The sequence below is a fragment of the Ahaetulla prasina genome, chromosome 1, assembly GCF_028640845.1.
Source record: "Ahaetulla prasina isolate Xishuangbanna chromosome 1, ASM2864084v1, whole genome shotgun sequence".
Lineage (NCBI taxonomy): Eukaryota > Metazoa > Chordata > Lepidosauria > Squamata > Colubridae > Ahaetulla > Ahaetulla prasina.
The window spans coordinates 241,667,587-241,955,944 of record NC_080539.1 but is presented as its reverse complement, the minus strand read 5'-3'; the positions used below and the strand labels follow the sequence as shown (position 1 = coordinate 241,955,944).

At 37.4% G+C, this 288,358-nt stretch overlaps 1 protein-coding gene across 5 annotated transcripts; it reads right to left on the bottom strand.

Moving 5' to 3' along the window:
* Nucleotides 1-66,474: 66,474 nt before the first annotated feature.
* On the bottom strand, nucleotides 66,475-272,153 carry DPP10 (dipeptidyl peptidase like 10). 5 transcript variants are annotated; one of them, XM_058194384.1, is made up of 26 exons: nucleotides 272,085-272,153; nucleotides 268,369-268,464; nucleotides 207,024-207,118; nucleotides 201,447-201,525; nucleotides 185,699-185,748; nucleotides 170,328-170,404; nucleotides 170,166-170,247; nucleotides 151,285-151,405; nucleotides 150,047-150,201; nucleotides 147,900-147,997; nucleotides 133,357-133,480; nucleotides 127,967-128,005; nucleotides 125,530-125,637; nucleotides 121,992-122,083; nucleotides 120,646-120,693; nucleotides 119,573-119,694; nucleotides 118,258-118,305; nucleotides 114,163-114,261; nucleotides 113,986-114,055; nucleotides 81,455-81,649; nucleotides 80,095-80,149; nucleotides 72,601-72,700; nucleotides 72,040-72,098; nucleotides 71,874-71,946; nucleotides 68,689-68,762; nucleotides 66,475-67,360 (listed from the first exon to the last, which is right to left on the bottom strand). In XM_058194384.1, the coding sequence occupies exons 1-26, from the start codon at nucleotides 272,107-272,109 to the stop codon at nucleotides 67,223-67,225; spliced, it is 2,322 nt and encodes a 773-aa protein (XP_058050367.1). In that variant the 5' UTR covers nucleotides 272,110-272,153; the 3' UTR covers nucleotides 66,475-67,222. The 5 variants fall into 5 exon arrangements, with proteins under 5 accessions (XP_058050367.1, XP_058050376.1, XP_058050384.1 ...); XM_058194393.1 differs by lacking the exon at nucleotides 185,699-185,748 and having other exon boundaries at nucleotides 170,328-170,380; nucleotides 201,451-201,525; XM_058194401.1 differs by lacking the exons at nucleotides 127,967-128,005; nucleotides 185,699-185,748 and having other exon boundaries at nucleotides 170,328-170,380; nucleotides 201,451-201,525.
* Nucleotides 272,154-288,358: the final 16,205 nt, after the last annotated feature.

Below are 288,358 nucleotides of genomic sequence, written 5' to 3'. Positions count from 1 at the left end.
AATAATTAAATCATCAACCACTCCCTAATATTTATGAATTATTGGGACATTTCTAATACTGTGTTGTAAAAAGGGTGGTAGTACTTCATTGACCTCTTCATTGTTACTTTTGTACTATTTCAGAGGATTTAAAGGAGGTTTTGTCCTAAGTATGACATTAGCTGAGAAAAGTGTGCCATGTTTTGAAATAACCTTTTATGGAGTGAATTCCTGATTTTTATTTACATGAAGAACACAAAGCCCGCTTAATTGTAGCCTATGTTTGTCCTCAAGAGAAATAAGTATGTAAGATTATGATTATGGATTTCTAACATAATACAAGAGGGCTGGGAATTCATTTAGTATTTTGAACCTACTGAAAATTTGCATATATTTGAAGTATCCAATTTCTTTTGGTCTAGAAACAAAGCAATCTCTGGAGCAAAGCCTCACAGATGTTTAATGAATAAATGAAGGGTCATCGTGTGTGCTAATATGCTTGTATCATAGTTTGTTGTGGGAAAAAGGTTTAAGCTAACCAGTTGGGATACTGTATTACAGACCACAAGCATTTTTTCCCCCCAAAGAGTGTGAAACAATGTCATCTCTTTGTATTTAATTTACAAAAATTTAAGAAAAGACAGCTAATTGGGTTTTCTGCCTCTGGCATCTATCTCTATCTAGCATCTCTATCAATATAAGGCATGATATTGGGTTCCAGATGCCATTAAACATTCCCCACTTATCTGAGTTCCTATATAGAACAGATTCTGTACACAATATCAAAAAGCTGTTTTCCAATAGAATGGAAGCATTCTAATATAGTCATCAGGCTGGCTGATTTTAAGGAGTAAGTAGGACTAAACAGAATGTCCTTGGTGTCTGTGTATTAGAGGAAAAAATAGTTATGTCAGGAGATGGTTTAAAGGAGAGTGATGACAATCTGTTAAGTTTTTACCAGAATTGATTAATTGTTCACCTTCCCTCCCTTCCTTCCTCTAGCCCCACTAAAAGTTCACTGATGAACATTTCCTCATCGTTGTGAACATATGTAGTCCAAGGAAATCTTGAATTCTCCCCAGTTACATCCTAGACTTCTCTGTCAAGCCATACAGAGAGATTTGTGGCCACCTTAACTCAGCAGAAATCATTTTCCTGATCACTGCTGTGTCTTAAAAATATACCTTTGTGTGCTAAACATATGCTTCTTATATATTGATTTATGGCACATATTTTATCTTTCTCCATTTGGAGAACTGTATATTTGGAACCAGAACTGAGCTAATGCAATCCTTCAGGGCAGCAGAGAAAGATACAGGGCACCCCTCCCCCCCCATCTTAAGTCTGTAAAAAATAATAATTGATGAACAAATAATTCAAAGGAGGGCCAATGAGTGACTCCAGAATAGGGAATGGTTTTAGGAATACGCCCATCACCCCCAAATAAAAACACTCAGTGTCCCTTGGAGACCTGATCAGGAAGCTAGAAGGGATGCAATGGACATGGGAGAGCTGAGTTGATGCCCACCTAGGGAAGATTTGTATGGTTTGTAAAGTAAACCTGTTGTTATATTTTTAAAATGCAGAATTTACTTAATTCAAAACTTCTGAAAAGATGTTTTTGCCTTTTCCTTGCTTCCTTAGTCTCTTTTCCTCCTCTCTCTCTTAACCTTCTTTACAGTTAGAATACTCAGCCAAATAACCTAGGATTATCCAGGAATGGTAAATGTATATTTTTCTTATTGCTCTACATTCATTGCTCAGCTTTCCTCATATCAAGGAAGGACACTAATCTGAATGTCCAATAAAAGGAGGATGTTTATACTGCAATAATGAGGAGGCAGACTTCGTGTATATTACTTCTGGTATTATTTTTAAGCCCTTTTTATGTATGCCATAAATGTAATCTGATTAATCATCGTAGTAGTTCTGTAAGGCAGTCAACATCATTGCTTCTATTTCTCAGCTACACAGCTGGAAATGAAAAACAGAGGCTTAGCAAGCAACATCAACTGAGTTCAAGTCTGAAGCAAAATTTATGTGTGAAAAATTTCTAGCACTGTTTCTTAATATAGAAATGTTGACGTGCTATGAAGCAAGTTAGGAAATCCCCTTCCACCTATCAACCAAATGAGTGAAAGAGACTACAAACATTTGCTGCTGCTACCTCTGGCAGAAGATATATGATATGGGGCGAAGCCCACCTTTTCCGGTGAAGGAGAAAATACCACAAAGGATTAGAGAAACAGGAAGTATTTATTTAATTATTTGCGCAAATAGGCACAGACCTCCACTTGCGTGGAAAAACAAAGTCTGTACCCCTGGCACCACCCAAGCCTATACTTTTATAGCTTCAGATACAGAAAGTAGAAAGCAGGAAAATATGAAATGGTACATAATTGGTTTACAGTTAACATGTCTATATATAGCAATTATCTTACACCTTATGTCACCTTTCATGACACGAGACATCCTCTGACACATGTCATTTGTCACCTCCAGTATCCTATTCTTCTTCAGTACATTTCAGGATTAAAAAGTTAAGAAGTAAACAGTTACAATATGTAGAAATATCCCCCTAAGTTTGCAACACACGCCTCCACCAAGCAAGATAACTTCTGCTTTCACATAGAAGTAATTTTTCCATCAGCATTACAAAATCCTTACAGAATCATATGAGTAGGAAAGATACATACAGAACTTATTGGTATTTTAGGGTTGTATAGATATTAGGGTCCCTTATCATCCAAATCCTATCCTTTGTTGTCTTGCATATGAAGACATCCTGATGGATTCAGAGATGGGCATAGAAGTTCTTCACAGGATGGAAATTCTTACCACATGAGGTCTACAACATTACACAGATTCATCCTCCCACTTGGATTTATGACAAGGCTATAATGATACATACACTTAATTGGATGTACTGTTAGTCCTAACCAAACTCCAAGAAACTTCTAGACATGCATAGACATTCATTGCTCAGCTGCAATCTTCTCAAGCTTACTTTAAAGTAAAGTCATGACCAATTTTCCTTCTCCACCCCTTATTTGGGTGGGATGAAAAGTGAAAAGGAGAGCAACCAAGAAAAAGATATCACTTTAGCATTTTTCATGAGCAGGAAAGTGGGGTTGATGGCTTTCATTACCACTGTAAAACATAGAAGATATGAAAGGTAATGTGGTCTAACTAATTTTTAACATAAAAAGCTCCATGTTACTCAGAATGCATGACACATGGAAAGCTCATGTGAACATTGTGTTATCACATGATTACAGGAACTTAGTATAGAAAGTACGAACAGACATCAATCCTTAACATTACTGAAGGATCACATTCAGGTTTAGTAGTCTCCATTCCCAGGTTTCCATCTCTGAAGCAATTCCTGGAGCATGTCAATATACACATAGTGTTGCCTACTCTATAGTGTCCAGACGTCCCGCTTTTGGCGGGACAGTCCCGCTTTTGAATAATTTGTCCTGCATCCCGCATCAATTCCAAAAAGTCCCGATTTTTTTTTGTTTCACTCCCATTCTGAAAATGGGAGGCGGCAACGCAAGAGGAGGAGGCAGAGAAGGGGGAGTGGTGGAGAAGGAGGCGCGAGAGGGAGGAGAGACGCCGCTTGACTTCACCTGAGAGGAAGAGAAGAGCCGAGAGGAGAGCAGAGGAAAGCCGAGCCTGCCTGGAATAGCCGAGAGGAGAGCTGAGCCTGCCTGGAAGAGCGGAGAAGCAGCAGCCGCTCCTGCTCCTTCAGGCAGGTGGCAAGACTCAGCGCACATGCGCAGCCCCCCCTCCCCCCCATCAATGGTGTCCCGCTTTGCCATCACTGAAATCTGGTCACTTTAGCCTACTCAAATGAACTGGGGAAACTTTGCCAACCTGAAAGCTTATGTGAAGAAAATCTTGCACTATTACATGGATATGTGTGGTACCTTAAAACTAAAATAGATTTAAGACCGCCTTTGGCTACCATGTAGACTTGATTAGGTCAATATAAATTCCCACCCTGGGGATCATGCCATGTTTTATTTTAAATGCAATTCTCTCTGAAAAAACAGGGAGTGAGGGAATCACAATTTCTCTTTTTCAGTGGAATTTTGGAGGACTTTAGATGCAGGTTTTATTCTGAAATCAACATAGCTGAGGCATGGGCACACTTAATCAGGATAGGATTTGTGTGTGTGTGTGTGTGTGTGTGTGTGTGTGTTTATTGGCTGCCCATCGTACACAGGGTAACTCTTGGCAGCTTACACTATTAAAAAAAGAAAACTATACAAAATCTATAGACAACATAAATAAAATACTATAAATATCCAAATTCTCAGTCCTAACTAAAAGATAGGAAGGAAGGGAATAGGATGAGAAGGGCAAGGGAGGTGGGATTTGTTATTAATCTATCAACTATCAACTAATTATTACAGCCTCATTGTATCCCCAGGAGTGGGCAATGTTTTAACAGACAAGGCTGCACTTTACAAGGTTAGTGAAGTCTTGGGGTTTATTTTCTATTTATGGTAGGCCTCTTTTACAACTTGGGTTACAGTTCATGTAGTTTCCTTTTCAAAAACAGGCCCAAACCAATTTTTGTTTTCAGCAATCAAGGTGAAAGGGATGGTGAGGGCTGCTCAAAAGTTTGTGGGGCCTTCTATCCTGTGAGAATGTGTGTCTCTGACAAAACAAACTCTGCAGGGTTCTCCGAAGCATATACGGCTTCCAACTGGGATTGAAATTGTCAGACCGTTTATCACCATGAGCCCCCCACGTGGGCTCAACACTAGCTTATGGGAGACTTAAACGGCTGTGTTAATTATCTCTTAGTTCTTCGAGTCAAATCCAGTGTTAGAGCAGATTGCAGCACACGAGTGGGCCGAGCACCAGGGAGCTGGGGGAGCAGGATTAAATGCCACTTAGCGAAGCAGTGACAGCTGCTGAGCAGCTGAGGTCAAAAATAAAAGGTGCTCTCCTGCAAGAGTGCCTGCATGACCAGATTTTGAGAGATTAGATCTTAATCCCGGAACCTGCATTTACCCTTACGCACAAGGGACCCAGTGGAAAAAAAATCAATGGCTTTGTTTTAGCTGTGTCAAGTGCATAGAAAAACCTGCAAGGTGAATTCCATTCATGTTTTAGCTTTGCAGCAGTGGTGAAATCTGAACTGGTTTACTACCGGTTCACTGGCTGCACATGCCAGTGAACCGCTAGTCAAATGTGAGGTGTGCATGTGCGCACGCACATAGTGCACGCAAAAAGGAGGCATGGGGTAAGTAGAACAGTGTGCCGGGGGTGTGATCAGCTGTGGCACATGATCTTCAGAGCCTTTTTTTTTACTTTTAAAAGCATTTTTTTACAACCTATTCGTGTGCCACAGCTGTGATCATTGGAACCTCTTTTTTTACCTTTTAAAAGCATTTTTTACAACCTATTCGGTTGAATAAGTTGTAAAAAAATGCTTTTAAAAGTATAAAAAAGGCTCTGATGATCATGCAGCTGTGATCGTTGGAGCCTTTTTTTTTTACTTTTTTAAAGGATTTTTACTACTGGTTCCAGAAAACCAGTATGTTGTGTCTGCACCCCCCGAGCCAGCCCTTCTGCCAGAAAGTGACTTGGAGCCGGGCCTGCTGCCAGAAAGTGACTTGGACAGTGAGGGGGAAGGGCCGTCAGGACTTACCTCAGGAGCACCAGCTCCAGGAGCCAGAAACAGGCCAGGTGGAAGAGATAATGAGGCCTATGTCCCTTGACTCTTTCCCCCCCAGGCCATGCCTGCAGACCCAGCTGATGGCAATCAGGCTCGGCTGAACCCTAGGTTTCATAGGCAGGAGAGGAGGGAACAACAGAAGCAAGGGTGGGGCAAGCCTAGGAAGTGCTGAGTCACGGAGCCACACCCCACAGGATATAAAAGGCAGCGAGAGCTGCTGTGTCTCTTTGTAACAGGCAAATCCACTGATTAAAAGCTGAAGTTTGTTTCTGGGTGACTCACCAGCATCGTGGAAGATAACGGAGGCTCTTGGCAGATGCTGGCTATTCTGCTGCGAGAGCTGATAGTGCCAGCTAATTAAGCCATCACTCAGACGGAGGCGAGGGAGGACAGAACACAATAGTAAACAAATCCCTAAAAAGTAAAAAAAAAAAAAGTTCCGTCGATCAGCTGAGTGACACGGGATCTTCGGAATGAACCGGTAGTAAAAAAAATGCTAAAAACATTAAAAAAAAAGTTTAGATGATCGTACGTCACACACCTGGTGGTCAGAACTTTTTTTTTTACATTTTTTACTACCGGTTCGGCAAACCAGTAGCCTTTTTTACTACCAGTTTGGGCAAAGCAGACCGAACCAGGAGCATTTCACCCCTGCTTTGCAGCCATACTTTCTCCCAGATCCAAAGATTTCTTTCGTGGAAGCCTATAAAAAACATTTCTGCTCAAAAGACCTGAATCTAAAATTGATGTGTCATCCTCCTATTTTGCTTCACATAGATCAATATTGCTACTTGGATCCAAATTTTGAATAATTGTACACTTCCAAATATAAATTTTTCTCTCAGGGAGAATCATTCTTCAGCATTATGGCACTGCAGGGTAAAAGAGGTGGAACCATACCTAAAAAGCGGGTGGAGTCACCAATTCTGTCTCCAACACTATAGGGTGACTCTCTCTCTCTCTCTCTCTCTCTCTCTCTCTCTCCCTCCCTCCCTCCCTCCCTCCCTCCCTCCTTCCACACTTTCTGTCACTCTCCAAAACAGCAGATTTCCATGGAACAGATCAGACTTATTAACAAGCTATGGTGAACATTTCACCTAAGTGTTGAGGTTCTTACTGTAAACAATACTAAGGATGCTCTCATGGTCTGAGTTGGAATAAGTAGAGCACATACATCTCAACTCTTCATTGGGCAACTGCTGCTTAATGGCTCAGAAAACATGAGGAACTTCTGCTATTTTATATTACCAAACAGTAAAATAAATCTTATCCGTTTTACCGGCCACAAATCTTAAAGCTAAAGATACTCTTAAGGTAAGCTGAAATCATCCTTGTATTTTTATTTATTTATTACCCTACTATTATTATTTGTATAAATAACTCAAGGCATCGGCCATACCTAATACTACTTCTCCTATTTTCCCTGTGAAGTAAATTGGGCTGAGAATGAATGACTGGCCCAAAGTTACTGAGCTGGCTTTCATGTTTAAGGCAGGATTAGAACTCCCGTCTCCAGGTTTCTAGCCTGATGCCTGAAGTGGACTGCTGTTGCCTTCCTGCAGGGCTTTTTTTTTTAAAAAATCTCAATCTAAAGTTTATTTCTTATAGAGGAACAAGGAATACCTATATACCACAATGGTTTCTCATCCAAGTATTAAGCAAGTCTGTTCAGCAAGTTTAACAGCCCTGAGAAGCCTTACTCAAAGTCTCTGAGACTTTGGGCAGCCAACTCTGTAATGATTAATTGAACCACAGATTTCTGTGTACTTTTGTAGTTGGCCTGCTGACCTGTCAATTTGTATCTCTGCAACCTTTTCCAAAGAGTCAGTACTTAACTATCAGGATAAAAGTGGATAACGTAGAAAGGATATTGTTAAGGTTTCCAGGTTCAGTGCTTGCCTAGTGCAATTGCACATACATATTAAACAGTTTTGTCATAGCCTGAATTATTAAATGTGGTGAAACACATAATCATTAGAAGGATTTGACTTTCCTTGTGTAAGTTTGCATCACATCGCATCACACTCATGTCAGAAGTATCAAGGTACTTCTGGGTTGAAAGGATTAGCCAGTGACATCACTGTTGCCCTGGGAATGACCAGTTGGGGGCTCCTTTCATGTCTCCGGCAGGAACTGGAGCGAAGGATGAGAATCTACGCTGCACCAGGGAAACACTTGAGTTATATGTAAGGTGAAGTTGAAAAATTGCTCTCCAGGAATCAGTCCTTCCTTCCTTCCTTCCTTCCTTCCTTCCTTCCTTCCTTCCTTCCTTCCTTCCTTCCTTCCTCCCTCCCTCCCTCCCTCCCTCCCTCCCTCCCTCCCTTCCTCCTTTTCCCCTTCCTCTTCCTTTCCCCTTCTTTCCTCCCTTATTTGCTTAGACATTTTATCTCAAGTTCCAAAAGTTCCTAAACAAAGCAAAAAAAAAAAAAAAGCCTTTGAATAACAGAAACTATTTTTCAAATTCATCAGCTCTGAACTTTTCTGATTTCCTAAAAAGGCTCTTTAGTTCCCACCTTGTATTACTGATCATTGAAACTTCCTTTTCTAAATGGTGACAGTATAAGGTTATTATTTTAAAAAATCCTAACAGATTCTCTCTCTCTCCCACTCTCTTTCCCTTCCCCCTCCCTCCCTCCCTTCCTCCTTTTCCCCTTCCTCTTCCTTTCCCCTTCTTTCCTCCCTTATTTGCTTAGACATTTTATCTCAAGTTCCAAAAGTTCCTAAACAAAGCAAAAAAAAAAAAAAAGCCTTTGAATAACAGAAACTATTTTTCAAATTCATCAGCTCTGAACTTTTCTGATTTCCTAAAAAGGCTCTTTAGTTCCCACCTTGTATTACTGATCATTGAAACTTCCTTTTCTAAATGGTGACAGTATAAGGTTATTATTTTAAAAAATCCTAACAGATTCTCTCTCTCTCCCACTCTCTTTCCCTTCCCCCTCCCTCCCTCCCTCCCTTTGGGGGGGAGGAGAAATGACTTTGATCTCCTGCAATCACCTTATCGGTTCTGTACCAGAACTTATAGTATTTGAGGGTTCTTCTTGCTGTAGTTGTAGGATAATGAAAATTTTATAATTATGTTTATTCAAATTTAATAGGGATAAACAAATTCATTATTTGGACTACTGGAGGATGTCTGGGTTCCTGCAGATGCTTACTGCCAACTTTAAGTTTTTAAAATAGACATTCATGTTTCTTGAGAAGAACATCAGTTTATAACTCAGATAACTTTAAGTTAAGGAAATAAATCCCCATTGAGACAAATGAAAATTACACAGTATTTTATCGCCCTCTTAATGAGGAATTAGGCAAAAATGACCTATTTCTAAGATTGTGTCACAGATTAGATCAAAATTTATTTATGGTCCAAAACCAAATACAATAAACCAACATACAGTATAATATCTATGAAAGAAAATTTTGAAAATAGCAAAATTTCAAGGCAAAGCTATAGATGCTATTTACATAGACTTCTGTAAACTTTTGACTCAGTGGTACATGACAAACTTCTCCTAAAACTAAAATCCTACGGCATTTCTGGACCCCTCCATAACTGGATAACAACGTTCCTGTCAAACAGACAACAAGTTGTCAAAATAGGCAGTGCCCTATCAAATCCCACTCCTGTCAATAGCGGCGTCCCCCAAGGTAGCATTCTGGGACCTACACTCTTCATATTATACATTAATGACCTCTGTGACCATATTATAAGTAATTGTGTTCTCTTCGCTGATGATGTTAAACTATTTAACACTACCAACAATACGGCTACCCTCCAAAAAGACCTTGACTTTGTGTCGGAATGGTCAAAAATTTGGCAACTCCAAATGTCAACCAGCAAATGCTCTGTCTTACACATTGGAAAAAAGAATCAGAACACTAAATACATTTTAGTGTATTTGATTGATATTACCTTGTAGATGACCCTCCCCGTTAAGGACCTTGGAGTTTTCATATCAAATGATCTAAGTGCCAAAGCCCACTGCAACTACATTGCAAAAAAGGCTTTAAGAGTTATAAACTTAATCTTGCGTAGCTTCTTCTCCAGAAACATTACACTACTAACCAGAGCATATAAAACATTTGCTAGACCAATTCTTGTATATAGCTCGCCTGTCTGGAACCCATACCTCATTTTGGACATTAATACAATTGAGCGAGTCCAAAAATATTTTACAAGAAGAGTTCTCCACTCCTCTGAATACAATAAAATACCTTATACCACCAGACTAGAAATACTGGGTTTAGAAAATTTAGAACTCCGCCACCTTTGATATGACCTGAGTTTAACTCATAGAATAATCTGTTACAATATCCTTCCTCTTGAAGAATACTTCAGCTTCAATCGCAACATTACGCGAGCACACAATAGATTTAAACTTAATGTGAACCGCTCCAACTTGACTGCAGAAAATCTACTAAAAAGACTTTAGTAATAGAGTTGTTAATGCCTGGAATTCACTACCTGACTCTGTGGTCTCTTCCCAAAATCCCCAAAACTTTAAACAAAAACTATCTACTGTTGACCCACACCTTTCCTAAGAGGTCTGTAAGGGACGTGCATAAGAGCACAAACATGCCTACCGTTCCTGTCCTAATGTTCCCTTTGATTGTATCCAATTGATATAGTTTTTCTTTTTTTATACTTATGCTTATATATATGCTTATATATCGTATAGTTATTTCATGCTTACGCTTATATATACTATTGTGACAAATAAATAAATAAAAAATAAATCCTAAAACATTCAGTGGTTAACAGAATAGCGCTGAGGAGGACACAGGCAGTTTCTAAACAGCTACAGAGTGATCACCCAGGAGAAGGGTAGCAGCTTCCTGGTCACAGTAGCAATTAGAATTATTAAGAACTGGGGGAAATTAAATGTGATTGCTATTGGGTATACATTGAACATTTTAATAGTACAATGTGAGACAGATTCTCCCTCTGAGTATGAGTCAAAGTGAGCTGGATTTTCATTTGAGATATCTATTATCTGTTGTGGTCCACCAGCAGCCTGCGGAGCTGGAAGCAGAGTCGGACAGTGATGAGGCTGAGAAAGAACATGGGCCAGTCCTGGAGGCTGGGGAAGGCCTGGATGATGGCTCTGCAACGGAGGCAGAGATGGGGCCAGGGCCATCTGGGTGTGATGTACGGACTCCGGAGCCTCCAGAGGCTGACAGTAGTGAGGCAGAGGAACAGGAAGAGCCTGTTCCTAATGCACGCATGAGAAGAGCTGCCAGAAGGCAAGAGCAGCTCAAGCAAAAAGGACAACTCGGGAGTAGGGCCAAGAGATGATTGGCCCATCCCATAAGGCCTAAAAGACAGCAACAGCTCTTGGGCTCTTTGTCGGGAAACAAAGTTGATAGCCTTGCTCCTTGTCTTGCTGCATTTATTTCTTGTCGGTGTCTTCTGCTTTTGAACTTTTGCCAAGAAAAGCCTTTGGCAGTTTGCCTAATTAGACCAAGGTTGGTGATAAGACTGAAGAATTGTGTTATGAAATATTTGTTTTGATTTAGTTTGGATTACGCTGAGAATGAGCTATTTCTCAGCTGTTCTAATAAAGTCTGATTGTTTTTGAACTGATTGTGTTTAATACTACCTACTTGGACCTGGGTCAAAACAGTATCTAATGATTGTTTCCCTGATAGGTAGTATCAATTTGCAGCAAAATACATAGTTTCCTATCTGGAGCATATCAGATATTATAGAAATATTTAGGGACAGGCCAAGGAGGAAAAGCAATTGTTCTATAGAGGAGATGAGAGACTTTGGCTTTGTCATTTTGGATATCTAGATCCCAAGTCTAGCTTTAGTTCAGCTAAGCCACAGGCCTGTCAAACTGGCAGCCAGCAGGCCGAATGCAATACGAATAGCCCATGCCCATCCCAGCTTCACAAAGGCAAAAAACATCACGTGACACGATTGAGTTTGACACCTGTGAGCTAGCATTTTTTCCAAGTCCCAAAACAGATAGTGCTGACAAGGCAAAACCATATTGTGCCAAGTTGTCATTAATTTGCCTTCTTAAATTGGAAAGGAACCTACCAAGAAAGGTGAGAAGAACTTAAACAGTTCCCTGGTACAGTTGCTTCAGCCAGAAACTAAGTTGACAAAAATTTAATTGGGTCACAAGGGAGATGTAGCCCAATTCTAATCATGTTAGAGCATTGAAAGTTGGATAAGGAACTTCTAGTAAATTATCCAGAAATTTGGATTCAATTGTTTCTAAACTAGGAGATACCTTATAAATATATACAAGCAGCTGAGCACCATGTAGCATCTACTTTTTAGCTTTAATTATCTGCAGGGATATAGTTGTTGCCAAATTGACCTGCAAATTTAGTGGTTTGGGGGCTTTTTCTTAAAAGTTCTGTTTTCTGGGTAGACCAGCAGATAGAAGATTAAACAGATATTAGATACTTAAAGGAGTTTAGCTGTTTGATGGGTTTGCCATGAATTGTCCCTCTAAGTGGGATTGTGAAGCATTTTCTGGGGAATAGAGAACGCTTTTATTGTGGACCATGTCACAATTGTAATACTGATATGTGAGCCGAATATGTCACATTCATGAGGCTTTTGCAGTTCTCATAGTTCATCAAAAATGTCTAACAAATGTATCTCTTCCTGCCTTCCTCCACTGAGGAGGAAACTGAAATCTCACAAAATATTTGCCAAAAGGAATTCAATACAACCAGGTAGAATAAATAACAAATTTTGTCTCAGTCCAGAGGTTTGATAAAAATCAGGAAATATTTTTGCTACAGTTTTCCAGTTTGATCCCTCCATGTGTCGAACTTCCATATCCATAATCCACAAACAGTATAGCCACAAAGTGAGAGTTACCTAAGACCAAAATGCGACATTCTTACTCAGAAACTTCTGGTTATTCCATATTTGCATGGCAGCTGACTTTCATGATCGACTTAACATTTCGAGCCAGGAAATAATCTGTCAGGGCCAATGGAATTCAGTGATGATTTAGTTTCACAGTCTGAACAAATCTATTCCAAATCTTATGATCCAACATTTTGTAGATATGAAAAAGTCAGTCAGATTCATTGGTGCAAGCCTTTATGAAACAAAAAATGTGTTCTCTAATGTTTCCTAGACTTCTCTATTAACACAAATTGTATCTACTGAAGTGATAACAATATTTCAGTTATTGCTTCTTTTTATATGTCCATTTTTCTTTTTGCACCAATCAGAAGAGGTCCCAAATTGCAATTATCTTCAAACTTGGTTCAACAAGATATATTCTCAGATTTATGGTATATACATATACATATGCATATACATATACATATACATATACATATACATAAAATGACTTCAAGAAAATCCATACCTGTACTGGAAACAGCATTGCATGACATTGTATGATTGATATGGTTTGTTCTTTATACACGCATGTATGAGTGCATGATCCTGTCATGATGCTTTTGTAGAACTAAAAATCATTTGACCTCTGCTTTGACAGCCTAAATCCCTTGAAAGGAAAACACTGAAGTTTTTAAATTCTTTGTCTTGCAGTCTCAAACTCCAGAAGAGCATAATTACCATGCAACTACATCATTCCCCAAAGGCAATAATTGAAAGAATTTCTGGTGCATGGAAAATGAGATTCAGGTCTATGAAGAAATCTGATGGGATGCTCACAACACAGACTCTTTAAAATATAATCTGCTCCTTCTGTCTTTCGCCTGCTCTTCATGTTGTTTACTCGGAAAGATTGAGGGCAGGCTGAGAGTAAAGAGGTCCAATAATGGGAATTGATCTAAGGGAGCTCAGAGGATCAGGTCTAAGTGTCTGCAACATGACATAATGACATTAATTTTACATCATGCATTAGAGATGTAAACATTGAGAGTTGGTGTCTCTCCTGGTATAAGAAGATAAAATTTCAGTGAATGGTATTATTTTTGTAACTTGTACGTAGATTCTTATCATTTGAATATTAAAAATTGGAGAACATCTAAGTAAAAACAAGAGAAAGAAATATTCAAAATTGAAATAGTTATATCAGCTAATCTTGGTACTGAAGCAGCACTCAGGTTAAGTGGTACTAAATATATAGTGATATCTTAAAAAAATAGAGTATTGTTAACAGATTTTTGAAATGCAAAAATTTTGGAACTGGATGAACTTGAAATTACAGGAAAAATTGAGATGGGTAAATCCAATAATGCAGGATATCAGCTAAAAGGATTTTGTTCATTAATAATGCCTGCTTTTAAATGACCTCAAAGCAGACTCTCAGACATTCAGAGATTGCTATTTGGCCAAAGGGATGATAAAATTGGAAGCAGAAGATAAAGAAATACAATTGAAGATAGATTATGGAACCAGCAAAAGTTATTGCGGTCAAATGTGTGAATTTAACCTAGAAAATTAAAGAAAGTGATTCCGCCTAGCAAGATGTATAGGAAATACAATCAGAATATAACAAAAGAGATGCTGAGAGGAGAGAAGAAATTCTGTGAAAACCAGTGGTAAAAACATTTCTCAAGTTGTAAAAAAGAAATGATCCAATGACCCTTCACAGCAACTTCACAGCATGTTGATCAGGAAAAGCTATAAGAGAAAAAGCTTTGGGAAACAGTAAGCATGGATGATTATGAGGTGGCAAGAGGGGGAAAGCGATGAACTCATGACATCATCCTGACATCATCATGAAAATGAAACAGTTTATTGGTGTCAGAAGTCATGTTGCAAGTAGATAATTACATGATGATGTCATAATGCCCATGTCATAATTTTGATATCATTGCAGCTTGTTACAAACTTATCACAGTCCCTACTCCCTCTTAAATATTACAAGAATTCCTTCAGGCTCTTACTCATTCCTTTTTCAATAATCAAGTCCAGAAATCATCATTTCATTTTTCCCCCCTATTTTCAGTAAAACACCCACAAAGCATTTCTAGTCTTTTATGAGAGGAAATATTGTTTTGTCCCTGACCAAACAGGTCAATTTTGCCTGTTTTGCCATTTTCACATTCCATTCTGTTTCAGTATTTTTTTTCCATCGGAAGAAGAAAATATCTTCATCAAGACTATCATTAGAGAAAAAGATTAAAAATTATTTTGGGATGATCAGGACATTTAATATTAAGGCAGAACTGCTCAAGAGTGCTAATATAAGAGATCTAGTAAAATTAAATTAAAAGAAGATGATGGACATATTATATTGAAACTTTTTATAAATGATTTCTAGAAATATTTTGAGAGAGAGACAAAATATTCCAGAATTAATTCTACTAGGAAGTGTGGTGACAGATTAAAAACCAGCTGTCAAATAGCAAAGCGCCAGGCAGCAGCAGAATTTCCGTTTAGCTAGCTAAAAGTAAAGAGATTAGAAGAACTAATTATTAAAGTAAAAAAAGAAAGAAAGAAAACGAAAAGATACGGGGTAATGTTAAATATTGAGACGACAAAGGTAATGTTAACTACCATGCTTCGTGATTTCACAGTTGATGATGAAGAAGTGAAGTAAATGGTTTCTTTCCTTTGGATCAGGATTAAGTAATTTTAACAATAATGTAAAATGCACAATGTGCTGGAGAAATAACAAAGAGATTAATCCTAGGGAGGAAGGGAATGACAAATTAAGTCAGGTCAAAAAGGATAAGAACATTTCTATGACAGCTATGCCAGAATATCTAAAACAATGGTCTTTCCCGGGGTAATATTCAGCTGTAAAAGCCGAACATTGAAAAGGATAGAAAAAGATATTAATGGTTGTCATTGTGACATTGTTAAGTTTTAATAGATCTTTTGAAGAATGGTATATTTATTGTGAGCCATCCACAGGTTTTAAAATAGGAGCAATATACAAATTGTTTTATGAATGCAAGAAATAAAATGCAGGAAAATATGTGATGGAATCTAGTAGACTGGATTCCCAGGAGGTAGGGGGTCTATGGATAACCACTTGTCTGAAGTTTGAAAAGAACTTTGTATGAAAAGAAGGACTAGGGGTGACATGACAGCAATGTTCCGATATCTCGGGGGTTGCCACAAAGAAGAGGGAGTCAAGCTATTCTCCAAAGCACCTGAAGGCAGGACAAGAAGCAACAGGTGGAAACTAGTCAAGAATAAAACCAACCTAGAACAACTTGTCTCCAGAAGTTGTGAATGTTCCAACACTGGAAGTTTTTAAGAAGAGATTAGATAACCATTTGTCTGAAGCAGTATAGGGCTTCCTGCCTAAGCAGGGGGTTGGACTAGAAGACTTCCAAGGTCCCTTCCAACTCTGTTATTCTATTCTATTCTATTCTATTCTATTCTATTCTATTCTATTCTATTCTATTCTATTCTAGAAAATAATTCAGACTGGATATTATGTGTGAGAGAAAGAAGGTGAAAACAGCTTCTTCCTAATAGTTCACCGGGTATATTGTAACCGCAGATAGTAGAATTCTCAGTCTGGGAAGATTTTTTTTCTGTAAATGTGAAACAATGAAGAATCACCAGGTTTGGGGCCTGACAATATATTAGTTTCCAGAACTAATAGTTAATGGATCCCCTAAAAGGCCACAGAATTGGAATCCAGACACCCATGAAACCATTGATGGTTTGGTTATCCAGTCTTATGTGACAATTTCAGAATCCAATATTCATGCATACCGATACCCCAATAAGAAGCAAAACAATTCTCTAAACTAGAAAAACTTGATTTTCTAATTTTCTTTGAAAATTGGAACGAAACAAAATTCCATCTCAGAAATTCAGAATCTGATGAATAGAAAAGAGAACCAAGCAACAATTATGTTGCTCGTTTCTACACTATAAAAATGAATATATGAAAGAGAATAGACTCTAAAAAAAAGGTTGTTAAACTGCTCAGATAGGATCACTATTCTGCAAATAAACAAGAAGATGATTTCATTTGGTTGTTAGGGGTAATTTGATTATTATGGATGAAAGGGAAAAAAACATGGTTTTCTATATAGCAAGAATTCAATTTGAATGACATTCTTTACATAGCTAAGAAAAAAAAAACAGATACTTTTTTTATTTCTTTGCTCCCAGATCATGGTTTCCATGTTTGTATTTTTTAGTCCATTTTACCATATTCAGTTTTATGTCCTTCTAGCTGAATGAAAGTAGATTCACAAAAACACTAAGGTCTCTCTCAAACCCTTTTGCATTAAAAATCGTAATAAATCGAGGCAGTACTATTTGCCACTTTGGCGTGGTTAGCTCTTGAAATGTCAGTTTTCCCCATTTGATAGACTCTAGAAAAATGTCACCAGCATTAATGATGCACTTGCTTGGGGAATAAATATAAGTTCAGTTTTAGAGCTGAGAAAGTGATTCAACTTCAATTGCTCTGGTTGCAAAAAGTTTTTCTGTTATGTCATAGGTCAGAATAGAGCTGGAAAGGACCTTGGAAGTCTTCGAGTCCAATCCCCTCCTGCTCAAGCAGGAGACCCACAATTTGAGACAAGTGGCTGTCCACTCTCTTCACCCATAATTTCTGAAGGCAAGCTGTTCCACTTCACTGTTAGGAAGATTCTCCTTAATTCCAGGTGGCTTTTCTCTTTGATTAGTTTTCATTGATATAGTCATCCATCCATACGACATGACATTTATTTATTTTTATTTATTTATTTATTTGCCGACTATGTGTTAGATAATATATATAAGTATAAGCATGAAACTGAATACATAAAATGAATACAATTAAAGGGAACATTAGACAGGGACGGTAGGCATGCTGGTGCTCTTATGCGTCCCCCTTAAGATCTCTTAGGAATGGGGTGAGGTCAACAGTAGAAAGTCTAAGGTTAAAATTTGGGGGCTTTGGGATGAAACCACAGAGTCAGGTAGTGCATTCCAGGCACTGACCACTCTGTTGCTGAAGTCATATTTTCTGCAATTGAGTTTGGTGCAGTTTACCTTAAGTTTGTATCTATTGTGTGCTCGTGTATTGTTGTGGTTGAAGATGAAGTAGTCATTGACGGGTAGGACATTGTAGCAGATGATTTTACCACATTAGTTTCCCTATGACAGTGGCTAAAAGAAACGGAGTGTGTAAAATGTTTTTTTAAGATTAAAAAATACAGAACAAAGGCTAGTGAATAGACTATGTAAAGTACTGGGTGAATTTGTTACTGAAACCTCTTCATGGCTTAAATCTGAAGTGTTTGAAATAAAGCACAGTTTCTATATGGCGTGCTAAATAGATTCTAACATTTTTTTTCCTTCTAATCCATTAATTTTAGCTTTTATATCTGTTAGTAACTGTATTGCTGAGTTCTTTCATGTAGATTTTGAAGGTCTAAAATGCCATTAATGAAACATGACTTATAATAGCAATATCCCCCGACAGATCAAAATTGCAAATAGAAACACTCCAATGCTACTTAGGGGCATCATATTATTGCAATTATGCCTGCTTTTCATAATATCTGAATAAATATACATTTTTATTAACTTTTCCTTCATGATTTCCCTAGTGGGTACAGATTGTAGTATAAATGCTTTGTTGCAGTATTTGTTGCTTCAGAGAACTCACCATCTGAATTAGCTTCAGTTTAATCAATTAAATTAATCAAAAATTGTTTCAGACTGAGTTTCAAACTCAGGAAATAAGCAAATAAAGGAAATAAAGAGAGTTACCAAATTAGGGGAGGATGAATATAAACTTTGATTTCTTTCTATTTTCCATTATTTCTATTTTTAGCTGATTTTTCCCCATTTCCCCATTAATTTGACTTTTTAATAATTGTTCTCATATCCTTGTACTTTTCCTACTCTATACATTTGTTCATACAAATGTGGAACAGTGGTTAAAGTCAGAGATATCTGCAGGACCTGGTGCTTTTAACAAAATGATGAAACACCATTCCATTCTCATGAATGAATCCTTCCCTGCTCTCCCTCTTTCTATGCGCACACACCGTCACAATGCCCATGCAAGAGGCAAAACTTTTGTCATTGTTCCCTTGTTTTTCCTCCTATTATCATCTCGGGTTAAGGTGTTACTCTAGTCCAGGAATGTCCAACCATAGCAACTTTAAAACCGGTGGACTTCAACCCCCAGAATTCCCCAGCTAGCTTCTGGGAGTTGAAATCCACACATCTTGAAATTGCTATGGTTGAGAAACAGTGATCTAGAACGAAGAACAGCATGTTCAAACCTACTTTCAGCTATGAATATGTTGGTCTCCATCTTTTATCCAAACTTACCCTACAGGGTTATAATCGTGAAGAAAATTAAAGCAAAAACGTTATGCCCTTCCCGTAGTAAAGAGAAGCTGACAACTCTGTAGACCAGTCTATCAGAGCCTGCTTTTACTTTTGTTTACCTTCTGATTAATCCCTATATCTTTCCTTTGTTTTTTTCAAATATTTGAACACACGGATGCCTTCTCATTCCTACTTCCACATTATCTTTTTTTACACCATTGCAGATCCTTCTTTTTTCTCCTTTATAGCATCTATTTTGCCACAATAATCCAAGCAACACCAAGTCAGTTGTTCTTTCTTTCCTCCTGGGAACAAGGAAGAAATGAAAGGTCAGTTTCATGGAAACATAGTGATAGTGTTCCCGTGTTGCAATTTAAAGGTTTTTTTTAAAAAACACGGAAAGGGAACTTAGGGGAACAAAGGCTGAGAAAACAAGGGGAGCAGGTCTCACTTAGCCTGAGCAGAACCTGATAGGGGGGTCCACTGAGAGATTAGGAACAGAATGGAGCCTTAAGCTTGTGGCGAACGGTTTGAAGGTCAGGAAGTTGGCGAAGTCCTGGGGGAAGTTTGTTCCAGAGGGTGGGAGCCCCCACAGAAAAGGCCCTTCCCCTGGGTGTCGCCAGTCGGCACTGCCTGGCTGACAGCACCCTGAGGAGTCCCTCCCTGTGAGAGCGCACGGGTCGGTGGGAGGCAATCGGTGGCAGCAGACGGTCCCGTAGGTAACCCGGCCCTATGCCATGGAGCACTTTGAAAATAGATACCAAAACCTTGAAGCGCACCCGAAAGGCCACAGGTAGCCAGTGCAGTCTGCACAGGAGAGGTGTCACATGGGAGCCACGAGGGGCTCCCTCTATCACCCGCGCAGCCGCATCCAAACCAATCGTCTTCTGCAACAGCATATAGATTATTCACTGTATCTTCCAAGAGAGTTGGAAGGGTTGAGATCTCAGATTCAAAATACTTGCCTGATGTACCAGATGGAAATTAAAATGTTCAGTACCCAATTGCATCCCTATTGGGCCCATCTTGATCACTATGCTGCTTTGTATTTGTGTCCTTTGGCACACTGGGCCTCCTACTGGAGTCAATGTTGCTTTAGAGAAGGATTTTTCCTGGTGTAAGAGATAGTGTCAAGGTTCCAAGTAATACCCCCTATATCAGCGGTCAACAACTGGTGGTCCGTGGACCATTGGTGATCCGCAAGAAGGTTTTCATGGTCCACAGAAAAATTATTTGCATTTTTTAGATTGCACTAAATCAGGGGTCCTCAAACTAAGGCCCCTGGGACAGATACATGCATCTGCAGACAGTCTGTTTTACTGCAGACAGTCCCCACTCTGTCTTTTTGTGTGGATTGGAGGGGGCAGAAATTGTGACTTGGGAGCTCCTTCAGCCTCCTGGTGTGGGGCTTTGGGCGAAGGCTGGGGGAAGTGCCGCTGGTGGCAAAGAACTGGAGGGCCTTGTTCCAGTGGGACTGTATCATGGCCTGGAACTGGCTGACCATCTCGGCCCACTGAGCCTCCAGGCACTGGTACCTGGCCTTGCACTCCCACAGGTCTTCCCTCTGCTCGGAAAGTCTCTGCTCATAGTCCTCAATGAGGTGCTTCTACTGAACCTCCTTCTCGGTCAGATCCAATTTGAACTGAGCCAGCTGTTTTGCCAACTCTTTCTCCTGGTGGCTGCTTAGCTCCAACAACTGAGCACAAAAGAGCACAAAAGAACAAAAGAGTACCAACGGGCCTACCGTTCCTGTCCTAATGTTCCCTTTGGTTGTATTCAATTTCTGTGGTTATTTCATGCTTATACTAATATATATTGTTGTGTTTGACAAAATAAATAAATAAATAAATAAATAAAACTGCTTCCAGTTCGGGCCCTAAGGAGCCCGGGTAGGCAGGCGAGGAGTGGCTGGGAGGGGAGGGGTGAGTAGATGCTGGCGAGATGCCCCTCGATGTGAGTGACATCAAGTTGGCCACACCCACCTAGTCACATGACTACCTAGCCATGCCCACCATTAGGCAGATCATATTAGTGGTCTGTAGGATTTAAAATTATGAATTTAGTGGTCCTTGAGGTCCAAAAGGTTGGCGACCCCTGCCATATATCACAGGGTTGACTCTATAGAATAGAATAGAATTCTTTATTGGCCAAGTGTGATTGGACACATAAGGAATTTGTCTTTGGTGCATATGCTCTCAGTGTACAGAAAAGGACAAGATACATTCATCAAGAATAACAAGGCACAACACCCAGTGACAGTCATATGGTATAATAAGCAATCAAATCATACTAGGAAACAATCAATATCAATATAAATTGCAAGGATATAAGCAACAAAGTTACAGTCATGCAGTCACAAGTCACACATATCGGCCCTTCTCCTTACAATCCCCCCTCCCAATTTCCCACGGCAGTAAATGTGACAGACCTGAAGGCCCAATGCAAAAGATGGCTTCCAGGCCTGACAGACAGCATATATTTGATTGAAAGCGACTGAATACTTGGCAATTGAGCCTCGATAAAATGATCCAGTGGTGGTATATGTACAACTATTACATTTGGAAGCAGAATTTATTCTATAAGGCCATTTATTTATTTTTTTCTAAAAGCCAATTCTTTGTGTTCTTCTTCCTATCTTTTGCCAAATTATGATTACGTACACACATGTCAGTAAAGTCACCGAAAATATGAGGAAAGTCTTCTAGTGAAAAAGTTCCATTTCAATTTTGGAATGAGAGAAGGAAAGTCCAGTACTGTGCAAATATGCCTCTGCTTGTGTCCCCTATATGTGCATGGGATAACTGGAAAATTAATCAATTTCAGGAAACATCATAATACTGCAGTATGTCCTTATGGGAGATGTGTTGCTCATCAAAAGTAGCCATGCACGCTGGTGATTCAATAGCAGACATTTCAGTATTTTGTTAAATTAATTAATGCAAGGAAGAAGCCATGGGGGTGTTATGTAATTTGCCACACCAACTTCTCACCCATAAACAAAGACACACACACACACAAAGAGAGAGAGAGAGAGAGACAGAGAGAGAGAGACAGAGAGAGAGACAGAGACACAAGGTTATAATTCTCCGAGATGCTAACTTTGATATATTCACTATGGATGGGGATTTTAATAATAATAATAATAATAATAATAATAATAATAATAATAATAATAATAATAATAATAATAATAATAATAATAATAATAATAATAATAATTTAATTTGTATACCGCCCTTCTCCCGAAGGACTCAGGGCGGTGAACAGGCAGATAAAATATACATACACACAATAATTAAAAACATCCCTTAAAAAACTAATTTAAATGCCCAAAATATTAAAAAACGTACTTCCCCGTAAAATCACAGAATTTTATTTCCAGTTGCAAAAAAAATGGACAATCCTATGTCTTGGAAAGGATAGTGTTCCTACATAAAATGCCTCATTGAGATACGAGTTTTCCTTTCAGAAAAGACTTGACTAAAAATTGTAATTTATTATGGAACAATCTAGAAAGGCTTTAAGAGATTAAATTTGAATTTTATTCATTGCAAATCTAAAATTCTTTCCATGAATGAAGATTGAAAACAAATTTACACAAGATAGATAGATAGATAGATAGATAGATAGATAGATAGATAGATAGATAGATAGATAGATAGATAGATCTAGATACCCTGTTTCCCCGAAAATAAGACATCCGTGATAATAAGCCCAATTGGGCTTTTGAGCTCTTGGCAAGTGCTTATTTCAGGGTTCAAATAATATAAGACAGGGTCTTATTTTTGGGAAAACATGGTAGATAGATAGATAGATAGATAGATAGACAGACAGACAGACAGACAGACAGACAGACAGACAGACAGACAGACAGACAGACAGACAGACAGACGGATAATTGATAGAAATGGAGAGTTGAACACCATTAAGATATTCCTTTTGATGGGTATTAAAAACAAACAAATCCATTTCCAGTCAGGTGGGGCAGTGCACTGGCTACTTCAATGAACTTTATCTTTGCCTTAAAGATTTATCATTTTGAGGTTGTTCTTTCAAACTTCATTGTGTGGTTTCGCTACAAAAACAGATGCTTGCCATTGCATTGATTTTTCACTTTCCTTAAGATAACAAAATTACCTTTAGGCACACAGTTAAATTCATTAAGAGTTTTACTTTGATCTGCTACGAAGATACAAATCAAAGATATTAACTGCTCTCTGAACTTATCTGCTCTGATCAGTGTTAAGAAAATGAACGTTACTCTTCTGAATTTGTATCAGTTCAATTTTAAGACAGAGTCATGCTTAGCCTGTACACATATATTTCATGTAACATTAAATAATTAAAAGGGTAACATTAAATCAATTAACCAAATGATAAGAAAAAAATATGCAATTCAACATTCTAAATACTTGTCCAAACAGTAGTAAAATGCTTGTTCTAAGGCATTCATTAGGCCATTCTACATTTGACAGAAAATAACTATCAAGACTCCTTCCATTCCTTACTATCCAGTCAGAGCTGAAGAAACTTCTTGGATGAGAAACGAAATGTCTTCAAAGAAAAAAAACAAGACAGTTCAGTTGCCTCCAGGGAAAAAAAAGGACCTTTGGGAAATTCATGAGTTATTTTAACCTGAAGAAATTGCAGCAGATATATTAGAAACATTGATAGAATGATGTGTAGGGTATAATGCTAACAAATAAACAATGGATAAAATAAAACCAGCCATTGTGTAAGCAGACTTCCAGTCATGTAGCAATATCTCTTTCTCTTTTCCATCTCTCCATCATCCCTTCACATTTGTTTATGTGGCAGTGGTGGAAAGACCCTAAAGCAAACATCTTTAACACATTCTTTGGCTCAGTCTTTGTTAACAGTAATGGCTCATACCCAACATTCCCCTATTGTACCATCAATGAGTACAACGACCTAACACAAATAGATTTCACTGAAGATAATGTTGAAAAAGCTCTTCGCAAACTGAAACCATCCCTATCTATTGGACCTGATGGCCTATATGGATACTTCTTAAAAAAGCTTTCCACTAATATAGCAGAACCCCTAAGCATAATCTTTAATAAAGCTTTCATGACCAGTTCTGTTCCCAAGCTTTGGTCACTAGCCACGGTCATCCCAGTCTTCAAAAAAAGAGACCCCAGCCTAGTTGAAAATTATAGACCAAGCTCTCTATGATGCATCACCTGCAAAGTAATGGAATCTATCATCAACCAATCCATTACCTAGAAACAAACAATCTACTCTCTAATAAAAAATTTGGTTTCAGAAAAAATATATCATGTAACTTACAACTTCTTCACTACAAAAACATATGGACTATATATCTTGATCAAGGCAAAGCAATAGATGCAATTTACATAGACTTCTGTAAAGCTTTTGACTCAATAGTCCATGATAAACTTCTCCTAAAACTAAAATCCTACAGCATCTCAGGACCCCTCCACAATTGGATACCAGCTTTCCTGTCAAACAGACAACAAGTGGTCAAAATTGGCAATGCTCTATCAAATCCTGTTCCTGTCAAAAGTGGCGTTCCCCAAGGCAGCGTTCTTGAACCAACACTCTTCATATTAATGATTTCTGTGACCATATTACAAATAATTGTGTTCTCTTTGCCGATGATGTCAAACTATTTAACACCACCAACAATACAGCTACCCTTCAAAAAGACCTTGACTTTGTATCTGAATGGTCTAAAACTTGACAACTCCAAATCTCAACTAGCAAATGCTCAGTCTTACATATTGGAAAAAAGAACCCAAACACTAAGTACAAGCTTGATGGACATTACCTTACAAATGACCCCCACCCTGTTAAAGACTTTGGAGTTTTCATATCAAATAATCTAAGTGCCAAAGCCCACTGCAACTACATCGCCAAAAAGGCTTTAAGAGTTGTAAACCTAATCTTGTGTAGCTTCTTCTCCAAAAACACTACACTACTAACCAGAGCATATAAAACATTTGCTAGACCAATTCTTGAATACAGCTTGACTGTCTGGAACCCATACCACTTTTCTGACATCAATACAATTGAACGTGTCCAGAAATATTTTACAAGAAGAGTTCTCCACCCTCTGAATACAACAAAATACCTTATGCCACTAGATTTGAAATCCTGGGTTTAGAAAATTTAGAACTACGCCGCCTTCGACATGACCTGAGTTTAACTCATAGAATCATCTATTACAATGTCCTTCCTGTCGAAGACTACTTCAGCTTCAATTGCAACAATACACGAGCACACAATAGATTTAAGCTTAATGTTAACCGCTGCAATCTTGATTGCAGAAAATATGACTTCAGTAACAGAGTTGTTAATACTTGGAATACACTACCTGATTCTGTAGTCTCCAAAGCTTCAACCAAAAACTGTCTACTATTGACTTCACCCCATTCCTAATAGGTCTGTAAGGGGCGTGCATAAGAGCACAAGCGTGCCTACCATTCCTGTCCTATTGTTTCCTTTCGTAATATCCAATTAATATAGTTTACGGGACCGCCTGCTGCTACCGAATACCTCTCACCGATCCGTGCGCTCTCACAGAGAGGGACTCCTCAGGGTGCCGTCGGGTAGGCAGTGCCATCTGGCGACACCCAGGGGAAGGGCCTTCTCGGTGGGGGCTCCCACCCTCTGGAACGAACTCCCCCCAGGACTTCGTCAACTTCCGGACCTCCGAACCTTCCGCCGCGAGCTTAAAACACATCTATTCATTTGCGCAGGACTGGACTAGATTTTTAGATTTTTACATTTAGATTTTAATGGGTTTTATTATATATATTGTTCTTTTAATTATTTGGCTACATCAAATAAGTTTTTTAATGGATATTTTACTCTGTATTTATATGTATTTTTACTTGCCTGTGAACCGCCCTGAGTCCCTAGGGAGATAAGGCGGTATACAAATTTGAATAAATAAATAAATAAATAAATAAATAAATAAATAAATAAATAAATAAATAAATAAATAAATAGTTATTATATACTCATACTTATATATATGCTTATATATTGTTTAGTTATCTCATGCTTATGCTTATATATACTGTGTGACAAAAAAAATAATTTGGGCAGTTACATTAATTTCATATGGGAAATGGACCATGCAGGATTTCAATACATAGACAGTTTATATTCATTATCTATCTATCTATCTATCTATCTATCTATCTATCTATCTATCTATCTATCTATCTATCTATCTATCTATCATCTATCTACACACACACACACACACGCGCTTAGATAAGCCCTAAGCTTTCAAGCAATACTTGAAAATTGTTTTGGAAAATCACTTCAGTCTTTTAATGAATATCATTTACTATTCCATTGGGAAGACAGAAAAGAGGCCGATAACAAGGGCCTCTTACATTTTCTATCAATCCTCACTGTTACTGTAACCATGAAGCAAATGAAGTATGAAAACACAATGTTTTCATTTCTATCTTTCCCCTTTATCTAATTGCATTATGGCATTAAAGTGTCCTGGGACATTTCAGGAAGAATCATTTTCAGTTTTAACATTCTGGTCATAGACTATTACACCAATTCTCTCTAACTGTAATCTTCATATTATTTATCTGGGATAGAACTATATTGAAGATAATAAGATTTATTTCGGAGTGTGAATAAATAGCATCGTAGCATAAGTAAATCGAAGAGTTGAGATTGTAATATTTTCAGAAGGGTGATGGGAAGAGGGTTAGTTCCTTGATATCCATTTTCATGAGTTAAAAAGTATTGCACATTTTTAAAACCAATTCTGTTTTGATTCTGTTCTACTTATTTGAGTCATATTTCCCACACACACACAAACATACTCTACATTTACCCATTTTCTTTCCCAATCTCATTTTAAATGAATGGACTTTGTACTCCATTGAGGTCTGCAGTCCCTGGTGATTTGTTCTGTACCTTCCCTGTCATTTCATCAAATTGGGTACAAATGGATGATTATATGTCAGTTGGCAACAGTAGGAAAATACAAAAGAGAAAACAGGTCCTTAAAGTTTCCCTTAGAGAACTAGTTGGTGATTTAATAGGGATTTAACATTTGTAGGACTAGCGGTTAACCGGCAAGGATAAAGTAAATGTTTTTAGTAGCAATTAACCCTGTCCACCACCTGATTTCATTCTGTAACTTAAGCCCGTGAAACAGCTTTGCACTAGAGAGTTTCTGACTTTTGATCCTGGTTGTCAAGAGTTCCTGGAGCTTTATTGGAATTTTTTTAGTTTTTGCTCCAGGTCATGAGCTCATAAAATGTATGTTGCAGCTTCCACACAGGCAATTTGCTCTGGTCAGTTAGTCAGTCCTTCAGGGCAAGAGAATTGTTTCCTTTTACAGTTAAACTATATGTGAATAGCAGACCTCCAATATCTTTGATTGTTCTTCAGATTTAGCTTTGCCCCATATTCTTGTCTCCTGTTTTGTCTCTTTGGTCCCAATTTCTCCCTTGTCCATGTCTCTGCTTTGTTCTTGGATTCTGATTTCCTTTTCAACTTCCTAATTTCCCCATTTTTCTTATATTGTTGTCCAGGGCTCAGTTTTCTCCATAGATGTCCAAGGTTATTTCATATTGAGAAGTGTCAAGATTTTATTTATTTTATTTATTTATTTATTTTGTCACAACAATATATATAGGTATCATACAAAAGATTATATAGTATATAAACATATATATGAGTAAATATTAGTAGGTATAAGCATATATCTATATATATATGAAGAAGAAAAAGAAAAACAATAGAACAGGAACGGTAGGCACGTTTGTGCTTTTATGTAGGCCCCTTATGGTCCTCTTAGGAATGGGGTGAGGTCAAAATTAGAAGTTTTTGGTTAAAGCTTTTGGGATTATGGGAAGAGACCACAGAGTCAGGTAAAGTGTTCCAAGCACTGATGATTCTGTTACAGAAGTCATATTTTCTGCAATCTAGATTAAAGCGGTTAACATTAAGTTTAAATCTATTGGTTGCTCTTGTATTATTGCAATTAAAGCTGAAGTAGTCTTTAACAGGAAGGACATTACAATAGATGATTTCCGGAACAGTATGATGGCCAAAGGTTTCTCAGTCAAGAGGTAGAGAGGTTAACTTGTACTTTCCCCAAGGTGAGGAGTACATTTTCAATCCACACAAAGATTCAAAGATTTGTGATTTCATTAAAACTTTTTAAAAAAAAACATTGAAAGGAGTATGACATTAGAGAAAGATAAAAAGTGACTGCTCCCGTGTAATATAATACTTACAAAGCAAATGTTGCAATGAAAAAGCTTGGTGGAAGAGAATTGCTTTAGCCCAGCATTTTTTTAAAAAAAATCACATTTGCTTCTGACTGGCCTGCAAAGACCAGAAAGTTTGGGCTTACAAGACAGCTACTACTAGATAGTGGAAGCTTTGGAGTGAAGCTTGGAGTTCACAAAGGATTTATGTAGGAGCCCTGGTAGCTCAGTAATTAGAATGCAGTATTGCAGGCAAACTCTGCCGACTGCCAGCAGGTCAATCCTGATTGGCTCAAGGTTGACCCAGCTTTCCATCTTTCTGAGGTCAGTAAAATGAGGACCCTGATTTTGGAAACAATCTTCTGACATTTGTAAACCACTCAAAGAGTGCTGTAAAATATTGTGCAGTGGTGTATAAGTGTATTCTATTGCTATTATCATTTGATTCATTGATAGATTGATGTAGTCACCCATTTAGGCATCAGACTGTCATCTTCACTGGCCTCAAAATGTTTATAGATCTTTTCTTTCTTTCTTTCTTTCTTTTCCTTTTTTTTTGGTCACCAAACCATGAAGTCATATGGAGACTGGCACAACTGGCTAGCTATCGGAGTGAGCAAAGAAGGCAAATGATAGAAATGGCAGGGCTCTTGAGAAATTAAATCAATACATTTACTCTTGAGGAAATGGTACCAGACTAAACTCAATTAATGTAGAAAAACATAAGTGTCATGTCTCAAATATCTTATTAAAGAATATCTGACCACTGGATCACTCCCTGAGTATCTTGATGTTACTGGACAGCTTTATTTGAAATTGATACAGAATATTTATTCCTTTGGGCCCCTCATTAGCCATTGATGCCATTAGCACTGGCATCCTTTTGAAGTATCTGACAGATTTGGCAGCGGGGGACTCTAATTTTCCATGGTTCCACACATATGGGTTCAAAAGAAACTACAAAGTGGTATCAGGGCATGCTGCTCCATTTCACGAATTAATTTGTTTGGTGCTGCGAGTCCCTATAGTTCTATTTTGGACTTCCACCCAATTTGCTTAATGTCCTTTCAGATCCCCCAAGAGAAATAATAATGGAAGATGTAATTCAGTGTTATCATTAAGCTAAAAACAGGGTTCTCCTCTTTTCCTTGAATGAACGAGCTGTTGGATTCTTTGACTAAATATCTGAAAGTGTTAATTGGCTGAATAATACATAAGATGAAGTTAATTTAAAATAAAATAGGATGTTAATATTGGATACGATTTGGCCTGGCTTTCATTACATTTCCTCTGAGGTACCTGATGTGTCACTTGGGAGTGCTCCTAGATCCATCTGCTTCTTGACTCCCATGCATACATATTCAGAGGGCTCTTTTCAAACTATTAGTATGCAAGTGTATGCATGGAAGTGTATTCTAGATCACCCCAACCATAATCTCATTACTCTCTAGATATCATTTAAAGGCAGGTTAGAGATTCTTGTAAAGCTGATTAACCATGGGTGTTATCATGTTCCCAGTATTTTTTTAAAAAATGAGATTACCAGCATCTGAATTATTATCAGATTGGTATATGACCTGAACATTCTTCAGAATAGAATAGAATAGAATAGAATAGAATAGAATAGAATAGAATAGAATATACATCAAGACAAATTCCTTGTGTGTCCAATCACACTTGGCCAATAAAACATTCTATTCTATTCTATTCTATTCTATTCTATTCTATTCTATTCTATTCTATTCTAACATTCTTCTTAAAAAAGATCAGCACTGTACAGCATGTAAAATAATGACTGTATCATCACTTACAACATTTCCTACTAGCCAATAAAGAAGTAATCTATAATGCAATAGGCATCAATGCAAAGAATATTTTCTCATCATTGGGAAAATCAAAATCTCACAGATGATCAGATAGGCTTTGAGCTGTTATCTAGAACTTGAGAATGAGGAAAGTCTATCACAACTTATCCCAAGGGAGAATTGCATAAGTATTCTGCTGCCTTCAAGAAAGCCCTATGTTGGTTTACTATATTCTGTGCAGCTGTAATTTTAAGATATTTCATCTATTTGACATATTTAAGAACTCCCATCTTCCTCATGGAAGCTTGAACAATTACCCTGTGTGTTATGGGAAGTTCACTGAACGTGTGATCTGATTCACATGTTAACTTTCTACTTTCTCCAGTTCAGGAAACCAAAAAAAAAAAAAAAAAAAGGGGGGGGGAGTCTGAATATCCTGTTTTGAAAATCAGATAAGATATTCTATCAAGGTGTGAAATGAATTCAACTGTCACTAATGAACATTTTCCCCAAATAGCAGATAAACTTTTCACATCTCATTTAATTTCTGCTGTTGCCTTTCCGTTTTTTAAATGCACAAAGGCAGCAGCTTTTCCTTGCCAAGCAAATAATTTAAATGGCACGAGTGTTAATCATCAAAACAAACAAGTAGTATTAATTGTTTGAGAACGTCTCATAGATGAGCAAGAACGTGAAGACGCGCCTGACTTTCCTGCTACTGAACTTGCAGCTTTTCTGAGGTTGTTGTGAAATGAACAAGTCGGTTCTTTGCACCCCGATCTGCATTTTAAATTATTGCTCACACAAAGATACATGTGCATTTGGTTATGTGAAAGGGAGATAATTAATTTAAGAGGGGGGAAAATATAATTATTTAAATTATAGGCATGGAAGGTACTAAAAATTTTCCACCTTTAGTGGAAAACTTAAGAGATTCTAAGGTACCCGCCAGATTCTTAAGAAAAACCCTTGGATGTCAAAACAATATAACAATATGATTTAAAAACTGTCATGAGAAATTATAGAATTACAGGGTTGGTTTGTTTTTTACATGTGAATGAATTTTCACCACATTGCACTGCAATCTCATGTGTTTTTGGTAATCTGATATTGCATGTTATGAAAGTTTAATTATTCCCTTGAAGATCTTGAAAAAATATCAAATATTTTCAGACTTTAGCCAATTTTTTTTTTATTTGCATTTATATCCCACCCTTCTCCGAAGACTCAGGGCGTCTTACATTGTGTTAAGCAATAGTCTTCATTCTATTTGTATATTTCTATACAAAGTCAACTTATTGCCCCCAACAATCTGGGTCCTCATTTTACCTACCTTATAAAGGATGGAAGGCTGAGTCAACCTTGGGCCTGGTGGGACTAGAACCTGCAGTAATTGCAGGCAGCTGCTGGTAATAACAGACTGCATTAGCAGTCTGAGCCACAGAGGCCACAGAGGCCCACAATTTCTTGGAACCTGCTTGGAACCCAGACCACCTTTGCCTAAAAGTGGAAATACATACAGATCCCATTTACCACCTGCAGATGAGGTATTTACATAAATTCCCTGGTAGTAAGATGTGTTATATTCTATTGCAAATATTAAGCATACTAACGGCGGGCTATAAAGCAGGGAAATATAGAAACACTTGCCTCTAGAAGTTGTTCCAATACTGGATGTTTTAGGAAGAGACTGGACAACCATTTGTCTGAAATGGTAAAGGGCTTCCTGCTTGAGCAGGGAGTTAGATTAGAAGTCCTCCAAGATCACTTCCAACTCTGTTATTAAGCCATAAATCGACAGATGAGATTTTGATTGTGAGAGCAAATTTAATTGACTGCACATCTAGAGTATTTATTTATTTATACATTATACAACACATTATTTACTTATGTATTGCATTTACATAGCTGCTTAACTCAAACAAAGAGAGCCAGTCTTGTATAGTATTTAAGCCAATAGTTTAGAAATCAGGAGAATCTGAGTTCCATTCACACTTTAGGCGCAAAACCAGCAGGATGACTTTGTTCCAGTTCTTCTCACAGCCCTAAGAAGAAAGCGAAGGAAAACCTCTTCCAAAAACTTGGCAAGGAAGCTGCACGTTTTTGGAAGTTTCTGTCCAAGCAGCCACTAGGATTTAGGACTAATTCCAAGACACACTACACAAACAAAATCCTGAAATAAAGTGACTTTGAAAGCATAAAAAAAATCAGTAACAAATACAAGGCATTAATAATCAGCAATGATGGTAAAATGGTGACCAGACTAAAATATACTGCAGATCAAAGACTGATGCTCTTCTCCATGTGACCAAAGGCCTAGGAAAAGAGCCATGTTTTGCAATAGTGGCGACAATGGTGGGATTCAAATTTTTTTACTACTGGTTCTGCAGGCATGGCCTGGTGGGCATGGCGTGGCTACATGGGTGTGGCTTGGTGGGCATGACAGGGGAAGGATATTGTAAAACCTCCATTTCCTCCCGATCAGCTGAGACTCGGGAGGCAGCGAATAGATGGGGGCGGGGCCAGTCAGAGGTGGTATTTACCTGTTCTCTGAACTACTCAAAATTTCTGCTACTGGTTCTCCAGAACTGGTCAGAACCTGCTGAATACCACCTCTGAATGGTGAATATCTGTAGCTGAGGTGTAGTATGAGGGTAAGGTTCGTTCTCCAAGGTTGTGGGTTAGTTTCTGAACATTTCATTACCAGGCTAGTTTACATGTTCAGCAAGGTTTTAGGTAAGATATTACCTAGCAGAATAAGGTTTTACTTCAGTGGAGTTTTAGGTAAGATGTTACCTAGCCTGGTAACAAAATATTTGGAAACCAACCCACAAGCTCAGAGAACAAACCTTCACCCTCAAAGAGCCATGTCTTTAATGCCCCTCCGAAGGCTGGCAGGTCAGCCATTTTTCAGGAGGCAGATTTTCCCTAAAAGGCAGGAGCTGCTACTGAGAAGGCATACATGACTCCAAGATCCCATAAAGTGGCATGGCCTCAGTGAGGGGACTTGGAAGCTACTTCCTCTATTGAAGCAAATGGCATGGGCAGATATCCTAGGGAGCAGGTGGTTCTGCAAATAACCCGATCCTATGCAATATAAAGCATTATAGGTAATATTAATAACCTATAGGAGCCTATGAAGTGACCAGCATAGCTCTCAAAGCAGCAGTCTCTTGGAGCAGGACCATCATTATGGACCCCACTGCAGCTTCCCAAGAGCGGGAAAGGGCTAAACATGGAGCATTTTAAGACTGAATAGTCTATAATAACACAGGAGAAAAGAGACTAATTATTTTTTCCTTCCTTCTGCCTCTGCTTCTTGCTACTGTGCTTTTTCCTGCAAATTCAGCAGCATGGATATTATCTACAGGTTGAAATATTTATTTTATTTTATTTTATTTATTTATTTATTTTTGTCATAACAATATACACAAGCATAACACAAAAGATTATATAATATATAAACATATATATGAGGAGAAACAAGGTAGTATAAGCATATATATATATATATATATATATATAGGGGAAGAAACAATAGGACAGGAACGGTAGGCACGTTTGTGCTCTTATGCACACCCCTTAGAATCCTCTTAGGAATGTGGTGAGGTCAGCAGTGGATAGATTTTGAATAAAGCTTTTGGGGTTATGAGAAGAGACCACAGAGTCAGGTAATGCATTCCAAGCATTGATAATTCTGTTACAGAAATCGTGTTTTCTGCAATCTAAACTGGAGCGGTTGACATTAAGTTTAAATCTGTTGGTAGCTCTTGTGTTATTGTAGTTTAAACTGAAGTAGTCATTGGCAGGAAGGACATTACAACGGATGATTCTATGAGCTAAACCTGTCGAAGGCGATGAAGTTCCAAGTTTTCTAGACCCAAGATATCAAGTCTGGTGGAATAAGGTATTTTATTGGTTACGTAGGAGTGGAGAACTCTTCTCGTAAAATGGACACGCTCAACTGTATTGATATCAGATATTGGTATGGGTTTCAGACAGGTGAGCAGTAATCAAGAATTGGCCTAGCAAATGTTTTATATGCTCTGGTCAGTAGCATGGTGTTTTTGGAAAAGAAGCTACGTAGAATTAAGTTAACAACTCTTAGAGCCTTTTTTGCTATATAGTTGCAGTGGGCTTTGGCACTTAGATCGTTAGATATAAAAACTCCAAGGTCTTTGACAGGGTGGGGGTCATCTGTGAGGTAATGTCCATCAAGCATGAGACATTTGTTAAGTGAGTTTTGCCCCATTTTATGACTTTTCTTGCCATGGTTGTTAAAGTGAATCATTGCAGTTGATAAGTTAGTAACCTGGTTGTTAAGTGAATCTGGCTTCCCCATTGACTTCGCTTGTGAGAAGGTTGGAAAAGGGGATTACATGATCTTGGGATACAACAACGATCATAAATTTGAGCCAGTTACCAAGCATCTGAATTTTGATCCCATGATCATGGGGATAATTCAAAGATCGTAACTGTGAAAAGGGGTCATAAGTCACATTTTTCTGCGCCGCTGTAACTTTAAACGGTCACTAAATGAAGTCGAGGATCACCTGTAGTATATTGCTCAATGGCACCTTTTAATGAATGATACAAATGATGATTGCATTTATTTTTTCTCATGACCAGTCCAAAAACTCATAAAGATACGGTTGGTGATTTGGAAAGCAACCTAAATTATCTGAATATTATACAGACACTTTGTGACTAAACAAGGTTGTTAAAAAAAGATTAGGGGAAAAAAACCCACTCCTAACAAACTGAAAAATACATCAATTTCTAAAGTGAAAATAATGCAGTTGTTGAGATTTCTTTCACTCTTCTGGATACATTTCAATATGGCTTGTTAAAACTAAAACAAATGAAAAATGGTTGCAGGAACTGGGTATGTCTAGTTTAATGAAAAGAAGGACTAGAGGAGACATGATAGCAGTGTTCCAATATCTCAGGGGCTGCCACAAAGAAGAGGGAGTCAAGCTATTCTCCAAAGCACCTGAAGACATGACAAGAAGCAATGGGTGGAAACTAATCAAGGAGAGAAGCTACTTAGAATTAAGGAGAAATTTTCTGACAGTTAGAACAATTAATAAGTTGCTTGCAGAAGTCTCCAACACTGGAAATTTTTAAGAAGATGTTGGATAAACATTTGTCTGAAGTGGTGTAGAATTTCCTGCCTGGACAGGGGGTTAGACTAGAAGACTGTCAAGGTCCCTTCCAACTCTTCTTCTTCTTCTTCTTCTTCTTCTTCTTCTTCTTCTTCTTCTTTTCTTCTTCTTCTTCTTATTATTATTATTATTATTATTATTATTATTATTATTATTATTATTATTATTATTATTAAAAAACAAAACCCTGAGAGAGAGAGAGAGTGAGAGAAATGCAAGAATTCTGTGGGAATCTTGCTTTTGATTGAGCAGGTATTAAGAGCTGACAATTACTGTGCATGAATAGTAAACACACTGTCTTTTTAAAGCTAATTGATATTTATACTCCTGAGGTAAATCGAGCATATCATGGGCCTGTGTTGAACACTTCAGTTCACACACACGGTTCATATCAGATTACACTTCAGTCAGTTTGCAAACAGAGAGGCGACCAAATAAAGCAGACGTATTTTATTTCATTGTCCCCCTTTAAAAAAGCCAGCTGAACACAACATATGGATGGTGACATATTTTTGTGAACAATTTGAAACAAGATTATTACAATTGTTTAATTATAAACAAAGAAGAAACATACCCCATTTAAGGCTGGTAAGACAAGCTAACACAGATAAATAGCACCCAACTCCATTTTCCCATACACTGATGATGTTTCCCATAATCATCTGCAAGTAGAGAAACAATCCCAGAAAACAACAGGAAACAAATTAAAATTACTTTCTACCATTCCATATAGATTAGCTAGTTGAATAGAAATTCTCTTGTTAACCTTTTGAAATGAATTTCCCTGAAATGTCCTGACATACCCATCAAGGTTTTAGGAGCAAGCACAAAGGAAGTCCAGAGGCAACAGTAGATATACTGTTGTCCTCTGAAACAAGCCAGGTTAAAAAAACAGACAACACGGGGATTCTAGGAAGGGTAATTTATTGTGATAAACTACATTAACAGATTTCTGAAAGCCTATCCAAATTTCTTTGGAATCTCATTTTATGCTGAACAAAATGAAGGTGGGGATTATTTTGAGTTTCTTTCCCATATTTCCTTTTGTATCTGGGGTATATAATCTCTTGTCCAAATCTTTCCATCAGCCTGCTCATAATTTCCTAAAGTTAATTTCTAAACTCCCTTATAGTATAACAATTTTTTTTAAAAGAACATGATTTCTCTCCTCTTCCTTTATAATGTGATAATCACCATATTATGAGTTTTTGCAAATCTGCATGAGTGGAAAAGTATTCCCTCAGTTGGTAGTTTCTAAAATGTGTTGGGATTATATTTCTAATTCCATTACAATCTTAATTTTGGGGTGGTAAGGGGGACATTGTAAGAGATTGAAACGGGTGAAATCCAGCAGGTTTTGTCAGGTTCTGGAGAACCCCAGAGTGGGGTGGGAATGGAGATTTTGCAATATCCTTTCCCCAGGAGTGGGGAGGGAATGGAGATTTTGGAGTATCCTTCCCCTGCCATGACCACCAAGCCACACCACGCCCACCAAGCCACACCCACAGAACTGGTAGTAAAAAAAATGATTTCACCACTGGATTGAAATGGAAGAATGATAATGTGGAACTACCCTACCAAACAAACACATAAGTAGTTGAAAAATAAGCACTCCGAGACGACTTCCGGTGTCCGGTGGCAACGGACGTCTGGAAGGCTTCTCCTGCCTCCAGTGTCCGAATCCGCCCGCCGCCGAGGCCCTTAGGGGCCAGGTGTTCCGAAAAGGACCCCTGCCGTACGGACGGCCCGCCAGGGGTCTCCCAGCCGATATACAGGACTGGGGGGACCGATGCTGGCGCGTCCTAGGCTCGGCGGGGTGCGGAGGCCACAGGCCGCGGCCATTACTTTGGTCGTCGCCTGGGCCGCTGTGCCCGGTGACACCGGGGCTTTGGATTTATAATTGCAGCAGCCTGGTGGTGAACAGGAACGGAGAAGAATTGAGGAATGAGGAAGGAAGGGAATATCGGCAAGCGTGGTGGAGTACTCCGGAGTGCGGGGGTTTGTTTTCTCCCCTGCGACTGGAAGGAGTACGAATCACTTTGGAGAGAGGAGAACTTAAAATAACAAGATTACCGGTTTTGTGGAGCTCTGGAGAGAAGAGGTGATGGAGAAATTTAGGAGGGAGGGTTTGAGGCCCCCCCTCCCTCTGGGGAACAATGGTGGCGTCCAGCTTCCGCCTTCACTATGAGAATTTTGATGACATCACTTCCCTTCGGCTTCCTGGTTGATTAACTATACTCTGGACTCGTTGCTCCTGTGAGTGCCCCCTGGTGGATCCGGAGGAAATTATAAGGATACTGTGCCTGCCTGAGGATTTTGAAAAAAATTTTTCTTTTTTTTTAAATGGCAAAAGGTCAGAGACCAACTGCTGGAGAAATGGAGAGAATTCTGGAAAAGTTATCTAATATGGACAAGAAACTGGATGAAATAAGAGCAGAAATTGTGACTATCCAAAAGGATTTAAAGGATACTCAACAAGTCTCAGCAGAAAATAAGCAGAAAGTGGAAGGTCTGGAGGGTGAGATGCGGGCGGTGCAGAAAAGAGGGGAGACGACAAGCAATGCTGTGCTCGGATTACAGATGGATAAAATGTCTTATTTCCTTAGGTTTCAAAATTTGGAAGAAGTGGACCAAGAAGACTTGAGAGACGTTGTGACTAAACTGTTGGGAGAATTTCTTGGGAGAGGTGTTGATTTTATGAATTGGGACGTGGATCGAGTTTATAGAGTTAATTCACAATATGCACGCACGCATGCAGTTCCTAGAGAGGTTCATGTCAAATTTGTGAAAAGAGAGACGAGATGAAATTCTTAGAAAACATAGGAGTGGGGCACTGACTTATAGGGGCAGGGAGATAGCCATTCTGAGGCAGATTCCCAGACAGGTACGTGAAATGAGAAAGAAATATTACTTTTTATCAAGCAAATTGTACCAGAAGGGAGTGGGCTTCAGATGGCTGATGCCAGAGGGATTGATGATTTTTCGGGAGGGCATTACGAAAAAAATTAGTACAATTGCGGAGGCTGCGGCCTACGTGGAGGAACACAAAGCCCTCTTGGATTTAGATGACCCAGGAGTTGAAGAAGGGGAGGTTATAGACCATGGGGCGGAGGCGGCTGCCGCTGTTGCGGCCCTGGAGTTGGGTCAGGCTGAACCCAGAGTTCTGAGATCCAAAACTAGGAAGTGATAAAGATATTTGGTATTGTGTTGGTTTTCCTTATTCTCTTTCGTATGATATTCTGATTATTCTTGACCCTTCCTCATTGTGTATGTAAGATTGAAACTTAGCTACTTCGTTTCACCTGCTTGCCATATGGCTGTTGTATGTGTTTAAAATTTTGAGTAAAATTCTTATCATGTATAAGAAAAATGAAAATTTACCATACCTGATATGTATTTGCATAAATCTTTTTTGACCAATAAAAACTTTTTATAAAAAAAAAAAAAAAAAGAAAAAGAAAAATAAGCACTCCTACTCCTACTCCTACTCCTACTCCTCCCTAGTCACAACACTGTGTACAGGAATCCGCATTTACTACATAGATTGTGCTCAGTTTTGGTATTTAGACATATACAAATGTCTTCCCAAGGCACAAAATTATTCCTATCTGTCATTCTACCAATGTCACTCAGCTAAAATCAAATATGACACAACCAATTACATCTTTTGAAAATCAGGGCTTTGATTCAGGGGTTATTAAGGGGAGGGTTCATATTTACCGTTTTGCTTAACAACGATACTCTATTGTCACAACATGTGACATTGGAGAACTTTTGCATTGTCTTGTAATGTCTTAAAAGCATCAACATTTCTGCTCTGATTATGTCGAAATACACTTCAGGAGTATGATGGAAGACCCACTTTGTTGCATGTTTCAATCTCCTTGTTTGTTATTTTTTATGGAATGAGAAACATTTCCATTATTTAATGTGGTATTAAGTTGTAGTTTGCCCCATCCATTTTTTATTTATTCCACAGGTCTTTGCTGGAACTGCTGATTCTTTATAAACCATTGCATACAAATCAATACAATGAAATCCAACGAATCAAGGCCCCCAACCTTATTTCATGACCTCCATTTTTATTGTTTCATGTAAACTAAATTAAAGTCTCATATTAATTGAATCTCATTGTCATTTGAGCTGTTGCATATAAGCAATGCAGCTTCCATTCCTTCTTCAGCTAGGTACATAAAAAGGACAAAGTTCTGCCTGCATTGTAAAGTGGTTTTCAAAATCATTTCTCTTCGCCGTTGCCTCTTAAAGTAAATACGCACTGCAGTCAAGCTCCTGGTTTCTGTATCTTGATTTATTGATTTTAGTTTATCAGTTTTCCAGCATATGTTGTTTGATCTGGTGCTTCACTAACTCAAAAGTTACAACATTAATGCAGCCAACGTCTTTGTGTGACCAGGTATTAGATCATACATGGTCTTACTCTGATTTTTTTTTACTAAATGCATTTGAATGGATGATCTATTGCTACAGGTAGTCCTCGACTTACAATGGTTCTTTTAGTGACTATTCGAAGTGACAATGAAAAGAACCTGACTTATGACCATTTTTCACACTTATGACCATTGCAGCATCCACATGGTCACACTATCATAATTCAGATGCTTGGCAATTGGCATGCATTTATGCTGGTTGCCTGGGTCATGTGATCACCTTTTGTGACCCTCTGATAAAGTCATTGGGGAAGCCAGATTCACTTAACAACCGTGTTATTAACTTAACAAGGGCAGTGACTCACTTAACAACCGTGGCAAGAAAGGTCATAAAAATGAGGCAAAGCTCATTTAACAATTGTCTCACTTAGCAACAGAAATTTTGGGCTCAAATGTGCTCATAAGTGAAGGACTACCTAAAATGCAATAAGCTTATACTGTATAGGTAGACATCTTCACCAGCCTCACAAGCCTAGTTTTTGAATGCAGCTATAGCAATATTGATCCTAACTCACATCATTTTTCTTTCCTTTTTTGTGTAGTGGCACAATCTACTAATGGACATATCACATAACTCTCTGAATTTCTATAAAAAAAACAAAGTAAAAGCAAGACAACTTGAACTCAGTTAGACTTCAGGTGACTAAATAGATATATCCAAGTATAGTAGTTTTCTGGCCAGCTATACAGAAATGGTCTGGGTTTTTTTTTTTCCTCCCTGGGATGTTTTTATTTTTAACTTTCCAGTCAAGAATCTACAGTCAATATGTTCTGTCATTTATAGAAAAATGTAATCCAAATTTGGGATAGCAGGTTTCTCCTTATTTTTTTATTTTGCTATTCCATCTGAAGCTATAACATTGCATTTGCTCAGATATCAGTAAGGTTTAGTCCTGCTCCTTGCCTGGGGCTTACAATTTACAGTATAACTACTTACATTGTAGTTGTAAATAATAACAGCACTCTTTCTCTCCCTCTCCCTTTCTAAGAATTACAGAATTAGCATCTTTCCCCCAACAATCTGGGTCTTCACTTTATCAACCTCAGAAGGATGGAAGGCTGAGTCAACCTTGGGCCAGTGAGACTTGAACTTCTGACAGTGAACTGAATTAGCCTGCAATACTGCATTCTAACCACTGCACCACCATGGCTCCTAGTTACTGCTAGTTCTGATGATGTTACCTAGTTGGATAATGAAATATTTATAAGAAAATAGCCAAGCTCAGAGAGCACCAAGTACCCCACAGTTCAACCCTGAGTTACAAATACTTCTTCTATTGGTACTACTCCCTACTCTTACATACCTCCCATGCCCTATTTTGGCTGCAAGAGGCACCACAGGCTGGTCCTTTGCTATTTCCAGGCCAGTCCCACGGACCAGATTTAAGCACCCCGCAGGTCGCATCCAGCCCACGTGTCTTGAGTTTGACACCCCTGTCTTAGAAGGTACCTATAAATTGCAGGTAAGAAGTAGCATGTGTAAATAAGTTCTATCAATAATTTATGATTAAAATTTCTGGGAAACCTGGAGGGTGGATGGGATGGATTGATGCAATTTGAAAACAGACAGATGTTCTCAAACTTTCATTAAGCAAATCACATTTGCTGCAGTTAGGTATTTTAGCAGTTTTGATTATGTCCTGTAAATACTAGAGAAGCTGTATAAATACTACCACCATTTGCTGACAATTTAGTGGCATTTGTTTTACTCAGATGTTGCCCTATATCTACATGCAAATGTGCACTTCAGAAAGCAAATATAGTTGCTGTCTGTCAACTTGATTGTGAAGATGGATCCGTAACACCATGCAGGAATACTATTTCTGAAATGACTAGAAAATAAGGAGAGGAAATAAGATTACATTTTTAAGTGCAAGAATTCAAGCAGAACTAATACTCCATATTCAGTGGTGGGATTCAAATAATTTAACAACCAATTCTGTGGGCATGGCTATGTGGGCGTGGCTAGGTGGTCATGTGACTGGGTGGGCGTGGCCAACTTGACGTCCCTCACGGGAAGGTGGGGTGGCACCTTGCTGTGAGTGATGTGTTTGGTGTTATGTCCCCCTCCCCACTTCACAGAGCAAACGTAAAAAGTGTGTCTCCCAGTCTTTTTATTTGCTACAGACCTGATTTTCTTCAGTTGAGGAAATATTTGGCAATGACCATGCAAAGGCCTGCCAAGTTCTGAGTCCATTGTGTCCAAGATCCGTTGCCAAAACTCACTGACAAAGTACTTTAACCCTCCAACAACTGAGCTGCAGTGCACCCTTGGTAGCTTTTTTGTCCGTCACAAGGGTCACATGGCAGCTCCACCCACTTTTATACCCTGTGGGGTGTGGCTCAGTTACTCAGCAATCTCTGAGCCTGCCACACCTTTTCCTCTGCTGCACATGCTTATCTTTTCGTCGCTGCCTCGGATCAATCCAGGATTGATCGTCAGCAGCTGGGACTTGAGGCATTGCCAGAGAGGAGGAGGGTGCAGGAGGCCTTGTCAGCTTCTTCTCCTGGCCTGCAGCTGGAACTTGGGCAGTGCCAGCGAGGAGGGTTTTGGTGAGGGAGGCCTTGCTGGCTCCTCTCCCTCATTCCACGAGTCACTCTCCTCCATGAGGACAGGCTCGGGGGGCAGAGTCACAACAGCTGGCCATGCCCACTCAGTCACATGACTGATGCTGCAGAGACAGGGTGATTTCCTACCTCCCCCCCGCCGCCCTTGGGCTGGAAAATAAAAGCCCATCTAAAGAGTATTGCCTGCCTGCTGAGTACTGGCAAAAGGAGGCTGGGGGGAGGGAAAGAGAAGGGCCCATGAAAATGCCCCATTTTCCGTGCCACGCTGAATCGGGATGGGGAGGTGGCAGGAGCAAAAAGCCTACTCAGTCCATACGTACTAACCAGCATGACAATGAATTTCTCTTCCAGCTTGCTGGTTCAGGCTTTGGGAGCTTAGGCAATTTTCTTCCAGGGATAATGCAGGGAATCCCGGGAGCGCCAGCATGTTGCATGCTTTTCACTCCAAGCAGTCTGGACTGGAAAACACATGGCTGGAGTGGAGAAGCGGTCCTTCTTAACAAGCTCAAAACTGTTGCTGCAAGCCTGAGTTCCCCGCACGAGAGCTGCAAACCCAGCTCTGGCTGCAGACATGCGATTGTGAGGGCAGGTTTTTTTCAAGAGGAAAACAGAGATAAGTGTGCTGGAGTACTGGACTTCCAGCTCTCGTGCGGGGAACTCAGACTTGCAACTCAGTTTTGAGCTTGTTAAGAAGGACTGCTCCTCTACCCCAGCCATGCGTTTTTAAGACCAGGCTGCTTGGAGTGAAAAGCATGCTGTCAAGTCCCAATTCGGGGCTCACCATACCTGGGGGGGAGGGGGCACAGATCTGTAACCATTGGAGCTGGAAGTCCAACAGTGAGCAAGGCTGCGGCTGCAGTCTTGGCGGGACACGTCAGGACAGCGCCGGCCTGAAGCTAGCATGGCCCCGCTGGGAGGATACTTGCTCCACTGGTCAGGAGGCTGCTCAACTGCCTGGCCAGTGTCAGAAGAGAGGGAGGCAGAAAATTTCAGCCAAGTCTTCTCCTCCTTCTCGGTCTCAAGCAAGTAGGCACATGCACCTTATGGTGCCGGGATCTTTTGCAAGGAGACAGTGCATGCCCACCGATGAAGCTCATCAGCAAATGTTTGCAAATGTGAGCAACCACCTCCATGCGTGCCACTTCCATGCATGCACAGGGCCTTCTGCACATGCGCAGAGCATAAAAAAAGGTGTGATGATGTCCAGGTGGCTAGGCAGAGCCTCCCGCAGCCACAGCTACCAGTTTGCCTGAACCAGGTAGAACCGGCAGAATCCTACCACTGTCCATATTACAAATAGACGTATTCTCAGTATTTGTAGATGTCATTTATTCATGCTTTTAATAAACCATATTATTTATTTATTTTATTTATTTATTTATCAAACTTCTATACCGCCCTTCTCCCGAAGGACTCAGGGCGGTGTACAGCCTTCATTTAAAACAGTTAATATACATATTAAAATAACAATTAAAAAGCTTATTCAATAAAAGGCCAAATTAAAACCATCAATTGACCATCTAAAATACCCAATAAAATTATCATTAAAAGTTTAAAATTTAAATTTAGAATTTAAAAAATCAGGCCAGTCCCGCTTGTATAAATAAATAAGTTTTCAGTTCCCGGCGGAAGGTCCGAAGGTCAGGCAATTGGCGTAAACCGGGGGGAAGTTCGTTCCAGAGAGTAGGTGCTCCCACAGAGAAGGACCTTCCCCTGGGGGCCGCCAGCCGACACTGCTTAATTAATATTAATAATATTAACTGATATTAATCCAGACATATAGACAATTTATTCTTTTGTCTGTCCAGTTTTCCTCCCATCTTTCACTTTTTGATTCCGGTAGACAACACATCACATTTGGTACAATTTTCCACAATACTTGGAAATCCTTCATGTTTGAAATTTTATCATTATTTTCCTGATTTTGCTGGGATTTTCTAGACCGCTTATATTGATGTGTGCTTCCTCATTCAGCAAATTATATCTGCTTTTGGAGGCCACGTCCTTTATGTAAGACAGTGTATCATCATTAGAATGTGAACTAGAGGCCTCATTACCTGCATGGTTGATGCAAATTGGGAACTCATCTGAATAGCCATGTAGAAATTCAATGGAACTAGAACCACGAAACGTAATATAATTGTAAATATATCAAGGTTAAAATGCAGCAATCAAAAGAGTGTGAAATGCAGAAAATTAGTGGAGTGCCGAATTCTGTAGTTTTCATTGTACTTTTTTTCTATTTTCTCTGTGAGCGAGTGATAGTGTGAGTGGTTAGTGTCACTTCAAGAGAAGATGGGATTTGTGTTTCTCTCTGCTCCTGTAACATGAGCCAGAAGGACACTTTGAACCTTAGTAATATTAAGAGAACTGTATTGCAGATTATTTGATTATACTATGGATACATCTGTTTCGGAATTCAATATGGACACATTTATAGCACAAGACTTGTAAGATGAAGATATTGTCACAAAAGGACTAACCACTAGCATCTAAAAAAGAAATCTGATGAAATTAAAGGGTGTTAAATTTCTGTGACTCACCAGATCTTATGGACCGTATGTGCCTTGGTGGCACAGTGGTTAGAGTGCAGTACTGCAGGCTATTTCTGCTGACCGCTGGCTGCCTGCAATTAGGCAGTTCAAATCCCACCAGGCTAGGTTGACTCAGACTTCCATCCTTCCAAGGTCAGTAAAATGAGGACCCAGAGTGTTGGGGTTAATAGGCTGACTCTGTAAACCACTTAGAGGGGGATGTAAAGCACTGTAAAGCGGTATATAAGTCTAAGTGCTATTGCTATGTGTGTGTCTTGAAAGTATTTTGGGTTCCAGAAAGAAGCAATCAGAACTGTCAGAGAGGGTGGGAGTGGTTTGTAGGAGATGTAGGAGATAGTAGAACTGAAATTAACAGAAGCTTGCAGATGAGCCCTTCTTATGAAGACTTATCCTTCAGTGATACCTCTGTGGGTAAGGAGTATTTCAATCCCTGAAGCAGGATCTTTTGCTCTTAGAAAATATCATGGAGGCTGAGATTTAGGAGCAGAAAGTGAGGAGGATACTTTGAAAGATAGCAAGAGTGATAGATTCCTATGGGTCAAAGTAATTCCACTGTAATAACCAAGAATGGACTTTAGCCTTAATTTCTTTAATCTAAGTTTAGATCAGATTCAGTTAAAGGCGAGGGAAACACATATTTCATGTTCTTAAAGCTGCAATCCAATCAACGTTTTCCTGCGCAAAGGTTTCCCTTCATATAATGAAATACATATTCTTAAAATCATCCTGTAGCTGTTGTAAGTGCAATAAAAACCCAAGTAGGAGTAAGAGGCCTCCCAGAGCGTTTTTACATGTATGTGGTCCACGAAGAGTATTGTGCTTCTACCACCTTAATGCTCTAATTCATAGGTAATGCCTGTCTTATTTTTTTTAAAGATCTCATCAACTTCATTCAAACGTAATGTTCCCTTTCTTCTGTTTCCTCTTGACTCTTGTACTTTTTCTTCCTATACCGTACTTCACCTACTAAAAGTAGGTGAAAATTGCAGTGCATCTTATATGCTGAATGTTGCCAAAGCCCCATCCACCCGCCAGCCCCCACCTTCGGCTGTTTTCAGCCTCTGCACATCACATTTTCGGCCTCTGCATGCCCTGTTTTTGGCCTTCACACGTCACGTGTTTGGCCAGTTCCAGGCAGCAGGGATTGGCGGCAGCAAATGGGCTGCGATGAATGGGCAGCGTCAAATGGGTGGTGGCAAACAGGCCATGCTGAACTGGCCGTGACGGTGGTGAATAGGCCATGGCAAATGAGTGGTGGCAAACACGCTGTGGCGAACAGGCTGCAGCAAATGGGCCACGGTGATGAATGGGAGATTTTTTTTCCTGTTTTTCTCCCCCAAAAAGGTAGGTGCATCTTATAGTCTGGAGCAGTGGTGGGATTCAGCCAGTTCGCACCACTTCGGGAGAACCGGTTGTTAACTTTCTGATCAGTTTGGCAAACTGGTTGTTGGAAGAAATCATTAGGGCAGAGAATCGGTTGTTAAATTACTTGAATCCCGCCGCTGGTCTGGAGCGTCTTATACTCCGAAAAATAAAATATTTCTTTTGCAACCCAGTCTTTGGTTTTATTTTCTCTGTGTGATCCAACCACTTCAATTTATTGCTTCCATAGCAAAGTGAAATTGTTTCTTTTTTTTTTTTTTGTTTTAAAAAGTTTTATTTTGACATTCTTATCCAATAACATATCCAATAACATATTTAATGTACCCTCATATACAATTAATCGGATCTGCCTGGTCACCACCCCCTTCCTTTTCCTTTTACTCTCCTTCTTTACCTTCTTCTACTTTCCATAACCATCCTCCCCCTCTCTTATCTACATCCTCTCCTCTTTCCTCCCTATTCCTTTCTTCTCCCTCTTCCCCTCTTCCTTCCTTCCTTTCCTCCTCCTCCTCTTCTCTTTCCTCCTTCTCTCTTCTACTCCTTCTTTCCCTTCATTCTAAAGTAGTAACCAGGCAGGTCCGATCTTACATTAATTATACATCTTCAATCATCTTTGTACATTAACTATCAATCCATTTTCTACCCCTCCCCTCCCTTCCTTCCTCCCCCACCCCCAGGACTTCCGAGAACCGAGTACAGGGTATAAAACTAACAACAAAATTAAAATCTAGCACAAATCATAATCCATAGTCGTTCCTTAAAACCTCCACTCCTTCCAAAGACAAAGAAGATACTTTTCTTCCACTCCATTATATATCAGACCATTCCACTCCTAGAATTCTCCAAAGTTTCCAATTGAGTTAGTGTTTATTCTTGAATAAAGTACGTAGTTTTAATATCCAACCTTCATCAATCAATATCAAAACAACGTTCCATCTTCCAATATTCACCAAGGTTTCTTCTAAAATGTCTTTCTTCCCTTAGCAATCTCTCAAAAATAGTTCATATTTCCGACTTAGTTTCTTTAATTTTTCTGTCCAACCTTCAGGGGTAAGCAATAGTCCATCTTTTCACATCTTTAACATTTATATATACAACAAATAATATTACAAATATCCAAAGTGTCAATTGTAATAATTAAAATCTTCACTTTACCTTACTTATGTCAAATAACATTGTTAAAATTACACCTATATCATCCACAATATATCTATTATAACAATTACATTCTAATTAACATTACATCCATCTCTTAAATATAATATTTAATCCAAGTTCCTAAATTTTACTATCTATCCTCCAAAATTAAACAATATTCCATCTTCCTATTCCTTTATACCTTTAATATATCATATAGTACCCCTAAAATTACACATTTATATCCACAATAAGTCATTTACAAAAATTAACCATAATCATATTTAATAAAGTTAAACATTCTCCTCCTTCTTCTATCTTACACATTTTCAACCATCTATTCACCATTCAACTTAACATCTGTTAACAAAGAATTCCCAATCTTTAATACATTAGTATAAAAATCTCGTGCTTTACAAATTGTATTGAGAAAATACTTTTTCCTTTATCATTCAGTGTTAACCCTGCTGGAACCTCCCATCTAAAATATATCTGATGTTTCTTAAGCTCATCCACCAGAAAGGCAAATTCTTTTCTCTTTCTTAACATTTTAGGAGGAATTTCCTTCATCATTATTATATCTTGTCCTAATATTAGAAATTTATTTTTATAAAATGCTTGCAAATTCCATACCTAATCCTCTTATTTGTAAAATAAATAACCACATCTCTCGGTAAACACTTCTGCCTTGCCCACCAGGAATTAACACGATAAATTTTTCAATATTAACTTCAAAATCTTCTGGTTCCATTCTCTATCTGGGCAAAGGCCTGAATAAAAATCTCTTTCAAATTTTCCTCTTTAAATTCTCTTAAACCCTTACCCTTATAGCATATTCCATTAATTTATATTGTAATATAACCCTTTCTTCCTCTGCCTTATCAGCCTTAACCTGAATATCATCTATTTTATTTTCTAAATTCAAATTAATTTGAACTTCATCTATTTTCCTTTGCAAATCTAAATTAATTTGGTTAAATTCATTCAGTCTTTCTTCTGTCTGTGTACTAGATAACAATAATGGAGTAATTGATTCCTTTAATTTTTCATCTCCTTACTCTGCTCTTCCACCAAATCTTTAAAATCCAGTATTTCTCTCCATTTCATTAAATTTTGATCTATTTCTGAAAGATGAGCCCATAAGCTCCTGTAAAAATTCCTTAGACTGTCTTTAATATCTTCTTTCAATTTCCGTACCTGAAGTGAAGATATTTCCAATAATTTAGAAGTGGTTAAATCTCTTTGCTTAAAAGCCATTTTTAAACTAAGTAATATCAAGAAGAAGAAGAAGAAAAAAAAAAAGGGGAGGGAATAAAAAGAAAAAAAAAACCCAATAAATTTTTCTTCTTAAACACTGTAAAAAAAAAAGATAATAAAAAAAGAAATAGATTTTTTTTTTAAAAAAAGAATTCCATTTAGAAAAAAAAAAATCTTGTTATTTTCTTCTTAGAGGTTCCACACCAGCAATTGTAATCAGCATTTCCTTAGCTTTCACTTTCAAAAAACAAAACGCCATCTTTCTTCATCTCCACTCTTCAAATAACTTCTCTGTCAGGGAGTTAAAATCATCTTACAAGCAAATGCCAGCCTTCCTGCTTTCGATTCTTCCGTGTTGAAAATTTATCATAAATCCTCTTCAGTCACGGAGATGGACGCTGCGTTTTGCTCTGCTTTTTGCAGAGGCGTTCTGGACTCTGGAGCTTTTTTGAACTATCGAAGGAGCGTTTCCCATCAAACCACCAGAAATCATTCTGGGGCTTTTCTTGGGGGCTCAAACTTCAGTTCAAATGCTCATCTCCCCCTCTTTGCCCGAGGCAGAGATTTACGAGCTGTTGACAGAAGATTAGCACTGTCTAAACAGCTCTCACAGAATCACAAAGAACGGGCGGACTGAAATTGCCGCCATTAACACAGCGGAGCCAAACCGGAAGTCCGCAAAGTGAAATTGTTTCAAAATGACAATGAGCACTTGGTGAGGTCATGATGCAAATTCCACCCTTCCGTCCAGAAGTTTTCGTCCCAACTTCTGCATAAGGAGGATAAGTCAAGATTTTTGCAACTGGACATCATGATACAACTTTTATTGCTTTCTCTTCTTTCGTCCCACTGGGAACAGCTATGATTTTATCTTGGATATGCATTTTTATATGCAATCCACATTAATTAATTATTTATCCATTTATTCCTTAGCTTAACTCTTCTGTTTTTTATTTCTTAAAATATCCCATTCACACACTTTCTGATGTACTCAACACTTAGTTCCATACAATAAAGTAGGTGGAAGCAAGCTTTTATACAGAAACATTTCCACTTCTTTCAACAAATACTCATTTTTCACAACAGACCACAAACACTCGCCACTTTTTTCACAGCACCTCATGCATCTTACAATTTCTCTATTTTCATATCTTCTTATACACATTCTACAAAGCTACACATTCATCTGCTAGCACACTTTTAGTGTGATTATGTATAGCTTGAAATTTTCTCATTAAGTTTTCCTTGTAAAACACAAATGGAATTATAATTATGTGTAACTTGAAATTCTTCATTCCATTTTTTTCTGTAAGACACAATTGCTGTTCCATTAATTTTGAGAACCATATTACACATCATATAATCTATGAATCATTCACTGCATATCGAGGTTCTCAGCCAACAACATGCACACACACATTCATATCCCCAAACAACACACCTGTCCTTTATCACAAATATCCCTTATACATTTATCCATATGTGCATTTTCTAATTCATTTATTTAAACTTATAATGATCAATGACTCCTTTGCAACTCTGGATTCTTACAATGTGCTCAGTGATGAACCAGTTTTCAAATATTTCATTTTTCATCACACATTCTTTATTTCCAATTTATGTAATTCTCCTGCATTCTGCAATCAACCAAATCTGAAAATATTTGCAGATCCCTCGCATCCTGGACATAAACTGTTTCAACTCCTACCCTCAAAACGACGCTATAGAGCACTGCACACCAGAACAACTAGACACAAGAACAGTTTTTTCCCAAAGGCCATCACTCTGCTAAACAAATAATTCCCTCAACACTGTCAGACTATTTACTGAATCTGCACTACTATTAATCGTTTCATAGTTCCCATCACCAATCTCTTTCCACTTATGACTGTATGACTATAACTTGTTGCTGGCAATCCTTATGATTTATATTGATATATTGATCATCAATTGTGTTGTAAATGTTGTACCTTGATGAACGTATCTTTTCTTTTATGTACACTGAGAGCATATGCACCAAGACAAATTCCTTGTGTGTCCAATCACACTTGGCCAATAAAATAAAATTCTATTCCAATTCTATTCTATTCTAAATCTATACAAACATTTTCATCTTTTTTTCTCTAAATGCATTATATTTTATTCATCCCATTTTTTCAATATTCTCTTATATGCATATTTCTTTATCCACAAGGCCTTTAACTTCATTTTTATACATCCCATATGTTTCCATGGTAGTTTGTAGAACATTCCCCACCCCCGTTTATTTCAAGGAACTTCCACATCTCCTTTAATTTGATCCTCTTTTGATTCATTCTGCAAAGATTAATTTACCTTCTAATCCTTTTTCATTCAGAGCTCATATTATCACTTCCTGCAATCATTCTACTTTTACCTTAATTTCCTTTACTTTTTTGTTTGTTCTTAATCCATTTTTTCCAAAGTAATTCAATCAATGATTCCTTTATATTCATTTTTATTGTTACACAAATTAAAATTCTTGAAATATTATTAGGATCTTCATATCTCTGCATGAGAACTTGGTCATTTCTTCATGCCATTTATTTATTTTTTTGCTTTAATATTGTAGCACTGGAAATGGGAGCTGACCTCAGGATTAGATTCCAGAGAGATTACAGAATTCCAGAGTACTTCTTATCTGATGTAAAAATGTTCACTGTTGAAGTTTGGATCCAAAGGAAAGATATGGCAATAATTCTCAAAAGTGCAGGACAGATACACATCCTATTTGAAATATTAGACTTACAGTTTAGTTGAAGAGAAAAGGTCGGAGAGTAAAATAAAGCATTTTTTGGAATGCTTTAGAATAATTAAAAATATGCAAACCTCCACTGACTTTCCTTGGTTTTCCTTGGTTTTTGTGAGCTATCCTTGCTTTTAATATACTCCCAAAGAACGTGAAAGTAATGGAACTTGGCAAACTCCCTTATGATTTCACAGAGAACCCAACACATCCTCTGTGTCAATCACTACCACTTATTTCCCAGTCATGTCATCTACAGTATAATTTTTTGAAACTTCTCAATCCCTCTGTTCTTGGGAAACCAAAAGCTTCAGGAGAGATACCGGGACCCTGATTGCTTCCTCTTGTAAAGTTTAAAACTAAAAATCAGGGAAGAAGCAACTGGAGGCAAGGTGAGAAAAAGATGAAAGGGAAGAAAAAAATTACTGGGTGGCTCAGTGGCTAAGACATTGAGCTGGTCTATCAGACAGGTCGGCAGTTCTGCAGTTTGAATCCCTGGTATAGGTCTCCTGGGTGAGCAGGGGGTTGGACTGGTGACTACAAATATATAATATAATATAATATATTTATTTATGTATCCATCCATCCAACCAACCAACCAACCATCTCCCGGTATCCATCCATTTGTCATTTTATATGGCCGCTCAAATGTCAAGGACAATAAATCAGAACTATAGTGAAAGGCAACAAATAACCAACAGTTGGCTGATATATCCATGCTGCGTGAAAGCGATCTTCAGTACAATTCTTGCAGGTTTTCTCTGATGAAAATTTCCATCGACTATCGTGGAGCTTATGGTCTAAGCCAGTATTAATCAGTATTAGCAATCATGACCCTCATAACTTTGTGTGACATAAAATTTGACAGCTATCCCTAATTAGAAAGAAGTGCCCTCCTTCATTGATTCAAGAATACACTAATTACCCCCAATTCTAATTAGTTGTACTTCATATAATAATTTCAATGGATTACCTTCTTCACCTGAAAACCTTAAAAGTTCTGAATATTTTAGGCTTTTTCATAGCTGCTTTAAATGCCTCATTGTGTAGGCATTCCTACACAATGCGGAAACTGCAGTGTAGGCCTTCTCTGCAGCTTCCAAGTTGTTGCTGTTGCTGATTTTCTGCTGGCAAGATCAGAAATCTTGACACTTTCAGATACCTTCAAGAAAGAACATTTGAGATGGGATTTTTCTTTGAAGAAGGTGCTGCTAATGCTTAAAAACTCACTGTAAGCTTTCTACCAATTTTCTCAGTATATGTTAAACTAATTGACCTACTATTTTCTAAAGCTCCCCTTGGATTTCTGTTTTCAGGAAAGGAGCCTTGGTTGACTGCTTTCCAAACTTCAGGTAATCAGGTCATCTGAAATGGCAAGACATTTGCATGGTCGTTGCCAGGTGTGCAGCGTTTTTATACCTATGTCTTCTTTAAAAAAGGCTACAAATTGAGTGGCTTATTAATGTTTAATTCCCCACTATATATTCCCCACTGAAATTTATATCTTGCAGCTTGGAATTCATCCAAATTTTCTAGTGCTGACTAGCAGTTTGATCCATCAGGAATCCAATATATGAACAAATTATCACATTTCTCTTTAGGGTAAACTTATAAGGATAGGTTTAGGCAGATCAGTCTCATTATCTGAGCGAACCATGATTCCATCTGAAGGAAGTCTGGGCCTGAAAGAACACTGTGGTTGTAGCTTCTTCTAATGGTGAGGCAGGGAAGAAAATCTATGAATTCTATGCTATGCTTCAAACTGATGATGTCCTACATTTGCAATGTTGCCAGAAATATACATGGAAGTACAAGGGCAAATGATCGTTGAATGTCTGAATAAATCACTACCATCTTGTTAAAACCATTTCCCTTTTTTTTAAAAAAAGTAGGGTGATTCTGGTTTTCTTTGCCTATTTACATATAGTATAGTAAAAGTTAGTGCTTGAAAGAACATGCTTAATTTATAACTTACTGCAATTGTAAGTGATTGTATATGTGCAATGTTCATACTTCAGATAGATTTCTTTGTTCCACAGGAATATTTCTTGATCTACATAGCTTCATTTTCAGTGTTTGGATCATATACGCATGCATTTTAAGCTGCAATATTTAATTGGTCAACCTAAATGGTTAAGAAACTTTTGATTTAATTAGAAAAGGTTTATTAAACCTTTAAGCCATGGGGATACAGAGAGTTTTCTATCTGAAATTTGTTTTCTAATATATAAAACCAGTAAGCTTCAATGACTATGTATAATAGAATTGCTACTGTTTCAAAGAACTGAAAACAACAAAAAGCGGAATTTTAAATTCCACTGGTTTTACAGTAGAGGCTTTTTGCCAAAGGCATTTTAATCCTTGCATGGTTTTTTTCCTCAATTAAGAATGTAGTTTGCAGTTATAGGTTAGCCTTCCTGCTTCAATTTCTGAATTTACATCACAATAATTGTATTTATTAATGCTATTAATAGAGAAACATCTATTCATAAGTTCTGGCCTTAAGAATTAAGAACTAGGGTTTTTGTTTTTAACTTTGGTGGATACAATTTTTAAACAGTTAATGCACTTCATGAAACTGCTTTAAACCATATAGGAATATGGAAAGATGTTTTCATTTAGAAGCAACAACACAATTTCCATGAAAATTATGCTAAACCAAACACTCTAATGTAAACTGTGACAAGCTAATCTGGGACAACAAAAGCAATCTGTTAATATTTTAGCATTATAATGATAATCAAGCTTGGATAACCTTTTTATGGAAGATACATTTCCCAACTTCATTAAGCACAGAAATTTAGGGGAGGGGGTGTATTGTTATGACTTCTGCTTCGTATTAGATATAAAATATTATGGAGAATTGAATTTGGAGGCAATATAGTGTTAGCTTTGCTGATTTATTAGAATGTATCCATGCAAGTAAGGTACTGTATGTGTGTTTGAATGGAATGTTAAGATAATCAATGTAGCAAAAGTATCTTTTTTTCCTTGGTGGGGAAGAGGGAAATGAGTGGAGAGCCAGCCAGCCATTGGTTAAGTAGTAATTTAGTTTACTGTGCTGGCAATACTTGGTAGATCAGTAACACATCATTACAACAAAATTACCTTGAGAAATTCTACCATTTCTCTGCATGTCAACATGTTTAATGAGAATGAAAATATAACACCAGAAGGTAATGGAGTGTTTTCCGTCACATAAATCTGAGTGCAAAAGATGAAAGACTGAGACGAAAAGGACATTAGATAGGAAAAGTCATATGGAATCGGTATAAACTCACTACTATAAAATTGGAAATTATTCCTGGAAGCTACAGAATCCATCTGCTACTTTGCAGTAACATAACTTCTAACTTCATAATTGCTTCTGTTGTTGTCTATCTGAATGTTACAAAGACATTAATTTTGGTCAGCAACAAAAAGAAGGCTAAAGCTTAGAGAATGCTGTGATGCACAGCTAGCTGTAAACTTGGATGTCTAATTTTCTACTTCTTTTCTCTCTATATAATATTGTTTTTCTTCTCTGGATACCAACATAATGTAAACAGCATTCTACAATAACCGACACACTTTTTAAAAAATAAATAAATAAATGTTATTCTTGTATGATTTTAGGAGCGATGTGCCAATGAATAGATCCCAATTTCTTGTGTGAATTGCTTGTTTATATTCAGAGACTAGCTAATTGCTTCTCTTACACTGGGAATATAGATCATCTTTAGGCTATTAAGATGGCTATTACTACTTTGCTATTAAGTTAACTATTTAGAAGAAGAGGTGTTTGATGATGAAAATTATGTTCCCCTTGATATTCCACACAATATTCTTACATACTAAATATTTTGTATTTAGTATGTAGTATGTGTTTTTGTAACCAAAATAGCTAGACACAAAGACAGTTTTCCCTCCATACCATCATTCTGCTAAACACCTAATTCCCACAGCACTCATGCCTAAGAATGTTTACGCAGGGAGTAAGACTTATAACTATTATCTTTCTCATCCTTTCTATGACATTCTCTTATTGGTTTCTTATGATTTAACACTTTCTTGTTTGTATCTTATGATCGTTGATTGTATCTTATGTTTTATCATTTTGTTGTTTGTATGTACACTGAGAGCTTATGAACCAGAGACAAATTCCTTGGGTGTGTATCCAGTCACAATTGCCCAATAAAGAATTACAAGCTAGAACTAAGGAGACATTTCCTGAGAGTTAGAAGAATTAATCAGTGGAATGGCTTGCCTCCAAAAGTTGTGGATGCTCCAGCAATGGAAGTTTTTAAGAAAGGATTAGACAACCATTTGTCTCAAATGGTTTAGATTTTTCTGCCTGAGCAAGGGGTTGGACTAGAAAACCTCCAAGGTCCCTTTCCAACTCTGATATTCTGTTATTCTGAATTTTCTGTGTCCTATGTTCCATTTTTACACTGCAGGATTTGGATTTGTGATTTTTACCTTTGGTGTTCTTCAGGATGAAATGTCAGTTGATGATGAATCAAGGTTAGAGAAACAATTTTTAAAATAGCAATAGCAAAAAGACTTACCGTATATACTCGAGTATAAGCCGAGTTTTTCAGCACGTTTTTTGTGCTGAAAAACGTCCCCTCGGCTTATACTCGGGTCTATATGGCTTATACTCGAGGTTTTTTTTTTTTTTTAAGCCCCTCGGCTTATACTCGAGTATATACGGCTTATACTCGAGTTTTTTTTTTCTTTTTTTCACATTTTACCGGACGGAAGCCCTGCCGGTGCAGTGAGAGGGCGGGGCGGGGGAGCCGCCAGCCTTCTCAGCTGAGGGAGGGAGGCTTTCTCCAACCGGTAGGTGCCTCATTTCCCACCCTCGGCTTATACTCGAGTCCCCAGTTTACCCCAGTTTTTGGGGTAAAATTGGGGCCCTCGGCTTATACTCGGATCGGCTTATATTCGAGTATATACGGTATATACCATCCCCAATGCTTTACAGCACACTCTGGGGGTCGTGGTGGTTAGAATGTCAGCAAATCACCCCCAACAATATGGATTAACAATGATCAATTGTGATGTGGCGCTGTACAGTGAATGTAAATGAACAAAATTGATTAAATAGTCTCAACTGCTCAGTGTAATGAATACGAACTCTGCAAAAGTCTTGCTTTAAAATGTGTTGGCAGTGCTGATATTCTAAATGGCTTAAGACTAATGTATTTAAATATTGGCTCTGCATTACCACATGACCTCTGCACGAAGGGTAAATGTGGAGACCCTGCTCATGATCCCATTAGTAGGCTTAACTCAATGTAGCACCAGCAATAAGACCTTTTTCCTCTCACCTCCCAAAAGAAGTAGATTTAAGCCTTTTTAAAAGCAGCCATGGAAGACCTATCTACCTATACTGAATAGACATTTGCCAGCTGGCAGTTGTTATAGGATCCAGACTGCCTTTCAAAACATGAATTGCATGTTAAATCTTAACCTTTTATTGTCTTATTTTAAAGTTGGAAGCTTCATTGTTTTTTCCTTATTGGAAGAGGGAAGAAGACAAAAACAATAAATGATGATAATAATAATGATGATGGGAATATACTAAATCTCAGAAGTAGGGGAGGAATATACTGGTGATAAAATGATAGGACTTCAAAATAAAAATAGGATGTTTAAGGGTTAAAATGAACCTTTCTTTATAAGGTTTCTTTGCCTAAATTATATTTAAGTTACCATACTCATTATTTCAGTTTAAATACAGTATTCATATTGTTTTTTCATGAGTATTTCCCAAAGGTATTACACTTATAGGACTGTGCAAAAACATTAAAATAATATTTCAAAGTACACTGAAACAGATCCAAAGAATCTTTTTTTCCAAATAGTAAAGCCATCACTTCTTTTCCTAGTCTTCAGAATCTGCTTCTAGCTGTATCTTCATGCATTTCCACAAAACTGAAAGCAGGTTCTCAAACAGCTGCATGAGCTGAAAAAGGAAGAAGCTGCCTCAATGATCCAAAAAGAATTACTTTGCATGTGCTCAAACATGTTCCAACTAATCTCTTCAAAAGATTTCCTGGTATTTGGTTCTATTAGTGAAGGTTTTTTTTTATTGTTTCACATCCCTTACAAGGCATTGCAGTAGTCTAAGCCTTTTGAAAGGATTTATTTTGCAAATGTCACTTTATTCACTGAAAGACATTGGGAGATAATTAAATGGCACAACCCCTGCCCTGAAACATGGAAAAGATAACATTTCAGACCCTTACCAAATTATTATTTTTTTGTTTTTCCCAAGTTTTATTTGAAATCATTTGCAAGTCTTTAAGCAGAACCAGAAAGTGTAATCCAGTTGGCCGAAGATTCATGTGTGCAGTTCAGTTTAATGCAGAACTGGTTGCTTTTTGTTCCCAGTCAATGGTGTTGTCAAAAGAATTTTCTGTACTTTGTGCAACATTGGGTAATCCCGTTCCACATTTCTAACTGCAAGTCTGATTCCACATAGAGTATGCTGAAATTGAAGTGTAGCTGCTAAGTGGCAAAAGCCAATTCTTGATGTCATAAGATGCTGCATCACACTCGATTCCCCTAAGCTGATACTTTCAAGAGTGGCTGCCAACAGCTGTCTAGAGTGTAGAAACTTTTCAAGTTCCGTCAGAATATGGTATAAATATGCTTTCCAAATATATTGGCACTGAATTACAACTCAATATGCACTGGCCATTATTCTTGAGCTATGATCCTTCCCTGTTGTAATCACCCACTTAGGTGAAACAAGAGTCTAATAATCTTGAATCCTCTGTCTTGTGCTATTGGAATTATACCATTACTACTATTCATAGTTTCTTGAAGACCTTCAGGGATGATCTTTACAAGAATGGTGCCCTCTATTTTGTTTCTTAACCACCCCTTTCTTAATCAGTATGAGACTAGAATATGCAATGGAGAGAAATGCAAGTGTCAGCTTCACTATTTCTCCCTGTATTCAACCAGTTATGTGAACCAGGGTCTAGGGAGTGGTCTTGGAAAGCCATTTAACAGATCACGTTAATTTGGACCCCTGATCTAATCAGGCAGCCTTCAAAAGTTTGTCTCCTCAATCTCCCGTTAATGAAATATAGTCCTTCTCGGTTGATGGAAGCTTTGTAATTGCTTAAGGCAGTTTGTTGGGATATTTTTCAAATGTAATTGCCTTGTCATTTACAATTAGGGATGTTAATACAGCTACTAAATGTCACAAAATAGCTTACAGCTTTTAATTCCTGTTTGGCAAATGGGAGTGTCCAACAGCATATTTTATTTTTAAATGTTCCGATGTATTTTAGAACTAGGTTTGGTGACAACTTAAATCAATTTTATGCTACAATAAAGGATGTATTGGCTAATTTCTCTCTTGAACTAATTGAGTTGCAGGTACATTTGGTGGTCATGCATGATAATGTACAGATAAACTTCATTTTGTTATGGTGACAGCAGGTTAATTGGGACAAAGATGAATCACAAATAACAACACAATGTCTTCATAATAGAGATAAAATACAAGATCTTTCTTCCTTCCTTCCTTCCTGTAAGTATATTCCATTAAAATAAATTACAAGGACTAATACGAGTCCTAGAAGACCTCCATGGTGTCTTCCAACTCTTATTATTCTGTTATTCTATTAATGGCTGGAAGATTCAAGAATGAATGAATGTGATTACATTAAAAATAAAATAAAAAGGTGTGCAAGTCAAAACTACACAGTAGATCTGCAGTTATAACCCCCAGCTCCTTCTTGAACCCATCTGGGTCCATTAGTCAATGGGGGCTGCCTCCCTGCGGGGGTGGGAGTGAGTACATCTTTTGAGAAACTCATTGCCACCAGACTTTGATCCAACCATGACAAGGGGACCAAGACAGGTCCACCAATTCGTCACATAGGCACTGCTCCAACATGGGCCTCTGTGGCTCAGACTGCTAATGCAGTCTGTTATTAACAGCAGCTGCTTGCAATTACTGCAGGTTCTAGTCCCACCAGGCCCAAGGGTGATTCAGCCTTCCATCCTTTATAAGGTAGGTAAAATGAGGACCCAGATTGTTGGGGGCAATAAGTTGACTTTGTATATAAATATACAAATAGGATGAAGGCTATTGCTAGCATAGTGTAAGCCGCCCTGAGTCTTTGGAGAAGGGCGGGATATAAATGCAAATAATAATAATAAAAAAACAAGAACACCAAATTGGGTGTGTGACCACTATTCCTAGTTAGGCCCTGGATGACCTGGGACAGGCCCATGGAAGTCATGGTTTCCATGAAATCTTGGGCTACCTCCAACCCCGACCCCAGGGATGGCAGGTTGAAATCCCCCAGGACTATAAGCCTGGGGAATTCCACCACCAACCCTGCGGTGAGGTCCAGGAGCCCGGGGAAGGGAAGCTGCCATGCAACAGGGAGGCTGGTACAGCAAAAGCAACCCCACCTGATCCCTTGAACCCAACCTAAGGAAAAGGGTCTCACAGATGGGCTTTCTATTTTTCAAGGGATATAATAGAATAAATGTGCAATTACTGGGGGGGGGTGTTTTGGTACGAATGCTTGAAATATTGGGTGACATTTGATTGAAAGAATATGAGAGATGACGATGATAAACATACCTGGCATTTTAAACTTACCCAAACACTTGCTAGCAAAGTAGAAATTTTAAAGAATGTTAAATAGCATAATAGGAGATAATGTATACACTTCAAATTGCAAATTATAGAAACAAAATCATATCATTGCCATTATCTTGAAACCAAATAATTTGCTTTTACAGTTTGTAGATAGGTCAGATTTCTGATATGTCAGGAAGTGCAACAGTTTTGCAAGTAGAAAAATCCCAGATATAGAAATCTGTATTGCTTTGTCTGTTGAATGTAATAATGGCTGTAAGTGAAGAAATTCATGCAAACACATTGCATGAACAAACAAACAAAAAATGTATCATACACAAACAAAATAGCATGTTATGCATCCCTGAAAGTGTCATTTCCATTCCTGAAATAATAGGCTGTTCCAGCAGCTTTTGTTTTATGAAATCTAGAGTTCAGTTGCTGAGAAAATTCAATAGGTGAGGAGGACAATAAAGAAGGAAGAAAATGAAGAATATTTGCATGATATAAATATGCCAATGAATCAAACTGGCATTCTTTTACCTCAAAGGCTATTGTTTTAATTCTTTTTTCTTTCCTTGAGGATTTAGTGGCAGGTAATAGTGAAAGCAGTGGAAGAGTTTTGGGAGAAAGGAAAGTTATTGGCTGGCTGAGGAATTCTGGAAGTTGAAGTCCATGCATCTTAAAGTTGCCAAGATTGGAAGCCCCTGCTCTAGAGTAGTACTATTCCAATGACTGTTGAGGAAACTCGCTCTCTAGTGAGACTGGGCCTTGGGTTGTATAAGATAAAGGTTCCCCTTGCACATATGTGCTAGTCATTCCCAACTCTAGGGGGCGGTGCTCGTCTCTGTTTCAAAGCCGAAGAGCCAGTGCTGTCCAAAGATGTCTCCATGGTCATGTGGCTGGCATTGACTCAACGGCAAAAGCGCACGGAATGCTGTTTACCTTCTCACCAAAGGTGGTCCCTATTTTTCTACTTGCATTTTTTATGTGCTTTTGAACTGCTAGGTTGGCAGAAGCTGGGACAGCTCACCCTGTTATGCGGCACTAGGGATTCGAACTGCTGAACTGCCGAACTGCTGAACTGCCGACCTTTTGATTGACAAGCTCAGTGTCTTAGCCACTGAGCCACCGTGTCCCTGTATTGGGTTGTATAGTAGACTTATATACCATATTCTTTCTCTGTTTCTGATAGAAGTTTAAAAAAAGGACTGAAACACTCATTTGTTGAATTAGAGTTTTCAACTACTACATTTTCAGAAATCAAAGTAGTGTAAATCATGATTGCCGAAGAAATCCCACTGATGCTTCTTTCAGTCTGTTGCAAAGTACTAATATTCAGGAGCTATGTATCTTTTAATGTTTGCCGAACATCCCCAGAGACTGAAAGAGAGGGATGTGCAAAAATCTCTTTTTTATGTCAGGTTTTAGGTCATTTCTTTCTTCTTTGGTTCTGTGACAGATCATAGAATATGGACGAAATCTGAAGACATGACTTGTCATTAGGTTTAACAACATCTAAGAATAACTTTGAATAAACTCTTCTTGCAAGCCAAAATAATAAAACGTACAACAGGAAAAATGCATGTTCAAAAAAATGGGCATTGAATAAACCAAATGGCCCTTTCATTCCCAACACTATTTTGGTACAAACTCCTCCAAAGTATTTCAAAGGATAGTTACCTTTTAATGTTTTCTCCTTTTATAAGTATAAATGGCCTGCCTTTCTTGTTTTCTATTTCTCTGCAGAACCCTCTGATGAACTGGGTACCATTTGAAATTATTCTTCCAAGTATAATGTGCTATACACAGAATCCCTTTCTTCCCATTATGCAAAGGAATCTTTTTTCTCTAATCAAAGTAGTAACCACAACTGTTCAACATGTATTTGCCCACCTGCAGCTCTGAGTAACACGCGTTTTTTAAATTCAAAACACAGCTGAAGAAAAGGAGAAACTCTGATGAAGCTGTAGCAAGTGCAGAAAGGAGCAAATATGTTTCTTCCTCACCATTGGGTTATCTATTCATTAGCATTTCTATATAATTTGCTGTCCTTTGTACCAATATAGCACTGAAGGAAGTTCTACTGTTTTAACAAGAGTTAAGTTTACTTCACAGTCCTGATTAACAATAAACAACCTGAAATTATATATGAAATTTATAATTTGAAATATTTCTAATTGAAATGAAAATGCCAATGTACAACTAGGTAATGGTATCTCCTCTATTTTATAAGGAGAATCTAATACAAGCTTTAGAGTAGCTTTAATGAGCATGAATGAAATTTATTATATTATTTACTGAACTACCTGGTCTTACAATCCTATGTTTTGTCCCAAGTTATAATTAAAATCAGTATAACAGTTATATACAGGTGTTCTGAGATGAGATGGGTGATACATAAATTTGACAAATAAATAATAAACAAAATACCTTGGTTCTTTGTGGTTTAGTCATGAAAGCAATGACATCTTGATATAAAACTTCATCAAATATCTCAATATTTTTCAAAGTATGTCTTATCCATTTCCCCCCCGGAACCTATTTGCAAATGAACATATTTGTCTGAGCATTAGACCCAGTTCACATCCCTGGTGTGAATCAGACACTAAGGTGTTTGTATTCAGATCATTAAAGTAAATGCAGAAATTCAATTCATGCAACCAAATACATTTAAATTGAATTGACTTAATCTGACCCAATAGCAACAGAAACCGGTAATAACAGCACCTGTTGAGTAGTGGGAAAAGTTTGTTCATTATTTGCTTGGATTGTGCCCAAGAAAGGTCTGCCACCTTATGCCACCTCTTAAGCAACAGTGTTAGCAGCTGCTGAGAAAATCCTGACAGCTATTTTCGTAATTTGGAGACTCTGTTAATACTGTTAAATACCAGAATAAATAAAATGGGAACAGAATAAATCAATTGGAAGATTGTGGGAAATCATTGGATCTTCATATCTTCACACTGGATCTTCACATTTATAAGTGATTTATTAAAAGTAGTTAAGACTCTTCAGAATAAAATAGGGCCTTTTGAATCTCATTCTTGCTGGGCTAATCTATGTGACATGAGGTTCCCGGAGGAAGTTGAAAAGCATCAACTGTGCTGGAAGAAACTAGATAAAGGGAGTGCTGGGTTCTTCTTTCTGTAAAAACCTGTCCATTTATCGTGAGGTTCCTCAGATCTGCCATAATAATGAACATTTCCACATGACCTACTCTATGTGGTAATCAGATAAGTAGATAAAATGCCTTGTTATGTTTTTCTATTATTTTACTGAGGAAATACAACACAGAAAAATGTTAAAGTAAGAAATATTGCTCAAGGGAAGAATCTTCAACAGTTCATTGGTTTTCCCAACACATTTGTTCTGAAATTATCAAAAAGGATTCAGAAATCATTCATAATTAGGTGGAACCCAAAAAATATTTCATTTCTTTAAGCTCTAAAGTAAGTAAGAGGATCTCTCCCCCCCTTTATTTCCTACTCCTTTGTTATTATTTGTGTTCAGGCTATAATATTTCTTTGTTTTGAGGACTTAATTATAGTTTTTATTGATTTTTCTGTGAATCTATTTACAGGCAGGGCAAAACAAGATTTTAACAGCGGCTTGGGCCTCTTAATTCAAGGACATTTTTTCCAACAATAGCCTACTCTGCTCAGACTGAATTGAGATGTCAGTTTTCTGGTAATAACACATTTGTAATTGATGTTCTTGGTTTTCTTCAAAATAGATAAGAATCAGCAATTGTAGATGAGTTGAATACAGAGAAAACCTTGACAATTTCTGAAGTGGGTTTTGATATATTTTGGGTTTCTGCAAAGCTCTATTGATTGATATAATGCATTCAACTAAGTGATATTAATGGTGTACTTTCTTTTTCTTTAAATTTATGTTGAGGTAGACTCAAGGATTTTCTCAACTTCCTTTTCTCTTGAATTTGGTTTAGACTCCCTTCTCTACATTAGAAAACTCTAAAAATACCACTGTAATTACAGATGATCATGGGGCAGACATAAAAGACACTGATGGTGTTACCTAGTGGGGTAATGAAACTTCTGTAGCCAAGCTCAGAGTACACCAAGGACTTCAGACATAAAAGGTTATATTTTGCTGGCAATAGGTTTCATGCATAAATTACCAAATATATTTTCTCATATGCCATTAGTATGTGAGACTGAATTACAATATATTCAAAAAACTGGAGTATATTGGACTTGATGCCACTTGATCACTGTAAAGAATTAAGTTATGTTTTCAATACATTACCTTGAAAATGAATGTTGACGAACCCTTCTCAACTGATAAGTTTAACCTTATTCTTTCTTTTGATGGAAATAAAAGACTAAATTTAGATTTTAGATTTAGTTAGTTTCAGTTAGTCTACTTTTAGTCTTAGTTGTCTAAAATTCCCTAGAGTATTTGGGTAAGATACATACAGTTAATATGAATATAACTCAATGGCTGATTTAGAGTCTGGCAGATTTCTCCATAATTATTTCATAATATTATTTTAAACAAATGTACAAAATACTGAATACATTTATTTGACAAAAATATCCTGCAAGATTTTCATTGCAGAAAGTATGATTACCAGTTAAGGATTTAAGTTTTATGCTTCCATATTTATCATGGGACACTGATCTTAGCTTTGCTAACTGACTGAACGGAAGAACTTCAAAATTCAGCTCTTCTTGCGGTTTCTTTTGAGGTTTATAATTTGACCCCATTGAAGTCCTGGCAAATACTGGGATTCCTGTTTGTGCAGGGAATTAGTGTTCATAGGTGTAATTAATGCTAGATGAGATATACAGAAAAGATCTAAATTTGATTCATATATCCATGGGAAGCTTATATGCTAAGATAACTATAAATTAAAAATAGCATATAAATCTATTTCATCTTCAGTACTTGTTATTAGATTTATTTGAATCCAATCATAATTTCTGTTTTCAAAGTTCACAACATTTAGAAAGAATTATCAGCAGTTCTGAAGGAATTATCTATACCTTTTGAGACAGTCATTTTATTTTATTTCAATCTGAAATTTTGAGATAATAAAATTATGACGATTGAAATGATAACGCTTGCATTATTCTTCTAATTCAGTGGAGGATTGAAATTAATTTTCTATTTTTTTAAAATGAGTTTTAAAGAAAAAAAACCACACCTGCTTTTTTGTATACTAGACACTTCAAAGAATTGCAATAAACCTTCTATGGGAAATGAAATTTTAGAGTTGAAATGTTAATCTACCTGGCTTGGTCTTATTCCATTATTGCATTTGAGGCAGACTCAAATGATTCTGGATAAATAGCTATTATTCAAGATGCATGTGTTCTTCTTAGCTAAATTGTTGGGCAAAATCTATTAATATTGATATTCAGCTAAAAATATTATACACACAAAAATATTGCAAAAATAAAGCTATATGTGTTTTGTGATCATGACTTTTGAAAGAATTGGTGAGATATTTTTTTTGTTCTGTTTAAAACAATCTCAAGGTCTTTCTTAAAATTTCCCACATTTTATTACTATGCTTATAAATTTTGTCATTGTGCTGCTCTTTTAATGATGTGTATATTTGAACTTTACTAGTTTGTAGAAAAAAAACTTAAAAAAAAATAATTTGTGTTATTCTAAAATATGAGTAATTGGTAGGTTAATAGATATTGGATTTTGAGACGGTTTCATACTAATTCCCAGGAAAGATTGCAAACAAATCTAAGTGCACATACCCTCATATTTGGAGGTATATAAATTCCTTAATATCCTAAACTATATTTCACATGCAATATAATCTAGAACAGGCAGCATCTCTTTTGATTTATAAAGAAAATTGAACTTTTCACCTTAGCAAAAATATACGCATGCAATTTACTATTTCAGGCAAGTAATTGTCAAAATAAAAAAGATGGCATATTTATGCATTAAGAATATTACTTTCAAAATAGCATGTATGCTTTAAATCTTCCAGATATTGCAATGCATGGCAAAAATGAGTAAATATAAATGTTTTAAAAAAAACACCCTGAAAATTGCAAGAATGAGGCTTTTTAAGTGAATCCAGCCCTGGAAAAAAATATTAAGCAGTGGAACTTTAAACCATTAGAATTGCCCCAGTTATACATACTCCAAAGATCTCCAAAATTAAATAAATATAGCACTTGATCTCAGTTATATTTTGATGGCCAAAGTTCCCTGGTTTGTTTATTTCATGGCATCATTTTAAGGGTGTAATTCACCTTGATAAATACATGGATGCACCACAGGATTTTCATCTAAATGAAATAAAATAAAATAAAAATCATTTATCAGAAGCTTTCTTGAAACTACAAGGAGACAAATAATTTCCAACTTATTCAGCTGAGTTTAAATCATTCTTGTAATAGACTCAATGAATAGCTGTGAAGCACAAAAGAAAATCTGACAGATAGCTCTGTAATATGCTACCACTGAAGTTCAAAATGAATTCCCAACCAGTATGAAGAAAGGGGAGAAAACAGCTTTACAAAATAGCTCAGCAAAGTATTACTCTATGGCATTACATTGTTAATAAAATTTCTTTATCTGAAACTATAATTTAATATTCATGTATCTAATGTACAAGTGACAAAGTAATGTACTCTAAAATTAGAGCGTAAGCAGCAAAATACTGTAAACAATACGAGAAAAAGCACAACCCAAACATTGTTTAGTAATTCAAAATATGCAACTTTTAACTGGGAAATTATTTTAGTTGTTGATGTTGATTGACACATAGATGTAATTATAGCCTGAAAAAAATATATTAAAGTGGACATTGCTTTTTGTTGTTGTTACTGTTGTGGAAGGAGTCTTGTGTATATACATAAAGTTCAAGCATATACTACTGCAGTCTTGCTTACTGATTAATTGGTATAAATGCCTGACATTTATAATTGAAGTCTACTTATTGATTTGTCTTTTGGTCAACTAAAATGCATTTTTTTCAATATTTTGATGCATAACAGTGAAAAAATGCACTTAATCTAAAATTACAATTGAATATTAGACTGCAGGTCTCTTCTCCAAATATTAGCGGCCTATGAAAGTGTGCATTATCCTGAAATAAAAAAGTTATGTGCATACTAAATAAAACAGAGCAACTACATACTGAACAAACAGTGAATCGTAACAAAATCAACATGCACTAACTCTACTTTTATGCAAAATTAATATCTTTCAGAAAACTGCATCCAACCTTGGCCTTGCGCAAAGGTATACATTTTGTTCCTTCATCACACATGGATTTGTGTATTCAAATCCCAGTTTTTTTTAGCCCATTGTCACAAAATGTGCTGCTCCGCTGCTATAAACTTTGGCTGCCCTCAGGCTCCCAAAGAATCTGTTTTTTACAGTCAGCTTTAAATGTGGTTGTAGCGATCCCTCATACAAGTCCTATTCTTCATTCCTTATTCATCATCTTCTACTTCCTGTGGTAAAATGGGTGTTTCTTCCTTTAAACAAGCACTAAAAAAGTTGAGAATTGTGCTATAAAGGTGATATTTACTCTTCTCTGATGTAATGTAATGACCTTCATCTGGATAGATCTAGAGTAGGAAAAATAGAAATAAATAGACTTTAAAAACCAGTTGACAAGTTTTCAAATGCATTTGTATTATCACAGAACAAATGCCTCAGACAATTATTGTGGTTTCACTGAAAACAACTAAATTTCAAAAGTGAATATATTTATTTTATAATTTAAACCAAATGTTTAATTTTCCCAAGGGGCTATGTGAGAAATGGGACTATTACGGAGGGCTGAACCAATGTACCTGATTTTATGTCCTCAAACTCATCACCTGAACTCCTTAGTTGCTCTAGGCAAGGGACGAGTGCTCTGCAGATGCAGAAAATGATTTCTCTTCTCACCTTTCCATGGCCATTAGTCAAATGAAGGCGCGCAAGGTGACTGTGCAGAACCAGACCACACTCAGCTTCTTCTCCCACCCCCATGGCACACTTACTTACACTTGATTTCTAATTTCCGGTTAATCCCATGTGGACTGGAGAGGGATAGGCAAAGGGATGGATGTGGTCTCAGGGCTGTAAAATGCCCAGATCTGATTTAAACCATCATTTTACAGCCTGCACAAAACATTTCTAGCTTTTAAGATTTTAAAAATGTTTTTGTTTAAAATGGCAACCTTTATTTACATTTTCAAGATTTAAGGGAAAGTTTGTTTCAAACATTGGTAAAAACAACAACAACTGTACTCCTTATGTTGTAATCCATGGAAAAACACCACTTGTGTCTCTAAATATTAAAAACAGGATGCCAAATAATTAAAATTTTCAAACACCAATGGGTCTTCAATTGATTTCAGGAAAATCTGATTTTTAACAAATGTACAATTCTACTGCTGGATCTGTGGCAAATGTAGAGGTTTTGTAGGTAATAGACAGCTACTTTATATTGCTTTCATTGTTCAGTTTAACATTTTTGCCTCTATGTATTACATCCATCTTCATAAGCAGAAGTCCATTAATAAAATAGACATTTCTCGTTATATGTCTTAGATCTGTCTTGGAAAATATTTTGATGAAAAATATACAGTATTAATGCTATGAAGGCAAAGATTTCAAGTTTAAAAAGAATGGTTATTTCAATATTAATTGTGGTAAAAGCTAAATATTATATATTTTATAATTTATATTCTGCTCTTACTATTGCTTAAATTATTATTATTTCTTTATCTTTTATTGGATCTATTTTGAGTAAAATAATTCTCAAAGATATTTAAGTTATAGATAGCTAGGAATATATAGCCAGGCTTTCTAGACAAAGATGCATTTTAAATACATGCAACAAAGAGCATAAGAAACCTGAACCTAAAAAGATGCATAAGCTATGACATTCCTAAATATTACATACCTGCATAGTATAATTCACTCCGGCTTTTATTAGATGTTTAATTAATTCTGCTGAGTGCTGAAAATGGACTTTAGCTGTGGGACAACAACATCCAAGTGTAAGTGAAAGGCATTATTAATACCAAACAGTTTCTACAGATTAGCTCAACATAATCAAGATTTTAGTGAAAATGTTTTTTCTGTTTAAGTATAAGATCATACTCTTTCCTAAAAATTTTACATTTTTTTATTTTATAAGAAAAATATAGCAGAGTGACTATAAATACTGTACATCTCATAACTCATTTCTTCTCACTTACATTGTGTATCTCTTTGGGGAGTTTAGTTAACTGAAAACTCAGTTAATGGATTTGTGAGGTACTTTAGACAATCTGCAATGCAATCCTGTCCATTTTTGTTGTGAACTAAAACCCTCTAAATTCAACAGGATTTATTCCCAAACTGCAAGTAAGATAGCTGTATTTCAATCATATTGCTATTCTGGTATCATGTGTATAAAACATTCTGAAGAATATTGTATACCAGAACTATTATTTCTTAAATGTTGGTAAGGCTCGGAACATTGTTGAGTGTGTAAATCCTGACCTAAATAACTACAATAAATATAAGTTGGTTCTGAATCCTGAAGTGTAAACTAATTATTAAACTAATCTTCCCTTTTGTTGTACTGTTATCACATTTCTACCACCTTCTGAAATGTTCTTTTGGAAATACTATGAGACATTGTAAACATGTACTTTACAATGAATCAGAGAGTGGTTGTCCAACCTTTTGACCTGCCTGGCTGTGTTGAGTGGCTTGGGCCACATATAAAATATGCAATACAGTTAATGTGTATCAATAACAAACTTCCTCTATTTTTAATATTTTTATTATCATGTGGACCTGAACATCAGGTCCAGTTGGACATGCAGGATATAGAGGAAGGCAGAAACTGCATTTAATAGCCCATGTCAGATAAAGTGATTTTAGTTTTCTTTAAGTGTATATTTTAAATATGGTTTTGATCTAATGAACTTCAGTTTAATGAATGAGCCATAGTGGCGCAGTGGTTAGAATGCAGTACTGCAGGCTACCTCTGCTGACTGCTGGCTGACTACAATTTGGCAATTCAAATTGCACCAGGCTCAAGGTTAACTCAGCCTTCCATCCTTCTGAGGTGGGTAAAATGTGGACCCAGATTTTTGGGGGCAATAGGCTGGCTCTGTAAACCACTTAGAGAGGGCTGTAAAGCACTGTAAAGCAGTGTAAGTCTAAGTGCTATTGCTAATGCTAATGAATTCATTTCCAAGAATGTCTAGTTCTGTTTGAAAGGGGTTTTAGCTACTCATTAGAAGCATATAGAAACATACAAAATGTATCACACAGGAATGAGTAAGAGGCAATATAGCTATACCAGGCCCAGTATTGATATTATTTTAATTATTTTGTATCTAAATGATGACAGAAAGGGAAATTCTTGGAGGTTGGAAGCAAGGTGGGGATGAGCTTCAAGTTTGACCAAGAAGGACAATAGGAGGCCATCGCCCAAGCCAGAGCTTGAGCAGGATAAGATCTCAGTCTTTACACATGCAGAAATATCAAATATTTTCCCAGTCCCATTTTTCCCTACTGCTCATTATCTTCTCTCATCTCCAGAGCACAAGCTGCTGCTGCTGGAAAAAAATGGGGATAAAAAACTGTCCCTTTTACTTTTCATGCGGTGACAAGATTTTTTAATGCCTGAAGATAGTTGTAGTAATGGAAAGTATCTATTAGTATAATCCACAGCTTTGCTTAACATTTAATCTGAATGTCAGGTAATGTATTTAATAAAACTGAAATACTTCCTGTATGCTGAAAGTTCAGAGATGGCTACAGCTGAATGGTAAAGAAAGCATGTATTTAGCATGAAAATGATGAATTTAGAAAATTCAGAATCAAAGACTGACTTCCTTCCTTCCTTCCTTTTTAATTTGTAATTTCCAATTTCCCTCTTAGGGAAGTAGTTTGAGAAACTAATATATCTTTGTGAAAACTTCCTCAGTAAAATGCAGCGGATATATATGTCTCATCTATCCTCTATGATATTAGGGAAAAATATTGTGAATTTTTGTTTTGTTTCACAACTATGGACTTCTATAAATGAAAAACTCTGGATAGGCTGCTATTTTCTACATTGATGCTATATTCAACAATTTCCAAATGTATTGTACACTTTTCAACTCTCCTGCCTGGAATGCCTAACCACTTGTTTATTTTGGGTAGTACCTGGTACCTACCTGGTAAAGCAGCCACATTGGCCACAAAGAAAAAAAAAATCTAATATGCAGAAATGCAGAAAAGCTCACTTCAAAGTTACAGCCAGGTAGCCTCATCAAATGCCTGGGAAGAATCTTATCCATTCATATATTTTTTGAATTTCTTATACTAAGCATTACATTTCATCCACTTCACATACTGTGTTTCTGTTGCAATCTCCCCTTATGAAGAAAGAATGCCTGAAGCATTAATACAGAGAAAACATATAGAAGTGGGAGTCAATGATCCTTGGATGACTCCCTGCCACAGAATTCATGTGTCAGATATGGAAAGCTCAATTTTACCATAGGTCTGTGAAGCAGGCCTGTAATGGGCACACAAGCTGCAAAAGATAATGAATATGATCACAAAGCTAGGCAGCCCAAAGGATAAGAGCAAAGAGAGGAAACAGTAACATAGAGGTGAGGTGCAAAGATTTATTTTATAAACAGTCTCACAGGGCTGAATGGAAGCCGTGAAGAAAAAATAACCTATCTTAATTAGAAATTTCAGTAATCTAACTATAAATGTATCAAGAAGGTCAATTTGGTACTACAAATTGTATATCTTTGTTCCATCTTACAGAATTTGCCAGTGGCAGAATGGAAATAATTTAAGTGATTATTAAATTTTGATGTTCAACAGTTATTAATGTAAGTTGCCTGCTAACAAAGGCACTGCATTTCATAAAATTTAAACAAATTGGTCCCTACAGCTACGAAGGGTTATAAAAGACTAGTGTCACTTGTTTGGATAGGAAACTGTCAATAGAGTCTCACAATGGGATCTCTAAGGGCAGACAAAAACAAGCCTTATAAAGCTCCCATGTGCTTCATGCTTATCCTTCACTGAACTTCTGCAGAAGACAAACAGCAACTAGGAAAGTGCTTTCGTGTAAATACTCACTATCCGCTGTCCCTTGGATGATTAACAAATTTCCTTCCTTAAAGCCATGAATATTGTGCAATACGCTGGATGCCTTTTGGAAAGGAGAAAACATGCACATCTGTGATTGATTTGCATTTCAAATACCTCCGGCATCCCATCCAGAACCACAGTATCTCTTACTCACTTGGTAAGCATTTTCTTCCTTAGATGGATTGCCCAGGTATCTTTCTGAAAAGGCAGATGCTGTACATAGGAAATAGGAAAACTTAATAGCTATTAAATTACTTTTGGAGGAATGTACTAATATGTATGGCCGATTATATTTAAGCACTGCTAGGGAACCCAGTGGAGATGAGATGCAGACTATCCTCAGCAGAAAACAAAATCTCCCGGCTCATCAGCCAGCATGATCCCATTTGAAGCCTCCTGAATGACATCCATCCCATCAGCAGGCAAAGCGGGGAGCAACATGCAGACATCTTGATTACTTCTGGCTCTGAGGCATCTGTTATGGGGCAGCCAGTGCTATGTGATGTGGAAAAGTGGAAAAGCACTAAGGGCACCACCTGTTTTAAATGCAGATTTATTTATATATGCTAAACCTGATTGTGTTTTTTTTTTTAAAAAGTAGGTGCCTTCTGAGCAAACTGCCTGCATTCATAATATTATATAAGTGTCTCAGCTGCAATAAAGAAAGGGAAAACGAGCTACCTGTGGAACAAACTGAATGATACAACCCACTCACCATACAGTCGCATGTCTGTAATTGGTGCAATCACAGCTCCACACTTGAAAAGTTTTTCGTTGGACTTCAGAATCATTGATGCAAGGTAACCTCCATAACCCTAGGAAACAACTGATGTGAGTTATAATGTGCTCATTATTGCCTTGATGAGACTATTCTTTCTTATGTATGCCCCCATTTTTATATTTATTTCTTTTGTTTTCCTTATGCTTCTGTAGCCATAAATCAAAAGTTATTTCTTTAAAAAAATGGCAGAGGATGCTTTGCTTCAGCATACAGTTTGAAGAAGGTCCAATAATACCCCACATGTTACTGAAATGCTTGTACGCCATTATTAAACATACACAAGATGAATTACTGTAACTCTTTAATCATTTTCATTAATGTAGAGTACTACAAAGCTGCTGTTGATCAATCATGTTTATTTATTTTATGCAATCAAAAGTGGCCATGCAATCCTGAGTTTAATTCCAAAACTTTGTACCAGTGAGAAAAATAAACTTTCTTTCAGCAGTCTACTGGACAGGAAGGAAGAAACCAGAAAGTGAAAATGAAAAAAAAATCCATTGGAAAAAGTTTTCCTCCTTCGCAGTATTAATATATCATCACAGATATGAGTGCTACTGATTCAGTAATCACATGCTCTTGTTTTTAATTCAAAGAACTATGATACTACTGGATTGCTAAAGTTGCACATTGATATTCAGAGCAGAATTTGCTAATTCAACCTTAAATATGACTAGGACTATCAATTTAACTAGGGACAGAAACATTTTTGTCTGACTCAGAACATTTCAGACTGAGTGAAGGGGGCAGTTCAAACACATATGGGAATGCTCCTCTGTTTGTTAAAATGATACTCATAGAAAATGAGCATATACTTAAAAGTTATAGATCCTTTTTACTTACTTACACCATTTTCAGAGCAAAAACCTTTAAACAAATAATACAGTTATCTATATTGATGTAAATACAGAATGTTCCAAGATTGCTATAATATAAATGTTTATATTATATAAATATTTCTGAACAGGCAATGTGATTTCAAGAAAGTAAACCATTAGTTTCCCATTAGCAAATCAGTTGTGATAATCATATATATAAATATAAAATAAACATCAAGTTTCCCAATTCTAGGATCTGTCTAAAATGTAAAATGTATTTTCTTTTATTTTAAAGAATTAGTGTTTTGTAAAATACCTAACATTGTATATTTCATATATTAATTCATAGCTGAATATTTTATATAATGTATACTTTCATTTTTTGTAGTTTTTCAACTATAGATGTTCAGTTAAGTATAAGCATGGGACAGATTTAATAATTGTTATATTTACAATAAATTTATTAATATGAATAAATTATAAAAGAAATTATAAATAACATTTTAAAATTGATGGCTATGCCAGAAGTGGGTTTCTCAGAAAATAGATGTCATCTTATTTCTTCTTCCATTTCTGCTAAAAATAATAGTAGTTGTAACAGTAATTGTGTGAGATAGAATTGGAGAAGTGTTTTTATTTGTTTGTTTATTTATTCATTTAAATTTATATGCTGCTCATCTCACTGAAAGAACAATTCTTCCTTCCTCACTCTAAGTTACCTGTATTAAATTAAATTAAATTCAGTTAAATATTTAGTGCATTTTAGAGCAAGGATTAGCAATTGAGAAAAATGCATTAGATTACTATGGACATCTATGATTCTAACTACATTATTCATGTCACACTTCTAATACAGTTATTTTATATATGCGTCTTCTTTCCGTATAATACAGAGTTACGGCCAACTGATTAAAAAGGATTATTTCTACGGATACATTAAAGACAACTGCAATAAACCTTCTACTGAGTCTTTGTAACATCTTGCCTGATAAAGAGTTTTGGACAAAATCTTGGATTCTGTTTTATATCATGTTGATCTTAAAAAAGTATTACTTCCCTATGGATTTTGGAATTTTCCCAAGGAACAGCAATAAGACTTAGTGTTGAATATGTACTGTAAAGAATATATTCAATACTAAGGCATGTCTTAATTGGAATTGTCACACATTTGGAAATGTACTCCAAACTATTAATAATAACTGAAGATTACTGCTGAATATTGGAATTAACATATATCTATCTACCTATATCTATATCTATATTTATATCAAATTGAATGGTATGACTTCCTTTGTGCCTGGGCTGGGAGGAGAGGCTGGTGACAGGTGGGAGGTGAAGAAGGAACAAGAACAGAGTTACATTCATTGTATGAATTGTAAATAAGGACATAAAGAGTAGATGAGTTCAAATTTTTCTCCCACTTACAACTGAAAGAAGCAAACATCAGCATCTGAAAACTTAGTGGTGAAGGTTGAGAAACAGATACACTGACATGGCAGTAAAAATATTTTTGCTAATGGTGAAACCATTTGTCTGACTCATCTATTTATGCCAGAGGCAACAGAACACAACAAGTGAGAGACTAACTATGCGCAGATGGTAGAAAAAGGGGGTTACTTAGAGCACATTGGACTGTAAGTGACTATGAATGTAAAATATGGATTTAATAGGTCATTTAATAGCAAACTACTGCTACATTTTTTCCAAACCATTAATTTTGTGCAAGAATATCAAAGCAAATGTAATTGCACAAATCCTCTGTATTAGGGCTATAAAAGTGTGATTCTGGGTGCACACAGGTACACATAGAACCCATGTGGGGAGCCCTTAAGCACCTCAATTCTAACAATTGTTTGTGGAGATCCTGGCTGATCCTGGGAAAAGGTGCACCAACTTTAAGGTAACCCCGAGAAGTGCTACCTATGAATATGTACACAATCCAAACTGCATTTGCTCTTTGAATCTGTGCTGGATACCAGGAGTTATATATTGTGGGCTTCTATGTATTTTTAATACTTGTAAGCATTGTCATCAAAATTTGGCTGGAATATTTTGTTTGTATTCATTTATTTATGATATATGCAGCTGTATGACATGCATATGAATCTGGGTAGCATCACAGCCTAAAAACACAATAAAATATAAAATAATACAAAACAAAGCCTACAAGTAGTTTTTAGTTTAAATGGCAATAGAAACTGGAAACTGCTATTGTTAATGAATGGTTGTAGCCCAAGGACTACCTGTAATAGACAGGGGGAGGGGAACCATCAAAACACACAACTTAACTCCACTGTACCCACCATTAAAGGGAACCCTCTCAACCCATTTAGGTTTAGGCCCAGGGACACAAACAATTTTTCAGAGATTGCTTGGAGGAAGGCAAGGTGAGGGATATACAGGTCTCTGGACAGGTGCCACAATATTGAAGTCCATTTCAATAGTGCTATTTAACTGATGGGATTAGGAAGAGGCAGACACTAAAAAGATGGTTCCTCAGGTAACTAAACCCTCTGCCATGTATGGATTTATAGGTAATAACTAGCATTTTGAATTGCACCAGAAGCCAACTGGAAGCTAATACAACTTTATAGGAGCAGTATTACTAATGGTGCTTGCTTATCTTTGCTCATGCTGCTGCATTCTTAACCAGCATGTTACAATAATCTAATCACAACATGACCATAACATGAGTGACCATGGGGAGAGCCTCTTGATCCAGGAATGGACACAATTGGTACACTAGCTCAACCTGTGCAAAGGCCTTCCGGTACATAACTGCCATCTGCTTGTACACGAGTTCCAAGTACCAATGTTTTTCCAAAAATAAGTCCCTGTCTTCTATTTATTTATTTATTTTGCCATCAAAAAAGGCACCATTTTCGGGGGGATGTCATCCACTAACTCACCTCACTTGCACACATTGCCCCCAGCCTCTTTTTCACTAACAGAGGCCTTCAGGAACTTCTTTGTCCGGCAAGACCAGCAAGGCTTTCCTGAAGGCCTCTGCAATGGATCGATCCAGAGCTCTGTTATCAACTAGAGAGGCCTTTAGGAAAGCCTTGCCGGCAGAAGAAATGGGCTGAGATATTCGAGACCTGGCTGCAACTGTCTGAAGATAAGTAGTAGGGTGGCTTCATTTCCCCATCCTCACCCTAGCTTAATTTTTACCTGTGCACCCTGGAGTGGGTGGGGTCTTAATTAGGGCTTATTTTTTGGGGGTAGGGCTTATATTGGGCACACATGTAAAAATCAAGCTAGGACTTACTTACTGAGTAGGTTGTATTTTTGGGGAAAAACGGTAGGATAGTATGACCCTATTCAGAACTAAAATGGAAACTCCCCAGAACTGGGAGAACCAAATATCCAAAGCCATCTGGTCTTGCTGGGACTGAGTTACATATTAATCTGGAAAGTAGCATTGAATGGCATTAATCAAGGTTTTGCTCTTGGCTCTGTACGGTTGGTAAGAGATACCTTACAGTACAGTGTCAAGATGGAATGGGATTTTGAGAGTTGAGAAGAATAGGTAGGAACTAGAAAGAAACATATACAAATGAAAAGTTCTACATAAGAAAAAAAAAGAATCAATAGTATAAGTTTAGAATTGATGGGACTATATTAAAGAAAAATTCATGTAAAAATTATTTATATATGTTGGTGAAACATAGCTTGAATGAAACCCTCCACACCAAAACAAAAAACAAAATAACACTAAGCCAATTCTAGGTTTTACCAAGACTAGTAGTACAGTATCTCTGTCAAAAGAAGTTGTGATTTCTTTCTAATCCGCATTAGTAAAGTCACAACTAAAACACTGCATGCAATTCAGGGCATTACATTTTAAGAATGACATTAACAAACTGGACCATGTTTAAGGGAGAACAATCAGCAGGATAAAGGGTTTAAAGGGAATTAAACGGGTGTGGGGGAGGAATGATTGAAGGCCTGAAAAAAAAAGCCTGTAACAACACATGATAGTAATCTTCAAATATGTACAAAGTAGGACAGAATTATTCAGAGCAATTTCAAAAGACAAGGCAAGAAACAATTTAATAAATTACAAAGAAATAGACTGGGGCATCTGGAAAATTTGTATATGCTATAAGCTACTCAAGAATAGAACAAACTGACTTGGGAGATGATAGACTCTCTTACTGGAGATGTTTATATAAAAATGGGATGGCCCTCTTTCAGAAATGCTGCACTACCAAATTCTCACACTGGACAGGGAGTTGAACTGGATTATCTCCAAGGTACCTCCTTATCTTCCATTCCATGATTATGGAATTTATTGAGAAAAATTCCTAGGAAATTTACTTTAATTTCCATTATACAAGTCACTGAACAGAGGTCATTCATAAATCCATTAAGTCTTTTGATCTTTTTTCACAAATCTGGGAATTTTGGCATGTGGTATTTATTTTGGCTGTACTTTTCTTTTTTCAATCTAGGCAATTCATTCTTCTTTCAAGATTTGCCAGATGAAATTCAATTCTGACATGACTGAATTTCATCAACATATTAGTGATCCCAAATTCCCCAAACTACTGTCCCAACCTTCATCACAAATATACACTTTTCACCTCCTCTGAAATTATAACAAATAATCTCTTCTTCCCATAATTTATCTACTTTAAAAACAAATCCATTAACCAGTCATTTTAGTTGTGGTGTCAGCAAAAGTTCATTTAAGGATTACCAGAGATAATACATTTATTTTAACTTTGATCAAATAAACTAACTTTAAATTCTGTCCTTTTACTTCTAACAATCTTGATCTTTAGTTTGTTAAAATAATGTCCTAGAATATTATTTCTTTTCCTGTCTTCTTTGTCCCTTCTCTTGAGACTGTTTAAAGCTTTAGCAACTCCCTTTTTAAAGTTCAATATAGAAAAGTTATCCAGGTCACTATCTTGTTGTTTGTATAACCTTTTTAATTATTACAACTTAAGTCAGTTTCTTTTATATGTCCAGTGTAGCATCTTTTCCATTGTAATTCTTGTAGCCTATTGTTTTTAAATCCACTTTTAATGCTATCTTGCAGATAAACCTTGCTCCTCTTCCATTTCATATTTTAAACACCGTCTACCCATTGAGCCAGATACCATTGTTGACATTGTTAATATTATTTTGATCCCATTTCCTTGTCCCTCAAGCTCAAAATGCAATGCGGACAAGACAACTGTGTTGCAGGCTTCTCATGAGGAGTAACTATCTGGAGCAATTATGGACAATCTCAATCTCTTCTGGACAATCTCCAGAAAAATCTGGAGAGTTTCAAAGAGCTGGTTGATTCGTGGCTCTGTGTTCATTGGCTCCACTTTTTTGCAGAGCTGTGTTCAGTCTGTCATTTCTTCTTCCACAAACCCCATTACTTTCTAAAAACAGTTTTTCAGAATCTGACCTTTATAGTAGACAGCAACAACATAAAACACTTTTAAAGTATGCCATAGTTGTTAGTCCAAAAATCTGCTAAGATAGCCAAAACCGAAATAACACTTTCCATCCCTGTCTGGTATTTATTTCCTGATATTTTGAACCAGGATTCTAAAGCAGATTTTGTGCAAATTCAAATGATCAAACTTAATTCATCCAAATAATCAGATTCATTTAAGAAAACTTGAAATTAAAAGCAGAATATCACCAAAATGATTTTTTCCTATAATTTGTTGAAGTTCATTAAATAACTAAGTGGTAAAAGCTGGCTGTGGGGGGCGAGTTATTGGCCCCAACGGAGAGGGTGCGCAACTTGGGTGTCCTCTTGGACGGGCGGCTGTCGTTTGACTATCCTTTGGCGGCCATCTCCAAGAGGGCCTTCCACCAAGTACGCTTGGTGCGCCAGTTGCGCTCCTTCCTTGACCGGGATGCCTTATGCACAGTCACTCACGCCCTTGTCACTTCCCGCTTGGATTATTGCAATGCTCTCTACATGGGGCTGCCCTTGAAGTGCACCCGGAGGCTGCAGCTAGTCCAGAATGCAGCTGCGTGGTTAATAGTTGCTCCCATGTAACACCACTCCTGCGCAGTTTGCACTGGCTCCCTGTGGTCTTTCGGGTGCGCTTTAAGATTTTGGTTACCACCTTTAAAGCGCTCCATGGCTTAGGACCCAGGTACTTACGGGACCGCCTGCTGTTACCTTTTGCCTCCCACCGACCCGTACGCTCACACAGAGAGGGCCTTCTCAGGGTGCCGTCCACCAAACAATGTTGGCTGGCGGCCCCCAGGGGCAGGGCCTTCTCTGTTGGAGCTCCTACGCTTTGGAACGAACTTCCCCCTGGTTTACACCAAGTGTCTGATCTTCGGACTTTTCACCGTGAGCTGAAAAAGCACCTATTTATTCAAGCGGGACTGGCTTAAAATTTTTATTGGGGTTATTTATATTTTAAGATTTTTAAACTGTTTTAAATTTTCGGCCACTTTATAATATGTTCTGTTTTAATCTTTTTTAATGTGTATATAGTGATTTTTACTTGGCTGTACACTGCCCTGAGTCCTTCGGGAGAAGGGCGGTATAAAAATCGAATAAAATAAATAAATAAATAATAAAAGCCTCAGAAATGTGTAGCATTCTATTGATTGCAACATCTTATTCATTTAATAAAATTACCTTTCCAAAGATGCTCAATCTGTTACCATCAATAAATGATTGCTTCAGCAAGTATCTGTAATAGAGAAGGTAACATATTACAAAAAAGGAAAAAAAGAAAAACCACCATGCCTGAGCAATGTTTTTTCTGTATGTAAAGAATATATGTGCTTGTCTATTTGTTTGTCTTCTGCCAATCCACCTACTTCTCTACCTGCTGCACTAGAGTACAAATTCCTTCTTGATTGAATTAGACTGCTAAATTGTCACTATCTTCAAACTGTGAATCCCCTCATATAAGACATTAATCAGATATGGCGTGGAAAGATTTTAAAAAATAAAATATTAAATAGCTATTTTGACCCTAGGTAATAGCAACAGCTATCTCAGCATGGGATTCGATTAAAAATATAATAATCCATAAAGTATTGTAGTACACTGGCCTCGTTTATATGTTTTATTAAGCTAGAATTGAGTAGCATAAGCAGCATTCACTGTTTGAATCTGCTTAGGTCTTCCCCTGTAGCAAACACAAGCAGCTTTTTTGATCTTAGTATTCTCCTGGTGAATTCAACACTCATAATCCCTTGGGACAAAGAACAAGATTACTTGGTAAATTAATCTGACTTTTTTTTTCAACACTGCAAATGGTACACTCCCTTCACAACATCTGAAGGCAGGAAGTTACTTTAAAGATCAAACCTGCTAAATGCTTTGCATATATTCTGTCCTCCAAGCAATGTCTTGGAATTAAGAAGGCATAGTAAGAGACTACTTAATATTCAGCTGGCTATGATAAATCCAAAAATTAAGTTTGACAAGAAGATGAAGAGAGTGCCTATAGTGCAGAAATGTTTAACCAGTTTTTAAATCACATGCAATTATTCAATTCCTCAATATATCTATATATTGAAAACAGGATCAGGTCTAATACACATATTTAAAAAAAAAAAATTTTGTTGCAAAATTTGTCAAAGGACAGCAATCAAAACTAACAATAAATCATTTTAGGGCACTAAAATCATGTGCATTTAGTTAATCATGTGCAGCAGGACCAACATTATATGGCTGATAAATAGGCCATCTATTCATTATATCTATAGGATTTAGAAATAGTTTATTGTATTTCAATAATATACAACATCTGGAATGTATTCCATATCATGCAATACTTTTCTAGTAAAAATGTCAATTAGTGACTGTAGACTAGTTAGACTAAATCTAAAAGGAGATCTGATGCTTTACTGCACTTTATTGCTCTTATTTATTGCACAAATTCCATTAACCCAATATGGCAGAGATATAAAACACAAAGCTTTTCTATCTGTCATATCAAAAGAAAGAATTTTTAAAAATGGATTAAAATTTTGCACATACGTACTCTACGGCTGCTATCTGGTCCTTCACTTCCACTGATCCTAGTGAACGGTGAACCTCTTGCAAAATCTTGAGTCCTTGAAATCCACTCCCTCTTCCATCAAACTGAGCTATGATGACATTATCAGAGTTGACAAGCACAGAATCCCAATCAATGTGAAACTTATCTGTAACCAACTGACTGCCTGGAACTTCATCACTGTAAATGCCAAAATACCAGAGACAAAGAAAATTGATAATACAAGATATTTTCAAATTCCTTAATAATTTTTGTAGTCTGAATTATGGAGAAATAATTACATAATCCTTCTAAAATACTATTTATTTCACAGCATCACATTAACCACTGCTTATCCCTTATGGGAGCAGTGAAGAAAAAAAGTTTTTAAACTATACAGAAACAAATGGTTGAGGTTTAACATGGCATTAACTAATCTTACAGCTGGAAAATTATAAAACTTTTTTTTTATTTGTCTTGTCTTTGGTGCTTTGAACAAAGCTCACAAGACTTGAGTCAAAGACCAAGGAATTTAACCTTCAAGCAAACATGACTTTACCTACCTTATAGTAGAAAGGGAATTAATGCAAAAAAATTGGAATAAAATTGGACTGGATAAAAATAAAAACATTGGAAATAACATCCAGAGAAGATTCATAACTGGGGAATGTTGGGGGAAAATAAAATGGATAGTAATCTTAATGAAGTTAATTAATACCTCATTATCCAATCTGGGTGAGTCACTGGACCCAGAGGTGGTGACCGACCCAGAGTAGACCTTGCAACTTTATCCTGGGACACATAGATTTACCTTCATTCTTAATTAATACCATTTATCCAGGGGTGATATTCACTTACCTTTGCTACTGGTTCGCAAAATTGAAGGAGCATGCACAGAGCATAAAAAACAGGACGTGATGACGTCCAGGCAGGTGGGTGGAGCCTCCTGCAAACGCCACTACCAGTTCGCCCAAACTTGATAGAACTGGCTGAATACCACCACTGCATTTATGCCCTATGATGTTTTCAGATAAGTTACCGTTTGTTTTATACTAGCACATGGATGGTCAAGCAAGCAAAGAAAAAGAAGTCTGCTCATAATCTACTTAGGATGGCACATTGCTTAGTAAACCAGTTGTGTATGTTTTCAGAAGTACTGCATATGTGATGTAAAATCTGCATTGGGCTAAGTATTAATGATGTATGCAATTCCCTTGCTGGATCCTGATATCTGATACATGTGCATGATATATGCATAATCATTGCATAGTATCTTCTGTACAAGATTCATAGTCTACAGGCAACGCCTCAAGATTCTTCAAATATTCTATAGCTCTCTCACACAAAGTGATCCTTAAATTTTGTTCATCATGCAAGACTAAATTGAGTCAGAGGATTTCAGAGAGGAAGAGACTTAAAATGGAGACAAAATTAGCACAAATGTATTATTTTCCTTTAGAAAGGCTCAATGCTAAATTGTTGGGGTTCAAATTAATATTTTTAAATGAACATCTGAGTTTAAAGATTTGTAGTATTTAATATTCAGGGACACATGTATTTAATTTTGTAGATGGGAATGATGTTCAGGTTTTTTTTTCAACACTGTCGTTAACAGCATTTCCTTCTTCACCCAAAGACAATGAAACATCAGTTTTGAGAAAGCAGATTTATTATTTTTCTCTGAACAATAAATATCAGAGCAGCAGAGAAATCTAAGAAATAAAAGCATAAAATAACTCATTCCAGTAGAATTAAAATAAATGTTAAATTCCTTGTGCATTATAAGGACATTTCCTGTAAGGCATGGCTGTCAAACTTGATCACGTCACGTGATGCATCATGACGTATCATGACATTTTTTGTCTTTGAGGAGCTGGGGTGGGTGTGGCCTGCACAAGATGCATCAGTTTGACAACCCTGCTGTAAGGAAAGTATCTATGAAAACAGTGGATGGAAGCACGAAGAGAAATAAAGATTGAGGTTGATAAATATAAAGCAACCCCCTTTCAACTACTATTATTTGGGGACATTTTGAACTGCTATGATTAGTGGACATAATTTGTCAGCTCTCCTTGTCATTTACAAGACAAATGCAGATAGTCCTCAATTTACAACAGTTCATTTAGTGATTGTTTCAAAGTTACAACAGAAAAAAGGTGACATGGCCATTTTTCACATTTATGACCATTGCAGCATCTCCACAATCACATGATCAAAATTTAGATGCTTGGCAACTGACTCATATTTATGGCGGTTGCAGTATTACCTTTTGCAACCTTATAACAAGCAAAGTCAATATGGAAGACAGATTCATTTAACAACCATTTACTAAGTTCACAATGGCAGTTATTTACTTAACAACTGTGGCATGAAATCTTGTAAAATGGAGCAAAGGTCACTTAACAAATGTTTCACTTAGCAAAAAATTTTTGGGTTCAATTGTGATCATAAATCAAGGACTGCCTGTATCTTACTTTTTTCTCATTTATTGATTGGTTTACTGTAGCAGGATTTCAATGCTACCCAAAGTATAAAGCTCACAAAAATAAAGCACTACAAAATCACGAAATGTGAAAAGGCTTAAAAGAAAACTCAAGTCGGTAACATGTGACCAAAAAAAAATATAAACTGAAAGCCTAGTTAAAGAAGATTGTTTTTAATCTCTTTCCTGCATATCAACAGGTAGAACACTATCTTGGTATTATTTTTTAAAACATTTTTATTGAATTATAAAGTATCAAAAAATACAAAATTCAAAGTAAATAGAAAAGCAGTGGAGGGGGGAGGAAGGAAAGGAGAAATGAGGAAAGAGAAGCACTGACTTCCGACTCTGTCTGTTACAGTAAAATAAGGCATTAACATCAAACCATAACTTTTTGCTTTTTCATAATGATATGAACAAGCTATTTCTATAAAGATCTATCAGACTAATCGGTAAAACCCAAAGTCAAATTTTCATTCTTTTCCACATCAAGCACGAAGTTCAGAAGTGGAACACTATCCTGGTATTGAGGGGAAGATAACGTTATAACAGCCACAAAGACGATACATTTCACTGACGGTTAAAGATATGCAACACATCTTCAAGATGCAAACATGTAGGTTAGATGATAAGCAATATCTTATCCGGCAAATATATAGTGTAATAATTGATAAAGAATTATTATTCTACTGAATTGACTTCTGTTCATAAGTACATGGGCCAGCATGTTCACTACCAATTTAACCTTCAAAATCATCTTCAAAGACAAGAAAAAAGAATTGTAGTAGCCAAAGAACTGAATCCAAAAACAGTTGTATCTTGTATACTGTCAAAACTAGATAAAGTAAACATGGCCGTAACCTCCATTATCTGAATAAGAGCTATGAGGTCAACAATCTCCAGGTCAGGGATTTGCTCATTGAGGGAGATTACAATCCCATCCAGAGCCAAATCTTCTAATAAATCTGATGGTTCCAGAACGAACAGTATTTCTATCTAAACCTGCTTCAAACTTTCAAAGCCTCCATATATCAGATCAGTGCATCCATTACATTTTCTGAAGCTAAAGATGTAAAATTGGGTATCATCAACATACTGAATCCCTATCTTGTGATGGTGGATTAATTCTCCCAGTGGTTTCATCAAATTGTTAAATAAGATAGATATCTGACTTAGAGAAGGACAAATTTCTTAAATAAAATATTTTAAAATATCACTGAAAAAAATGAATTTGTGATTATAAGTGTAGTTTGAGAGCATAATCTCTAACTAAAACCAGAGTCTATGCAAATGATATAAATTAAGTCCCAATGATTTCAGGAAAGCTTAGTCCTAATATGACAAAGTTGCCCCACAAAGCTGACATTTACCAAATCGGTGCCTGACGATACTAATTATGCTTGTTTTATGAACTTATAGTGAGAAAAGGATTTAGTATAATTCAATTCTGCCCAAGCCAGTGTAGCTTTTAAACAAAGAAAATACAGCAATTCCAGAGCCAAATGATAGACTTTAATTGGTACTCTCTATGTTTCTAACAGTGCAGTCCCACATTCCTTAGCTATAAAGAAAAAATGAGACAGCAGTAATTAAGTTGTTAAACATTCAAAATAAACTTTTATTTTGATATTGGAAGTCATAAGACACTATCATCATTTCTCTTTTGGTTTCTGAGGGCAATGTATTTTGCCCTAGGCAAAAAAATATTGCCTATTTTTAGTCCTGCATCACATTCCATTCAAGACTGATGGACAGATATAAGAAGATATGTATGTTTTCTGCAGAAGGAAAACAAACAAAAGAATAATCTTATAAATCCTAGAATAATAAACAATTAGTGAGTAATATTTAATCTAGAATTTAAAGAATATGGGAAAGGTTGGTCATAGTAATCTCACCGTAAGGATACCAAGAAGGAAAATAAAAGATTTGAAAACTGAAATTTGCAACCAAGGAGAAAGATAATTTTTAAACAAGCATAGTATCCCCCCCCCACTCTCTACACTATACTGTATGTTACCATGTATATAATATAGTTTGGAAAAGGTGAGTTTTAAGCAGATTAATATATGGCTAGATGGAAAAATTAGGTACTTAGTATTATATTACTGAATGATACTTTCAAAATTCATCTTTCAATGCAACCACATCAAACACCACAAAAAGATTTTAGGTTATACTAACCTAACAAGTCAATCTGATGCCAGTGAAAGGAAAATTAAGATTTTAACCAGTAAAACCGTTTGCAACACAGACTTCATGGAGTAGGAGCTCTGCCTTAGTTGTTACTCAGTATCAGACTGACAGATTTATAGTAATAATTATGACTAAACTGACTCTGTCCTCATTTGCTTACTGATTATCAATCCAGTGCTATATGTTCTGAAGGAATGACTGGAAGTTGAGTCATGGCAACTGGACCCACCAACCTCAGATTCTACTTGTATTCTACTCTACTCAGATTCCCCTAACCAACTTGTTCAGACTGAAAAAGCTGCTTGGCTGGGCAGTGAAATGTCTCAAACCAACAAGAAGTAAGCTCAGTTGCATGACTCAACTTTCAGACAACTCTGCCTGGATGGCTGAGAACCTTCATCCCAAAGGTGCTTTTTTCAAATGGCAACATTTTTCAAATGGTAGACGTTTCACTTCTCATCCAAGAAGCTTCTTCAGTTCAATAGGCTACAAAGGAAGCTTCTTGGATGAGAAGCAAAACGTATTCAAGGAAAAAACAAAAATCCAGTTGCCTTTTGAAAAAGCACCATTGGGACAACCATGGCCTGGATGACTGAGAATCTCCATAGAGAATCTTCAGCAACACATTCTGAAGGAACTTTTCCAGTATTACCTTTTTAAAATTAGTTATGAATTGTTCTTGATTTGTATTTAATAATGTGGCATGCATAAGATAATTTTTCAATTAAACTTGGATATGTGGATATTACGTGTGGGTTGTTGTTGTTGTTGTTTTTGTAGTGGTAGCAAAAGACTAGTAAATATCTTTTATAGCAGGCTAAAAGCACAAGTAGAAACACCAGCTTCTAAGAAGCTGATTGATTAGCAAAAATGCAGTGAGTGTTATTGATGCTGTTTATGCTATCATGGTGGAGCAAATAAATCTCTTGTATTGATTCCAGTTGGTGAAGAAAGGGCATGATTCAAATAAGAGCATGAAAGTTAGGATGGTTGAATCCTGCACTTATTTTTGAAATGTATAAACCTATTTTTGTCTTGATGATAGAATGCTTATCTAAAAATAATTTTAACTTGAGGTCAAAGCACATAAAAACAATAGAACACCATATCATTTTCTTTCCAATAAAAGGAATTTTTGATTAGTTTGGGATTGCCTCCACTTGCATTGTTCATTTCAGAATGTATGGATCAATATTTACCTCATTATTTTATAAGATTTTTTTTATTGCCCATTCAAATGAATCTGGGCAACAAACAATAAATGTGATCTATGATATTTGCTTCTGCCAGCTTAAAATGTACAGAACAAGGAATAAGAATAATTAGTTATTTATTCATAGAACTTATATGGCCATCTATCTCACACAAAAATCCTAAATAATTTACAGAAAAACCACTAAAACCAGTACAAAATATATCCTACCCTTCCCAATAAGACACCATAGTAACTCAAATCCCTAAAGCTCTGATTCAACTCAGCCCAATGTCTAGGAGAAAAACTAGACCTCTATGGGTTTTTTGGGAAGGCTAAAATGGTATTCCTCTGCCTTTCCCTAGACTTCAAGTAGGACATTCTTACAAGAGGTCAGGGTGACTAGAGAAGGCACCACCATCAGTGGTGGAAAACTGCTGGTTTAACAACCAGTTCAGTGAGCATGAGCTTTCAGCGTGCACACACTTTGCACGTGCCTAAAGCGCTTGTGTTTGCACTGAAAATGGAGCATTTAAAAGCTCAGTTGTTTACCTTCCAGGTCAGCAATGGTAGGTAGAACAGTAAGGGGGCCACACAATTGAAATGAGCTACAAAGCAGGAAATAAAGGACAGGATAGAGTGGGAATGGGTGGGCGGGGCCAACTGATCATTGGCCCTACCGATTCACCTGAACCGGTCTGAACTGGCTGAATTCCACTTCTGACCACCATGCTCTGAAAGTGGTTCAACAATTCAATGGACCATTTAAATCTTAGAACAAGCCACCCTGTCCATTCAAGACTTTCAGCAGAAGATAGACTTGTCAAACCATTTTTGAAGCATGTTTGCTGGCCTATTTTAGGATAAGAGTAGTTGCATACCATTGCCTGTTCAAAAGATGAAATGAATTTTCTGGAGTGTGTAGAATGGCTGATTTAGGAGCAACAAAAATCCTGCATCACAAAAAATGGAAAGGAAAAGAAATCCAGTTGCCTGGAGGCTGAGCATGCCTGCTTGTCCTCCACTGAGGAGAAGAGTGAAACTGGCAAAATTCTGGTCAATTTCATATCTGTTTATTTCAAGGCTGCAGACAAAAACTGCAGGCAAATATAAGAAGCATTTTCCTTATTGGACCTGTATTTCAGAAACAGGGAATCTGGATAAGGCAAAAGTTGCCTTCAATGGGAAACTTGAACCAATGTGCCCAAAACAAACACCAACACTAGCTCTGTAGTACAGGAAGTCCCCAACTTACAACCATTTATTTGTTGTTGTTAGTTGCAAAGCCATGTCTGACCCATTGCGACCCCACGGACAAAGTTCCTCCAGGCCTTCCTGTTCTCTACCATCCTCTGGAATCCATTTAAGCTCACGCCTACTGCTTCAGTGATTTCATCCAGCCACCACATTCTTTGTCGTCCCGTTCTTCTTTTGTCCTCAATCTTTCCCAGCATTAGGCTCTTCTCTAGTGAGTCCTTCTTTCTTATTAGGTGGCCAATTTGTTTAGTAACTGTTCAAAGTTACAACAGCACTGAAAAGAGTGACTTGATCATTTTTCACACAACCATTGTAGCATCCTCATGGTCACGTAATCAAAATTCAAGTAGCTGGTAACTGGCACATGTTTATGACAGTTACACTGTCCCATGCTTATGTGATCATCATTTGCAATCTTCCCAACTGGCTTCCACTTAGCAAAGTCAATGGGGAAAACCAGATTCACTTAATGACCACATGATTCACTTAACAACTGTAATGATTCACTTAACAATTATGGTTAAAAATGGGGCAAAAGTCAGTTAACAATGTCTTGCTTAGCAATGGAAATTTTGAGCTCAACTGTGGTCATAAGTCAAGTTTCAACCTGTATTTTCCACTAAACCACTTCTGACATGAGGGGTGCACAAAGTCCTGCAAATGCTTTCAGCATGTTTCACAATTCCCATATAGAAGCTTTAAATGTATCCTCTGGAGAGAAAAATCCATCAAGAGAAGATGACCCATCAAAGAAGAACAAACACAGGATCGGTAACTGCTGATAAACATCTTCAAAAACTGCTACTTCAGGAAACTAATGTTAACTGGTTTCTTGTATCTTCCTCCATTTTATCTTGTTCCTCTTGAATGTTGTTGCTGTAAGCGTCTTTGGGGGAAAATCCAACAATCTGCTTTTCCACAGATGTATCACAGGAAACATTTGTTATCCATTAATTTGTTCATTCATGAACTAGAAACTTGCCAACAATGATGAAGACTCAAATTTGGATGGAAGGATAAACAAGTATCTTAGCACACTGTTATAATGAATCTGGATGGAATAGATTGAATTGGCAATCTGGAACTGTGCCGCCTGCGGTCTGATCTAAGCGTAGTACACAAAATTGTCTGCTCCAACATCTTATCTGTCAATGACTTCTTCACCTTCAACCTCAATAATACATAGGCAAACAATCAATACAAACTCAAGGTAAACCACTCCTAACTCGCAGAAAATACAACTTCAGCAACAAGGTCGTCAACACTTGGAATGTTCTACCCGACTCCATTGTTACATCCTCAAACCCCCACAGCTTCAACCTTAAACTGTCTACTGTGGACCTCACCTCATTCCTAAGAAGTCTGTAAAGAGGGCGTGCATAAGTGCACCAGCATACCTATTGTCCCTCTCCTATTGTCCCCATTTATTTGTATTCATTTCCTTCGTTCATGTCCATGTCCATGTTCATATTCATACCTGCTTTCTTGTACATGTTTGACAAACAAACAAACAAATAAAATAAAATAAAATGAAATGAAAGCTACACACATTTCCAATACTGAACACTTATTACAGCTCCATTAAATTATAAATGCTAATCTCGCACATCAGAATTAAAACATTTTCTTGCCATTGATGCAAGTGCATTTTATCTGTACCTTAAAAAATATAATCATTTATATTAATTTCTGATTCTTACAAGTCAAAGGCAGTATTCATCTTCTCTTTGGAGTTTCCTTGGATCTTCCCCCCAGAAATTTTTTTTAAAAAAAGAACTACCACTCAGCACACAAACATTGTTCTCTTTGTGCTTTCCAATTAATACCTGTTGTGACCCAGGCCAAGTAGATAGTGTGGGGAAAAAAACAAACTTTATTCGAACAGCTGGGAATGAAGTAATTCATTCATCGTTCAACTCAAAGTAAAACAAATGCCTCCCAACACAAATTCCTCAGTTCTCTCTCAAACCTTGGTCCAATTAGGCAAAGCCAAAGGCCTTCCCTGGCAAACGTCCAGAAGCCACAAAAACAAAGACGTAGACGAAGCAGAAGCAGAAGACGAAGCAGAAGACACATATACCAACATTGTTTTTCGGCAAAGCTCAAACACCGGTCTGTTTTAAGCCTTATGGGAGGGGCCAATCATCTCTTGGCGCCACTCCCGAGTTATCCTCTCTTCTTGAGCTGCTCTTGCCTTCTGGCAGCTCTTCTCATGTGTGCATTAGGAACAGGCTCCTCCTGTTCCTCTGCCGCATTACTACCAGTCTCTGGAGGCTCTGGAGTCCGCACCTCAGCCTCACTGCTGTCCGATTCCGTTGCCAGCTCCATAGGTTGCTGACGGACCACAACAATACCATCACAGTCTCTGGTTTCTCAATCAACTTTTTCACTTTATCTTTCTAGTCCAGAATATGGAAATTCTAGAGGCCAAAAAAAATCTAATGATGTTATCAGCTGGCGGTATCATCATGGAGAGATTTTATGATTTAGTATGTTTTTAAGTCTTGCTTGCACATTTTGAGAGTGTAACACTCACATTTTGAGTGTTACAAATGGCTTTTTGTTTGCATTGATCCTATCTCCTATAACAACACACTTCAAAAGCCAATTTAAACAGCAAAGCATGCATCAAGTATACTTAAACCCAGTCTCTTAATGCTGCTGTTGGTTATTTTAACTCCATTTTTAAAAAAACACAATAATGTAGCAAAACTATACTTATTTTAGTACTAAGCACTTACCGAGGAAACATACTCTTTTTTAAATCACATCCAAGATAGCATTTGCCATTTTAGCAAATGCATAAGGTTCTGGATCAGGTTTAAATTGTGGTCAGCAAGGACACCCAGATCCCTTTCTCATATTTTACTGCCAAGCCAAGTCTCAATATTTTTACATTGTACATTTAATGTTTCCTACCTTGATGCAGACTGACATTTCTCTCTTTTCAATTCTAGCTTGTTCATTTCAATTTCATCCCATTGCTCAAACCTATATTCTATTATTAATAATAGCAGAATAACAGATTTGGAAGAGACCTTGCTCAGGCAGGAAGTCCTATACCATTTCAGTTCTCATTATCTTTCTCTTTTGAAGTATTAGACGCCCACTTCATCCAAATGCTACACAAAATTACTCTAGAACCATTTTATGTTTATACTTGTTTGTAATTATTATTGAATGTTTAGTAATTCTATTCACATTTTTGTTAAGCAATGTTTAATGACAGAATTACGAAGATGTTGAATTTGATAATGGGCAGCATAGTACAGAATGCAAAACATGGTCTCCGAGATTCTTTTCAGCCTTTAAATACTGGCCTCATTCTAAATCATGTGATTAGGAAAGATGATGTTAAAAAACGGAGATGCTTTTACTGGATAGCTGACAATATTACTAGACACTTCCCTACAGATGATTCTTTTTTCTCAGTCCCCAATCTGATCAAGTTTAATTTCAAATACAAACTTGCCTTTGGCAGCATCTTCCTATGCATCAAAATTGGCTTTGTTCTCTTCAATTTTTGGAGAGTTACCATGTTGAGGGACAGGCAGAATCCTGACTCCTTTTACATAATTCAGAGTTGTTAAGAGTCAGGTGGAATATAAATATTTCTAAATGCCCACTAGGTTGGAAAGAATAAAAAGAAACAATAATGGTTTTAAATTATATTATATATAATATAATAGTGCTAGACTATGTCCAAATAGTGATATCTTTTTCTTTTCATTTTTACTGATACAACAGAAGAAATGGTCACCGTTTGAACTTTCTTTTTTTAAAGTATGCATATGTGCAGTTTTTTTTCCCTTGGGAAAACTGTATTCATTCAGAATATAATTATCACGTTGACCTGAGAAACTAGTTCTGTATTCTTAGGTACTTTTGGATTTCTTTTTAATTATACAAAGAGACTAATTTGACAGTTTCAGGGTAGAGCTCCTGGCAAATTGGATTGAGGATTACCAACTCCTGCTCTTCTGAAAGATCCAAGGCAAATTAAATCACTCCCTGAAGGTCTTTCTTGACAGATTTTCTTTTATTGACTTTTCATTATTTTGTGAACAGATTTCTAAGAATAACTCCTGTTAATGTGAAAATGTATTACAGAAAAGGTAGAGAGGTAGGGCAGAAAGCGGGGGAACAGTTCAACTTTTGAGAAAAGACAGAAATGAGTATACAATAGTTATCTTAGAAAAATAACAAACCCCTTTTGTAAAAATAGAGTGTGTGTGTGTGTGTGTGTGTGAATAATTAACTTTATACCCTCAAGAGCAACTAAATATTAAAGTTACTAGGTTACTCAAATTGGTAATATTCACTTATCTTTTACTTTTAAAATAGTACTCTCTGCCATTTAGTTACTCAGAAGATATTTGGAGGCATTTCTGCATTATGTTATTGTCACACTTTCCCTAATACTGGTCAACTTTTGGCTGACAGAATTTCTAAATGTAGTCTCTACCCGAAATCTTTTACACTTTGACAAGAAAAGTAGTGTAGTGGACTCTAGAGTGGGCTTTTTTCTTACTCTTACATATTCACTTTGTATTAGTGTAAGTCTAATTGGAACGATCCGTATAATTAGTAGATAATTAGAGAAAAATAATCAAATCACATGTAAATTGAAAGAAATACATAGGTTTGATTCTACTTCCCACTTCTAAATGTGCTATTCTTCTTTTGTACAGCCTATAGCATATTTATCTGGGAAATAAATATGAACATCACACAACTGTACTAACACTGGGGAAAACTGAATACAGGTAGTCCTTAATTTATGACCACAATTGGGCCCAAAATTTCCACTGCTAAGCATTGTTAAGTGAGTTTTGCCTCATTTTACAACCTTTCTTGTTAAGTGAATCACTGCCATTGTTAAATGAATCTGGCTCCCGCACTGTGTTTTTTTGCCATAGAGTTGCAAAAGGTGATCACATGACCCTGGAACATTGCAACTGTTATAATTACATGCCATTTGAAGTTTGATCAGGTGACCATGGGGATGTTGCAACAGTTGTGTGTTTTTCAGTAGCAGGGACTGGTCAGGGTTGAGGGAAAGCTTAATGGAGCAAAGTACAGGGATATTCTCTGTAAAACTTATTCTCTAAAACTTATTCCACAGCACTCAGGACTTCAGACTAGGCTGAAGATTCACTTTCCAACATGAGAGTGATCCTAAACATACAGCTAAGACAATACAGGAGTGGCTTAGGGACAACTCCGTAAATGTCCTAGAGTGGCCCAGCAAGAGCCCTGACTTGAACCATATTGGACATCTGGAGGGACCTGAAAATTAGCTGTCTACTGATGGTCACCATCCAACCTGACTGAGTTTGAGAGGATTTGCAAGAAAGAATGGCAGAAAATTCTCCAGTTCAGGTATGCAAAGCTTGCTGCGTCATAGCCAAAAAGACTCGAGGCTGTAATTGCTGCCAAAGGTGCTTCAACAAAGTACTGAGTGAGGGGTCTGAATATCAGTTTTGGTTTTTTTTTCTTTTTAATAAATTTACAGACATTTCTAAAATTTTGTTTTCACTTTGTCATTATGGGGCACTGAATGTAGATTAATGATTGTTTGGCGGTAGGCCCGGCGGCTTGGCGGCTCCCCTGGTGGTTCTTTGGACGTTTCTCGGTGGCGGCTTTGTCCTGCCCTGCCCTGCCCTGCCCTGCCCTGCCCTGCCCTGCCCTGACTCAGCGGCTCTGCCCCGGCTCTATGGCGGCTCTGCCCCGGCTCTATGGCGGTTCAACCCCGATGTTGGCTACGGTCTGCCTGGGCCTGCGGGAAGATCGGCGGCCCAGTGACGGCCCAATGGCGGCTCTGCGGCTCTGCGGTCCGGCGGCCTTGCGGTGGCTCAGTGGCCCCCTCGGCGGCCCGGCAGCTCCCTCGGCGTCTCCCCACCTTCCTTGGGGTGGTGGCCGTGGCCATGGCGGGCGCCATGGCCTTTGGGTCTGGCGGGGGGGGCGGCGGCCCCCCCCAGGGGCTAGGGTTTTTTTTTTTTTTCTCCAACAGTGCTGTATGGGACTTGGCCGGACTTTTCTCCCTTGGAGCCTGGCGTTTTCCTCGGCTTACCCTTGGACTTCTGTCGGGGCCTGCTGGGCCTCTGGCTGGGGTGATGGCCACGGCGACCGCGCTTGGCTTCCGGGTATCGGCGGCGATGGCAGCGGCGGCAGGTGGCCCCCCACTCCCGAGGACTGAGGGTTTTCGAACAATGCCTGAGAACGGTCTTTCCATCAATTCCATCAATGCCAGGGAGGAGGAGAGACGAGAAGATCGATCGCTGAGTGGTAGTGGCGGAGGGTCAGATGTAGCCATCTGGAGGGTTTCGCCCCTCGGAGGAGGACTCGGAGGTGTGGCTGGCCCTCTTTTAGACCCTCGGCAGCTCGGCCTAGGATTGTTCAATCTGGCCTGGAGTGTCGGAGCAACTGGGTATGGAGCCCCTGACATCATGGCCTATATTGACTTTAACACCAATTGATTGACTTGACGGAGAATGGCTAGTCATCTGTACCTGGGGCAAGTGAGACCGTTTGGGTTTGGGGACAGAATAACGGCCCCATGGAGCCCTGGAAGTCCACGGTTCATCTCGCCAGCCAGGGAGCCTAACCTTGCTATAATAACCGCGCTACAATAACACCTTGACATTTTCACCGGCCTGGATGGACTGCTGACCGTTTTGTATTTGTATTTTTATTTACCTATGTGAAGATTTTCAACATGGACCTTCTTGCCCTCGAGACTCCCTCTCTCGCAGGTCTGGCCTCCACATTATCGAGGCACATCTTGAGGACGGGTTTTGGAACCCCGAGAGATGGCATGCAAATCTAGGAGGCTTAGGGATTTTAATGAACTCTTTTAGTCGTTTTTATTGGGGATTTTAAGGGAAATTTTAAGGGGAGGAAAGGCGGGGAGCTGGGGTAGCCCGTCGAGGGTGGGGCCAGTCACTGCGCATGTTTGCGCGGAGTGTTATTAGGTCCGAAGGTTCCGGGGGAGGGTGATGTTCCAGGTGACAATTGTGGTTCCATCTGTGTGGTTAGTGGGAGAGGCAGATATGGCGGAGGGGGGGGGCCGTATCGAGACCTGGGAGCACGTGTTCGATGTCTGAAGGCGATCACGTGCTCCGGCCCCTCAGTTCCTACCCGTTCCTCAGGAGGCCATGATCCTCAGAGCTTGGATCTTCGGCTGATGTTATGTAATGCCCGGTCCGTGGTTAATAAAGCTCCCCTGATCTGTGATCTTATTCAGGGGGAGTCCGCGGACCTTATGGGCATTACGGAGACCTGGTTGGGCCCGGAGGGGGGGGTGCCCCTTGTTGAGTTGTGCCCTCCAGGTTTCCGAGCATTTCATCAGCCGAGGGCCCAAGGTAGGGGTGGGGGGGTGGCGGTTGTTATTAAGGAAGATCTAGAGCCGAGGGAGGCCACTGTTCCTCAGATTGCCGGCTGTGAATCCCTCTATGTGAGGTGGGGCCATAGGAATCAGTTGGGCTTGTTGATCGCGTACCTGGCTCCTTGCTGCGTGACCACAGCCCTGCCCGAGCTGTTGGAGGTACTCGCTGCTGTGGCGGTTGAGACCCCCAGACTTATAGTCATGGGGGATTTCAACTTGCCATCAGTTGGCTTGGCATCGACGGCAGCTCGGGAGTTCCAGGCTTCCATGACGGCCTTGGACCTGATTCGAGTAAATGATGGCCCTACGCACATGGGGGGAGGCATGCTGGATCTGATTTATATCTCTGGACAGTGGTTAAATGATCTGGTATTAGACGATTTAGTAACAGAACCAATGTCATGGTCGGATCATTTTCTCCTTCGCCTAGACTTCCGAACCGCCATTCACCACCGCAGGGAGACGGAACCTATACGGTGGTTCCGCCCCAGGCGCCTGATGGACCCTGAGAGGTTCCAGACGGAGCTTGGGCCATTCCCTGAGGATCTGGCCCACGGCACGACTGAGGAACTGGTCGTGGCCTGGGAGCGGGCCACGGCCGGGGCCCTGGACCGTGTCGCGCCTTTGCGGCCTCTGACCCGGCGTAGATCTCGTCCGCCCCCTGGTTCTCCGAGGGGCTGAGGAGATGAAACGCCGGAGAAGACGCCTAGAGAGCACCTGGAGGTCCAGTCGCTCCGAAGCTGATCGGACACTAGTTAGGACCTATTCTAGGACCTACCTAGTGGCAATGAGGGAAGCGAGGCGCTCCTACGCCTCCACCCTCATTGCGTCGGCAGATAACCGCCCGGCCGCCCTGTTTCGGGTGACCCGCTCTCTCCTACATCAGGAGGTGCGGGATGACCCTTTGCAGGGACGAGCCGAGGAGTTTAGTGGTTATCTATACGATAAAATCGCTCAGCTGAGGGACGGTCTGGACCGAATTTGGGATGATCCAAGCGAGGGAGAGGAGGCACGTCTTGTTGAGCACATTTGGGATGAGTTTGACCCTGTGGCTCCCGAGGACGTGGACAGGCTGTTGGGGAGGCTTCACGGCACGACATGTTTACTGGACCCGTGTCCTTCCTGGCTGGTACTGGCCACTCAGGCGGTGACACGAGGCTGGCTCCAGAGGATTATCAACGCTTCTTTGTTGGATGGGGTTTTCCCTGCCGCCTTGAAAGAGGCGGTGGTGAGACCCCTCCTTAAGAAGCCCTCTTTGGACCCAGCTATTTTGGGTAATTATCGTCCAGTCTCCAACCTTCGCTTTGTTGCGAAGGTTGTAGAGAGTGCCGTGGCGCGACAGCTGCCCCAACACCTGGATGAAGATGTCTATCTAGACCCGTTCCAGTCCGGCTTCCGACCCGGATACAGCACGGAGACAGCTTTGGTCGCATTGGTGGATGATCTCTGGAGGGCCAGGGACAGGGGATATTCCTCTGCCCTGGTCCTATTAGACCTCTCAGCGGCGCTCGATACCATCGATCATGGTATCCTGCTGCGCGGTTGGGGGATTGGGAGTGGGAGGCACCGTATATCGGTGGTTCTCCTCCTATCTCTCTGACCGGTCGCAGACGGTGTTGACAGGGGCAGAGGTCGACCGCGAGGGCCTCACTTGTGGGGTCCCACAGGGGTCGATTCTCTCGCCCCTGCTGTTCAACATCTACATGAAGCCGTTGGGTGAGATCATCAGTGGTTTTGGGGTGAGATACCAGCAGTACGCTGACGACACTCAGCTGTACTTTTCCACCCCAGACCACCCCAATGAAGTTGTCAAGTGCTGTCCCGGTGTTTGGAAGCTGTACGGGTCTGGATGGGGAGAAACAGGCTCAAGCTTAATCCTCCAAGACGGAGTGGCTGTGGATGCCGGCACCCGATTCAGTCAGCTGCAGCCGCGCTGGCTGTTGGAGGCGAGTTACTGGCCCCAAAGGATAGGGTGCGCAACTTGGGTGTCCTCCTCGATGATCGGCTGTCGTTTGAAGACCATTTGACGGCCGTCTCCACCAGGTTCGCCTGGTTCGGCAGTTGCGCCCCTTCCTTGATCGGGATGCCTTATGCACAGTCACTCATGCGCTCGTTACCTCTCGCTTGGATTACTGTAATGCTCTCTACATGGGGCTCCCCTTGAAGTGCGCTCGGAGGCTTCAGTTAGTCCAGAATGCAGCTGCGCGGGTTATAGAGGGAGCTACGCGTAGCTCCCATGTAACACCGCTCCTGCGCAGACTGCACTGGCTACCTGTGGCCTTCCGGGTGCACTTTAAGGTGTTGGTTATGACCTTTAAATCGCTCCATGGCTTAGGACCTGGGTACTTACGGGACCGCCTGCTGTTACCACACGCCTCCCACCGACCCGTACGCTCCCATAGAGAGGGACTTCTCAGGGTGCCGTCCGCCAAACAATGTCGGCTGGCGGCCCCCAGGGGAAGGGCCTTCTCTGTGGGGGCTCCCACACTCTGGAACGAACTTCCCCCGGGTTTACGCCAAATACCCGACCTTCGGACATTTCGTCGCGAACTCAAGACTCATCTTTTTATCCGCGCAGGGCTGGCTTAAATTGGGATTTTAATGTTTAAATTCATTAATTTTAAACGGGGTTTTCTTAGTATGGTAAATTTTAATTATTGGGCTAATTTAAAATAAGTTTTTTAAATCGTATTTTAAATTTGTATATTGTATTGTCGGTTTTATTATGCCTGTACACCGCCCTGAGTCCTTCGGGAGAAGGGCGGTATAAAAATCAAATAAAATAAAATAAATAAATAAATAAATAATGAGGAAAAAATAAATTTCAACAACTGTAGCATAATAAAACAACAAAAGTGAAGGGGGTCTGAATATTTTCTTAATGCACTATATATTTTCTTCTATTCAGGTATAAGTGAATGATTAACTGATAGCTGAAGCAATCCAGTACCCATTTATTTTGCTGAAACTATGTAAATGAACATAATAGACTTATGGTATACTCTTATTTTATATTACATATTTGTAATGAAAAACAATATGTGTAACATATGGGCATTCTAGTATACACAAAGTCATTTGTGTAGAGCCATTCATAAAAATTAATAGAATAGAATAGAATGGAATGGAATGGAATGAAACGGAAAGGAACAGAACCTCATCCGTTCCTAAGAGGACTATAAGGGACGTGCATAAGAGCACAAAAGTGCCTACTGTTCCTGCCCTATTGTTCCCTTCATTATATCAAATTGATATAGTTGATGCATATTTTTTTACACACACACACACACACACACACACACACACACACACACACATATATATATATTCTTCAAAATATGTTGTTTTATCTATGACAATTGTTTGTGTATACTGTTGTGACAAAAATAAATAATAATAATAAAAAAGGAATTGAATGGAACAAAACGGAACAGAACAGAACAGAATTCTTTATTGGCCAATTGTGATTGGCCATACAGCAACAAGTGATAAATCATGATTATAATCATAAAATACATTCATCATAAATCATAAGATAGAACACTCAGTGATAGTCACAGAATACTAAATAAGCAATCAACAAAAACAATTAATATAAATCATAGGATACAAGCAACAAAGATATAGTCCTAAGAATATATGGAATAGGTAATAGAAAAGATGGGAAGGATAATAGTAATACAGCCCTACTAGGTAGTTGTGACAGTGTTGTGGAAATTAGTTGTTTAGCAGAGTGATGGCATGGGGGGATAAACTGTCCTTATATCTAGTTGTTTTGGCATGCAATGCCCTATAGCAGTGTTTGCAAACCTTTTTGGCACCAAGTGTTGAAATGAGAGAGCAGATGATTTTCCAGTTTCTGGTGTACACATGTGCACCGGCCACCTGGTCTTCCAGTTTTTGGCATGCATGTGCGTGCGAAGACCAGCTGTCCAGTGTGCATGCACCAGCTCCTCCTGGCCTTTTGGGGTCCTTGTGCCTCCCTTCCTGCCCCCCTGGTCCCCCGGTCAGGGTGGCGGGACATCACCACCGATAACCTGGTTCTGCAGCCCCAGACAGGGAGAGAAAGTTAGGTGGGGAATGCTGCTTCCCTCTGCTGGAAAGCTGGAGCCCCTTCCCAGCCTTGGAGGGAAGGGGCTTTGGCATTCCTGGGGCTTGGGTTGGGAGGCCAGCAGATGGGAGAGCTTCATCCCAACTCTGGCCTGGATGAAGCGCCTCCCCCAGCCCACCACCAAGAACAAGCCAGCAGAGCCCCCCCTTCCTGGCCACTTCCCGGCTGGCGGACCTCTTACCCCTCGGTGGTGCTTTCCTGTTTCCTGGCCAGTACACCTCTTACTCCTTGGCACCTTCTCCCATCCTGGTCAGTGCACGTCTTACCCCTCAGCAGTGTCTCCATGCGTGAGGAGCTGCATTCTCCTCCAGCCATCCTAGGGCAGCTCGCCTCCCCAACAGCTGCTCCTCCTCCTTTTCCTCCTGGCTGCTCCAGCATCCTGGCGGGGTTCCTGGCTGCTTCCAGCATCCCGGCCCAGGAAGAAGTTGAAACAGTTTATGTCCAGGATATGAGGGGTCTGTAGATATTTTCACAGTTGTCTTTCTGGTTCGTGCAATATACAGGTCCTCAATAAAAAGCAGGCTGGTAGCAATTGCTTTTTCTGCAGTTCTAACAATCCGTTAATGTCTGTGCCTGTCTTGTTTGGTTGCAGTGCCAAACCAGACAATTACAAAGGTGCAAATGACAGACTCAATAATTCCTTTGTAGAACTGTATCAGCAGATCCTTTCTGAGCTTTCTGAGTTGGCACAGGAAAAATATTCTTTGTTGTGCTTTTTTGATGACATTTTTGATTTTAGGTGTCCGTTTTAAGTCTTGAGATATAAACCTAGAAAGTTGAAGGTCTCTATTGTTGATACTGTGTTGTCTAGTATTGTAAGAGGTGGTAGATTAGAATGGCTTCTCCTAAAATCTACTGTCATTTCTACAGTTTTGAGTGTGTTCAGTTCAAGATTCCTCTGGGCGCACCACAAGGCTAGTTGTTCAACTTCCTGTCTATATGCAAATTCATTGTTGTCTTGAATGAGACCAATCACTGTTGTATCATTAGAAACTTCAGTACTTTTAACAGAGGGATTCTTTGAGATGCAGTATTTGGTATATAGAAAGAAGAGGAGAGAGCACATAGCCCTGGGAGGAAGGATTGTGCTAATTGTACCAGTATCTGATGTGATTTTGCCTGGTTTCACCTGCTGCTTCCTGCTATTAGAAAGCTTATGACCCACTTACAAGTGTGGTTAGGCATGGCTAGATGAATCAGTTTAGTTAGAAGAATATCTGGAATGATGGTATTGAATGCCGAGCTGAAGTCTACAAAAAGGACACTTTCATAGATCCTTGGAGATTCAAGATGTTGTAGGATGTAGTGCAGAGCCATATTAACACCATCATCTGCCTATCTATTTGCTCGGTAGGTAAATTGCAGGGGGTCTAATAGTGGATCCGGTTTTCAGGTGGGCCAGTACTAACCTTTCAAAGGTTTTCATAACTATGGATGTCAGAGCAACCGGTCTGTAGTCATTCAGCTCCTTGATAGAGGGTTGCTTCAGCCCTGGGATGTTAGTACAGCATTTGAAGCAAGAAGGAATATAACACATATCTAGTGATTTATTAAAGATGCAGGTGAAGTTGGTCAGCACAAGCTTTCAAGAAAGAAGGAGTTACTTTGTCTGGGCCTGATGCTTTTCCAGGTTTTTGTCTGAGAAATAGATCACAATTTTTTCTGTGATTACCAGAGGTGGGGCCCTAAAAGCAATGGCGTCAGTTGTAGGAGGCTTGGCTGTTGTTCGCGTATCTAAGATGGAGGCAACAGTTGACAGTGGTTTCCTCTCAAACCTACAGTAAAACCGGGGGTGAAATTCAGCAGGTTCTGACAAGTACTGGAGAACCGGTAGCAGAGGTTTTGAGTAGTTAAGAGACCACCTCTGGCTGGGGAATGGGGTGGGAATGGAGATTTTGCAATATCCTTCCTCCAGGAGTGGGGTGGGAATGGGCATTTTGCAGTATCCTTTTCCTGGAGTGGGGTGGGAATGCAGATTTTGCAGTATCCTTCCCATGCCACGCTCACCAAGCCATGCCCACCAAGCCACACCACGTCCACCAAGCCATGCCCACAGAAGAGGTAGTAAAAAAATTGAATTTCACCACTGAGTAAAACACATTCAGATCATCTGCCAGTAGTCGATTTCCTTCAGCATGGGAAGGAGGTTTGCTGTAACCAGTGATATTTTTAAGAGTTTTCTACACATTTGCTGGTTCATTTGTTCAGAGTTGATTCCTCAGCTTTACAGAGTAGCTTCTTTTTGCTACTCTAATCTCCCTTGTTAATACTTTTCTGGCCTGATTGTACAGCATTCTATCTCCTTTCCTGTAGGCTTCCTCTCTAGCACAACATACTGCTTGAGTTTAGCTCTGAACCAAGGCTTTTTGTTACTCTATATTCACAGGTTTCTGGTCAGCACACATAGATCTTCACAAAAACTAACATATGATGTTGTATCTGTGAAGTATCTTCAAAAACATTCCAATCTGTGCAATCAAGGCATTTTACCAAGCATATTTATTTATGAATGTATCAAGAATTACAAACCATTTCTTTTTAACGTTTTAGTTAAAATTACCAAATCTCACAGGAAACCAGCTTGCAAACTCTTCTTTTAGTCATCTTAGAGTCATCTGCATAAACGAGACCAGCAAACGAAAGTTCATTTATGCTATAAATTCAATTGCCAGAACCAACCCCATCCACAATAAACTTATTTCACGGCCTGATCTATCATTTCTGCAATGGATTCGCTCCTGCGAACTCCGCACAGAACTCAAATGACAGCAAGATGAAGGCAAATCCAACTTATACATTGACTACCAAGCTGACTGCATTAAAAGAAAAACCTACAATCAAATGCCCAACATCCAACCCACCATCACCCAAAACATCTAACCATCCGTTGTACAGAACTTTCAACCAGCCGTCATCCAAAACTAGGTACACATACCCCTTATTTCCTCTATACCAACCACTACAGAACTTAAATGCAAACTGATAAATGCAAGGAGCATTGTAAATAAAATGTCTGTATTTCTCCTCTTGTTAAATACTGGTACATTCGACATTATATTTGTATGTGAAACATGGCTGAACTCATCCCTCCCAGATTCCACCATTTCAGACAGAGAATATCCTGTTTTCCGGTCCAATCGCGAAACCCGCAGAGGAGGTGGAGTGGCTATCTTTTACAAAAAGTCACTGAATCTAAAAAATATTCAAGTTGCACATAAACTCGCTCTTCCAGAAACTATTGTCTGTGAACTGTCCTTTAACATCACACTTCGTTTCTTGCTATGCTACAGAGCCCCCGACTACGACATTGCACATGCGAACATGTTAACCACACTACTAACATGGGCTGCCTCTTGCCCTTATCTTCTCATCTTCCTGGGTGACCTTAACCTACCTCTTATTAATTGGATAACAAATGAATGTACAACTGAACGCATCCATACTACCCTGTACAATGCTGTTACAAATCTAGGTCTTGATCAACTAGTATCTAACAATACAAGACTCAACAACTGCCTTGACCTCACCTTCTGCAACAATGCAAACTCAATTTATGGCCTACAAATAAAAGTGACCACAGCATGATAGACTTTTGTCTCAATATACGCTCCTACAATAATCTCCATAATAATGGTACACTAAACTACAATTTCAAAAAAGCCAACTATGATCTTATAGACACCGACCTCTCATCTCTTGACTGGCAAATTCTATTCTCTAACTGTATCACTGCTGAAGACCATTATAGCGTTTTCCTACTTGAAGTCAATGGAGTCATTAAACTATATGTACCACAAACCACCACCAAAATCAGGAAAAACAAACTACCATTTCAATAAAAAAGCTCCAATCCAAAAAAAAAATCCCTCTGGCGAAAAAACAAAACTGGTTATGTAGCCAACTTTAAAAACCGCCACAAAAATATATGCCACCAAATAAAGACTGAATGCACCAATTACTACATCAAACAAGAAGACCTTCTGTGCACAAAATCCAATCACGCTTACTATAATTTTGTAAACAACAAACTTAAAGACGCGAGATCCATCCCACCCCTAACAGGATCTAATGGTAAAGAATGTAATGATGAAACAATTAAAGCAAACCTCTTTAACATATTCTTCGGCTCAGTGTTTGTTAACAGTAATGGCTCATACCCAAAATTCCCCAGTCGTACCAACAATGATTACAACGATCTAACACAAATAGATTTCACAGAAGATAATGTTGAAAAGGCCCTTTGCAGACTGAAACCACCTCTATCTATTGGACCTGATGGTCTATGTGCATACTTCTTAAAAAAGCTTTCCACTGTTATAGCAAAACCCCTAAGCATAATCTTTGAAAAATCTTTCAGGACCAGCTCCCTATGGTCACTAGCTATGGTCATCCCTGTCTTCAAAAAAGGAGACCCCAGCCTAATTGCAAATTACAGACCAATTTCTTTATGCTACGTCACCTGCAAAGTAATGGAATCAATCATCAACCAATCCATCACCCTCCACCTTGAAACAAACAACCTACCCTCTAATAAACAATTTGGTTTCAGAAAAAAATTATCCTGTAATTTACAACTACTTCACTGCAAAAACATATGGAGTACAAATCTTGACCAGGGCAAAGCAATAGATGCAATTTACATAGATTTCTGTAAAGCTTTTGACTCAGTGGTACATAACAAACTACTTCTAAAACTTAAATCCTACAGCATCTCAGGACCCCTCCACAATTGGATAACAGCGTTCCTGTCAAACAGACAACAAGTGGTAAAAATAGGCAGTGCCCTATCAAATCCCACTCCTGTCAATAGCAGTGTCCCCCAAGGCAGCGTTCCAGGACCAACACACTTCATATTACATATTAACGACCTCTGTGACCATATTATAAGTAATTGTGTTCTCTTCGCTGATGATGTTAAACTATTTAACACTACCAACAATGCGGCTACCCTTCAAAAAGACCTTGACTTTGTGTCGGAATGGTCAAAAATTTGGCAACTCCAAATCTCAACCAGCAAATGCTTTGTCTTGCACATTGGAAAAAAGAATCAGAACACTAAATACAAGCTTGATGGATATTACCTTGTAGATGACCCTCACCCCATCAAAGACCTTGGAGTTTTCATATCAAACGATCTAAGTGCCAAAGCTCACTGCAACTACATCGCCAAAAAGGCTTTAAGAGTTGTAAACTTAATCTTGCGTAGCTTCTTCTCCAGAAAGATTACACTACTAACCAGAGGATATAAAACATTTGCTAGACCAATTCTTGAATACAGCTCGCCTGTCTGGAACCCACACCTCATTTCGGACATTAATACAATTGAGGGTATCCAGAAATATTTTACAAGAAGACTCCTCTGATCACAACAAAATACCTTATGCCACCAGACTTGAAATCCTGGGTTTAGAAAATTTAGAACTCTGCCGCCTTCGGCATGACCCGAGTATAACTCATAAAATCATCTGCTACAATGTCCTTCCTGTCAAAGACTACTTCAGCTTCAATCGCAACAATACACGAGCACACAATAGATTTAAACTTAATGTGAACCACTCCAATCTTGATTGTAGAAAATATGACTTCAGTGACAGAGTTGTTAATGCCTGGAATGCATTACCTGACTCTGTGGTCTCTTCCCATAATCCCCAAAGCTTCAACCAAAAACTTCTACTATTGACCTCACTCCATTCCTAAGAGGTCTGTAAGGGGTGTGCATAAGAGCACCAGCGTGCCTACACTCCTGTCCTAATGTTCCCTTTAATTGTATCCAATTTGTATGGTTATTTCATGCTTATACTTATATATACTGTTGTGTTTGACAAATAAATAAATAAATAAATAAATACTATCTATTTGCATATCTATACCACATTGCAAACATAGCATCTTCTTAAGTTGTCTGGAGATGTTACTAGAAGCTATACCTGACCCTCCAAAACATTGACAGTAAGTGCTCTGTTGTGTTCCCAATGCAACTATTTTTAAGGATATTAATAATTCACAAATTGTCTTTATTTAGTTTGGTAAGACCACATGGCTGAACCTGTTAGTTAACAGCATAGCATTAGTCACTTTCTATTACATTATTCATATTATTGCATGTTCTAGGTTGAGAAACTGGATATGTTCACACCTAAGACTAAGTCCTATCTTTTTTTAAAATTTGTATTTGATTTGATTAATAAGAAACACATATATATAAGCCATAATAGGTGGAATTAAACAAACTACATTATATTTAATATGATAGCACCCATTTCTCACAATTAATGCTAAAATATGAATTTGTGTTTGAAAAACATTTATAAGCCACAGGCTCTTTAAAATATAATTGGAAGAGTGCTTAGAAATCATGTTTCAGCAGTATTAGAAGAGCTTATCAGCACAAGAAGCGTTTCAGAGATGAGAAATAATAAGTAAACATATCTAGTTATTCTACCGAGATGTACTTGAATTTTTCAAGGGGATTGTAAAATGAAATCAAAAGAAGATTCAATAACTGAGGGATATTGTTGATGATTTCTTATGTACAATTAAAACTAAAATTTAAAGTGAATAAAAGATATTATGATTTCACACAGGGTAAGATTGAATTTGAAATATGTTGAATGTTGAATGAACATGTTACTGCTAAAATGGATTAACTTTTATTGAAATATAAAACAGAAGAAGAACAAGTGAAATAATGTAGCATAAAAAGAGCAAAAAACTTTAGCTATAATATACAAATGGACCACTGGGAAAATATGTAGCTGAAAGGATTGAAATTTACATTATGTTCTAGCTTTAAAGGAAATGTTTATAAAATTATGTATCATTGGTGTTTGCTGCCAGAGAAATTGTGTAGAATATATAAAAGTATTTTAATCTTTGTTGGAAATGTGAACAACATGAAGAGACATTTTTTTTATCATATTTGGTCCAGTTTGGTAGGACCATATTTATCATGTGATCCTGCCAAACTAAATAAAGACAATTTATGAATTATTAATATCCTTAAAAATAGTTGCATTGGGAACACAACAGAGCACTTACTGTCAATGTTTTTGTGGGCAGGTAGAGCTTCCAATAACAGGTCTCCAGACAATTTAAGAAGATGCTGTTTGCAATGTGGTATAGACATGTAAAAAAAGCTAAAACATTTTGGATAAAAATGCATGCATTAATTCAAAAATTCTTAAAACTTAAAGTACAATTATAACCAGAGAACCTTCTTTTGGAACTAATGGGATAAGCAACCAGAAAAAAATAATGGAACTTTGTTTTTATATATGGCAATTGGAACAAAACTATTATATGCTCAAAAATGGAAAGACTTCATACTACTTACACAGAGGAATGGTTGGTGAAGTTGATAAAAGTTGTAGGGATAGCTAAATTAACTTATTCAGTTAGAGAAAAACAATGTCTACTGTACATTTATAGTCAACTGGAAATCCCTTATAGACTTTTTGTATGAAACAGAAAAAATGCATTTATGATTTGTGGTTTTGAAGATTAGGGAGGGAAAGATAATAGAAAAAATGAGCGTTTTTTGTAATTTACAATACAGGATAATTTTGTAAACCTCCCCTTCCTTCCTTCCTTCCTTCCTTCCTTCCTTCCTTCCTTCCTTCCTTCCTTCCTTTCTTACTCCCTGCCCTCCCCTTCGAATTTTTGCATGTTTTATAAAAGGTTAATAAAATTTTAAAGAAGTATTAGAACAGCTTAACTAGAGTTCTTCTAGACTGAACTCAAAGTGCTCCTATGGAACATTGTTCTAAATGGTTTTTCCCCCCATGCTAGTCTTACTATCATTGAAATTGACATCCCAACATTTTTAATGAGAAAATTCCCCATGCAATGTAGAAAGTAAGTATCTAATGAACTTGCTGAACTGAGATATCAGTCTGTAGAATGTTCTCAGGAAATCTCACTTGCTTTTTATAACAGACTTATTTCCATTGTATAAAATCTAATACCTTTTCCAAATATTTTAGGCCGCTTTAATTTTTTAATATAAAATGTTCTTTATTCAGCTCTTTTTTTTGTGGAATAATTATATTTATATTTATTATTATATATATATATATATATATATATATATATATATATATATATATATATATATATATATATATATATATATATATATATATATATATGTAGGTCTTTGGTTATTCGGGTTTTCTCCCGTGTAAAATTGGAAGTGTCTTGGCGACGTTTCGACGAAGTCTCATTCGTCATCTTCAGGCTTCAGCTTCGTGCTTCTGGGAGCAATGTGTGACTGCAGCTGTTTCTTCCTTTTTAACTGCTAGTGGGGGTTTGAACTGATTGGGTGGGAGCTTGGCTGTGCTCTGATTGGATGTGGGTTTTTTGGTGCTCTGATTGGCTGGGGGTGTGTCCTGTTTGGGTGGGGGCTTGGTTGTGCTCAAATTAGTCTGAGTTGCAGGGGGATCTGAGCTGGTGAGCTGCACTGCTACTGTTTGGCTTCGTGTTCGTGGTCGTGCTACATCTTCGTAGTGGGTGTCAGTCTGCTGCATGTATGGATTGGAGGGGTTTGAAATGGCTAATGTTGCAGCTGCGGTCTGGCTTCTGGTCCTTGGTCGTGCTTCCTGATCAGTGTGGGTTTGGGTGTGCTTTCTGGGTGGATGTGTGGTGGTGACATCCTGTGTGGACCTCGTGAGTGTGGGTCTGGTGTCATTCCTCGTGTTAGGGACACGTTTGTCAATAAGGGCAGGTTTCCAAATGGCTGGTAGGCGGGAGGTATCATCTCGTTTGTTCATGCTGTGTGGGCGTTTTTCTATCTCGATGGCTTCTCTGATTATTCTGTTGTTAAAGTGTTCAGTTTTGGCGATAGTTCTGGTCTTTTTAAAGTCAATATCGTGTCCTGTGACTTTAAAGTGTTGGACCAGGGAAGAAGTTGGTTCCTCTTTTTTGAATGAGTTCTTGTGTTCTTCAATGCGTGCACTTATTCTTCTGTTGGTTTGTCCAATGTATGTGGTGGGGCAGGCGGTGCATGGGATTTCATATACTCCTTGATTTTCTAACTCAATTTTGTCTTTGGGGTTTCTTAGGATGGTGGATATTTTTGGGTTTGTGCAGAATGCTGTCTTGATGTTATGTTTGTGGAGGATCTTGCTGATTCTGTCTGTGGTGCCTTTTATATATGGGAGGAGGGCTGTGCCATTTTCTTGCTCTCTGTCTTGGGTTTTAGTGGGGGTTCTTTTGGATTAGTTTGGTAATCTTATTTCTCTGGAATCCATTGGATGTTAGTATGTTTGTGAGAGTGTGTAGTTCGGTTTTAGGTGTTGTTCGTCAGCTAAGCATTTTGTTCTAGAGATGAGTGTCTTGGCTACGGAGTTGATCTGTGCTGGGTGGTGGTGTGAGTGCATGCAGATAGCGGTTTGTGTGTGTTTTCTTCTGGTAGATGGTGTGTCCTAGGGAGCCATTGGGTTTCTTGTAGACTAAGACATCTAGGAAGGAAGTTGGTTGTTAACTTCTGTTTCCATGGTGAACTGTATTTTGGGGTGTAGGCTATTGAGGTGTGTGAGGAAGTTTTCAAGTTTTTCTTTCCGTGTGGCCAGATTATGAAGGTGTCGTCTACGTATCTGAGCCAGAGTTTGGGTTTGTGATCAGATTTTTCTAGTGCTTGGGTTTCAAAGTGTTCCATGTAGAGGTTGGCAATGACAGGTGAGAGGGTGATCCCATGGGTGCGCCTTCTATTTGTTTGTATTTTTGTCCGTTATAGATGAAGTATGTGTTGGATAGGCAGTGGTTGGTCAGATCTAGGATGTGCTTGGGGGGGTTATATTTGTTTTGGATAGCTGTCAAGGCTTCTTTGATTGGCACTTGGGTGAAGAGGGATATGACATCAAAGCTCACGAGTAGGTCGCTGGGCTGTAAGTTTTGTTTCTTTATGATCTCTATGAACTGGAATGAGTTTTTTACGTGTGAGGCGATGGATTCTGCATAGGGCTGTAGTTGTTTGGCGAGAAATTTGGCTAGGTTTTGTAGAGGTGAGCCTATGGAGCTGACTAGGGGTCTGAGTGGGGTTCCTTCTTTGTGTATCTTGGGGAGGCCGTAGAGCTTAGGGCATCTGGATGATTTCTCTCTGGGAATGATTCTTTGTTGGATTTCTTCGCTGATGGGGGAGGCTTTTATTTTGGATCCATACATGCAGCAGACTGACACCCACTACGAAGATGTAGCACGACCACGAACACGAAGCCAAACAGTAGCAGTGCAGCTCACCAGCTCAGATCCCCCTGCAACTCAGACTAATTTGAGCACAACCAAGCCCCCACCCAAACAGGACACACCCCCAGCCAATCAGAGCACCAAAAAACCCACATCCAATCAGAGCACAGCCAAGCTCCCACCCAATCAGTTCAAACCCCCACTAGCAGTTAAAAAGGAAGAAACAGCTGCAGTCACACATTGCTCCCAGAAGCACGAAGCTGAGGCCTGAAGATGACGAATGAGACTTCGCCGAAACGACGCCGAGACACTTCCGATTTTGCGCGGGAGAGAACCCGAATAACCAAAGACCTACATACAAACACCATGAAACCTCAGAAAACAAATATATATATATATATATATATATATATATATATATATATATATATATATATATATATATATATATATATATATATATATATATTTGTTTTGGATAGCTGTCAAGGCTTCTTTGATTGGCACTTGGGTGAAGAGGGATATGACATCAAAGCTCACGAGTAGGTCGCTGGGCTGTAAGTTTTGTTTCTTTATGATCTCTATGAACTGGAATGAGTTTTTTACGTGTGAGGCGATGGATTCTGCATAGGGCTGTAGTTGTTTGGCGAGAAATTTGGCTAGGTTTTGTAGAGGTGAGCCTATGGAGCTGACTATGGGTCTGAGTGGGGTTCCTTCTTTGTGTATCTTGGGGAGGCCGTAGAGCTTAGGGCATCTGGATGATTTCTCTCTGGGAATGATTCTTTGTTGGATTTCTTCGCTGATGGGGGAGGCTTTTATTTTGGATCCATACATGCAGCAGACTGACACCCACTACGAAGATGTAGCACGACCACGAACACGAAGCCAAACAGTAGCAGTGCAGCTCACCAGCTCAGATCCCCCTGCAACTCAGACTAATTTGAGCACAACCAAGCCCCCACCCAAACAGGACACACCCCAGCCAATCAGAGCACAGCCAAGCTCCCACCCAATCAGTTCAAACCCCACTAGCAGTTAAAAGGAAGAAACAGCTGCAGTCACACATTGCTCCCAGAAGCACGAAGCTGAAGCCTGAAGATGACGAATGAGACTTCGTCGAAACGTCGCCAAGACACTTGCAATTTTACGCGGGAGAAAACCCGAATAACCAAGACCTACATATATTTATATATATATATATATATATATATATATATTTAGAGTAGTTATATATATATATATATGTAGGTAGGTAGGTAGGTACGTACGCATGTATGTTTCCACAATCAGGCAGCCATGAGAGCTACATTTTATTCAACCCATTTAGAACAAGGAGGCAATAACAGTGTCCAAATTCTATTGGAATTGTTTATTTATGTACTTACTTACTTACTTACTTGGGTTTATAAGCTTATAAACCAACTCCAATAAGAAATGACCATGTGCAGTTTAAGAACTCTAGTTTTCATTCATGATGTGTTGTTTTTATCTATGACAATGTTTGTGTATACTGTTGTGACCAAATAAATAAATAAAAAAAGAATAAATAAATCCATAGTAAATAAATAAATAAATATAAATTATAATTCTTTCATTTTACAGATCACTGATGCTCAGTGAATGTGCTAATACTGATTAAATACATCATTTTAAAAATCAAATATTTATGTTATGCCAAGGGTGTCCCTGAAGTCACTTTTATATGAGAACTATAGTTAGTGGCAACTTCTCCTTTTGTTCAATATTATAAAGCGAGGAAGAGACATCTTAAAATAGATTCTCCTCTGCTCATCCTCCTTATTCCTGTATTACCTATTCAGTAATATTATCACTCAATAGACAAAAAGCTTTCTTTAAGAAAACATGATATCCATTCACTGAGGGCTGCACCTTTTTAATGTAGTATTTCATTTTATTTTCTTCGGCTTCTTTAATGGCATTCTATATGTTTTATGAGGTACCAGTAACTATTACCCAGAAGGTAAAATAAAAACAAACCACAGCACCATTTTTATGTTGGTATAACACATATCAGTATGAGCTGCAAGGAATAAAAATGATCCCTTCATCATTATTCAAATTGCCACTTTCCTATAAAACTGATGATGGCTGCGAACTGCATAGTCATTTCCTCTCATTTTCACACACCTGAGAAAATTCTTGTTAGAATTGTAAAAAGGATAGGAGGATCTTGATAACTTCTTATAGTTTTTTAATAATAACTTATTCAAATGGTTTATGCCAGTTTATGTCTTTTTTCCTAATCAGAAACTACAGGCCTGTAATGTTTCTGCATCTCCAAAATAAATAAAAATTAGAGAGGATACGGAAAGTGTCCACCTCTAAATTTCATTTAAAATTGGCTTAATCTGTTAGGAATTTTGGATGAAGTGAATAGTGCCTATAGAGGCCATTTTTACTCTTTGAATATGGTTTGAACTTGTTTAACATCTTCAGTATGAGTGGGAAAATGTTTTGGATTCTAAGCATTTTTAGCTCAAAGCAGATTGTTCTGACTTTGTTAAATGTGTTCTGATACTGTCTGACCATTCCAGAAATGTTAGACTGTCCATTGAGTTTGAAATTGGTCTTACAGGTACAAAACAAGTATACTCCGGGCACTTTTGAAGTGTTTTATGATCAGTGTATCTGCGGTAGGGACAGAATGTTTCAAATTTGAAAACGACTGCATGCCACTACCCTTTAAATTTATTAGAAACAATCATACAGGTATTATTCCAATAATATAATAATAATACCTGTCCTGCAGAAATGGAGGCAGAGATTTAGTTCAAGTTAAACAAATGGCCGAAAAAGAAAAACATGCACTGGCTGATTACATAAAAGATTGCCAAGACCACGCATTGATACAAATTGGAACTTACTGAATGTGCAAGAAACAAAACATCAAATGAATGTCAAAGTAACATAACAACAACAACAACAAGAACAACAGAATGCTGGCAAGGAAAAGCACTGCACGATCAAATTCTAAAAAAGATCAAAGAGAAAGTGGCTAAAGATAAAATCTGGCAATGGTTTACAACTGGAATATTTAAAAAAAGAAGCTAATGGCTTGACTGATATGGCAGTTTAATAATACAATCCCAGCAAAATTTTCAGTTCACAGTAAGTCAGCATCAATTCTATAAAAACCAGATTCTGTAATACCTTTGTTCCCTATGCTATCTGTCTGCTAAACTTGCAAGATTCATTTTTCTCGCCATGTACATGTATACATCTGAACTAGATTGTGTTGTTTCTCTGTGTCTTATAATATATGTGAGTATATACATAATTTTGTATTTATTTATTTTGTCATGTTTATGTAGTGTCTAATGGACACCTTTGAGAGCTGTGTGCAACGAAATTTCATTTTAATGTATACCGATTAGTGTACATTCAAAGTGACAATAAAGTTATTCTAAGTTCTTTGAAAATGGAAAAGAATAAAAAAAATTGACAGACAGGTAATATAGATCCATCTTGGATTACACAACCTTCATAACTGAGAATAAAGTTTTTTTCTGTTTTTTTAAAATTATTTATGTGATCCTTAATAAAATTATATCTGCATGATGAACGTATGATGTCATCCCAACAGTGTTTAGAGGTCACTACTGGGAAGGCTATTTTTATAACTAAAATGGCCATTCCCGAGGCCATATAACATATAAACAATATAATACATAAATTTCACAAATTTTAATAATATCAAGGTTATACTTACACTATTAGGAGAAGTGGATACATATTTCGATCTGAGAAATCCTTTGGAAATGTTAACTGTAAAGGAAGTTCTTTTAAGAAAAGAGCAAAACATTAAAGGCTGGTAGTTTGAAAAATGAATTAAAAATACTATTTGAAAACATATATTGCCTTTTCCATAATTTTCTAGTATATTTACCATAGTCATCAATGTGAAGCATTCTAGTTTCTGTTTGTAGTTTTTTTCTCATTGAAACTGCTTCTTTTAAAACAGAGTTATCTTCTAAAATATAAAACTCTGTAAAATAAAAAGGCAAAGAAAGGAACCAATGTACATGCATGCTTAATTGCATGGAAATTTTAAAATACAATTTATATGACAGATGCAGTCCATATTTTTAAAGACCGATTTTTGGAAAGGCACATCTACAAAGTAAAATAAATATGGATATAGTATACATGCGTACATATTGTATATAGAGAGATACATTTCACTCATCTTTTCCATTAGTACCTATTAAGTCTTATTTCAATTTAAAAGAACTATAACGCTTATAAAACTATAAGCCAAAACTTCCTGTCAGATGTGACCCAACTAGACTTTAATTACTGAGAATTTGTGACCCGATTAATTGGCAACTACAGCTAGAGTTTCAGCCTGCATTTCCAATTGGAAATGGAAGTCGCTAAACCAAAAGATGCATGGGTCTAACTCTATGGAATCAGCATTTTTTCCTATGTTTGATTTTGCTAAGCTCTGCTAAATGCAAGGATAATCTTCATATGTTCAATCAATGTTCAATCTGATAAATGGCACCTAATGTATATGGTACTTTTTATAGGTCTTTGACTTTGTATATACGGTCTTAAAGGTGAACTCAGCAGAATAGATGTTTTACTCCATACTGCACCCAAATAATGTGTCATATAATTTTTTCCACATATGCAATTTGGCTTTTACATAAAGGAATCAGGTACAATAGAAGTTATTTGCTAGAGAAAAGTATGTTCCAATTATAAAAACAAAGTTAGTGACATTTTATTTTTAGAGACACTAGGGCAGTGATGGCTAACCTTTTTGCCATTGTGTGCCCACACCCATAATTCTATGTGTCCCGCCCAGGGGTGAAATGCTCCCGGTTTGGACCGGCTTGTGCGATCTGGCAGTGATGGCGGCTGCTGGTTCGGAGGACCGGTAGCAAAAATTCCTGACCCTGCCCCTCTGCCTCTGCTGAGCCGTATCATCAGCAGAGGGTTTTTTTTTTACTTTTAAAAGCCGGCTTTTCTTCAGCCGAAACATGCCTTTAAAAGTAAAAAAAAAGCCTTTGAGGATCCTGCCCCTCAGCTGAGATTGGCAGAGCCTTTAAACTTAAAAAAAGAAAAATTAAAGTCTCCTCTGGCGATCTCACCTGAGTTCCTCATCAGCAGAACCTTACTTGTACTCTTACTTGTAGAAAACATGTTTTCTACAAGTAAGAGTAGAGATTCTAAGGCACTTACCTGATTACTGATGAATGCATGGCTCTTTTTCCACCCGAAAGCCCCTGTTTCACTTTCAGCCAGACAGAATCAGTTGCTTAACTAATCTATTTCCTCAGTGATCAACTAATGCTGTCTGGCTTTGCTGGCTGAGGAACTCTGGGAACTGAAGTCCACAATAAAATAAAATAAAATAATAAAATAAAATATTTGTGCAGCTTTCTGAGATTTGGTGTGTTTCTGTAGTGTTTCATTCTAACTACACAAACACACAAAATCTCAGAAAGCTGTATGTGGCATTTTGTGTTTGTGTGTGTATGTGTGTGTGTCAGTTGTATTGTGTGTGTGTAAAGTGTGAAAGTTGGTTTTTGAGCTTTTTGTGGCTGTGTGAAGTGTGAAGTGCAGCTGCTTTTACATTGTGTGTGAGTCAGTTGTGTTGTGTGTGTGTAAAGTGTGAAAGTTGGTTTTTGAGCTTTTTGTGGCTGTGTGAAGTGTGAAGTGTAGCTGCTTTTACATTGTGTGTGAGTCAGTTGTGTTGTGTTGTGTTGTGTGTGTAAAGTGTGAAAGTTGGTTTTTGGTACCTCTTATTGTTTTTTATATTTTGTTTATTATTTTTATTATTTATTGTTATTGGCCACGCCCACCCAATCATCTGATCACCAAGCCATGCCCACCAATTAAGCCATGCCCACAGAACTGGTAGGGAAAATTTTTAGATTTCACCCATAGTCTCGCCCCTGTGCATGCACATGCTCCCCCTGCTCCCTCCGCTCCTGGCACGTGATGGCCCGGTAGGCCCGCTTTTCTCTCTCACCTGGCTGCAGAGCCTCTCTAGGAGTCTGGGGAGGGCAAAAATGGCCTTTCCCACATTCACAGAAGCCCTCCAGAGGCCAGAAATGGCCCATTTGCCAACTTCTGGTGGGGCTGGAGCTGAGCTCGCACGACCACTGATATGGCTATGCATGTCACAGGCTTGCCATCACGGCACAAGGGTAATACTGGTCAAACATGAAGTTAAGAGAGGTGACCCCAGCATTTTTCCTAAGATGAGATTTTTGATTCATCATGCAACTCCCATAGAATTCTGGAAGTGCTTTTAACTCTAAAATTATATCTTAAATTAAGTAAAATGAAGATAGTTTTTGAATAACAAGATATTATTGGATTTTGATTTGTCTATGTATAAACACACATCCATTTAAAATTATCCTTCACCTACAAATTTCTAAAACTTTTTTTTTCTTAAATTACAGTTGAAGGATTACGTACCCATTTTTTTTTTAAAGCACCAGTTGCATATGGGTAGCTATTTGACATGTTTCCTTTAAACAAATTTTTAAAAACTTCTCAATTTAATGAAATAATGAATAATCGAACTAGAAGGTAGTTTCAGAGTGTCCATTAAGCTGCTTCAAAAACAATAATTTGACTAAAATTCAGTCATAAAATGTTTATTTCATTAATAGGAATGATGATCAAATTTTCATATATACATACATATATGTATATGTAAACATATGTATATATGTTTCCACAATTTTCTATACAAATAAATTTTTTCTCTGAATTTTTACAGGCAAGAATTGCACAGAGGTTCAGCACAACAGTGTTTCATTTCTAAAACAATGATTTCATTGTATAACTTACTGACTTAGCCTATTTATTATGGGCAAGAATATTATGCTGTAAAATATATATATGCATGTATATGTATATGTATATGTATGTATATATACACACACAAATACATACATACATTTAAATTCAAGGATTTCCCAATTAAAGTTAATAGTTGTGCTTTAAATCATTCATATATATATATATATATATATATAGGTCTTTGGTTGTTCGGGTTTTCTCCTGTGTAAAATTGGAAGTGTCTTGGCGACGTTTCGACGAAGTCTCATTCGTCATCTTCAGGCTTCAGCTTCGTGCTTCTGGGAGCAATGTGTGATCGCAGCTGTTTCTTCCTTTTTAAGTTAAAAGGAAGAAACAGCTGTGATCACACATTGCTCCCAGAAGCACGAAGTTGAAGCCTGAAGATGAAATGAGACTTCGTCAAACATCGCCAAGACACTTCCAATTTTACACGGAGAAAACCCAACAACCAAAGACCTATATACAAACACCGTGAAAACCTCAGAAAACATATATATATATATATATATATATATATATATATATATATATATATATATATATATATATATATATATATATATATATATGATATTTTGAAAATATTTAGAATTTTTTATATATTTTGAAAAAGTTACTTATGTAGAAAAGTTACTTATATAGAAAACCTATATGTATTTGTGTGTACTATATGTATATGTGTCTTATTTGTATATGTGTACATGAATGTGTTGAGTTGCTTAAACAGAGAGATTTAAGCGCATATAATATTTGTATCATTAAAAAAGGATCAATTAGAAAACTGGCACTCAGAAACAATTCCTTAATCCAGACTAATTGTATTACAGCTTTAAAGTATTTTAAAGCATATATTAGAAGTACTGTAATAGGAACTCAATTTGCATAGTTATTTAAAGAGATTGTGCCACTGTGCCACCTAATTGTTGTAAGCATTAATGGGAAATAAAGAGTACTAATAATGGAAGATCACTCTGAAAAATCCCTGATAAATTATAGCTACTGTACTGTAAGCTAATTTCACTCTGTCCTTATTGCTTATGTGCATGTTTATTCCTAGGTTGTAATTAAGATGAGGTTTAGAAATTAATTTCCTGAAGGTCTCAATTGAAAGGGAGAAAACCCACAAGAAAATCCCCAGTGAACTGGTATAACTTACTTTCAGGATTAACTGTGCTGTGCAGGCTGACAATCGGAACACCAGGACCTGTAAAACACCAAAGGATAGGCACAGAAGAAGTAAATAAAAGAAACTAGCTTTGGATTCCTCATCTTAAAAAAAACCTAAAGCAAAACATAAATTATTCTAAGACACAGTTTTCAAAACTACTACTTCATATGCTTTAATACTTAGCATATGAATGGTCCCATTAATGCCAAGGAAATCAAATAGTCTGCTGGGAAATAATAAATGCGTGATTGTTAGTATCTTCATCATTTCAATTTTACAGCTGAGAAATTGACACATAGAGCGATTAATAGCCTGATTATATAAAGCACAGAGTACCTGCAGCTACTATTAAATCAAAGAGAGAACAGGGAGCATTCAGACTTTGCAAAGTCATTTGGAGGCCATTAGAAAACTGAGTGGAAATCTCAGAAGAAATGTATCCAAACATCTTGTAGCTTTGATTCAATGTACAGATAAGAGTGCCCTGGTGAAGTGGGCACCTGATTTCATAGAATAATAGACATGGAAGGGGCCTTTCAGGATGTCAAACCTGTACCGTCCCTGCTCAATGCAGGAATTCAAATTAGAACATCCTTGCTTCTACTTGAAAACACTGGTGAAAGAGTCCACCCTATTCTTTCTCCTCCTGTTATGGTATTGCAATTGGCAATGTTCAGAATACAGGATGTCTTTAGATATGTTTCCCCTTAGAACTGTGGATTGTGAAATGACTGTATTAGCAAGCAAGCAAGCAAGCAAGCAAACAAACAAACAAACAAACAAACAATCTGTGTATGTAGTTTATTCTCCGGCAACCTCCATAACCTTCCTGAGCATTTTACTAATGATAACAAGAATGTTATTTATGTCACTGATTGACAAATGTGATCTAGATCAGCAACTATCCAAACTTTTGGTTGTGTGTAATTTGATAGCAGGGGAACACATTGAAGGATACCCTTTTAAACAGTTTAAATAACTAGTGAATACAACTTCAGTACATTTTTTATACAATTACTTCTAGCCATCCCTCTCTCTTGGTTGTTTCGTAGACCATTCTATCATAGGAATGATTGAATTAATCAGTACAAAATTAAATTGTTCAGTAAGGCAATTTGTGTAATATATACAACACATATATGAGAGAGAGAGAGAGAGTAACTACTATAGTAACTACTATAATAATATAAATATTTTTATTTGTAATAGTTATCACTGAAATACATTATTTTTTTGAAGTTCAAAAACATTTCATTTAAAAAAAGTGAACATTTAATAACAGTACAAAGAGAGCCTGGCTTACCCTTACACTGTAGAATGAAATACTTGATTGAAGGACTAAACTTTGCATTAAAATATGTACAACGATCTTTCATAAAATTGCATGAGAGGCATTGACGATTCAGCAATTCAGTTGTTGACACACTAAGGAAGTAAAAAAAAATTGATAAAGAAAACCTACAGCTAATATGCAGTGCAAATATATTATTATAAGGAAAAATTATTTGGTTTTAATTGTCAATATTTCAGACACTACAGGTAGTCCTCAACTTATGAGGCCAGAATTTATGTTACTAAGCAAGATAGTTGTTAAGTGAGCTTTGTCCCATTTTATGATTTCTCTTGACACAGTTGTTAAGTGAATCACTGCAGTTGTTAAGTTAGTAACATAGTTGTTAAGTGAATCTGGCTTCCCCATTGACTTTGCTTGTCAGATGTTCACAAAAGATGAACTCATGACCCTGGGACACTGCAACCGTCATAAATATGAATCAGTTGCCAAGCATCCGAATGTTGATTATGTGCTGCATAATCTGCTGCATGCTGCAATGGTCATAAGAAGGAAAAATGGACATAAGTCACTTTTTTCAGAGCCACTGTAACTTTGAACGGTCACTAAGCAAGCAATTGTAAGACATAGACTACCTATATTGAACAGGGCTACATTGTCTCTTCTCTTAAACTTTTTCCCTGCGTATCACCATTTTTTTCTCTAGCAAAGGAATGCAGTGGGAAATGGATGATGTGGCAATATGTACAGTATTTGTGAACACCAGGCTTATAATGAAAGAGAACAACAACACTGACTGTACCTTCATTTTTATTACTTCTGCTTCCCTGGTTTTTTCCAATGCATATAAAATGCTAACTAGGCTTAGTATTATACTATGAAGGATGTCTTTGGGTTATTATCTTTCTGTCACAATATATATTGTTCCTATGAAATTTGCTTCTTTTATAAACCCACAGATTCATGCAGAATTCCTAAGGTATACACAGGATCTTTTTTGACATTTAAGTTAATAGCTTTTTTGTAAACAAAGAGACACAGCCCTGTCAATCACTTAGGAGTCATATCGCACCGGATCTGCTTACCTATGTAATTGTCTTCCCCTTGGTGAATTTTCAGTACTTAAAAAATAACTGGCAAAATGAGAAAAAAAACAAACCTTTAGCCCAGATGAATATGTACTAATTTGCTGTAGATAATAAACATAAAGAACATCAGACCTAAGGATCTGAGTGATATAGGAGAAGAGCAGGATCATTCTTACCATTAGATCAATTGAAGGGGCTATCCACAAAACATCTTGAGACTGGCTTATTTCTTTACATTGCTCCTATCTTTACTTTGCTTTTAATTTTTCATTAGCAAAGAAACTTCACAATTCTAGACTTATTTTCCCCTTTCAGGGTAAGATATCCAATGCATACAGTTTTATCATCATTAACATTATGATCATTCATGTTGACTAGAAAGTGTCCTCAGGTGATTAAGGAAACTTGAGAATTAGCATACATGGCTTTGTAAAAATAAAATACAAATTGGACTATTGCATATACTATGTTCTATGCCGATGGAGCGTAATTAATGATTAAAACACTTGTTTTTATCAGAAGTCTTACTGTTTTGTGTTCAGAAGAGATTGTCTGCCTCAATTCTCCCAGATTAAAAAGGAGAAGCAAATTAACTAATGATCAGGCAGAACAACTGATCTTGTTCTGAGAGAAAGAACGCAGGTTTTTAAAGTGCCCACCTTGCTTGTATTAAAGACAACTGAGATATTAAAAGACAACAGAGACTTTAACTCATTCTTATACTAGGCACCAATAACTAAACATGTTATATTGGAAAATAGCTTCAACACTTCTACATATTTAAATGAAATCTTTTATAAATCTCATCACATTCAACAAGGATTGAAGTCTTAACAAAGGTAATTATTAATAAATGATATTTTTCAGGAGTCCCTGAGAAATCCTTTCTGTTAACAGTACTGGGAAGCACATCCATTTACAACCTAAGAAAAAACAGCAAGAACCATTCCTTATTATTCTCGAAGCTAAGCAGATTTTAAAAGTGAGAGATCCAAGGGTGAAAATGTATTTAATTTTTAAATCCTAATTATCTGACTACTTATGATTCTAAAGCAAGACCACTTGGAAATATTGTTGCCTAACCCAGTGTTTGGATTTTCTTATTTCAATCAATACTTTGAAGCAGAATTTATTACAGCCTAGCCTAGCCTAGCCTAGGCTGTAATAGTTCCTAGAATATATCAACAGATTAAATACAGTTTGTCTTCGTACTTATGGTTCAAGGCTACTATTAGCATTTAATAACAAAAGAAACATAATTAACATTGCTATACCAATAACATTAATTCTATCTTGATAACACAGATATTTTACCTGAACAAAGAAAGAAAAATAATGCTCACATCTTTTGGGTATTTTCATCATATGCCAAGATTTTTATAACTTCCCAGTTCCCTGATGTCAGATGTCGTATACTAAATTGTTCATTTTTGATCTGCAAAAAAAAAAAAAAATTAACCTTTTTTCTTCCATGACTTCCCTTAATTGATCTAAGTAATGAGCAGGGGTCAAATTCTATGGGCCCCTTTGGTATCAGTCAGGATATATAAAATGCTGCAAATTGAAAGTAAGAGAAATGAATGGAACAAAACACAAATTAACAAATGAAATGAAAAATAAAAAATAGGTATATTTAGGGTTTGTAAAATTAAGAGATGAAAGATGCATAAGAAATATGAAATATATTTAGTAGGGAATAAGATAAGAAAGTATGTTGTCAAGGTGGTGATGTTAAAATATATTTATAGATATATTTATACGAATTCTCATAATGTTGCTTAAGATTTGTTGACTGAGAAAGGTATATGTATGCAAATGATGCTGTGATTTTGCCTGGGAGCATGAACGGCTTGCAGCAAATGTTAGATATATTGTGTGATGTAGTGAGAAACATGAATCTGAAAATTCATGAATCAAAGCTGAAGGTATTTGTGTTTGACAGGTAAAATGGAATGAATGAATTAACACAAGTTTTATTCAAACGGTAAAAAAATAAGCAAATAGCTGACTTTGTGTATCTTGATAAAATGTTAACTGAAGTTGGGAAAATGAATGCACAGATAAATGTTGGTAGAAAGATAGCACATAGTATGCAGGCTATTGTGAAGAATGAATATTTGTTGAAATAAGCAAAAATAGCCTTGAATAAGAGGGTGCGTCTGGATATTGTCTTGTATGAAAATGTAAGTTGATTGTGTCAGAAATACAAAAAATGTAGGCTGAATGCAATGAAAATGAGTTATTTAAGTTTGCAGTAAAATAGAGATAGGGCCAAGAATGAATGGAATTAGATGCAATGCAAAAGTGAGTGATGAATACCAAAGTAATATAGCTGTGGCATTGGCAGAGAGGTTAAAAAAACCTCAATATAGCAACCTAAATTGCATGTAAAAAAGGGTCAGGGTTTCAGTTGTATAGTTGCAGCTGTTATTTTGACTCCTTGAGCCTCTCCTTGCACCCAGGTACTCCTGAAGTACACTGAGGTGATTGAGACATATTACAGAATGAGGATCAAACTAAAACAACAACAACAACTGAATGAAAGAAAAGTGAATGGATTGAAAGGAAGGGACTGAGTGAGAAAGTCTGTTTGGATGGTGATTAATGATGATGATGACACAATCCTTACAAATTATAGCATTTGTTTTGCTGAGCATATACCTGTGTTACAAAAACACTGATGTCCATACATATCCATGCGGGGGTGGGGGTGGGGGGGGTTGGAAAGTACAGTTCAACAGATATCCAATTCTTGTATCTCACTGTTAATTCCCTTGAATTCTCAATGACAGCATATCCTATAGCAGTCTACATGTCCTTAAATAGTTCATCTCAATGGGATTCAAGGAAGCAAATATTACATTTTGTTAGGTCTTTTTCCCTTAATGTTTATTTAGTTAGGCTATAAATATTTCCACGAGCAAGGAACTCTATCTTAGTCTTCTGATAATGAAAATTATAGTATATAGATGCAATGTGTTGTGTCTCATCCTCCCTCCTCTCCTCAGCCAGGCCCCTCCCATCTCCAACCGGGCCTTTTATCAGACTCCGAGTCTGATAATGAAGATGAACGGCCTGTCATGACTCCAGCCCCTGGCCCTGGCCCCATGCCTGGAGAGGATTCAAGGAGTGAAAGGAGAAGCCCAATAAACCTCACTCATACAGCGTGTGTTCCTTTGGCTCAGCCTTCAGAGCAGGAAGCCAGCCAGGTGGTGGAATTTCCCAGGCCTACTCCCTCTGACCCCTCCCTTTCCCAGAAGTTGACAGCAGATCCAGTTGAAGACAATTCAGGGTGGGTGGACCCTCGCTTCCGGAGATCTGAGAGGCGACGCCAGCAGAAGGAAGGATGGGGCAGGCCTGGATAAATGCTGAGTCATGGAGCCACACCCCACAGCCTATATAAAGGACCTGCTTTTGGCATTCCAACCTTGAGTCAAGCAAAGTCTTATCTAGTTTGCTGATACCGGACCCTATCGCTGAAGTCACAACTTGGACTCCTGCCTGCTCTGAGAAACCTCGAAGGCACTTGGCAAGCTGCAGAGGCTTCGTTGCCAAGTTTGTTATGGACTTCCTTGACTCGTTCGTTGGAGTGAGGGTGGGACATGACACAATGTCTGAATACTTGACACACACAGTATATAGCATTAGCTGAAGATGTTATCTACTTGGGTAATAAAACATAGTCAGAAAAAAACAACAACAACTCAGCACTAAGGACTCCACAGCTCAACACTGAGCTACAAATATCCTCTTCTATTAGCATCAATGATGTTTTAGTTTAATAAGGTGAATATATTACTTGCAGAAAAATAGGAGAAAGAAGAAATAATGGTCACCAAGAAATATTTCACAAATAATCTGTAAATATTAAAACTGTGCAATAGAGTCTTCTCTTAATGAAAACATCTGTGTTTAGTATCCATATCTGTATTAATATCCATTGAAATATGAAATAGAATATTTCCACTAACTTTAAAAAGAATCAAACAGAGCTTGAGCACAGGGTCTTGTTTGTCTTTGGCTCAGATTGAATTTAAAACTGTGTGCCTAGAATTGTATCATCAAAAGTTCATTGAATATAGTGTTTTGGACAGGAAATCTTTTAATGCATGTTCCTCATCCTAGGAGAGATTTATTTCTTAATTTTCTTTGCAAAATTGGTAACAGCATTAGGGATATGGAGGGGCTAGTTTATTTATGGTACATCCTCATTCCGGAAAGCAAGACAATTCTGGAACTAATCTGATCCAATTAGAATTCTAGATCCCCAGCAAGATATATTCTGTCATAGACCACAGTGTTTGTGTGTGTGAGAGAGAGAGAAAGAGAGAGAGAGAGAGAGAGAGACGGAGGGAGGGAGGGAGGGAGAGAACATACTGGTTTGTTACATATCTAGGGATTCATACAGGAATTCCACAAAAAATAATTGGGAGATGTTTTTTTGTATAACATTCCTTTAAAAATAGCAGTGGCCAGTTAACTTAGTGTTTTAGAATATAGTGGAATGCTAACTTTCATGGCAACACTGGTGGCAAATGTCAGGTTGAGCAAGGTTTTTTTTTTTTTTTTGGTACAATAATTTTAGTAATATCACTCCTTGAACCGAACATTTACCTTTAGACTAGTGTAATATTCTATAGGAAAGCTAAAAGTTCAAGGACCTCTGATCATCCAAGAGAAAAAATGAATACTTACCCATGTGTTGTTTATTGTATTTTTATTTTGTATGTACTTATATCTAAGCACTTTTTTTAAAAAAAAACTTGTTATTCCCTGCAACACCAACCTTGTGAAGTAGGCTGAGCTGAGAGACAGTAATTTGCTCAGAGCTGCCCAATCAGTTTCTGTGGCTGGAATCTAACTTAAGTAAAAGAAGCTCACCTGAACATTAAACATAGCAATATGGTGAAATTCTCCACGACCTCCTTGTTTAACTGGAACTGTCATAAAAAATGTATTGCCATCTTTAGAAAAAACTGGCTCCTCATTCTATAAAAAAAAGCAGAGAAAAATATTCTTGTTAAAAGCTACCTCATATATGCTATCATTTTTACGGATGGCATATTCAAATAACTGAACACATTGAAGATAAACAATATATTATGGCATAAATATGATTTTATGTTTTTTACTGTTTTTACAATGGCTTATAAGACACTCAGGGTCATGGTGCGTAAGGTGGGTGGCTACAGATGTCTTCTAAATGAATAAAGAGTCAAGATAATAAAGCACAAAAATAATTCAAGAAGCAATTCCATTACTTAGAAAACTCTCCCCTCCACCCCCCCACCCCCCCCAAAATAACAATTTTAAACTGCTTTGCAATAGAGTAAATCCTTCTTTGTGCCTTTAGGTTAATTTATGGATGGCTTAAGGTAAATAGAGAATAGAGTTCATAGGCAGGTCTCACCTTGATTTCCTGACCTCCATGCATTTTGCATGGAGGTCCAAAGGGAAACTGAACTTGCCTTCACAGGAACACAAGAAGCCTTTCTATGCAAGCTGGCTCTGGGAACATTCTGAGAGACCTCCTCACCTTGAAGGAAATGTAAGTACAATTCTCCTGACCTCCAGACAATTACTTAAAGAGGGCTAACCTCCTGGAATCCAAGACAGCTTTTTTACAGTGAAATATACCGGTAATTACCATTAACACTGTAGGAAACTTACACGAAACTTCTGTCTTCCAGTTAGTTACTAGTGTGAATCATTGGCTATGTCTGTATTTTCTTATGGATTGTGGATATCTGAAAATACAAATATAGTCCATGATAATCACTTCACACTTGTATATGTGTGTGTGTGTGTGTGTGTATACAGCCTGCCATACTAGTTCCCGTGGAAGAGGCTTACTTTAAGATCTCATAGGCCAAAGAATTTTGGCTGGTTAGATCTATGGGAAGAGTATTTTCTTCTGTGGCCCCTGCTCTCTGTAATATTCTCCCATTAGAGGTGAGATCTTCCCCCGCATTCCTGGCCACTGGAAGAGTCTGAAAACTTGGCTCTACTGTTTGGCCTGAGGCCCTGATAGGGGCCTGCTATATTGGAGATGGCTGTCACAGTAGAGAAGATCCCCACGCCCAGACCGTCCATCTCCTTGGTTTTTAGTTTTGTATTTAGTCCTCTCAATTTTAATTGCTTTCTATTATTTTTGTTACTTTTTTATTATATTGTAATCTGCCCAGAGCAACATAAAATTTTAATTAATAAATAAGGCAAGCTCTGCAGCAGAGAAAGCCCACCTCACAAGACCCACCAAATGTAGTTCCCTGACAGGACATACAATATGCTTTCCCTGCCACATCCAATAGGGCGGGATGATAAAATTGGGCCCTCGGGTAATCCAGTGCCATAGCATAAAGGGTTTTAAAGATTAAAACCAGCCCCTTAAATTAGACCTGGAAGCAAACTGGCAACCAATGCAGCTTGCAGAACAGAGGTGTAATGCTTTTGTTACAGCATTCTGCACCTTCATCTGGATGTTTTCGGATATTCTTCAAGGTCAGCCCCATGTGGAGTGCATTATAGTAGTCCAATCTGAAGGTGATTAAGGCATAGTCACTATTAGCAGAGTCTGCTAATTCAGGAATGGGCACATGTGGTGCACATACAAAGCTGTGCAAAAGCTTGTATTTTAAATTATTTACTATGTATAATATTAAATTTTATAAATTTTTGGCTTTATTTTAAAAATGGGAAGCTCATGAAAGGCTATTTTGCACTATCATTACATATGCAAATAATGAGATGTTTTCTTGTCTAATGCTTTGAAATTCATTTTTATTAGATACTTGATCAGGCATTTGTCTAATGGCAGACTTATTATATATTGTTCTGAAGGAAAGAGAAGCTGAAGGTCTCTTCCCTTTGGCAACCTAAGGGGTCATGGGCCAAAAGGCAGACTTTCTGTATGTAAGCCATTTAACAGATTAACAGAGTTGGAAGGGACCTTGCAGGTCATCTAGTCCAACCCCCCCGCCCAAGCAGAAAACCCTACATCTGCCTCTACTAGGATCGAATCTTGTGGAATCCTATGCTCCCTTTTGCCTGGTTGGATAACCATCTGTATTAACGATGTCAATGTATATAATGTAATATACAATATAAACTGCCAGGAATCAGAATAAGCTGGGCAGTATAAAACTGCAAGCAATCGAAGACTTATACTACAATTTTATTCTATGATGCCATCAGAAAAATACAGCAACTATAGTGAGGTACCAATTAATTTATTTTTATATTCTGCTGAAATTACTCCCAAGCTTTTAAGAAATCATCAATATCTGTACTTTGTTCCAAATAATTAATAATACTGTACCTGCTTAGAAAGCCAGACTTCAGATGTAAATTCATACTTCTAAAAACAACACAAAATATAGTTACATATGTATAAATATCAAGAAGTTATTTATTGGAAAATTATATACCTAATAGGTTGCATTTTGAATCTTAAAATTGATAGATTGATCAATTTTTATTAGCTGCCACAATCTTTTCCAATCTGAATGCTCTTCAGTTATATGGAGCAGTTCATGAAATGTCAGCAAATGGACATATTTGATAGATTATGGGGAGGCTGTGAAAGGAGTGGAAGAAAGAACAGAAAGAAACAATTGCACGAGTCGGCTGACAGAAATGATAACTTAGATCAAATAGATACGAGATCTAGGATGAAGTATTTAAATCATTCAAAGAGATTCTGCCTTAATTAACTTATATGAGAGAGTGAGAAATTTAACAGAACTTTAACAGAGTTGGAAGGAACCTTGTATGTCATCTAGTCCAATCCCCTGCTCAAGCAGGAGACCCTACACCATTTCTGACAAATGGCACTCCAATCTCTTCTTGAAAGCCTTCAGTGATGAAGCACCCACAACTTCTAAGGGCAAGCTGTTCCATTGGTTGATTGTTCTGTCATAAAAAAAAAATCCTTATTTCTAGTTGAATATCTCCTTGATCAGTTTCCATCCATTGTTCCTTGTCTGGACTTTGGGTGTTTTGGAAAACGGGTTGTCCCCCTCCTCTCTGTGACAACTCCTCAAATACTGGTCAGCCCTAGTCCTTCTTTTAATTAAAATAGATATATCCAATTCCTGCAACCATTCTTCATATGTTATAATATCCGCTCACCTAATCATTTTTCTTGCTCTTCTCTTCTCTAGAATCCCAATATCTTTTTTAGTGTGGTGACCAAAAGTGGATGTAGTATTCCAGGTGCGGTCTTACCAAGGCTTTATGGAGCAGTACTAGTATCTCACATGATACTCACATGATACTAGTTTTGATTCTATCCCTCTGTTAATGCAATTTAGGATTGCATTGGCTTTTTTGGCTGCTGCTGCACACTGCTAACTCATATTTAATTTATTGTCCACTAGGAATCCAAGATCCATCTCACAGTTACTGCTGTTAAACCAGGTTTTACCTAATCTGTATGTGTACTTTTGGTTTTTCTGGCTTACTTTTCTCTACGCTGAATTTCAATTTCTACCCACTTAGTGTCATCTGCAAATTTGATGAATTCCCTTTTTATTCCCTCATCTAAGTCATTTATGAAGATATTGAAGAGTCCTAAAATGGAACCTTGTGATATCCCTGCTTACTTCCCTCCATGTAGAGAAGTACCATTAAGGACTACTCATTGAGCATGGTTTGTCAGCCAGTTGATTTGTCTTAGTTTGAATTTATATCACACTAACCATGAGTGAGGGAGTGAATGAATTTTAGCTCTTGGTTCCTTGTTCTTGCCCAACTGTATGGGGCTGATCATCATGACACCTGGCTACCTATAAAAGCTTGAATGGTTTGGTTGTTTGGTATCTAAATACCACCTGCATTGTATAATTCCAAATGACATCCTGAATTCATGTTATTTTAAGGATGTTAAGTGCCCCCCCATTCAGACCTTGGGTGTTTGAAAACAAAATACTTCATCTCTATGAAACAGCCTACTCCCAAAAATTTGAATAGCACCCTCTCTACTGTCTTTTAGAAAGGAAGTGCAAACAGAACTGTTTGGAAGAATATTTAATGTACTAAAGAAAGATCCTAAGGATTATGATTGTTATACTCCTGTTATAACTGAAGATAATGTTTTAATTTTTATGGGAGTATCATTGGAATTGGTGACTTGCAAACATACAAATACTCTGAACATAGAAATCCATATATTGGAGAGCTCCAATATTTTTGAAGCCATAATTATGAGCTATTGTGCATTTAAATTAGCTGCAAAATTTCATATACCTAAACTCTATTTGACACAAAAAGTACACAAAAGTGTAGGTTGTTCAACACTACTATAAGTAGTAATCTTTCAAAGATAATTTCTTTTTTTTAATGGGGGAAATCTGTAAATTCATAAAGGCTGCTTTATGAATGCTCTGAACAGCATTCATAGAGAACAATGAGAACACATGCTCTTCTTTCAGTTATTCATGATTGTAGTTCAAACAAGGAACACTGGAAGAATGAAGAAAAACTATACTTTTTTAAATTAAAGAATTTATGAATGTATGAATTCTACAAACAAAATGCCAAACAACTGTCAGGAAAAACAAGGCATTTTTTAAATTTTTTGCAAATCTACAGAAAAACCACCCAAACTAACCAGGTGCTACACTACCAAAGCAACAACCCAACTCCCACAAGAGAAGCTGTGTAAGGACTTTATTTAAATGAGGCCAAATACATTGCAGCAACCCAGAACAGCAGAAAAAAGAAATAGAACATCTATAGAACATATTCCAACAAAATGGATACCCACACAGCTTTATCAAAAGTCCCTGACCACTCAACCCAATACAGCACAACCAACACAAACACAAAAAATAATTACTTTACCATACATCAAGAATAACTCAGAAATCACCAACAGACTACTACAACCACATGGAATCAGCATAGCACACAAGCCTTCAAAACACCCTAACAAATCAAAAGACCCAGCAATCCAAGAAAAAACAGGAGTCACCTACAAAATGCACTGTAAGAACTGCAACAACCATTTTGTAGGACAAACAGATAGAAGACTGGCAGAACGCATCCGTGACAAAAATTCTTTAAATTCACAATATATAGACCAATTCAACCATAGTTTCAATTGGGAAAATATGACAATTCTAGACCAGGCCAAATCCAAAAATGCCAGGGAATATCTAGACGCCTACCACTCTGACAAATCAGCATTAATAGACAAACAGACATTAACAACATATATGGACTATGCAAAAGAGACAATCAACCAGCCCAAAACAGAACAAAAAGACTCCAGCACCTCTCCACCAGCAATCAGCACTTAGATTAGCATAGATTAACTCCAAGGTTAACTTCAGGCCAACGATCAAGTAAACAACATTTCAATCAAGAAACTGCCAAAAAGCTATCAGTAAACAGCCCAACCAAATACATAGATAAAACATATATATATAAAAATAAGCAAATACAAAACGTTTGCTAGACCTATTCTTGAATACAGCTCATCTGGCTGGAACCCATACCACATCTCTGATATTAATACAATTGAACGCATCCAGAAATTTTTACAAGAAGAGTTCTCCGCTCCTCTGATCACAACAAAATACCTTATGCCACCAGACTTGAAATCCTGGGTTTAGAAAATTTAGAACTCTGCCGCCTTCGGCATGACCTGAGTATAACTCATAAAATCATCTGCTACAATGTCCTTCTTGTCAAAGACTACTTCAGCTTCAATCACAATAATACAAGAGCAAACAATAGATTCAAACTTAATGTTAACCGCTTCAATCTTGATTGCAGAAAATATGACTTTTGTAACAGAGTTGTTAACGCTTGGAACACACTACCTGACTCTGTGGTCTCTTCTCAAACTCCCAAAAGCTTTAATCAAAAACTGTCTACCATGACCTCACCCCATTCCTAAGAGGACTATAAGGGGCGTGCATAAGAGCACAAAAGTGCCTACCATTCCTGTCCTATTGTTTCCTTTCTTTATATATACGCTTATATGTTGTATGGTTGTTTCATGCTTATGCTTATATATACTATTTTGACAAAATAAAATAAAATTAAAAAATCTCTAAAACCACTCCTATCCACACAGACAGACAAGTCAAAATATAAACTGACAATAAACAGCATTCCTTACTTACTAGGATAATGAAAAGTCTGCAAGAAAACAAACAAGCTCAGAGAGCTGTAAGGACCTCTCATTTCAACCCTGAGCTATGAATATTCTCCTTTATTGGTAAAAAAAAAATACAGCACAGCATAGTATTTAATATATATTTGGATATGTGATGTTGGTATAATGGAAGAAAAAAAAATTATCAAGAAACATCCATTTACAGTACTTTTGTAATGTAATTCAAATATGTATTATATATTTAACATTGTGTTAAGTTATATAGGAGTATCACAACCTTTTATGTATTGTTAATGAAGATAAAATGCTTTGTTATGAATATGTATTTGGTTTTGTGTATACATACAAAATATTTAGAAAAAACTCCAGGAGAATAAAAATATTTTTAAAAATACTTTAAATTGCTACAATATTTATAATACAGGAAATATATAGGTCAACATTTTAATTACAGTGTTTAATTCTTTAAACAGGATAGGAGTGTGGATTTGGTCCCTTTGAATCAATGTTGATTCCTTGTGATTTTCTAAACACATCCCTGAAGTTTTCTTGGCAAGATTTTCAGAAATGATTTTTCATTGTCTTCTTTATGGGGCTGAGAGAGAATTACAGTGGGCTTTGTGTCTAAGGTTGGACTAGAACTTACAGTCTTTTAGTTTCTATCACGGTACATTAACTACTACACCAAACTAAGCCTCATTTAAACAGTGTCCTGTTTTTAAATACAAAACCTTAAAAAAATGAAATGTAATTATTAAAACAGGCTCTATAACAAAAGAATTAAAAATAGCAAAACTAGAAAAACAAAACAAAAAAGAATGATGTTGAAAAGAAAGGAAGAGAAGAAAATACACTCTCGAATAACACAGTAAAACTTCTTTCTAGCTAATACAGTGAAAATAATAAAATCATATTGATTCAAATCATCAGGTTTTTTTTTCAACTACAAATTAAATTGATCATATTGTCTGATTTTCTACAAGCTAATATAAGAGCTGACAAATCTTACTTGGCCAGTGCTTAGAGTCTGGTAGATCATCTGTATTATTTTCTGATCAACAGAAGCAGGTTAAACAATTGGCTTAGACATAAATTACTAGTTTGCCATTAGCTCTTTTCAAAAAGAGCACCTTGCTGTTGACAGTATTATGAGATCCCAAAATTGCCTATTGTTATAATACCAGTAATTGCTGCTTCATCTCCTGGATAAGTGCTGCCAAATATCCTACTGAGAATTCAAACTGTTTCCTCACTGTTTAGCTTTGTCAAATAAAGATAAATTTTTGGAACTCAGAATATTTTTGTGGATACCCAGCTGTTCTCCCTACCTGATTTTCTAGCTCATGGAGTTGGAATGAAGAACAAAAGTATCATCTGATATTTATGTTCGTGGCAGGTTGTCTAGATCTGTAAGCACATCAGATCTACACTAGTCTGTAAGCACACTAGAGGTACTATATATTTAACACAAGATGTATGTTAATGCACAGAAATGAGCTGAAGTGAAAATAAACATCTAAAGCTTGTCCTATATGCAGCCATTATTAAAAGGTAAGCTTAAAAATGAACAAGAAGTGTCATACCATACTACAGGCACCAGTAGTTGTTTCACACACTGTAAGGATGGATAGATTTTGAGGCCTGTTTAGCCACCGCACCACTGTCTTAGTGTTGCTCACCCACTTGACCATCGTTATATAATATTCTCTAAAACAGAGATGGATTGTAAAATACAGGAGTTACAAGCTGTTTGTATCAATTGCTTTAAGATATACAAGACATTGAAAAATTGCTATAGGCAATATGAATATTGGTAAATAGGCAATGTGAATATGCTATATTCATGTATTTAATATTCAAACATCCTTCAAAATTTACTTTAGCATATTCAGAATATGTAGGATAATGCTCATGTTGTTTTGATCACAATACTTTGCCTTATAGTTTATCAAACTAAACCATATATACACACAGAGATATAATCTTCAAACAAGAGATAGTATAATTTACTAGTTAGGGAATTGGACTGTGGAATGCATGTAAAATGAGGTGACCTTAGGCCAATCACTGTCTCTTAGCCCAATGAATAGGATTGTCACTGTGGGTGAAAACTGGAGAACGGAGTACTAACAATGTCATCTTGAGCTTCTGAATGAAAGGTAGGGCATATGAACATAACAATATCATACCATTATTCAATAATTTTTGGCTATATAAGAGAATCTACACATAACATTTATGGTTGGAGCTATTTCCTCTCCCTCTAGAAGACTTATTAGATTGTCATGCAGAAATACTGTAGTTATGTAGGGTAGTTTTCATTACCAGTTCTGCCATCATTTAAACTTAGAAATACTTAAGTTCTTAGTTGATTACGTGCCATAAAATTTTTGCCATTCTTAGCAACCCATAAGTACAGGACTCCCTGTACTTATGTTTCCACCTACAAGAATATCAATCCACAGCAAAAGGTGAAAAATATTTTACAACAATATCCTGGATTTCTGATGACATCTGTGATATTTTCTTATCACTTAATATCTTGAAATAACATTGTACTTTTCCATTACAGGTAGTCCTCAACATAAAACAGTTCACTTAGTGACTGTTTTAAGTTATGACAACACTGAAAAAAGTGACTTATGACTCTTTTCCACACTTATGACCGTTGCAGCATCCCCGTGGTCATGTGATTTACATTTGGATGCTTGACAACTGATTCATATTTATGATGGTTGCAATGTCCCGGCTCAATTGTACCTTGAGGACTACCTGTATTTCAATTTGACGGTTAGAAGCATTATTATTATTTTTAGGTACTCTCAACTTACAGCCATTCATTTAGTGACTGTTCGAAGTTACAGCGACACTGAAAAAGTGACTTATGACTGGTCATGTGATAAAAATTTGGGTGCTTGGTAAGTTATGTAGTTATCAGTTGCAGCATCCCAGGGTCATGTGATCTCCACTCGTAGTTTTTCCAGTCAGCTTCTGACAAGCAAAGTCAATTGGAGAAGTCAGATTTGCTGAACAACTGTGTCTTAAAAGTTGTAAAATGGGATGCAACTCACTTAACTTCCTCGCTTAGCAGCAGAAATTTTGGACTCCACTGTGGTTGTAACTCAAGGACTACCTGTATTGGGATACTTTCCCCCCCCCCCACTTTTTCTTTCTTTCTTATAAATTCTGGAATTGTACAAACAAAAATCCTTTAAAAAACTTATTAATATTTGACACATGCTTAGTAAAATAAGCAGAAAGTAAACTCTAAAAAGAAAAGGAATTTCTATAGATATTATGTAGACACAGATATATTTTATACTCCAATAAACCTTAAAAAAATCTTACAATTGTATTAGATCAATTTCACGTTTAGACATCACCTTCACACTGTCATTTGGTGCATCAAACATAACACTTAATTCAATTGTTTCATTTATTTGGAGGAGTTTCTTGGAACCTCAGTTACATGCAACAGCAAACAGAGACACTTTTTCAACTTGTGTGAGGTCTCAATTGCTTAGCTATCCCCTCTTTGCCTTTCATATGTTGCACATACCTCTTTCACACACATTTATATATAAACAAAAGGCCCTTCTCAAAGGCTCCTCAGCTGACTAATGTAGATCAGCTGAGGAATATTGGCAGTTTCTATGGTGATACAAGTACTTCAAAATTTCAAAAATAGAGAGTGCATAAGAAGCATCCCTGTAAAATGGGGTGTCAAGCTCAATTTCATTGAGGGCTGCGTTGTGTTTGACCTTGGGAGCGGGCATGGCCAGTTTGGGGTCACTCATGTCGGGGGTACCTGTGGTGGTGGACCAAGCATTATTGTAATGCTCTCTACATGGGGCTCCCCTTAAGGTGCGCCCGAAGGCTTCAGCTAGTCCAGAATGCAGCTGCGCGGGTGATAGAGGGAGGGTCTCGTACCTCCCATGTAACACCCCTCCTGCGCAGACTGCACTGGCTACCTGTCGCTTTTCGGGTGCACTTTAAGGTTTTGGTTATGACCTTTAAAGCGCTCCATGGCTTAGGGCCTGGGTACTTACGGGACCGCCTACTGTTACCATATGCCTCCCACCGACCCGTACGCTCTCACAGAGAGGGACTTCTCAGTGTGCCGTCCGCCAAGCAATGTCGGCTGGCGGCCCCCAGGGGAAGGTCCTTCTCTGTGGGGGCTCCCACACTCTGGAACGAACTTCCCCCGGGTTTACGCCAAATACCTGACCTTCGGACCTTTCGCCGCGAACTGAAGACGCATCTTTTTATTCGCGCGGGGCTGGCTTAAATTTTACGGATTGTATAGTTTTATTATTAATTTTAAACGGGGTTTTAATTCTTATATATTTTAAAATTTTAGGCAAGTATAATAAGTTTTTTAATTCTGCATTTTATAGGTTATTGTCTAGTCTGTTTTTATTTGCCTGTACACTGCCCTGAGTCCTTCGGGAGAAGGGCGGTATAAAAATCTAATAAATAAATAATAAATAAAGTGCTCTGCCAATAAAAACAGCACCATTTGGCTGCGACAACCTCCTGCAACTCTCTGCTAGTGAAAATGGAGCTCGGTAGGCCGCTTGCAGATCTCCCATGCTCCATTTTTGCTGGCACAGGCACCATGGGCCAGTTCTTCACTGTTTCCAGGGCAACCCTGTGGGCGAGATCTAAGTACCCCATGAGCTGGATCCGGCCCCCGGGCCTTGAGTTTGACACCCCTGCTGTAACAGGACAGCAAAACTGCTTCAGAAGTTGCTCCTGGCTATCCTTGACTGCATACTGTTTCAAAGCAGCCATTATGAATATGGGGAAATAAATGGCTCATTATACAACTCGTTGGAAAAAAAATGTATAACACCAATATTTTTCTTTTGCTTTGTTCTGAGAAATAACATATTCTTTTTGCAGTGGTAGAATAAAGTACAGGACTTAACTCTGAAATCTTATAAATTGAAAGGGAATTTTTTTTCTTTTCCTCCTCTTGGTACTGAATAGGAGACAGCCTGAGAAAAGTTTAGGACCTGTAATGAAATATGGTGGATTGAAAGAGAAAAGCCTGTGGGGCAGAGTTTCTTTATATTTGGGCCAGAGAACAGGCACTTTTTGGATACAAGGGCAAGGAGTTCTTCATGAATAAGCAATAATAATAGAAGAGCGGATGAATCTTCATTGAATAGAAAAAAAGCCACTGAGTTAATTTGTTGTTTAAAAGGACACCCACCCAAACCACCCCCACCCCCTTGAATCCAACTTCTGATATGTGCAGAATGTAAAACTTAAGAAAGTCTCAACAAATTTCCCACTGCACTCTTGGTATCTGCTTGCCTTATTGCATTTATAGCACATTTATATGCAGCCTTGGCCGAATCTAAGTGTACTTTGAAGAGGAGCCGAGAGCAGTCTATCTCTCTCCTGTAGAAAATCTGACAGGAATAGTGGATGCTAGAGTTCAAGATAGAGGGGCAACATGAAGAGGCAGTAGCCATAAATTGCCTGAAAGGCATACCTATTGAGGAATGTACTGAATTTTAGGGGGAAAATTTTGCAACCTTTCAGTCCTATTGTCCTACTGATACGGGATATAGTATCTCACATATTGTTATAATTGATTCATGTTTTCCAATAATTGATTTGACACAAGATAACACAAAGATAAATGAATTGAAAGTTGTTATTCAAGATCATGTGACTGAATAATTCCTTCTAACTAAAAATATGTTTTGGAAAATGTCTGAGCTAATGGAAGGCCTTTGCAAGGAATACAATAAGCCATTTTGGTACATAAATCTCCTATCACTAAAATAGTTGTGTAATCCTGTTGAAGAGGAACATGAGGAACATAATCCATTGATGTAGAATTCTAAGATCCAGATAGGGAAGAGGGTGGCTGAAGTAAATTGGCTGACTGTGCAAGGGCAGTCTTGGTCTGGCAATAGACATGATAGGATAAGACATATTTCTTGATATCTGCTCTCATTCTTCAGCATCAGAACTCTGAGCTCCCAATGAAAACTTAAACACTCCCTATGGTCCAGCAATTTGATTGTCATGGTAGAGTTGTGCTTGAGGGAAGAAGAACATGATGTTTATGAAACAGCTTATATAAGTCACAGAGGATAAGTAAGTCTGTGGTCCTCTGGAGATTGTCTATATGACATATGAATCTTACTGTTGCAAATAGGCTGATCCAACAGATGTACTGCCTATTTCCCTCCCCATAACCTTTTCCAGAAGAGCTATACTCGGAGAAGGGGAAAATTGTTTGGCTTCCAGACTGTGATCGAGCGGGTTGAGCATGGAAGATCGTATTCAGATTTTTGTGAATATATATATATATATATAAGTGACATTAAATTTAAAATGGAGAAAAATGAATCTACCTGATCTTGTAAGGTATGATGGATTGTGCTTTCTGTAAGTGTTCCATATTCTTCAGATGTAACTGTACTGGTTTATTCCCTCTAAGAAATGTCTGCCATATTGGAATGCTGCTTTGGTCATAAGCAACTCTTTATTGAAAATGCCATGGTTCCTTTCCTCTGGGAAAAGCAATTTATAATAAAATGCATAAAGCAGGAGATCTTCCCACATCATTTTTTATGTTTGGAAAATACCTCCTAATGTTGTGTCTGTCTGATGTGTCTGTTTACAAAACAAAAGGATGAGAAGGAACAGGATGTCTGATCACTCAAGGATGTCACTTGAGACAATTTGAACCTCTGTCCCTTTTTTAGCAGTTAACAGTCTTGTGGAGTGGATCATGCAAAATCACGGAGAACGTTTTCTATCGGTAGAAACTTGCAAAACCCATAAAAATAGTGGACATCTTTCGTACTTCTAGATGGTTGCTATAAGGGTATGGACTGTACTTTTGCAGGATCAATTTGTATTCCCTCTATAGAGGTCTAATAACACAAATAGTTCATTTGAAAATATCAAAAATATATTTCCACCTTTAGTAAAAAGATTATATTTGAGGAATCTCTATAAGTCACTTGTAATACAAATCTTGTGTAAAAATGGATGCTCTAAAAACATCAGTATGCAGCACTACATATTTGACAAAATATCAGAAAAGATTTGATTTATGAATCTGGATAGATAGCAGGACAATTATTCAATCAAAATAGCACCATTTTGAATTCCAATGTTCATGCCTGGTACCACAAAAGCAGTTAAAAATTCAATGGCCCTCTTTCAAGCTATAAGTGTCTTTCAAATTGATGAAAATATGTGCTTTCTCAAGGTTGTTCAGCAGATCTGAAATAAGAGGTAGTGGGTAGTGGTTTCTAATTGTCACAGAGTTCAGAAATCTATATCATGAATAGTCTTTCAAGGAATTATTTTTCTTGAATACAAAAGACTTAGATACAGATGCTGGAGTTGTACAAGGGGAAATGAATCCCTTCTTCAAATTGTCATCCAGAAGCTCTTGTAAGGTGGTCAGTTCTTGAATAGACATAAGATAGTGTCTCTTAGTCGGAATCTGGGCTCCTGACTTCAAGTTAATTATGTAGTTACATGCTTGGTGAGGAGAAAGGGTAATTGTGACTTCCAATGAGGATTCATGGTGAACTAGCTGTCACAAAAGGAGCAGAGATGGTATTGTGGTGAGATCAGTGGCCAGATGGCAATTTCTGGCTGGCCAAATCTCTCTGGATAAAGGAGATATTCTAAGATTACTGTCTTGTACTCTGGACTGCTGCTCATGAATAAACTGTAGAAAATTAGGTTTTTGCAGTTGGCTGATGAGTTGAGTGGATGGGAATTAAGACATTTCCACTAAGTTAATAGCCACAATGTAGCCTATATGGACATAAAGTTCTGCTGAGCCTCATTTCTTAATCACTTTTGGAAACAGTTTTTTAATTGCTTTTCAACTATTAGGAGAACAAGCCTTATAACATGTACTGGGTGAGTTTCCTTAATTCCTAGTGAAAGAAGTTTGAAAAATAAGTTTAAGAACATAAAAAAAAACTCTTTTTTAAGAATAAACAGCAAAAGATGATTAAAATAATTGAATGAGTAGAGTTATAAGATTAAGGCTTTAAATGAATTTAAAATAAGATTTTGAAATTAATAAGAATCCTTCCTATTGTCCTGCTTCTGGTTTCAATTACTGACTCAAACACTGCTGCTATATCTCTCACTCTACTGAAGGCCAAGAGATAATAGCATGCAAACCCAAGCAAAGTCTCAGATGCTTGCCTGAATGAATTGTTTTCAAATAAGAGCACACAGAAGAATAGTCCAGAATCAGTCCAAAATTCCAAAAGCTAGGTCAAGGTTGTCAGTCAATCCAAAAGTCAGAGGTTTAACGTTTCTTACATGAGCAGGAACATTATGCAAGAGCTGGAGATCAAACAGTTGTTTCCATGAGAGATCATTGATCAGAGCTGTCTCTTAAATCATGCTGTAGCCAGCTGTTTTTAATCAAGAGATTGACTGCCTTGTTTGGCAGGAAGCCTAAAGGAATGATGTTGCTCTGCTCTTCACTCTACTCACCAGATGTAGGGGCTGGGAGGTCTGATGTCATCAAAACCATCTGACTCTTCCACCTGTTCCTGGGTTTGATGAGCCTCAATGTTCCTAAGGATGACACTCTACAGGTTCTGTTGGAGCCTCTTCTTCAACATCTGAGTTGTTTGAGTCTTGGATCATGACACTCGAGGGAAAATGCTGTTGTTTTGAATTCTTAAAAGAAAAAACGATAGGATGGGAATTTGAATGCTGGACACTAGAGGGAACCAGAAGGAACTAAAGATTACAGTTAAAAAAAGAAAAATGCTTAAATCTGATTTACTAACAGTTAAAAGAGAAAAAATGCTTAAATTTGATTTACTAACTTAGAATGGAGCAAAATATTTTAACACCGGAGATATTGGTGGATATTTGTAAGCAATGGATCCAGAAATTAATCTTAAAAGAGTATGCTATTATAGATTTTTCCTGCAAATGTAGGGTCTGCTTTTTATATTTTTACAGATCAACCCTATGTTCATCCACTGCTACAGCAGGAATGCACCCACCAGCTTGATGCCCAAGACTGACAAAATGGGCTGAAATAGAATGATTAGTCCAAGGTCACCCAGCCACCTTTCATGCTACAGGTAGACTGTCCTTAAAAGATATTTTGGAATAGGAACACATTTTATCAGACAAAATTGAGTTTGATCTGAAAGTGGATTTAAAAATAAGCTGCAAGACTAATATGGAAAAAGATGTTAAACTTGATATACAAATGAAACTGGCTGATGTCTTAATAATTAAAAAGGTTATTTAAATGGCAAGCCAAAAGAGCAATTTGGATAGCTATATTATTTTGAGTTACAAAAACGATCTCTTTAAGTACTGAAGAATTTTGTGAAAAAGGACAAAGAAAAAATGAAAGGAAAACAAACACTAGGACATTATTTGAAGAGGTTAAAGATCAAGATTGTTAAAAGTAAAAGGAAGGAACAGAAACTAGATTATTTGATCAAAGTTAAAATAGCTATATTGTTATTTCTGGTAATTATTACAATAATAGACTTTGAATGACCAGGATTGAATCATGAGATTTTAAGGATCTCTTTATAGATAAGAATTGAGACATGGGAAGAAGACATGGTTGTATTTTAAGATAAGATGTTAAAATTATTAATACTGATTTTAACAAATGGGGAAGTCACTTCTCTATATATTTCTATTCTTTTTTTTTGTTTGTACCTTTTAAAATATTTTTCTTCCTAAATTATTTTTTCTGTTCTTCTGCACTTTCTTTTTTTGCAGTTTTTTTTTAACTGTAACGTTTAGTAAAATTATTATAATAAAAAAAGAGAGAAGGAAGGTTAATTCCTTGTTCTCCCAAACATCACCAAACTCTTTGCACTTTTCTGGTAAGGAAGAGGATTGCCAGAACTGTTCTGCAAAGAAGGCAAGAGTAGAAACTTTGCAAATCATGCTGGTCACACTTTTGACTGGCCCTTGCTGCCAGTGGACATCTGGATCATTATTTTGAGCCCAATCAATGAGGCATGTAAATACGTTGTGATAAAATGGAATGGAAATAATTCTGTAGGATCACTTATTATCTGTGGTAAAAGTATTTTACATTGCACGATAAAAGCAGGTCAAAGTGCTTTCCTGTCAATTGTTTCCACAAATAAACATTTCTCTTTGTCAGCAGTTTAAACTGCAGTATTATCTTATCTCTGACATTGGCTGTGCACCTGAATCTAGAAGAGTGGAGAGTTGTATTTTTAAGTCTGAGAGTGTATGAAGAGTAACAAGAATAAAAAAAAATGCTTTTCTGCTGTTGTCTGAACTCTTCGCTGCCTGAGGCTCTCTGTTGAGATCTTGGGAAGGAAATCTATGAGGCTCTCAAAAGTTGACACTCTGGAATGATTTCAGCATTTGCTTGCTACACAGTCCACAGTCCCACAGTTGTGGCACTTAATAATTGATTCAGAGATCTGTATATTAGCAATGCAAGTCTTGGCTAGATGTCCTATAGCTCCACTGTAGAAACAAACTGTGTTTTCTCCTTCTCTGTTTTTCTGCTATGGTCAAAAACATGCTCTTATTTGTATGGCTTCTCCAGTGTTGGCATGTAAGGATTCCACAGAGTGGGGGATAAGGGTGCAGAGACGCTGTGAAATTTTCCATATTCTTTCCTCAGTGTCTCAATTTTTTCAATCTTCCATCAATATTGCAAGCCACCCAGAGTCACTTGAATGAATTGAGTGGTTATAGAAATGCATATATTAAAAAAAAACATGCCACACAACGTTTTGACAATATGCCTTGCCCTATTCATCTCTCAGTTCATGAGCAAGTCCTTCCCCAAACTGGTCAATCAGAATAAGATCATTCCATTCCATATTTCTGTCTTATGATTGAAATCTGTTAGATACTCATGAAATCTTTTATCACCTGCTTTAGCTTGTGAAACTCCTGAATTTTATTTATTTATTAAATGTGCTTGCCACCCATCTCGCCATGAGGCAACTTGCTGTAACTCCTTTCTGAATCATCAAAAGGTCTTATATTTGAATGAAGATCTATTAATTGTCCAGCAATGGATTAATGCTCTCAAGGCACAGCCAACTGATTATTCCTCCTTTCTGTAGACTCAAAGGAAAAGCAATATGTAAGCACTGTTCAGGACATTCTGTTGCCCAGCCCATTATAAACAATTCATTTGGGTTGTTATAGTCAAAAATTGATCCTGAAGTCCTCCAGAGTTCTCTAATAAACTTTGATGAGAATAACATTGATTGGATGGAAGTGTTTTGAGTCTCTCCTAGTTAAGCAAAATTTTGACACAATTTCTATGTACCACATCATTGTGCATTGTGCACATCATATATAATCACTTGCTGTTGATGCTATGACCATGTTCAGCAACTCATCTTTCAGACAACAGGATGCCTCAAATATCAAATGAGCATTTCATCCAAAATGTTCTATTATAAAGTAGTGAGACTTTCAAGCATGATGTCAGCTTTTCAGAGCTGGCCTGGAACAGACAACTGAAGGGCTATCAGAATTCCACTTTATTGTTATGGGATATAATAACAGAATCTTGAAAGCCTACTACTGTCCCCTCTTATACAAAAAAATAATAATAATAATCAGAGTAATATTTTTTTTCTTTGTCTTCCTCTCTTCCTTCCCAAAGTTGTGTTGTTGTTTAGCTAACAGTTCTTGCATTCATCTATGGAGAGTCTCAGTCATTCAGGTCATGGCTGTCCCCAAGGTGCTTTTTCAAGACGCAACTGGACTTTCTGGTTTTTCTTTTGAAAACGTTTCGCTTCTCATCCAAGAAACGTCTAAGTGAAATGTCTTCAAAAGAAAAACCAGAAAGTCTAGTTTCCTCTTGAAAAAGCACCTTTGGGAGTTCTTGTATTCCTCCTTTGTTGTTATTTATCATACTCTTTTACACTATTTTGTAAATAGCTTCATGTTCTTCTAAAAATTGTGTAATTGCTCTTGACTACTATCTGGTTAACAAAATATAATAAATTGTAAAAGTGCTTATAGTATGATTTGTATAAACAAAATAAAACATTTGATACTAGTACAAAAATAATTTGTGTAAATAATAGAAGCTGTTTGTTGGTGGAATGATACCAATACATAGAATTCTTCAGGCTATTAGTTTACAGTCATCTTTATAATTATCTTTGGAGATAAAATACTATCATCTTAACAATCAAGACTTGATCTCAAAAGGATATCAAAAGAATGCCCTTTGTCTTTCATGATTATATTCAGAAAGTTAGGAGGCAATTACTTTGCTAATATTCTTGATTTTGAATTTTTGGGATGTTTCATTTAAATCACATAGCAATTTTTCAAGCTTGTCATTATGCTTATCCTTGATGTCTATGGAGATTCTCAGTTATCCAAGTCATGGTTGTCCCAAAGCTTTTTGTCAAGAGGCAGCTGGACTTTCTGGTTTTAATTTGAAGACATTTTGCTTCCCATCCAAGAAACTTCTTCAGCTTCCCAACAAAGAGCTGAAGAAGCTTCTTAGATGAGAAGCAAAATGTCTTCAAAGAAAAACCAGAAAGTCCAGTTGCCTCTTTTGGGACTTATCCTTGTAGGCATTTCTAGATGAAGTAACGGAATATTACATTTTCCATTCTATTTAGTTTAATTACAGTTTGGGAATGGCAACACCAGTTAACATAGATTTCTTCTGCTGGATATGTTCATTTATCAGAACACTGTTTCTACATGCCCTTCTCTGTGGCACTGTGTCATCTGAACACAAATAGTAAAAAACATCAAGCATATCAGAAATATATTGCTGCAGACTATGGACTTCTTTCAATGTGTATAAAATAAAAGGGTCAACAGACCTCAATTTGTTCTCGAGTGGGTAAAAGAAAGAGAAAACATAGCCTATGTCTTGGATTTTTAAAATATTTTTCAATATGTTTTTCGTTTATCATGTCCAATTCCAATTTTCCGTAACTAGGGCATTATACAGTACTTTCATAAGTAAAATTAAAATTGATTTTCCAGGGATGCACACACTCAGGCTTTGTGATATGACAGCCGGATGATTGCTTAAAACCATTTGCAACTCAAACAGAATGTATCAAATGATATTTTTTAAAAAAATAAGCTTGCATAAACCCACAATTTAAAAAAGAAAAAGAAAAATAGACCTGTTATCTACTTAGGTATGTAATATTTGTTCTTTTTTCTTACTGCTTGGAAAATTCACTATAGAATATAGTGTATTTTGAATTTGATTATTTAAAACTCACCCCTGTATAATCTACACACTTGCATGTATTAAGATCTATCTTAAAAAATTGTAATAATTTTATTGAAAGTAACGTATACACATCAAACTAATACAAACTACAAAAATGAAAAGATAAAAATCAAATGTGCAAAGAAAAAAGGGAACAAAAAGAAAGAAAGAATCCATCCTGGTGAATATGAACAACTTTAATTGCCATTTCTTAAAATACAATAAACAATGTTTTCATCCTGTATTTCATCTCATTCTCTATGAACAAATCTTTTATTCTCCATCCCAATCAGCGTTCTAGATTCTTTCAAATCCAGATATTCCTATCTTGTATTTCTTTCATTGATGCTTTTGTTTAATTTTAATTTGAACTTCAGTTCATTTAAAGAAATGGTCAGTTTTCAGAATCAAACATTTTTTTAGTGAGAAAAGTAACAGCCACTTTAACTCAGTGATTATAGAGTTTGGACTTTGAATGTGGTAACTAGAGAAGTTTTCTGACGTTCTAATTTGTTCCATTCATTGTTGCAAGCCTAAATGTAAAATCTTGTCAAATTTAATGAGATAGTGCTACTTCTCTTTCTGTCTGGATGAACAGATATATGTCTTGTAAGGAAAGTTGTCTTCTCTTCATATATCTTTTATGAAAACAATGTCAAATAGTTTATAAAAAAATCAATAGTTCAATTCTATAATATTTTCATTCTATTACCTAAAATCAATCTATAAGATTTTTTAAAATATTTTTCAATATGTTTTCGTTTATCATGTCCAATTCCAATTTTCCGTAACTAGGGCATTATACAGTACTTTCATAAGTAAAATTAAAATTGATTTTCCAGGGATGCACACTCTGGCTTTGTGATATGACAGCCGGATGATTGCTTAAAACCATTTGCAACTCAAACAGAATGTATCAAATGATATTTTTTAAAAAAATAAGCTTGCATAAACCCACAATTTAAAAAAGAAAAAGAAAAATAGACCTGTTATCTACTTAGGTATGTAATATTTGTTCTTTTTTCTTACTGCTTGGAAAATTCACTATAGAATATAGTGTATTTTGAATTTGATTATTTAAAACTCACCCCTGTATAATCTACACACTTGCATGTATTAAGATCTATCTTAAAAAATTGTAATAATTTTATTGAAAGTAACGTATACACATCAAACTAATACAAACTACAAAAATGAAAAGATAAAAATCAAATGTGCAAAGAAAAAAGGGAACAAAAAGAAAGAAAGAATCCATCCTGGTGAATATGAACAACTTTAATTGCCATTTCTTAAAATACAATAAACAATGTTTTCATCCTGTATTTCATCTCATTCTCTATGAACAAATCTTTTATTCTCCATCCCAATCAGCGTTCTAGATTCTTTCAAATCCAGATATTCCCTATCTTGTATTTCTTTCATTGATGCTTTTGTTTAATTTTAATTTGAACTTCAGTTCATTTAAAGAAATGGTCAGTTTTCAGAATCAAACATTTTTTTAGTGAGAAAAGTAACAGCCACTTTAACTCAGTGATTATAGAGTTTGGACTTTGAATGTGGTAACTAGAGAAGTTTTCTGACGTTCTAATTTGTTCCATTCATTGTTGCAAGCCTAAATGTAAAATCTTGTCAAATTTAATGAGATAGTGCTACTTCTCTTTCTGTCTGGATGAACAGATATATGTCTTGTAAGGAAAGTTGTCTTCTCTTCATATATCTTTTATGAAAACAATGTCAAATAGTTTATAAAAAAATCAATAGTTCAATTCTATAATATTTTCATTCTATTACCTAAAATCAATCTATAAGATTTTTTTAAAAATGGATTATTATTATGGTTCGTTTTATAGTAAAGCAGATGATTAGACTGGATCTGGCATCTTTATCCATCTATTGAGTCCTTCCTAAACACCTAGACAGATGTCACTGTAGATGGTGCTGAAAATATTGGTTGCAGGATTTAAGCTGTTCCAAGTAAATCTGCATTTTGCAATTGACTGGTGGGGATTTTGTCAATACTGTTAGTGTTCAAGTGATGCTCTGGATATTTTGGGATTACACCTAAGGTGCCTTATTAGTATTGGCACTATTTTTGCTTTATTTGCTATGTTCTATTTCTAATTTTAAGATGTTTGTAGTTTGTGACAAAAACCTCCCCCCCCCCATTTTTTTTCTTTTTTATTCTGCTGTTTCCAAGTATTGCAAAATCTGCTATCCAGATTTTTTGTTTGTTTTGGTCTTTCTTATTGACAAGTGTTAAGCCTGGTACTTGTCTGTTTGGAGTCTAAAGTCCCATAGCATTTTAGCTTCTTTATTTCCTTGTCTATTTTGTGATCCCACTAGTTCGTGCTTGCAGGCAAATAGATATTTCTTGAAGATATTCCAATGCGCCATTGTTGCTAATTTGTAATGTCATTGTTTGTAGTCAATCCGTGTGGTCTTCTTGCAACAACTAATTAGATGGTCCACTGTTCTTTCAGCTTCTTTGCAGAGGCAACATTTGCTATCTGTTGCTGTCTTCTCAGTTCAAACTTTTTATGCATTTGTATGCAAGGCTTGGCCTTCTGTAGCTAGAATTACCCTCCATCCCCATCTCTTTTTTAAACTTTTCTGCTTGTAGTGTTGATTCATGGTGACTGCCTGGACTGGTTCTTGCAGTTTTTTTGGCAAGATTTCCAGAAGTTGCTTGGCATTGTGTTTTCTGAGGGCTGAGAGAGAATGATTGGCCACCAAGGTCACTCAATTGGTTTCATGTCTAAGGCAGAACTAGAATTTGCCATCTCCTTTTTTTTTAGTGCCTTAACCACTATACCAAGCTGGCTCCCTGGAATATAGTTATAGTACAGTAGGTTAAATATCAACTTCTAATCTGCTTACCTTGATTTAAAACTGTCTGGTGGCATGAGTTCCAATGTATGTGTTGGGCCATATAGATTGACAACATACAGCTTGACTACTGGATTCAGTTCACCTGCCTTTTAAAAAATAAAAACATTTCAGTATTGATGAAATATGAATGGAATAATTAAATACAAGTCACATAGATATCTATGACAGTGTATTGAGTGATCCTAATTTGATGGCCATGCATTGGCATATACAGTAAGGCTTACATTCCTGCATACTTATTTTATTTTCCTTTTTTTCTTGTGAATACAAATAACTGTATAAAATAAAAAAATGGGATGATGCTTTTATAAGGAGTAAAAATAATTACAAAAAGTTTCCTATGCACCAACTTGGTCTAATAGTAGTCATAAATACTACTAAACCTGCCTAGTGAAGTAAAACATTGCAAGACATAAAGTCTTAGTCTATAATATTATATCATTTGCTTAATAATTAAGGTGAATCTAAAATGAACAGAAAAATTAAATAAAGGTTACAATTTATTAACAAATAAATCTGCTCACTATATAATAAATTATAGTAGACTTTTATAATTTCTTTATCATAAGTTTAATTGAATCTTAAATTTTATCCTTTGTTCTGTGTTTCTTTTGTACTGTTCAATTTGAAATTGCTAAAGAAAAGTAATATAGCAGTTGTAGAAATTAATTTTGCCCCTAGCAAAAACATATGAAAAATATCCACTGATGTACATTTAATTTTACATGCTGTAAAGTCACCTAACAATTTCATATTTTTAAAAAAATCAAATGTAATAAATATTATTGATGAAGAGACCTAGTTCAGAGTAATATGTTATTTAGTTTTAAAATATACTTATTCAGTTTCTAATGTTGCCCACTGACCAATTTACACTGGATGGAATGTTAAGGATTAAAATCAAATAATGATAAGTAAAAACAAAAATAATAAAGAAACCAGGCTGGGGAGGGAAGACAGACTGATTTAAAAAGTTCATGCATCATTCATCCTGACCTAAATCCATGCTAAATTATATGTTCGATTCTAACATTCACAGGTTCTTTAATGTTTTTTAAAAAATGTTTATTTATTTTACTATTCCTTTGGACTGCCACATTCCTGCAAAAGTTCTAGAAGTTTATGGTAATATGTTAAAGCAATAAAACCAACAAATAATCCAAGCCCTAAACAAACTGACAACATTCATTAGCTACTCGCATTTGCATGCTTTTGAACTGCTGGATTGGCAGGAGCTGAGCCAAGTAATGGGAGCTCACCCTGTCACGCAGCGCATGGGTCTCGAACCTGGGCTACCTGCTTTCCAGCTGAAAAGCTCAATTTATTATATTCCCTTCATGCACCCCAGGAAATACAATAAATAAATGGATTTATTAGTAAATCCATTGAACTGTGCTGAGAAGCCTTCTGATAACTAATGCAGGGCCTAAAGCACTGGTGTTAAGTAATTATGGTGGCTGTTACTTACCAGCTAATTGCTTATTACGCACCAGCTGCAGTCTACAAAATCAGTCCTGGATAAAGCTCATTGCAATAATATATTCTATAGGTGATGATCGCATACCTGAGATGGTTTTACATCTGATATGATTTTAGGTATATTTTGTAAAGTGGTACACATAGCATAAAAGTAGCTTTGCCTGGAGGTAAAGCATTGTTAATGTATTCTACATCTTACAGTGGTTATTCGACATGATAGAAGAGGTAAACAGCCTGAAGTCGGGTAAATCTTAACCAGAGAGAAGAACTGGAATTATTTATTTGATTATTTATTTAATGTAGTTATTTATTTATTTGTTAAATTTGTTTGCCATTGATCTCATGCCTCAACCTGCTCTGTTCAACCGCACGTTCAACCGAACCTGCTCTGTTCAACCGAACAGGTGACAAAAAAAAGAGACTAGACTAGTTCATTAATTCACAAAAAAAAAATCCACACAAGTCTCCTGGGACTGGGAAGTCTGTAATTATATCTGGTTATAAAAAAAATTGCTTAAATCTTTTATTTTTAGCTACTGTTAATAGAGTTGTTATCTTCAACTCCAATGACTGTTTTCTTCCAGTAATTGTGGGTAAGGGGGCAATTAAATAAAGCATGCATTAATAATGAAGAAAGTATTACTCAATTTCCTTACCTTTGGATATGGATACTGTTTTCCTTTGGGATACAAAGATCCAGTAAACCAAGGAATAAGCATATTTGGTACTAATGAATCATTTATCATAAGGAATGCCAGCCTCTCTCCATCAGGCGACCACCAGTGAGTAATGTGTGAATGAAGCAGCTCCTCTGAGTAAAAAAAAAAAAAATAAACCCATGAAATTAGCATTTTGTATCGGACTTACCATTAAATATTACCTTTTAGATTTCCATGGAAGGACATTTGATACATCAGTTTTATCTAAACATTTTGCTCTTAGAAACATAAAAGAAAGAGCAAAGAAACCACAAAGGATGGTGTCCTTTATTTTAAATTAAATGGAATACTTCACACTTCAAAATTATTTAGCTGCACTTCTACATTCTACTACTACATTCCACTGAAAAAAGTAGAATAATTTATAGAATACAAACTAAAAATATTTCCCTTATCTTTCTCCATGCAAGTTATTTCTCTTGAAGTAAAAAAGAAACATGCATAATTGGGATTTTCCGTATTTTATATTCATAGTGCATTTTTAAGGACATTTGAAGTAGGATCATTGTTCATATCGAAAGAGGTTCTTGAGTCCACCTGTTGTGAGCGTGCTGATGGGCTGTAGTATTTGGTTTTTGCTCTGTTGACAATTGTTCATATGCAGCTGATGTTATGTGTTCTGTGGTGGCTTTTATGGTAGTCTACAGTTTGTTCTATGTGAACAGATTTTCTGTAAACTTGGATTTGCAGGTTATCATCATTCAGCTTAGTTATGAGAAAGTCTAAGGATGGGAGTTCTCTTTATTCATCTCAATGTTTTGTTTAAAATCAGTTAGTGCTTCCAAGAAAGCATCAAACTACTATCAGTAGTGGGTTTCAATTTCAGCCGCTACCAGTTTGCTCATGAGTGTGTGTGTGCATGCAATGCTTCTGTGCATGCGGAGAAGCTTCTGCGCATTTACAGAGGCATCTGGGAGGGTAGGCAGAGCGTCCCACCACCGCCGCTACCAGTTCGCCCAAACCGGAGCTAACCAGTAGCAACCCACCACTGACTACTATCCAATCCCTCAGAATTCATTGTAGGGAAATCTCCATTTCTCAATCATTGCACTAAAGAAGCCTCTCTGAAAATAATGAAACATCTGCAAAAAATGTTTTTTTTTCTCTGCAAAGTTGAGCAAGGATAAGCTGTTTTGCATTCAGCTTCATATAGCAATTTTTATTGTGCAATTTACCTTCATATAACCAGTCTGCAATTCCATTAAAAACAATTCCTTCTTTCCCAGAAGATGTCAATCTCAAAGAGCTGCTCTTTACATCAGGCTGGTAATAGATGTTATTTTCAAATATATAAATCTATGTTGGGTAAAAAAGAATGACATGTTTTGTAATTAGTTAATATTTTCATATTCATTATCAGGAAATCATTTCTGAAGCTAATTTTTATATCCTTCTACAATTTATGGATTACTTCAGAAGAAAAACAGAGAGAAATAGAGAAAGTATTTGTTTCTATAACCAAAAAAACTTCAACATGGGCCTCTGTGGCTCAGACTGGTAAGACAGTCTGTTATTAACAGCAGCTGCTTGCAATTACTGCAGGTTCAAGCCCCACCAGGCCCAAGGTAGACTCAGCCTTCCATCCTTTATAAGGTAGGTAAAATGAGGACCCAGATTGTTGGGGGCAATAAGTTGACTTTGTATATAATATACAAATGGATGAAGACTATTGCTTGACATAGTGTAAGCCGCCCTGAGTCTTCGGAGAAGGGCGGGATATAAATGCAAATAAATAAATAAAAATAAAAAAATAAAAAACAGAAGGCAAGGTTAAGTCATACTGTAAACACTGTAATTACAGTGTCAATTGATTTACATATTACTACATTCTTTGCTCTAATTTTAATTATATTTATATATGTAGCCACATAGAATAAATCTTTATTCTATATGGCTACATATAGATTTATCTTGATTTATATACCACTTCACAGTGCTTTACAGCAGTTTACAGAGTCAGCATATTGCCCCCAACAATCTAGGTCCTCATTTTACCAACATTGGAAGGATGGAAAGTGAGTCAACCTTGAGCCATCAGGTTCAAATCTCTGGCAGAGGGCAGAGTTAGCCTGCAATAGTGCATTCTAATTACTGCCCCACTATGGCTTCACAAAATATTGTCAAAATGTTGAATTTTTTGGGGTGCTTTTTGTGCTTTTTAAAAACAAATATTATGTCAGAGTTAAATGGGAAACGTGTAGCATGTTTAGACTGCTGGGAGCATGTAAATCATGTCCACTAGTTGGGGGCATTTTTTTTCAAACATATGCAACAGAAACATTTTCTCCCAAAATTTCAAAAGATGGTTTAGCAGAGAAAAATTTTCATAGAATCATTTTCTTAAATTTTCCAAACAAAATGAAATAATGATAATATAAATTTGACAATTATAGAACAAACATTAACACAGTATATTGCCTAAATTAATCATTAAAACATGTAAACACATGCATTTAAATAAATATAAATTTATATTGGTTTTAATGGGTTTTATTATTTATATTGTTCTTTTTAATTATTTGGCTGTGTAGAATAAGTTTTTTAATTGATATTTTATTCTGTATTTATATGTACTTTTTATTTGCCTGTGAACCGCCCTGAGTCCCTTGGGAGATAGGGTGGTATACAAATACGATAAATAAATAAATAAATAAATAAAAAATATACAACATGGCATTATAGTTTGTTCAACAGTATTATGTAATATGTTTCAATTTGATCTCATACTTGAAGTGTCCATAATTCTTGATATCTGCACTGGTCTTAGTCATTATATTTATATATTCAGTTTTTATTGTCTACCCACTTCACAAGGACTTGAGGAAACTCAGATCAAGCATCAATTGCTATCAATCATGTTACAATCTAGCTATTTCAAAGCAAAGTAACAGGATGAGCCAAAACCATTTTAGAAAATCATTCAGTGCTTGAATTGCATCTCAGAAGGTTTTATGCAGCTGCTTTGAGTCCCTTCCCAAGTCCTCTAGTCTACATAAGCAGAAGATTGATAGTAGTCACTTCTGCTGAAAAAAATGGTAAAGTAAGGTGCCATCTCTGGGGCACTTGGGGCAATAGTAGGCACTAAGCTTCTTTCTCCTTTTGAGAACAAATGTATGTGTACTTGTATATTTTCAAACCAATCTGTTGATCTTAGCTATGAAGAGTGGTGAAATGTAAAATTTGTTATTACCGGATCTGTGGGTGTGGCTTGGTGGTGGTGGGGTAATGTGACTTGGTGGGCGTGGCCAACTTTTTTTCTTTTTGCTTTTAAAAAAACATTTTTTTACAACCTCTTCAGCCAAAGAGGTTGTAAAAAAATGCTTTTAAAAGCCTGTGATGATCAGGCAACTCAGCTGGGATCGCCAGAGGAAAAAGAAGCTTTTAAAGGGTTCTGACAATCCCAGCTGAGCCATGCGATCATCAGAGGCTTTTTATAACTTTTAAAAGCATTTTTTTGGCAGAAGAAAAATGCTTTCAAAAGTAAAAAAAAACCCTCTGATGATCGCACTGCTCAGCTGAGGTGGGGGGCCCGGGGTTTTTGCTACCAGTTCTCTGAACCTCCCGCCACCATCCCTAACGAATCGAGCTATCTGGTCCAAATCGGGAGCATTTCACCTCTGCTATGAAGGAACCAATCCTGCTACAAATACTAAAATACCATTCAAATGCTAACCAGTAGATTTTGTTACATGGAAATAAGTTTTTCTTAACTTTTGCCTCAAGCAGCAGAATGACTTTTCGTTGGCCTTGCTTGTAAAGAGAATAATTAAATGTAACCTGTGAACAAGCTGATTCTACAGTTAATAGAGCTTAAATTAATTAAGAGTTCTGTATTTGAAAATTATTAATTTAGATGGAATTTCTGTTTTCTAAGGGAATGAAAAGGTGTTTTAATTAATGTTTCGTACTTTAAACGTGGCCCATTAGTCTGGTTACATGAGTGAAAACAGTATAATACATCAGAGATAATGGATTATTCATTGTAAGCTACAAGGATCACTAGTTTTTGTGATAATTTGCACACTGGTTTAACAACATCCTTAAATTTAATGTTCTAGGCTAATGGATAATATAAAATATGTTTGAACACATGTTTTCTCATGTATGTGTGAGTGTGTGTGTATAAGATAATCTTATATACTGTACAGGTAGTCCTCAACGTACAACAATTCCTTTAGTAACTGTTCGAAGTTACAACAATAGTGAAAAAAGTGACTTATGACTATTTTTCACACTTACGACCATTGCAACATCTGCATGGTCATGTGATCAAAATTCAGATTCTTGACAAGTGATTCATATTTATAGCAGTTGCAGTGTCCTGTGGTTATGTGATCACCTTTTGCAAAGATCACAAGCAAAGTCAATGGGGAAGCAAGATTCCTTTAATAACCGTGCATGCTAGCCTGCCACTCACACAAGTCGAGCTGTGCATGTGTGCATGTATGTACTGCTCATCCAAATTGAGTTGCATGCACGCCGGCTCTCAGTCACATAAGTTGAAGTGTGCTTGTATGCATGTGCATGCCAGCTCATCACTCTCACAAGTGGAACTTTTGCATACACCCTGGCCTGCTGTTTGCAAAAGTCAAGCTGCACATATGTTCACATGCGAGCTGGCCCAATATTTGTGCAAGTCAAGTTGCGCACATGTGTGTCAACTAGCCACTCACATGGTCCAGTTCTGAACAGGCCATGGCCCAATAGTGAACCATGGTCCAGGGATTGGGGATCCCTGTCCTAATAGCAATGTCCATTATTTTTGTCTACATTTAATCCATATTGCTTTCCCAGAAAGAAGAATGAGCCAGTGGAGGCATCATATCTCAGTGTAGGGAAGTATCTCAAGACTCACCTCATGTTTAACATCTGTTATGTCCCCCTCCCCACTTCACAGAGCAAACACAAAGACGCGTGTCTCCCAGTCTTTTTATTTGCTACAGACCTTCTTCAGTTGAGGAAATACTTGGCAGTGACTGTGCAAAGGCCTGCCAAGTTCTGAGTCCATTATCTCGTGTCCAAGATCCGTTGCCAAAACTCACTAACAAAGTCCTTTAACCCTCCAACAACCGAGCTGCAGTGCACCCTTGGTAGCTTTTTTGTCCGTCACAAGGGCCACATGGCAGCTCCACCCACTTTTATACCCTGAGGGGTGTGGCTCAGTAACTCAGTGGATAAGATCGTCAGCAGCTGGGACTTGAGGCGTTACCAGGGAGGAGGAGGGTGCGGGAGAGGGAGGCCTTGTCAGCTCCTCCTCCTGGCCTGCAGCTGGAACTTGGGGCGGTGCCAGCGAGGAGGGTCCTGGCGAGGAAGGCCTCGCTGGCTCCTCTCCCTCACTTTCCGAGTCACTCTCCTCCATGAGGACAGGCTCGGGGGGGCGGAGTCACAACAACATCTGCATGAGGATGCTGGGTAAGGTCATCCATTGGACTGGGTTCGGATACCATCAATATATGGATGATGCCTAATTTTTACTCCAAACAAACCAGGTGAGTTGTCAAACTCTTGCTTACATTTATATTTACTAAATGTGACCCAGAGTTGTTGTAGCATTAAGCGTTACAAAATTTTAAAATAAATAAAGTCAAGGGAGAAGCAAAGGCAGTGATTTTCTATCATCATCCTTGCAGCCCTTAGCATTCCATCTCAGTCTATGTTAGAGGGTATCTTAATACACTGCCAAGCACCTCTTTAGAGTGCAGGTGGAAAATAAATACATGAACAATACCATCTTCTTCCGGTATAAGCATGTTTATCTATCATATATTCTTCTAATCTACAAAATGACCTAAACATAGCAGAAGCCCATGGGCATAACGTCTCACCGATTATCAGGAGGAAAAAGATATTTCAAACAATACAGTAAATACTGCAATGTTGCTGCTGTCTAATGTCATCTTGATAGTGCATTTGTCAAAAGAATTAAAGGAAGGACGAGAGACACAGATTGCTAGTTATATTTCTCTGTCACATTTGACCCTTCTTTTCACTTAAGGGTAAGTAAGTAGATACTGGAGAGAAAAGTGATTTGACAAGAGTCAAAAAGAGCCTGAGTGCTATATCCAGTGTCCCAAGCAGACACAAATGTAAAACAGTGATCAAGACTTTTTGATGTTGGAATTATTCAGTGGTATATTTTTCAAATATAAACGTGGTCAGCTATGCTGTTTGCTAAGGCAAGAGCCTAATTTCTCCCCACAGACTCTAAAAACTGAAGACTTGATACTACTGGCTAAGATAATGGTATGCTTTCAAGATGTTTTTCGGTATGGCCTAGTTGCATATTCATTAGTTCTTTCTTCTATGATTTCACCTGCTGCTAATACATCCACAAAAAGTGATGAAATAAATAAAAAAAAATCCTACCCAATATTATAAGCCTGTGGAACTAAATATAAATATGCAGTGATCATACTACCTTTCCAGATCAAACTATGCCTGGACTTCTTTGATGTTTGAAAGAATGATTAAGAGTTTCATGCCTTAGATGCAGATAGAGAAATGAGTAGAAAATGATGGGTTTTCAACCCAGAAGCTGTCAATCAAACATTTTTTTTAAAATTCTTAATAAAAGTAAAATAGAATACATGCTCAATAACATGGACAATAAGATAGTAAAATGAAGCGAAAACAGAATATCCCATTTACTGCTCTTTCTTTCATGTGAATTTTTTGTGGGTTACCAAAAAAGAATATTTCTTTTCTATATATTATTGCAACAAAACTTCATTCTACCAGGCCCTGACATGATGGCATTTATAGTATTTGCATAATGATCTAATGAAAATAATGTAAATCTCCCATAATATTCTATTCAAGGGGTGTCAAACTTGCATCATCCCTGCAGTGTCACATGACTTATTGCAACTTTTCCCCCCTTTGCTAAATCAGGTGTGGGCATGGCCAGCATGTGACGCATCTGGGCTGCCAGTTTGACAGTCCTGTCCTATTCAATTCAACTAATACCCCTGAATACAAGTAGTTATTGACTTACATCAGTTTGTTTAATGACCGTTCAAAGTTACAATGGCACTGAGAAAAGTCACTTATGACCATTTTTCACACTTACAACCATTGCAGCATCCTCGTGATCATATGATCAAAATTCACACGCTTGGCAACTGACTCATATTTATGACAGTCTCCCGGGGTCATGTGAACACTTTTTAAGACCTTATAACAAGCAAAGTCAATGGGGAAGCCAGATTCACTTAACAATCATGTTACTAACTTTACAACTGCAGTGACCCACTTAACAACTGTGCCAAGAAAAGACATAAAATTGGACAAAGCTCACTTAACAAATGTCTTGCTTATCAATCTAAGTTTTGGACTTAACTGTGGTTGTAAGTCGAGGACTACCTGTAATGAGCTCTCCTCCTGTAGTTCTGTGCCACTGTACTAACTATTACAACGTTAAATGAGGTTTTGTTATTCTGTACATATCAGGAATTGGTAACACAGGCTGCACTGGTGCCATACTACCCATAACACCCTAAACGACCTCTTAGAATGCTAACATTATTTTTAAATGCATACACATGCACAACTGATAAATTTGAGATTTACAACATGTCCTGGGGATGCAATTACTAAAATATTGTAAGATTTGGCAATCTGGTGACATTCAATCCATTTTTTAAAAAGTTATAAGTATGCCTCTGGAAAGATCACATGATAGTAATGTGATGTGAAAAAGTTGGTAATTCCTGATATTTATACTGAATTGCATCAGTTCTGTTTTGAAAGAGATAATATTTTTTACTTAAATTTTAAAAATACCTTCTTCCTATGAAATGTTAAAGCCTTCAAATTCATCATTTTGAAAACATCATGATTATATGTAGCAAAATGAAAAATGCTTTATTTTAATGTTTCCAATGGGAACATTATTTATTTATTTATTTATTTATTTATTTATTTATTTATTTATTTATTTATTTATTTATTTATTTATTTATTTATTTATTTATTTATTAGATTTTTATACCGCCCTTCTCCCGAAGGACTCAGGGCGGTGTACAGCCAGAATAAAAACAATAACAGAATACAATTAAAAGAAACAATTTAAAAAACTTATTGTAAAATTGGCCGAAATTTAAAACATATTAAAATCTGAAACCCAATTAAAATACATCAAAAAATTTAAAATTTAAAAAATTTAAAAAATTTAAAATTTAAGCCAACCCCGCGCGAGTAAATAGATACGTCTTCAGCTCGCAGGATCAGACCATTGGATTATGATGATAACCTCTGTCATATATTATTTCACCTTTCCTATTAGAAAAAAAAGAAGGGTAAAGCTAAATAGGAGCTATGGGAAAGCTGTATAAATAAAGCTGTATAAAAAGCGAACCCTTTTTTTATTACTAAGCTTTCAATCAGACATGAAACTACGCACTTTTATTGTTATAAGGACTAGAAAGCTGAATAAAGATAAATCTGAAATTTCCAAAAATATAGATTTTGAAATAGAATTAAAATTCTGAATAGAATTAATATTTGCAGGAAAGTAAAAAGACCTGTCCAATGCAGCTTATTTCACAAAGCTAGTTAAAGTGAAGATATAGTGATCAATTATAAGTTTGAATCAAGTAAAATCAAAAAGACAAATTTTGCCACAGGGATGAAGAAAGTTTTCCTTACGTTTTCCCAGGTCTTGGTAAAGTAGAGATGAGTCCTTCCCTTAAGGTTTTTCCAAAATAGTGAAGCACATCTGTTAGGGGGTTGGAACTAATGCAAGCTTTCCTTAATCTATCAAGTACTTAAGTCACAGGTGGCCATTTATAAGAGGGGAAGGCATAGTCCTTGAGCCAGAAAAACATCCCACAACAATGTAGAAGAAAGAAAAATAACTTCTTAAGACAGTCAGGTAGGGCATCCACAGTGGAAGAAATTAATTAGAAGGAAATATTGCAAATCCCTTTCATCTTCTTTAAAACCTCATCTATAATACTAAGTACCTGTTCCATTCTTCACCTCATCCCTTTATTACAGAGCTGTAAGTTTAATGTGAATGTAGGGACAAACAAAGAACTATGTTCTTTATCTTTGAAACATGCAAGTAATACTGGCAATGCATCAACTTTGTATAGTACATTCCCATAATACATTTCAGCAATTATTACATCTGTTCTCCAAGGGGCTAATTTTCTAGGCAATGTAATTTAAAGAAATAGAGAGTGTCACAATGGGAATCCTTAATTAAAACAAAAATATGCGGGTGGGAGAGGTGTGCTCAGGAGTTTCATTAAAGGTGTTTTGTTTCCAGAATCGCATGTCAATCATAATTTATTGGACAAAACGCTCAGATGCAATAGGAGTAAGTTCACCACACAGAAGCTTAAGAAAATGGGAAAGAGCTTCATATTATCTCCGCTCTGTTTCAGCTTCAGCGATGCCATTATCCATCTGACAGAACTGTTCCACTGTTTCAATTTTTATAACTACATCTTGCCTAGGGAACTAATATATCTCAATTGATGCTTAATTGGATATACAAATCCAGGTAGATAATGCCACATATTAATCAGAATCCAACCAGGAATGTGCCCCCCTCCCACACAGATGTTCACCTCTGCTGATTTGGAGTAGCAATTGACATCAACACTGATATACAACAAACCCAGGTGGCTTCAAAACTGCTGCTGTATCAACAAAATGTTCTAAATTATTTGAGATATATAGAAAATTTTCCTCATCTGCTACAGAGTATTTTCTTAGATGGATTAAAATCAATCATCCAACATTTGGAGTCAGTTTGATGTTGTGGTTAAGGTGTCGGCCTAGAAAGCAGGGGACTGTGAGTTCTAGTTCTACCTTAGTCATGAAAACCAGCTGAATGATCTTGGGTCAGTCACTTTTTCCTCAGCCCAACCCACTTCACAGAGCTGATGTTGTAGGGAAAAACAGAAGGAGAGAGGAGTATTAGTTACATACTCAAGTAACCTTGAGTTACTTATAAAGTAATAAGGGAGAGATAAAAATCCAATAAACCAGGGGTGTCAAACTCACGATATCATGTTGTCATCACATGATGTCTCATGACTTTTCCCCCCTTCACTAAAAGGGAGGTGGTAATGGCTAGCATGTGACGCATCCAGCCTGCGGGCCGCGAGTTTGACACCCCTGCAATAAATATTCAAGAGCTAGTCTATATTTTTATACGGTGTGAAGCAGAAGACCTCTTTTGAAATAAATGTCCAGTTAGATGAAATCAACTATAATATTTTAAGTAACAGGGCTTACCCATTGATTTCACAAAATTCCTTCAAAAATTGTTGCTGACTTGAAATTTCTTAATGCGACATGAAAGAGAAAATAAGCACCTGAATGGAAAGTTGTTGTTTTTAGAGTTTGTTTATATTACTGTGCTTACTCAGTTCTCACAAGAAAGCTATCAATGCATAATGTGATGCATTGGCTGGCTTGTTAAACAGCCTGACGTTTGTTTGGGTTCAGGAGCAATTGATTCAAGATGTCTTGGCTGGCTTCCTTAACCCCTACATCATTACACTACAATGGATACATGGAAGTAACCATCAATAAACTGTTCTGGTTAATTCAGTTGGTTTTTAATTACATTTGAATATTTCTGCAAGCTCCACTTTGACGTTTGTTCTAAACCAATTATGCCAGGGAAGGAGGGCAGCAAATTTATCCCTGGACTCAATCTTAATTCTTCTAGTAAATTTCATAGTACCTGATTCCTAATTCCAGGTTTGATTTTCACTATTTATACAAATAACATGTGCTGATCTCTTGCCTTCCATCTCATTAAGGATGCTCACATCCTCTGTGCTCAAATGAACCTAGTCTCATCTCAGTATTACTGCATAAATATCCAGGGCACACTGGACAATTTTACACCTCCTTGCTACTTTCAGATACTAACCCTGCTATAACATGTAATGTTGCCAGGTTCTGCTCAGCAATGCTTAAAGCTGTCAGATGGATGACCTGTGCCCTAAACTAGTTTTTAATGAGCATCTAGTTTGTCATCCTAGAATGCTCTGTAGTGTGATAATCTGCCACATACTAACCTTTATGTTCCTCTATACCCCTCTAATGTAGTTACCCCACCTTTTAGAATTCTTTTACATCTACTTATATCATTTAGCATTTTATATTTATTATTTTTTAGACTCTTGATATATTTTTATGCTTTTGAATTGACTGTTCCTCATCCTCCTTATGCTGATCTTTGACTGATAAAGATCTGACTGATTCAAGTGAACCTCCACTTTTTCCCTTTCTGTACATGCACACAGTCACACATAAACATAAAGAGAGAGAGAGAGGAAGGGAACGAGGCAGAGGAAGGGAGAAAGAGAGGGAGGGAGGGAGAAAGAGAGGGAGGGAGAGGGAGGGAAAAGAGAGGGAGGGAGGGAGAAAGAGAGGAAGGGAGAGAAGCAGAGGGAGGGAGAAACGGAAAAGAAGGGAGAAAGAGATGGAGGGAGAGAAGGAGAGGAAGGGTGAAAGAGAGGGAGGGAGGGAGGGAGCGAGAACGCTGCAACTTATGCACATGGTTAAAGCTATTATAAAAATATCTGGTAGAGACTTTTTAAAAACAACAGCAGGATGATTTGTCTCTGTAACAATTACTTGTTTATGTGTATTGGTTAATGACAGGCAAATCTACATAGTATATACTAAAATTATAGATAATAGAAATAGATGTTAGAAATAGGTGTTTTTTCTTTTTTGTGGAGGGAATTTCCAGAAGCTGTGTAGCTTTGGAGGCACAGTTGATTTTTTTAATCAACTGTGTTGGTTTTAATCAACTGTTTTGGTCATTTGGAGGAAAATTGAATTGCAAGATCAAATCTGAGTCAGTCATTGAATTGCAAGATCAAATCTGAGTCAGTCACTGGGACCAGAGATTTCTCCTTCCGAGCTTTCAGACTTATGCTGGAGTTCATCTTCAAGGAACTTCTCTCTACTGGAATATTTGGGCTATTCTGAAAGTTGTATTTATGTGATAAATATATGTGATATATATATATAAATATATAAATATATGTGATATAAATATATATCACATATAAATATATGTGATATATATGTGATATATCTGCAAGTTGTATTTATGTGATGCCTTCCTATTGATTAATTGATATGTTGATGGCTGGCTATTGGCAGTTGTTTCCTTGTACTACCAAGCCCTGGCTCCCAAGTACTTGATAAGCTGGTGGTAAATCAGCACTCTCGGTAATGACAAGGGGGGCATTTCCTGGGCTTCAATCTTGATTTGACCTTACAACATTATCCTGGGACATGTATATTTGCCTTCATTTGTGATAATTGCACTGTTCAGTTCAATTATCCTTGCCTGTTCTCAGCTGTTGAAGGCCACCAAGTATCATTATCAAATGGTTGGCTTCAAACTATTCAGTGTCCACTTAGAATATGAAAAAAAGAGTAAATCCTGTACAGACTGCAGACCCTAATCTGTTTCAGTATCATATTGTACTTTTAAAAAAATGAACAATGCTATTATTATATATTTGCATACATTGCTTTTCATTTCTTGAGATGCCTTCATGAGTTACTAGCTACTGGTTTAGGAGGGAAGGGAACTGGTGTAGCAAGTGAAGTTGTGAAGAAGTAACATGCAGAGCTATTATTGGTTATTCCCCAATAGTATGCAGGACTACAATTGGAAAAAAGCTCAGGCCACGATATAGGGCAAAAAAAAAAATGAATTGGCCCCCAGGGTCTGAATATTTTGAAAATGGTGGGATATAAGATAACATGTCAGGAATAAATCAGGAAGTTTTTTTATATACTGATTCGTTTCCTTTATTATATAGATCCAGGTTGCTTATTTTTAAGGGGGAAAAAATTCCAGCTTTGTTCATAGTTTATACAGACACACAAAGGATGAAGAAAAGAAAGAGAAGGAAGATTTCCAATATGCAAATTAGAATGACTAAATAAAGATAAGGTACATTTTACAAATCTAGACAGCGTACTAAAAAGCAGAAACATTACCCTGCCAACAAAAGTGCTTATAGTCAAAGCTATGGTTTTCCCACTTGCAGTGTATGGCTGTGAAGGCTGGACCATAAGAAAGGCTGAGCGCCAAAGAATTGAGGCCTTTGAACTCTGGTGCTGGAGAAGACTCCTGCGAGTCCCTTGGACTGCAAGGCGAACAAACAAGTCAGTTCTAGAGGAGATCAACCCTGACTGCTCTTTAGAAGGCCAGATCCTGAAGATGAAACTCAAATACTTTGGCCACCTAATGAGAAAGAAGGACTCACTGGAGAAGAGCCTAATGCTGGGAAAGATTGAGGGCAAAAGAAGAAGGGGACGACAGAGAACGAGGTGGCTGGATGGAGTCACTGAAGCAGTAGTCATGAGTTTAAATGGACTCCAGAGGATGGTAGAGGACAGGAAGGCCTGGAGGAATGTTGTCCATGGGGTCGCGATGGGTTGGACACAACTTCGCAACTAACAACAACAATATTTTATAACTTTCTAAGACACTGTGTAATTTATTTCTGTTTATTGTCCTTATTGTTCTGCATCATGTTGCAATATAAAGGAAGTGAAATTTATCATTTAGTTTGTATTGCAACTTGAATTGAATATATGCACTTATCTTTTTGTTATGTATGGCTGAAAATACCTAGCAGAATATTTTTGAAACATAGTTCCTTCAATATTAGACCTTATGCTTGCTGAGTAGTTGGGGTGGATTTTTTAAAGAGAGAAGGTTCAAAGGATATCCATAAGGTTTTCTTAATAACTTTTCAAATGTGGTTCTGTGAGGACTCTGAATTCAATGGAGCTAAGTGGCAGGGAAAAAAGGTTCCATGGTGTGAAAACCTCTGAGTATCTTTTAATATAAGACTAATATAATATTTAAAGTCTTATATTAAAAGATACTCAAAGGTTTGCTGTGGTTTGTTTCCTACTTAAAAATTGTTTTGAAAATTGAATGGTGTTGGCGAACATGTACTGAATTGTGATATTAACATTCAAAAATCATACCCCATGGAAAACATATTTTTTTCCTTTCCCTAATTTAATAGCCCAAGTTACAAGAACCCCAAGGTTAGTATGTGGCCAACAATAATGTTTAATATTTTCATTCCTAGTTATGTTTCTACAATTCTGCCAGAGCCAGGTTCAATGCATATTCAAAAGGTTTTTTTTTTAAATAAAAATGTTTGACTTTTATGAATATATTTAAACATTATTTTTGAAATTGTTTTCATTTTTGTTCCAGATAAAACAGCTGTAATCCTTGGGGTTCCTCTTGAACCCAGTTTCCTCGTTAGCTATCACTCAATTCTGCTGCCAGCGCTTCCTCTTCCTTTCTGTAAAGCAATTCCCTACACCCCTTCTCCATTGTACAGAACTGCATCCAACCCCTCAAGCCTTTCCCAAGATTCATCAATCTTCTAGAGTGATATGGAATGGAGAGCTGAAATATGAAAACAATTTCAGTTGAACTGCTAAAAGGAAAATGGAAATGGAAGCTTTCAGGAGATAGCCACTGAATTGGGGCCAACTTTCTCTCTTCTGTGTGGCATTCTGCATGCTGCTATCCCCTGTTCTGATGATTTCAAACTCTTCTGAACAGCTTTTCATGGTATGCAAAGGGACAGAGAAACAAAACTCCTTTTATATTCAATTTACAAGCATTCGCTGGGATACAAGTTATAAAGCTTGACATTTTAGGGGTCACTGAATTGAGATGCATCGGGATTCTTTTCCACCAGAAGATGACACTTTTTATTAAGCAGAGCATGAAAAAAAAAAAAAAAAGGAATGTCACTGGTTGTATATGTAGGAAGGGTACAACAAGAACAGTCAGAGATCATCACCCTTCCCTATTCATTGTTGTTGGAGTGAAATAAGAACAATGGATATACAGTTTTCTTGGATAGCTTTTCTATGTTTGTTAAATCAAGGCTTTCCTGTATATCTTCAAGGCAAGAAACAGGATGTCTGGGACTGTAATGGTCTGTGGGAATATCTTGAGAGACAAGAAAAGAGCTGCAACCTGGGTAAAAGTCAGAGAAAAGACATCTCAGCCCACAGAAGGAATGGAGGTGCAGAAACAATATATCCTGGTGGTCTTCGAGTTACGACCACAATTGAGCCCAAAATTTATGTTGCTAAGTGAAACATTTTTTAAGTGAATTTGCCCCATTTTCCTGTTTTTCTTGCCACAGTTGTTAAGTGAATCGTTGCATTTGTTAAGTTAGTAACACGGTTGTTAAGTGAATCTGAATTTCCCCATTGAATTTGCTTGTCAGAAGGTCTCAAAAGCAGATCACATGATCCCAGGACACTGCAAATATGAACCACTTGCCAAGCATTTGAATGTGACCATGGGGATGTTGCAACGGTTGCAAGTGTGAAAAATGGTCATATCACTTTTTTCAGTGCTGTTGTAACTTTGAACAGTCACTGAATGAACTGTTGTAAGTCAAGGACTACATGTTTGTGTGTATGTGTATGTGTATTGAATGTGTGTATGTATATATATATACATACATACATACATACACATATATATACATACATACATACATACATAGACACACATGCAGACAGTGGTGATAGATGTAGTGGTGCCAGGTAACAGCAAACTCAGGAAGGAATGTCCCAAAGATGCTTTTTCAAGAGGCAACTGGACTTTCTGGTTTTTCTTTGAAGATGTTTTGCTTCTCATCCAATAAGCTTCTTTAGCTCTGACTGGACAGTGGGGAATGGAAGGCTTTATACTTCTTGCAAACAGCTGGTCATTTGCATTCTTTTAGCGAGTCATTAAGGCTACCTGGAGGTTTATCTGTGTCATCAGGATCACCTGAGTGGTGCAAATGGGTATGGAGCCTTCTTGGAACTGTTGAAAGGACTGTGTTGTAGACTGGAGATAGATGATGTCATATCCCTCCCCCTCTGTTGAGAGAGGGCTGTTCAATTTTAACATAGATGGCCTGTTTGACCCCTCTTTCAAACCAGTGATCATCTCTGGATGAGAAGAGAAACGTTTTCAAAGTAAAACCAGAAAGTCCAGTCGCCTCTTGAAAAAATTTCAGGCAACAATGACCTGGATTACTGAGAATCTCCATAGAGATCAGGAAGGAGTAAAAGAAGCTGCACAAGTATCAAAATCTGATGGAGGAACTGGAGTGGATGTGGAAAATAAAAGCCAAAGTGGTCCCAGAGTAGTGATAGGAGCACTTAGGGCTGTGACTCCTAAGCTGGGAGAGTGGCTCCAACACAGCTCAGGAGTTACACCAGAGCTCTCTGTCCAGAAGAGTGCAGTGCTAGGGATAGCTAAAATCCTTCATAGAACCCACAAACTTCCAGGCATCTGGTAGAGGATCCACAATTGAGAGTCTTCTACAATAGGGATGAGAATTATTATATATACATACATATAAACTGCCGTGATAAGAGAGGTATTTTATTATATTCACATCTCTTCCCCATCTTTCTTCTAGTCCTGTCAAACTCGCATCGTCATGATGGCATCATGTGACGTATTGGGACTTTTTCCCCCTTCGCTAAACTGGGCGTGGGGATGGGCGTGGCCAGCACATGACGTAGCTCTAGTCTAAAGGTGTTTGATACACTGATACAGGCCATGATGAGCAAAAACTTACGTTATGATGTCGTGATACAAACCTTGACCTTTTGTAGGTGTATTGTGATGCTTCACATAAGTATGTAACATATGTGCCTTGTGTGTGATGTGATGATATATGTTTTGCCATTTACCCACCCAATTCCTCTCTTTCAGATGCCAATGATTAAAGCATCTAATTAGAGTTCTAATCATTGTTGTAATTAGTCTGTCTTGTTAAGAATTAGTAGTATAAACACGTCGGTCTTAGTAGGCTTGTAATTTGATCTGATTTTTACAAAAGAACAGATCTACTGTTTTAAATTTCACATAAATTTTTCAACATGTAGTAAGGAGGATGGATAATTTTTATGCTTCAAAATTGGAATAACTCTTACATCTTCTGACATATAAAATGTACAATCTTGCAGCATACACATTAAATATAGTTTTCTTTTTGCCAATAAGCCACTGGAACAATATTTTGTTTTTACATCTGTTTGTAAAGAAATGGAATTCCTGTATTTAGTTAATTGGGGTTTTTTTGGACATAGATGATAATCTATGTAGGTATGCATCAGAAGTGTCATACAAATATTAATGACTATGATATGTAATATTCATATCTATTATGCTGATAATTAGATGAAAACTTCCTTGATTAATAATGTGATAATACATTTTGCAGCACAAATGAGGGACTGAATAATACAGATTGCTCTATGCCAAACGCCAATTTTCAACAAAGTATGTGTGTAAAAGCTAATTGTCTGTATTGTTCAATCAATTACTTCTTCATGACACACATTATGACATTGTGATATGATAAGTTATTACTAATCAACTAACCAAAATGAATGCAAAGCACTGGAAATATGGTCCATTACACCCTCACAAATTATTAATTTTTATTACAACTAGGGAAACCACTTTTATTGATTGTTAACTTTAAAAATAGCTTTCCATATATGAATATTTATTAAAACATTCCTTGTTTCTAATATTCCTTCATTGAAGTATATTTCCATTGTTTTTTAAAAGGTACATGCTAGAAAGAAGAAGAAGCTAGAAGAAATACTATCCATTAATAATGGAATTATTATTATTTGCTTTATTCATTAAACATGAAACTCAGTGAACTGAACATTTAAAATTGCATCACAAATACTATTGACTGGTGCTAATGGTTGATACGGGTTGCATTATTATTATTATCATTATCATTATCATTATCATTATTATTATTTTGTGACTATGTTGTAGCCTATTCGTTTTGCACAGGGAAATAAACATTCAAAGTTATGGAACGTACACATTTTGAAGCATTTATACCTATTTTGCCTTTTTGGTAAACAGTTTTGTTCTGTATTTAATCCTAGTATTTCTTGCCTGGCATTTTGTTGGTGTTCAGGAATATATTGATAAATTGGTATATTTAATTATTCAAAAATTACAAGTCATGTTCCAGATGGAAGCAATTACTTCTCAGTTCAGCTTTGCCTTTTTGTTCCTATTTACTGAGCTGTATTCTTACCAGTAGTATATTAAGTGCTAATGCCAACTTGATTAACAACAGAAGAATCAACATATCCTTAAAATATTTGATTTCATGGACTTTAACAGAATGTTCTGACATAAAAAAACTTGCATGTATGTTCTGTTACCATATTATGACCAAGCAGTACAATTAATCATACATATTTTCAAAGTATTAAGTATCAAGAACCACCTACCATCCCTGTCCTAATGTTTTCTTTTAGTCATACCCTTTATATGTGTTTATAATTATGTTTACACTTGTATCTGTCATAAAATATATTCTTGACGAAAATAAATAAATAAAATAAATTAATTTCAAGACTGAATTCCTCTTATATGTAAAAGCTATGCATATTTTTGTTTTGTCTTTATGGTTTTTTTAAAATAAAATATACGTCTTATTGTTTATGTAGGAATACTCAGAAACATTTGATACCACTAGTTACGGTATTTTTCTGGATTGCCTGGCAGAAATGGGTTTTGGAAGTACCATTTAATTGAAATTCGACTTCTTAACAAGAAGTTAGTTTCGGAAAATGATCCTGATCTATTAATTCATCTTGTCCTCATGTTATTTCTGTGAAATTATGGGAGAGATTATCAGACCATCTGAAGTGTGCTATTATCAATATACACACGGCCTTTAACTCAAACATCATCATGGTATACAGTACATCACTCAGGATTGAACTGTGGATTCCTTGGTGTTCTCTGAACTTGGATATTCGATTACAGACATTTCATTACCAGACTAGGTAATATTTTCAATGCTAGGATGGAATGGAGCTTGCTCTCAGTTTCTATACAGTAGATGCCCTGTCAGTGTTGGTCAGGGTGTTGTTTTCTCCTTGATTAGATTGTTATTTATTGCTTGATTGTTTGTCTGATATTAAACCTGGTGTAAATCAGTACTAATCTGGGTGTTGATTACTGGTGAGAAGGGTTTTTTTAAAATCTATTTTGAATGATGTGTAAATGTTGCTTATTTCTATGTGCCAATTGATGACTGAATGCTAAGCTTCCAGGATTTCCTTAGTGATTTTGAATTTAGCTTGGTCTAGGATTCTCAGAGTTTCCCAGTTGAAACCATGGTTAACTGGCTTAATTATGGTTAACTCTGTTCATCTAATGTGAAATTAAGGCATTTTTATTATATCTTCTGACTGCTACTGGTAATTGGTGTTGATGAATGTATGCTGCTAATCTTCTCCCTGATATCCTATATAGTGGCTGTTACAGTCTTTACAATGTATATTGTAGATGACTCATCTTTTTCTTCTTAGGCTACTGTGTCTTGATACAGGCTACTTAAGATGATTTAGTGAGCTTTAGTTGGTTAGTGTGCTACAGTAATGCCATGTGGTAGTAATTGTCTTTGTTTTTGTTTTTGTGAGATTTTTTAATGTATGGCAATGTTATCATTTTCACAGCTGGTGCTATAATCTACAGGCCATCTATTACTCTTTTTTGTTGTTTTGGTTTGCTGCAATGTGTTTGTTCTAATCTGAAAAATGTTCTTACACAGCACCTCTTGTAGGAGGTGGGTTTTTGCTTTGGTGGTGGATGCCTGGTTAGCATGAGTGATTTTTCAATAAAGTATTTCATCCCTTGATACGCAGGAAGGGCACATTGTTATTTTCTTCTCCCCTTGTGAATTTTATTCTTTTGAAAATGTTGTTGATTGTTACCTAATAGGGCAAGGTGCGGTATATAAACAGGGAGCAAAAATGAAATGAATTATTTATTTATTTTATTTATTAAGAAAATTTATATTGCTGCCCACTTGCACACTCAAGGCAGTTTAGAAAACAAAACCAAGGAATAATTGTTGGACAAATCCCAAATAAGAAATGTATTTCCTATAAATTTTATCCTACTCTTAATGCTTTAAAATAGATCAGCGGGTAAAATGAACATGGAAAGTTTTCTTACCAGTTGCTGGTCTTGTACACCCCATGCTGCATACAGTAAAACTGAGTCCTCTACTTCTGGAGGGTTTAGCTCCCAAACTTCCCTTGAAAAAAGTAAACACTTTACTTGGACACATTTGTAGCATTCAGTACTCAAAGCAACATTTATCAAACATTATCTTACCTTGTCTGTATGTTATATATCACATATGAAGCTGTATAAGAATAATGAAAAACCTGTAAAACAAGGAATAAGAAATACTCATAAATATTATCATCCAGATTGTAAAATAACTTTTTAAAATTTTGATTTAGTATTATACTGATCAGAATGTTTCGTCTCAGAGTATTGGGCAATATAGAATGTACTAACTATAAGATTCTAGTCAAATCCAATTTAAAATTTAGAAAACAGCTGGATTCTCCTTGGGCCAAGTCATACTCAGAACTTAAATATAAATCTGATTCTAAACTTTAAACTCTTATCAAATGCCATTAGAAATCAACAAATGCTCTCAGTTAAATTTTATTTTATCCTGAAGTACAATTACCATTACAAAATATAAGCAATGAATTAGCCAAACTATATTAGCATAAAATCTTGCAGGTCTGCCAGGATGTGTTCAATAAAATATGACTTCTCAGAAAAGGACCAACACTAGACATAAATCTTGGGGTTTTCTAGCACTTACACATGGAGTTTGGTCTGCATCGATAACTTGATACTCCTTTCAATTAAATCACCTTTTAATTTGGTGATAATATAGATACATACATACATACATACATACATACATACATACATACATACATACATACATATATAGTATTTCCTCTAGCTTAAGGCATGATTTAAAGTAGAGAAAGATTAAGATTACAGAAAATACGACTTCAGTAACAGAGTTGTTAATGCCTTGAATGCACTATCAGACTCTGTGGTCTCATCCCAAATCCCCCAAAACTTTAACCTAAGACTGTCTACTGTTTACCTCACCCCATTCCTAAAAGGTCTGTAAGGGGCATGCATAAGAGCACCAGCATGCCTACTCTCTCTGTCCTAATGTTCCCTTTAATTGTATTCATTGTATGTATTCAATTCATGCTTATATTTATATATATTATCTAATATGTACTCGACAAAATAAATAAATAACATAAAATAAAAGTAGTAGTGGACCAAAGAAATTAAAGTTAAAAAACAATAAAGCAAGTAAATCCAATTGAAAAAATGGGAATAATGAGGAAAACAAACAATGTAAGAGTAGGTTAACAAAAAAGAATCCCACCTCTAAATTATTCAGTTTACTAATGACAATAACCTTTATAACAACCATCTTCACTTCCACTATTTCTAAGTACCCAATTCATAAATCTTCATTTTTTTTTTAACTTCTCAATTATTTTCAAGGAACTCAATATCATCCAAACACAACTTTCTTGATAATAGTATGTTCTCTGATAATATATTCTAAATGTATGACTATAACTTGTTGCTGGCAATCCTTATGATTTATATTGATATATTGATCATCAATTGTGTTGTAAATGTTGTACCTTGATGAACGTATCTTTTCTTTTATGTACACTGATAGCATATGCACCAAGACAAATTCCTTGTGTGTCCAATCACACTTGGCCAATAAAATTCTATTCTATTAAATCAGGAATTTATATTGGATATCAACATACATTCTTTAGTTTTAAAAAAAAGGTATAGATCAAAGACATGTAAACAGTGTTCAATGTTTTAAACCTCTTGAAATATTCAAGTTCAAATATGGAAGATTTTTGAGTTTCAAAGATTTATGAGGATATCACTCTTGAACAAATTATACCTTGTCTTATGCTATTGTTATGTGTACTGACATATTTTCTTCAGGTCCTTAAGCTATTCATGCAAAATAATAGGCATATCTAATACATATAGATTACTTGAAGTTTCAAAATACTTTGGATTAAGATTTTCATTAAAAAGATATCATATACACAGTACCGGTACAGTTTAGTATCATTATTATTTAGTCTTTACTGACATTGTAGTTCCCAAAATGCTGCATTAACTTTTTAAAAAATATTTTTAAAAAGCTACAATGAAGTTAAATGATAAAGTCATAACTACCTGAAGCACCATTTATCTTATTCAATCAACATCAATTACTTAAAATGATTTATTGCATCTCTTGCTTATCACTGAGCAGAATTTATGGATAGTATTAACATCTTTGACTGTGAAATATTACTGTCATAACAACGGTATTTTGCCAAGCCAAAATAAATATAAGAAAGAGACATTTCTAGACATCTAATTCATCTAACATGAAAAAAGCCTGTCAACCTAGTCTAAACAGCAAAAAGGCACATCTAGAAAATCTACCTGGACTTGTGCTGCTCTATTTAAAATTTATCATACAGACTAATTATCTCATAAAAAAGTCACCTTCTTTGGAGTGTTAATTAATTTACAATCAATTAAGCTCAACATAGCTAACCAAAATTTTAAATGTGATATACCCTGAACTGAACTGAATGGAAATTATATTTATTATATTGTCATGGTTGGTTGTACAAATCAGCCAGTTTAGATTGGATTTGGCCTTTTTTATCCACCTGAGATAGGCAGATGTGGATGTTTGATGTTTAAACAGATTTCATTGCAGGATGTAAGCTGTTCCAAGTAAAGCTGCCTTTTGCAATTAACTGGTGGTGATTTTGTCAATGCCGATGTGTTCAAATGGTGCTCCAGATATTTTGAAATTGCACCCAAGGCACCTAATCCTTTCTCTACTCCCCAAAGGGACAAAATCAATGTGGAAATAAACATGATATCTTGAGACTTTACCACTGACTCTAGACACTATACTCCACTCCCTAGGACATTCTCAACCTGTTTTTATCCCCCAGTCACATAGGTGTAATCAAAGCCCACAGCTGGATGTAATCCACCAGTACTCAAGACACTAGCATAACAATTATCTAAGCCTCAAATCTAGAAGGGTGTGGCCTTGGATCTCCTCTAAAGCTTCCATAAACCTGCATGTCCATGCTTCTAATCTAAGTATATCCTGCCTTCTTCCTATGACTTCATGGTATACTGTAGTGCAAACTGTAGTGCAAACTGTGAAACAGACTTGGACTATAAAATGACAAATAGTACATAGTCATTTGATGGGCATCTGTCACTCAGAAAGGGCTAGAATTTAAATCTGTCTTCATCTTAACTACTACTGTTTATAGCATTAGTTCTCCTCTGTATTAACATATTTATAAGAGTTGTAATTCCAACTGACAATATGCATGAACTATTTTATACAATAATTGGTCGCTGATATAAATCTGCTCCTGTGACACAGTTTGATCAGAATCAGAAAGAAAACACACTGACCAGAATTATATACTTGAAACTGAAAAGCTATATTACAGATTTTAGATTAAACACAGATTCTTAATAAGTAAGGAAGGTCACCAAAAAGTGTTAAGAAAATAAAACTGTTATTAACAACTATGATACTGCAAAAATACAATGAAACTTTTTCTTTATCTCACTAACAGTCTCCACCATCTGTTCCAAAGATTCTCCAACCCTCTAAAGCAAATTTGGGGAGTAGACAAATTGCAGAAAGGAAAGAAAAATATGTTTCTTTGATAAATACTTTGTTGTTAACAAACAGCACCAGTTAGCAATTATTAGCATTGTATATATTTCCATCATATTTCAAAAATTGGCTTAAACAAAATTTCTCTATATACTGTAGATAATTTGTACATTTCTGTTTTTTGAATCAGAATGGGAGACTTAAATACAGATAATTCTTGACTTATGACCACAATTGATCCAAAATTTCCACAGCTAAGCAAATTGGTTGCTAAGTGAGTTGCCCCTAATTTTATAACCAATTTGCCAGGACTGTTAAATGAATCTCTGTTATTGTTAAGTGAAATCATGAGGCTTTCCCACATGATTCACTTAACAATGATTCACTTAAACAAATCTGGCTTTCCCCATTGACTTTGCTTGTTGGAAGTCAGCTGGGAAGGTCACAAATGACAATCATCAGAAGCCACAACCATCTTAAATACATGCTATTTGCCAAGTGCCTGAATTCTATCATATGACCTTGAAGATGGTGTGATAGTCATAAGTGTGAGAACCAGACAAAAATCACTTTTTCAGTGTTTTAATTTTGAATTTTAAACAAATGGTTGCAAGTTAAGAACTACCTATAATCTATATGAGAATAAAACAACAATAGTTTAAAAACCAGACCAAAATTCAACCTTCTAAAAATAACAAAGCTATTTTTATCTATCATTTTTCTATCATATCCTTCAAGCTTTAACACAAACACTTATGGATTTATGATTTTAGACTTTATTCTCATTGGAGATATGCAAATATTTCCATGTATCAATATGCTGGCCCTATTATTGTGTTCAATACAAAAATTACATTACACATAATCTCTCATTTATTATGTTGTTTCCAAGAAAATTCTTCTCATAGCTTAAAAAGAAGGGATGATACATCCCTTGTTGAACAAATGTGGATATATATCTGTATATACATATACATATACATATACATATACATATACATATACATATACATATACATATACATATACATACACAGACAGACAAACAGATAGATAGATAGATAGATAGATAGACAGACAGGCAGATAGATAGATAGATAGATAGATAGATAGATAGATAGATAGATAGATAGATAGATAGATAGATAGATAGATAAATAGATAGATAGATATAGATATATTCTATTGCTACCAAAAAATTTTGAACATTAAAAAAACCTATTTCTGTGCAAAGCTTTATTGGAAAATTTCTGCACCACGCTATCCATGAAGAGAGCTGTCAACTCTTTAAGATGCTTTAGCTCACGAAACAAACATCACAAGAAATATTGGAGCTCCATTGATATGGCTGTATAACAGAATCTTGATAGTCTGACAGCATTTCCCATTCTATCTCTGTTACACTAAAGAGAGTCAAGGCAGGTCAATACTGAGTTTCATCTTCAGGCTTTCCTGAGCTAGGGTTCTCACATATTTTCTTCAAGGACATTTCTGTGTCTGTGACAGTAGATCTGCACAATACTTCAAACTGTGCCAACTATCGTAATCTAAAACAGGAAATGGGATCCTTGGGCTATGCAGACTGGTGCGGGCTTGAGTCACAGAAAAATCATTCATGCACCTTCCTTGCCACAGTGTTGTGATCACCATCTGTGAAGGGGATGTTTTTATAGTAAAGCCTGCACCTCAGTAGCAGTATCCTGCTGTTGAAACAGGCTGTTCAACAGTCCTGCTGTTGAAGCCAGATCAGGCAACAAAGTAGTGTTTTATGAAGAAAAGCCGACCAAGCTTTCTATGTGAAGATAGAAAGAAGGATCTTCCTATGTGAAGATTCTGATTATGGTGGAGCTTGAGTGAAGTCAGTGATCTGCAGTTGTCTATCTATAGGATTGACCCTTCCCATTGGCCTCTCTATGATCATATCCATTTGGCTCAGTGGTGACATCATTTTTTTTTTTACTACCGGTTCTGTGGGCGTGGCTTGGTGGGCATGGTGTGACTTGGTAGGCATGGCTTGGTAGGGTTAGGGTTACAGACAGACAGTTTCATTACAGATAGTCTTCCACTTATGACCACAATTGGATCTAGAATCTTGGGTGTTGAATCAAACAGGTGTTAACCAAGATGCCCCACACGGGCACTTCATTCAACAACCACAATCCTGGGTCTCCCAGTTGTGACTATTAGGTGAACACCTGGATCTTGAAGTGGACCACTGAGGAAAGGGTCCAAACCTCCCGCTGCATCTGAGAGGACCAGGCCCTCTCCCTGTCCCACTGGGGAGAATGATTGTGAGAATGTAGGTGTTCAATAATGATTCTACCAGATTTGAGATCCATTCCTCCAGAACACCAAGGGATTTCTTAGCTTTTCAGAATGCTGGCATTTGGAAATGTCCCTTCCTCTCCCCTTCAGAGCCTTTCTAAGCCTTCCTGAAAGGAAGGAAAAACTGAGGTAGCACTTTCATCTTCTACAGAAAATTTTAGCAAATGCCAGTGTTCTGAATGGCTCAGAATGCTGGGGGTTTTCCTAGTCTTCTCCCCTTCTGTCCAGAGCCTTTCTGAGTCATGGCGGGGGGGGCAAAGCACTAGTGAATGCCAGCATTCTGAAAGGCTCAGAGGATAAAGGAAATCCTGCAGTATGCTGGGAGAATGGAACTGAAATCCAATGTCCTCTCTGCTTGCAACCTTCCCTGCCGGCTTCCCCATTGATTTTCTGGGGAAGTTGGCAGAGAAGATTGCAGATGGCAGTCACATGATCGCAGAGCACTAGGCAACCATTTGTAAACATGAGCAGGTTGCCAAGCACCTGAAAGGCAATCACGGAGGGAAGGTAGCATGATGTTTCCCAATAGTAATGACATTTCCTAATAGAAATAGAAGTAATATTTATGAAAGATCCATGATGGAATCTCATGCATTGACTTAGTAAATGTTTTTTTTAAAAAAAATCCCAATTAGGGCAGTGTGGTCCTTTGGATTTGTGAGGAAAAAGGTGATTTTATATACACAATTGCATTCCAAACCTGTATCTTCTACACATCTTATATCTTAGAATTACAAAGCTGCCCTTCACAGGGTCAGATTTCTGTTAAAGAATACTGAAGTACACTTATCGCACCCTTTGGCCTTTGAGTTCAAGTGTGAGGGCTAGATCAGAACCAAAGGGCCTGAAATCAGGCTGATTCATTACAGCAACAGTGCACATTTTGTCAACCAATCCTTCCAAATAAGTCAAGTGATTCAGTCCATTAGGATTCACCAGCAGGAGAAAGAAAAGCAAGATTTGAACCTTGAATTCACTACGTATCTCTATATATCTCTATCTCTGTATCTATCTCTATCTATATGCGACTTTAGAGTTATTGTTTGCAGATTTTAGTTTTCTCCATATTAACAGCTTTGTAATAAAAAGTATTTCAACAAAACTTGTGTCTCTAAATCCATACCTACAAGCTGAACATACAGTTTAAGAAACAATCAGGTAGAAGCTCTGAAACGCTGCACAGGCCTATTTGCTACCCTGTTTCCCCAAAATAAGACATTCCCTAATAATAACCCCAATCGGGCTTTTGAGCGCATGGCAATAAGGCCAAGCGCTTATTTCAGGGTTCAACAAAATATAAGACAGGGTCTTATTTTCGGGAAAACACAGTAGTTTCAGAGCTGAGTACCACTTTTAAATTAAGTTTTGTCATTATTGACCCCAGTGGGACAAATGTCCCATTAGATGCTTTTAAATATGTATTTTACCCTATATACAAAACTTTTACTTTTGGTATGCTTGATTTATGCATTATGCAAAGAAATGCTTCATAATCCAATTATAAAAAGCATGATAACAGAGATATTAATACTGTATTTCATTGAGACATTATTTCATAATGATCTCAGAGAGGTTGTAATATAGTAATATAACATGTATACAAAGTCTTCTGCTCTGTTTGCTAACAGTACATGTTCACATGTTAAAAGAAAACTGTCTACCTTTTATCTAATATTGATTTGACTGTTGGCATACCTAGGGCATGTCAAATTTTTCAACTTTCTATTTCCAAACATTAGGGGTGCTCAAAAATTGTGACATGCCTTGGCGATTGTAAAGATATTTTGGTCACTAATATAATTTAGATGTGCTTCTAAGCTGTTAAAAAGTTATGATATTTATGTAGTTACCTACTAAGGTAAGTAACTACATAAATATCATAACATTTTAACATTTTGTTTGTTTCATTACATTATTGTATGTTCATAATTAAAACCTTCTCTACACCTGAATTGGCAGCATATACTTGTTTAATGAGGCAGGGCTTAATTATCTCTATTTTTATAGTTTTACAGTAAAAGATTATCTCTTCAAAACAGACTCAGCTAAAATTGTAATACCCTTGGAATTTCAAAGAATAATGTGATATCAGAATAATAATTCATATGATGCCAAAAATCTGAAACTGATCTAACAGAAGCTCATCTTTCTCACAAATAAAGATAGTTCATAAAGAAGGAAAAGCAGCATGGTTTAGCTAGAATAAACCAAGGCAACAGTGGGAAACCTGTTTCTAAGAAAAGCAGAATATCAAAACTGTCACCATAACAGAGGTGGGCAGCCCAGCAATTGCAGACCACATGCAGCCCTTAGTCTTGCTCAATACAGCCTCCGAGGCTATCCCTCAAAAGACACACAATAGATATGAATTCATTCCAAAACACATATAATAAAAAGATACCATTGACCTAGTCAGTATCATAGTGACTTTTAACTAAAGACACAAATGCATAATACACGCAATTTATAGTCAATATTTTACATACACATATACAGTTTTACAGTCAATCAAACATGCTTCTTTGTCTGATATCTGCTGTATGTAATTAATATGGTTAAACATTTTTCTTGCAAGTCTGCTATAAAAGGACTTGGATTTCTAAAATATTTCAAAGCTTTCAGTCCTTTCTAGAGAGTTACAAAAATATTTTTGGCTTATCTGTAGCAAAGAAATGATGCTAACTATTACTCCCTTGGGAGTCCTTTATTCACCAACTCCTCTTTCAACTTACAATAAGGTATACAATGTTTAGAAATGCAAATACAAAAGGCTTAAAAGCTTCTAGAAGATTTCTTTTTTTTTCTTTCTCTTTTTTGGGTGAATACTTTTTTAAAAAAATAGCAAGGAGAGAAAAACTACTAGCCCATCATTATTCAATCATCAATAAAAGAACTGGAAGAGAAATAATAACACTCTTCCTTGGCTCAATTTTCATGGAAGTACTCATTTATTTACAAAGAAATTTTGGGAAGAGAAACTGAATTACATTCAAATGATGTACTATCCAGGGGTGGTATTCACTTACCTTCGCTACTGGTTCACAAATGTGAGCGTGTGCGTGGCAGGGCCTTCCGTGCATACACAGAGCATCAAAAACAGGATGTGATGATGTCCGGGCAGGTGGGCAGAGCCTCCCGCAGCCGTCACTACCGGTTCACTTGAACCCGATAGAACCGGCTGAATACCACCACTGGTACTATTGTAGAACACCATATCTTGCATTAGCAAGGATGAGGTACCCTTCATTAGCACAGGGGTATTTTTTGCTAATGGAATCATAGAGTGAGAAGGGGCTATTTATGCCACCAAGTTCAACCTTCTGCTCAGTGCTGGAATCCAAGTTAAATCCTTCCAATCAGAAGGTTAGTTAGGCTGATCATGAACACTTCCAAAAAAGAAAAGCCACCTTCTAGGCAATTGGCTCCTCTGCTGAAATGCTCAGGATTTTTTTCCCCTCCCTTAGTGCTGAAGTAGAACCTACTTGTCACTTAAAACATTTTTCTACATCCTAAACTCTGAAGTGGAAGAGAACCTTTAATCATGTTTGTTTGCTTTGAGTCCTGACTACTTGCTGGACGAGTCCCAGAAGTTTTGTTTTTCAGAAGTGTTTTGCCCTTACCTCCTACTTCCTAAAAGTGACTGGCCCAAGTTCCCCAGCTGGCTTCATGTCCAAGGCAGGAATATAACCCCTGGTCACCCAGTTTCTAGCTTGATGCCTTAACCACCACACCAAGCTGTTGCTCTTGATATGTGAGTGCCCTTCAGGTACTTGAAACAATAGCAATAGCATTTAATCTTATATACTGCTTCACAGTACTTTACAGCTCTCTCTAAGCAGTCAGCATTATGTCCCCAACAATTTGGGTCCTCCTTTTTACCCGCCTCGGAAGGATGGAAGGCTGAGTCAACCTTGAGCCTGGTGAGATTCAGTCTGCCAAATTGCAGTCAGCCAGCAGTCAGCAGAAGTAGCCTGCAGTACTACATTCTAACCACTGTGCCACTTTGGCTCATCCTGAAGAGTCCTATTATATCCCCCACTCTGTTTTCTTTTTTCAAGGCTAAATATACCCAGTCCTTCAATAGGGCTTAGTTTTTAGTTCCCAGATTATCCTTGTTTGCCCTTTTCTAAACTGTTTCCTCTAAATTCTTCTTGAAAACGTGTTCCTTTTGTCTTTCAAAATTTGATCATTATTCATATATTTGTATTATCTTAATTTCCTGATTATCAACTACAGGTTTGCTTTGAGTGAAATTGCTTCTTGAGCTTTACTAGATTTACATTATACTGTATTTACTATGTATGTACTGTACATAGTACTTCATCTACCTAACTATATTCTAGCTTCACAAAATTCATGCTTGCATTTATAAAGGCAATAATTGATTATTTGTTACTTTTTGATCTATTGATCCAGGACAGTTTTAAGCCAAATCGTTTACAAAATATTCAGTGATGTTTGATTTGGAAAGAAACATCTAAAGATATTCCCTGGAAGAACATGTGTTATCTCGGGGATAAAATAAAATTATCGTGCTAAGACAAGGTGCTGCACTGGATTGGAGAAGTAGTGATTAAGCATCATGTTCAGCATACCACAAATGACACTTAGTAATGTAAAAATATATTAAGAAAACAAACAAATATTGAGACTCAGGAACTGGGGTCTTCATAAAAGATTCAGAAGCAGAGTTTCAAATTTGTCACCAATGTTGAAAATGATGCAGGTTGGATCCAGAGACCCAGATTACACATATGTATTGATGAGTTTGAGACAAACAATAGTTACAGCAATAAGGAAACAGTTTTTGTTGATAAAGCAATGACAAAATCTCTCATGTCCAGTATAAAATAAAGAGATTTTACACTAAAGATAATTAGAAAGAAATGTAAAAATAAAATTGATAATGCCCTTAAGTAAATTAACCAATGCCCTTAAGTAAATCTATATTTCACCTAAAAGGTATTATGACAGAGTTAGATAAAATAGCAGAATAGAAAATTCATCAAATATGCTTCCCATGAAAGCAAAGAAAACGGCATTTCTCAGCATGTTCAGTTCTCATGTTACTTTGCATAGGAATAAAAAGTTCTAATTTCAGCTGGCATAAGATGAACTCTGAGCATTCTAGATTTTAAATAAAAGAGTTGACAGCAGGGGAAAAGGAGACCTCCCAAAAGACACAGTATTTTTTTTTTTTTACAAAATTAAGTTTAATTGATTTGAGCCCTAAATTTGATAAATGCAATTTATTCGAAAAACAGAAAGCAGGAAGTGCACAGCTGTCTTCTTGTTTTAATAAAAATTGACTTCTAAAGTCAAGTGAAACTTTATTGCTCACAGGCTAATCCTTTACAAATGTTCCTGTACAGTAACATTTTCTTTAAAAGCTGTGTTTGATTATTCTTATTAATGACTGATTCATTTCATTTATATCCAGCCTTTTCTGTGGTGACATATATAAATTAATTGCATTTATATCCAGCCTTTTCTGTGGTGACATTATCCTTATTTCCTTATTCAACAAAGTTGATTTTCTACTATTCTTAAAGGGGTATTTAACTGGCAACGCGAGAAGTCTCTAACTACTAGTTGACAAGCAGGAAAAATAGATTCCTATAGTCGACATTAATCAAGTTTTCTACAATTCTGCAATGAAAAGGGAGTTAGATTACAGAAATTTAGAAACTGGATACATATACTGCAGCAGGCATTTATCAGTGAGTATGCTACAACAGTGCCTCCTTGATACCTCGGAGTCTGTCTCTTTGATTTAAAGGAAGTTAGCCACCCATTTAACAGATCCGAAAAGGGGGGGAAAAAACCACCTATCTGTTCTTGTTTTGAAAACACCAATTTCCATTCCCAGATTCAAGAAATCCCTATACATAAGTGAGTTATAAGCAGTGGCATACTGTTTATAACTTACATATGCAGAGGGATTCTTCATACCAGCCTGAGAGAGTCAAATGTTAAAAGTTACTAGAATTGTGTGAGATGGTTGACAGCCGAGCTCCAATGTTTTAGTGTACCTGTCTAGTGGTGCAGCTTGGTGATGTCAATGGTCCCTGCAGAAACAGTTCTTAAACATTTATTGGCATGAGGCTGATTATGTCAAAATGTGGTAGTAAAATGGAAGTATGCATGTTAGGATTTTAAAATATTCTGAAAAAAGCCATTTCAAAATACACAATGTTAAGGCAAATAACAATTTCCTGACACACTAAAAACAGCCAACTGTGGCAGGTTGCAAGAAAACTAATATAAAATATACATGATACTTCCAAAATTTGAGAGAATCTAGATATTTATTTCTATGAACCGAAGGGACAGGATATTACTTCTACACTGTTATCATACTATTAAAGAGGAAACTAATCTTTTATTTCTAATTACCAGGAGGTTGCCTTACATTTTTAGTGGCATTTCTTGATGTGATTTAGTATAAATATTACAGCAAGCAGGTGAGATCACAGGATCAGCAGGGAACTTAGATGCTAGTAAATCATTTTCCTTGCTCCATCAATCTCAATTATTAAAGAAGGCAGTTTGTTTTTGGAAAACATCTTCCTGGCATGCACATCTTTTCCAGACCATGATTCACATTACTTAGCTAAACAGTTCTGATAGCCAACAAATGCAAGAATAGCCAGTATACAACAGGATTTTTGATAGCTTTCATATGACATATTCCCTTTTAATCTGGATTTTGTAGCAAAATTACAAAATTATTTTTGTAATAATTATTAAAATATGTGACAATTATTTAAAATTTCTGTGACTTATCTTTCAGAGATTCTCCACTTTCTGTAAACTGATTATTTAGCAGGGAAGCAATAAAGGCTGAATTTTATAGATAGATAAGCTGTAAGGGTATTAATATTTACCTACAGAAATATATTTGTGTAATACACATAATACTAAAGAGACTGAAATGGTAAAGAAAATCAATTTAGTCTGAAAATGGATGATGCTTTCATTTTCACATATTAGTCAGAAAAATCAGTCATTATTTTTCTACTGCAATTAAACCTACCCTGAAATCAACTTTACTTTTCTTGCTTTAGTTACATCTGGTGCTGATTATTAAACCTTCTGTGTGGCAGGAATGCTGTGTGGCAATTGTAGTTGGTATGACAGGTAGCAGCTGGGCTGCTAACCGATACAAAATAAGGGAAAACACAATGCTTGTATCAAAAAATCTACACTTGCCAGTTGCTGAGCAATCATAATTTACTATGCTAATCTTTAAAACTCTAAATTGGGCTGTATAAAAGAAAAAAATAGTTGATGTAATGTTGCCATGTGTACTTAAGAAATGCAAAACAGGTAGTCCTTGACTTACAACCATTCATTTAGGGACTGTTCAAAGTTACAATGGTACTGAAAAAAGGTGATTTATGATCATTTTCACACTTACAACTGTTACAGCATTCCTATAGTCACAGGATCAAAATTCAGATGTTTAGAAAATGGTTCACATTTATGATGGTTGTGGTGTCCCAGAATCATCTGATCACATTTTGTGTCCTTCTGATAACCGAAGTCAATGGGTAAAAGGGCCTCTGGTGACTCAGACTGCTAAGACAGTCTGTTATTAACACAGCTGCTTGCAATTACTGCAGGTTCAAGTCCCACCAGGCCCAACATTGACTCAGCCTTCCATCCTTTATAAGGTAGGTAAAATGAGGACCCAGATTGTTGGGGGCAATAAGTTGACTTTGTATATAATATACAAATGGATGAAGACTATTGCTTAAAATAGTGTAAGCCGCCCTGAGTCTTCGGAGAAGGGCAGGATATAAATGCAAATAATAATAATTTAAAAAGACAGATTCATTTAACAACCATGTGATAATGACTGCAGTGATTCACTTAACAACTATGGCAAGAAAGGCTGTAAAACAAGGCAAAAATCACTTAACAATTGTCTCGCTTAGCAACAGAAAATTTGGGCTTAATTGTGGTTGTAAATTAAAAACTATCTGTAGAATTACAGCTTCTAAATGTAAGTTCATGATTTTTTTATGTGAGGAAGAAAGAAAGAAAGAAAGGAAGGAAGGAAGGAAGGAAGGAAGGAAGGAAGGAAGGAAGGAAGGAAGGAAGGAAGGAAGGAAGGAAGGAAGGAAGGAAGAATACTTTTTATTTTGTTTTTCTTGGAAAATAATGATAAAGAATAATAAATGAAGATGGGATATGCATTGAGCCAGCGCTGCCTCTTGGATTTTCTCCATGAATATCTATCCCTATCCTTCAGGTTTTCTAACAGGGCACCACTGCACCTGTAAATGAGTCTATCGACTTTATCTTCCACTTTCACCTTTGGAGCATTCCCTAGAGACATATATAATGTGTCTGAAGTAGGATAATTTGAGCCCAGTCATTTGTGCCTAAAATGAGAACTCTAAGTTACTTTGTTTGATTATTCATTTTGTTTGTCTTCAAACAAAGGTAATTATTTTCTTAGCTGTCCAAGTCATTATCATGAGTTTTCAAGTTTCAAAAGTGCCAATACTCTCTCTCTTTACCCTGCTTTTTCAAAGTCCAACTTTCACTTTTTAGAGAGTTACAAGGAATAATTTTGCCTGTGCTACTCTGATCTTTATAGGTATAGTTGGGCATTTGAATATCTTTTATAGCTTCTACTCCAAACTCTGCTCTGTGGTCTGTTTCTTTACTGTTTGTTCCTTTACTGCTGATTGTTGATCCTAAAAGGTAGAAACCGTCTGTTACAGCTACATGTAGTCAGCTTACAATCACAATACTGAGCAGAAAATCTGTAGTGAAGTGATGCAATTGTTAAATGACTGTGCCTGATTTTTATAACTTTTTGTACCAGTCCTTAAGTAAGACATCATGGAACAGAACAGAACAGAACAGAATAGAATAGAATTTTTTATTGGCCAAGTGTAATTGGACACACAAGGAATTTGTCTTGGTGCATATGCTCTCAGTGTACATAAAAGAAAAGATAACTTCATCAAGAATCATAAGATACAATACTTAATGAGAGTCATAGGGTACAAATAATCAATCAGGAAACAATCAATATCAATATAAATCGTAAGGATACAAGCAACAAAGTTACAGTCATACAGTCATAAGTGGGAGGAGATGGGTGATGAGAACTATGAGAACATAAATAGTAGTGCAGATTTAGTAAATAGTTTGACAATGTTGAGGGAATTATTTGTTTAGCAGAGTAATGGCATTCAGGAAAAAACTGCGCTTGTGTCTAGTTGTTATGGTGTGCAGTGTTCTGTAGCGTCGTTTTAAGGGTAGGAGTTGAAACAGTTTATGTCCAGGATGCGAGGGGTCTGTAAATATTTCACAGCTCTCTTTTAGACTTGTGCAGTATACAGGTCCTCAAAGGAAGGCAGGTTGGTAGCAATTGTTTTTTCTGCAGTTCTAATTATCCTCTGAAGTCTGTGTCTGTCGTGTCCCACCCCCACTCCGACGAACGAGTCAAGGAAGTCCTTGCAGAACCAAACCAGACAGTTACAGAGGTACAGATGACAGACTCAATAATTCCTCTGTAGAACTGGATCAGCAGTTCCTTGGGCAGTTTGAGCTTCCTGAGTTGGCCCAAAAAGAACATTCTTTGTTGTGCTTTTTTGATGATGTTTTTGATGTTAGCTGTCCATTTTAGATCTTGAGAAATGGTAGAACCTAGAAATTTGAAGGTTTCTACTGTTGATACTGTGTAGTCTAGTATTGTAAGAGGTGGAAGTATGGAAGGGTTTCCCCTAAAGTCTACCACCATTTCGACGGTTTTGAGTGGGTTCAGTTCCAGATTATTCCAGGTTTTTTTTGTTTTTGTTTTTTTTACATTTATACCCCGCCCTTCTCCGAAGACTCAGGGCGGCTTACAGTGTATAAGGCAATAGTCTCATTCTATTTGTATATTTTTACAAAGTCAACTTATTGCCCCCCCAACAATCTGGGTCCTCATTTTACCTACCTTATAAAGGATGGAAGGCTGAGTCAACCTTGGGCCGGGCTTGAACCTGCAGTAATTGCAGGCTTTGTGTTCTTAATAACAGGCCTTACCAGTCACACCATGAGGCTAGTTTTTCAACCTCCCGTCTATATGCGGGACCGTAAACCAACTGAAAAGATCACAAATGACCCCCGTGACTGCTGGATGCTGTAAATGTGGGATGGTTGCTAAAAAAACAAATTATGATAACATGACCATACAGATGCTACGACAGTCATAAGGGTGAAGACTGGTCATAAGTTGCTTTTTTCAGGATTTATATAGATCATAACTTTGAGCAGTTGCTAAATGAATAGTTATAAGTCAAGGACTACCTGTTTTAGTTTCCCTGTATCTAATTTCATTCCTGTTTTTTTCTTCCTCTGTTTCTGTTGGATATGGTTATATACATTTTTAAATATATTAATGATCTTATCTCTGTCCTTTTGAGAATGTGTCTTCTTTCCCTCTGTCATTCATTCTCTCTTTCATGCACTGGCATACCACATGCATACATTTACTGGAAGAAATTGTTTTCAGCAAAAGATGGCACTTCTGAATGACAATATGAGAAAACTGGGCATTGCCCAATACTTCAGTCTCTGTATGTGTGTAGTATTATTCTATTTGTATTTCAGAATGAATATTCGTCTAGCTAGAAAATATTTTTCCAGAGGTTTTAATTTGGAATCTAAATGTACCTTGGTATTTCCCCCTTTTTGAAAAATAATATGCAAGGACATTTTTTCCTAATAGATATCCCACATGTACTTATGTAACTTCTCAAGATATCAACAGGCTATTTTATTACTAGTTTTAGTGAATAACATCACTGTGAGATTACAGAGGTAATTTGTAATTTTATGAATCTGTTGTATTGCATGAATATTTTTCCGTCCCAGTTTCTTTGAACGTCTGTCAAGTTTATTTGTCACTTCTCTATTACCTGACATCTAATCACATCTATTATTTCTAATTCCATTCGATTTTTGCTAATTTTATTTGTAAGTAAGAAAGCACAGATACCATTATATCCTAAAGCATTATAAGATAATAAAATAAATACTTAATAGCATTTTAATGTTGCAGATAGAAGGAATGATACAGAAGGGGACTTTTACTTCCCATTCCAATGCTGCATTCTAAACTAATGCTGGGAGCCATAGACAAAATTCTATTTAGAATATATAAGCAAACCAAATCAAAAAGCGGGCTCTGAAAATATTTACAGACCCCTCACATCCTGGACATAAACTGTTTCAACTCCGACCCTCAAAATGATGCTACAGAAAACTGCACACAAGAACAGTTTTTTCCCAAATGCCACCACTCTGCTAAACAAATAATTCCATCAACACTGTCAAACTAGTTACTAAATCTGCACTACTATTAATCTTCTCATCGTTCCCATCACCCATCTCCTTCCACTTATGACTGTAACTTTGGTGCTTGTATCCTTACGATTTATACTGTAATTGATTGTTTCCTGATTGCTTAATTGTAGCCTATGACTATCATTAAGTGTTGTATCATTAAGTGTTAAATTTGTACCCTATGACTATCATTAAGTGTTGTAAGTGTTGTATCTTGATGAAGGTATATTTTCTTTTATGTACACTGAGAGCATATGCACCAAGACAAATTCCTTCTGTGTCCAATCACACTTGGCCTACAAAAAAATCTATTCTATTCTATTCTATTCTATTCTATTCTATTCTATTCTATTCTATTCTATTCTATTCTATTCTAAGCAAACCAAAAGGCTTTTGTTTGATTTGCAGATCATAAGTGTTCATAGTATTTTCCTTCCTTCTTTTCCTTTCTTTCTTTCCTTCCCTGCTCTCTGTCCCTCTCAATTTTCATCACTGAATTATTTTTCCCTTGCAATTTGGGATTCCCAATTGACAGCTCTTGGGAAACAAGTGTACTTCTAGCACATTCATAAAACAATATTTCTTTCTCTTCCTTTTTATTTAGAAAAAATAAATGCTACTGAGTTCCCTAGGTCTGGTTCCTTCATATTTTTGTACTTGACTTATAAACAATTCTGGAAGCACAGCTCAGTTTTGGGGGGAAAAAAACCCAAAAATCTACCCAAAGACATCACCCCTTTCTAATATGTTTGGAAACACAACCCTGTGGTTCAGAAGACTTCCAACATGGCAGTGACCAAAACAGAAGCATAAGCAGCAAGAAGGAGAATATCAGGACATCAGCTGGAATGCGGTACTGAGGTGAACCAGTATGAAGAAAGCCACAGGTCACAGTGAAGAATTCTAAAGAATGCGTGTGTGCATCACTTCTACAGGAGCCACTATAGTTTATCTCCCACCCAGACATACTCCTCAATGGATTTCTATAAATCATAAGAATTATTAAAGTTAATTAAATAAAGCAAATAATTATTAAAATATTAAAGTTAATCTGTTAAAGCTAACAAGATAGCTTGATAAATGCACACTGAGAACATTACATGAGAAAGTGTTGTTGTTCTTTTTTCCTTGACATGAGTTCACCAGTTTTGATTTACAGAATGTATTGGGTACATTCCCAGGTTCCATAGAAATATTAATGAACTGAAAATTATGCAAAGCGGGCAGTTAAACAAGTGACATGTTTCACAAATTATCCTAGATAAGTCTTATTGCTTTCAAGTCTTGAAAACAATACTAGATAAGGTCCAGAGGTGAAAGATGCCCTTATACATACTGTATATAAAAGCAGAGTAGAGATTTCTGAAGTAGGGCAGCTACTCAAGACAGAATAAAAAGGCTAATTTTAAATTGAATTTCTAGAAATTTAAGAAACCCACATATCTTTAAAAGACACCATATCTAGTTATAGATTTTCACACAGTTACAATACATAAAAGTCTTTTTAACTATGTCCATTCGAGATGGCATTAGTTTGTCTATATGCTTATCTCTTGTTAAATATATGCTTATCTCTTGTTATACATTGCTAAGGCTTGCAAATCTGTTAAAAACATTCGATTGGGTATAATGTTATCTCTCCCTTCTGTGCTAATTATGTTCCATACTCAGATGCATTTTATTTAGTTATCTTTCAAGACTGCAGAAGATTGTCTTTCTGATTCTTAAAACCAGACTCTAGCATTTTTTAAAATTGTGCCTATTCTCGTTTATCTACTAAACAAGCGGCTTGGTGTCGCCATGGTTATTATTTTTATTGTTGTATATTGGGTTTTTATTTTTTGTAAGCCACCCAGACTTACTGATAGTCAGTGGGCAGCCATATAAATTTTCTAAATAAATAAATATTGCTATTGCCATTCCACCACCATCTCCAGCATGTAAAATAGTACAACTCCTTTACATTTTGGTCTCGATTAGGAAATCACTAAGCCAGTGTAATACACTGCATAAGGTATCAAGTCACTCAAGTCCACCACTGTGTTATGCAATACATGAGAAGGAAAGAGAGACAAAAAGATAGTTTAATTACAATAAAAATGGAATGTGATGAATATAACTTTATATAATTGAAGTCAATGAAAGTGGAGTGAAGCTGTTTATATTCTACCTGATGCCAATGTCAGCATGGCACTTTCTAAGCTATATGACGTCATCTCCAGGCAGCAGCAAACTCATCCAGAGGCCGCTTTTGTTGTGGCTGGGGACTTCAATCAAGGGTGCCTAAAGATAGTTCTCCCTAAATTTGTGCAGTATGTGCAGTTCTCCACCAGAGGGAAGAACACTTTAGACCGTATGTACTCCAACCTGAAACAGGCATACAGAGCAATCCCCCCCCACACACACACACACCTGGGTACATCTGACCATATCTCACTCCTGTTATGTCCCTCTCAGGAAAAGAACTCAGTGAGCCATGAAAATGGTTAAAACCTGGCCAGAGAGCACTCTCAGTCAGCTGTAGAATTGTTTTGAAACCACTGAGTGGAGAGTATTTGAACATCAAGACCTGCATGAATATACTGATGCCATACTCTCTTGCATCAAAGTGTGCACGTGCAGCGTAACAGCTGACAGGTGCATCAGAGTCTATGGGAATTGTAAACCCTGGATGACTGCTGAAGTACGAGAGCCCGGGATTCTGCCTTTAAAGCAGGGGACAGTGAGAGATATAGAGAGGCCAGGGCAAACCTCAGAAGAGGCATTAAGATGGCAAAACAACAATACAAACACAAGGTGGAGAATCATCTAGCAGACAACAACCCAAAGCAAGTGTGGCAGGGACTACAGCACCTAACTAATTATACGGGCAACACGAGGAACACGGTCAATGCTGACACCTCATTGGTACAGGAGTTGAACATCTTGTGTGAGGAATGACACCAGACCCACACTCATGAGGGCTACACAGGATGTCACCACCACACATCTACGCAGAAAGCAGACTCAAACCCACACCGATGATGAAGCACAACCAAGGACCAGAAGCCAGACCGCAGCTGCAACATTAGCCATTTCAAACCCCTCCAATCCATACATGCAGCAGACTGACACCCACCATGAAGAGGTAGCACAACCACGAACATGAAGCCAAACAACAGCAATGCAGCTCACCAGCTCAAATCCCCCTGTAATTCAGACTAATCTGAGCACAACCAAGCTCCCACCCAAACAGGACACATCCCCAGCCAATCAGAGCACAAAAAAACCCCATCCAATCATAGCACAGCCAAGCTCCCACCCAATCAGTTCAAACCCCCACTAGCAGTTAAAAGGAAGAAACAGCTGCGATCACACATTGCTCCTAGAGGCACGAAGCTAAAGCCTGAAGATGACGAATGAGACTTCGTCGAAACATTGGCAAGACACTTCTAATTTTACATGGGAGAAAACCCAAATAACCAATAGAGATCATAAAGAAACAAAATTTACAGCCCAGCGATCTACTCGTGAGCTTCGATGTCATATCCCTCTTCACCCAAGTGCCAATAAAAAAAGCCTTAACAGCCATCCAAAACAAATATAACCCCCCCAAGCACATCCTAGATCTGACCAATCACTGCTTATCCAACACATATTTCATCTATAATGGACAAAAATACAAACAAACAGAAGGAGCACCCATGGGATCACCCCTCTCACCTGTCATTGCAAACCTCTACATGGAACACTTTGAAACCCAAGCTCTAGAAAAATCTGACCACAAACCCAAACTCTGGCTCAGATACGTAGATGACACTTCATAATCTGGCCGCACGGGAAAGAAAAACTGGACAACTTCCTCATACACTTCAACAGCCTACACCCCAAAATACAATTCACCATGGAAACAGAAGCTAACAACCAACTTCCCTTCCTTGATGTCTTAGTCTACAGGAAATCCAATGGCTGCCTTGGACACACCATCTACCAGAAGAAAACACACACAAACCGCTCTCTGCACACACTCTCACACCACCACCCAGCACACATCAACTCTGTAGCCAAGACACTCATCTCCAGAACAAAACACTTAGCTGACGAACAACACCTAAAAACCGAACTACACACTCTCACTAACGTACTAACATCCAATGGATTCCAAAGAAATAAGATTACCAAACTAATCCATAAAGAAACCCCCACTAAAATCCAAGACAGAGAACAAGAAAATGGCACAGCCCTCCTCCCATATATAAAAGGCACCACAGACAGAATCAGCAAGATCCTCCATAAACACAACATCAAGACAGCATTCTGCACAAATCAAAAAATATCCACCATCCTAAGAAACCCCAAAGACAAAACTGAGTAAGAAAATCAAGGAGTATATGAAATCCCATGCACCGCCTGCAGCACTACATACATCGGACAAACCAACAGAAGAATAAGTGCACGCATTGAAGAACATAAGAACTCAGTCAGAAAAGAGGAACCAACTTCCTCCCTGGTCTAACACTTTAAAGCCACAGGACATAAAATTGACTTTAAAAATACCAGAACTATCGCCAAAATTGAACACAACAGAATAATCAGAGAAGCCATCGAGATAGAAAAATGCCCACACAGCATGAATAAACAAGATGATACCTCCTGCCTAACAGCCATTTGGAAACCCGCCCTTATCGACAAATGAGTCCCTAACATGAAGAATGACGCAAGACCCACACTCACAAGTGCCACATGGCATGTCACCACCACACATCCACACAGAAAGCAGACTCAAACCCACACCGATAATGAAGCACGACCACGGACCAGAAGCTAGACCGCAGCTGCATCATTAGCCATTTCAAACCCCTCCAATCCATACATGCAGCAGACTGACACCCACTATGAAGAGGTAGCACGACCATGAACGCGAAGCCAAACAACAGCAAAGCAGCTCACCAACTCAAATCCCCCTGCAACTCAGACTAACCTGACCACAACCAAGCCCCCCCAACAGTACACACCCCCATCCAATCAGAGCACAGCCAAACCCCAACCAATCAGAACACACCTCCACCCAATCAGAACACAGCCAAGCTCCCAACCAATCAGTTCAAACCCCCATTAGCAGTTAAAAGGAAGAAACAGCTGCGATCACGCGTTGCTCCTAGAAGCACGAAACTGTAAACACCAGCCTGAAGATGAAAGACGAGACTTCGTCGAAACATCGCCAAGACACTTCCAATTTTACGCGGGACAAAACCCGAATAACCAAAGATCTACATACAAACACCCGCGAAAAGCTCAGAAAACAAATATATATATATATATATATATATGTGTGTGTGTGTGTGTGTGTGTGTGTTTGTGTGTGTATGTGTGTGTGTATGTGTGTGTATGTGTGCGTGTGTGTATATATGTATATATATATATATAAATAAATAATAAATAATAAATACGCATAATATCAAGCCAATCCCATCTTCACTTTTTTTTGACGTTTTTGGAGATGTGTAATTTTAGTTACAAACAGCTGCTGTTAACACTGCTTCTCCAAAGTTTGCTCATTAAAACAAAAAAAGCCTGGGAATTTCTTTGGAAATGTTAATATTTGATAGCCAGGAGATTTATTAATACTAGTTTATAATTAGCATATAATTGTATTTATTTTTCTTATATGTGAGCTTTTTTTGCAATTTCATGAAGCTAATGGTTTATACTTCATTTACACAAACCAATTAATTCTCTTTTTTTTCTTATTGTGGAAATAGACTGTTCTGTAAACACAGGCACAAGCTTTGGTTCTCAAATTAGCCTATTTTTAAAATCTAATCTTACAGTTTACTGTGAACATCAGGGAGTCCAGTGATTGAGGTTGACAATTTATTGGTTGTTCCATTTATCAAAGCATTTATCAAATGCTTTCTCTTTCTCCAAATGGGAATTAAGCAAGAGAAGATAATTTTTTTAAAAAACTGCATTTTGCATTTTTGGTGAGAAATGGTGTTCTACACTGGCATTCAGTTTACTACAATAATTTTTGCAAAATGCTCTAAAGCTTGAAGAATACATCTCTGCTTAAAATTATTCTTTTTGAACATTAAAAGAAAAGGGGCCCTGCTCTGGGCTGCTGCCTGGTTGACCTCTGCTCTGCCTCAGGTCTCGCATCCAGCGCGTGACTAGGGGACATGCTGTTTCCAGGCCAGCCTGGCCGGCAGATGGGCAAGCAGGTGGCCCTTGGGGGAGGCATTATCTCTCAGGCCTCCCACCTGGAGGCCCTGTGGAAGCCAAAGCTGGGCTGGAAAGGTGGCCAAGCCTCATCGTGTGTCCCCTCCCCACAAAAAGGTGGCCGTTTGGCTGAGCGCAGCAAGCCCATAGATGATCTTCCTTCCCTGCCATCAGTCTTAACTTCCAGCCCATGGGGCTCACACATTCTCAAAGTGGTGGTCTGTGCTCAGCCAAAGAGCTCGGCCCAGCGGGCAGGTGAGGGAGGGGTAGTTGGCAGAGGATAGATGTGGGCCACGTAGCCTCATGCTCCCTGGTCACCCCTTGCCCCCCACCCACTGTGTTCTGTTTCCCTCCCCCAATACTCCCAGCAAAGAGTCAGTCAGAGGCCTCCTTTTCTCCTTTTATTTACATAGATACATGTCCTGGCCACGTCTACCCACGGGCCTGCCAAGTTTCTGGAGATAACGAGGAAATTATAGATAAGGCCAGAATTACTCACGAATATATTCTTCCCTCCAATGATACAGTTTGCCCGCCCAAATTCATTGCTTTGTCCAAGACAAAAAACCAGGAAGTCCCGCCTCCTATTTATAGTCTCTGCAGATGTCACTGCATGACAATCATGACTTGGCTTCCTCCCAACGCTGTTTCTGCTGCGCGCGCCGGTCACGCCTCCGCAGCCTTGCATCACTCCAAAACTGTTCTTGGGGCGTTGCCAAATCAGAAGAAGGCTCCAGAGAATCAGGCCTTGCCGGCCCCTCCTCCTCCCTTTGAGTGGGTGCCAGGGAGGGAGAGGGCTCAAGAGAAGCAGGGCTTGCCAGGTCTTCTCCCTCACTTTCTGAATCATCCGAGTCCAGGAGTCTGGGTCCAGGAACCTGGGTCACAACACACTGGCAGGTGAGACCCAGCAGCTGTGGAGAATCACCTGATTCCCAGGAGACTGGCCAGGAGTTTGTCGGGTTCGGACTAGGCAAGCTGGCTCATGAGGTGGTGGTGGCTGCCGGACCGGAGTTGCCATCACTGCTCAGAATGAAGCCGGGCCTGGCTGCAGCTGGCTGCAGGGTGAGACAATCCAATGGGGGTACGTTGTGGCCATTGGCCAAGCGGGTCAATCACCCTTCCCAGCTCCACTTCCCTGAGGGGGCACCCGGCTATGTTTACCTGTTCTGCTGCTGGAGTGGTCGGGAGCAGCCCAAGGCAGGCATTTGGGAGCAGGCCAAGATGAGTGGGAGGTAGCTGCATCATAGGCTGCGGCAAAGCAAGCAAGCAGGCTGGGCTGCATGGCCATGTGATCGAGGCAAGGGAGTCAAAGAGCAGCTGCAGCTATGCCATGGTGTGACTCTAAGGCACCAGCCAAGGTATGTGAGGCCAATAAGTAGTGGCAGGGTCAGACAGCAATTTAACAACTGGTTCACCTAAACCGGCCCAAACCAGCTGAAAGAAAGGCTGTGGATATAATTTATTTGGACCTCAGTAAGGAATTTGATAAAGTATACCACAGCCTACTACTTGATAAGTATAAAACAGATGTTGAGATTCTAGAAAGAGTGCAGTGAAGAGCAACGAACATGATTAGGGGACTGGAGACTAAAACATATGAAGAACAGTTGCAGGAATTGGATATGTCTAGTTTAATGAAAAGAAGGACTAGGGGTGATATCATAGCAGTCTTCCAATATCTAAGGGGCTGCCATAAAGAAGAGGGGGATCAACATACTCTCCAAAGCACCTGAAGGCAGAACAAAAAGCAACAGATGGAAGCTAATTAAGGAAAGAAGAAACCTAGAGTTAAACAGAAATTTCCTGACAGAACAATTAATCAATAGAATGATTTGCCTCCAGAAGTTGAAGGTGCTTCAAAACTGAAGGTTTTTAATAAGAGATTGCACAATCATTTGTCTGAAATGATATAGGATTGCTTAAGCAGGGTTTGGACTAGGAGACCTCCAACTCTGTTATTCCGTTAATTTCTACCTTTAATCATTATACCAAAATAACTACACCAAAATAACTCTTGAAGTATAATACATAATATCTATTAAATCATAATTAAATTATAAACTATTAAATTATAGTACTAGGATAAATTCCTGACTATCAGCAACACATATTTCTTTAGAAAATTTATGTTTATAAAGTTAAGATCAATATCTACTGTAAAATTATATATTCATTTTACAGCTATATTCATCAATACTAATAACCTTTTATTTAAATATGGAATACTATGCAGCATATTCCTGATACCAATCTCCCACAGATTTTATTTACAACACATTAATAACTGTTACAAAAAGCATTTTGTAAAATTGATCTTTTAAAAAGTTTTGAAAATGAACATTAAAATGTGTGTTCTTTCTGTGAAATACATTGTAAGCCGCCCTGAGTCTTTGGAGAAGGGCGGGGTATAAATGTAAACAAAACAAACAAAACAAAACAAAACAAATCTACTTCCTAGGCTACGTGGTTTTTTTGCCTGTGGATAAAGGAAAAGGGACATGGTGGCTCAGTGGCTAAGATTATGAGCTTGTCGATCAAAAGGTCGGCAGTTTAGCAGTTCGAATCCCTAGTGCCACGTAACAGGGTGAGCTCCCATTACTTGTCCCAGCTTCTGCCAACCTAGCAGTTCAAAAGCACGTAAAAAATGCAAGTAGAAAAATAGGGACAACTTTTGGTGGGAAGGTAACAGCGTTCCGTGCGCCTTTGGCGTTTAGTCATACCGGCCACATGACCACGGAGACGTCTTCAGACAGTGCTGACTCTTTGGCTTTGAAACAGAGATGAGCACGGCCCTCTAGAATTGGGAAGGACTAGCACATATGTGTGAGGGGAACCTTTACCTTTTAAAGGAAAAGATGATGATTGAATAAACCAGAATAAAACACTTGCATAGAAAGCTTCATATGCAGTGTGTGAATATCCAATATTATATTACAGAAAAACAGGATGATTTGGGGAAATTCAGATTTGTCTTAAATATGTAATTTTAATTTTAACATATGCTACCTTTAGTCGTCTGCTTAAAATTATTTTTAGAGCTTTGTAATTATATATAGAAAGAGATTGATTTATCATAATTCTTGTAAGCAGGAGATAATTTGTATAGTATGTTCAGTGAGCAAAGCAAAAATTAAAAGATGATTCCAATATTAGACAAACTAAATATCAATCAAGTTTCCTTTAAAGTCAGTTTCCAGATGATTACTTAGAGAAATCCATGCATCCATGTTTTCCTGACAGCATATTACAAGTGGCTTGCCAGTGCCTTTTTCCTACAGCTGGGAGATTATGGCTGGCTCAAAGCCACCCTGCTCTCTTTGTGCCTAAGATAGGACTAGAATTCAGACTCCTGATTTTTAGCCTGATGTTTTCAACCACTTGCTCTTTTCATTAAACTATATTAATAATAAACATAACAAAGAAAAGGTTGAAATACAAAAGACCGACATATTTTCTGTTAGTAAATACAATCAGTTTGCATTTTAAATATGAATTTTAAAAGATTCTATATTGCCTTCCTTTGTGCTTACAACCAAAATCTTTAAACACCCTTCCTCCCTGATTGCCATTCTATTTTGCTTGCTTTCTCTTTTTAACTGTAAAATTGCTTCAGTTCTTTCAGGAAATTGCATTCTGAAAAACTAATCATTAACTCAAGCACTCGAATGAATGCATATGGATAGAAAAGCAGAGCTACAATAGCAAGCTTAGCTTGATTCATGTGTATTAATGAAGCTGCTAAATCACTAACTCTAAGACTGATTGAGAACCATACATATCTTAATGGGCATCAGATTTAAGAGTTGTCTGCCCAGTTTTATTATACATTCAGTGAAATGTTAATTGACGCACTGCCATTTACACTGAACACCTTCTTTCGACATTACAAATAAGGATCAATTCTCATTTATTGAAGTTGACAGACATTAATTACAGTAATCATGTAATTATTTAATGAAATTATTCTGTTGCCATTGAAAATATCGTATTTTCTGAAACCGTTTTCATGACTGCAAGAATCAAATCATGACACTAACCTGCATTTTAAAATGTATTCACAGATTCATACAATTGCATCCATGAAACTTGAAACTCATTGGGCCCCAAACCAATATTGTTTGACTATTGATTCCCCAGGAAAAAAAAATCAGGCTCTATCAGGATCAATATTTTTTTTTTTGCATATAGCTTCAGATGAAATTTTATTCTGAATAAACTATGAGTAATACTTTTACAAGATCTATTTAGTTTTGTGATTCATGTTAGAATACAAAGCAACCATTTACATAGATTATTTTTTTCCAAAAAACATGCCCAAAATCTCCACTTGCAAATACCACCATACAATATATTTCAAAGGCTGACCATCATTTCATTATAGTGCAGGGAAATACATAACTTTCAGATTCTCATTAAGATGATTATTAAATCATCTTAAAGACATGATATTTTCTCACTAAAATTTCGATGCTACAATGCAAACAAAGTGAGGACCAACACTGCTATTTGTCACACACAAGGAAGAAAGTATTTAAGACTTTATTTGGGAATAGAATAGAATAGAATAGAATAGAATAGAATAGAATAGAATAGAATAGAATAGAATAGAATTCTTTATTGGCCAAGTGTGATTGGACACACAAGGAATTTGTCTTTGGTGCATATGCTCTCAGTGTACATAAAAAGACAAGATACGCTCGTCAAGAATCACAGGGCACAACACCCAGTGACAGTCATACTACGGGACCGTCTACTGCCGGCTTCTATCTCCCATCGTCCGGTATGTTCCCACAGAGAGGGACTTCTCAGGGTGCCGTCAGCCAAACAGTGTCGACTGGCGGCCCCCAGGGGGAGGGCCTTCTCTGTGGGGGCTCCGACCCTGTGGAACGAACTTCCCCTCGGACTTCGACAATTACCTGACCTTAGGACCTTTCGCCGCGAACTTAAAACTTATTTATTCCGTATGGCTGGACTAGCCTGATTCTTATTTTTATTGGATGGGTTTTTTAAATTCTGTGATTTTACAGGGAAGTACATTTTTTAATATTTTGGGCATTTAAATTAGTTTTTTAAGGGATGTTTTTAATTATTGTGTGTATGTATATTTTATCTGCCTGTTCACCGCCCTGAGTCCTTCGGGAGAAGGGCGGTATACAAATTAAAATATTATTATTATTATTATTATTATACGGTATAATATGCAATCAAATCATACTAGGAAACAATCAGTATCAATATAAATCGCAAGGATAAAAGCAACAAAGTTACAGCCATGCAGTCACAAGTGGGAGGAGATGGGCGACACGAACGATGAGAAGACCAATAGCAATAGTAATGCAGCTTAATGTGAATAGTTTGACAGTGTTCAGGGAATTATTTATTTAGCAGAGCTTTATAAACCCTTTATACAATCTGAACTTCTGTTATCTGACAAAGGTTATCTACTGAATAAAATTGTGTAGGTGGACAAATCTGAATTGCTTATAAATAATGTCTATAAGAAATTATCTATAAGAAATAGATAATAGATAATAGATAAGAAATTATCTATAAACAATTTATTCTGACATTCAAGTAAGTTCTGTACTTTAAAAGTGTTGAACTTGAACAATGTAACTGAACCGTAACCATTGGGCTTTAAATTTTTTCTCAAATGTTCTTCAAATAAAGGTATTTAAGAAAGCATTCTTCATGCACCTTTCATTATGTCTGGAAATAAATGTTTGTTCTGTCAATAACTGTTTAGGAAATGTGTTTTGTAGAATTTATCTTTCAAGTACAAGGAGCTTTTGGTTTAAAAAAATTAAAGATCATAATTCTTCTAATATTGATTACTCTGAACAGAGTAATATTACTCTTACTGTGTTCAGGATTATATAATAAAAAGAACTGATAAATAGCATATATTTATAGGTTAAAGTAACTCCAAGGTATATTGATGCAGACATTTGAGATATAAAATGAAAGAAAATCAAAGTACTAGGTGAGAAGAACATATGTGCAAAAGAGACACATTGATTTTTTAAATCCATTCAGTTTTTTTTTAATCCTTGGATATGTAAAGTGAATATGATTGTGATTATGATTGTTGTGGGACTTGTTTCATTTATCCATAACAGTGAAATTCAACAACTCAAATAGGTATATGTAAAGTCTATCACTAGGTAGAACTACTTTCCTTATACCATTCTCAGAGTAATCTAATTGTTTTCCTGAAATTGAAGGTTTCAACCAGACTAGTTTATGGTATTCCACATATGGAATTCCAAATTAAATAGCCCTTTTCAGAGCATGTCTATTTCTGGAAAATTCTGAACTACTTTCAGTTTCTGTTTAGAAGATAAATTTCTGTAAAGTTACTTTTGAAACTGCTAGATCAGTATGATCTGGAAGGGGAATAGGGTATTTTGGAGTTCTCTAAAACATCCCATTACTGGGAAGTTCCATTTAAACATAAATTAAATAACCTGTACTTTGCAAGTAGTTCAACCAACCAACCAACCAACAACCAAAACCAATAGGTGATGAACAAGCTATGAAATATATATGTAGCATAAGTATTGTTCTCTTGCACTTTCTGTTTTTCCTTTTCTTTAAAAGGAAGAAAAGCATAAATTGGATTGAACAGAGGTACAATGGAATCGATGGAATGGGAGAAGGATACACAACAGTTAACAAAAAAGTGTCCATGAACATTTCCCCATTTTCTGAAAGAATTCAAGTTTGAGAAAATAAAAGAGGGAACAGACAAAACTTAAGCATACACAGGAGAGCTGATCATATGTACAATAAATGGAATGGAATAACTGCCCAAATGCCCTCAGGACTGAAATGCAGTACATAATTTAATAAATAGTAATAAAGTTAGCTGGCTGAAGGCAGTGGCACACAAAGAGGATATATATCACATGGAGTTGCTAGAACTTTTAAGAGAAATACTTCACAATAAGAACTTCTATTGCAAGTCCTAGCCATCTACCCTGAAAGTTTATTTCTTGACACATTACATTAATAGTTTGCTTATGTATACATGAAAATTTGTTCCAGGAAAATAGCCTGAATGATCATTCCAAAACAAACAAGCTATTCTTGTAGGTTTTTTTTAAAGAACCCTAAACATTTATGATACAATACTTTTGTAGCAATTGATGAATTCAATAAATCAGAAAATCATCATCACCATCATCATCATCACCACCACCATCATTCATCACCATCATTTCTGTCAGAACCAAATAGATATAAAATTGGAAATCTGCAATTACTACTTCTCCTTAAATGGGAGTCCAAACTACTAAAGGATCCTTTATCAGCTCAAGGCCAAATCCTAAGCATGGTAATTTGGTAATATTTTATCCTATATCACTTACTTTATATAATTAAATGATTTTATTTAAGCTTTTATTTTGTCAAGTACAGAACAAATGTCATGGTATTTTCTTCACAGAGTCAGAATTCTCACATAGCATAAAAAAGTTTCAGTTATAATCTTCCTGATCTGATATACCCAGTTCTCATTTACCTTTTATTTTTAAAGTAAGTTTCTTGGTTGCTGCTCTTTGTCATACTTTTTACCTCATAAAGTTACATTATTGTAAAGACATCAGTTATCCTTAAACAATTAAAAATAGTGAGTTTTATATACATGCCCTTTGTTCAAATGCTACTCAAATCCAACTTAATGAAAAAAGTTAAGTTCTGAATTCTGATTCCAACTCATTAACAGTATACCATGTTAAAACACATTTTTTTTTTCAGATTCCAGGCTATTTCATTATAACATTGTTCAGACCATTAATAGCATATATTTTAGTACTTAATATTTCAATTTGTGCTTACCTGTTTAATGTCATAAGCAAGGAGAACGTATCTTAAATCTGGAGATACTGAATATCTGGATGCTTTGAAAGTTACCTATAGAGATATAAATGAATAAATTATTTACAGGAATGATATAGTCTTGTGGTTGATGTAATGACTCTAGGAGGCTCACAACAATCCATCAAAACATGGTTAAAAACAAAGGTACCCTTCCCAGCACGCTCCAGACAAAACATCCTCTACTCATCCCCATCCTAGCCCAATGCTTGGGGGAATGGCCAGTCTTCAAAAACCTCCAGAAGGCTAAATGAGTAGGGATTTCTCAGATATCAGTTGGGACATTGTTCCAAAGGGCTGGGGCAGCCATTGAGGTCCCATCAGGTGGTAACATTTAAAGACAGGGATCTGGAGTACATCCATTCTATCAAACCTGATAGGATAAGCAGAAGCCCTCAGGGAGAGTTGATCCTGCAAATAACCTATCCTGTCTCACATAGTTGATTATAGGCACAACACAAGACATTCAAGATATCAGAGCTGTGGAAAGCATTCAAAATTTATCACAAAGTTTGTTAATGCAAACAAATAACTTTTTTTGCAGTGCTAAAACAGCCACATCTTGTAGAATGCTGTCCTCAAAGGCATGTGCATATATGTGCACATATGCAAGATCTGATGCTTTTTTAAAAAAATGATGAAAACAAATACTGCAATCTTTACCACTTTAGCTTATGAATCTCATGATATAACACACAAAGGGAGCGAGCGGAGCTGCTACTGCAATGTTGGGACTTTTTTTAGTCATTTGCTCCTCCCCCACAATCTCTTCCTGAAAATTCTACAAACATTTTGGTTAGCTGTCAGTGCCCACAGTGTGTTTAATCTACTGTGACCTACCTTCGAAAAAGTAATGCAAGTCTTCCAGGGAATGCTACTAATTTACTACTTGGACAAGGGGTGCTAATATTCTTTGTAAAATATTCATTTTAACACATTTGATGCTTCACAGATAACTACGTTTAATGTTTAAGGACAGCAGTAAAACTAAAGTTTTGGAACCTTTCAAAGCAATTGGTGCTATAACATGTTGATTTATTGTTCAAAAGAAAAGGGGGGGAAAAGGATGAAAATCCTGGTAAACAGCATAAAATCCTTAAAATGACCTTTAAATTTCAGTCTAAAAGCAATTTTCAGATTTTATGTAAACATGGACCTAAATAATTATGGATAAATTTGTAACCTGTGGCAGAACTCAAAACAGCTCAGTTATTTATGGAAGTCTGGTCTATCTTTGCCATAAGCAAATTACTTTGGAATAGACAGCAGCATGATTTCTGAAAATGTATCACACATCTAGTTGTTTTTAACTATTTTCTTTTGATCTTTGTATTTAGAAATGAAAACGAACTCTTCTCACTAGTGTGTTAAGTACAGAGGAAAAAGAAGCATTATCAAACTAATATGACTTTTTGTCGAGCTAAGGATACATGACACCCAATTGAGTTTGAGACTACAATTTAATCAAGAGTTATTGGTGGTGATAGAAAGATTTAATGGATCTAATATAAAAGAAGGCTCAAATTATAATTGTAGCAAGAAAACCATTCCAGTACATTATTTTATCTGCAGCTGAACGTATTTCCTAACTATAGACAAAAGAGCCATTTAAATATGAAAGAAAAAATGGAATGAATATCTTTAAGTAGCTGCTTTGACAGAATCAAAACAAGAAACAAAAATATGGAGGGTAATGTCCATAACAGGATACATGTTAATATGCCTCTGTGCCTCATAGGAATGGGAAATTTGGGAAACATTTTTTTTATTTAATAGTAACTTACATTAATATTTCCTGCACTGGAAATATTATGTTTTTTCTCCAGAATTAAGCATACATTAAAAAAGCAAATGTGTTCAAAAATACTTTTAAAAGCCCCTGTCCAATATTGCTCCCTTCTCCGTATTGTATTTGGATTGTTTAAAAATATAGTTCTTATTTTAGTTTATCTAATTTAGCTGTACTTCTTTTTCTACATCATAGTGTGCATTTTTATTAAACACACACTTGCAAAACAACCATGCAATGAACCATCTTTTATCAGCATTTGTACATCATAAAATGTCTCAATTTTCCCATCCAAATAATAACTTTGTCAAAGTGCACAAACTCACTACTTGCTCTATTTTTCTGGCATGCTTTATAACTTGCATTTTTTAAATAGAACATTCATGTCAAACACAATTATCTCAGTCTTTGATATATTGATTTTTAGACCCACATTCCTAAATTACCATACATTCTATCTAGCATTTACAGAAAATTCTTCAAGTAGCTAAAGCTTCATAATCACAACCAGCACACCTTGCACACAAAATTCTTATGGATTTGTCCATACATATACTAAATAATCAAGGAGACAGCCTTGCATTACACCCTGTTCAGAGTAAAACATTCTACTTATTCCCATGGATACTTTATTTCAACATATACCACTTCTATAACAATCAGTGAGCAATCTTCAATTCTGTATTTGTATAAAATATTTCCTATATATATATAGGAAGAAAAAAAGAAAAACAATAGGACAGGAATGGTAGGCACGTTTGGGCGCTTATGCACGCCCCTTATGGTCCTCTTAGGAAGGGGGTGAGGTCAATAGTAGAAAGTTTTTGGTTAAAGCTTTTAGGATTATGAGAAGAGACCACAGAGTCAGGTAAAGTATTCCAAGCACTGATGATTCTGTTACAGAAGTCATATTTTCTGCAATCTAGATTAAAGTGGTTGACATTAAGTTTAAATCTATTGGTTGCTCTTGTATTATTGCAATTAAAGCTGAAGTAGTCTTTGACAGGAAGGACATTACAATAGATGATTCTATGAGTTAAACTTAGGTCTTGTCGAAGGCGACGGAGTTCCAAGTTTTATTCTATAATAATATTATAGAACTATATAATGTAATTAATGTAATTATATATTTATAATATAAGACCTCACCCCCATTCCTAAGAGGTCTGTAAGGGGCGTGCATAAGAGCACCAACGTGCCTACCGTTCCTGTCCTAATGTTCTCTTTGATTGTATCCAATTTCATATAGTTAATACATACTTATGATTATATTTATGCTTATATATCGTATAGTTATTTCATGTTTATGCTTATATATACTGTTGTGACAAATAAAATAAAATAAAATAAATAAATAAATAAATAAATATAATGAATATAAACTAATTCTATACTTACCGCTTATCAAATCGCTACAACCTCAACTTTTATTTCACTGATTCCAGGTTATTTTTTATTTTATTTATTTATTATTTATTAATTAGATTTCTAGACCGCCCTTCTCCCGAAGGACTCAGGGTGGTGTACAGCCTTATTAAAACACATAGGAACACAATAAATTTAAAATACATTTAAAATGAAATATTTAACCGGCCAATTTAAAACTAAAACGGTCAAACGACCGATATAAAACCCTAAACTATAAAATTATAAATAAATTAATACAGTTTAAAATTCAATTAAAACTAAGTTAAACTAAAATATCAAATTAAAATAATATTTAGGCTAGTCCTGCCCGATTGAATAGCAGAGTCTTCAGTTCCCGCTTGAAGGTACGGAGGTCGGGAAGTTGGCGTAACCCAGGAGGTAACTCATTCCATAGGGTCAGTGCTGCCACAGAGAAGGCTCTTCCCCTGGGGGTCACCAGCCGGCACTGTTTGGCTGATGGCACCCGGAGCAGGTGGGTGTGGGAACGCACAGGTCATTGGGAGGCTATCGGTGGCAGAAGGCGGTCTCGTAAATAGCCCAGTCCTAAGCCATGGAGCGCTTTAAAGGTGAGCACTAACACCTTGAATTGCACCCAGAAGGCTACCGGCAGCCAATGCAGGCTGCGCAGGATAGGTGTTATATGGGGGCAATGTGATGCTCCCACAATTACCCGCGCAGCCGCATTCTGGACTAGCTGGAGCCTCCCGGTGCTCTTCAAGGGGAGCCCCATGTAGAATGCATTGCAATAGTCCAGGCGAGAGGTAACGAGGGCGTGAGTGACCGTGCGTAAGGAGTCCCGGTCAAGAAAGGGGCGCAACTTGCACATCAGGCGAACCTGATAAAATGCTCCCCTGGTGACGGCCGTCAAATGTTCTTCTAAAGACAGCCGATTGTCCAGGAGAAAGCCCAAGTTGCGCACCCTTCCCCTGGGGGTTAGAACTTCACCCCCCACAGTCAGCGAAGGCGTAAGCTGACTGTACCGGGACGCCGGAACCCACAGCCACTCTGTTTTGGTAGGGTTGAGTTGGAGCCTATTCCTCCCCATCCAGACCCGCACGGCCTCGAGACACCGGTCCATCACCTCGACAGCTTCGTTGGGGTGGTTCGGGGTGGAAATGTACAGCTGAGTATCATCAGCGTACAGATGATAATCCACCCCGAAACCACGGATAACCTCACCCAGTGGCTTCATATAGATGTTGAACAGGAGAGGCGAGAAAACCGACCCCTGACACACCCCACAAGTGAGGGACCTAGAGGTCGATCGCTGCCCCCCTGCCAACACCGTCGCGAATGGTCAGAGAGATAGGATGAGAACCACTGATAAACGGTGCCTCCCACTCCCAATCCCTCCAACCGCCGCAGCAGGATACCATGGTCGATGGTATCAAAAGCCGCTGAGAGATCTAACAGGACCAGGACAGAGGAACATCCCCTGTCCCGAGCCCTCCAGAGGTCATCCACCAACGCGACCAAAGCCATCTTGGTGCTGTAACCAGGTCTGAAGCCAGACTGGAACGGGTCTAGAAAGACAGTTTCCTCCAGGTATTGGGGAAGCTGATACGCCACCAAGGTTAAATCTTTCAACAATTACAATTCATAGAACTGAAGTGAGTAACAGAAAAGAAGCAGACATTGTCCACTGTAGAAAGATAGACAAATATCTGATAGCATCTTTTCCAGCCAACAATGATATTAGAATTAGATATTAGATATTAGCACACCTGATGACATGACTTGTAGCAACATGAACTGCAGCTCATTACATTTATACCTTTTAATAACATTTGTTAACTGGAAAAGATGCTATCTTCCTACCTTCAGAGAAGAATCAGCTTGACTTCTACCTAACAGATTTTATAAATGGTGAAGCTTTTATTTGCTAACATTTACAAGTACAGTCATAACCAATAAAGATTATATTTTTATATAACATTTGTTATATAAAACAAAGTTTACATTAACAACAGTTCTTACCAAAAATTAGATATAATAAAATAGATATAATTCAATAGAAGAGTGGCATCAATAATTAAATGCCATAAACGTTGTTTATTCAGTAACCCACGTTATAAATAATTACTTGATTTTTCAATAATGAGGGCACATATCTGTACTACCAGTTGATATCAGTCAGTCTTGCTGGTCTCATGGTCTCTTGTTTATCTGTTACTTCATAAAGCAGGCAAGAATGTGCCACAGTAACATGCCATTTTCAAAATTATACATGAGGTAGATTTGAAATAACTTTTGCATATAGATTCAGGAAAAAAATAGCAATGTAATTTCTTATTAAAAATAAAGAAGTAATACTTACAAAAGTTGTATTTTCCAGCAATAATGTAGTTGTGTTTGTTTCTACATTCAGTTTAATAACATGTCCATTCCTGTTTTTGTATATCACTTCTGTATCTGTTAATAGAAAATGCGTTAAGAATTAGAAAATGCAACTATTCCGTGCAATAGCTTGTTAATTAATAGATTTTTGCAATAAAAAAAGACATCATTGACCATCAAATACATTAAAATGTGATTAGGTTGAGATAATGACTTCATCAGTGTTATCTGTTTTTGTTAATTTGTTCAGAAATAAGTGCCCCTGGTCTTTCTGACTTACTAATGGAGATAGTCTTTCACCTTAGTATTATTATACCTTCTCCCTTGTATAAAACAAGGTCAACTGACTTTTTTAAAAAGAAGACTTAAGCTGTTTGACTTTAACCCCAGTCATATCTCTCCCCTCTCTCTCTTTTTGCACTGTTTTTCAGTGCTGCTAAGTAAGAATACAGGATACTTAATACATTAGTTGAAGAAAAAAATCATCATTAGAGATATACCTAAAAAAAAAACACCTAGAAATGTTATTTATTGGTTTAAGACTAGAGATGTCAGTGTCCTCCAGCCAGCAGCATATTTTTAATATCCTCCTTTCATTTTAATTTATGTTATTCGAATGTATCTGACAGCAGGAGTATTAATTCTGTTTCTTATCCATAATAAATTCACATCAGGGTTTGATAATTTTAAATATGGTTGGTAGAAAATATTAGGAAGCATGAAAGGACCTTAAAAATGGAAAAGTATGTTATATAGATGGATAGTCAGTAAATAATACAAGCTCTTCAAAAATAGATGGACAGGAGTCAACCCTGGTGACCTATAGTACTTCTAGCATGTTTGCCTTCCTGCATGAGAAAAATCTAACATACATTCTTGCAACAGCTGTAAACTAGTGGCAGCCCTTGAAGAAAAAGTTGATGTATTGAGGCAGCAAGCAGCCACTTCAACTGATCAGAAAGAATAAAGATTTATCAGTTCAAAGAAAGGAAATCATACAACAGAAACTGACAGTGAAAGCAACTTTCAATAAGGAAGACACTCCACCAAGCAAACCCAACAGAAAAAAATAGCAAGCAGAAGTAAGAAAATTGCATCATCTTCTACATTATTCAGAAAGAGTTTTCAGGCTCTCTTATGAAATAAAAAATAGGGGAAATGAGATGGAACAGGAAACAGGATCATGGACGTGGCAGAGTAACTTCTAAGACCATTGATTATTTTTTCCTGCTAACACATGAGACAGGGAAAAGACAAACAATACTGCAAAACAGTAGCTATTATTATACTATATGTTGTAGTATTACAAATTCTGAAAGAAATTCAAGCCATGGGGAACTCAAATGGAAGTCATGAACAGAACTGAATAATCTTGCAAGTGAATGACTGACTACTCAAATATTGTCAAGCGAAGTGAATATCTGTGACTTAAGAAATAGAAATGGATCCTGTGAGTAACTTGATGGGATACCTAGAATGGTATTTTGGCTTGTGAGGCAGTTACTAATGATCCTAACTTCCATAATGTGTAATGCAATCTATGGAGTAAAACTGAGCTTTGGTGAATGTGTGGACATACAGTAGCTATCCGGCAAAAATATTTATTAAATATGTGAAAAATGATGGAGAATTATTAAAACTTGAAAATGTTCATACAACTGTGGGGAGTAGTGTACATTCAGTGAAAAAGAATATTTGCCAAAAGAAGCAAAATCGTTAAATATAAGAACATGTTTTATTCAGTTTGCTATCTACATATAAGAGATATGTCTTTGAATGTGTTGGGTATGTGTGTTTGTGAATTAGAAGACATATACAGTAATAGAAAATTAAATGCAATAGGAACAGATACTTAATGGGCAATGAATGAATGTGGATAGCATACAAATGAAAAGTATTTAGTTCCATGGAATTTATGAGATACCCAAAAAGAGAGACATAAGAAATTTAAGAAATAAAAGGCAGAAAATAATGGGGGTGTTGGAAGCAATGAGCATTTGCAAGGTCAGCAAGATATAAAAAGGTACAATAATATTAAATCAAGGGCAAAACTGAATTAGAATTTCTTTTCTCGCTTAATAATAATAATAATAATAATAATAATAATAATAATAATAATAATAATAATAATAATAATAATAATAATAATTTAATTTAATTTCTATACCGCCCTTCTCCCGTAGGACTCAGGGCGGTTTACAGCCAAGTAAAACACAGTAAAAAGTACAATATACAATTAAAATCAATTTTAAAAAACCTATTCAATTTGGCCCATTAATTAAAATACACAGTAAAATCATAAAAAACCCATTAAAATTAATTGTGGATTTCCATTTTATGCCAGTCCTGCACGGAAGAATAAGTATGTCTTCAGCTCGCAGCGAAAGGTCCGGAAGTCAGGAAGTTGTCGAAGTCCTGGGGGAAGCTCATTCCAGAGGGTAGGTGCCTCCACAGAGAAGGCTCTCCCCCTGGGGGCCGCCAGCCTCCCTGAGGAGGCCCTCCCTATGGGACGCACAGGTCGATGGGAGGCAAACAGTGGCAGCAGGCGGTCCCGTAAATACCCCGATCCTAAGCTTATCTCCTGCTTTGATTTTATTTTGGTTACTACAGTTTTACTTTCATTATTTTGAATATAAAAGGAATAGCATATATAGAAAGAGGTATTTCTTGTTTAGCAACTGCTTCATTTAGTGACGCTGCCGTTACAATGGTGATGAAAAAGTAAGTTTGCAATCAGTTCTCATAGTTATGACCTTTGCAAGTCTACAAAGCAAAAGAAATGACATACACAAAGTGGTGGTTTCACTAAATGACCACTTCATCTGATTGTTAAATTGCCAATCCCAGTTGTGGTCGCTAAACAAGGACTACCTGTTTATACTAGAAACATACAACAAAGGTTCAGGTATAGAATGATTAAAACCTGGCTCAATAATAGTGTCTTTGAAAAAGTTCTTGGAAGTGGACTGTAGACTAGCAATCCGAAGTGACTGCAATATATAATAATGAAAAAAAGGAAGTACAACTTTAAACTGAATCAGTTTCCAAATCACTGGAAGTGATTCTGCTTTGAACAAATATGAAAAAACTTTGTCCAATTATGTGGATCACAAGTTAATTCATCCTCCCCTTACTGTGGAGGAAGGATGGGAGGGGAATTAATATCACACAGAAAATTACAATCTATTCTATATAGTTCCAAAGTGAAAGACATAAAATAATAAGTAATTATAGGAATGCAGATTTTGAAAGTCAATGTTAGAATTAGACAGAATTGCAAAGCTATCATTACCTAACATTAAGAAAAGTTAAATGTTGGAACCCATTGAGGTGCTATCTTCCTCTTCAATGGATGTTCAACCAGAAGCTAGGTAGCTAGTTGTCCGGAATGCCTAAATTTAGATTCCTCTGTTGAATAAGATGATGGGTTGTATATTTGAATGGCAGTATATGCCTTCACACAGAGATATTAGGTACCTATAACACTAGACTTGGTTGGGGTAAACCTGCAAGCTAGGCTATTCCCTGATTTATATCAGAAGCAAGATGATTGAAATTCAGAATACTGAAAGATATATAAAGATATATTTATTTCATTGATGCACAGAATGAACAAATTTGGAATTTTGCATTTTTCACATTCTATTTTGTAACATTTACATACCACACATTTTGTTCACAGTTTGATTACTATGTATAGATTTACATAGACTAAATTGCACATAGAGGTAGTCCTCAACCTATGACCACAATGAATACCAGAATCTCAGTCACTAAGTGGAGTAGTCATTAAATGAGTCATGACCAGACTCAATTTTGTTTATTTTTACCATATTTGTTAAGCACCCAAATCCTGATCACTTAATCATGGGGATAGTGCAACAGTGAGAACATTTAAATCACTTCTACCAGATCTTACATGACAATAACTTTACATGCTTTTTAAAAAGATACTGATATTTATTTTATTTTTATTTTATTTATTTATTTTGTCAAACACAACAATATATATAAGTATAAGCATGAAATAACCACACAAATTAAATACAACCAAAGGGAACAGTAGGACAGGAACTGTAGGCACACTGGTGCTCTTATACACACCCCTTACGGACCTCTTAGGAGTGGGGTGAGGTCAACAGTAGACAGTCTTTGGTTAAAGTTTTGGGGATTTGGGGATGAGACCATGGAGTCAAGTAGTGCATTCCAGGCATTAACAACTCTGTTACTGGAGTCATATTTTCTACAATCAAGATTGGAGCGGTTCACTTTAAGTTTAAATCTATTGTGTGCTTGTGTATTGTTGTGGTTGAAGCTGAAGTAGTCTTCGACAGAAAGGACATTGTAGCAGATGATTTTATGAGTTATGCTCAGGTCATGCCGAAGGCGGCGTAGTTCTAAATTTTGTATAGTAGTTCTAAACATTGTATAGATCACTGGTCCCTAACCTTTCCAGCTCCATTGACTGGAAGCAGTGGGGAAGGTATGGTTTCCCATGTGTATTCCCACCACTTGAGCAAATGAAGTTTTGTGTGCTCGCCTGCCGCTTTCATGGCCTGGTTCCCAATGAACCATGGACCAGTACCATCTGCAGAACAGGGGTTGGAGACGCCTGATATAGATCAATGTAAAACCATCAATAGCAATTAACAGTGGTCAGGTGGTGTTGCGATATTATGCCATATGAACCCCTTTATGAAACTGTTTATAAAATTACTTATGTGCAAATATAAGCATGAGCAAGTTTTGAGAAATTGCTTATGTGCAAAAATATCAGCATAGGTAAGTCTGGCTAATTGTTATCATGTAAGCAGAAATCTGTTTGATGCCAAGGTTGCAAAGATGGTTGCCAGTAAATGTATCAACACCTTAGAGATAGCCACAGAACATTCCTTCTCTGATAAGGCTAACTTCACAGAGCTTCAAAAGAAGTTTGCTCCTACACACAATTATATGAGATTTATTAGTATGTAGTCAGGATGTTTCAAGATGTATTTCTGTTTGCTGTACCACGTAGGCAAAAAGCGGAGAACAAAGAACCACTTCATGGTAAAACTCCTCCCAAGAATCATGATCTTTCTCCCAAAATCATAGACTTGTGGATGTGCTTGCAGTCACGTGTTCACATGTTGAATATATGCTAATATGTAACCTCCCCTGCTTACCTTCTGTAACACACCCCTAACTAACCTTAATAAAAGAGTTTGTCTCGAGCTAGCTCGGGGCTCGCTCACCCCGAGGAGAATTGGACTCTGCTTATTCATTTCTCACTCCGTCTGGCGCGGGGATTGCCTAGACCCTTTCGTGGCGAGCCCGCTGGCCGCGAGAAAAGCCACAACTGGTGACCCCGACGTGATCCCCGGTCCTGGTTGTTCGCCTTGATGCCCCCGTACTTTCGCCAGTGAGGCGCTCCGCAGTCGTAAGACTTAGTAAGTATGGGGAACGGGTTGTCCAAGGGCCAGGTTACGCACCTCCAAGAACTTGGAGACCTTATTAAGGCTGCAAAAATTATTTGTATGAACCATGGCAAACCTTTACCCTCAATTTCAGCAAATGATCTAGTCAAATTATTGAAATTCATTTGGCAAAAATATCCCAGCTATCCCCCTTCAGGGGATATTACATCTAAAAAATGGAGGCGCATATTGAAATATTTAAATGACCCCCCTAAAGCCAATTATGATTTGATTGTAACTTGTCAAGTAATTGTTACTAGCCTGGAGATTTATGAAAAGGCTATCAGAGATTCGAGCGATGCCATGGCGCTCAACGCTGCACCTCCACCTCCATACGAGGATGCCTCCACGCAGCAAAAATCTCTTGAGGTAAAATGTTCCAACATTGCCTCTTTAACTGAAACATCTCCACCATCTGCCCCCCCTCCGCCTCCGCTAACTGCGGACGGGGAGACCTCGTCTCATTCTGCTCTTAGAGCTGGACTGAAGAGAGCGATGGCAACGGGGGACCTTTCCTTAGAGGATTTGCAAATGTTTCCTGTTGGCCTTATAGATGACCCGCAAAATCCTAATCAAAAAATTCGAGGTCAGAGACGACTTCCGGTGTCCAGTGGCAACGGACGTCTGGAGGCTTCTCCTGCCTCCAGTGCCCGAATCCGGCCGCCGCCGAGGCCCTCAGGGGCCAGGTGTTCCGAAAAGGACACCTGCCGCACGGACGGCTCGCCAGGGGTCTCCCAGCCGACATACAGGACTGGGGGGACCGATGCTGGCGCGTCCTAGGCTCGGCGGGGTTTGGAGGCCACGGGCCACGGCCATTACTTTGGTCGTCGCCTGGGCCGCTGTGCCCGGTGACACCGGGGCTTTGGATTTATAACTGCAGCAGCCTGGTGGTGAACAGGGAACGGAGAAGAATTGAGGAATGGAGAAGGGAAGGGGATATCGGTAAACGCGAGTGGAGTGCTCCGGAGTGCGGGGGGGTTTTTCTCCCCTGCGGTTGGAAGGAGCACGAGTCATTCTGGAGAGAGGAGAACTTAAAATAAGAAGATTACCGGTTTTGTGGAGCTCTGGAGAGAAGAGGTGATGGAGAAATTTAGGAGGGAGGGTTTGAGGCCCCCCCTCCCTCTGGGGAACAGTGGTGGAGTCCAGCTTCCGCCTTCACTATGAGAATCTTGATGACATCACTTCCCTTCGGCTTCCTGGTTGACTAACTGTACTCTGGACTCGTTGCTCCTGTGAGTGCCCCCTGGTGGATCCGGAGGAAATTACAAGGATACTGTGCTTGCCTGAGGATTTTGTATTTTTTTTTTCAAATGGCAAAAGGTCAGAGACCAACTGCTGGAGAGATGGAGAGAATTCTGGAAAAGTTATCTAATATGGACAAGAAATTGGATGATTTGCAAAGAGGCCAAACGGAAATAAGAGTAGAAATTGTGACTATCCAAAAGGATTTAAAGGATACTCAACAAGTCTCAGCAGAAAACAAGCAGAAAGTGGAAGGTCTGGAGGGTGAGATGCGGGCAATGCAGAAAAGAGAGGAGACGACACGCAATGCTGTGCTTGGACTACAGATGGATAAAATGTCTTATTTCCTTAGGTTTCAAAATTTGGAAGAAGTGGACCAAGAAGATTTGAGAGATGTTGTGACTAAATTGTTGGGAGAATTTCTTGGGAGAGGTGTTGATTTCATGAATTGGGATGTGGATCGAGTTTATAGAGTTAACTCACAATATGCACGCACGCATGCAGTTCCCAGAGAGGTTCATGTCAAATTTGTGAGAAGAGAGACGAGAGATGAAATTCTTAGAAAACATAGGAGTGGGGCACTGATTTACAGGGGCAGGGAGATAGCCATTCTGAGGCAGATTCCCAGACAGGTACGTGAAATGAGAAAGAAATATTACTTTTTGTCAAGCAAATTGTACCAGAAGGGAGTGGGCTTCAGATGGCTGATGCCAGAGGGATTGATGATTTTCCGGGAGGGCATTACGAAAAAATTAGTACAATTGGAGGCTATGGCCTACGTGGAGGAACACAAAGCCCTCCTGGAATCAGATGACCCAGGAATTGAAGAAGGGGAGGTTATAGACCATGGGGCGGAGGCGGCTGCCGCTGTTGCGGCCCTGGAGTTGGGTCAGGCTGAACCCAGAGTTCTGAGATCCAAAACTAGGAAGTGATAAAGATATTTGGTATTGTGTTGGTTTTCCTTATTCTCTTTTGTACGATATTCTGTTTATTTTTGACCCTTCTTTATTGCGTATCTAAGATTTGTAAACTTAGCTACTTCGTGTCACCTGTTTGCCATATGGCTGTTGTATGTGTTAAAAAATTTGAGTAAAATTCTTATCTTGCATAAGAAAAATGAAAATTTACCATACCTGATATGTATTTGTATAAACCTTTTTTGACCAATAAAAACTTTTTGAATAAAAAAAAAAAAAAAAAAAAAATTCGAGGTCATCAACCCCTTGATTTCAAAATGGTTAAAGATCTTAAAAGGGCAGTGGCAGAATATGGGATTCAGAGTCCTTATACCAGGGGTTTGCTTACTTCCATGGCCAATGGTCATGAATTGATTCCGGAAGATTGGAAAAATATTGCCTCTATGCTTCTTTCCTCTTCGCAATTTCTGATCTTTGAATCTGTTTGGCGGCAAGGGGTAAGAGTGGCGGTGGCCCGCGGGAACCTCCCGGCCGGCATCACCGCTGATCATCTTCTAGGGGAAGGTGCTGTTAACACCATTGCATTGCAAGCTGCTTCCCCCCGTACCCTGTTCCCTCCACTTAATGCCATAATCTTATCTGCCTCACACAAGGCTCTCAACCATCAGACCGTATACAACTGACCGATCAACAAACGCATGCCATGCATCAAGTCAATCTAACCCTAAAACACATATGGGTAGACAGACTTGCTCCTAACATCCCATTTGGCATGCTCATTGTCAACACTGTAATGCTCCCTACTGGGGCATTAGTTCAAAAGGAGGAGAAACTTCTAATCCTAGAATGGTTTCATCTTCCTCACACTTCTCGCACTTCTTTAACTTCAAAGCCTACACAATTAGCGCAGCTCATTACAAAGATTAGATCTAGGAGTAAACTCCTCGCTGGAATAGAACCATCTATTTTATATGTTCCTTTTTCTTTGTCTATTTGGGAATCTTTGTTGTCTGTTTCTGATGAATTGCAATTTGCACTTGCCGAATGGCCAGGAGAAGTCTCCTGCCATCCGCCCCCAGACCCACGACTGCTACTTCTAAGAACCATTCCTTTCTCCTGGAATTCCCCCTTCTCTCCCCAACCACTACCTAATGCTCTCACTGTCAACCCCAGAGGAACAGTGGCCTGTCAACTTTGGCAAATGAAATTCTTACATGTATCAGTGGATACCTTCTCAGGCTTCATCATGGCCACCCCTCAAAGGGGAGAAGCTACTAAACATGTAATCAATCATTGTATTCGGACCTTTGCATCGCTGGGATGCCCCAAAGAACTAAAAACAGATAATGGTCCCGCCTACACCAGTGCTGCATTTGCAGACTTCTGCGGGCGGTGGAACATTACTCATAAATTCGGAATTCCATACAACAGCCAAGGTCAAGCTCTGGTAGAACCCGCCAACCAGACATTAAAAACAGCCCTTGAACGATACACCAAACAACAGGGGAAAAATGCCCCTGGCCTCCCAGCAGTGCAAGATACCTTGAATCGTTGTTTATATGTGTTGAATTTTTTAAACTTAACTGGACAACCGCTCGCGACCGCTGCAGAGCGACATTTTTCCCCTCCCCCATCTGCAGGTCTACCCAAACCACAGGTATACTACCGCGAATTACCTGACCTGACATGGAAAGGGCCTGCTGATCTCATCACCTGGGGTCGAGGTTACGCAGCCGTCCAGCTGCCGGACCGAGTGCTTTGGGTTCCAGCCAGACACACCAGACCGTATTTGGTTAAAGACGGTCCCCTTCAGCCATCCCTCAACTAGAAAGAATGCTGTAGTTCCCTGTTGCCTTTCAGCTACTGAACACTGCCTCCTTTCCCCCATGGGTGCGATCGCTCAGACTCTGTCCTCGCTAGCTTATCTTAACTACCCCCCCCTTCGTTCCTTGTAGTGCCAGGGAAGAGGGTGGGCTACGGGGGAGAACCATTCACCCCCACTCCATTTTTTCTCTCTCTTTTCTTTCTTGTCTGAGAAGGGAGGGACAATTAGGCTCTCTGGAAGCATTGCTTTTGTAAAAAGCTATGTAAAAAACTATGCAGATGTATTTTCTTTTTAACCATGAAAACACTTTTGATTTTAATTTTTAATCATGCATATAATTTTGCTTTTGCTTTTAATTTTTAATTTTCCTTTTTCTGGAACTTTTTGAGGTTTAAACTGCCTGATTAAACCTATACATTTATAAATGTTTTCAAAGCACTGAGTTTGACTCAAAATGTTTCATTTAGCTTTGTATTTTTGAAGCTGTTAACATACATAAAGAGAGTTGAAAGGGACCCTTGGAGGTCTTCTAGTCCAACCCCCTGCCCAGGCAGGAAACCCTATAGCATTTCAGACAAATGGCTATCTTCTTATCTGTTTTTTGAAAAATGCACTCAGGTTTTCCACATAAACTGACTCACCCAAAAGCTTAAACCCTTATTTGCTGTTTGCATTGTTTCTTTTTCTTTTTTAGCAGCACAATATGTGCCCTGTTTTAGGAACTATTTCAGAGATACGTTAGAAAGTTACAGGATGTGATAAGTTAGAAGGTTACAGTATGTGAAGGGAGAGTTAAGAGGATGTTTTGATACTAGTGCTGAGAAAGTTTTAGGAAGTTAGAAAAGTATGAGTAAAGTAAGACAGATGGTGATTTTGCTAAGATACAATGTGGTTTGTTTTTGAAAGTTTTTGATAGCATGGTTTTGTTAGTGACCAACTTCCACACATAAATAAAAAGGGTGGGAGTTGGGTTTTTATTGATTGATTGTCTTTTTCTCTGTCTTCCACATAGTACCTTTGTTAAAAAAAACCAAAAAAAACCCCACTGAAATTTGTATGTTTGTTGTTTCTATTTCAGTTCTACATGCAAGCTATTTATTCCCCCTTGGCCCCCTCCCTAATCCTCCAACAATGCCTTTTTTCACCCAGAAAGGGAGGAGGAGGGGACCCTTTCTCATGTCTTTTAAACATGTAACGATCAAAAGACTTTTTAAGACAGTTTGGTTCTTTCTTGTTTTATGTATTCATGTAAGGATTTGTATTTTGAGATTTCTGTCAGCAGCGAACATCCAAATCAACGGTGAGACCTTGTGGGTTCCTGGTCGACATATCCATCCCTACCATCAAAAGATTGACGGCAACTGACTCTTTTCTTCCTACAAGAGACATTTATCGCTCCTTTGGCCTTCTCTTCCTCCAAGAAGGTGGATTGTGTATGGTTTTAAAGGAAGAATGCTGCTTCTATACTGACCATCTGACATTGTACAGGACTCAAAGAAAAAACTAAAGGACTTAACTTTGATATGATTTACAAGCTATTATAGTTGTAGTTGGTATAATTGCATTAGGATGTATAATTTTACCTTGTATTCTACCTATTTTTGTTAGAACAATTTCTAAAAGTTTATCTTTACTGGCTATTGAAGAACTCGAAGATGATTACACCCAAACTGCACCTAACAATTCCTGCCTGGTTGACGAAAAAGAAATAGACAAGGATAGTATGGCTAATATCTGTGTTTACACCAACATGAAACCGACTGATTGTCTGGTCCTAAAAAATAAAAACAGAGGAGATGTTGCGATATTATGCCATATGAACCCCTTTATGAAACTGTTTATAAAATTACTTATGTGCAAATATAAGCATGAGCAAGTTTTGAGAAATTGCTTATGAGCAAAAATATCAGCATAGGTAAGTCTGGCTAATTGTTATCATGTAAGCAGAAATCTGTTTGATGCCAAGGTTGCAAAGATGGTTGCCAGTAAATGTAACAACACCTATGAGATAGCCACAGAACATTCCTTCTCTGATAAGGTCAACTTCACAGAGCTTCAAAGAAGTTTGCTCCTACACACAATTATATGAGATTTATTAGTATGTAGTCAGGATGTTTCAAGATGTATTTCTGTTTGCTGTACCACGTAGGCAAAAAGCGGAGAACAAAGAACCACTTCATGGTAAAGCTCCTCCCAAGAATCATGATCTTTCTCCCAAAATCATAGACTTGTGGATGTGCTTGCAGTCACGTGTTCACATGTTGAATATATGCTAATATGTAACCTCCCCTGCTTACCTTCTGTAACACACCCCTAACTAACCTTAATAAAAGAGTTTGTCTCGAGCTAGCTCGGGGCTCGCTCACCCCGAGGAGAATTGGACTCTGCTTATTCATTTCTCACTCCGTCTGGCGCGGGGATTGCCCAGACCCTTTCGTGGCGAGCCCGCTGGCCGCGAGAAAAGCCACAAGGTGGTGCAAGAAAGAGAGCAAGACAGCAACCCCCGATACATAAGAAAATAAACTTAAAAGAAAAGAAACTAGTTAAGCACTAGTTTCATAATATATGGGCATATATTATGAATATATAATATATGGGCATGCTGCTTATATCAATGAAGGCTAGTTTAGGGAAAACTTAATCTTGTCAGGTGGGCTTCACTTGTTCTTCAGTTGAATCCCCAAGTACCACACTATAATTTCATTTGCATATATTAATAAAGTTGTGGTTTTTGTAACTGAACCCTTTCTTAGCCGAGATGGAAAAACACTGAATATTTTGATTCCTCTCTGGGAAAAAATACACATATCAAACAAGCAAAAGCCTAAATTTAAAAAACAACAACACAACTATATACAACATCAACCATCAAGCTGTCAGCTACCTTCTGGAAGTAGCAAATTTGTGTTAACATGTAGAGATGCTTAGAAGAAACAAATTAAGTGGTTAGGCATACATTGCTATATCCATAAATGTTATTGTATTTGATTGGGATGACATTCCTCCTTTCTTTGTATATCCATTTTCTTTACTAAAAATTAACTACCTTCATGTCTAATCTTTTATTCAAGACTATACCTCCAGAAACTAATAAAAGGTTTGGATTAGCAGCTACAGGAATTGCCTATCATCACTCATGGAGTGCAATCAGCTCCAGCAAGATGATGAAATATTTCCACAAGTGAACTATGCTATGCTATTAAATCATCATCAGGATATTAAGATATGCCAAGAACCATTTTGAGTGGCACAGTTTTGCTTCTATTTCTGATATACTACAAGCCTTTCCCAGTCACAAGGGCATTTTGGATTCTTTTTATCATTTCTAGGCAATAGATGACCGAAAACAATAGAAAGACATTCTTTTCTACTGGAATACTCTGCTGTAAAACCATCAGTATGTTTCCTCAAGATTACTGCAGCAGTATTGGGGGAAAAAACAAATAAAAAACTACTTCTATATTCTTCCCTTCTAATCTATTTCATCAACCATAAGGCAATGAATTGTACAGTAAAGTCTAGGATTTTTAGAGCAACGTAAGAAAATGCAATATTTGCTTATTTAGCTTTAATTATTAAATTTATATATCACCCATTTTGCTATACAGAATATTGATTCTGAAATTCTGACTTGTGTTGGGATTATAACAGTATATTGTACTGTTTTTTAATCTGGCTGTACACCGCCCTGAGTCCTTCGGGAGAAGGGCGGTATAAAAATCTAAATAATAAATAAATAAAAATAAATAAATAAATAATATACACAGTAATGAGAATTTTAATTTTTATTGGAAAGAGAGTGGAATAATAGATCTTCTATTATTAAGTGCTGAATTTAAACACACAAACACATATTTAAAGAAATACAAACACACAGAAAATAGATTTTTGCTTATAGTAGTCTCAATTTGTAACCAAAATGAAATGTGAATAAATACAATATTTTGTTACCTAATTAGTCACCGACATTTGTAATTTAGGAATTGAAATAACAATGTATCAGCTTTTTAAAAAATAGACCACTATTATGAATATTTGTTTTGAGGAATCTATCTAGGAGCAACAAAATACTAAAGATCACTAGATAGGTGGGGAGAAAGAGAATATGCAAATATGTACATTCTGCAGAGAGAGAAATTCTCTGAGGATGTGCTCCAGCCCGAGTCCAAAAACTCAGAAGACTAAACCTCTGGTTCCAGTGACCAAATCAGATTGGATCCTGCGATATGCAAATATATACCTTCCTTCTTTTTTTTAACAAAAAGAAAGAAAACAAAACAAAATGAATATATACTTATAATTCTGGAAAGCATCCAAAAGAATTGAGTGAGTTCAATAGGCTAAAAAGAAGTGTATATGAGATAGAAATATGGTAGAAATGTTAAAATTTTGATAGGTATGTTAAAGTGCTATTGAAAATGTATTCTTCACACCTGTAATTACTTAACAAAACTTTACAAAAGAAGAGATATCAGAATCTGACTTACAAACCCATCAGACCAGATAAAATAACAAAAAAGAGATAATGAAATATTATAAATAGTATGACAAATTGTTTCAAGTTACTAAATTAAATTCTGAAACTTCTTGAATGTTTTATCTACTTGAATGACTAAAAATTAGACTTTAAGCTAAAACATCCTCCTTTCATCATAAGTAAAAAGATTTCTTTCATATTTTTTGTGTCAAAGTCAATTTGAAAATAATTTTGTAACTTTGTAAAATATATTGTTTAGCAATCCCATACTCCAAACACAAAAGTGAAACCAAATTGCCCAGATCTGTTTTAATATCATAGCTGAAATGACCTTAAATTCCTAGGGAAGATAGAAGAGCACTCTTGTCTATATTATTGAAGTATAATATAGTTGCTAAAATAGAGCCTATCAACTTAGCTTTTTTCTGTCTTTGAGAAATTGATAGCACATGAAAGCTGGATAATACTGACTGTGTTAGTCAGTCTCTCTGTCTAATCAAACCTCACTGGATTGTTATTGTGGGTAAAACAGGAGCAGTAAGGGGTATGAAGTATGATCCCTACCTTGAGTTACTTTTTTTATTTATTAAATTTATATGCAATCCATTTCACTATCCAAGCAGGTATGGGTTGTTTATAGTACATTTAAGTGTTATTTATATATAAAAAGGAGTTTGTTTGTTTGTTTGTTTGTTTGTTTAATATAACACCCATTTCTATCCAAGCCACTGTGAGTGGCTTATAATACAATTAAAAATGTAATTTATGTATATAAAAAAGACTTATTTATAAAAATAAAAAGTGAGAAAAAATATCTAAAAGGACCCATTGAATGTTGGCTCTAAAGAAAGCAGCTGGAACTGAAATGAAAACTTGCTACACAGCAAGTCAATAGCAGTATAGCATTCACATATCTAGGGACATGTGAATTTATCACATTTAGATCTACCCATGATACTCATATTGCAAAAACAAAGGAAGATTTACAGTTTATTCTTATTAATATGAAAATAAACACTGGGATATATGCATGTTGATATTAGACATTTTTAAACACTGTCTTGGATACCATTACATCTCATTATCTCCAGTGTTTCAGGAATTTGAAACTTAAATGAACAAAAATGGTATCCTGCATAATTAATCTCAGAAGTCAGTGTTTTATGCAATAAAATACTTTTATGAATCAAAACAAATTCCTGATTTATATCCATCTATTTTTTCTGATAGCAATATGGATGTGGTTTGACATTTCTTTTTCCCAGGATTTTTAAAATATCCCTATCTAATCTAGAATCTGCTGCTGGCCTCTCAGCCAAGTACTAACATTCATGCTTAGTTTGTTAAGATCAGCCAAGAAAAAGCTAGTTGCTGTCAGTTAACTATACAAGTCTAATACATTAGTCACTAAATAAAATTCCTCATACACTTCACAATACCTAAATTCTTAGTGTGACATAGTGATTAATGTGCTGGACTAGAACAAAGCGATGTCTTGGTTCAGGACCAATTTCAGCCTTAAATACTCAGTGACTCTGGGTCAGTCACACTTTCTCAGCTAAAGCTACATCACGTTTATTTTGTGGGATAAAAAAAAAAGGTGATTCCTTTTAGGCTCCTGGAGGAAATGTAATGTACTTTGCTGAAATCAAAGTTGCTTAAATTAGTTTGAAAGCAACCTAATTTCAGTAAATTTAGATTAAGAATAAACTGAACTTAACCTATATTCGTCCGGTCTCCAACCTTCGCTTTGTGGCGAAGGTTGTTGAGAGTGTGGTGGCACGTCAATTACCCCAATACCTGGATGAATCTGTCTATCTAGACCCGTTCCAGTCTGGCTTCCGACCCGGGTACAGTACGGAGACGGCTTTGGTCGCGTTGGTGGATGATCTCTGGAGGGACAGGGACAGGGGTTGCTCCTCTGCCCTGGTCCTATTAGACCTCTCAGCGGCTTTTGATACCATCGACCATGGTATCCTGCTGCACCGGTTAGGGAGTCTGGGAGTGGGAGGCACCGTTTATCGGTGGTTCTCCTCCTATCTCTCTGACCGGTTGCAGACGGTGTTGGCAGGAGGGCAGAGATCGACCGCGAGGCCCCTCACATGTGGGGTGCCGCAGGGGTCGATTATCTCGCCTCTCCTGTTCAACATCTATATGAAGCCGCTGGGTGAGATCATCAATGGCTTTGGGGTGAGGTACCAACTGTACGCTGATGATATGCAGCTGTACTTTTCCACCCCAGGCCATCCCAACGAAGCTATCGAAGTGCTGTCCCGGTGTCTGGAAGCTGTACGGGTCTGGATGGGGAGAAACAGGCTCAAACTCAATCCCTCCAAGACGGAGTGGCTGTGAATGCCGGCACCCCGTTACAGTCAGCTGCAGCCGCGGCTGACTGTTGGGGGCGAATCATTGGCCCAGTGGAAAGGGTGCGCAACTTGGGCATCCTCCTGGATGGATGGTTGTCTTTCAATGATCATCTGACGACCGTCGCCAGGAGGGCTTTTTATCAGGTTCGCCTGGTTCGCCAGTTGCGCCCCTTCCTTGACCGGGATGCCTTATGCATGGTCACTCATGCTCTGGTTACCTCTCGCTTGGATTACTGCAATGCTCTCTACATGGGGCTCCCCTTGAAGAGCACCTGGAGGCTCCAGTTGGTTCAGAATGCAGCTGCGCGGGTGATAGTGGGAGCCTCACGTTGCTCCCATGTAACACCACTCCTGCGCAATCTGTACTGGCTACCTGTGGTTTTTCGGGTGCACTTCAAGGTGTTGGTTACTACCTTTAAAGTGCTCCATGGCTTAGGGCCAGGGTACTTATGGGACCGCTTGCTGTTACCGAATTCCTCCCACTGACCTGTACGCTCTCACAGAGAGGGACTCCTTAAGGTGCCATCTGCCAAGCAATGTCGGCTGGCGGCCCCCAGGGGGAGGGCCTTCTCTGTGGGGGCTCCCACTCTCTGGAACGAACTTCCCCCTGGACTTCAGCAACTGCCGGACCTTTGGACTTTCCGCCGCGAGCTGAAGACCTATTTGTTTGTTCGCTCAGGACTGGCATAGGATTTTAATTAGTCTTAATGTTTTAATATTTTATAATTTATGGGGTTTTATTCTAAATGTTTTAATTCGGCCATTTGTGTAATAAGTTTTTTAATTCATGGTTTTATGTGTATATTGCTGTCGTTTTTATTTTGGCTGTAAACCGCCCTGAGTCCCTTGGGAGAAGGGCGGTATAAAAATTTAATAAATAAATAAATAAATAAATATTAAATATACTCAGAATGTAATAAATCATTAGGAAATTTTATGAAGCAAAAATAATTTAGTTGTAATGGGTCAATCACTAGTGTATCTTTTTTACCCTACCCTACCCAAGTCAAGCCTGACACAAACCAACATGTATAGCCCAGTTTCAACAAACATTCATTAAACAATGAAAATGATTAATCCACAATATTTTGGTATATTCTCTCATTGGTTGTAGGCCAGGACTGAATTTAGGAGTATAACTGTCTTAGAACAGGATAAATAGTCTCTTTTTAGTATGATCCAATTAAATCACTTACAATGAAGCATTTTCACAGCATTTCTTTTAATATACTACCATAATAAATGGCAGTAACTACTAAACAAGTAATGCTAATATAAAAATGGCAACTAATTATTATTCCAAAGATCCTAAAATTGTGAGCATTTATGAAAGGAGCAGAGGGAGGAAGAATCAAAGATCTTGGTAAAAATTATTGTTTTGGACCTCGATGTTTTTTGGAAAAGAGCATTTTAAAAACAAATTCTAATGAGAGACAAAAGCACAAATATATATACAATGGCTCTCACCACACATAAAATACTATTTGGTTTCTGACTTAGGTCACCTCATCCTTTCCCAATTCACCTTCTTTACATCATTTGACCAGGGGCACATACTATTGTACACAGTCATCACCATAAACTATCTCTTATTCAATGGCAAATTTCAATTGGAGATACCTCTTTGACAGTCAAAATTTCAATTGTGACACAGTACTTTAAGTACAGTGAAGAGTATTCACTACAGATTTCTGTTTCACAAATAACAGCAACACCACCTGTTCTCAGAGCAACTTCTCCCCAACTGAAATGAAGGAACAGATGCTAAAGAACATGTCAGAGCTTTTAGAGTGTCAAAAGTGCCATCTGTTGGTGATATATAACATGGGAAGCATTACTTTTCATTCAAGGTTCATATTTCTTGTGCAGAGGGGGTTTTAAATAGCAATATGTAAGATGAAATATAATGTCTCTGTAAGCAATAACTTTGCAACCAAAGTTGCTTTCATTCCAAAGCAGGTTTAGAAGATGCATAGAAGACCCATTGCTTCTCTCAAGGCCATTGAACTATTAAAGTACCCCTACAAAACCCATCAAGTTTACCTCTAAAACTTTGTCTACCCCACTTTAAAATAACAAAAAAAAATAATGTTTCTACTGTTGACCAATTAAGCAGTTGTTTTTAACAACAATATTTTTTAGATCTTTTTTTTAATCCTACCTTTACTATCCCAAAGTCACACAGTTGATTTTCATGTCTAAGGCAGGGTTAGAACTCAATTTCTTGGTTTCTATCTGGTTCTTTAACCACTAGACCAAATTGTCTCTCTAATTTTTTTTAATGGCCTTTTTAATACTTGATAGTAAAGTATTAAGTGTTAATGTTTTAGTATCAAGTTTTTAAACTCATTTTTATTGTTTTTTTAAGAGAGACAGTTTGGTCTAGTAGTTAAAGTACCAGATAGAAAATTTTTGTTTTCATAATTTACTAATGATAGTATTAATTAATAAATTATGAAAGCAAAAAATACCAACAGATTCTTGTTACATTATCAAATAGAGAGAGAGAGAGCAATCAGCCCTGACTCCCTGAAGCAGCTGGTTATATTGTATCTTCAATACCACTCAGCTTTATTAAATTTGGAGTGGCTTTGATGATCATGTAGCAAAGTGTTAGGTCACTTAGGAAGCTAACGCTGGCAATAGATACAGCAATGTTGATTTTGCCTATACTTGGAATCAGCTCTCAATCCGGTGAAAATTGTGATACTCCAGAAGTGTGAAGGTCCTCAAAACCTGTGAGCTGTTTAGGCCTGCTAAGGGCACAAAATATTGATCTCATATTACCTAACTGATTTCTGCTTAGTCTTTTTAGTCAAAGGCCACGGAAAAGCCATTTATAATAATAATATACAAAATATATAATATACTGTACACATAGACATAATATTTTGCATATTATTGTGAACTGATAATAGAAAAAAAACCCTAAAGTAAATACCTCTGTATTCAGGTCTTTGTTATTTTGTTCAGAATATATTGCAATGAATAATAAAATGGAGAAAATGTTCATTGTGCACAGCACACTAATTTTATTTGAAGAGACTGCAGCTTAACTTTTTATGCTGCATGAAGCAATATACATAGATATAACCATAAATGAGAAGAAAGAGAATATGGTTATGATAATAACAGTAGTTATTATAATGGACTATCAGGGTTCCTGTTTCATTTTTACAAAACAAAAGAGAATGAGAGAGAGAATGAAAGTCTATAATAAGTGTAAAGCAATTTATATCTAACTGTGTTCCTGATGTAGGATTATAATCAAGCTGTAGGACTATAATCAAGGCTAGACAGGTCTAAAAGATATGGATTGCAGTGCCAAGCCTAAAGTTTTTAAATATAACTTTATTACATATATAAGACCATTCACATTTATTTACCATTGGGGTTATAGTTCTGCAGTTTTAATGTTCAATTAATAATAAATAATGATGTAGCATGGAGATACTTTTCCATGATCTTCACAAATTGTGCCCACTGATTGTTTAATTTTGTGTCATTAGTGTCGAGGAACTCTGAACCTCCCATGTTTGTATGGATCCCCATAAAAAGGAAAACTTAAGCAAGTTTTTGTAACTGGTGGTGGTTTTAAGAGATGGGAGCATTTTGCTCCCCATTTGCCTGTGCAAGCTCACTGCTATTACTGTGCCAGTAAAGAAAAAGTGATTTCTAACAGTGCTTCAGTGTTGTCTATGCAACACTTCTTCTCTTTAATAAAACGGGCCTCTGGTGGCTCAGACTGCTAAGACAGTCTGTTATTAACACAGCTGCTTGCAATTACTGCAGGTTCAAGTCCCACCAGGCCCAAGGCTGACTCAGCCTTCCATCCTTTATAAAGTAGGTAAAATGAGGACCCAGATTGTTGGGGGCAATAAGTTGACTTTGTATATAATATACAAATGGATGAAGACTATTGCTTAACATAGTGTAAGCCGCCCTGAGTCTTCGGAGAAGGGCGGGATATAAATGCAAATAAAAACAACAACGTTGTGACACATTTCTCTAAATTCATCCACAATTGTGATACATAGTTGGAACACCAGATTTGGTGTGTGACCTCTGATTCATATGAGCTTTGGAGCTGGGATAGGCCCATTATCACTGTGGTGGCAATGAACTCTCTATAGACTCTATTTCTAGAAAAGTTTATTAAAATTGATTAAAGCCACCTAGAGCCATACATTTGGAACACCAGTGCCAACCAAGAAATGGAGTCAAGGAGGTTACTGTGCAGAAGGGAGGGCTGATACAAGAGTAACAATCCCAACTAAACCCAATCTAATGAATACTCTCACATCTGGGGACCTGTGATGATGGCCAATAGCTGTAAGAGATTCCCAGATGACAATCATGTCCACCCCTGCTCCAGGGTCTCAGCTGATGCGACACCTGAAATCCCAGCTTGAGCTTGTCTTCAAAATAGCTATCCCCCTCTCTTCCAGACTCAACAAAATCCTGGGAATATGTGTGTCCCTCTCATCAATAATTAGATCATTAATGAGGGAGACCTTATTACACCTGGCACTTAGAAGCAGCAGTCAGAAGCCAAGGCATTGCAGGTCTGCTGACATGGTACCAGGCCTGAGTTCAAGAAGCTGGAATGTGGAACGGGTATAGACCATTTGACGGCCGTCTCCAGGAGGGCCTTCCACCAGGTTCGCCTGGTTCGGCAGTTGCGCCCCTTCCTTGATCGGGATGCCTTATGCACAGTCACTCATGCGCTCGTTACCTCTCGCTTGGATTACTGTAATGCTCTCTACATGGGGCTCCCCTTGAAGTGCACTCGGAGGCTTCAGTTAGTCCAGAATGCAGCTGCGCGGGTTATAGAGGGAGCTACATGTAGCTCCCATGTAACACCGCTCCTGCGCAGACTGCACTGGCTGCCTGTGGCCTTCCGGGTGCACTTTAAGGTGCTGGTTATGACCTTTAAATCGCTCCATGGCTTAGGACCTGGGTACTTACGGGACCGCCTGCTGTTACCACACGCCTCCCACCGACCCGTACGCTCCCATAGAGAGGGACTTCTCAGGGTGCCGTCCGCCAAACAATGTCGGCTGGCGGCCCCCAGGGGGAGGGCCTTCTCTGTGGGGGCTCCCACACTCTGGAACGAGCTTCCCCCGGGTTTACGCCAAATACCTGACCTTCGGACATTTCGTCGCGAACTCAAGACTCATCTTTTTATCCACGCGGGGCTGGCTTAAATTGGGATTTTAATGTTAAATTTTATTAATTTTAAACGGGTTTTTTTAATATGGTAAATTTTAATTACTGGGCTAATTTAAATAAGTTTTTTAAATCGTATTTTAAACTTGTATATTGTATTGTCGGTTTTATTATGCCTGTACACCGCCCTGAGTCCTTCGGGAGAAGGGCGGTATAAAAATCAAATAAAATAAATAAATAATAAATAAATAAATAATAAATGACTAGGCCTGCATTTCCTGAGAATGGTCTGCTCTTTGTTTCTCACCTGTCAAGTGCCAGGGAAATCAGGAGAACCTCCTGATTCAGGCAATTCAAATGAGCTACTAAAGGTCAAAGGAAATGTCTGGGAATTAATAAGGCATTCAAGGTGGACTGGACATCTCTTACTGATGTGTAGGATTCATGACTTATTATACATTTGACCCTCCCTTGGGCTCAGCCTAGTCATCTCTCACATTACCATTCCTCCCCCTGCCTGCCACCACCATTATTTTATGGCTCACCCCCTCCCCAATGACAGCTCTATCCCCACTATTAATTGTTAGGAATTTTTTTAAGATAATGGGGATTCAGGATTTTAAAAATAATTTTGCAGTTAGCAATATTGAACAATGAAGTTAAAGAGAAGCCTTGGCTAGAATTTTTCTAGCCAAGTTAGATTATCATTGAAAATAAATGTTTGATATGGCATTTAGTTATATGATTCATCCTTGGCATTTTCAACTGCTAGAGTACTTGGAGGACTATGGCATATGTTTCTTCTTAACATAACATATATGAATGTCAAATTCTAAAATGAGAAAAGTTCAGGGCTCAAGCATAATGGTAACCATTTCTACTCTCTTGCAACTCCAAACTTTGACTTTGGGTGCTTAGTTTTTTAAAAAATAAATAATGTTTTCTTAACATTATTTCTAATTTTCAATGGTATTTAACTGCTATTCAAACTGGGTTTAGATATATAAAACTAAGAAAAGCCCAGCCGGTTAGCAATTAATGAGAAAGCAAATCATTTTTTTCTCTAAATAATTTAAGACTAAAGAGACCAAAGAGAAACAATTATAAAGAAATTAAGGGACAAAGAACAGCCACATCATTGTTCATGAGTTCATGAGAAACTCACTGCTTCATGAGTTTCACAAATGTTTCTGAAATACACTGAATTATTTCACAATTGTTTTATATTCAAATTTTCTATTTTGTTCTTATTTTTATTCCTGAAAAGAAATCTTGTATCACTGATTTTTTTTTCCACAGCGGGAAAGAATTAAATATGTCAGATATAATTGAATGGAAGAAAAAAAAAAACCTAATGAATATTACAAAAGTTGCTTCATTTGTACCATGATGTGTATGCATCATTATGGCTTCTACCAGATGCCTATGATTACAACTAAGAAGTTAGCCAGTAATTTAAGAAATTAATTTAGAAAGAATAGTTTGTAGGCAAAAAGCCTTTCTATAGTTTCATCCATAAAACATTTGAAATTATCAAGAATGTAACTAGTCAGCCAGCTAATGTTTTGTTTTAATGTTATTATAATAAAGGCTATCTACTAACAAACAGAAATATTTCTTTGCAATATACTTTTGAATCACTTTTTCTAAATGTGGCTTAGTGTACTGTGCAATCCTTTTAATACAATCAAACTAAGACTATCTTTATTATTATGAGTTGGGAAACTGCGAGTTAGGCTGGAAGGAGGAGTCAAGGGAGAACCCAGCTTGGAATCATTATGCAACTGCAATTGGCGTAATCTAACCTTCCACAAGATCCATGAAATCTTATATGGTTGTTTCCAGGGGAGGTGAGCAGTCTGGAGAGATTTTTGTAACATAGGTAGAAGACAAAAAAGTTTATTTTAGCTATTTATGAATGGCTCTGGTTGCTTGCACCTGATGTTATATGGGAGCAGTGGTGAAATCTATTTACCTTCCTTATCAGTCCGGAAGCGCATGCACAGAAGGTTAAAACCAGGAAGTAATGACACCCGGGCGGGATCGGATTGCCAAACTACTGGCCACGATCACTACCAGATCATGTGATCCGGTCCAATCCGGGAGCATTTCACCCCTGTATGGGAGGTATATAATATATTTGTCCATTTCGTCCCAGGAATTATGTCCCATAAATTCTGTTATTCCTATATTCTGTTGTATTCAATGATTAAATTTTGCTGATAACTTTTCAAGTCAAATCAAATCTGAATTGTCTCATTTGTTCAATTCAATTAATTCTCAGCATAGTAGACAACGATTTTGGCTATTATGTAGTAAAATCAAGGTCATATCTTCATCTATTTATACTTCAATTTTTTTCACTTCTGTTCAATCAAGTCCAATTCTTGGAAACTGCCTTCAAAAGTAGTCGCAGTTTTCTTGGCAAGGTTTTTTAAAAGCAGTTTGCTGTTGTCTCCTACCTATGGCTGAGAGAAAGTGACTAGCCCAAGGTCACCCAGCTGGCTTTGTGCCTAAGGGAGGCCTAGAACTCACAATGTCCTTGTTTCTAGCCTAATCCTTTTACCACTGTACCAAACTGGCTGTCATGCTTTGACTGATGATAGGTATATTACTAACCTTCAATTCAATTTGCAATACAAAATTATGAGGCTAAAATTGGATATCATAATGTATGGTGTTCTTCAGGGCACACTTAAAACAAAATCTGATTTTTCTGTCTTGATTTCAGAAGTCTTTATTTCCTCTCCAATGGATGCTACTATCTGTCTGTCTATCTGTCTGTCCATCTCTTTTTCTTGCTTGCTTGCTCCCAATCTCGTTCTCCATCCATCCATCCATCCATCCATCCATCCATCCATCCATCCATCCATTTAAATTTCAGTGTTCTCATACACAGAACAGCTTTTTCCCATTGATATAATTCTATAGGAAGCTTGACTGCCACAATGTAATTACCGTATATACTCGAATATAAGCCGATCCGAGTATAAGCCGAGGTCCCCAATTTTACCCCAAAAACTGGGGTAAACTGGGGACTCGAGTATAAGCCGAGGGTGGGAAATGAGGCACCTACCGGTTGGGGAAACCCTCCCTCCCTCAGCTGAGAAGGCTGGCGGCTCCCCCGCCCCGCCCTCTCACTGCACCGGCAGGGCTTCCCCGCGCTAATGCAAAAGCCCGCCAAGTTTGCGCCGTCCGGTAAAATGTGAAAAAAAGAAAAAAAAAAAACTCGAGTATAAGCCGTATATACTCGAGTATAAGCCGAGGGGCTTAAAAAAAAAAAAAACTCGAGTATAAGCCGTATAGACCCGAGTATAAGCCGAGGGGACGTTTTTCAGCACAAAAAACGTGCTGAAAAACTCGGCTTATACTCGAGTATATACGGTAAGTAAACAAACCCTCCCTTTTTGGGGGAGCATATGTGACTTGTTTCAATTATACAACAATTAGCAAGGGAGTCCTTAACAGTGGCAGAGAAGTATTCCAATGACAATCCAACTTCTCACAGGACATATTACCAACAGATCTAGCTTACTGTGACATTATTATGACTGATATGATAAAAACAGCAAGAACTATTGTGATAGTTGGATGGCCTATAGTCTAGAGCAGGGGTGTCCAAACTTGGTCCCTTTAAGACTTGTGGACTTCAACTCCCAGAGTTCCTCAGCCAGCTTTGCTGGCTGAGGGACTCTGGGAGTTGAAGTCCACAAGTCTTAAAGGGACCAAGTTTGGACACCCCTGGTCTAGAGGAATGGAAATCACTATCTTTTCACATATATATATATATTTTTGCAGGTAAATAACTGAAGCTTATATCACTTAAGAGCACTTTGGGTATCCCATTTATATACTTTGCTTCATGAAAATTACTTGTTTCTATTCGCTTCTAGCCAATACAACAATGATTCCATTCTGCTTTTAAATTGCAACACACAAAATCTATCTTCTAGGAACTGCAAGTAGTGAGAACAAAGCATGATTATCTTTTAAAATTTGTAACTGAGTTTCCTCTGAGTCTTCAGTACTCTTTTCTTAATGATAAGAAAGGACAACTGATGTACACTTGAATGAGACACAATAGGAAGAAAATGATTCAGCTATAACCTCTGTAGATCAATGATCTTAGCCATTCATGTTAATAGGCATGAATACTAATTTTTATTACTTTAACTTAATACATGTGTTAATATACGGACCAATTACCAGTCTATATATAATTTACTTTGCATTTTAACATTTATAATACAATCTTCATAAATAGCAAATTATGTATAAAATTTAGTCAAACCATTTCTTAAATATAGCTAATCACTTCTACAAACCACTCTACAAAGTGCCTGATCTTCGGACCTTCCCTCGTGAGCTCAAAACACACCTATTTATTCAAGCGGGACTGGCATAATAGTGTCAAATTTTAATTTGGGGTTTTATTAATATTTTTAAAATTTTAAAACTAAATTTTAATATTCAGCCTTTTTGTAATTTGCTAGGTTTTAAATGTTTTAACTTGTATATATTTCGTGTTTTATCTTGGCTGTACACCGCCCTGAGTCCTTCGGGAGAAGGGCGGTATAAAAATTTAATAAAATAAATAAATAAATAAATAAAATAAATTCACCATCTCACTGACAAAATCCCTACTGGGTCCTGTTGGGATTGATGCTGCCTTTCCTCTTTCTAAAGTATAAGAACTAACAAAGCAGCTGTGCATCCCTACAAAGAAGTAAATTCCACTGAATTTAATAGGGACGTGATCATAGAATTGCAGATTCAGTGGATTTAGCAGTGAAGCTTTGAAAAGAGATCTGAATCAAGGTCCAGAACTCTAGCAATTATCCTGGATTGTCTTCCGTGACTGGTTTTAGACATAACGGCTCTCATTCACAGTACAGAATAAATTAGTAGAGACATATGAAGTAAGTTCATTAGGCCTTTCCTCTGAGGAGTACCAATATCATTTACTCATGCAAATAAATTTTCTCCGTAAGTTATTTTGTTTCTCTTGCTGGTTTGCATAAGCAAACAGTCAAATATATGCTAGGGACTAATGTAAGTGATTAGTGAAGGAAAGTAGAAATAATGAAAATGAATGTTTTATATATATATGTACTTACATACACATTCATTCTCCTGATTCACATGAGAATTCAGCCTCAGAATTAAATAGTTTTACCTCTTAAACCTCTTTAGTCCCTGTGTGTATCTCAGCTCCCACTTGGCTGACTTAGTTGCTATGCCTATTCATTGGCTGACCTTTTTACCATGTCTTCCATGATCCCCACCTTGTAAATTTCCAGTATATATCCAACCATCAGCCTTGCAACTCTTGAACCCAAGACTCTTTAATGCAGTATTTAAACAGATATTCCAATTCCTGGGTGACTGCTTCAGCCCATAATTGGCCTTGTTCAATTTATACACTGTGTTAGGCTTTTTACTTCCATACCCTGGTGCTTGAACCATGTAAATGTCTTCCTTTAATTTTCCATTGAGGAATGCTGTGGTTATGTCAAAATGCTAAATTTTATGGCCATGTGCTGCTGCCGATGCTAATGCCAGCCTGATTCTTTCACTCTTTACAGTTGGAGCCAATACCTCATCATAATGCACATTTTACATCTGTGAAAAACCTTGTGCCACTAACCTTGCTTTATATTGTATCTCATTATTGGGTAATACTTTCTTCTTATACACCCATTTACATCCTACAGCTTTGCTACCCTTTGGCATAGATGTGAACACGTTATGTTCACCCATGGATTTCATTTCCTTGTCCATGGCTTCTTTCCACTTTATCTGTTCAATTTTAGGTAATGCCAACACTTCCTTATAGTTTTTTGGCTCATACCATACATTACACACCTTTACTTTATTAGCAGAATACCTGTCAGGTGGAATCCCTTTGTTCCATCGCACTGACCTGCATGACATTGATTGTTCCTGTGTTTCAACCCTCTCTTGCTTCATATCTTTTTCAGCTTCTCCTCCCTGAACGCTGACATGTTATTAAGTGAGTTTCTGTTACTAAGTGAGTTACCATCACTAAGTGAATCATTCCAAAAATTTCCATCAATTCTTTTCAATTTTGCTCTGCAAAGCTTGCAGATCAGGAAATTTTTTTGCTCCCATCACTAAAACAATAGCTGTTTGAACCTGTCTCATATCCCATAAACCTGAGCTTTCTAGCCTTTGGTTGTCCCTTTCTTCTAACTGCTTTTGGAATATCCTCTCACACATTACTTCCAAAAACTCTTAAATGTGCCAGAGATGGTTTTCTCTCATATAGCACTGCATATGGAGTATCATTAATGGAGGAACTCCACAGCCTATTAATTAAATAATTAGCAGTCAACAGTTACAATTAGGTTTATACCTAACTGTCCCAACCATTGTTGAAAACTTGCTGACATGAATTCTGAACCTCTGTCAGTTTGCAACTGACATACCTGTTGTTTGTACCTTCTTTCTATGAAGCTTACCCATTGCTTAAATTTCTGTAGCACCCTTGTTTTACTCTTTAATAAATAGCAGAACCCAAACCTGCTGTAGTCATCTACAGTGACCAGTGCATGCTTTGCTCCTCCCAAACTGGTTTGTATTGGGCCCACCAAATCTGCATGTACCAGCTCTTAATGTTTGCCTTGTGCTACTTTTGCTTACTGGGAACACTTTGGACTTTGATGACTTACATACTGCACAGTCCAAATATGCCTTACACCTCTTTAAATTTATCCCTTCTGCAAACTCTTGCATTCATTGCAAAACTCTGAAGCTGCCATGGCCAAGCTTTCTGTGCAAGAGACGAACATATGAATTGTGCTGTGCCACATTTCCAAATGTTTGGGCACATTGAACCTTTTGTCCTTACAACATATAAAGATTATCCTCTTTTATGCCCTGTGCACATACATTCCCATTTCTCTTTATGAGACACTGCTCATTTGCAAATGTGGTCTCAAATCCTTGCTTGTCTAAACTAGAGACACTCAGCAAATTATGTTCCATTTCAGGCACACATATCATTAAATCTCATTTCCAAATATGGAATTTGCACACTGCCTTTTCCAATGACTTTAGCCTTCTGACCATTTGCCAAATGCAACTACTGCATTTCCAGCAGCTGAATTCATCCCTATTTAGAATTATTAACAATTGTTTGACTTGCCCCACTGTCAATCAACCATTGTCTCTGTTATTGCAACAGCTAACTTTTGCAATAGAAACTTGTCCATCTTGCAAATAATTTCTTCTTTGCAGATATTTTTCCTTTGCAAATAATCTCTCTTTAAATGAGTTTTTTTTACCACAAAGGAAGCACCTTCGTTGTTACTGTGCTGTAATCTGATATCTTCTGCTGCGACATTTTTCTTTGCAGACACCTTGTCTGTTGTTCTACTCCTTGGAAACAGCCAGTCTATGGAATTTTCTATTCTTCTCCCACTGCTCCTTGAGCCCCCACATCAGGAATTTCTCCTCGTGGCTTTTTCTATAATGGTGTTTGTTCTCCTCAGCAATCAAACAAGACTTTAAAGCCTCCAAATGCAACTCCTGCTCAGGTTTGCACTCAAACACTGCAGAAACAATGTCCCAAGTTTCATCCAGACTGTTTAACACTAGCAGCACCTTCTGAGACTCAGGAAACTGCAATGCATGCTGTTCCAATTCCACAAATAAAGTTTGCATTTGTACAAAATGCTGTTCCACAGATTCTCCTGGTTGCAAAATAATTGTCTTGGTAATTGTACAATATTGGATGCAGAGACACTCACATGCACACTTCTCAATTTCAGCCAGACTTCCTTTGCAGTCTTTAAATCAACTACATGGAGAAATTAATTATCTTCTAAACTCAAGATGAGATAAGCCATTACTTTATCATGCTGCCTCTGATCTGCAGCTGTAAACAGTGCCTATGGTGGATTAATAACCATATCCCGCAGCTCCTTTGCCTTCAGGAAACATTCCATCTTTGCAGCCCAAATAATATAGTTCTTCTGTCCCAAACGAGGCAGAGAGCTTTCCTTCAATTTAACAGCAGCCATCCTGCAGTTTTTCTTTTAACATAGATAGTCCTTCAGGTTAATTACAATTGCAGTCTTCTGTGTGCTCTGGGCCCATAACCTGTCACAGTTTCTTGCAAAAATCAAATCCAGAAGCACACACAGATAAACCAATTCAGCAGGATTCATTAACTTCTTTATGTGTGTGTGTATATATATATATATATATACACACACACAAACACACACACACACACAATACCAACAGCAGAGAACAGTTTCAGATCAGATCAGATCAGTAGACAACTCCGAACACACACTGCTTTCAGTTTCTCTTTGCAGACTCAGAAGCTGCAGACTAAGACACGACCTGGCTCCAGTCTGTCTCAGCTCCCAATTGGTTGACTTAGTTGTTATGCCTATTCATTGGCTGGCATTGTTACCATGTCTTCCCACTCATGAATATTCTAACAGATACTTAGTAAAGAAATCCAATGTCCTTATGGTTAATAATATAAAATAAAAAATTATCCTTCCTCTTGTTTTCCTGAGTAGCATAGTTGATGAATTTTGAAAGAAACCTAGTAACTTGTAAAACATTCTGGCACTTTTGTAGTGACCCTTATTTCTAGAGACTTCTTTTTCACTTTTGTAAGAAAAAAGCATGCTTCAAAGCATGTGTGAGCAAGCAGGTAGCACTTATCACCAACCTTTAAACCAAAGATATATTTTTAGATTATCGTATTGCAACCTCAATGTGATCCCAGAAGAAACTACAAAAGCTTTTAAGGAGTTGCTGACAAATATTATATGAGTGCTTCTGTGTACTGCTAAGTACCTTTTTCTCTCTGAATCTGAAATGCTACAGAGACCTACTAAAAGTAATAAGTATGTATTAAATAGAAAACATGTTCGGCTTGGTGCTTGGAAAAAAAAATCACCTCACCTAGAGTTACCAGACAAATGGAAAAAAGAAATGTCCTCCTTTTTGTCTTTATATCTTTTATCTGGCAGACATAGCCTTAAAACAAATATTATCTGACTTTTTGAGTATCTTGTATTATTTGTTTGTTTGTTTTAGTTAGGAGTGCTTTCACAACAATAGTCATTCAAACTTTTTTGTGTTGTGACATTGTATATCATCTCTTTTTTCTTCTTTCTCTCATCTGTCAACAGATTTGACAATCCAGAATTACATTATTTAGTTTATCTTTGAATTTCAGCAATGGCATCAAACCATTCCATCCATTGCTATTCTTTGGAGTTTTTGTAATTGTTTCCAAATATGGTATAAATGTAGCTGTCCTGGTGGAAGGAAAGTGCTTCTTGACTGCATGAATATTAATATTTTAAGAATTGTACATTAATAAATTTAAGGACATTTTTAAAAAAATATTTTCTTGAAATAAATAGCAAAAGGATGTTTATAATATTGATTTTTGAAAGTTACAAATGAACCAAGGGTCTATATGAATTTGAAATGATTTTAAAATTAATTATAAGGATACTTCTTGTGCAAAAGTGTTTTTGAATTCTTAAAAAACAAACAAACCAGGATAAAACTTTGAGGATTGGACACTAGAAGGAACCAGAAGGAACTCATTTATTTTTTCCCACCTTTATTACTTTTATAAATAACTCAAGACCACGAACATTCCTTATATTCCTTCCTCCTATTAAATTAAATAAAAATTAAAATAAAGGAGAATAAAATTTAGATTTGATTTATTAATACAGAATGGACTAAAATACTTCATCACTGGATATATTGAAGGATATTTGTGAGCAATGAACCCATTATAAGAATGTCATTATAGATGGACTATGTTTAAAATATATGGAAGAGAAGCAAGTTTTACTGAACAAAACTGGAACTGATTTGAATATGGAGTTTAAAATAGCAGGCAACAAGAATGATATGGAGAAAGATCCTACACTGGATATACAAACTTTCAAAAGGCTGAATTATTCCCTCATGAAAAAAAAAAGTGTTGATGGAGATTTCTAGCAGATTCATCTTGTTTTTCTGAGACTTCAGGCCTCAAACTGCCCATTTCTTTGGAACCTGCAATTCAGACGCTTGAGTTTGAAGATTAAACAACTCTAGAAGTCCACGAAAGTGATATTTCATGAACATGATGTGTACAGAATAGTGAACAGCACTAGGATTTTTGGAGGGTAAATAATTATTTGGAAGTTAGGACTTTTTCTTAAGATGTTCCATAGGGAATTTAAAAAATGCATTTCTTTACTGCTTTCAAATATGTTATAAGCCTTAAATAAAGGAAAATTAGTCCCTGAAAACAAAATTCTTATATCCAGTTTACTCAAGTAAATTTCCGAACGTTGGCGTAAAGTTTGGTTATCCTTCATCACTTTTCCTCTGGATTTCTGATATTTTCTCTATTGCATTTATTTATTTATTTTAGAAAATGTATATTGTCACCTACTTGCAAATGGCAACTCAAGGCGGCTTACATGAATATAAAAAAATCACATAAAAATAATAATTAAAAAAAAATACCCCCCCCATTCGAGCGACAACACTTATTCATACAAGCCATTTAATGGGCTCCATCCTGCTCTGTGTTTCCTAGGCCCACTGGCAGAACCATGTCTTCAGCACCTTCTGAAAGTGTGTTAGAGTGTGGGCCAATCTAATGGGGGAATGATGTTCCAGAGAAAGGGAGCCACCATGGAGAAGGTCCTTCTTCTGGGTCCTGCCAGATGTATCTCCCTAGGGGATAGGACCCACAACATTCTTTGCTTTCCCACTCTAATAGGTCGGGTAGATGTGACCAGCAAGAGACGGTCCCTCAGATAACCTGGTCCCAAGCCACGAAGAGCTTTAAAAGTGACATTGATCCTTTGACTTATCTTGTTGCATTTCCATCATTCCATTTCCTGGGTTCCTGACCTTACCTTGACACTGCACAAGTGTTTAACAAGTTAACATTAGTTAAATTGGGCTTCAGTGGTACCAAGAGAAGGCAGACCTGTACTAACTGCAGTACAAGAACAGACAGATTTGCACAGTGATCCAAAAACAGTGAGTCATTTTGGAGCAGTGTCAATAGTCTGTCTAAACTATTTTTTCTTTCTTTCTTTTCTTTCTATTGAAACTAAAATCAACTGTGTGGCTTTGCCAGAAAGCCGATGTACTCATGCGAAGAACAACAAAATTAGTCTATCATGTCTATCATAAAATCTATCTCTGGATGTCTATCTATCTAAATCTATGTCTGTATCTACCTATCTGTCTATTTATGTTTTTATGTTCTATAGTTGTGTATGTTTTTTTCTTGCATAATATAATCTTTAATAAAAATTATTGGGGGAAAATCTTGGAAATCAGCACAGACAATGCAGTTCTAACTGAGAATGCTCATTGAAGTTAACTATGTTAGGAGAAGATTCCATGAATGAATTAGCGTAGTACCAAAAACTAAATAAATAGATTCTGCAATAAAATTTCTGTCACTTTGATGATTTTTCATAAATCTTGATGAGTATATAACTAGAGCCAATCATATAACAAGCGTCACAAATTTTATAAATTAAATTTCATAACTGATTTAATCCATCTGAACTGTAGAAAGCATTTTTCACTGTTTTCTGTAATCCTGACTCCATTTTAGCTGTGTATTGTAGTCTTATTTTTCTAACATATTCTTTGTATGGATCTCACTTTCCAAATGCCTGCACTTAATTTCATTCACAAATGTTATTTTCATAGGTAGGTACAGGAAATTTTGTTTTTACCTGTCAATATTTTACTATGTTTCTGACCTTGCTCTCATTTTCTGATTTTTTCCAAAATCTTCATTAACCCTTCAAATAAAGGAATGAGAAAAATATGAAAAATGTTATAGTATAGTGTTAGGAATTAAATCAGCCAGATTTAATCTACCAGAGTTTCTGTAAATTAAACTTTCTTTCATCAGCTATTTTGAAATGTAAATAGAAATCTGTGCTTGACCTTGCTTGAATCAGGTCTAACAGCTGCTAATTTATTCTTTCATATTTTATCTTTGGATACTTATATATCATAAAAATGAACCCCACACATATAAATGAACCCCATGCATAAACCGGGGTTATGGTCATTTTGTTAGCTCATAGCATAAATGTACAGGCATGTTACTTGCTCCTGAGTAATATAGGTAATCATTGACTTATATTCACAACTGAGACCAGAAATTTCCATTGCTAAGCGAAGCAGTTGTAAAGGGAGACATCATGTGACAGCATTGCTTAGCAACAGCAATCCGAGCATTCTCGACTGCCATTCTTAAGTAAGAATCCTGGGTTGTTCAGTAGTGTGAGCCCTTGCTCAGTAGCATGAGTAAGGAGTGTGGTGGAGCACCTGGGGAGTGGGGGAGGCCTATGAGAGTAAGCGACTGATATAATACAAAGCCATTCCCACTCTGGGAAGTCTCAGCTGCCCAGCCCAACAACATGGTGCAAAGCTGTCACAACCAAGGAAGCTGCCAGCTCTGCATCACTTGTGAGTATAAGGGCCTGCCTATCTTCCCACCTGCCTATCTCCCTCTGATCTCTGAGCCAGTAGAGGTGGCAGACAGTAAGGATGTTGGGGAGGAACATGGGCCAGTCCTGGGGGATGGGGAAAGCTCGAGGGCTCTGCGTCAGAGGCAGAGAGGGAGATAGACAGCAGTGAGGTAGAGGAACAGCTGGAGCCTGTTCCCAATGTGCGTATGCACAGAGCTGCCAGAAGACAAGAACAACTCAGAAAGCAGGGTCGATTTGGGAGTAAATCTCTTAGAGATGATTGGCCCCTCCCATAGGAAACAAAAGAGGAGTGAATGGGGAGGGGGCTTTTGCAGGAAACACTTTGTTTGTTCAGTAGTTTCAAGAGTGGAAAGTTCTGTTCGTGACTCTAAGAGACTCTTTGCCAAGTTTTGCCTTACTCTGTGTTTGGAAACAAGTTACGTGGCAGCTGTGTTGGTAAATATTCGTTTGAAAAACTGTTTGGACAAACCTTGCTGACTGTGAATGAAAGTAATTCACAGTCATATAAATAAAAGAGGTTTTGCTGGGACCAATTCTTGCTTCCTGCTTTTCAAGGGAGCCTAGGTCAGAACATCTATGACCTTTTTGGCCATCCTGCAGAGTGGCATTTATTGGTGACCACATGGGGCTGGGGCTAAAGGGGAAATCTGAAGCCTTCAGTACTCTCAGCCAGCTACCTCCACCCCCAGGCCTTTACTTCATTCTCAGTACCACTACCGCCACTGAGAAAAACCATCTCAAGCATCATACTGCAGCCAAACTTGCGAACATCACAGTACAAAGCCCCAGTTGCTTTGCACCAGGCTTTCTTCCTAAGGCCACCTCATGCCATTCTCCAAGCTGTTTGCACCATTCTTTCTTCAAATTGCATGCACAATTCTAGAAATTGTTTGGAAAACTTGTGGTCTTTTTCAGGGCACATAAAAATGAGGTGTATAATTTTAATAAGAAATGGCATTCGCAATTTGGAGAACAAGGTTCTCTGAAGCATTTGAGAGTACTTGGTTCCTTCTATTCTCCAGGTTTTTGAAGTTCTTGTGGCACACCTGTAATGGGGGCAACTTGACAGCTGGGGCTTTGCACAATGGTGTTGGTATGTTCTTTACTGGGAATAATTTTAAAATAGGAAAATGAGAGCAATAGCTAAAACTGGGCCCACTTATAAATTATGGAATATAGTTTTAAGATGGAGAGCAGATTAGTTCAAGTTCAACTGAAAAAGAATTAACAATTTTCTCAGTATGGGCTATCAAGAAATGAAATGAACCAATTGATACAGAAAACCAACTTGCTCCAAAACCTGCTTCTTTAAAAAAAAAAATCAATGTTTAACAATTTTATTTTGTTGCCAGACTTCAATTTTCTCACTAGAGAGAATATAAACTTGTATAGCTCCATTAATGGGCAAAAATCAAGTTGGCTATATTTATTTGGCAAAAAAACCCACCATACATGTTTGCTATAAGCATTACTGACTTGCAAAACTCTTTCACAAACTGCCTAGAAACTTTGTCAGTCTAACCTGAACAAACACATACCAATTGCCTGTGGTTCAGTTTAATAGCACTGAAATGTTAGCATGACGACCACATTCATTTTTTGATGAAGTGAATTAAAAATGTAATTCAGAGAGACATCTAAATATAATGAATTAAATTTCATAGTACTTATTTTGTTCTCATTGCACATGTTACTAACCAAGGGCTAAACTGCATCTTTGCTGCAAATCCTGAGTCGAGAGATAAACTTCCAAGCAGAATTTCCTTCAGGCACTTTGTGCCTAGCAATGTAACATTACACTATATCTAGAGAGTATAAATTATTGCAAGCCTTTCCAATAAATATTAAAGTGAAAGGGCTAAAAGAGGAGGGTTATGTAATTTGCAGTTACACAACCTCGAACTTTAGTTTTATTATGACTGCACTCATTTATTTCATTCATTCTCCACTATAGTCATACAACAAGAACTCCCTGCAATGCCACACTTTCACATAAGTACAATGCACTTCCAAATCAGCTTGTACAATCACTAAGTTGTTTTTTACATTAATTTAATCAACTTACATTATTTACCGAAGCATTCAAATTCACAAACATGGTATTAAAAAATTACCATTCTGCCAAAACTTTGAGACATTTCTATATTTTCCATGCGTGTTTACATATATATTAATGATATATTATAAACAAAGTGTTGGTCCCTGAGTGGTTAACAATATTCTCACCGTATTTGTTGGCAACTCTTTAATGGATCCATACCAGTGGTTGGATTCAATTTTTTTTACTACTGGTTCAGTGGGCATGGCTTGGTGGGTGTGATGTGGCTTGGTGGGCATGGCAGGGGAAAGATAATGTAAAATCTCCATTCCCTCCCCATTCCATGGGAATGTTACTGCAAAATCCCTATTTCCTCCTAATCAGCTGGGACTTGGGAGGCAGAGAAAAGATGGGGGCGGGGCCAGTCAGAGGTGGTATTTACCAGTTCTCTGAACTACTCAAAATTTCCGCTACTGGTTCTCCAGAACTGGTTAGAACCTGTTGAATACCACCTCTGATCCATACCTTTCCTGGACTCTCATAATAGCTATTTTGGCTCAGAAAAATACTTGTTGCTTTTTAAAAGATATTTTTATTTAATATAAAACATCTTTTTATATTAAAAAATATAAATATTTATATATTTATAAATATAATAAAATTATATTTAATATAATTTAAGAACTAGGACACATGTCAGATCGACACACACACCCCACTCCAGATACATATAGTGACCATTCTCTTGGGTTTTTGAAGGGCCTTAACATCTGGCTCTGTCGGTTCATGTGCTTGTGGAGCCTAATACATGTTTTTTTATTGCCAGACTTGTTTTTTTTCCCGCTGGGATGAAACATTTTGTCTCATGTTTTTAATTCTTTAATTCTATATTTGGATGTTGCAAGTCATCCACAGTCTGTTGGAGTGAATACCCATAATCAGTTTAATTAATAATAATTGAGAAGGATTCAATAGGTAGATAAACATTTCAAATCCTGTCTGAACATCTGGCTGACTGTGCAACAAAACATAACAACAACAAAAACAGCAGCAACAACAACAACAACAAGCAGTCATCCAGACTACTAATCCTCCCAGAATTTGAGATTAGGACCTACTGATATAAATTATATAGGAATTAAACGAAGACGTCTTCTTGGGCAATCTCTATGTCTAAGCCTCTCTAAAATCAGAACCATGCACTCTCATACTATCAATTTTGAATGTCTTTAACTCCATTTATACAACATGGTAAACTAAATCAAGTAGGGTACTGTGATTCATGGTAAGCAAACCAAGCCTTTAACAAGAGTGAAAAGAATTATTTCAGCCCTTACAAATTTAGAGACAGTTTAAGCATTGGATGAATTAGGATGGGAGATAGCTTTCAGTGATTTTGATCTTGGTGGTGCTGACCTCAATTATACCATAGGGGATTATTTTTGTTTTGGAGGTGGTTGTTTGGAAAGCAAAAATTAATAAAAAGGATGCCATTTTGGTACCTGTAAGTTCATCAAAAGTAGTCATAGTTCAACTGAAAGTTTTGGAAGATGGGAGATTTTTTTTCCCCCAGCACAGTTCCTAAGTGGGTTTAGCCTGCCATTTGAAAGTTTATAGCTTTCAACGTAAGATCTGTGTTGTGAAGAAAATATAAATATTGATGGAGCATTCTGTATCAGAGGAATCTGACCTGAGTAATGATTAATGAAGCAGGTTTTAGAAGTATAATAGAAAGGATACTTATTTATAGTAATAACAAAGCCTAGTATTTAGCTAGCTGAATTCTACAAGGAGAATCAAGCATTATGTGTTCTGTGTGTGTTTGTCTGGAAGAAAAGGAAGACACCTGAGATTTGCACTCTTAGATAAAGAGCAGGCAGAGAGACAAAGAGGGGTCACAAAGTAAATCTCTATCTAAATCCCACTACCCTCTTTGTTGTTAGGTCATGACTAAGGAGTTATATAGAAATTAAATTTTAGAGTTTACTATCAGAGGAGGATCAGAGCTCAATGGGGATGTGGTGGCTCAGGGGCTAGAACGTTGAGCTTGTCGATCGAAAGGTCAGCAGCTCAGCGGTTCGAATCCCTAGTGCTGCCATGTAAAAAATAGGGATCAACTTTGGTGGGAAGGTAACAGCATTCCGTGTGCCTTTGGTGTTGAGTCATGCGGGCCACATGACCATGGAGACATCTTTGGACAGCGCTGGCTCTTCGGCTTTGAAACGGAGATGAGCACCGCCCCCCAGAGTTGGCAACGACTAGCACATATGTGCGAGGGGAACCTTTACCTTTACCTTTATCAGAGGAGGAGAGAAGGATCTCTCTCTCTCTCTCTCACACACACACACACACACACACACAACACAGAGAGAGAGAGAGAGAGAGAGAGAGCGAGAGAGAGAGAGAGTAAGCATAAAGAAGAGTCTTAAAGGATTGTAGGTGATTCTTTCACTATTGGTCTAAGTGGGATTGAGAGGTAGGAAGATTAGATAGGGAGGCATGGCACAGGGTGGGAGATGAAATGGAAGGAGAGTAATTTTTCAAAGAGGGAAGGCAGAATGGGAGAATCACATTAATGAAAAAAGGAATATTAATGTTAAATGTGCCTAAAGTTACAAGCAAGAGCCAGTTTGATCTAGTAGTTAAAGCACCAGGCTAGAAACCAGGAGATTGTGAATAACAAATAGCAAAACAATTGAGAATAAATAAAAGACTTTTATATTGACCTCAGAACAGTGGTGAAATCCAAATATTTTTACTACCGGTTCTGTGGGCATGGCTTGGTGGGCATGGCAGGGAAGGATACTGCAAAATCTCCATTCCCACTCCACTCTGGGGCCAGCCAGAGGTGGTATTTGCTGGTTCTCTGAACTACTCAAAATTTCCACTATCGGTTCTCCAGAATCTGTCAGAACCTGCTGGATTTCACCCCTGCCTCAGAACCAATTTGACAATATATCATGAAGTAGCACAGTTATGGCATATTATTCCATTTATTATGGAAGACTCTTCTAAACTATGGATCCAAATTATATTAGAGCCAAAACATTTTATAAGTCAATGTTTTTATCCAAAATATTTTTAGAATAAGTCAGGTAGAAAATATTTTAACTAAAACCATACTTCAATTCTGAAAGAGTAAATACATAGCTTTGATAAAGAGTACTTCTCATTTAACTCCTTTAATAACATATATACATCAAAATAATCAGTACAATTTCACTAGAAATCTTTGCAAGAATATAATGTAGACTAAAAGATTTTTATAGTCATAAAAAATATTTCAATAAAAATCAGATAGAAAAATGAATAGGTGATAAATTACATGACTCTTGATATTAATTTATGCACAATACTATAGAAATATTAGAGCTGCAACAATACGGTCATATACCAGTTTCCATATTCTATTTAATATTTCACTGTTTGGAACAATCAGAAGACACAATGGCATAAATATATAGGTTATTACTGCAATTAAAAATAGAAGATCCATAATACAGCTTAAAGGAAGCTTGGGTTACTAATTTCAGTAACCCCTTACAGGAGGTAAATTGGCTGAAATTATAGAAATAGAACCAGAATCTATCTGAATCACATGGATTCACCTCAGCTTCATGCAAGATCTATGGTGAAAGATTATAAATCAAGCTGGAAATTGATTTCCATTATATTGGCATATATACAGGTAGTTACAAAGACAATTGAGCCCAAATTTCTGAGGCTAAGCGAGGCATTTGTTAAGTGAGCTGTGCCCCATTTTACAACCTTTTTGCTATGGTTGTAAAGCAAATCACTACAGTTGTTAAGTGAATCATTTGATTGTTAAGCAAATCTGCCTTCCCCCATTGACTTTATTTGTCAGGAGCTCTCTTGGAAAGTTCCAAATGACAATCCTAGGAACTTGGCATGCAACAACCATGCCGGTTGCCACCCTAATCCTAACACAAAGTTTGATGATGTGACTGTGGAAATATACAATGGTCCTAAGTATGAGAATTGGTCATACGTTTTTTCAACACTGTTGTAAGTTTGAATTATCATTAAATGATAATTAAATTCTTCCAAATATTGGAGAGATAGTTAAAAAAAATAGGAGTTAATTTCATATTTGTGGTGGTGAATGCACTTTTGTACAAAAATTTGGAGAAGATATGTAACATCAATAAACAAAGAACTGAGTGTTCCCCAGATCTAGCTTTACTGCACCTAGTTACAAGACCAAACCTCAGACTTAAAAATAAAAAATACAGTATATCATACCAATATCAGCTTAAACAGGTAGAAGAAAGAAGTTGACTAAATGCTTCCAAATCAGTTGGCAGAATGTCTATGGCCCACATGTGACTAAGCCTTAATAAACTCCACCTATTCCTGCTGACATCAGGCCAATGATATCCACTGACTGTAGGTAACCCTACATTCATCTTGATACAGATAAGAAGAATTTGTATATATATATGCATATGTGTGAGAAATATATAAGATCTTCTCTTCTTTATTTGTGTTAAATGTATATTGTCTGAAGGAAAGACAATGTTATTAAAGCAACACCGGGTTATATCCATATCGAAATGGGTTTAATTGCAGTTTTAATTATTATTAAGCATCTCTTACTTAGAATCTAATTCTTGGCTATCTCTGAACATACATGCACATTGCTTTTAGACATTCTCCGTTCCATTAACAAGAAACTAATCCTAGCCAATTTATTTATGGCTAGTATAACTGTATAAAAAATATATGGACATTTATTCTCCTTTCCCTCTAGTGATTCTTGGAAAATCGAAAGCTAGTGATGTGGATATTGGAATATAATGTATGATTTCTCTCCATGAGCTTAGACTGCTTTTCAGCACATATTCAAAATGGGACATGAATTATTCTTTTCAATTTCAGTTATTATGGCTTGTCTCATGCCATAGCAATTGTGGATGTTTGGACTACATGAATTCTGACTGGCTACTTCATTGCTGACTTTTTAGCTTTTGTCTGTGAGTGTTGTCTTCTATGATTTCCATTATTCCATTTGATTCCCATTGTGAAAAGAACATTCAAACCTTTTATCAGCTTTGGCCTAAAGCTTGTGCACCTGGCTAAGTGGCTGCTTGCCCTGAATTTCTGACTGAGAACCTCCTTGCTGATTTCCCATCTCAATGCCCTATGACCGTCTGCTTGCTGACTATACCACGGATAAAATCATTTTTTCCAGAGATTCATCCTCTCCATTCCTGTCAAAATATTCTTAGTCCCTTTGTTCATTTCTATTTCTTCCATTCTATTGTATTTCTACAAGCTCAACTATTCAATTCTATATAGTAATTTTTAAAAAAATCATACTTGTCTTTATGATTTCAGTAATTTCCTTTCTATTTGTACCAAATGGAGGACATAGCTAATAAAACTATATAGACTGAGACTACTAAATCTAGATCCAGAGGGCTGCTTCTGGAACTAGCCAAATGTGGTACAGATTTCTCTAGACTAATTCAACACAATCCAATACAATCCACTTGGAAAAGGACAGGTAAGCGTTTCTGCTGAGATCTTTTCCACTTCCTCTCACAAACACGCAAAATACTATGCCTCTAGTTGTAAATATTTACTTAGGAATATATCTCTTTGAAATCAATTTAATGTATTATAAATATTTTTTTTGTTTTTCATTTTTCTGTGTGTGTGTATAATTTCCAGTTAATAATTCATTTTCACTTCTGGCCTTTCCCTCCCCCACCAATTAGTCATCTAATTGTGACTTTTGGATAATGATTATAGAACATATATATTTTCTCCTTCAAAAACACGTGGGAGGGATTATGGAAATAATTAGATAAGGGGGGCATTTACATTTTTGTTATTTTCTTCACTTCTTAGTCCTGGACTGTTCATTTCTCAGATAGCTCTGTCTCCAATTATGAATTCATTTTCAATTAGGGTTTATTTTAATTATTGGTTTGATTATTTGAATTCTAATTTAGTCATAAATTATCTTGTTGAACAAATTAATTTCCTCTGCTGACAATACCATTGGATCATAATTAAAAGTAACAATTGACATTAAAACATAAAAGATGAAATAAAAACTGTTTTGCATACTCTGAGAAAAGATACTTTTATGTTAAACATTAGTTAGTAAAATTCATATTCCAAAATTCCAAAATGTGGAAAAAAATAGAAGCAGCAGAAGTTATAATGATGGAAATGAATGTGGGCAGGGAAACATTTTAATTTATTTTTATATATATAATTCTTAATATAATTTCAGTGAAGTTGAATATGAATCTATTCATTGGATGGTAGATCCAATTCTAAAGTGTTTATTGCAGAGTGAGCCATCAAAACTGATAGCAACACAAAAACAATTTGAGGATGGAATCTGTAATTCCAACTCAATAAAATGAAAAAAATGCATTGTGATTTTATTTTTAAAACACTGCTTATGGGCAACTTTTTCAGAATATGAGCAACATTTTGCAAGGTTATAAAACATTTTCCTGTTCACTTACAAAATGATTAGGCTTGATGTAATGTTGTTTGGTGTGAGGAGAGGCAAACATCAAATGTCTGAAATCCTTCACACATAGTTATTTAAAGCAATTCAACCCTCCCTTCATTTTACAAATTAAGGTAATAGTGGAAGTAGGGAAGAGGATTCTCCAATTTTGTTGGAAAGATGCAAAATGACCAACAAAAAAGGAAGACTAATTTACAAGCTGCATCTGGAAAAACTATCACAAAAACTACTGCAAAGAACAAAAAGTATAACTCTTGCATAAAATCTATTATTTTAAATAGAGTAGCTCCCTGGGGAAAGTATATTTCAGCCTATATTTTCCATAGTAAATTTCCAACAGTGCATTATATGGGTTTTATACCATAAGGAAAATTACAACATTTTTTTCTAGATGAAAGCCACAATTCCATTACCTACATTATCTTCTCTTATAGCTTATCCACCGTCTGGTTGTTCTGCTGTCAGAACAAGTTGCTTCTGGACATGTCAGCTCTTTGAAGTAGGCCAAACCAGAAAATAGAATAGAATAGAATAGAATAGAATAGAATAGAATAGAATAGAATAGAATAGAATAACAGAGTTGGAAGGGACCTTTGAGGTCTTCTAGTCCAACCCCCTGCTTAGACAGGAAGCCCTATACTGCTTCAGACAAATGGTTATCTAATTTCTTCTTTAAAAATTCCAGTGTTTGAACATTCACAACAACCTATTGCTTCTTGTCCTGTCTTCAGGTGCTTTGAAGAATAGCTTGACTCCCTCTTCTTTGTGGCAACCCCTGAGATATGGGAACACTGCTGTCATGTCACCCCTAGTCCTTCTTTTCATAAGACTAGACATATCCAGTTCCAGCAACCGTTCTTTATGTGTTTTACCCTTGAGTTCCCTAATCATCTTTGTTGCTCTTTTCTTCACTCTTTCTAGAGTTTCAATGTGTTGGCTTTTTCGGCAGCTGCAGCACACTGCTGGCTCATATTTAAGTGATTGTCCACTAGGACTCCAAGATCTCTCTCACAATCACCACTATTGAGCAAGGTACCACATATACTGTACCTGTGCATTTTGTTTTTCTTGCCTAAATGTAGAACCTTACTTTTTTCACCATTGAATTTCATTTTGTTAGATAACGCCCAATGTTCAAATCTGTCAAAATCCTTCTGTATCTTAAGCCTATCTTCTGGAGTGTTGTTATTCATGATAGCTTGGTGTTGTCTGCAAATTTGATGTAAACAAATTTGATGTAGACACCACAAAGATTACCAGAACTCTGTTGTTCTGTCAGGAAAACTGAGTCTTGAAAGTCTCAAAAAGCTTTTTTCTGTCCCTTCTTAACTAAAGAGAATCAAAAGGTAAAGGTAAAGGTTTCCCTGTCAGTTGTGTCCAATTCTAGGGCACAATGCTCATCTCCGTTTCTTGGCCGAGGGAGCCAGCATTATGCAAAGAATAGATTAGAATAACAGAGTTGGAAGGGACCTTGGAGGTCTTCTAGTCCAACCCCCTGCCCAGGCAGGAAACCCTACACCATCTCAGACAGATGGTTATCCAACATTTTCTTAAAAATTTCCAGTGTTGGAGCATTCACAACTTCTGCAGTCAAGTTGTTCCACTTATTAATTGTTCTAACTGTCAGGAAATTTCTCCTTAGTTCTAAGTTGCTTCTCTCCTTGATTAGTTTCCAAGACTTTTCTGTAGTGATGGGGCCAGCATGACTATATGCCAAAGGCACACAGAATACTGTTACCTTACAACTGAAGTGATACCTATTAACCTACTCATACTTGCATGCTTTCAAACTGCTAGGTGGGCAGGAACTGGGTGTAAGGTGTGTCAAATTTTTAAACTTTCAATTTCCAAACATTAGGAGTGCTCAAACATTCTGACATGCCTTGGGGAATTGTAAAGATATTTTGGTTACTTTAATATAGTTCAGATGTGCTTGGTAAGTAACTACATAAACATCATAACTTTTTAACATTTAGTTAAATGTTTAGTTTCATTTGGGACAAAAATGGGACCTTCCCCCCCCATTACAAAGAGCTCGAGTCTCAAACCCAGGCTGTCAGCTCTCTAGCTGACAATTCAGCATCTTTAACTCCTGGCTGGTGCTGGCCACTCGGGAGGTGACACGAGGCTGGCTCCAGGCGATTACGATCGCTTCTTTGGTGGAGGGCGTCTTCCCGGCCGCCTTGAAAGAAGCCTTCCCTGGACCCGGCTGTTTTAGGTAATTATCGTCCGGTCTCCAACCTTCACTCCGCGGCGAAGGTTGTAGAGAGTATGGTGGCATATCAGTTTCCCTTACACCTGGATGAAACTGTCTATCTAGACCCGTTCCAGTCCGGTTTCCGGCCCGGTTACAGCACGGAGACGGCTTTGGTCGCGTTGGTGGATGATCTCTGGAGGGCCAGGGATAGGGGTTGTTTCTCTGCCCTGGTCCTATTAGACCTCTCAGCGGCTTTCGATACCATCGACCATGGTATCCTGCTGCGCCGGTTGGAGGGATTGGGAGTGGGAGGCACCGTTTATCGGTGGTTCTCCTCCTATCTCTCCGACCGGTCGCAGTCGGTGTTGACAGGGGCAGAGGTCGGCCCCAAGGCGCCTCACTTGTGGGGTGCCGCAGGGGTCGATCCTCTCGCCCCTACTGTTTAACATCTACATGAAGCCGCTGGGTGAGATCATCAGTGGTTTCGGTGTGAAGTACCAGCTGTATGCGGATGACACCCAGCTGTACTTTTCTACACCGGACCACCCCAACGAAGCTATCGAAGTGCTGTCCCGGTGTCTGGAGGCCGTACGGGTCTGGATGGGGAGAAACAGGCTCAAGCTCAATCCCGCCAAGACAGAGTGGCTGTGGATGCCGGCATCCCGGTACAGTCAGCTAAATTCGCGGCTGACCATCGGTGGCGAGTCAGTGGCCCCGATGGAGGGTTCGCAACAGGCGTCCTCCTGGATGAGCGGCTGTCTCTAGAAGATCATTTGACGGCCGCTCCAGGAGAGCGTTCTACCAGGTTCGCCTGGTACGCCAGTTGCGCCTTTCTGGACCGGGATGCCCTATGCACGGTCACCACGCACTCGTGACGCCTCGCCTGGATTACTGCAATGCTCTCTACATGGGGCTCCCTTGAAGGGCATCCGGAGGCTGCAGTTAGTCCAGAATGCGGCTGCGGGTGATAGATGGAGCCCTCGTGGCTCCCCGTGATGACACCCATCCTGCGCAGACTGCACTGGCTACCTGTGGCCTTCCGGGTGCGCTTCAAGGTTTTGGTGACCACCTTTAAAGCGCTCCATGGCATTGGGCCGGGTTATTTACGGGACCGCCTACTGCTACCGACCCGTGCGCTCTCATAGAGAGGGTCTCCTCAGGGTGCCGTCAACGAGGCAATGTCGCCTGGCGGCGCCCACGGGAAGGGCCTTCTGTGGGGCTCCCACCCTCTGGAACGAACTACCCCGGACTTCGTCAGCTTTGGACCTTGGACCTTCCGCTGGGCTTAAAACATACCTATTTAATTGTGCAGGACTGGGCTAGATTTTAATTTATGGTTTTTAATTGGGTTTTTGTTTTATATTTTAATAACGGGCTTATAGAATAAGTTTTTTAATTGTTTTTATATTGTATTTATGTGTTTATGTGTTTTTTAAGTGCCTGTAAACCGCCCTGAGTCCTTCGGGAGATAGGGCGGTATATAAATATGATTAATAAATAAATAAATAAATTAACCACTAAGCCATCGCACCCCATCAAAAATAATCAAATCAGGATTATTTTAAGTTTCTTATTCAGCCCCTCTAGTCAGGGAATGGCACAGCAAGTGTCTAAATGGAATCAGAGATGCTGACACGAACTTGTAATTTTATATAAATAAATATATTTTACAACTACATATACAGCAAACTAGATAGGCGAACAGGAGCACCATGTGGTAAATCACAGAGCACACAGGGCACACAGAAGAAAAAGGCGGGAAAAGAAAGGGAAACACCCCCTCCACCCCCTCCCATAGCAACCAACTACAGCATAGATTGCCTGCTGCAGGAGCCAGCACTCTGGTACCAATCAGCCACAACTGTTTGTTCGGCCTCACTGCACAACCCCACTGCTCCAGCTACTAAATTTAAATAATTAACACCTCTTCTTTCCCAGAACTAAATTGATGTTTCTTTATTTGTTAGTTTGTTAATCTTTAGTGGTGGTCTGCCTCCAATGACTTGGGGTGATTACATTTTTTTTTAAGAAAGAAAAGAAAAACAACACATAGAATAGAATAGAATAGAATATTTTAATTTATAGACCGCCCTTCTCCCGAAGGACTTAGGGCGGTGTACAGCCAGGATAAAATACAGGAAAAAACAACATAGAATAGAATAGAATAGAATATTTTAATTTATAGACCTATTAACCTACTCATACTTGCATGCTTTCAAACTGCTAGGTGGGCAGGAACTGGGTGTAAGGTGTGTCAAATTTTTAAACTTTCAATTTCCAAACATTAGGAGTGCTCAAACATTCTGACATGCCTTGGGGAATTGTAAAGATATTTTGGTTACTTTAATATAATTCAGATGTGCTTGGTAAGTAACTACATAAACATCATAACTTTTTAACATTTAGTTAAATGTTTAGTTTCATTTGGGACAAAAATGGGACCTTCCCCCCCATTACAAAGAGCTCGAGTCTCAAACCCAGGCTGTCAGCTCTCTAGCTGACAATTCAGCATCTTTAACTCCTGGCTGGTGCTGGCCACTCGGGAGGTGACACGAGGCTGGCTCCAGGCGATTACGATCGCTTCTTTGGTGGAGGGCGTCTTCCCGGCCGCCTTGAAAGAGGCGGTGGTGAGGCCCCTCCTTAAGAAGCCTTCCCTGGACCCGGCTGTTTTAGGTAATTATCGTCCGGTCTCCAACCTTCACTCCGCGGCGAAGGTTGTAGAGAGTATGGTGGCATATCAGTTTCCCTTACACCTGGATGAAACTGTCTATCTAGACCCGTTCAGTCGGTTTCCGGCCCGGTTACAACGGAGCGGCTTTGGTCGCGTTGGTGGATGATCTCTGGAGGGCCAGGGATAGGGTTGTTCCTCTGTCCTGGTCCTATTAGACCTCTCAGCGGCTTTCGATACCATCGACCATGGTATCCTGCTGCGCCGGTTGGAGGGATTGGGAGTGGGAGGCACCGTTTATCGGTGGTTCTCCTCCTATCTCTCCGACCGGTCGCAGTCGGTGTTGACAGGGGGGCAGAGGTCGGCCCCGAGGCGCCTCACTTGTGGGGTGCCGCAGGGGTCGATCCTCTCGCCCCTTCTGTTTAACATCTACATGAAGCCGCTGGGTGAGATCATCAGTGGTTTCGGTGTGAAGTACCAGCTGTATGCGGATGACACCCAGCTGTACTTTTCTACGCCGGACCACCCCAACGAAGCTATCGAAGTGCTGTCCCGGTGTCTGGAGGCCGTACGGGTCTGGATGGGGAGAAACAGGCTCAAGCTCAATCCCTCCAAGACAGAGTGGCTGTGGATGCCGGCATCCCGGTACAGTCAGCTAAATCGCGGCTGACCATCGGTGGCGAGTCAGTGGCCCCGATGGAGAGGTTCGCAACAGGCGTCCTCCTGGATGAGCGGCTGTCTCTAGAAGATCATTTGTGGCCGTCTCCAGGAAGCGTTCTACCAGGTTCGCCTGGTACGCCAGTTCGCCCTTTCTGGACGGGATGCCCTATGCACGGTCACTGCCTTTTCGTGGCGTCTCGCCTGGATTACTGGAATGCTCTCTACATGGGGCTCCCCTTGAAGGGCATCCGGGGGCTGCAGTTAGTCAGAATGCGGCTGCGCGGGTGATAGATGGAGCCCTCGTGGCTCCCGCGCGACACCATCCTGCGCAGACTGCACTGGCTACCTGTGGCCTTCGGGTGCGCTTCAAGGTTTTGGTGACCACCTTTAAAGCGCTCCATGGCATTGGGCGGGTTATTCTGGGACCGCCTACTGCTACCGAATACCTCTCACCGACCCGTGCGCTCTCATAGAGAGGGTCTCCTTAGGGTGCCGTCAGCGAGGCAATGTCGCCTGGCGGCGCCCAGGAAGGGCCTTCTCTGTGGGGCTCCCACCCTCTGGAGCGAACTACCCCGGACTTCGTCAGCTTCGGACCTTGGACCTTCCGCGGGCTTAAAACATACCTATTTAATTGTGCAGGACTGGGCTAGATTTTAAATTTATGGGTTTTAATTGGGTTTTTGTTTTATATTTTAATAACGGGCTTATAGAATAAGTTTTTTAATTGTTTTTATATTGTATTTATGTGTTTATGTGTTTTTTAAGTGCCTGTAAACCGCCCTGAGTCCTTCGGGAGATAGGGCGGTATATAAATATGATTAATAAATAAATAAATAAATTAACCACTAAGCCATCGCACCCCATCAAAAATAATCAAATCAGGATTATTTTAAGTTTCTTATTCAGCCCCTCTAGTCAGGGAATGGCACAGCAAGTGTCTAAATGGAATCAGAGATGCTGACACGAACTTGTAATTTTATATAAATAAATATATTTTACAACTACATATACAGCAAACTAGATAGGCGAACAGGAGCACCATGTGGTAAATCACAGAGCACACAGGGCACACAGAAGAAAAAGGCGGGAAAAGAAAGGGAAACACCCCCTCCACACCCATAGCAACCAACTACAGCATAGATTGCCTGCTGCAGGAGCCAGCACTCTGGTACCAATCAGCCACAACTGTTTGTTCGGCCTCACTGCACAACCCCACTGCTCCAGCTACTAAATTTAAATAATTAACACCTCTTCTTTCCCAGAACTAAGTTGATGTTTCTTTATTTGTTAGTTTGTTAATCTTTAGTGGTGGTCTGCCTCCAATGACTTGGGGTGATTACATTTTTTTTTAAAGAAAGAAAAGAAAAACAGCACATAGAATAGAATAGAATAGAATATTTTAATTTATAGACCGCCCTTCTCCCGAAGGACTCAGGGCGGTGTACAGCCAGGATAAAATACAGGAAAAAACAACACATACAAAGCTAAAAACAACCCTTAAAAAACCTATTCAATATGGCTACTTTAGATAAAATATTTCCCTATAAAATTGACAAAAAGATTAAAACCCATAAAATCAATTTGATAATTTTAAAATTTAAGCGAGTCCAGCAAGACGAAATAAGTAGGTTTTAAGTTTGCGGTGGAAGGTCCTAAGGTCAGGTAGTTGTCGAAGTCCAGGGGGAAGCTCGTTCCATAGGGTAGGAGCCCCCACAGAGAAGGCCCTCCCCCTGGAGGATAGAAATAGCACTTAGCAATATCACTTAGACTTATATGCCACTTTACGGTACTTTACAGCCCATTGTAAGCGATTTACAGAGTCAGCATATTGCCCCCAACAATCTGGGTCCTCATTTTACCCACCTGGGAAGGATGGAAGGCTGAGTCAACCTTGAGCCTGGTGAGATTTGAACTGCCAAATTGCAGGTAACTGGCAGTCAGCAGAAGTAGCCTGCAGTACTGCACTCTAACCACTGTGCCACCTCGGCTCATATAAAAGAATAAAATAAAATAAAAATATTTTTATTTAAAAATAAAAAAAGAACCTTGGCCAAGTGGGAGGACAATACCAAAATCAAGCCATTTGATTTAGTTAGCAAATCCTGCATTTCTTTTTCAATGTTACCTCTAAATGCTTCTACAAGAAGGCAAAAATGGTGACGTTGCCCTCTATTAATCTTCCCTCACTGTCAAAGTGACCTCAGGGCAAGTTTTATGCTTCACTTCCATAGTACCATTTTCCATGTTATGCTCAAGTGCTCATGTTTGATTTGGAAAGCATACCTCAATTTTTTGCAAGGTAATTCTAGCAGTGCACTGATACAGAGGCAGGAACACTCCCGATTGAGTCAATGCTTACCATAGGCTCTGATGTGCTTTAGAACTACCTTTATTGTGAAGACTGCAATACCAAATTATCTTGTAAATATATATAAAAAAACTTTGTTCAAAAGTTGGAAGAACAACTTTAAAAAAATATACTTTCCCTGAGACAGCTGCAATTTCCTTTATGTAGAGCTATCCTTGATGATTTGTTGAAAACTGTAGCTGGCATAGAAAGTTATGCTTTGGAAAGGGAGATGGGTGGCATTTAAATTTAATAATATAAATGGGTTTGGTTTTATGACTTTTTATTGTTTAATGAAAAGCATCTAAGCACCTTAGTAGAGGTAGCCTGGAGATATTTGCAAATAAATCATTGGCAAATAAATTAAAAGCCACTTGTATTATAGGATATTGATTTCAAAATGAAGAGTTTATACTCTCATAGAACATATAATAACAAGGGATCTTGGAGGTTTTCTAGTCATCCTCCTGCTTCAGTAGGAGGCACTATACTATTTCAAGTGGCTGACCAGTGTCTTCTTAAAAGCCTCCAGTGATGGAGTAGCTACAACTTCTGAAGGGAAAACATTCCACTGGTTAATTGTTCTAAGGAAATTTCTCTTTAGTTCTAAGTTGCTTCTCTCCTTAGTTTCCATCCATTTTTTTTCTTGCCCTGCCTTCTGGTGATTTCTCAAATGAATTTCAATAGCATCAAAACAGACCAGGCACTTGAACAACTGGCGGAGAAACAGTAGAACTCCTGCATGGTTATGCAAAAGGAACAAGAGGAGGCAATTGATGAAACATTTGGCAATATTATCATCCAAATGCTGCAATGATACATATTAGAATCAGATATTGGGGTGAAAAATGTAAGGGTGGCTTTTGTGTGATGATATCATCACATACAGTATATGTCATTTGGTTTCCGGATGAAGTATTGGATCCATTATATATAAGTTTTCCAAAGCAATGGTTGTAATATACTATCAGATGAAATTTTCTGTACTCTTTAAATAGTCTAGCCCTTTTATAAATTTAAGTCTTCTGATAACCATTTTAATAGCTCATTATTCAGTGCAAAGCTTAGTAATGTCTGTTTCCACTTGCCTGGATATTCCATCCTTATCTTTCATTGTGGTCTTAATTTCAAACGTTTTGTATCGCTTACTGACAGCATTTTAAATTTTCGCTTTTTATTAAATGTTAAAAATCAATACTAGTAAAAGTAGATGCATCCTCATTTAACAACTTCAAAGGTTTGGCATATATCTATGTCTCTTTCCAGAATCACATTAGTGAACATGGGATGATCTGATGGAATTTAATTAAAGCATAAAAAGATACAGACCACAATCCAGACATCCCATTAACTTGCTCTCTGGAGATTGAATATGCAGAGCCAGACTTTCAATATTACTTGTTCAGGATATTAGGCAGCAACACCTGCAAAACACTTGTGAAAATATTTGTGTATGTTTGATCAGCAAGAGAGGAAAAGAGAGGAATTGGATAAAAATTAAGACTGTTTCAATCTAAAGCTCTTTTGGGCATTGGTTGGGATAATAATGTCTGGGGTGTAGTTAAAATACTAATGTTATTAATTATCAGGCAATATTATTAAGAATGAATATCTCTTAAATGTATAATAGAATATATTATGTTTGTATTCATCTAAATGACTCTTCCATTATCATTTGTATAAACAACTATGTATGTATTGTATGTTTATACAAATCATGTGTGTGTGTGTGTGTGTGTGTGTGTGTGTATGTAGGTCTTTGGTTATTCGGGTTTTCTCCCGCGTAAAATTGGAAGTGTCTTGGCGACGTTTCGACGAAGTCTCATTCGTCATCTTCAGGCTTCAGCTTCGTGCTTCTGGGAGCAATGTGTTATTGCAGCTGTTCTTCCTTTTTAACTGCTAGTGGGGGTTTGAACTGATTGGGTGGGAGCTTGGCTGTGCTCTGATTGGATGGGGTTTTTTTGTGCTCTGATTGGCTGGGGGTGTGTCCTGTTTGGGTGGGGGCTTGGTTGTGCTCAGATTAGTCTGTGTTGCAGGGGGATTTAAGCTGGTGAGCTGCATTGCTGTTGTTTGGCTTCGTGTTTGTGGTTGTGCTACATCTTCATAGTGGGTGTCTGTCTGCTGCATGTATGGATTGGAGGGGTTTGAAATGGCTAATGTTGCAGCTGCAGTCTGGCTTCTGGTCCTTGGTCGTGCTTCATGATCAGTGTGGGTTTGGGTCTGCTTTCTGGGTGGATGTGTGGTGGTGACATCCTGTGTGGATCTCGTGAGTGTGGGTCTGGTGTCATTCCTCGTGTTAGGGACTCGTTTGTCAATAAGGGCGGGTTTCCAAATGGCTGGTAGGCGGGAGGTATCATCTCGTTTATTCATGCTGTGTGGGCGTTTTTCTATCTCGATGGCTTCTCTGATTATTCTGTTGTTAAAGTGTTCAGTTTTGGCAATAGTTCTGGTCTTTTTAAAGTCAATATCGTGTCCTGTGGCTTTAAGGTGTTGGACCAGGGAAGAAGTTGGTTCCTCTTTTTTGACTGAGTTCTTGTGTTCTTCAATGCGTGCACTTATTCTTCTGTTTGTTTGTCCAATGTATGTGGTGGGGCAGGCGGTGCATGGGATTTCATATATTCCTTGATTTTCTAACTCAATTTTGTCTTTGTATATATATATATATATATATATATGTATATGTATATGCGTGTGTGTGGGTGTGTGTGTGTGTGTGTGTGTGTGTGTGTGTGTGTGTGTGTATAAAGGTGTGTGTGTGTGTGTGTGTATGTGTGTGTGTGTGTGTTTGATGGTGTTTAAAGATTTGTGAACTATTTTTGAATGTTCAATATTTCTGCATAAAAATATAGCCTAAAATGTAATAAAATACAATATCATAATAGAATCAAGATAATAAATAAATTGGAGGGAAATAAATACAAAGTCTAATTACAAATGGCATTAGTAAATAATCATGTAGGAGATAAAAGGAAGCATTAGGTTGAAGATACTGTCAGAGGTGAGTGAGTTTAAAACAGCAGGTCTGTATCTAGGGTCAAAAAATAGTTAATATATCTGATTTTCAGGGGAATAACTTTTTTCAAAGCAAAGTCACCACAACCAAGAAAACTCATTCTTACATCTCCATATAATGAGCTTGTTCCATCTATGAGATGCTGATAATGCTCTTCTTGAATAGTGGGAAAAATACATAAAGGGAAGAATGTTTTCTCTAGTAACTATTTCAACCAGTCTGCACAGGGAAATTTCTGGGAGCAATGTGTGATTGCAGCTGTTTCTTCCTTTTAACTGCTAGTGGGGTTTGAACTGATTGGGTGGGAGCTTGGCTGTGCTCTGATTGGATGGGGTTTTTGTGCTCTGATTGGATGGGGTTTTTGTGCTCTGATTGGATGGGGTTTTTGTGCTCTGATTGGCTGGGGTGTGTCCTGTTTGGGTGGGGGCTTGGTTGTGCTCAGATTAGTCTGTGTTGCAGGGGATTTGAGCTGGTGAGCTGCACTGCTGCTGTTTGGCTTTGTGGTCGTGCTACATCTTCATAGTGGGTGTCAGTCTGCTGCATGTATGGATTGGAGGGGTTTGAAATGGCTAATGTTGCAGCTGCGGTCTGGCTTCTGGTCCTTGGTCGTGCTTCATGATCAGTGTGGGTTTGGGTGTGCTTTCTGGGTGGATGTGGTGGTGACATCCTGTGTGGACCTCGTGAGTGTGGGTCTGGTGTCATTCCTCGTGTTAGGGACACGTTTGTCAATAAGGGCAGGTTTCCAAATGGCTGGTAGGCGGAGGTATCATCTCGTTTGTTCATGCTGTGTGGGCGTTTTCTATCTCAATGGCTTCTCTGATTATTCTGTTGTTAAAGTGTTCAGTTTTGGCAATAGTTCTTTTAAATGGTCTTTTTAAAGTCAATATCATGTCCTGTGACTTTAAAGTGTTGGACCAGGAAGAAGTTGGTTCCTCTTTTTGAATGAGTTCTTGTGTTCTTCAATCGTGCACTTATTCTTCTGTTGGTTTGTCCAATGTATGTGGTGGGGCAGGCGGTGCATGGGATTTCATATACTCCTTGATTTTCTAACTCAATTTTGTCTTTGTATATATATATGTATATGTATATGTATATGTATATATATATATATATATATATATATTTTCATGTATATATTTATAGGTACATGACCTGATGCTCTATTGTGTGTTCCAGGGGTGAAATTCAGCCGATTCTATCAGTCTCAGGCGAACCGGTAGCAGCGGCTGCAGGAGGCTCCACCAACCTGCACGGAGGTCATGACATTGCTTTTTTGCGATGATTTTAAGCCTCTGCACATGCATAGAAGGCTTTTCACATGCACGGATGACGGCACGTGCACATTTGTGAACTGGTAAGGAAGGTAAATGAATTTCACCCCTGGTGTGTTCCAATACTTGTCATGCATTGGCCCACCAGAAAGTAGGTTTTTTTAGCTGTCTGCAATATCCCTATATCTTGCTTTCTTGGCTGGGAACTGGCATGCATGCAAATTAACTGACTATTCGTTTTATAACAGAAGTTGTTCCTAATTTAATTTTAAATCAAAATGTAATTTAAAATAGAAGTTGTTGCGTTATTTAGTTTTAAATAAAATGCTTTTATTGTTTATATACAAAGAAAAAATATCAACATTAAAAACTAAACTTAGAAATATTTGTGAATAAGTTCTACAAGTATTTTTTTATTTATCTCATTAAAATCTTAATGGCTGTCATCACACAACATTGCTGATTAAATTTACTTTTTCCCTTGGGTAAATACTTATCTTCATATTCCACTTGCAAAAGATGCAGATATCCTAATCAAAGGAGAATCAGCATCTTATCCTACCACCACCATAAAGCAGGCTGATGCTTCCTTACTCAAAACTCCAATCCCAATCAGAACAAAAGTTTAAGGGGATAACAGCAAAATTAATGCTAGTCCTCTTGAAGGACCAGAATTTTATTTTATTTAAGTTTTACATTCTGTCTCCTATCCAGATGGTAGTGATAAAATATAAATAAAATGTAATAAAATACAATATCATAATAGAATCAAGATAATAAATAAATTGGAGGGAAATAAATACAAAGTCTAATTACAAATGGCATTAGTAAATAATCATGTAGGAGATAAAAGGAAGCATTAGGTTGAAGATACTGTCAGAGGTGAGTGAGTATAAAACAGCAGGTCTGTATCTAGGGTCAAAAAATAGTTAATATATCTGATTTTCAGGGGAATAACTTTTTTCAAAGCAAAGTCACCACAACCAAGAAGACTCATTCTTACATCTCCATATAATGAGCTTGTTCCATCTATGAGATGCTGATAATGCTCTTCTTGAATAGTGGGAAAAATACATAAAGGGAAGAATGTTTTCTCTAGTAACTATTTCAACCAGTCTGCACAGGGAAATTTCTGGGAGCATGGTAATTATATACTAGGGTTTCATAACACCTCTATGCTCTCTCTCTCCTTCTCCTTCTCCTCCTTCTTCCTCCTTTCCTCCCGCTCTCTCTCTTTCTCATCAGTATCAGGTGCATGCCTTCAGAAGTGGTATGAGAGTTGAAAGGTTTCCTTAACCGGCAGTGGAATATTTGAAGCAATACTCTTTCCTCTCAGTTCTCCAGTTTAGTGTTCAGCTAGGTACAGTGCTGCAAGCATAGATGGTTCACCTGCTTTATTCTTCTTGTGTTTTACCCTCCTCTATGTACTCATGGGAAAGAGGAATGTAAGGAGAACAGAGAACAGAGACACAGGGAATTCCCTAGGAGTTTATCTTTTTGTCTACAAACTGTCCCAGTTCAGAAGGCGTACCTGACTATAGAGGGTTAATTTAACCCCAGAGATTTCCTAGGTATCAGCCCCTACTTACTATGTTTAGCCACATATCCATGTTATATTAACTCCATGTTCGCATAGTTAAACCCGAATGGGACAACTTACCATGGCCAACTCTCTGCAGAACAACTCGCCATGGCCAATTTGGCATTGGACAACTTTCTGCGGGACAATTTAACAATTCTATTTAATTATTTAAAATAAAAAAGATTAATTTTTGCAATTCACGTTTAATTCTATCCCTCCTTTTGCATCCTTTCTTTAATGATTCTATTCCACTATTTCTTTGGTATTAGTGTAACTCTTGCTCCTCAGCAAGATGTCCTGTGGCAAGTTGCTTGTGGCGAGTTGTCCATGGTGAGTAGGCTGTGGCAAGTTGTCATGGTGAGTTGTCATAGATCCTAGCTGAGCATGTTGGGTGAACAAGGGCAAATACCATTAATTCCAAAAATCATTCCCCAGATTGATATGTTCTGATTATATCATTGTTCATAAATACTCACTCATTAAGAACCAAGGCATACATCCCTTATTCTTACTGGATAAGGACAAAAGCCAATGGACGTATAACACATCATGCACTACATATTAGATTTTGCAAGTGACCTGTGTTATATATGACATCACATTAACGGTTGTTAACATCATACTCAAAATAATCTAATACTTGTGAATGAAAGAGACTGGCTGTGAGATAGCAAAAGATCTAATGAAATATTTAAGACTGTATTTGACAGGGTTTAACAAAGACATATTTCCAAACTGTTATAATAAATTATAGAAAGAAATAAAAAACGGTTTTTAAAGGTGGAAAAATTTAAAAGTTTCTTCAGTTTCATTACAACAATAAAATTGACTATATTGTCTAAGATTAACCTCTTATTTCAAATGGCACTGACTGCAATATCAGGCAAAATTTGTAGAACAGCAAAGAGCAATTAACAGATTCACATATAGAGTGAGAAAAACCAAGAATAAGATTCATCTTACAAGACTCATTAAAAGTGTGGATTTTTAATTCCTAACCTTAAATTATATTATTGAGCAGACTGTTGATCCTGGATAACATAATAGGCACAATCTCTAAGTAACAGAACATCAAATATAGAAGGAGCTATCTAGACAAATGGACTTTATGCAGTTTTATGATAGATAGAAAAAACAAAGGAAGGAATTTGAAGGGATATATTTATAAGACAAAGTTGGTTAAATATTTAGAATCTTCTGCAAATTACATTTTTCTATTAGTACCACCAACAAATTCTTTTTTACTTCAAGGATAACCATAGTAAGAAATAATTAATTACTCATACTACTACATTGCATCCAAATTGGGATAGGGCCTCTTGTGGCTCAACAGGCTAATGCAGTCTGTTATTAACACAGCTGCCTGCAATTACAATTACTGCAGGTTCGAGTCCTACCAGGCCCAAGGTTGGCTCAGCCTTCCATCCTTTATAAGGTAGGTAAAATGAGGACCCAGATTGTTGGGGGGGGGCAATACAAGTTGACTTTGTATATAATATACAAATGGATGAGACTATTGCCTTACACAATGTAAGCCGCCCTGAGTCTTCGGAGAAGGGCGGGATATAAATTCAAATAAATAAATAAAAATTCAGAAAACAGATTAAAGACAAAGCAAGAATTGCTTTATGAAGATAGGAATATATTATAGTTAACGTATTTATACATTGCTGGAAGAAGAAGAAGTTACCGTAAAAAAGGAGGGACTTTAAGAAGATGATAGTATTAAAAAGATATATATATACAGAACAAAGATTCTTTATTGGGATACATCTACAAATTATTACTGAAATATGGCATGGACGCAAAATAAAAAATTATATGATAAAGTAGTTGCTAAATTTCAAAGAAGTAATCACAATGGTAAGAAGGGGAAAATGAGCATTACAAACTATAATATGAGAGAAAATTGGAAAAAACGTATTATAGGTGGTTTATTGCTTCATAAATAATGTAATAATGAATTTTGGAAATGTGAAACTTAAAAAAGGAACATTTTGTTACCTGTGGTATTAATGCACAAAAATCCCTCAAAGGTATTTGTAGGAAATACATTACAATATTCAAAATTCTAAAAATATATCTGGATATGTGTATATATATACACAGATACATAGATACATACATATACATATGCCTACATTCTGAATACGCAGCAATGGAAAAAGTAACAAGATATACCCATAACAGAAGTTTAACCAAATTTAATAAGAATGGCTCCCCTCTATATTATCCAGGAAGGCAGATTCAAACATTGGAGAATATGACTTCTAGGAAGAGTCAAGAGTCTAATTAAAAACAACAGGTGAAATGACTTAAATAGATATAAGCAAAAAAAAATTCAATGTTTAACATTAAATATTAAAACATAGCATAAATATTTAATTAGTAGTTAGAGTTGGGGGAAAAGAATGGGAGGGGGAATGAGTCACTGAAATTTCCCTTCACAATGCTTTTATTTGTGTCCTATTTTCATTTTGCCTTTTGTATTTTTATTCTTAACTCTTTTGTATTATTTAAGCTTAAATAAATACTCCATTCATTTAAAGAAGACGAAACCACAAGTATGTTTGGCCTGGAATTCTACAGCTCATCTGAACATGTTGTTCTTTACTGAAAATATTTAACCGGTACCCTAATCTTAGGAACCCCTCCTTGTTATGACACCAAATGGAGATGGTTGATTTTCAAGTTCTAGATGAGCACAAAGCATATACTGGTATCTAGAAATATTATTAACTGTATTAATTCAAACATGAGAGAGGACTATGATAAATATGTCTCAGTTTTTAAATACTTAAATTCAGCAAATTCTGTAAGTACAAAACTTCTGTTTATATTAATAAACATATATATACTAAGAGCACATACAGTTAGTCCTTGACTTATGACCATTCATTTAGTGACTGCTTGAAGTTACCACCAGAAGTGACTTATGATTGGTTCTTGCACTTACAACCATCACACCAGCCCAAGAGTCATGTATCAAAATTTGGACTCTTGGCAATCAGCATGCATTTATATTGGATGCATCATCCTGCGGACACATGATTGCCATTTGCAACATTCCCAGCCACTTTCCAACAAGCAAAGTTAATTGGGGAAGATGAATTTGATTAACAGCCATGTGAGTCACTTAATAAACATGGTGATTTGCTTAATGACCATGCAAAAAAGGTACTAAAATGGGGCTCAACTCACTTAATGATCACCTTGCTTAACATCAGAAGGTCCTGTCCAAATTATGGTCTTAAATTGAGGTTACATATGTATTCATTTCATGTATAGACTAACACTTGAAAACCATCAGTGTTTTGAACAAAAAATTAAGTATTTTGAACTGGTATACTTTTCATTGAAAAACATTCCACTTATTTTTACTCATATACAATTTCCTTTAAAAATGTTCCTAGTGAATTATTATTGCTTTATAATTACTAGAATACAATAAAATGCATGTTTTTAATACCGTAAATGCAACATAAATTAAGAAGAAAGCATATAAAAAGAATCATTTCAAAAGTATCAGATTTGAATAATCAAATCCATTTACCTATTCCACAAATTAAAGTAACATTAGTAAGATTATTTGTTTATCATACTTGTACACAACTATAAAATCAAAGCTGATTTTTTAAAAGAACTCAATGTGTTTTCTATTACATTGTAGGTACTATAAGATCACTAAATGGAGAAGAAAGAGATATATGATCATTGTAACTAAAGAGTCAGTAAAAGAAATATGGAAATTGTTAGCAGAATGAGTGATGAATATTATTCAATAATTTTTGATGATTTTAGTGTCAACGTTATAAATTGGTATTATAGCAGAGCTTATACTATGAATGAGTGTATCATTGTATTTCCACTGCCATTTCTTTGCAGCTCTTATTTTTAGTCCTATCACTAGTTATAGGTTAAGTAATCAGTCATTTTTTTAATCTACAGTCTTGATGACCTTTAACATGTTTATATGAAAGATACCCAATTGTTTCACATAACATGTCCTCTCTGATTTATGCATTTTATTCAAGGCTCTCTAGTTGCCTAAATATTATTCTCAATCATTTTTGGGGTTCTTTTTGCAGTAAATCACTTCTCTTTTTTATTTATTCTCGGTTCTCAGATTGCTTTTTGCCCTGGGGCATAAAAAAGTACACTAACAAAAAAATGTTTTGTAAATATTGCCATTTTTTACAGAATTTAAATGTACTGAGGAAGGCCAGGTGAGGAATTGATATAGGGAAAGGAATAATTAAAAGAAAAGAAAAAGATAAATGTGAACTACTTGACAGGATTGGTTTGGTTCGGGAGACTGAATAAATATTATTACTTGTAATCTATCGGGGATTAAAATTTGGATCAGAGTTACATTGCAGGGTTGAGTAATTATGGGAGGAGAGATGGAGGAGAGTATAGGTAGTCATCTTACAACCATTGTTTAGAGATCATTCAAAGCAACTACAGCAGTGGAAACAGTGACTTATAACCATTTTTCACACCAACAATCATTTCAGCATACCACAGTCACATGGTAAAAATTCAGGCATTTGGCAACTTATTCATATTTATGATGCTTGCAATGTCCTGGGGTCATTCTGACAAGCAAAATCAATGAGGAAGCAAGATTTGCTTAAAACCATATTACTAATTTAATAATGGCAGCGATTCAATTAACTGTAGCAAGAAAGGTCATAAAATAGGGCAACATTTACTTAACAACTACATATATACTTGTCTATTTCTTGACCTCGCCTACCTTAAAAGGCTGATTATCACTATCTCTATGAAGAGTTTGGCCTTGAACCTTCTTAGAATCTACCCAGAGAAAACATGACTAACATAAGGCCAGTTGATTTCCTAAATATGATTAAATAAAGACTTAATTCAAGAAAGCTTAAATCTGTCCAGCATTTAATAAGCAGCATTCTACGTTTATAACATACTCTCTAAATGTAGATTGGTTATATGTATATTGGTAAAATATAATTCACTTTTTGTATTTTCTATTCAAAGTGCTTGTCCAACATATCCAACATACCCAACATACCATTCATCCATTTGGCATCTGGATTGTGAACTACAAACTCTTTTCTGAAGAGATCTTCTAAAGACAATCTTGTTTCTGAAGAGTTTGACAGTTCATCTGCAATAAAAAGCAATATTTTAATTAAAAAACTATTAATTTTAAAGCACAGAGTTCAAATATAAATCTTTGCTTAAAATATTGATATCCCTTCCATGTTTTCAAGTGATGTTTATTTGTACATTAGTTCATGAAAAAGGATATCAATCAATCAATCAATCAATCAATCAATCTATCTATCTATAAAGGATAAATTCCCATGGACCCTATGACCATAATTCAAACAAGTTAAAGTTCCTTGCCTTAGATTCAAGATCAACAGTAAGCTAGCATAGAACAGATCACATGTGTGACTGAATTCAGGCAATAAAATAATGTTGTAATATAAAACATAATACAATTTATTTGATGTTAGATAGACATATGGGATGAATTCAGCTACTGTGGTTTATTTATGATTAAAGCAATATCTGATTTCGGACTGATGTGTGAATTTTGTTGAACCAGTTGTTGAGAGGATGCAATTACTCTTTGATGTGTAAAACCAAGAATTTACAACTTTATTTTTGGGTGTGTACTGCTGATCAAATTAGCAGAAAAACACAAGGGGTTATCCTGTGCATAAAAACTTGGTTAAAATGACAGGAAATCCCTGACATTCCTGCAACAGCTCAAGGATGTTTCATATAAAGTTTCAAAGCCTTAAAGAGTCCCACTTTCAGAAGATGTATTTGGCCATTTTCTGTTCTATGTTGAAGCAAATTAGAATGAAAAATGAATAACTCTTTCAAAATATTTTTTTTCCTGGGAAGGCTGTAGGGGTTTTACATTCTCTTACCTTTAGGTTCTCTTTTGTATGAATAAAGTTGATGGGAGAGATATGAAACATAGTCAGGTAATCTGGGGAAGTGGACTTTGATCTGATCTGAGGCAAAATCAGATGCAAACTTCTCTTAGTTTAGATCAGAAGCACAGAGTGGACACTGGAAGACAGATAATGAAGCTTTTCCCTGAAACTGGGAGAAAGTGGGATCCCCTTTGCAGAACATACTGGTTAATATTTTAATATGTTGTGACTTTTATAGAATTCCCACATGCTGTTCCCTGGGCAGCCAGATGCATACATCATCGGAAAAAGACTCTAGAAATAATGTTTGTCATAGCTATAGTTGCATAGATAACCAGCAGAATTTGATCACTATTAACACTTTATTACAGTGGAATACTTTATTCAGCTGATCTAATTGAAGGTTTAATGCAATGACAATCAATGTTTGTCTTATCTAATCCAGTATATATGAAGCTAATGTATTGTAAAAACTGACTTTTATTTCATTTTATTGTTTCAATATAGCTGCTTATTGCTAAAGCCCTACATGGCAGAGGATTGGTTATCTGCAGGACTGCTTCTCAAAGAATATCTGTGTTTTCATTTATAACAATAACAAAAAGTAACAAAGCCCTGAAAAACTAACACTGTGCATAGAGAAAATACTTTTACCTATTAATCAGCTACTAGCAGCTTTCTCAAGCTAGTGATATAAAAATTCATCCAGTGTGGCTATAAATCACAAGTGCGAAATGCTCCTGTACTCTATTCATTGCAATTTAACTACATTTTAGGGCAACTGAGAAAAGAAAACTTTTTAAGTATTCCAATCATTATTCATTGTCTGTAGCAATTCCAACTGCTCTAAGTCTGCATATAATAATAAATAATTAAAGATCTAGTACCTAAAAAGAAAGAAAAAGATATATTGTTTTTATTACTTTACTGATCTCCACATAATAGGAATTGGGGTTTATTGACCTTCCCAGAACTATAAGGTGATTTTAATACTACTAATTCAAACTTATTTTCATCCTTCATTTATCCTTTCTTTCCTATACATAGGAAAATTCAGGTTTATTTTTACTTGCCCATACTCTAATAATCCTGACTATATTTGTTTGGGCAAAGGAAGAAAAGTCTATCTTTTCTGTTCTATCAATTGCTTAAGAAGGAAAACTTCAACCAAAGCTCAAATACTTTGTTTCCTCTTCCTTGTGCTATTGCAGGACTCCCCAACCCCGGGCCATGGCCCGTTTGGAACCGGATCATAGAAGCAACAAGTGAGCACACATGTGTGTTCAGTTCCACTAGTGCACACAGTGGGCAGACAAGCACACGTGTGCAGCCCCATTAGTGTGAACAGCGTGCGGGAGTGCCTGCTTCTTGTGTTAATGCAGCTGTGTGCACTCACTGCTCACATGGAACCATGCCCTCTTCCCCTCCCCCGCTGGTCCACAAAGCTAGAAAGGTTGGAGACCTCTGTGCTATTGGACTGATTAGTGAACTTTCAATTCCCCATTGCTATGAAACAAAATTATGACAAAATGCCCTTATCCACTGTCCAAATGGGATAAGCAACAATGGATTTAATAGGGAAGCAGTTAACAGGGTCCAAAAGTTCAAAATGACCATCACAGCAGCACATTCAAAGCCCAGCCATAAATGTCAGGTAATGTAGATTAAATAGCTATATACTGATGTAAGGTTGTAAGCGGAGGCAACTGAAAGCTGATGCAATGGGAATGATTCAACATTTGGAATAGCTGGTTTTAGACTCTGATGGGGTCCACAAAAGACTGGTACCATTTTAAGAAATGTCTATATATAGATGACCATTAGAAGGCGTATCTCTCTCATCATGTATCTCATTGCTCTCCTTGTGTCTGTAGCTGTATGATAAGGTATCTACCACATATATGTATGTATATATTACATTGTATATAATACTGTTAATTATCTAAAAGGCTCTGTGTGCTGTGTTTTTGCTCCAGGGTTTATCTCATAATACTAGTCACTCTGCAAAACTCTGACAATATATCACACAGATGTATAAATGGGTGTGAATTTGTTATACTGCTGAAACTACCACATTGATCCTCGCCTCTTCTTCCATGGATGCCACTGTAATAGAACTCAGTGATAGGAGGAAAACTCTTTTAACTATACCTATCTCTTAGCCTTCTTTACTACTTTAATTGAAATACTAACACTATGGCATAAATGATACAAACAAAATGTTTAAAGGTTATGAGATTTATGTAGTTACTTACCAAGCACATCTAAATTATATTAAAGTAACCAAAATATCTTTACAATCCCCAAGGCATGTCACAACTTTTGAGCAACCCTAATGTTCAGAAATTGAAACCTGAAAAATCTGACACGCCCTATGTAGGGCAGTCTGCTGTCATTTACGTTTCTTTACTGTTTTGCATATTTACAACTGGGCAATGTTGAGTATAGCATTACAGTTTCCTGACCATTGCTTTGTAATGGTCTTAGAGATGCCTTCAAACAAAATTTAAGGTATCTTCTAGATTTGTTTCCGATCACAGAAATCTGAGGTGTGGGAATAGGTTGTGCATGATGAGATGTGGAATATTTATGGACACATGGACAGTTCCAGTTCCTAATGTCAATCAATAATCAATAGTCTTCAACAGTCAACATTTTATCCTACCACATTCTACAGCATGCTTATCATTACTATAACATACGGTATTTCCTAACTTACATGGCAATATCTCTCACTAAATTTCAGCTATTCATATATTATTGTTAGACTGAATACAAGCAATTTAAGAGTTTAAATGTTCAAAACAAATAAGTAATAAAGCTTTATTACTACCTGGTGTTAAAAGGATTACAGACATGGTGATCAGTGAACATACAACTAGAATCACCAGCAATGCAATTGCTATTCCTTTCCAGTTCCTCTGTGGTGGGCTGTTGCTTCCAAGTTCCTGGGGAAAAAAAAGGAATTTGCTTTATGATTACATATTAAATATGAACCATAAAATAAATTATTATATGCATTCTTTAGTCACAATGTTAGAGTTGATTATGTGATTTTCCATTAGAGCAGTTCATTTTATTGTTTAAGGTATGTCATTTTTACTTTTGTTTTTAAAAAAATCAGGTATTTTTATAGCTTTCTATTTCTTATAAGCACATGCATGCACAGAAAACAATCAGATTGATTGTACAGATATTGTATAAATTGTGGGTGGTACTTTAATGTATTGAAGTTAAACTCAGGACATAAGATAGATTCTAAAAAATAATTAGGAAAATGAAACTTCATATTCAGTATCAAAAGTAGCTAGAGTATATTTGAATATTCAGTTGTATGTTCTTTACCTTAACTATACCATGGGTCATTCCATGTCAAGTGGTCTGATTTCAAAATAGTGCCCAGCTCGACCATCATGGATTTTGATGAAATTTGGTGTGAACATGCACACACGTCCCAATGGACATTGGTAAAGTGTTATGTTTGCCGATGCAATACTTGTGGAGATGTAGCCATTTGTTTGACCCCATACCGTAGCCTTCAACAATGACTCTGAGGTTTCGGCAACTTTGAGACATAATATCTCTGGCAATATTTTGTTGAGAGAACCAAACTTGGCCATTTTGTACAACTTGTTGTGCTCTATTAAACAAAATAATAAAAACATTCTCATGAGCGATCTCCATCTAGATAATTTGGAGCAAAGTTGGCCGAAAATTACTGTGGTGTAAAAAATGGGTAAAGTTTGGCTTCTTATATCTCTGGAAGGAAAGGTATGAGAAATGTGAAACTTTGTGCATAATGGTTTCACCTTGGAAACCATATAAGATACTTTAGGCTTGGGAACCTAGGATAAGTTACCCAATTGCCAGCTTGGGAACTGGGCAGATACCCACACAAGGCTTTGCAACCTCAGGGAAGAAACCAAATTATAGGCTTAGGATCCTGAACCAAGAAACCCACTCATGGCTAGTATTACATGGCTATCAGGTGTGCCCCCTTTGGCGATGGGGTTGCTGGGTCAAGTGCCTGAACTGTTAGTGACAATGTCACCATGGACCAATGCAATATAATAGTAATAATGACATCTATATAAAACAAACAAGACAAAACAATAATAGAATGCATGTGACGCTGCCATAGCAATGTCCTCAACTTTGTGCCTATTTTTAGGGCTTTATATGTCAGAGATAAAACACCAACCCTACTTTTTAGAGGGCTTGAAACATGTTCTTTCTAATGAGAATGATTTAACAGAGTTTCCAGAAAGTCTTTTTTTGTAAAAGTGGGCTGTAAATACCCTATTTTTGGCATTTTTACAGAAACCATCACCTTTACACTCAATTTGTGAATTATTGGAAAGCAGTAGGAGAATAGAATTTTATATTCAACAACCTTGTGTTGCTAAGTTATTACTCACAAAGTTTCACATTTCTCATACCTTTCCTTCCAGAGATGTAAGAAATCAAACTTTACCCTTTTTTCACACCACAGTCATTTTTGGCCAACTTTGCTCCAAATTATCTAGATGGAGATCACTCATGAGAATGTTCATATTATTTTGTTTAATAGAGCACAACAAGTTGTACAAGATAGCCAAGATTTGTTTCTCTCAATAATATATTGCCAGAAATATTATGTCGCAAAGTTGCCGAAATCTCAGAGTCATACTGTCGGAGGCTGCAGTATAGGGTCAAACAAATGACTACATCTCCGCAAGTATTGCATTGGCAAACGTAACACTTTACCATTGTCCCTTGGGGAAGTGTATGCATGTTCACACCAAATTTCATCAAAATCCGTGATGGTTGGGCTGGAAGCTCTAGACCACTTGACATGAAATGATCCCCATGCTTCTGAATTACTTCATTATTATTTTAAACATCAACATTTCTGAATAACAGTGCTGAAAGACTTGTTTCTGCAATGCTGTCACATTTAAGTACTTCTACTAAAGCAGGGCTATCAAACTCCCTGCCCGCGGGCCAGATGTGGCACTGGCCATGCCCATGCCCAGTTTAGTGAAAGGGGGAAAAGTCCTGATACATCATGTGACGCCGCTGTCACAATGTGAGTTTGGTATCCCTGTACTAGAGGAAAGTGTACTACAAGTGACTATAAGTGACTATAAGGGGTGTGCATAAGAGCACAAAGTGCCTACCGTTCCTGTCCTATTGTTCCCTTCATTATATCAAATTAACAAAGTTGTTGCATACTTTTATTTATATATACTTTTTTTTCTCTCATGATGGCTTATTGTTTATGTTGATGATTATATATTCTGTTGTGACAAAATTAAATTAAAAAAAATTCCTATTTTAACACTGAAAGATTGTTTTTTTAAAGAAATAGTAAAAGATAAACTAGAATTTGCACTTTTACTCCACTTTTCAATGTAGCAACGTAAGGTTGAGTAACAAAATATATTATAACTATTCTTATGTTTACATCTTGATCTGACTCAATAGGATGTCTCATCTTGAAGAGGCCTATTGGTCTAACTCAGTCTGAATAACATCACAGAAGAATAATTCTACCTTCAGAAAGCAGGGCTGACTGCCTGAATCACACACTTTGGTGTGTCATTGTGCAGAAATAGCTTCTGTACATAAAGTACATCAACAGAGTTTTGAGCGACTGAAGCTTCACATTTTAAGATATGTGTCTAATAATATATATACATGTAATAACATTTACACATTTATGAATTAAACATAATGATCATGCTAATGTTATTAATTGACAGGTATGCTGTGGACAGGGAAAGCCAAAATCAGATTTTGCATTTTAACCCTTAGTCTGTACTGGCTCTCAGTGGTGGCCTCATAGATCTATTATATGAAGAGCAATTTAATAGTTTTGCCTTTTTTGTGCTTATATAAAGGAAGGAAAAGAGAACATGCTCTGACTGTTTAAAATGTTTGGTCTTTATAATTCTATTAGAATCTTTACAATTCTTTCCCACTTCCAGAAAGACACTGCTGAGGGTTGGGGAATCCCAGAACTGTGTGTGACAGTGTAGGCTAAAAGGAAGTTGGCAGCTGGATATGGCAGACATCAACAATCTCCTTGTGCATGAATGGAAATGAAATCTACTCATGAATTTAGACCATGTGGGAAATGGCAGTCTATTGGTGATACAACAGTCCCAGCAAATTTTGAAAGCAAATAATGGTCTTTGGAATAATACTGGCATATACTTGGGAAAATCAGTAGTACATATCCTGCTTTACCGAGCTACGACTATTTGGAAAAAAATAAAATTTCACAGCCATCTGGAGTCATTTTACACAGACTTTAACTTGTACATCTGCCATCATCCAAATTGGATGCAAAAATGCAGATTGTTTTACTTTCAATTATTTTTAAAAAGTTGCTTTTGATTCCTGTTGGCATTTATTTTCAGAATGATCTGTTCTATTAACATATCATTTCCTTCAACGTCATTTCAGAAGCAACTATTTACAAATTTTGAAACTCATATAAGCAATCAAACTAAACATAAATGAAAACGAAAATGGAATCAATGATTACATATTAATACTCTCAAAAATGAGCCTGAGGCAGTTCTCTCCATGACTGATTTTGATCCAAGATTAAGCAAAATAAATTTGCACAATATTAAATATTGTGATGCAAAAGATTCATAACAATTTTAAAATTATATACCCAGGCTCTAATCCAACTGTACATGCATTCCATTTTAGTAAACTTCTCCGTATTAATTGTTGAGCATAATAAGTGGAAAGAACTTATTTCTCATATATCTATACATTTCAAGGCATTCATTTCCCATTAAAATGCTATTCATTGGCTATTCTCTGTGAGTTCTGTTGACACAAAAAGTCAAATACTTGTTCCTAACCTCATCTTTCTACTGTTGGTTTCTGCCAAAAAATCTTTTGAAGATAATCTTCCCAGTTAGCTTTGGGAAGAATCAATAAGGATTAGTTGAGAGTGAACATTGACTACACCAAAGCGCATATGACTATATGCGCTTTGATTTCCACATGAATATAGAACCTGGTTCAAGTGGAAGCCAATGCACTTCATAGATGCAGATGTTCTTGCTGAACTCATGAGCATCTGCCACAGTCAATGACATTTAAGAAACATCAGCTGGCTGGGCTCTTTGGGGTGCTTGTTAGTGAACCACTCCAGATAATGAATGATGAACACCTGAATGAAGATAACAATTAAGCCAGATTGTATATTACAGTACACCTGCTACCTGTATAAACAGAAGATTTTCTGCTCTCTCCCCACTCTCCCAGTTATTTTCAGACTCTCAGTGTGAATCCCTCCTCTGATAGCAACTGTAACTAAGGCACCTGCAATTGTATCCTCAATACACAATAGGAAAGCATGACTTCTGACCTATAATACATTACAGACTCACTATATATTCATAAAAATTTCTAAACGTTCATCAAATCAACATATAGGAACATTATAAACCATAGAAATAAAGGGTTTCTTCATACATACACAATGCCTATTTTATTTTATTTATTTATTTATTTATTTTTATACTTTTATACCGCACCATCTCCCGTAGGACTCAGGGCGGTTCACAGGCATATTAAAATACAACAATAATAAATAAGCAATTTAAAACCCAATTAAAACAAAATATTTCAATCGCCAAATGACTAAAACGGTAAAAACCGGTTAAAACCCATTAAAATTAACTAAAATATTTTATTCTTAGGCTAGTCCAGCTCGTTGAAATAATAAAGTCTTCAGTTCACGCCTGAAGGTCCGGAGGTCTGGGAGTTGCCGTAACCCTGGAGGAAGCTCGTTCCACAGGGCCGGTGCTGCCAGAGAAGGCCCTCCCCCTGGGGGTCGCCAACCTGCATTGCTTGGTCGGCGGCACCCGGAGGAGGCCCACTCTGTGGGAGCGTACCGGTCGTTGGGAGGCTATCGGCGGCAGGAGGCGGTCTCGTAGATACCCCGGTCCTAAGCCATGGAGCGCTTTAAAGATGATGACCAAAACCTTGAATTGCACTCGGAAGGCTACCGGCAGCCAGTGTAGGCTGCGCAGGATAGGTGTTATATGTTCTATCACCCGCGCGGCCGCATTCTGTACTAACTGGAGCCTCCTGGTGCTCTTCAAGGGGAGCCCCATGTAGAGAGCATTGCAATAGTCCAGGCGGGAAGTGACGAGGGCATGAGTGACCGTGCGTAAGACATCCCGGTCAAGGAAGAGGCGCAACTGGCGAATCAGGTAAACCTGATAAAATGCTCCCCTGGCGACGGCTGTCAAATGATCCTCTAAGGACAGCCGATCGTCCAGGAGAACGCCTAAGTTGCGCACTCCTCCCCTGGGGGGTCAGTACTTCCCCCCCACAGTCAGCGATGTGCAGCATGGGAATTAAAATTAAACAGGACAATTACTATCATTTCTAAACACGAAAACAGTTTGTATATATTGTATTTACATAGGTTTTGTCATTCGGCTGGGTATATGGACACCAAAGATTGTTTTTACTCATCTCTTAGTTAGGCAAACTCTCTCAAGTTTAACATAATTTGTAAATTTCTGTTTCTAAATATCTGGTGAAGGAGATCTCACAATTCCCTCATTAATTGGTTCTAATATTCCATTATTCCTGGGACTTTTTTCCTTAAGTCTTAAATCCTTTATATTGATCTTTCATTCCATCCAAGTCCTATTATGTAGGAGGCATAATGTCAGGAGCATATGGCAATTCATATTGGATATGAGGTGATAATGGTGAACCACCCTTGCATTTCATCCAGTAAAACCACATGGAAAGAAAATATATGTATATATAAAAAAAACTGATGACGTAGTGCTGGCATGCAATATGCAACTAAAAAAGTATGAGGTTCTTCTGAAGTACCAGAAGATTACAGTCTGGTTATTGATGTTGCAATGTGAGAAAAAGAATGGAAGTACAGAAGAATAACAGCGAGAAACAGGAACATGGGAAAGTTCAACACAGTGAAAGATAAAAGGAGTTGATTACACTTCCACATTTTAGGGATGAATGAAATGAAACTAGAACAGGGCAATTTCGATCACAAGATAATACTACTGTTAGATACTCAGGACATGAAAAAGAAAAGAAGAAAACTTCTGTTTTCATATAGTTAGGAAGGGTTTAGCAATGACAGTACATTGTGCTTGGTACAATGCAGTCAATGATCAAATAATATTATTTAAACTTTGTGGTTAACCTATTAATGTGGTAATGATAGCTTAATATCAAAGTTAATGCTCAAACTACTGGTGTAGAGGGGAAACCTGACACATTTTACTGTTAAATTCAAATTCAGAAATCCACAAACGTGCAATCAAGATGTGGAATTCATGGTTTAAAATTGGAATGCCAAAGCTGGTAAAAGTAAGAAGAAAAGAAATAGCTGGACTGTGCAGCATGGGAATTAAAATTAAACAGGACAATCACTATCATTTCTAAACACGAAAACAGTTTGTATATATTGTATGCCAATGTTATTATTTATTATTATTTATTTATTAAATTTTTATTATTATTTATTAAATTTTTATACCGCCCTTCTCCCGAAGGACTCAGGGCGGTGTACAGCCAAGATAAAACACGAAATATATACAAATTAAAACATTTAAAACCTAGCAAACACACATTGTATATTCTCCTTGATAGAAGGAGGTAAAGAGTTCAGTTATAACAACAAAGATATGGCCAGGAGATGACTGTGGAAAAGATAATCAACTGCTCAGATGTAAGTCAGCCAGTTTTTAGAATATGGTCTTGAGTATGATCCGGATGAGATGACTGAGACGTGTCTTGTTGATGTTGTTTGGGATGAGTTTGATTCTGTGGCTCCCGAGGACGTGGACAGGTTGCTGGGGAGGTTGCATGCCACTACATGTTTACTGGACCCGTGCCCCTCCTGGCTGGTGCTGGCCACCCAGGAGGTGACACGAGGCTGGCTCCGGGGAATTATAAATGCTTCTTTGTTGGAGGGGGTTTTCCCCGCCGCCTTGAAGGAGGCGGTGGTGAGACCCCTCCTCAAGAAGCCTTCCCTGGACCCAGCTATTTTGGGTAATTACCGTCCAGTCTCCAACCTTCGCTTTGTGGCGAAGGTTGTAGAGAGTGTGGTGGCGTGGCAGCTCCCCCAGTACCTGGATGAAGCTGTCTATCTAGACCCGTTCCAGTCCGGCTTCCGGTCCGGGTATAGCACGGAGACAGCTTTGGTCGCGTTGGTGGATGACCTCTGGAGGGCCAGGGATAGGGGTTGTTCCTCTGCCCTGGTCCTGTTAGATCTCTCATCGGCTTTTGATACCATCGACCATGGTATCCTGCTGCGCCGATTGGAGGGGTTGGGAGTGGGAGGCACCGTTTATCGGTGGTTCTCCTCCTACCTCTCCGACCGGTCGCAGACGGTGTTGACAGGGGGGCAGAGATCGACTGCGAGGCACCTCGCCAGTGGGGTGCCTCAGGGGTCGATTCTCTCGCCTCTCCTGTTCAACATTTATATGAAGCCGTTGTGCGAGGTCATCAGTGGCTTCGGGGTGAGTTACCAACTCTACGCTGATAATACTCAGCTGTACGTTTCCACCCCGGGCCACCCCAACGAAGCTGTCGAAGTGCTGTCCCGTAGCCTGGAAGCCGTACGGGTCTGGATGGGGAGAAACAGACTCAGACTCAATCCATCCAAGACGGAGTGGCTGTGGATGCCAGCACCCCGGTACAGTCAGCTGCAACCACGGCTGACTGTTGGGGGCGAGTCATTGGCCCCAACAGAATGGGTACACAACTTGGGCGTTCTCCTGGATGGATGGCTGTCATTTGAAGACCATTTGATGGCCGTCTCCAGGAGAGCTTTTTACCAGGTTTGCCTGGTCCGCCAGTTGCGCCCCTTTCTTGACCGGGATGCCTTATGCACAGTCACTCATGCTCTCGTCACTTCTCGTCTGGATTATTGCAATGCTCTATACATGGGGCTACCTCTGAAGTGCACTCGGAGACTCCAGTTAGTCCAGAATGCAGCTGCGTGGGTGATTGAGGGAGCATCACGTTGCTCCCGGGTAACACCACTCCTGCGCAGTCTGCACTGGCTACCTGTGGTCTTTCGGGTGCGCTTCAAGGTTTTGGTTACCACCTTTAAAGCGCTCCATGGCTTAGGGCCCGGGTACTTACAGGACCGCCTGCTGTTACCTCATGCCTCCCACCAACCCGTGCGCTCTCACAGAGAGGGTCTTCTCAGGGTGCCGTTCGCCAAGCAATGTCGGCTGGCGGCCCCCAGGGGAAGGGCCTTCTCTGTGGGAGCACCTACTCTCTGGAACAAACTTCCCCCCGGTTTACGCCAATTACCCGACCTTCGGACCTTTCGCCGGGAATTGAAAACCTATCTATTTATCCAAGCGGGACTGGCCTGAATTTTAAATTTTTTAATTTTTTAATTTTTTAAATTTTAGCAATTTTAGTGGGTATTTTATATGGTCAATTCGACGGTTTTTAATTTCGGCCTTTATTGAATAAGTTTTTTAATTGTGTTTTTAAGTTTGTATATTTAACTGTTTTAATGTAGGCTGTACACCACCCTGAGTCCTTCGGGAGAAGGGTGGTATAAAAGTTTAAATAAATAAATAAATAAATAAATAAATAAATAAATAAATAAATAAATAAATAAATAAATAAATAAATAAATAAGTATATACCGACTATTTTCAAGGAGAAACCAAGAAACAGAAGAAATAAAACTAGATATCAAAGTAAACAGTGGGGATTGCAAAAAACCCAAACCAAATCAAGGCAAACAAACAAATAAAGAAAGAGAGAGAGAGAAAAAATAACAGAAAGAATTTAACAAAGAATTTCAGAGACTCTTAGAATAAATAAGAACTAGTATTACAATGGTATCTGTAAAATAGAAGATGAAAACAGTCACCATAGAAAACAAAAGTTTTCAGCAATGAAAAATATCACTAAACTCTAAAGATTGACTCAGTATGTTAAAGAATAAATAGATAGTAACTGGTTCCAAAAAAAATCAGAGATAAACTGAAAATCTGTGTAGTAGGAATGTCAGCATCCAAGATACTTTAAAATATATTCTCTAATTACAAAAAAAACCTAGTATTAGAAGAAAACAAAAGGCTACCAAAATTGATGGTATATCAACAAATGTGGCAAACAACAGAAGAAAAATCATTGAAGATTCTAATCAACCTATGCAAATCTAAGATTGTTTGCAGGGTTCTAATCAACCTATGCAAATCTGGGGAATAATCTATTAGTCAACAGATTGCAAGAATCTATTTATTTATTTATTTATTTATTTATTTATTTATTTATTTATTTATTTATTTATTTATCAAACATAACAGTATATATAAGTATAAGCATGAAATAACCATACAAATTGGATACAATCAAACGGAACATTAGGACAGGAACTGTAGGCACACTGGTGCTCTTATGCACACCCCTTACAGACCTCTTAGAAATGGGGTGAGGTCAATAGTAGATAGTCTTTGATTAAAGCTTTGGGGATTTTGGGAAGAGACGACAGAGTCAGGTAGTTCATTCCAGGCATTAACAACTCTGTTACTGAAGTCATATTTTCTACAATCAAGATTGGAGCGGTTCACATTAAGTTTAAATCTATTGTGTGCTCATGTATTGTTGCGACTGAAGCTGAAGTAGTCTTCGACAGAAAGGACATTGTAGTAGATGATTTTATGAGTTATACTTGGGTCATGCCGAAGGCAGTGGAGTTCTAAATTTTCTAAACCCATGTCGTGTCCCACTCCTCCGCTGACGGCCGGGTCGGGGAAGTCCGTATCAAGCATGCCTCTGCAGCTCTGCCAAAGTCCTATCAGAGTTCTCAAGGCAGGCAGGAGACCAGGAAGTGACTTTAGCAATCCAAGGTAGACTTTGCCTGACTCAGAGAATGCCAGAAAGCAGATCCTTTATATAGGCCATGGGGTGTGGCTCCATGACTCAGCACTTATCCAGGCCTGTCCCTCCCTTCCTTTTGCTGACGCCGCCTATCAATTCTCCGGAAGCGAGGATCTCTCCAGGCTCCAGCTGTTGGTAATTCACATTCCTCAGGCTCACATGCTGTGGGGGAGGGGGAGGGGTCTAGTTGCTTCGTTTGCCTGGGCATGGAGCCAGGGCTGGGGGCTGGAAGCACTTCTTCTTCCTCGGCCTGTCTGGGCATGGAGCCAGGGCTGGGGGCTGGAGGCACGTCAGGCCCTTCTTCTTGCTCGGCCTGTCCGGGCATGGTGCCAGGGCTGGGGCCTGGAGGCATGCCAGGACATTCCTCAGCGTTCAGCAGGAGATAAGAGGGACCCGGCTTTAGGGAAAGCGAGCGAGACACAACAACCCAGGATTTCAAGTCTGATGGCATAAGGTATTTTGTTGTGATTAGAGGAGTGGAGAACTCTTCTTGTAAAATATTTCTGGACACGCTCAATTGTATTAATGTCTGAAATGAGGTGTGGGTTCCAGACAGGCGAGCTGTATGAATTGGTCTAACAAATGTTTTGTATGCTCTGGTTAGTAGTGTAATCTTTCTGGAGAAGAAGCTACGCAAAATTAAGTTTACAACTCTTAAAGCCTTTTTGGCGATGTAGCTGCAGTGGGCTTTGGCACTTAGATAGTTTGATATGAAAACTCCAAGGACTTTGACGGAGTGAGGGTAATCTGCAAGGTAATGTCCATCAAGCTTGTATTTAGTGTTCTGATTCTTTTTTCCAATGTGTAAGACAGAGCATTTGCTGGTTGAGATTTGGTGTTGCCAAATTTTTGATCATTCCAACACAAAGTCAAGGTCTTTTTGAAGGGTAGCTGCATTGTTGGTAGTGTTAAATAGTTTAACATCATCGGCGAAGAGCACACAATTACTTATAAAACAGTCACAAAGGTCGTTAATGTATAATATGAAGAGTACTGGTCCTAGAACACTGCCTTGGGGGACAATCCTATTGACAGGAGTGGGATTTGACATACTATGCAATTTAGTGGATCACTTGGACTGTTGAGGAGCAAGTAGTAGCCATGGCCCAGAAATCCATCTTGTATACAAATTGTCCCTATTTCTGGATTGGGTAGATTTGCTTATACGTTTTACTCATCTTCCAGGGCAACTACTGTGATATGAGTACACCCTGCAGGGTTAATCCTGCAAATGGATTGCAATGCAACACTACCTGCGTTTGGGCATATAATGATATGCCCATGTAACAGCATTGCTTGTGAACTGCACTGTTTTCAGTAGAGGTAAAGGTATTGTTGAAGTTATGTAAGGCATGGTGCAAGGTATTTGCCAGATTACTAGTGACATTGCCTGTTTCCAATGTTTTCTGCCTATTCCCACAGGTCTAACAGTGTGTGAACTCTCCATTAACAATATCTAGTTGAACTGAGGAATTTCATGGCATTACCTCTCCCTGAGACTCAAACATGCTAGTCTTCCAAATATCTTGAAGATTTAGAGTTGAAGCCAGATTTTAGTTGAACCCAGTATATATGTTCTCTGATTCACGATAGAAAGATTTTGCTTGGAGCCTCAACTGCATTGCAATGCATTGTTTTATTCTTTTTTCTTTTTTCTTTTTTTCTGTATTGTTAGCCACCCGGAGGACCTAGATTGATTTTTAAGGGTTTAAATAAATAATTCCCAGTATCAATAACAACACCAAAGAAAAGTGAATTAACAGACTGTGCAAAATAACACAAAATTAATTTCACACGCTAGTTAAATAATGCTTAGAATGATCCAATGCAAAATACAGCCCTAGATGAAAGAGAAATCCAAGATATTCAAGCTGCGTTTTAAACACAGGGCTGTTTAAAACTGAAGACCAAAGATCTGAAGACCAAATACAATATTGTGGATTCATGCTGAGTATTTGAGAAAGCCAAAGAATACCAACAGAAGTCAGTGTATACTTCATTGGTTATAGAAAGGCTTTGGAGTCAAAGAAATAAAGCTTCCTTTGGGGGTGGGGTGAGAATGTTCCATAAGGTTGGTGCTATGGCAATGAAGGCCCGCCTCCTTAGGCCCGCCAAGTGTAGTTCTCTGAGAGACAGGGAACTGGTGTGTCTTTCTTGCCATGTATGTAATTGGGAAGATATAAAATACATTTAAAAAAAAACATGTACCATATATATTTTATTCTTTAGATATGATGCACAATCTAAGTTAAGTATTAACTAAGTATTGTTGAGGTTTTGTTTGTTTATTTTTATAGCATTTTGAACATTCTGACCTTTAACCGAATGAGGAAAGGAAAATGGATATTCTTTAATGGTTTTTAAATTTAGCATCTAATTCAGCCAAATTCAGCATTAGGAGAACTAACATGAAGATTAAGATTATTTATTAACAGTACAGTTCCCAAGTTACAGACATGAGCATAAACAGTGCCCTGTTGGATTGAACCTCTAGTCCAGGACTCCATTCTCATAGTAGCCACCAAACTTCACAAGGAACCCTATCAAATGGCCTTCATAGGCAGTCACATTTCCATTAAGATTAATTGTCATTGATCTTCCAGGATGTTATTTTCCAACATCCTATTGGCACTTAGTGCTAGAACTTAATAGTCACTATCTATAGTGTTAGATAAGATTAGAACCAACTTCAATTAACAATTTTTACTTTCCATTATTTATTATGAATTGTAATAATATTTTTCATTGACCAGTAATTTCTTTAGGTTTCCTTCCCACAATGGAATCATGAATATTTCAGCTAATTGGCTATAAATCTGATTCTCAAAAATGTGCAAGGAAAAGTATATTTAAATAAATTATTAATTTGAATTTTTCAAACTACATTTAAATAAATAATTTGCCTTAAAGAGCTGATTAATTCTTGGTATGAGCCGCAGAGGGGCAGTGGTTAGAGTGTAGTACTGCAGGCTACTTCTGCTGATCAATGGCTGCCAGCAGTTTGGCAGATCGAATCTCATCATGCTCAAGGTTGACTCAGCCTTCCATCCTTCTGAGGTGGGTAAAATGAGATGCAGATTGTTGGGGGAAATATGCTGAATCTGTAAATCGCTTGGAGAGGGCTGTAAAGCACTATAAAGCAGTATATAAGTCTAAGTGCTATTGCTAAGGGCAATAACAGCCAGTGCCAGAAATAAATTCTGCTTTTTTTCTGAATGTGAAGGTTAAATTTAACAAGATAGTGGCAGAATAAGACAGAAAGCTATAATTCCTCTCTACCAATTGAAACATTGAAAAAGCTAAGGTAAAATCATTCTTTTTTTAAAAAAAAGCTAATACAAGTATAACTAATTTGTTTGTTGTTGTTGTTTTTGCAAAAGGTAAGGTCTATATTAACATTTAGGATGGCTCACTTTATATGCATATTTGGGTTTAATTATTCAACCCATTTGTTTCCTGCCTAAAAGCTGTACAAGATAAAATTAAAATAAAAAATAAATAAAATAGCTTTTCTAGCTTTTTCTCTTTTTTATTTCCATGTATACTGCAAAGGGAGTTTCATTCAAACCTGCTTTTAAAAAAAATCATATTTGGAATTTGAAGACCATACAAGAAAAAGAGAAGGAAAAATCTGATACAAATATACAGTATAAATATACACATCTATGTTGATAAACCTCTGAATATACTTGCTTGTGCTTGAGCTTAATGTTTTTTTTTAAAAAAATCTGCCATGAGATGCAGCATCAGCAATACCATTTCCCATTTCACCTTTTTCTGTACCATCTTAAATTGTACGAGACTGTAATCAATGAACCCTATCTGGAAAAATATTTATCTGACCTAATTTTAAAAAAATGTCTGTATTGAGATGTGTATATATATATACAGGTGAAACTCAAAAAATTAGAATATCGTGCAAAAGATCATTTATTTCAGTAATACAATTTAAGGTGAAACTAATATATGAGATAGACTCATTACATGCAAAGCGAGATAGTTCATGCCTTGATTTGTCATAATTTTGATGATTATGGCTGACAGCTCATGAAAACCCCAAATTCACAATATCAAAAAATTAGACTATTACATGAAATCAATAAAACAAGGATTGTACATAGAACAATATCGGACCTCTGAAAAATAAAAGCATGCATACATACTCAGTACTTGGTTTGGGCCCCTTTTGCATCAATTGCGGTGTGGCATGGATGCTATCAGCCTGTGGCACTGCTGAGCTGTTATGGAAGACTAGGATGCTTCAATAGCAACCTTCACCTCTTCTGCATTGTTCGGTCTCATGTCTCTCATCTTTTTCTTGGCAATGCCCTATAGATTCTCTATGGGGTTCAGGTCAGGCGAGTTTGCTGGCCAATCAAGCACAGTAAACCCATGGGCATCAAACTAGGTTTTGGTACTTTTGGCAGTGTGGGCAGGTGCCAAGTCCTGCTGGAAAATGAAGTCAGCATCCCCATAAAGCTTGTCTGCAGAAGGAAGCATGAAGTGCTCCAAAATCTCCTGGTAGACGGCTGCGTTGATCCTGGACTTAATGAAGCACAGTGGACCAACACCAGCAGATGACATGGCTCCCCAAATCAACACAGACTGTGGAAACTTCACACTGGTCTTCAACATCTTGCAGCGTGTGCCTCTCCATTCTTCCTCCAGACTCTGGGTCCTTGGTTTCCAAATGAGATGCAAAAGTTGCTCTCATCAGAAAAGAGGACTTTGGACCACTGAGCAACAGACCAGTTCTTTTTTTCTTTAGCCCAGGTAAGACGCTTCTGACATTGTTTGTTGTTCAGGAGCGGCTTGACAAGAGGAATACGACATTTGAAGCCTATGTCCAGGATCCGTCTGTGTGTGGTGGCTCTTGATGCACTGACTCCAGCCTCAGTCCACTCCTTGTGAAAGTCCCCAACACTTTTGAATGGCCTTTTCCTGAAAATCCTCTCCAGGCTGTGGTCATCCCTGCTGCTTGTGCACCTTTTTCTTCCACCTTTTTCCCTTCCACATGACTTTCTATTCATGTGCTTTGATACAGCACTTTGGGAACATCCAACCTCTTTTGCAATTACCTTTTGAGGCTTTCCCTCCTTATGGAGGGTGTCAATGATGGTTTTCTGCACAACTGTCAGGTCAGCAGTCTTTCCCATGATTGCGATTCCTACTGAACCACACTGGGAGACCATTTAAAGGCTCAGGAACCCTTTGCAGGTGTTATGGCTTAATTAGCTGATTAGAGTGGAACACTTTGAGCCTAGAATATTGAACCTTTTCACAATATTCTAATTTTCTGAGATTGCAAATTTGGGGTTTTCATGAGCTGTCAGCCATAATCATCAAAATTATGACAAATTAAGCTGTGAACTATCTCACTTTGCATGTAATGAGTCTATCTCATATATTAGTTTCACCTTTTAAGTTGCATTACTAAAATAAATGAACTTTTGCACAATATTCTATTTTTTTTGTTTCACCTGTGTATATATAGGATAGGAGTCAATGGCACAGCTTGTTTCTATTGTGAATGTTTGAGCTGAATCTGCTTAAACATGCTGTACGGCTTTCTTCTAGTTGCCTTCGCAAATGCAGTTCTCATATATATTTGTTCTTGAGAAAGTCCCACGCTAAAGATTGAAGGCAAACAGTGCAATCTTAATTTTTTTATCAATTCCCACACCGTTCAATGTGACTGATTGCTAAGTCAGATGTGCACAAGATGCTACTTTGATGATTAGGAAGACCCTTTGATAAACATAGACATACTCAGACACAAACACAAATTGCAATGTGGAAAGTGAAGAAGGCAAGAGGGATTCACTGTAATTGTTTTGTGTTATTACACAATTTAGAAACTGCTGCTGGATTTCTAATTCACTCTGTTTTCAGATATTATTTAGAAAATATGAGCTATCAAAGGAAATCTTCATTGGAATATGGGGACCAGTAAGAAGTCAAGTTTTGTGCATGTGCAGGCTGAGAAATGATAACATACAGCTAGTGGAGAGCTAGCTAAACTAAATGAGTTGAAGTCTCCAGATCAAATGAATTATACCATAGGAAACTGAAGAAACCAGCAGAGGTAATTGTACAACCACTATTTGTAATATCTGAAAATCCTGAAAAATAGACAACATCCCAGAAAATGGAAAGAGGGTTAATGTTGTTCCTATTTTCAAAATGGGGAAT

Bases quoted from the DNA above. Each gene is read 5' to 3' on its own strand.
- DPP10 (XM_058194384.1), bottom strand. From the start codon at position 272,109: ATGTCTGTAATCCTTTTAACACCAG. The intron at 268,465-272,084 runs GTAGTAATAAAG...TTTTTATTGCAG, and splicing joins TGTAATCCTTTTAACACCAG to ATGAACTGTCAAACTCTTCA. The intron at 207,119-268,368 runs GTATGTTGGGTA...TTCTATTAACAG, and splicing joins AGATGCCAAATGGATGAATG to ATACAGAAGTGATATACAAA.